The sequence below is a fragment of the Callithrix jacchus genome, chromosome 6 (genome assembly GCF_049354715.1).
Source record: "Callithrix jacchus isolate 240 chromosome 6, calJac240_pri, whole genome shotgun sequence".
NCBI classification, from domain to species: domain Eukaryota; kingdom Metazoa; phylum Chordata; class Mammalia; order Primates; family Cebidae; genus Callithrix; species Callithrix jacchus.
This window is the reverse complement of record NC_133507.1, coordinates 21,380,114-21,622,975: the sequence shown is the minus strand read 5'-3', so window position 1 is coordinate 21,622,975 and position 242,862 is coordinate 21,380,114. Positions and strand designations below refer to the sequence as shown.

General features: G+C 46.1%; 1 protein-coding gene, 2 long non-coding RNA genes and 2 other non-coding genes across 10 annotated transcripts; 2 read left to right on the top strand and 3 right to left on the bottom strand.

Moving 5' to 3' along the window:
• The first annotated feature begins 11,225 nt into the window (after positions 1-11,225).
• Positions 11,226-22,286, top strand: LOC103793626 (uncharacterized). Of its 3 annotated transcripts, none has more exons than XR_013518764.1 (5): positions 11,226-11,395; positions 17,966-19,013; positions 19,517-19,652; positions 20,233-20,303; positions 21,830-22,286. It is a non-coding gene; the product is annotated as an uncharacterized LOC103793626 (long non-coding RNA). The 3 variants fall into 3 exon arrangements; XR_004744402.3 differs by having other exon boundaries at positions 14,588-19,013; XR_004744401.3 differs by having other exon boundaries at positions 11,226-19,013.
• A 16,448-nt stretch (positions 22,287-38,734) lies between these two features.
• On the top strand, positions 38,735-212,800 carry LOC118154778 (uncharacterized). Of its 3 annotated transcripts, none has more exons than XR_013518716.1 (5): positions 38,735-41,693; positions 43,156-43,229; positions 200,238-200,340; positions 203,892-204,003; positions 211,484-212,800. It is a non-coding gene; the product is annotated as an uncharacterized LOC118154778 (long non-coding RNA). The 3 variants fall into 3 exon arrangements; XR_013518717.1 differs by lacking the exon at positions 38,735-41,693 and adding an exon at positions 41,700-43,046; XR_004745043.3 differs by lacking the exons at positions 38,735-41,693; positions 43,156-43,229 and adding exons at positions 183,589-183,810; positions 184,031-184,097.
• On the bottom strand, positions 93,164-96,049 carry C6H15orf32 (uncharacterized protein C15orf32). Its single transcript, XR_620720.3, has 3 exons — positions 95,990-96,049; positions 93,662-94,019; positions 93,164-93,259 (listed from the first exon to the last, which is right to left on the bottom strand). It is a non-coding gene; the product is annotated as an uncharacterized protein C15orf32 (transcript).
• Positions 97,382-174,343, bottom strand: ST8SIA2 (ST8 alpha-N-acetyl-neuraminide alpha-2,8-sialyltransferase 2). Of its 2 annotated transcripts, none has more exons than XM_035303884.3 (6): positions 174,055-174,343; positions 136,126-136,188; positions 131,891-132,019; positions 127,220-127,477; positions 121,048-121,341; positions 97,382-101,995 (listed from the first exon to the last, which is right to left on the bottom strand). In XM_035303884.3, the coding sequence occupies exons 1-6, from the start codon at positions 174,150-174,152 to the stop codon at positions 101,710-101,712; spliced, it is 1,128 nt and encodes a 375-aa protein (XP_035159775.1). In that variant the 5' UTR covers positions 174,153-174,343; the 3' UTR covers positions 97,382-101,709. The 2 variants fall into 2 exon arrangements, with proteins under 2 accessions (XP_035159775.1, XP_035159776.1); XM_035303885.3 differs by lacking the exon at positions 174,055-174,343 and adding an exon at positions 140,655-140,795.
• On the bottom strand, positions 149,842-149,976 carry LOC118155194 (small nucleolar RNA U109). Its single transcript, XR_004745405.3, has one exon. It is a non-coding gene; the product is annotated as a small nucleolar RNA U109 (small nucleolar RNA).
• Positions 212,801-242,862: the final 30,062 nt, after the last annotated feature.

The following is a 242,862-nucleotide window of genomic DNA, read 5'->3' as shown; positions in this document are numbered from 1 at the left end:
CAGCCTGGGTAACGAGAGCGAAACTCCATCTCAAAAAAAAAAAAAAAAAAGATTTCTCTCTGGGATAATAAACAGTAAGTCAATTGTCTCTGGACCACTTCACTTAAATCTTTGGTTCTTGTATACAACATTAGCTCAAGACAGCTATACTTGGAGGATGTAATCAAGAAAGAAATAGCATTTATTAAAACTTTAAAAAATGAGAATTAAAAAAGCATGACAATAGGTGCTTACTATAAAAATGTTAAGTATGAGAGTCTACATAGTAAAAAGTGAAAGCTGTAATTTACCTGCTCCCCATCTTTCCCTCTCCCCGGAGCAACTCTCCTCCCTGGGTCTGCAGGACAAGCTCTGGTCCTCCAGCAAGGATTTATTTGATCTGAGTTTTATTTATGGCAAGGAGATTTTTATAATGAACACTGTGATAAGACATGGTACCCTTTGACCAGGAATATTTTGCGGGGGCAGGGGTGGGGATTAGGACTCAAGTTCTTATGAAACAGTCACAAGCAGTTTAATTAGAAGGAATAACCACTTGCTTGGTAGCAAGAGAAGAAATCCTGCCCCTCAGTGTGTCCTGGAGTTTGCTGTTGAGGGTCTGTGACAAATCAACACGTGGCCACTATGGCTTGGCATATTTAACTTCCCAATCATCCTAATCAAGTATTGCAAACACTTAAAAAAGAGTGAGAAATGGAGCCAAATGTGATATAATCTATGATCTTGGCCCCAGAGTAGAAATGAGGGTTTTTTTTCTTCAAATTTATATCATGTACCACATTGAACATTATCAATACTACATATGAATACAATGGTTGAGGGCTTTTATGAATCTGTTTCTAGGAGAACAGCCCATGGGAAAGTACTGTCCTTTTCAGCTGCAAATGTGGAAGGCCCTATTGCCCATGCTATAAAAAAAAAAATCTTAGAATTTTGGCTTAGGCCATGAACTCTTTAGTGGAACATACAGAGTAAATAAAAGATTGCTAAAGGGAGACCACAGGCCCCAAGCAGACAGAACAGACCAAACATACAGAAGGAATGTAAATATAGCTGACTTATTATTTTTGTGTTAAATTGAATCTAATTTCTTCCCTTGAAAAACCCACTTGAGCATACCTCTTGGTTACGCAGAAACAGAGTAAGCACTCATTATATTTTATGGATTTGAAGTGTTCCAGAACCTTCTGGGACTTGCCCTGAATCTCCTGAATGCAGAGCTAATTATAGGAGGAGGTGGGCCTATTTACATAGGACGTAGGGTCTTCTGGGAAACACTCCAATTCCTAGGTCCTAGTGTCCAATGTTCTAATGTCTTTCGGGATACATAAGAGTGGACCAGATTAAGGCACAAAATAACACCTTGAGAAAAGACTGGTGATCCAGGCTCACTGTACAAGGAAGGGTAAGTTGGAGGAAAAGGTGGGATTCTAGTACAAAACGTGGTAGAGGTGGAGGCATCCCTCTAACCCAGCGACACAGGCATACTGGATGTGCTTTGGAAATAAGTGACTGTGTGCATGTGTGCTGGAGAGAGAGCCATGTATTGAGTTTAATGCCATGGAAGTCAAAACACCATCTTCCTTTGAAGAAGCCTGCAGCCTGCACATGGCCACTCAAGGGAATTCTCATGGCTGGATGAGCAGAAATCTAGGGGACTGTGTAGGGTGAGTGTTCAACAGTGACACCATGTGGCAGAGAGAACCACCAGCAAGAGAGAAGCTGTTGGAATGCAGGTCTCTTTCCTGTGACGTTTGAAAGCATCAGCAGTCCTTGCAGGGGAGTACAATCGGCCAGAGAAGGGCAAACCGGAGCGGGCCTTGTATCAGATTCCTAGAAGTCAAACTTCCTGGTCCAATGAGGTACTTCTCAAGGGCCCTTGCTGGAGAGAGCGTGTTCAGCAAGAACTAAGGACAGCGTCCAGGTGGATGGGCTTAGTGCATCCTGAGTGGTGAGCTGACCGGGGCACAGGTAGGCTGCACAACAGATTCCACTGAGGGAAATCGGGGCAGATGCCCACTTAGATCCACCCCAGGGAGCACTGCATTTCTGTTCCAAATTAACCTTAGATTAGGTTGGACTAGTTCTAGTTGTGCAGCCACAGGCGAGGGTGCACAAGCTGTAAACTGGATCTGAACTCTCTGGAGGGATTTCTGAGCACCCTCTCTGCTTAGAGAGGAAGGCCTGGGAAGAAGACCCAAGGCAGCTTGGTAAAGGGGGAGATAGAATGTGATTAAAGTTTTCAGAGTCAGGGTCAAAGCCAGCTAGGCCTTTTCAAAAACAAGCCACAGAAATGTAGGGTGGAGAAGGGCCAAAAAGGGGGCAAAAAATCGAGGGACCCAAACTTCCTGCATTTGCAAGGTTGTCGGGTGTTCTTGTAATGTGGTTGCTGTTTTCCATTAGACTGGAGCCCACAGGTGTGGGACCTTGAGGTGGGCTTGGGGCACAGGAGTCCCCACTTACCATCCCAACCCTAAAGGCTGCTTTTAGATGGCATAAACCTGAACGTCATCTGCAGGAGAGCCTCATTATCTCACATTTTGGAAGGCAGCTGGGAAGAAACCATCATTCACCAACTAGCACAGCTGTTGGGCAATCGCATTCAGCTGGCAAATAGAGAACTAGAATTTTCAGGAGCCTCATTGTCTGGTTTCTTCTAGAGATTTGGAATATCTCAGATCACTCTGGGCGTTTTCCTCCCGATACTTATTGTAAGTAATGCCACTTTGGGTGATTATTTGATTAATGTCTGTCTCCTCCCTCTAGACTGTTAGTTTCCTGAGGACAGGGATCCTGTCTGTTTCCTCATCACCTTATCCTCATTGATGCACAAGAGACGGAAGTGCATGTAGATGTGTGTAAGATTTCTGGGAAGGAACCACCTGTCAGCCTGTAGTTTGCAAGGTTGGAGGGATACAACATCGCAGTCTGGGACCAGGCAGGATGAGGGGCTGGATCACCTCACAGCAGAGGGACAGAGATCCTGACCACAGCGACTGGTGACATGGTGTCTGGGGGCTGTGAGAGGCCATTATATTTCAGGTCATTGGGCTGCTCAGCGTGGCATGTGCTCTAAGTTCCAAGCCAGTCTGTGTGAAGAAGTCCTACGCTTGTCCCCCAGCTGACACACATCACACTCATTTCAGACTCCAGTATTTCTCTGCCTTCTTTGTCAAGATTGACTGGGGCAGCTGGATAAAAAGGAAGAAAGGTGGGGGTCTCCCAGGCTCCAGGAAGGTCACAGGGTGAGTGGGATGAGCAGTTGCCGTGGCTTAAAAAGGTCCCCCAAACAGGTAGGTCAGTGTTCAGTTGGAAGGGAAGAGGAGGAAGACAAAAAAGGAGAAACGAACACTCTCTTAGGAGAGCCTGGAGTGCGCGCTGGCCCCAATGGGTGGACATTTCTGCCGCTTTCTCTCAGGTCTCCCCCATCCCCCTCATTCTCACGGTGCAGAGGGCCCCATCATCTCTACCCTGAGGAAAGTGCTGCTCAGACAGGGCGGCCCCTTTCATCTGGAGCTGGGATCCCACGTGCGCATTGCGAAATGGACAGGGTTGGCTAATCCCATGAACTCAGTTCCAGGAAGGAAGAAGAACTGTACATCAGCCAAATTTCTAAAAGTTTCATAAAATCGAAAGATTCCATTCACCTCCAAACCAAAAAGTAAAAAAAAAAAAAAAAAAAAAAAAAAATTTAAAAACCCTCAAACAACAGCAACAACAAAAACAGAGAGAGCTCCAAATCAAAATGTAAACGCAGACAGGGTGTAGACACTGTTGGGTTGATGGGGCAGGAACATCCTTACCTTCCTCGCCCCACGATGGATTCAAAACCCTTCATCCTGTGCTCCTGTGGAAGAGGGCAGGGGCTTGGTTCTGCTCCAGTCCTCCAGTAAGGACTACCTAATTTAGAGCCTCTTCATCCCATGGAGCCGTGAGCATCTGGGCGTGGGCATGTTCACATTGCATCCCCTGGGCTGGTACCGGGTACCCACCAGAAGAATTCAATCCAAGCTTAGGGAATGAAAAGTGCTTGCAGAGTGGGAGGGCTCCTAGTGGCACCACCTATTCTCTCTTCAGGCAAACGTGACCACAGTTACCATATAATCATCGGGACATGGAGCTGGGCTTCTTCATGTGGCCTCCTCCTGGCCTTCTCGACATTTAAAACACAGGACAAGTTAAGTTGGGGTGAAGAAGGAAATGCCGACAGGGCCCCAGAAAACACAGGATTGCTAGTGCTGGAGGGTCATGGATAGCACCCCCTGGAGTCCAAAGACCTCATTTTAGATCTGAGATCACTGTGGCCAGGGCAGGGGGTGGGTGAGGCGATGTGAGCTTTGTTAGGTTTTTTTCTAGTGCACACCCACAGCTGATGTAGGCTGCAGTGGTGATCCCCGAGACTAGTTGGGCTCGGCCCAAGGTGGCTTCCACGGCTGTGGATACTTGCTCTGCCTGCCAGCCCCTGGTGGAGCAAAGGAGGATTTTATCCGTGAAGTCCTAGGCATGAAGGACTTAAGACCCAGTGTCAGCAGAGGGCTGCTCATCTTTGGAGGGCTGAGGGCTGCCTCGAGACCAAAGTATAGCAGGAAAGACACAGAAGGACTTACTGGGGAATTCTTCATTCTTCAAGGGTGTAAGCTGGGCTGCGGAGAGAACCCCCCGCCTGAGGTTGGGCAGACTTCCACTCTCAGATCATCGCCTGGATCAGCCCCCACCTGCTCCCACCCTTGCTGACTGCCACAAAGCCTGCTCTCCCACATAGGTGGTACCGGGGTCCAGAATGCTGGGAGAGAAGCCTCAGGTGCCCATTGAAGATACTACTCCAGAGGCAGAGGCAGAGGGCTTTGAGATGTTCCATCAGCACCAAAGAGGAAAGAAAAGCAAGAACCTCCTTCTGCCGTTCAGTGTGATTAGAAAGAACACCTCAGAGGAAAACCAGAGCACCGAGACGGGCTTCTCGATCTCTAAGCAAAAGCAGACTTGGTTTTGTGTATTTTGAGAAGCAGAAGTAGACAGAGGATCAGACCATGGGGAAAGAGGACTGGCCTCGTCCCTGAGCATAACACTCTTTTTTGCAGAGGTTCCTGTTGCTCTCAGCAACCTACTGATCCAGGAGGATGGCTTGAGGCAGCGGAAGTGAAGTTTCAGGGGCATCTGCTGATGCTTAGAGAGAGAAAGAGAATTGGCCCTGCTGTTTCCCACAGACAGGTCAGCTCAGGGCCCAGCGGGCTCCAGCCAGCACCCCCGCCCTGTCCCCTGTGAGCTACCAGGCCCTGCTGCACCAGGTGTGGCCCCACCTCTGCCTGGGCCACCAGGCATGTGAGGCAGTTGCTTGTAAAGCTGCCAACTGAGAGAAATAGTAGTATTTTGCGGTGCAGAATGACACCTGAGCCGCAGAAGCAAGTTCTGTGATGCCTGAAGAGAGGAGGAAGAGTTGAGAGGAGGAGAAAACAAGTTAAGAAGCAGCTTTATCCCTTGGGTGGGATTTCTGTGCTAGTCCGTCAAGATTGAAATGTTTTCCTATAATCCCACTGCTCAGGGTTCCTGCAAAGGACCTCTTTGGACTGTGCTCTCAAATGATGTCTGAGGACCCCTCACCGTGTCATGGGGCCAGTTTTCCCAAACCAGAATCTCGGATGTCACCTTTGACCCCTGCACACTCAACACCTCCCACCGGCTCCTTCCCCAGCCCCTGCAGGGTGCCGCCCACCCACCAGTGTACTCCCACAGCCTTCAAATCAGCCAGCTGTGGGCGGCCAGGTACCGGGGCTTCTGCACAGCTTCCTGACTGGCCTCCCTGTTCCAGGCTCCAGCCTTCTTCTTTCTCTCCTCTCCCCACCGTGGAGCATCTAGGACTTCCCAGCTCACAGAACCCCCCACAGCTTCCTGCCCTAACTCTACAAGTCCACGAGTCCTAACCCTGTGACCTGAGGTGGAGGACCAGACCCCCATGGCCTCTGCTCCCTCCAGCTCTGTGCCCCTCTCTCTTCGGCAGACATCTTCCAATGCCATGTCTGAAGACTGCCTCAACTGTTTTCATTTATTTATTTATTTTTTATTGCATTTTAGGTTTTGGGGTACATGTGCAGAACATGCAAGATAGTTGCATAGGTACACACATGGCAGTGTGTTTTGCTTCCTTCCTCCCCTTCACCCACATTTGGCATTTCTCCCCAGGCTATCCCTCCCCAGCTCCGCCCCCACTGTCCCTCCCCTATTCCCCCCAATAGACCCCAGTGTGTAGTACTCCCTTTCCTGTATCCCTGTGTTCATTGTTCATCACCCGCCTATGAGTGAGAACATGCGGTATTACATTTTCTGTTCTTGTGTCAGTTTGCTGAGAATGATGTTCTCCACATTCATCCATGTCCCTGCAAAGGACACGAACTCATCATTTCTGATTGCTGCATAATATAACTGTTTCTGAGTATTTCCTGTGCATCCCCATCTCCTTTGACTTGCTACTTACGGCGCTTCCCATTGGGAATCAGGTTTCACTCAAATTCCAACTTAACTTCCCCTCCACAGTTGGGGCATTTCCCCTGCAGAGGACCTGGCTGCAGGTCAGTGGGGAAGCAGGCAAGGCTGGAAATCATATCCCTTTTCCAACACAACAAATACGGAGGCTGAAGACTCTCCTACCTACTGGCTTTCTATACAGAGCTTACAAAGGGTTAGTTTCCTCTTGCTGCTTTGCATGGGTGCCTAGATTTGTGTGTTTTTCCAAAGACATTGTAAATTCCTTGAGGGCATGGATTAAGTTTTGGAGTCCTCTGAAGCCTCAGCTTTGCACAAAAGACCTCAAGACAGTGCTTGCTGCTGGCCTGTGCATTTAAGATTGTCCTATGACCCCCTTCAATTATACCTTCAACTGGAGGGCTTTGTACTCCACAAAACATCAGGTTTGGATGGAAAGAAACCAGGGCTGAGAGGAAGCAAGTGGGGAGAAGTGGGGAGAAGACAGTTGAGAGGTGGTGCCTTGTGTTCTTGATGGAGAAGGGAAACTTTTCCTACTTATCAACAGGGAAGAGCAACCCAGCCCTGGCCCCAGAGTGGCCTGAGTGGGAATCATGATCGCTGTGCAGCGTGTTGGCGGTGCCAAGCCAGGCTTCACGGACAAGTTCAGGGGACAGAGGACCTGGCTGCAGGTCAGTGGGGAAGCAGGCAGGGCTGGAAATCATGTCCCTGTCCCAACACAACAAATACCATCTGGTCTGTTTAAGCTGAGTATGGCTGAAGCCAACACAGAGCAGCTTTCATCATCCAGAGAGGGATGGAGCAAAGACGGTGCATGCAGGTAAGTGTGAACCTGCCTTCCGGCCCCATGTTCTCTCCTATTCTGCTCACCTCGGGGGGTGGTGAGGATGTGGGGAGGGCCAGAGGACGGCAGATTTCTTTGATTGAACTGAAAGACTCTCTACTCAAGTGATTTCCAGGGTCTCACCCTCCTCAAATGCCAGCTGAGGTGTCCCCAGACCCCAGCCGTTTGGGGGTGTGGGTGACAACCCACCATCCACTTGAATCTCAGGGCCAGGGATGGTCCCTGCTATGTAAAGCTTTTCTGAGTGGAGAGAAGAAGAGGGGGATCTGAAAGATGACAGGGTCCTCTGTCGGGCAGGGGGAAGGTGGGCAAAGGCTGGTGCCTAGCTCTGTGGAGGTTGCAGTGGCTGGCTGGCACCGTCCCCAGGGGCAGTGCCGGCCCCCCAGCAGCACTTGACCCTCACTTTCTCTCTCGTGGGCCATTTCCATGCCCATTCTCTTCTCAGCTTAGCTGCCATTCACTCCTTAAGCTTGCAAACCATGAGAAGAGAGAAGAGGAGGTTGGGGAGGATTGGGAATGAGATTCCAAGAGCACAGCCATGGAGAGAGATGTGGAATCAGCCCGGTGAGTGCCCAGCCTCATCTCCCTGAGGCTTTGCTGGGAGCAAAACCTCCCTACACCGCAGCCAGCCTGCTCTGCATCTTTGTAGGGGTCACAGTAGGTGGAGATGAGCCCCTCTGATCAGTTCCAATTTGGCACTTTCCGTAGTAGCCCTTGAGAATAAAATGCTGCGGCAGGGCAGGGCTCGGTAAAACATCGCTGATTTCATACAGCAGAGCTTTCCATCCCGTGGGCCGCACGCCATGAGTGGGTTGTGAAATCAACTTAGTGGTTTACTGCCGGCGTTGTGGAACAACAGATTACAAACAAAAACCTCGGGGTGTCACTTACAAAAAGGGTGAGTGTTTTTTCCCCACTAGATATACATTTACCCAGGCCTATGCCTATACCTGTATCTAAATATCTCTGTGGGGAGGTGATGCAAAGTTTGTGAAATGTATTTCTTGCTGTGGTTTTGCAGTCAAAAAGGGCCAACTAACATTAGTCTGGACGAACTCATTGCTCTAGGCCCAGCCGGCTCTGCAGGAGCCGGAAAGACCACGCCCATGTGGGGAAAAGTCAGAACTGAGGCTCTGGCCCTGTGTTGGCCTTATGGACCTGACAGCGCTTTTTGGCCCCGCCCAGAATTAGGTGCGAACCTTGCTGGGCCCTGGGTGGGAAGGGCTGTTGTGGGAAACCTCCTTTAGAGGCCCCTAAGCGTATTCTGGTTGTCTAACTGCGTGGCTCTTCACTGCTCCGGGGCCTCACGTGAGCTTCTCAGTTGTGCAAAGCCCTGCAGAACTTGGGAGAACTGGATAGCGCTGACATTGAATGGGAAAGCAGCAATTGGTCAGCAAATGTCAGCAGCTCTCCTGGGACGTGATGCTGTTTCAGGTCTGGACTGAGCACTTGCCCTTGCTAAAGCATGAAATCCAAGTGCCTGTGGAAGACTGGGAGGGGTCAGGCTTGGGGACCTGCTTGCTGAAGGATTGTTTGGGAAAGCACAGCAGTCCGGGGAGAGGCAAGCCCGGGTAGGTGCCTCAAAGCCGTCACCTCCGATAGCACAAGCTCTTTGCTTGTTAGGGAAAGAGAGAAGAGTGCCAGGCTTTTATCATTCATCGCCAGAACGCTCCACCAATCACTGAGGATTGGACAACAGCATCCAGAATGCTGAGAGAGGAGACAGAATATGAATGTGTACACACAGGATGCTCCGGGTGCTGCTGGGTGGAGGCGGCGTTGGCCACCAGGGTGCGCTGCTGGGGCCATTCCTGAGTTGGGGTGGTAGGGGTGCTACACAGGGAGATGGCATTTATTTATTTATTGCTAAGAAGTTACAGAGTATCTAGCACACTGCCTTGACTATACTACATGCTTAAGTTAGAGGGGTGATTTTCCTGAAGAGTTCAGAATGATCTGCGCTTGTTAATCAGTGTGGAATCCAGGGACAGTGCGTTCAAAGGTCTGTTCCTGCGGTGTGGGCAGCATGCAGAAAGAACTGAAACTGGGATTTTCCTGTTAAAGGAAAGCGCCAGCTTTTAAAGCATTCATTATTCTTTGCTTCTTTCGAAATCTCTTTCACTTCCCCACTGATGGTCAGCCCTCCCCCTTCCCCTCCCCCATCCCATCCCCTCATCCTCCTCCCTCTCCCTTCCCTCCCCCATCCCCTGTCCCCTCATCCTCCTCTCTCTCCCTCCCAGAGCTACCTGCACCTCTCTGGCCTTCAATACACCACAAAGAGGGGAGGAAAATTAACTGGGCAAAGAAAAGTTATGGATTCTGACGAGGCTACTTCTCAGACCTGGGACTTCTCTGCTTTGAATTTCAGCTCACATGTTGCCATTTGGGAAGAACAAGAAATGGTCCCAATTCAGGGATTCACTCCTGAGCTCATATGCGAGAGCAAAGACCATCTGTTCCCTGTTCTTGTCATTGCCGTAATCTCTTAGCACACCCTTAGCAGCAGTGACTGCCCAGTAGCGACCATTTCCAAGCAGTTGAGGGCATGGGCTAGGAGGGTATCGCCAACGACTGTTTCTGCATGCACCTGCTGAACACTCGTTTATTGGCTGGCACTGTGCCTGGGTGACGGGCTCTAGGAAGACTTGAGACTAGAAACTTTGGCCTCTACGAGGCTCTAATCTTGTCAGGGGAAATATGGAAACAGAGACACGGAATACAGCACAGGGATGGCTAGGGTGAGATTGAGTGAAACTATCTAAATGGGTCTTCACTGCTATTCATTGCCACCAGATGGGCTGCATATTGCAGCTTCAACTTCTGTGTTAATGGGGAAGAAACAGAATCCCTTGGAAGCTCCTTTCCATCATTCAATTTTCACATGTGGACTTGAGTCACATTATTCTTCACGAACAACTTCTGAGAAGGCTGGTTAGTACATAGCTGGAGAAAAAAAACAACTCAGTTACCCATTGGTTCTTTTAAACAAATTGTACTCTATGAAAATTGGAGACAAACATGTCTGCCATCTCTCACTTCGGCGGTAGGAAGTAAGGGCTGACCTACTCAACAAGGGTTCCTAACCCACAGTTTGTGGTTCTCAGATTTGGCACTCATGTGCCCAGGACACTGCTGGGAACTCACAGGACTGCCTAAGTGTTTGAATTCCCTAAACACAGAACTAAAAGTGTTCAAAGTGGCGGCAGTGACATCTTCAGATCCCATGTGTTGAGTTGTTTGGCCCTAACTATGTATTAACAGAACTACTGGATATTTCTTTTAGCTTAGGGGCTTTTCAAAGCATCACTGAGATCCTGAATGGGGAATGTGTGGCAGGCTTTCTGGGGCCCAGTGCACCATCACCACGTCCACCACTGGATGGCCACGCGGAAGCAAACCTGGGCACAGACAGACCTCTCTTTTACACACCTACGCCTTGGTCTCGTCAGTGGTCAGCTCCTTTGAACTTGGCAGTTGCTGATTTGTTTCTTTACAGAAGGCGCAAGTTCATCATGAATTTGACCTTGATTCACAGTGCCCACCATTCAGCACCAGAGGCCACCAGAACTCCTGCCCTTGCGGTAAGAGGTGGTTAGCTCAAAGGCTGTGAGTTTTCAACACAGGGCAGGCTTCCAAACTGACACCCAGGCTGGCAGGATTGGCCTCTAGAGCCATTAGTGGGCGGCCTCGATTTCTCCTTGATGACTTGGTCCCCTTCTTCCTGGTAGGCCTCCCGCCCAGAATCTCTGCTTATCTTCCCCGCTCAGCTATCCCCCACGGGTCCTGATAGGGCCGAGGCTGCCTCTGCACCCTCCCCGGTCTGTGTGCTCTTCTGCCTGGGGCTTCACTGCTTGACCGTTGCTCTCAACTGCCATTAGAATGTTCAGTCCTAAAGATTCTCGGCAGTTGGTGCCTGGGTCCTGCAGCCAGGTAGACTAAGAGGCTGCAAGGCTGTTGGGGTTCAGGTCTTTCTGAGGGGACCCAGCAGCTGGTATATGAGAAATGCACAATGAATATGTGATGAATCAACCTTATAGCTTAACTCCCAGTGAGAGCTTCAGGGCAGCCACAGCTGTGCGTGAGAGTCCTTGGTCCCCGCCTTCTCATTTCCCGGGGCTCTCTCTGCCTTAGCTGAAAAAAAACTGATGGGAGACCCCAGGCAGGCCCAGCAGAGGGAGTCTGTGGTCAGGGGGACACCAGCCCTCCTGCCAGCCCTTTTCCCGCTGCTCTTGCTCATTCTTGGCCATGGCTCTCGTCCTTCCAGGCAGGTGGCTGAGTGCGTGCAGCCTACACAGACAGGGCAGGGCTGTGTAGGGATTTAGGTGCTGGATTTAATCAATGTTTTTACCTTTGCCTGGCAACAGGGAAAGGAGACTGATGTCTCCAAGGCTGAGGGGCACACCTCGCCCTCTCACTCTGGGGGTCTGGTCTCTGGCACCCCTGGCTCTGCCTCACAGGGGATGGTGGGGGGATGGGGAGGGGAGCTGGAGGAAAGCCTGCCCCCACCTTTGACACCCCTAGGCCCTTCAGTCTTGCTGCCTCTCCTGTATCAGCTCTTGAAGGCATTTTAGCAGTAGAAAAAAGCCCTGGTTTTTTAGCTTGCAGAAGAATACGCTGGTCAGGCAGGACCTCACTGGAGATGAGCCTATGGTCTAAGGCCTTTTTTTTTTTTTTTTCTTTTTTGAGACGGAGTTTCACTCCTGTTGCCCAGGCTGGGGTGCAATGGCGCGATCTCAGCTCACCGCAACCTCCGTCTCCTGGGTTCAGGCAATTCTCCTGCCTCAGCCTCCTGAGTAGCTGGGATTACAGGCATGCGCCACCATGCCCAGCTAATTTTTTGTACTTTTAGTAGAGACGGGGTTTCACCATGTTGACCAGGTTGGTCTCAATCTCTTGACCTCATGATCCACCTGCCTCGGCCTCCCAAAGTGCTGGGATTACAGGCGTGAGCCACCGCGCTCGTTTTCTAAGAATTTAAAAGAACATTTGTTGCTCCTCTTCTCCCTCAAAATACGGCATGTTCCTTGTAGCAAAGGTAGAAAAATACGTGTAAGAAGAAGAAAAAAAACTGCCGTAACTCCCTCCATTAGAAACATATCCTGTTGAACCTGGAATTTCCTTCCAGACTTCTGGCTTTGTGTTTTAGTAGAAATGGTCTAACTCATTACTTGCAACATATGTTTCACTTAACAGTTCATGAATATGTTTCTCTTGTGTATGCTACTCTTCTTCCAAAACAGCCTTTCAACTTTTATTGACCTATCTGGGATCTCCTGTCTGGGATGCAAATGGTTCAAAATCTGACAGGTGCAAAGGTGCATTCAGGGGAAGGTTGCCCCTTTTGTTTTCTGCCCGGGAGCCCACTCAGTTCCGCCCCCTGGAGGCAACGGATGCTCCTTCACAAGCAGCAAATTTAGTAGTTGGATCATATTCTATTGCACAAATGTCTCAATATTTATTTACTTTTTGAGACACAGTATACCTTTCCATCTTGAATATTTGGATGTTAATGTTTTATTTTGCTGTTATACATAAGGCTATGATGAATGGCCTTCTAGCCAGGTCTTTGCACACATACTTCGTTTTGTTAGAATACATTTTTAGAAGCAAAATTTCTGGGTCAGAAGGTAGGACAAATTAAAAAAAAATCCAATCTCAGGTTTTTACCTCCAAAATATCTGTATTGATTAGCATTCCCCCAGCAATGCACGAGAATGTCTGTATCCCCGCCTGTGTTATTAAAACTCACTTCCTCAAATGGTGTCAACTTAGTGGGTAGAGGTGCATGGGAGGCCCCTGACGCTCACTGTGAACTGCACTTTTAAAGGGTGCAAGTAGCACCTTGGGGAAAAATAGGAGACTAGGTGATGGCTCCAGGGACGGCAGCTCTGAGTCCCTGGGGAGGGCTGACCTGTGAGAGGAGCAGAGGAGGAGACAATCTAGTGTGGCTTGAGGTGGTGGCATCGCCAGTGGGTGCCAAGCCCAGGGACAGGATTCTTCACTTTTCAGAAACCCCCAGGTAGAAGCGGGAGGACCCCAGGCCATGAGAAGCATGAAGGCCACAAAATAATCACAGCCTGAGGTCCAGGGACAATTGGTACGCAGGCAGAATTTTTGTTTTTCCCCCGAAAGAGACTGTGGTGTTATTTTTCTGGCAACTTAATGGTGTACTAAAAGGGGTCCTTGGAATAGGGTTGGGGGTGCTGGTGGTGAACACTCTTGGGTGATGGAAATGCCTCTCTCTCTAGAGTGTGCCCCAAGAGCAGGCTTGGGGTACAGCCGGTGTCCTTGTGTCCTCTGGTGCTGGGCTCTGTCATTGCTGCTTGGGGAAGGGAGAATAAAGACTGTTTTCATGTACCCAGCTGAGAGTGGGGCAAGGGACAGCAAGGGCTCCCTTATTCATCAACCCCCAGATCTCAGAAAGTTTGCACTGAAGGGTGAACCCGGACGTTGAGAAGAGCCAGATATTCCCTCGACATTCACCTCCCCTTCAGGTTTCTCTGGACAATCCCTGCTTTGACCACGTCTGCCTCAAGGGGCAACTCCTTCACTTTGGCTTTTTCTGTACTACTGCAGACACTGGGGGAGTCTCTAGACGACTTCGTTTCTTCCTTAAAGAATGTAGGACAAAAAGGAGACATAAACGAGATAATTTGACTTCCAAGATGCAGTCACATGTCTTTGGGTGAGGGTTGACAGTCTCCCTGGATTGTTTCCAGTCTGACTCTCAAGGTCAGGAATCCAAACGTAGCCCTTACCCCTCAGGAGCACCTTCAAGGAACATGAGCTTCCTTGACCTTCACTTTAGAGAGCGGGCCCCAGAGTGAAACGGGCAGTTCCGGTCCACCCTCTGTGAATTTGGAGTCATACGTTGTTCCTACAGCTTGCTTGTCCCCCAGCTATTATTTCCTTTGATATGTGGTTTTTTCCAAGGCCTAGTTTTGGGCCTAGGTGACCTTTCCCCAGCCTGCAATCCAGCTGAAGTCTTCATTATGCTCTGCGTTGGTTCCCTAGGGCTGCTGTGAAAGATGACCGACCACAAACGTGTGGTTCAAAACAACAAAAATGGATTCTCTCATGGTTCTGGAGAGGCTGTAAGTTTGAAACCAAGGTGCCAGCAGAGTTGGTTCCTGCTGGAGCCTATGAAGGAGGTTTCCAGGGCTGCCAGCAATCCCTGCTGCTCCTTGCTTTTAGACACGCAGCTCCAATCTCCGCCTCCAGCATCACACAGCCTTCTTTTCTCGTTTGCATGTCTTCTCCTCTTAGGAAGATACCAGCCATCGGATTCAGAGCCTACCCCGATCCCGTATGACCGCGTCTTAAATGGGAGCATCAGCAAAGACTCCATTTCCAAATAAGGTTACATTCTCAGGTGCTGGCTGGACATGAACGATTTCAGGGCTACCATTTAGCCCACTGTTGCAATGCCCCTGCCTGCAGACTCCTCCATCCACCCATCCATGCCATGCACTCTACTCTGTTGGAGCCATTTTTCTTAGACCGTAGGCAGCCGTAGCGCCCCAGCCCTGCTCTCGAGCCCTTCAATGACGCCTGACGGCCAACAGAATAAAGTCTTGTGCCTTTGGTTCAACTTTCCAGACTGAACCCTCGTCCGGCTCCAGCGATCTCTTCTACATCCTGTTTCTCTGTTTCTTCTGCACCCTCCCTGCCATCCCATGGGAAAGGTCTTCTTCTACGTTAACACGCTGCGAATGCTCTTGTCTCCTGCCTCCTCTGTCTGTTTCTGAGATGCTCTTTTTCTCCAGTGCCCATGTCATATATCTTTCCTTGTTAATGAGAATGTTTGCAGCCAGACCACGTCAAAGGCCCCACCTCTCTCCGCAGACCAACCCTGGCCCACATGGTGCCCTCGTCCTCTGTCTGGAGTAATGCTGTCCTCTGCTGGTGTCATGTCCATTTTCCATTGACATGTTACCCAGGGACCAACCCGTGTGCTACACTTCTTTGGGTCCTTGGTTTTGACACGGGTGTTTGGAACATGTGGCTTCCTGGTCAATGATTTTGTATGCTGCTGCTGGTGTGAGCACGCCGAATTGCTCCATGCCTGCAGCTCCATGATGCCTAAAGCTGGTGGAGAGCCCTGTGCTGAGTTGAAATGGGAGGAAAGGAGAAAATTGTTGGTGCTTTGAGAGTCAAGGGTGGTGGTCTTTCAAAGGAAGAGGGGACTGGCAGAATCACTGCAGAAGGAAATTCTCGAGGCTGGATGCCAAGAGGTGCCGTAGAAAAGGTTGTCAAGATACATGTGGTGGGGAACCACTGCTCCCATCCTCCTTGGGAGACAATTGGTGAACGACATAGTTGGCAAAGCATAAGGACTGGGAGGGAAGCGAAAGAGGAGACAGAGTACAGTGAACACAATAGATGTCAATGGCCTCCACTATCAGGTTTAACAGATGATTTGAAACTTTAAAGTAACAAGGAAGTTTTTATTCCTGTAATTGTTAGTAGCGTCTTTTGCAGCTCCTCCTACATGGCAGTGACTGGCCATTGGCAGCTGGGTCTGCAAGCTCTCTTCTAAAATGTCGCATCTCTGTGGGGACACATGAGGAGCTTAGTTCTTCCATCTGGAAGCAGGTTTCCTCTAAACCTTACTCTGTCCTTTTGATCTATGTCTCAGCTGCATCACAATCTCGTCGATATTGCCCTTTGGGATCAAAAGGTGTCCACCAAGAAGAAAGAGCAGAGTTTTAGAGAACTGGGGTGAGAATTCTGGGCAGCTGGAAGCCACCAGGGCCTTTTTCTTTTTCTCTTTTTCTTTTCTTTCTTTCTTTCTTTCTTTTTTTTTTTGCTGGGTCTTGGCAGTACTCCTTTATATAGTAGGGTCAGAAACTCAGGCTAGAGAAAGTATCCGGAAAAGATTGTCTGCCTTTGCGACAGTTTGTGGATAACTCATAATTGTAGTTCTGATCTTGTCAATCCGTCTTACAACTCTAAATGTGTGCTCTTACCTGGCTACATAAATACCCATCTCCTTATAGAAGCAGGCAATCTTCAATACATTAAAAAATAATAGTTTTGTGGACATTCCATCTAATAGGAATGCCAGTTTACCTCCTGCTCTGTTGCCAGTCTGGCCATTTCAGCAGTCACTATTCAGCACTGGAGGAGGAATTCAGTTCGGGTTCCTTTGTCAGTAAGCCTTCCATGCACCATATTTGTTTCCAGGTCCTGATGGCAATTCTTCCTGTTCTGAAAAGAATGAACAAAAGGATCAACTCTCATTTGAGTTTGTCCCACTCATCTACGTAAAGAATATCCATGAGTTTGAAATGTCTTTGAGAATTAGGAAGGGGAGAGGAGATAGGAAGCAAAGGATGTATTCTTGAAGATCCTGCTCTTAAGCAGTAATTCTCTCTAGCACTCCTTATTACTAGAATTTTCCATCCACCTCTAACAAAAGAAAAGCACAAAGAACATTTAATACAAAGCAAAACATGAAAGGATCTTTGGATGGGTCAGTGTCATGGCTGTGACTTGGAATTTTTCACTAGATTAGAAAAAAAAGAAAAGCCACATACACCCAGGTAGTCTCGGTGTCACGTCTGACATCATTGCTCCAATATTATGAGGCTGAAGCAGTTGTGGCTGATTGATGTCACTCTTCTAGCCATTTGCTGTTTCCACAGAGAGAGGCTGGGTTAATCCAACCCCAGTCTAACTTTGGAGGCATCAAGGATTCTAGGCAGTGTCTCCCGGGTTTCTTTTTCCAAGCAAATTCCTGGACAGAACCAATGGCATTCATGTGTCTTTGCATCCGCAGAGACCAGCTCAGGAACTGGCACGTAACACGCTGACAAATTGTTTTGTTTTTGTATGAAAGCAATTTAAAAGCAGTAAGATCCTCTGTAAATACAGGCCATTACACTTGTGTTTTTCTTCTGAGCATGCAAATATTTTCAGTGAGGCTGCAGCGCAGATTCCATAGCCATGGCGGCACCTAGAGCTCTGTGATGGGAGGCAGAGGAGATGGAATGCTGGTGAGAAGAGGGAGATGTGGCGTGGATGTGAGGGATGAGGGTGAACTACTTTCCTATGGCTGCTGTTACAAATTAGCCACAGGATAAACAGGTTAAAACAGTACAGATTTATTATCTCACGTTCTGGAAGACAGAAGTTCAAACTGCATCTTACTGGGCTGAAACAAAAGTGTTGGCAAGGCTGTGCTCAGCAGGCTCTATATACAGCAGGACCATTTTCTTGCCTTTTCTCATTTCTAGAGGCCACCTGCACCCTTCAGCTCATGGCCTCTTCCTCCATCTTCAAAGCCAGCTTCTTCAAAATTGTCTCTGATCCTGCCACTACATCTCCTGCCTCCCTCTGTCACTTTTAAGGCCCCTGTGATTACAGTGAGCTCACCCTGATAATCGAGGCTAATCTCCCTGTTTTAGCGTTAGCCTATTAGCAATCTAAATTCCACCTGCTCTGTTAATTCCCCCTTTGCCAAACAACGTGACATATTCACAAGTTCTGGGTAGTAGGGGATGGGCATCTTTGCGGGGGGCATTGTTCTGTCTGTCAGAGAGAAGTGCTCAGAGATGCTGGAGTCCAGGGTCCTCATTGTACACCTGAGGAAGCATGGGCTCAGAGGATTTATGTGAATTCCAACAGTTTTCTCCATGACAGGAGGAGAATCCTTTTCTCCTTTTGATCCTGGAAGATCTGTCCAGAAGCCCTAATCAAGACTCAGCAGGAGGCTGGTGGCCTCCTTTCCCTCCCTCCAGTTCTTCCTTCTACATCATGCTTCCTGGCGTTCCCACTGACTGATTTGCTAGGGGGCCAGACTGAGGGGACAGTGACCATCGCGTCAAGTCAGAGAAGGGATTTGATGCATCTAGTAGAAGCTTATTGTTCTGGCAGAAGCACAAGCTCTTAGAGGTGCAGCTGCTGGGTGTGTCTTACTGGGGACACTGAGCTCAGTGACCGTGGGCCCTGAGAGTTTGAAATCCTGGAATTTCTCCCAAAGCAAAGTCCATGTAGGGAAGCTAAAGTGTGAGTCTTACCCAACTGGTTTGCAACAGACAGTGACATTTGCTGCCTGGGCAGCTGCCGTGGGTGCTTGGGTACCCTACTGGACAAGGACTGGCCTCAGCAAAAAACAAAGGTCTCAGCTGCCCAGTGTCCTCTGAGTGGATGCTGGTGACTCAGGTACGGAGCCCAGGTGTAAGGCAGCAGGTGGTCCAGGAGGCACCAGAAGAGGTCTCCTGTGAAGGTCAGGGCCAGAGAGGAAGGCACAGGGAACCTACCTCATGAGACTTTCACTTGCAAGGAGCAACCCATGATGAGGAGGGAGAATGGCTGGGGCGTTGCATCTCATCCATAAGGGCACCTTTCCCAAGGTACTTCATCTAGTGTGGCTGCACAGTCCGTACCCCTTCTCACTGGACAAAGAGCTGGCAGCTGCCAAGAATGCAACTTCTGACCAAAATCCCATTAGGGATCAAGGACCCAAGGACCCAAGACCTTCTTTCTTGGAAAGTGAATTCCTCAGAACTCTGAGATGATGCAGTCTCCGGAGAATTACGAGGGACCCAGGCAGATGGTTGGTGGTGGAAACATCACCTCAGTATAGTACTACAGAGTTTCCTTTCACCCCCAACAGCCGATGGATGGGAAAGGAGCCCTGGCTTCTAGGGGCGAAGAGTGAGAAGTGAAGCAGGTGTCTACCGTCCAGGTGAGAGCTATGTCCTATAGCTGAGGGCCTGGGGGCATTGGGGACCACCAGGGGTGAAGTGACTTCACTTTTCCAGTTAAGTGAAGTCTTTTGCACAATATTCCTGACCAATAGCTAATGTTCTTGGAGTGAGGCAGAGCCCCAGCCTCTGAAGTTGCGGTGGGGAGAGGGGGGAACTTGTAGGAAGATGTATGTGGGCACAAACGTGGGGAGAACACGCTGAAGTAGCCAGGGGCTCAGTGGAAGCTGAGGATGGGTGTTCTGGTGCAGTGTTGGGGGTGGGGGTGGCAGTGTGAGGAGGTGAGTGAGCAGGTTGGGTGGGAAGGAGGAAGAAATCTAGGCTATTGTGTTTCTGAAGAGATCCTGTATCAAGGAAGAATGGATGGATTTGTCAGCCTGAGGACATTTCTTTTGTGGAAATGACCCCTAAGTGGGTCATGCTGAAACCCTGCTGGCCCTGGGGAAGAAAGAAGCCTAATAATTCACTTTGTTTAAACCCATAGCTGCAGACAAGGAGGCAGGGCACCTGCCACCGCAAAGAAGAGTCAGTTTAGAAGCACAGCAGCTGCTGCTTTCAGGGGGTTTCCAGCTCATTCCTCCTGGGACCTGGCAAGAGTTGCACCATCAAGGCTGCAAGAGGTGAGCCCCCTAGGGCACAGCAGAAAGAGCATCATGAAAAAGGGGAGCCCACCAGCTGCTGAGTGGCTGGACAGGGTGTGGGTCTGCGGCCAGATGGGGCTTTAATGCCTCTTCATTCTCTGGGCAGAAGGCTGGGCAGCAGCAGCCATGCACTTTGACGGGACCTGGGCTCTCCTGCTAGGAGTTCCTGGGGGCAGGAAGGCTGTAAGCTGAGGTTTTCTTCTTCTTCTTTTTTTTTTTTTTGAGATGGAGTTTCGCTCTTGTTACCCAGGCTGGAGTGCAATGGCGCGATCTTGACTCACCGCAACTTCCGCCTCCTGGGTTGAGGCAATTCTCCTGCCTCAGCCTCCTGATTAGCTGGGATTACAGGCACGCGCCACTGTGCCCAGCTAATTTTTTGTATTTTTAGTAGAGACGGGGTTTCACCATGTTGACCAGGATGGTCTCGATCTCTTGACCTCGTGATCCACCCACCTCGGCCTCCCAAAGAGCTGGGATTACAGAGGTTTTCTTTTAGGAATTCAGTGTTTGTCTGGACAATGTAAAATGACCCGCTATAGCTCTATCTTCTTCTCTTGAGGTTCCTGACGACTTCTGATATGTACAGACGGGAATAAGAGAACCCAGCAGAAATGGAGGCAGAGGCAAAAGGTAAGCCTTTGGGCCTGAAAGAAGGCTGGGGGAGCAGCCTCTAAGACCTTCTTCCTGGTGAATGAGAAGGGAGGTCCTCTGGGGAGCCTATCCTACGAGCTCATGGTTCCTGGGGTGTCTGGGGAAGAAGCAGCCCCTGAGTGCCTGATGAGCTCATCTGTATTGGGCCAGGTTTGTGCTTCTTAGAGAGACCCTGGCAATCTCTCTGTGTCATTGTGAGAGAAGTGAAGACTAGACTGTGAACATGGAAAGCCTTGTAGGCTCTGGAGCAAGGAGAGTCCCTAGAAATACACAGTCAGTCCAGCATTGCTGGGAGCTGGACAGGCCCTGGCTGAAAAATCCCAGCAGACAGCATTGCATTATCAAGTTACTTTTCATTTTCTGGAAACCAAGAACTTATGCCTGAATTGAATCCATTTGTCTTAGTCAACTGAGGCTGCTCTAACAAACACCATAGATCAGGTAGCTTAAAATCCACAGAGGTTTCTTTCTCTCAGTTCTAGAGGCTGTGAGTCTGAGCTCAGGGTGTCAGCATGATTGGGTTCTGGTGAGGGCCCTCTTCCAGGTTTCAGACTGCCAGCTTCTTGTTTCCTCACAAGATGGGGAAAGGGTGAGGGAGCTCTCTGGGGTTCCTCATATAAGGGCACTAATCCCATTCATGAGGGCTCCACCTTCATGACCTAATCACCTCCCAAAGGCCCCATATCCTAATACCGTAACATTGGGGACCAAGTTTCAATGTACGAATTTTTAAGTGCTCCTCCCCCCTTGGGCTCCCAAAGTGCTGGACTTCAAGCATGAGCCACCCACAGTGCCTGGCCCATCATTCTTTGAAAGTTACGTAATAGACTGAGTTGACTTTTCTTTAGAAGAATTTCAATATGATTTGTTAAGGTCTTTAATGTAGCCTGTTACTACCTTAAACCTATGGATTCACTTAGGAAGTGAAGTCATCATTGTTGGACCTATTCTTTTGATTAAGGTAGGTATGTGTGAAGGGTAGGAGAGGGCAATGGTCAAGGGCATAGACCATGGAGGCCTTCCTCTGGGATGGGGTCTCTATTTTGCCTCTTAAGTGTGACCTTGGGCGAGCTCCTTAGCTCTTCTGTCCCTTAGTTCCCTCATCTGCAAAATGGGGATAGAAATACTGTCTTCCTCCTCAGGTTATTGTGAAGATCGAATGATATGTTCCATATTCTGAACAGTGCTTGGCCTCAAATAGTAGCTAATTTTGTCTCTTAGTTCAGTTCTTAAAAATGTATTTCGTTCATGTGGATTTTGCAATTATTTTTTGAAGAAAAATTTAGTGCTTTTCCTGTTCTCATAGCATGCCCAGGAAACAAGATGGTTTCTGTTTTGGGACAGATAATTCTGGAAAGATGTTAGAAATACAGTACATTGAAATCAAATCTTCCTGTATCATTAACCTACACCTCGTGTTAAGCCCTGTCTTTTGTGACATTGTGGTCTCTGTAAATGGTAAAGAACTTCAGTACATTCACCGAGTTATTTTTGGTTGTTTCTAGGTTCAGAGGAAAATGTCAATGGAAAGCAGCTAGCATGGAGACCCCACAGTGTTCTTCCCTCTAGCAGTCTGGTATTATCTGGCGCTGAGATGCTGGCTAACATGGTTGGAACATTTGTTGCCTCCAAATCTCATGTGAGAATGTGATCCCCAGTTTTGGGGATTGTGTCTACTGGGAGAACTTTGGGTCATGATGGGGGGCTTGGTGTCCTGTTCACAGGAATGAATGAGTACTCACTCTACTAGTTTGCTGAAAAGCTGGTTGTTTAAAGAGACTGGCATCTCCCCCACTTTCTCTCTTGCTCACCCTCTTACTGTGTGATATACCTGCTTCCCTTTGCTATCCATCAAGAGTAGAAGCTTCTTGAAGCCCTCACCAGAAACAGATGCCAACACTGTGCTTCCTGTACAGCCTGCCATACCATGAGCCAAAATAAACCTCTTTTCCTGATCAATTACCCAGCCTCAGGCATTCATTTATAGCAATGCAAAATGGACAAACACAGAAAATTGGTACTGAGGAATGGGGCTTTGCTATAAAGGTACCTGAAGATGTGGAGGCAGCTTTGGAAGTGAGTGAATTGATAGATATTGGAAGAATTTGGAGGGCTTAGAAGAAGACAGGAAGATGAGGGAAAATTTGGAACTGTCAGCCAAACGACGAGGTTTATACATCATCATCCTTTGATGGAAGGGAGAGCTATATTTATCATAAATAGTTTCAGCCTGCAGGGTGGCCATTCTGAATGGGTGGGAAGTATAGCCTCTGGCCAGAAGCCGGAAACAGGCACTTGGTGTGTCAGAAGAATAAAACAAGGATTTATGCTGAATGAGGTGGCCAAATATATATTCAGCAAGCTACAGGAGGAGCCACGAATAATTATGAAAGAAGAAACATGCACATGTGCAGTTGATAGGGAGCAAAGGAATGACTTAAAGTTGGGACTTATAATTCAAAGGGAAAGAGAGTGTAAAAATTTGAAAAATCTGCAGCCTTGCCCATGGTGGAGAAGGAAAGAACATTTTCAGGAGAGGAACCCAAAGGTTAAGAGTCCAAGAGGCATGAGCAGCAACCACTTGCTAGAGAGATTAGCATGACTGAAAGGGAAGCAGGTGCTAATGGCCAAGAAAATGGGAAAACAGCCTCAAAGGCCCTTCAGAAATCTTCCAGGCTGCTCCTCCCATCACAAGCCCAGAGGCCTAAGAGGACAGACTGGTTTCGGGGATGAGGCCAGGGGCACTGCTACTCAGTGCTGCCTTGGGGTGCTGCTTCCCATATCCTAGCCATCTCAAGTCCAGTCTCCACTCAAAGGGCCCTAAATAGGAGCTCACGCCACCACTTCGGAGCGTGCAAACTACTAGCCCGGACAGTTCCTACATGGCATTAAGTCCGCAGAATGCAGAATGCAAGAGTGCTGGAGGTTTGGCAGTTTCCACCTCCATTTCAGAGGGTATATCAGAAAGCCTGGGTGCCCAGGCAGAAGTCTGCTGCAGAGGCAGCGCCCCCCGCCCCATGGTGAGCCTTTTCTAGGGTAGTTCTAAGGCACTATGTGGGGTTGGAGTCCCCACACAGAGCCCCCACCTGGGCATTACCTAGTGGAGCAGTGGGAATATGGTCTCTGTCCTCCGGACTCCAGAATGGTAGACCCACTGGCAGCTTGCACCTGAGCCTGGAAAAGCCACAGTTACTCAACTCCAACCTGTGAGTGCAAGAACAGCAGCTGCACCTTGCAAAGCAGGTACAGAGGCAGGGCTGCCTAAGCCCTTGTGAGCCCAGCCCACACAACTGTGCATCCTGGATGTGGGACATGGAGTCAAGGGAGATTATATTAATGCTTTCAGATTTAATGTCTTCTCTGCCAGGTTTCAGATTTGCATAGGGCCTGTTGCTTCCAATTTCCCCCTTTTGGAATGGGACTATTCACTCAATGACTGTGTCACCATTGTATTAATATATTGGGAGTAAACAACTTGTTTTTGGTCTTAGGCTCATAGGTGGAAAGAATTTGTCTTGAGTCTCAGATGAGACTTTGGACTTTTGAGTTGATGCTGAAATGAGTTAAGACTTTTGGAGACTATCGGGGAGAGGTGACTGTATTTTCCAATGTGAGAAGGACAGGAATTTGGGGAACCAGGAATGGAAGAATATAGTTTGGATGTCTCTCCCTTCCAAATCTCATGTTGCAATGTGATCTCTCATGATGGAGGTGGGGCTGGGTGGGAGGTGTTTGGGTCCTGGGTGGTGGACCCTTCATGAATGGCTTGGTGACCTCCTCATGGTAATGAGTGAGTTTTCACTCCATTAGTTCATGTTACAGCTGGTTGTTTAAAGAGCCTGGACCTCCTCCCTTCCATCTTGCTTCCTCTTTCACCATGTGACATACCTGCTCACCCTTGGCCTTCCACAGCGAATGAAAGCTTCCTGAGGCCTCAGCAGAAGCAGATGCTGGCAGTACGCTTCTCACATGCTCTGCAGAATGGTGACCCAAATAAACTTTTCTTTATACACTGCCCAGCCCCAGGTATTCCTTTATGGCAATGCAAAATGGACTAACACACTGGTGTATTTTAAAATCAAGATTTTCAAGCTGCAATGGACTGTTTCCTGTTTCTTTCTAAATCTTGTTCACATCCTCGCTGGTGGAGGCCCTCCCACTTTCCCGTTGACTCTGGAGAGTCCCTCCCAGCCTGTGGTTTTTGCCTTCCTAGACAGCTGGGTGATTTCAGCCAAGACACTTAATATCTGTTAAAAGGTGAGTAGCAAAAAGCATCATAGCAAGCTCACTGGTTATTTCTTGCAATGAATGGGAGAGTGTATATAAACAGATTTTGGAAAGAAAGTTAGGAAACGTGGCAAATTGACCTCCATAATAAATAAAACGTGACATTATGTATTCTAAAAGTTAAGATTTCAAGGAATAAGGTAATGTCTAGTGCTTTATTCCCCAGGACAAATGCTGTGTTGCATTTACACATCTTTTTTAAAAATTTAAAAATTTTATTTTTTAAGACAGAGTTTGGCTTTTGTTACCCAGGCTGGAGTGCAATGGCGCGATCTCGGCTCATGGCAACCTCCGCCTCCTGGGTTCAGGCAATTCTCCTGCCTCAGTCTCCTGAGTAGCTGGGATTACAGGCACGTGCCACCATGCCCAGCTAATTTTCTTGTATTTGTAGTAGAGATGGGGTTTCACCATGTTGACCAGGATGGTCTTGATCTCTTGACCTCGTGATCCACCCGCCTCGGCCTCCCAAAGTGCTGGGATTACAGGCTTGAGCCGCCATGCCCGGCACATTTACACATCTTAAATGTTTTACTGTGGTCTTAGAGGGGTTGTTAAAACTAACAAGGAACCTTTCATTGATATCCAGTGTTTAATATATTTGTATCTAGGGATTCCTTGTAGCTCACCTTCTGAGGGTGGGGCACATAGTGAAGCAGGTGATCCTCAAGTTCCAACCCCTGGGTCTCAACCTATTACGACTGCCCCCTCCACCATTCCTGCTCCCCCACAACCCTGGGTTGCTAAGGTGCTCTTTGAATGGGGTGGGTGTGTGTATGTCAGGAGGTACAGCTCCTGAGCTTTTACGGTTGGAGGGTGGAATGACCTCAGTTCAAACATTCACCAAAAGCCCAGTCTGGCATAGGATCTCTTTCTCTATGGTAATGGCATGAGGGACGCCCCAGCAGTTGTTGACCCAATTAATTCACTCCACTGCAGGACATGTGGGTTGTGCTTCTCCAGTGTCCTAGAGAGAGTGTGGGCCTGCAGCTGGGAAGACACAGCAGCTGTAGCAACTCTTACCCCCAGCCCCTGGGGTTGCCTGGGACAGAAGCCAAAGGAAGGAGATGAAAATGCACAGGAGGTGTGCTTTGCACATTATTTTTCCCCTTGAGAGATGGGGAAGATTGTGAGGGAGAGCAAGAAAGTCTATGGAAATGGAAAGCCTTATTTATTTATTTTAAAGGAGACTAGAGTAGGATCAGAGAAGACAGACCCACCTAAATGATAATTATCAAAACACCGTGACCTTGGGGAGAACATTGGCTGTTGTATTTGAGTGCTCATTCACCTGACACTGGCTAGGTACTCTAATTGGGTATAGATTTCTCAACCCCAATCCCCAATGCGCTTGAAATCCTTTCTGTAACTTCATTTCTATCCAGGACTCTCATTTCATCCCACAATAGAAACTTAATTCAAGATAATTCAGCCAATCTGTTTTTTTTTTTTTTTTTTTTGCTTGGAACTTGGCACCTTTTTTTTCTTTCATACTCCATCTTTCCTTTCCCAGGATTTGCACCTGAAATCTGGGGGCCTGAACAGATCCCGTCAAGATGCTGGGGGCAGGGGCAGTGATAGGGTGAGTGGTGGCACACAGGTCCTGGATGCTGGTTCCCTTGGATGCTGGGCAGAGGCCTTCTCCCAGGCACTTCTGCCTGTGCCATCTCAGCTTCACTCTCTGGAACCTCCATGAGGCTGCAGGCCCTCTAGGCTCACTTCAGGCCCTAGAAATTTCTGCTTTTCTGTTGCCTTCCCCTGCAGGCCTATGAGCAAAAGCCCAACCCTCGCCACTTTCCTGGGCCCCTCTGAGTAGCTCCAGCCTTAGGGCTGCACTGCCAGATCTAGCCGTCTTGCTTGCTTCCCTCCCAGCTTGGGAGACTGCCCTGCCTTGCCCGTGGCCCAGCACTGGCAACATCTCCCTCTCCAGGGTGTCTGAGCAGCAGGGCAGGAGCAGGGAACTTTCAACAAATCTTCCAAACCCGTTTCTATGCCAAGCTTGGCCTTCCAATCCTCTCCAAAGACACTGCTTTCTTTCTCGGCATTTCATCTCTCACTGCTCACCCAGGGCAGCAAGCAGACACTGCCGGGCGAAGTGTACTAACAGACTCACAGATGTTACTGCGCTTGACCAGTCTTTAAAAATAAAAAAAAGACCTGCATATGTGTATTTCAAAGTCTTGTTTGTTGCTTACGCAGTCTCACTACTTAAACTGTTTTGAAATGTGTGCTAAATCCCACTCTGTGGATTTCTGAAAGATTTCTCTTTGGCAGGCCATCTCAGAAAGTGTGATATTTTATTATTTTAGCCTCAGAATTTGGCTCCTGTAATAGTAGGTCGTACTGAAAAAATATAGGCATAACATTTCTATAACAGGACTGTGAAGAAAATCAGACCATCAGGAGTGGACACTCAGCACTGGGTTTCTTTAATTTATGATATTCAAGTTTATTTTCGTTTTGTAAGGTTTATCTTCATCTGCGGTTATTTGCATATGTGTCATAAGAAAGGCCAAAAGGATTGAATGAACCCGGGCCCCTTAATGGTAGCTAAGATAGGCTTCAGCAAGTCCACAAGCCAGGCTGCAGGCTGTTGTGTCTCTGAGGCCTTGGAGGAGATTATGGCTGATGTCTGAGGGGTCTGAGATGGCAGGAAGGGCTGGAAGCAGGTTCAGTGGAGGTGACATCAACCAAAGACAGTTTGCACTTTCCCCCCAAGACTGGGGAATGAGACCAGGCTTATAGGGCAAGACCAGTGCTCTACTGGTTTGGCAGCGGTGTCTGTCTGCATGTGGAAAATCTAGGCTAGTTTGGGATTCCAGAGACTTCTCGAAAATTGCAAGGGCACGGAATAAACTTAACGAGTGTATTAGACAGAGGTTGTAGTAGACAATCTCGATGCCCTGTCCTATATGCTGGGTTATTTTGACCCTTCCTGTGCTTCTTTCACATCTGTCTTGTGAATTTGATGTGCCTGGGAGTTAGCATTCCCCTCCCAGCCTAAGGTCTGGCCTGATCTCTCACTTTTTTTTTATTTTTTTATTTTTTTAAAGCATCAACCAGGGATTTATAGAAATACAACTAGCATAAAAAAAATTCAAAACTTTACATAAACGCTAACTAGGATGCCAAGTGGTTGAGGCAAAGGGCAGAATGTTTGACTCTTCCACTTAGCCAACTGCCAGATGAAAACCGATGAAGATGATGAATCGAGATAATGAGAAACAAAGATTCATGTGAAGCTCCAGGAGGGGAGCTGAAGAAGTTATGTCTGTGTTACACTGGGAATAACCAAGGAAGACCATTAGGGCAGGTCAGACCTGGGGATGGAGGGCTTCAACCAATGGTAAGAGCCCAGCTCCTTTGCCTGCTGTTGGGACACCTCTATATGGAACTTGTACTCCACAATGGCCCTGCTGAAAGCTACCCTCTGTGAGCTTGGCTTCTTCCCAATCTTTGCTCTGCTTACTCCATTCTCTTAGGTTTTTCACTGGGAGCTTTTTTTTTTTTTTTAAATTATACTTTAAGTTCTGGGGTATATGTGCAGAATGTGCAGGCTTTTATTATTATTATTTTTGAGACAGAGTTTCACTCTTGTTACCCAGGTTAGAGTGCAATGGCGCGATCTCGCCTCACCGCAACCTCCGCCTCCTGGGTTCAGGCAATTCTCCTGCCTCAGCCTCCTGAATAGCTGGGATTACAGGCATGCGCCACTGTGCCCAGCTAATTTTTTGTACTTTTAGTAGAGACGGGGTTTCACCATGTTGACCAGGATGGTCTCGATCTCTTGACCTCGGGATCCACCCGCCTCAGCCTCCCAAAGTGGCTTGTTATTTATAAGAAAAAACCTCATCAAAAAGTGGGGGAGTTCTTTTTTTTGAGACAGAGTTTCGCTCTTGTCACCCAGGCTGGAGTGCAATGGTGCGATCTCGGCTCACCACAACCTCTGCCTCCTGGGTTCAGGCAATTCTCCTGCCTCAGCCTCCGGAGTAGCTGGGACTACAGGCACGTGCCACCATGCCCAGCTAATTTTTGTATTTTTAATAGAGACGGGGTTTCACCATGTTGACCAGGATGGTCTTAATCTCTTGACCTCGTGATCCACCTGCCTCTGCCTCCCAAAGTGCTGGGATTACAGGCGTGAGCCACCGCACCTGGTGGGAGCTCCTTTTTAATACAATGTCTTCACAGAAATTTTGTCTTAGGATGTGCTTAACTGGACCTCAATCATTGGTTGTTCTTGGATCTGAGCCACTGCGGAGGGAGAACTGGTGGTTAGATCCTGCCTGCCTCCAGGTCCACAGATACAAAGCTGGAAGATGCCCTTCCAAGATGGCTCACTCACGTGACTGTCAAGTTGGCTTGACATCTTGACTCCTCACCACATGGACCTCTTCCTAGGGCACGTTGGGCTTCCTCAAAGCATGGCATCTGGGTTCCAAAAGTGAGTATTCCAAGAGTCAGCAAGCAGAGGTTGACAGTTTTATAAGTCCTGAGCCTGGAAACTGATACATCACTTCAGTATTTCACTGCTTAAACAGTCACAGATGCTAGTGGAGAGGTCTAAGACCTCGCCTGTAAATGAGAGAGTATCAACAGATTTTGAAACCATGTTTTAAAACTCCCAGAAGCATTTTCTTTTTCTTTCTTTCTTTTTTTTTTTTTGAGACGGAGTTTCGCTCTTGTTCCCCAGGCTGGAGTGCAATGGCACGATTTCGGCTCACTGCAACCTCTGCCTCCTGGGTTCAGGCAATTCTCCTGCCTCAGCCTCCTGAGTAGCAGCTGGGATTACAGGCATGCGCCACCATGCCCAGCTAATTTTTTGTATTTTTAGTAGAGACGGGGTTTCACCTTGTTGACCAGAATGGACTCATCTGTAGAAGAGGCAGCTAGAAACCTGAGTGCAGGTTCATTCATTCCATCTTGTCTCCTCCCCCTGCTTCTTCCCCAACAGCTCCTGACAATGACAAATCTGCCGTCTGTCTCTATGGAGTTTCCTATTCTAGATATTCAAAGGAATGAAATCATACGATCTGTGACCTTTTGTGTATGCCTTCTTTCACTTTGCATAACGTACTCAAGGCTTACCCATGTCTTAATGTGTATCATTGCTTCAGTTTTTATGCTTAAATAATGGTCTATTGTGGGACATACCACATTTTGTTTCTAGGTCCAGAGGGTAGGAAAATGTCAATGGAAAGCAGTTAGCATGAGAACCGCCAGTGTTCCTCCCTCTACTAGTGTGGTATTATCTGGAGCTGATTCAATCTCCTTACTCATTATTGATCTGTTCAGATTTCCAGTTTCTTCATGAGTCAGTCTTGGTAGGTTATATTTTGCTAGGAATTTATCTATTTCTTGTACGTTTTCCAATTTGTTGGCATATAGTTGTTCAGAGCAGTTTCTTATCTGTGTATTTTTGTGGTGTCAGTTGTATTATCTTTTCCTTCGTTTCTGATTTTATTTGAATCTTCCTCTTCTTTTCTTTTTTTTTGAGACAGAGTTTTCACTCGTTACCCAGGCTGGAGTGCAATGGCGCGATCTCGGCTCACCGCAACCTCCGCCTTCTGGGTTCAGGCAATTCTCCTGCCTCAGCCTCCCGAGTAGCTGGGATTACAGGCACGCGCCACCATGCCCAGCTAATTTTTTGTATTTTTAATAGAGACGGGGTTTCACCATGTTGACCAGGATGGTCTCGATCTCTTGACCTCGTGATCCACCCGCCTCGGCCTCCCAAAGTGCTGGGATTACAGGCGCGAGACACCGCGCCCAGCCGAATCTTCCTCTTTTTTAGTTTAACTGTTTATCAATTTTGTTTCATTTCCTAAAAAAACGACTCTTATTTTCATTGATCTTTTCTATTGTTTGTCCAGTTACCGTTTCATTTTTTTCTGCTCAAATCTGTTATCTTCTTCTTTTTGCTAACTTTAGGCTTGTTTTATTCTTTTTCTAGTTCGATGAGATGTAATGCTAAATTGCTTATTTGAGATCTTTCTTCTTTTGAAATGGAGGCATTTATTGCCCTTGTAGAATTTCTTTTGCCGTGTCCAATAACTTTTGGTAGTTGGGTCTTTAAAAAAAATACATTCAGCCACTGTATTCCTTTTGATTGGAGAATTTAATCTATTACATTTGAAGTAATTGATGGGTGAAGATTTACTAGTGCCATGTTATTGTTTTCTGGTTGTTTTGTAGATCCTACGTTCTTTTCTTTCCCTGCTGCTTTCTTCTTTTGTGCTTTGGTGGCTTTCTGTAGTCAACTGTTTTGAATTTTGTCTTTTTATCTTTTGTGTATCGATTACAGGCTTTTGCTTTATGGTTATCCTGAGGGCTTGCATAAACCATCTTATACTTAGAACTAGTACCACACTGTTTTGATTAGCGTTGCACTAAGCACTGTACTAAGTTTTAAAATAGGAAAGTGTGTGTTCTCCAGTTATTTCTTTCTCAACACTGTTTTCACTATTTGGGGTCCCTTGTAATTTCATATATTTCATTTACCAGTGAAACCATTCAGTCCTGGGCTTTTATTTTTGCTGTTGTTGAGAGGTTTCTTAATACTGACTTAATTTTCTTACTTGTTATAATTCTACTCAGATTTTTCTATTTCTTCTTGAGTCAGTTTTGGTAGTTTGCATATTTCTAGGAATTTGTCCATTTAATCTAGATTATCTAATTTATTTGGCATAAACTTTTTCATAGTATTCTCATAATTTTTTCTGTTTCTGTAAAGTCAGTAGTAATGTCACCACTTTAGTTTCTGACGTTAGTAATTTGAATATTCTCTTTTTCTTTCCTGGTCACGATAGCTATAGCTTTGCCAAATTTATTGCTCTTTTAAAGAATACACTTTTGATTTTGTTAATTCTCTACTGTTTTCCTATTCTCTATTTTATTTATCTTTAGTCTAATTTTATTATTTCCTACTTCTGCTAGTTTAGGGTTTAGTTGCTCTTTTTCCCTCATTCTTGAAGATGTAAAATTAGATTATCAATTTGAGGTCTCGCTTTTTAATGTCAACTTTTAATTAGAGTTATACATTTCTCTCTCAGACTGCTTTTGGTGAATCCCATAAATGTTGGTAGCTTGTATTTTCATTTTAATTTGTCTCAATATATTGTCTAGTTTCCCTTGTGATTTCTTCATCAGCCCACTGATTGTTTTAAGAGTGTATTATTTCATTCCTTCACTTTTTTTGAATTTTCCAGCTTTTCTTTGGTTATTGATTATTAGTTCCAGTTCATTGTTGTTGGAGAAAATATTTCATGTGACTTTCATCTTTCAAAATGCATTAAGACTTATTTTGTGGCTTCACATATGGCCTATTCTTGAGACTGTTCCAGGTCACTTGAGAGAAATATGTATTATGCTGTTGTTGGTTACAGTGTTCTGTATATGCTAGTTAGGTCTAGTTGGCTTGTGGTATTTTTCAAATCCCCTATTTTCTTATTGTTCTTCTTTGTCTAGCTCCATTTATTACTGAAAGCGGGGCGACTGAAGTATCCAACTATTATTATTGTAGGACTGTACATTTCTCTCTTCAGTTCTTTTAACTTTTTCCTCATGTATGTTAGGACATTGTTGTAGATGCATATATGTTTATACTTTTTATGTCTTTCTGATGGTTTGGCCATTTTGTTATAAAATGTTCTTCCTTGTCTCTAGTAAACATTTTTGTCTTATACTAAGTTTAACATTTTGGTCTTTATTTTTTCAATTCTTTTATTTTCAATCTCTGTGTTTGGGGATTTAACAGTTTCTTTTAGAAAGCATAAAATTGGCTTATTTTAAAAAATTAATTCTGCCAATCTCCGTCTTTTAGTTTTAATGTATTAATCAGGGTTCTTCAGAAAAAAATTAATAGAATGTGTGTGTGTGTGTGTGTTTTCCTGTGTATGAGTGTGTATAAATATAATTGTCTTAAGGAATTTTCTCATGTGATTGTAGAGGCTTGGCAAGTCCAAAATTTGATGGGATTGTTACACCTGAGTGAGTTTAAACAGAAGCGCCGTGCTGAGTTTGTTGAGAGTCCATCTTTACTGGCCGGCATCCAAGAGTCAGCTGGAGCTCAAACCTCTCCACCCAGAACAAAGGGCAGCCAACATTTTTATATCAGTTTAGGGTCTGGGGTCAGATTATTACAGAAGCAGAAGGAGCAGGTTAGGGGAAATGACGGGGGTGGGGTGGGTGGGGGGCGCTGCCTAACAACAAATTCTATTTAAAGTTGTTTTTTACTCAGGATGTGGGGTAAACAGTTACACAGTTGCAAGTAAGGGCCGTACAGGGCCAGTGGGCCCTGTTTCTCAGAAAATTGGTTACGAAGATGCCAGGTGTCTCAGACCACAGGCTCTCGGAACAAAATGCCCTACATAGCTCAGGGTGGGCAAAATGGAGTTAGCAGGATTGTTTAAAATGTATTCATATTAGCCAAGCTAGGGTATTTCAGGATAAGCCAGCAGACTGGAAACTCGGGGAAGAGTTACAGCTCAAAGGAGTCCGCTGGCAGAATTCCTTCTTGCTCAGGGGAGGTCAGTCTTTGTTTTAGTAAAGACTTCAAATGATTTGGTGAGATCCACATACATTATTGAGGGCAATCTGCTTTACTAAAAGTTTAGTGATTTAAATATTAATCTTTTCTGAAAACACCACCTCAGAAACATCCAGAATAATATTAGACTATACATTTGGGCACGATGGTCTAACCAATCTTACATAAAATTAACCAGCATAAATCTACCCTTTGTCAGTCTGGCACCCATATGCATTTCCTTAGATCATACTTATCTGCAAATAAAGACAAAAGCAATGTTGTACTTCGGCCTAACGTGATACTGAGTATTCCGTTCCAACCAGAACTGCTCTAGTTCTCCAGAAAAGAATGCAAAGCCCTTTGGTGATATCTGCTTCTCTCTTTGATATGCTGTAACTCAAATGCTGTGGCGTAAAGTCGCTACTTCTTATTACATAATAAAAGAAGCGAGAGGGAAAAATCCCAAAGATTTTGCATATTATATGCACAAATGCATTGAGAATGAAAATAAAAAAGAAACACTCATGACAATTGTAATAATCCTTTTCTGGCTGGATATGGTGGCTCATGCCTGTAATCGCAGCGCTTTGGGAGGCCGAGGATCAGGAGTTCAAGACCAGCTTGGCCAAGATAGTGAAACCCTGTCTCTACTAAAAATACAAAAATTAGCTGGGCATGGTGGCAGGTGCCTGTAATCCCAGCTACTTGGGAGGCTGAGGCAGAAGAATTGCTTGAATCCAGGAGGCGGAGGTTGCAGTGAGCCGAGATCGTGCCACTATACTCTAGTCTAGGTGACAGAGCAAGACTCTGTCAAAAAAAGAAATTCCTTTTCTGTAATTTGTCACGATTTTTGCAGGTATTTATAACTACCTTCTTGCTGTACCCATTCCATACTTCCTTGCCCTCAGCAAGCACCTTTTGCTGTGGTTCTTTATCTGGTGGGTGCCAAACCTTTATTCCTGAATAATCTTAGATGGTAGTAGTCATGCCTGGGTTGGGCTGTTGTAGTTTTCCGTGGACCTTAATCACAGGGCATGGTAATACTAAGAGATACTCTAAGGGGGCTTGTGTATTATTAATATATTCTTCCTTACCTCCATTACGGAATAGCAGTCACATTTCTTAGTAGTCAGGATTAAGCCCATTTATGCCTAATATTCCTTATCGGAACGCTAAGCATGTGGGAATTATTTATTTCTTACTGCTCAAGGTCATTGCCAAGGTCTAACTTTTCACACATCGGGAATTTAAAAAATTGGAGTCTCTGGGCCGGGCGCGGTGGCTCAAGCCTGTAATCCCAGCACTTTGGGAGGCCGAGGCGAGTGGATCACGAGGTCAAGAGATCGAGACCATCCTGGTCAACACGGTGAAACCCCGTCTCTACTAAAAATACAAAAAAATTAGCTGGGCATGGTGGCGCGTGCCTGTAATCCCAGCTACTTGGAAGGCTGAGGCAGGAGAATTGCCTGAACCCAGGAGGCGGAGGTTGCAGTGAGCCGAGATTGCGCCATTGCACTCCAGCCTGGGTAACAAGAGCAAAACTCCGTCTCAAAAAAAAAGAAAAAAAAAAAAGGAGTCTCTGACTTAAATGGGTTAATAAGCCCAGCCAGAGTAGTAACTTCTTCTTTGCCTGTTGATTAAAGGCATGAAGACGATCCCAGAGTGGCTGGATAGCATTCTTAACTTCTGGTTTAATGAAATCATTGTGTGTCCTGGTAGAAGTATTCCTCCCTTTGGAACTAAGATCTTTAGGTCAGCAAAGCATAATGTCATAGGAAAAGGAAGAAAAAATTTTGCTAGTAGGTCACTCGCAATAGTGAGTGGTGCCACTTCTATTTCCAACCCTTGATTCCTGGACCTGTGAATACTGGCTATGGGAGAAACAGCAGCATATAGTAGATGTGAATTCAGAACATACACAGCCTCCTGGAGAACCTTGACTCTGCCAAGGGAATGCATTAAAATTAACTGTCCAGATAGTATAACTCATTTACATTAAAAGTAATTACTTATAAGAAATAGTTACTTTTGCCATTTTGCTATATTTTTTTCAATAGGTCTTATGTCTTTCTCTTCCTTATTTTCTCCATTACTGCCTTCTTTTGTGTTTAATTGATTTTTTTTCTAATGTCTTGTTTTGATTCCCTTCTAATTTTCTCTTTATATTTTTTAGTTACTTTCTTATTGGTTACCATGGGGATGACAATTAACATCTCACATTTATAACTCTCTAGTTGGAATTAATATCAGCTTAGCTTCTGTCGCATACAAAATGCTGCTCTGATATTGCTCCTTCCTCCTCCCGTATAGTTGTTATTATCACAAATTTCATCTTTTTACATTGTGTACCCATTAACATATCTCTGTAATTACTATTTTGAAAATGTATCTTTGAAATAGTGTTTTAAAGACAGGAGTTATAATCTCAAAATGGAATAATATTGGCTTTCATATGTGCTTGTGTCGAAATAATTACCGTTCCTGGTGTTCTTTATTCTTTGGTTTGGTTTTGAGTTTCTGTATCATTTCCTTTTATTTAGATCTGAAGAATGCCCTTTAGCGTTTTTTATAGGTCTACTAGTGATACATTTTCTCAGATTTTGTTTATCTGGGAATGACTTAATTTATCCTTAATTATCAAGGATGACTTTTCTAGACATACAGTCGAGGTTTCTCCATGTTGGTCAGGCTGACCCCGGGTCACCCGACCTCGGGTGATCTGCCCACCTCGACCTCTCAAAGTGTTGGGATTACAGGTGTGAGCCACCACTCCTGGCCTCCTTTATTTCCTTGTGCATGATTTTCATTAGCTCTTTGAGCATATTTAAGACACTTTATTTAAATTCTCTGTCTAGTAAATCTAATATTTGGCCTTCCTCAAGGATGATTTCTCTGAATTTATTTTTGTTGTGAATGAGTCCTATTTTCTTGTTACTTCGCTTTTTTTTTTTTTGGCTGAAAACTGGACATTATTAGTATTATAATGTGCTAAGTCTGGAAATAGCTTCTGCTCCATCTCCATGACTGGTTGTTGTTACTAAATGCAGCATACTTGTTTGTTTACTGACTACATTGTTTTTGTAAAACAGTATTCTTTGTTGTGTGTGATCACTTAAGTATCCGTGTGTATCTGTGTCCCATCTCCTCTTCTTATGAGAACAGCAGTCATATTGGATTAGGGCCCAACCTAATGGCCTCGTTTTACCTTAATTACCTCTTTAGAGATCCTGTTCTCAAATACAATTATGTTCTGAGATACCGGGAGTTAGGGATTCAACATAGGAATTTTTTGGGCAGGGGCTGGCACGGTTAAGGAGCAAGAAGCACCCTAGTGAGGAGGAAGAAGTCTAGAATCCTCCAGTCTAGGATCTAGAATTTTAGGTCTAGGATCTCCACTGACACTGCAGGGAAACTAGGTTTTTTGTTTTTAACTTTTCCTGGAGGGACTAAAAGTCCTAGATTCCCATTCAGTCTTCTCTGACACTACCCTGATTGAGGGGGGGTAGTGGTTGGGGACCTCATTACAGTCCTTCAAGGGTGGATATTTAGGCTTCTCATATGTCCTTTGCTGGCATGGGTTGGGTGGAACTAAGTTTTTTGTTTTACTTGGCAGGGACAGGTTCTTGTGGAGAAGTGTTTTGTCTTGCTGACCTGCCCTTTCCTGGTCTTTTGGCGAGAGAGCAGGCTTTTGTTTGGGCATTTTTTTTTTTGTCTGTGCCTGTTAGCATATATGTAACAAATACATATATATGTATTTATATATGTGTATGTATGTGCATGTACACGTCTGTATATGTATATATATGTATATATGTATATATATATATGCTAGTGGCAGGAGATCAGCTGCAAAACAGCTTTCCTCTACTAAATGCCACAGCTTAGGTGGGGTAGCCTTCTCCTTTTGCTGCACCTCTGACTCTTTCTGCGTTCTGGTAATCATCCCTATCAAGCCCCTCAAGGTCTGGAGTGGTAATGGTTCCTTACCATTGCTAGCCCTGGCATGCAGGCTGTTCCTTGTTTCTTTTCCTTAAATGTACCCGCTCCTTTGAACATGGTTTCTTTACCAGATTATCTTGTTGAAGTGCTCCATCAGTGTCTTGCTGGCAAACTGACCAATCATCATGTGACCACATTATGGCCAAAAAGCTGTTGACTAAGGGTCACTTACCATCTCCCATGATCTTTCTTTAAGTGTTAGTCTCTCATATATGTTACTTATTCCTCCCTCCTGCCTGGAACATGATGCTGTCCTCCATCTTGAATAATGAGGACAAGGGCCACCTCTTAGGATGGCAATGTCATGAGCTGGAAAAAGCCTGCATCTTGGAGGATTTTGTGGCAAAGAGGTGGCTGTATCAGTCCAGAACTGATGACAACACTTACTACCTGTGTGATATTGGGCAAATTACTTAATCTTTCTGGATTTTACCTGGGATTCGTTATCAGTTTCCTTGTCTTTGAAGCGGGTTTAATATTCATGACTGTATGAGCTTACTCTGAAGATAAAATGAGATAATTTATAAACAAGTGCTTAGCGAATGCATGTAAACAAAAGAAGCTCAGTAAATATCCATGAATTTACCTTTAATGAAAACTCCAAACCTTTATACTCCCGTGGAGAAGATGTTCGGCCTATATTTACCTTCAGCAGGGGAATCATAACACCTTAGATTTGCAGTTTGCATAGAGCTTCGATGTTCATGATCATATTTAACCACGGAACACTTCTGTAAGGAAGGTCTGCATGACCACTCTTCATTGTTGTCATTTATCTGGAGAATGAAGAGCCACAGAGAAAGAAATAACTTGCAGGGTACTTACCTAACTAGTTAACTAGTTACTAATAAGTAACACAACCAGGCTTCGAATTTTGTTGCCTCACCTCCAGAGGAGAGAGATAGAGGCAACTGCATATCCTTATTGGGAAATCTCATGTTTTCTGCTTAAATTATCAAGATATGTCCTGGGATAAAATACTCAGGCCTCGGATAGCAGATGATATGATGTAAGGGGCAGGTTTGCCGATTTTTCACCAAGGGAACTTACTGTTGCAGAATCAGTGTCAGGGCAGCTGGAGGACTTTTGGGAACGTGAAAATGAGGGGTGAAGTCCAAAAACAATTAGGAAGAAACCTTCAGAGTCTGTCAAGCTTGGTAGAAACATGTCCAGGTGGCTGTAATCAGTTTTTTCACTAGTTGGGAACTTTGGAGAACAGAAGTAGAGAAACCGGAGTTGTTGTAATTGGCAGCTAACAAGGGAAGTTCGAGTCTCTCACTTAGAGCATAAGCCAGGCAATGCCTGCTTTTCAGACCACAGAGAGAAGCTGGCCAGTGAGCTGGGCAGCCTAGGAGGTCTCCACGTGTCAGTCTGACAAGCAGACTGAAAGCCGATATTCTAGAGCTATGTACTGTTGTAGAAATGGTTACCATGGTGGCGCGTGCCTGTAATCCCAGCTACTCAGGAGGCTGAGGCAGGAGAATTGCCTGAACCCAGGAGGCGGAGGTTGCGGTGAGCCGAGATCGCGCCATTGCACTCCAGCCTGGGTAACAAGAGCGAAACTCCGTTTCAAAAAAAAAAAAAGAAAAAGAAATGGTTACCAATGAATTTTAGATGAAGTATTGTAATTAAACCATGACCAATTAGCAGTGAAGAATTAGAAGAAGGTTTTAGGTGATATCTAGGTAACTGTCCCTAAAGTAGTCTTTCCTACTAAAATACCAAAAAGCTATGGAAACAGACGAACACACATTGCAGTAGAGGAGGCTGGGATGGCAATCAGCCCAATGATTGAGTTGGGGAGAACTTGTTGCTAATAATAGGGCTGGTAGAACTGACAGGAGAACCAGTCGCTAACCTCCTGCAGCTGAGTCTCCATCACGCCACTGGGCAGATGGAGCCACTAATTGAAAATCATCCGTCTGGCCTCCCGTTATATTCCTCTGCCTCACCTCCCTCCTGCTCTATTCAGTGACTGGGGCACACCATCGCTATACCCCTCACATTTCAGGCTCAACTCCCCTTCCTCCTTACCCACAACACATTTATCCCTACTCCCACTCCAGACAAGAACTTGATTTCTGTCTCGCAGAGGAAAAATAAATCATGATTTGGTAAATCCCTCAACCTACCAACATTCTCCTAAATTGTAATAGTCCTAATATTTACTTTTTGATATTTAAATCCTTGATCCATGTTGTCAGGTAAATTCCAATTCCATATTATGCTGGAGGAAGTCCGGTTTTTTAATCTATTCTTTTTCCTGAATGGTCTCTGTCATCAATGGTCTGCTGTGCCACCTCTGTCATGGACCAAAGTTACCCATAAAAATGGCAGGACTCTGGGCTCTCTATTTATTCCGCTGGCAATTTTCTCTCTCTATGAATGAGTTCCATAAAATAGTGATTTTTCATCAGTCCTTCCTTTCTGTTTTTCTTCACAAATGCTTTGGCAATGTTTTTCTTTTTGCTCGTCAGGATTGTGATCAGTAAAAAACGTTTTCATGAGAATAAAAATCTGTTGGAATTTTGAGTGGAATTAAAATGATTAATATGGGGAGCACTGACAGCTTTATAACATCGTCTTACGATTCACGAACAGAATACATTTCTTCATTAATTCAGCTCTTTAAAAATGTTTCTTGGCTGGGCGTGGCGGTTCATGCCTGTAGTCCAAGCACTTTGGAGGCCAAGGCCAGTGGATCACCTGAGGTCGAGAGTTCAAGACCAGCCTGAGCAACATGGTGAAACCCCGTCTTAAAAAAAAAGAAAAAAAAGAAAAGAAAAGATAAAAAAATATTTCTTAATACTCTGTCCAGTTTTTCTCATGGAGGAAGCTCTCCAGGTGTTCTAAGGTGAAGGCAAATAAATATGATCAGAAATATTTAGTATCAATTGAGATACTAAAGAAAGCTTAGCATAAGTCTCTTTCAGTGAAGCATTTGGCTTCAGGTAGGCATGAGGACAGTGTGGTATTTGGGTTAGGCCCTGCTGGGAAGGAAGCCTATTTTAATTGCTTATAGATCTTAGACACATTTGTGTCCTCAATTGTTTGACTTTTTTTTTGAGACGGAGTTTCGCTCTTGTTTACCCAGGCTGGAGTGCAATGGCACGATCTTGGCTCACCGCAACCTCCGCCTCCTGGGTTCAGGCAATTCTCCTGCCTCAGCCTCCTGAGTAGCTGGGACTACAGGCACGTGCCACCATGGCCAGCTAATTTTTTGTATTTTTAGTAGAGACGGGGTTTTTCACCATGTTGACCAGGATGGTCTCGATCTCTTGACCTCGTGATCCACCCATCTCGGCCTCCCAAAGTGCTGGGATTACAGGCATGAGCCACCGCGTCCAGCCCAATTGTTTGACTTTTAAACAGGCATTTCAGGAATAGTACAAAGGAGAATTAATCCTTTTTAAATTAAGCCTATTGTAATTGTCTTAAGACCTTTCTTGGCTTCCATTTTAGTGGGAGTGTTGAGGAAGTTTAAGAAAAGGTTTAGAAGAATCCATCTGAACTCACATGGCTGTGCTCCAATTAGTTTGTTTATGTTCATAGAGTCTTTGGCCTTGAGGAATTCCGAGATCAAGGCTAATTCTTCACTTGTTTCTTGAATCATACCTAGTGTAGGTATTTTAATATGCTTACCAGCTGTAACTTCCGGGACTTCAAAAAACAATCCTGCAGTGTAGTTAGCTGAATGTTTCAAACTTGATCCTTTCCCTTTAAATGTGCAGGAGTTGTGTCACAGAGAAGAAAGGAATGTTCTTCTGCTAGGGGTCCCAAAGTAGCAATCATAGGTTGAGGCATGAGAAGGAGCTTAGGGTTGTTAGAAATTCCCACCATTTCAGTAGCTTTGGTACTTGGAAGAAATCTGATGTTCTATGGTAGTGGGATTAATTGGAGATAGAGTGACAACCATATAAGCAAGAAAACTAATTTTTTATGTACATATACACGCACATACGCACGTGGGTGTACGTATACCATTTTCCTTGGCAGTTTAGATGAAGGAGAGGGAATCATCGGGGTCCAGTATTTCTCTCAGCTTCAACATCACTGGACAGACTTTGAACAGTAGTTTTGTTTCTTAACCGATGTGAGACACTTGTTTTCCCAATAACCCTCCTGCCTACAGTATCTACAGGTGTCCTTATTTATAGGCTCTTGAGTCTCAGAGAAAAAAAAAGAAAACCTTTCTGTTTTTGTTTTTCTTCTGGGGACCAGTTTAGTTGGGATAGCCAGGAGTTGTTTCTGTTTCTGGCTTGTTTACTTTCTAGGGCTCTTTGAAAATGTTAAGCCACATGTTGGAGATCTTCTAAATTGGCAATTTCCCATTCCAGTTTATTTTTCTAAGTTTCATATTTCAGATGTAAGTCTACTTACAAAAAGAGAGGACAAGTCTCCTTTTACTTCGGCTGCTAGGCCTACCAAAAACATTATTTGAAAGTTTCCTGAAGTCTGGTTTTAAGGTCTCCCATTGAATCATCTTCGTTTTATTTGCAATTTTGAATTGCTGTCTAATCTTCTTTTGAGGGAAAGACGTCAAGGATGGGCCATAGGTAATTCATTTCTTATTTTTCTTGTCCTCTTAAGGCCAATGTCTGAAAGGCGCACAGTTTAATGATTTCAGTTCCTCCTGGTCTTTCTCATGCTGTTACTTTTAACCATTTCCCCTGTATGAGAGGATTACAATGAAGGAAACTAGTTTGTAAGGAGCTGGTAATCTAGGACAGTAAGTAGCTGATAAAAAACTTAATTCACAGAACTTTTTTGTCTGTTTTCCCAAGGGTTTGGAATTCTTAACTATAGCCTTTGGCTCAACTTAAATTTGACTTTTAGATAAGCCTCTTAGGCTAGTAATTTTGAGGTTATATTGGGAAATGTGACTTTCCTCAGAAAAATCCCATGAAAGGATAGATCATTTAGGAGGTCAGGAAAAGGAGCCAAAGGAATAGCAGATATGTAATTGGGTACCTGTGTGCAGGTAATTTGGGATAGAGAGAAAAAGAGCTGTGAGGAGAGTAGGTTTCAGAAGGTTGAAGTGAAAGCAACCTCTTTCTGTTGGCTTTGCCAGAGTCCTTTAGAAAGGTGATCTGAAAGTCAATGTTTTATTTTGAGGCTTTAGCTAACTATTGAATATCTGTCTTTTCTAGAGATCTTCTTGAATGTATTGTTATTTTAACATTTTTATAGACTTAATTTTTAAAATTTATTATTTATTTATTTTTTAAGACGGAGTTTTGCTCTTGTTACCCAGGCTGGAGTGCAATGGCACGATCTCGGCTCACCGCAACCTCCACCTCCTGGGTTCAGGCAATTCTCCTGTCTCAGCCTCCTGAGTAGCTGGGATTACAGGCACGCGCCACCATGCCCAGCTAATTGTATTTTTAGTAGAGACGGGGTTTCACCATGTTGACCAGGATGGTCTCGATCTCTTGACCTCGTGATCCGCCTGCCTCAGCCTCCCAAAGTGCTGGGATTACAGGCGTGAGCCACCGCACCCGGCCGACCTAATTTTTTTTAGAGCAGTTTTAGGCTCATGGCAAAACTCAGAGAAAGGTACAGAAATTTCCTGTATGCCTCCTTCCCTCCCTAATGAATAGGCCACTCCATTGTCAATATCCATCACCAGAGTGGTATGTTTGTTACAGCTGATGAGCATCATGGACACATCACTGTCACCCAAAGATTAGTTTAGGATTCACTCTTGAGCTTGTACATTCTATGGCTCTGTAAAATGCATCATAACGTATATGCATCATTATAGTATATACAAGTAGTTTCACTGCCTAAAAATTCTCTGTGTTCCATCTTGATGTGGTTTGGCTGTGTCTCCACCCAAATCTCACCTTGAATTGTAATAATCCCCAGGTGTGAAGGGCCGGACCAGGTGGCGATAATTGAAACATAGGGTTGGTTTCCCCCATACTATTCTTGTGATAGTGAGTGAGTTCTCGTGAGAACTGATGGTTTTATAAGAGGTTTTCCCCTTTGCTCAGCTCTCATTCTTCTCCCTGCTAGTTTGTGAAGAACGTGTTTGCTTCCCCTTCTGCCGTCGCTGTAAGTTTCCTGAGGCCTCCTGAGCCAGCTGAACTGTGAGTCAATTAAACCTCTTTCCTTTATAAATTACTCAGTTTTGGTTGTGTCCTTATAGCAGCATGAGAATGAATTAATTCACACCTATTCATCCGTCCCTCCTCCCAATCCTTGGCAAACACCGGTCTTGATAATGTATTATTTTTAACATGTCAGAAATTCCTGTAGTTGAGTTGGGTGGGGCATGTGGTTTTGACATTGCCCCTTTCAAGCTCGTTTGGATGGTGGAAAAGGGGAGTGAGCCTGAATCTCAGCTGGGCATGGGTGGGTTTAGAGGACTTGGAGGGAAATAGCAGGAAAAGAGTTCCAGCTTCTCTGAACAGTGTGTTCACCTAGATGCTGGACTAGTGGGTCGAATAGAAGAATGAATAAAACAGCTTGATGAGTCAAGCACCGAAAGGCTAAGGAAACAGTAGCGAAAGACTTACGTTTCACTGTCTTTTTAACATCTGTGGAGGTGTGTGTGTGGTCACTGCTATGATCTGATGGAACTCTATGGAAAACCACCAAATAAGAACTGTGTATTCTTGGGATTGCTTTGTGTTGAGGACAAAAGCTCAGAAAAGCACCATTGGTTCCCCTCTGCCTCAACCTGTTCTCTTCAATTAGGTTCATTTGTGACAGATGCCTCAACCGGCTCTCTTCAATTAGGTTTATCTGTGACAGATTTGCCAGAAGTTAGGAAATAAAGAAGTGAGATGGGGGTTCAAAATTTGTTAAAACAGAGATCTATTAAATGAATTAATAAATTCATATTCACTAAGATGAGGAAAGTAACAAACCTCAAGTCTGCCCAGTAACACTGGTCATGCGGTAAATGTTAACATGCAAACTCTCTTGATGCTCTAGTCCACCTTAGAAGACATTATTTGGGAGAAGAGAGTGGTGGTATTTTTTTTCTTAGTATGAAAACGCCTTTACTACTCAGAAGTAGTTTTTTTAGTATAAAAACTCCTTTACTACTCAGAAGTAGTAGTCTGTCTGGCTTCCTTCCTGATTGCCTGAATCTGCTGTGGCACAAAAAGCAGTGAGGGAAGCAGGATGGGCTCCAGGAGCACTGGATTGAAATAATGCCAGATTTGTATTTTCAAAGCAACAGTAATTGCCTCTGCATGAATCCAACCACAGAATATCCTCTACTCATGCCTCCTCAATTTAGAGATAGTCCCAGAGAAGAAATCACTGCCGACCACCACCAGCTGTTCCAGTTAGACTTGCCCACCTTGAATGATGCAAGCCATCATTTTTGTGTGGTCTTGGAGTTAGAAACACAACAATTGGGCTTAATCCCTTAGAATTTTATCAGTTTTGTAAGGAGAATTGCTGCTGTATAGGAGAGCAAAGGAGTGAGGTGCACAATATGGAAATTATGGTTCATTCATGCGACAAAACCCTTTGGAGACCTTAAAAGGATTTTTAATGACAATGCAAATACATTCATGATTATGAAGGAAAAGTCTCAAATAACATGTCTTTCAGTATCCTCAGGGAAGTGGTTCTAGGACCCCTGTAGATAACAAAATCCACAGGTGCTCAAGTCCCTGATAAAAAATGGTGTAGCATTTGCATATAATTTATGCAATCCTCCTGTATGCCTTAAATCATCTTTAGATTACTTGTAATATCTAATACAATGCAAATGTGATGGAAATAGTTTTTAAACCCTACTGTTTTAAAATTTTTGTTGTGTTATTTTTTATTGTTTGTCCCAAATATTTTCTATTTGCGGTTGGTTGAATCCATGGAAGTGGAACCAGTGGATGTGGAGGGCTGACAGTATATGCATATATGTATAGATACATGTATGGATGTGTACATATATATGTTCTTTGGATAAGTTTTAGGCAATACACACGATTTGGTCTGGCTGTGTCCCTACCAAATCTCAACTTGAATTGTATCTCCCAGATGTCCCAAGGGTTGTGGGAAGGCCCAGTGGGAGGTAATTGAATCATGGGGGCAGTTCCCGTCCCCCCCACCTCCGCGCTGCTATTCTTATTCTAATGAATAAGTCTCAAGAGATCTGATGGGTTTATCAAGCGTTTCCAATCTTGCTTCTTCCTCATTTTTCTCTTGCTGCTGTCATGTAAAATGCCTTTCGCCTCCTGCCATGATTCTGAGGTCTCCCCAGCCATGTGGAACTGTTGAAACCTTGTTTGTTCCCAGTTTCAGGTGTGTCTTTATCAGCAGCATGAAAACGAACTAATACAACACGCATATATGTAAAGATAGAAAATATGCTAAAAATAACAATGGCTATCATTGACTGGTAAGAGAGCAATTGGTTTTTATTTTCCTACTTATTGTGTTTGTATTTTATATCTTTTATAATGATCATATTATTATATTTACTATCCAAAAAAAGTAAAAAAAAAAACCACTCTATTGTAGGAGAATGACCAACAGTAGAAAGATGCGCATGTTTACTTGTTCTTAATCCTAGAAAACATCAGAGAAGCATGTGACCTGGTGCTTAGTTTTAGTGTGTGATATTATTTCCAATATCCCATTGTCACCCAAACTCTCAGAAGGCTCTCTGTTACAGACAGAAAGCCAGAGTCATGGACAGAGCCTTGAAGGTCCTTCTGACTTCTGCATGCCTCCCCTTTCCCTTGTCCTAGCCAGATCTTGATCTGCATAAGGCACACTGGGCACTAGCCTGCCTCAGGGCTTTGGCACTGGCTGTGCCCTCGGCCAGCAGCTCCACCCCAAGACGTAGGCTGGGCTGGAAACCTTCACTTCCTCAGGCCTTTCCTCTGACCAGCCTCTCAGTGTAGCCTTTTCTGGAGATGCTACTTGAAATCCCCCAACCCCTATAACTTTTTTTTTTTTTTTTTTTGATAGTCTTGCTCCATCACCCAAGCTGGAGTGCAGTGGTGCGTTCTCAGCTCACTGCCACGTCCGCCTTCTGGGTTCAAGCCATTCTCCTGCCTCAGCCTCCCAAGTAGCTGGAATTACAGGTGTGTGTCACCATGCCCAGCTTATTTTTGTATTTTTAGTAGAGATGAGGTCTCACCATGTTGGTCAGGCTAGTCTCAAACTCCTGACCTCAGGTGATCGAACTCCGCCCCTCTTGGTCTCCCAAAGTGTTGGGGTTATAGGTGTGAGCCACCGTGCCTGGCCCCCTATAGCATTTTATATTTTCCTTCTGCTTTTGTTTTTCTCCTTAGCATGTGTCACTATTTAATATTCGGTGCATTTTATTTCTCTCTTTCCTTATTGCCTCTCCTGTGCATTGTCATGTGAACCCCACCGGATCAGATTTTTTCATTTCTGCTTTCATCCCTAATGCTCCAGAACATTCTACAGCAATGCCTGCCTGGCACTGACTCTTGAAAATGAGTTGCTGAATGAATGAATGACAAAACAGAGGATGCTATTTTTGGCTTAGAACATCCTAAGGGATAATATCTCCCAACTCTACTAACAAATCAAATTGAAACCATTCACAGCCAAGGCACTTACTGCCACTTAAGGGTAGTATCCCATAGTTGCTTCTGCTATTTCAGTGGTTTATAGATTTAATTTTCAGGAAAGCTGAATATACACAGCAGTGCCAGGAATATCACATTACTTGGCGGGTGTGCACAAAATAAAAGGCAGCTTCGTTTTGGAATGACATTATGGTGTGATAGTTGGGAGTAGATAATGACTTCCTGGAAACCAGTCTAGAGAAAGCTATAAATATCAGTGAAGCATTGACTGGTTTAACACGTATTCATTGAGCATCTATTATGTGATGGAACCTGGGTACACCTGGTGATCATGACATCGCTTCTTCCCTGCTGCAGTTGTCAGTCTAGCAGGGGATCCAGGCAAGTAAACCAAAATAAGGAGAAGGGATTATGGAAGCAGAGGAGGGACAGCTACCCCACACTTGGGACAGGAGGGCCAACAGTGTTTCCTGGTGGAGGTAACATTTGAGAAGGAGGAAAATGAATATGTCGGGTTGGGTGGTGGTGTGGGTAAAGAAAGGGCTGAACAAGACTGTTCCAGGAGGGGCCTGGAGGGACCAAGGTCCTTCTGAGAAGCTGAAAAGCCAGTATTGTTTGAGTGAGAACTGTAACCATCCATGGTCCTGAATCCTCCGGTCACCCTAATGCAGGGCCATCATCATCTCTAACAAGACTACTGCAGCATCCTCCTGAAAGTGTCTAGGCTTTATCTTATTAGCACTGAGAAAGGCAAGCACAGCCCCTGACAGCTGGGAGCTGGTCTGGCGCTGCCAGCGGGCCGTGGTGTCTTTATGATATGGCCGGATGTTCACAGCTGGGCCTTTCACATTCTTTGATCCAACAGAAAATGTCATACAACTCCAACATCAAGCAAGGCCTCTCTGTGACCCTGATGGATCAAGACAAAAAAGGGCCCACTGTGTAATCATGTCTGGACAGAGACAAAACTAACCATTGTGCAAACCACGAGATGACCCAACAGCCTTCCATCCTATCATGAGTTACTGCTCGATCAATCATGGTTTTAGCCTCCCTCTCACCTTAGGATAAGATTTAGTAAGAAACGGAATCACAGAATTACCCTGTTTTCTGACAGCATCTAATCCAGAGCAAACCCCACTTCCTTGAATATTCTAAGCACAATCATTTAACATAAGCCCAACTCCTGTAATTTTGAATACCTCTTACTGGGATACCCTGCAGTTCCCCACAACTGCAGTAAATCGATAAACCCAACTCATTTAACCACAGGTGTACTCATGGTGGTCTTGGGCTGGAGGATACTGACAATGATAAACCAGGGTAAGACACTCTTCAACCCCAAACCCTTCAGTGGCTTCCCATGGCTCTCAGAGTAAAAAGCAAACTCCTTTCCAATACCTAATTCATTTGGCTCTTCCAACCTCTTGGACCTCATTCATTCCCCCCACAGAGTTTTATGAGGATCTTCCATGTGCCAGAAGTCTTTCTGGACACAGGTGCATCTCAGGCTGCTGTGTGAAGAATGGATTGGAGAAAGAAGCCAGGACAGGAGATAGAAGCACTAGGTTCGAGGCTCGTTATGTCCAGTGACGCAACTGCACTGGAATCAGGGAGGAATAAGAGTAAAAAATAATACCAGGTTTATGGTTTAAGCAACAAGGGTCAAGAAAGTGTCATTGCTGGGAGAAGAATGCAGCAGGTATGCTAAGAAAAAGTTCTAGAAAGGGCAGTACGGGCCAGGCGCGGTGGCTCACGCCTGTAGTCCCAGCACTTTGGGAGGCCGAGGCGGGTGGATCGCGAGGTCAAGAGATCGAGACCATCCTGGTCAACGTGCTGAAACCCCATCTCTACTAGGAATACAAAAATTAACTGGGCACGGTGGTGTGTGCCTGTAATCCCAGCTGCTCAGGAGGCTGAGGCAGGAGAATTGCCTGAACCCAGGAGGCGGAGGTTGCGGTGAGCCGAGATCGCGCCATTGCACTCCAGCCTGGGTAATAAGAGCGAAACTCCGTCTCAAAAAAAAAGAAAAAAAAAAAAAGAAAGGACAGTACTAGAGAGCATCTTATTTGCTAAAGAGGGCTCTTCCTCAAGTATCTTCAGCAGGTGGCCTCACCAGAGCCGGAGGGGACTACCGGATTTCTTTGCCATTCACCTGTGGGCTGGTGCCTGTTGAGGCAAGAAACTGTTTGAATAATGTACCGACTGCGGGTTCTAGTTTCTATGTGTAAGGGAGCCATATTTCAGTGGAGTCAGTAACTTATTTCTTACGGCCTTCTGGGCTTAAATCAAATGACGATTAGAGTAATTCAAGGTCCATGAAGTAGTGCAGAAACAGCTGCCATCTGCCGTCACTCTCATTGGTAACTCACTTCCTTTTTATAATGGGCTTCCACATATATATGAATTAAATTAGAATGTGCTGCTTGTGTTCAGAGGAACCCGTAAATGACTTGCTTTTGTGTTATAATTCTCAGAAGTAAATTATTCAGCATTCATTGCTTGTAGGTTTAAAGAGAAACTAAATTTATTTTGATTCCTCCATCCTTCATTTCAGGGCATGCAGTAAGGATCCCATCACAGAGACTTGTCAGAATTGACTAATGGTGTGTTTTGCATATTTATAAACACTTTGTTATTTATTAATGCCCCATTTCAGAGATAAAATGAGCGCTTTATTCACATCACCACCATTTCTCAAAGGCACTTAGACTCCTGTCTGCTGATTGAGATTGGAGTGTACGTAATGACAGCACCGGTGATTGTCTTCCCGGTGTATCTCAGCGAGGGGCCAGAGCTCCTTGGACCAAATTTATCAGACTAGTTCTCTCGAGCTGCACTGTCTAAAACGGTTTAGTAAAATTTAATGAAAAAGTCAAATGAAAAATCCGAGCTCTCAGTCATACTGGCCACATTTCGAGCACTCAGTAGCCAGATGTGGCCAGCGGCTACCATACTGGAGCGCGCAGAGCATTTCTGTCATCGCAGAAAACTCGATGGGGCAGGGCTACTCTGGACTGTGTTGATGCTGGGGTCCTTTTGTGGCTCCTTGGATTGATAGAATTGGGTCCTTATAAATGGATTGGCCAGAAAGGGTGAAAGGTAAGGTGTGTGTGGCCCTATTGCAAACCCTGAATATATGCAGGATTCAATTACCACCCAGTCTTATTACTGTTGTGAACCCCGAAAATTTCAGATGGGTCTCAGTTAATTTAGAAAGTTTATTTTGCCAAAGGTGAGGATGCACACCCATGACACAGCCTCCTGAGGTCCTGGTGACGTGTGTTCAAGATGGTCAGAGCACAGCTTGGTTTTATACATCTTAGGGAGATAAGAGACATCGGTGAACATACGCAAAATGAACTTTGGTTTGGTCCAGAAAGGTGGCACAACTCAAAGTAAAAGCAAGGCTTGGGAGGCCGAGGCGGGTGGATCACAAAGTCAAGAGATCGAGACCATCCTGGTCAACATGGTGAAACCCTGTCTCTACTAAAAATACAAAAATTAGCTGGGCATGGTGGTGTGTGCCTGTAATCCCAGCTATTCGGGAGGCTGAGGCAGGAGAATTGCCTGAACCCAGGAGGCGGAGGTTGCGGTGAGCTGAGATCGCGCCATTGCACTTTAGCCTGGGTAACAAGAGCAAAACTCCGTCTCAAAAAAAAAAAAAAAAAAAAGCAAGACATTTCGAAGTGGGGAGGGGACTTAGAGGTTACAGGTAGGTGAGAGATAATTTAGGCAAAGGAGAGTTCCTGACTCACCTTTCCGAAGGAGGCAATCAGAGACACATTTAGCTCAGTGGGCAAAGGGATGACTTTGAATAGAATGGAGGCAGGTTTGCCATAAGCAGTTCCCAGCTTGAATTTTTCCTTTAGCTTAGTGATTTTGGGGGCCCAAGATATTTTCCTTTCATACTATCACTCCCACCTGGATTTACTGCAAGGCCTTTCTCACTGGCCGTCCAGCTCCCATCCTTGGCTCTTACAATCTATTGTCCACGTAACAGCCAGAGTGATGCTGCTTAGGACTTCCAGTGGCGCTGAGTCTCACTCGGAGTGAAAGCCAGAGTCCTTACATGACCTCCAGGCCCTGTGTGTCTGACTCTCCCTTTCAGCTGACTTGTAGATATGGTTTGGCTTTGTGTCCCCACCCAAATCTCATCTAGTAACTCCCGTAATTCCCACATGTTGTGGGAGGGATCCAGTGGGATATGCTTGAATCACGGGGGCATGTCTTTCCTGTGCTGTTCTCATGATAGTGAATAAGTCTCACAAGATCTGGTGGTTTTAAAAAGTGGGAGTTTCTCTGTACAAGCTCTCTCTTTGCCTCCTGCCGTCCACGTAAGATGTGACTTGCTCCTCCTTGCCTTCTGCCATGATTGTGAAGCCTCCCCAGGCATGTGGAATTGTAAGTCCAATAAACCTCTTTCTTTTGTTAATTGCCCAGTCTTGGGTATGCCTTTATCAGCAGTGTGAGAACAGACTAATACATTTGTCTCTTGCTACACTCCCTAGTTTTCTCTGCTCCAGCCACACTGGTTTTTAGGGGTGTCCCCACTGCACTGGCTGTCTCCTTTGCCCAAAACATTCTGCTCCCAGATGTCTGTATGTCTTGTTTCTTCATTTCCTTCAGGTCTTTGCTCAAAAGCCTTCCCTAACTACCCTATCTAAAATCCCAACCCTTCCTTAACAACATCCTATCCCCTTCCCAGCTTCCCTGACACTTGACAGTACCTGTGTACCACATGTTTTACTTCTCAGTATTGTCTGTTTTCCAGTTGCTCCACTAGAAAGTCAAAATCCTGCCCAGTAGCATTTATAGTTTTGCTCACTATTATATCTAGTGCTTAGAACACTGCCTAATACATGGTGGGTGTGTTAGTCTGTTCTCACACTGCTATGAAGAAATACCTGACACTGGGTAATTTATAAAGAAAGAGATTTAATTGACTCACAGTTCTGCATGGCTGATGAAGTCTCAGGAAACGGAAATTACAATTATGGTGGAAAGGGAAGCAAACATGTCCTTCTTCACAAGGCAGCAGGAGAGAGAAGAGGGAAGCCCCTATACAACCATCAGATCTCATGAGAACTGACTTACTGTCATGAGAGCAGCATAGGGGTAACTGCCCCTACGATTCAATTATCTTCCACGGAATCCTTCCCATGACACGTGGGGATTATGGGAACTATAACTTGAGATGAGATTTGGGTGGGCCTACAGTCAAACCATATCATTGAGTGTTAATAAATATGGAATGAATGAGTGAATTTTGCAATGTAACTTCCTCCATAGGAAAGAAAAGGAAATGAGGTGAATGAAGAAATGTAGTATGGAGTTGAGAATGTGAGAGACTTTGCCTGCTGATAGACTTTAGCAAGTCACTTAACTTTGTTGAGCTTGCTTCCTCATCTGTAAAATGAAAATGAAAATACCTGCCTTGAAGGATTGTCATTAGGATTAATTAGGCTGTCCCTGGCACATAGTCTATACACAATAATGTTAATTTAGAAGGTGTGAAATTTGGCCTGGGGCTCTTCTCCATTTATGACTCTGTCTGAAAACCATGTCCATGTTTCTCTCACTGTGCATTTTTAAATGTCATGCTTTTATTTTAACAGTAAAAATATCATAGATACAAATTTTGGACTATCTGGACGATGACCTTATAACTAACTTTGGCTGTGAGTTTTCAGAGCTCATCTTTACAATGTTTTTTTGCATGCGAAAGCCAGCAATCAATGTTGATAGTCTGTGAATGCAAGTTTTACAGAGATTCCATAGAGAAAAGTAGTGGGAGAAACAACTCCTATGGTATAACATTGGTGGCATAAGCCTGCTGAGCTCAGAAAGAACCTGCGCTATGGTAGACAGACTCAGGCACACTTCAAGAGGCAATTTAATTTCAGCCAAATAATATAGTCTGTATATTATATCTATCATTGAGTTAATATTATTCTGAATTGTATTGCAATTCTGTAAGAGTCCATTGGATTCTCAAACTCTCCCTTAGTCTGTCTTTGAGCATGGAGTCTTCTCATTTTGGAGGCTTAGGAAAAAATTATTGACTATATGAAGGGCTTTTCAGAAGATCCTCATATAGCAGGGTGCTATCTCTGTGCGCTCATTTCACACAGACTGACCAAGACTCTTTACATCATTCCGAATGAGGTTTTGGACTAACCATAAGAAGCAATAACTCAGTCATGATGTTGGGATGGTCAGCACTTGATTATCAGGAGACACAGACTTTCCTTTCTGTGTTACGGTTTATTTTCCACAATGCCCTAACAGTAGTTCTCCATGAGGGCCCCACCTCTGCAGCAAACTGCCTAGACCTCCGGGCATATCCATACATCCTCTGAAATCTAGGCAGAGGTTTTTTTTTTTTTTCTTTTTTTTTCAGACGGAGTTTCGCTCTTGTTACCCAGGCTGGAGTGCAATGGCGCAATCTCAGCTCACTGCAATAGGCAGAGGTTTAAAACCTCAATTATTGACTTCCGTGCACTTCTCAACACCATGTGGACGCTGCCAAGGCTTGGGGCTTGCACCCTCTGAAGCCATGGCTTGAGCTGCACCTTGGCCTCTTTTAGTCATGGTTAGAACAACTGGGATGCGGGGCTCCAAGTCGCTAGACTGCACATAGCATGGGGACCCCTGGGCCTGGCCCACAAAACCATTTTTTCTTCCTAGACCTCTGGATCTGTGATGGGAGAGGGCTGCCCGGAAGACCTCTGACATGCCCTGGAGACATTTACCCCATTGTCTTGGGAATTAACATTTGGCTCCTCATTACTTATGAAATTTCTGTAGCTGGCTCAAATTTCGCTTCAGGAAATGGGATTTTCTTTTCTATCACATTGTCAGGCTGCACATTTTCTGAACTTTTATGCTCTGCTTCCCTTATAAAATGGAATGCCTTTAACAGAACCCAAGTCACGTCTTGAGTGCTTGGCTGCTTAGAAAAACTGCAATGTGATAATATTTATGAACTCCCAACCTTTTTTTTTTTTTTTTTTTTGAGACAGAGTTTTGCTGTTGTTACCCAGGCTGGAGTGCAATGGCGCGATCTCGGCTCACCGCAACCTCTGCCTCCCGGGTTCAGGTAATTCTCCTGCCTCAGCCTCCTGAGTAGCTGGGATTACAGGCACGTGCCACCACGCCCAGCTAATTTTTTGTATTTTTAGTAGAGATGGGGGTTTTACCATGTTGACCAGGATGGTCTTGATCTCTTGACCTCGTGATCCACCCACCTCGGCCTCCCAAAGTGTTGGGATTACAGGCATGAGCCACCGTGCCTGGCCCTGAACTCCCAACCTTTATGTTTTTTACCCTCCTTGTATCTCTTCTTAGCTCTTTCCCATGCTGAGGTGGCCAGACCTTTCTGGGTCCTTTGCCCCAGGGGCATGGACGGGGTTTAAGGCCAAAGAGAAACTCCATGGATTTTAGCCTCCCAAAGCTGAAGCCTTTAGGGAAAGCCTGCTAGTGAACAAAGTGTTTGGGAGGAACATGAGAAAGAATAAGGCTTCTCCCACTTAGTCTAGAGAATATGTGGTTGGACTTGGGAAAGAAAGGAGAGAGGAAAGGAAATCCAGATTGTTTGGGGGGTCCTGCCCCAATGGGAAGTGGGTCCTGCCCCACTGGGGAAGCAGTGTGTTTGTCTGTTCTCACATTGCTGTAAAGAAATACCTGAGACTGGGTGATGTATAAAGAAAAGAGGTTTAATTTACTCATAGTTCCACAGGCTGTACAGGAAGCATGGCAGCATCTGCTTCTGGGGAGACTTCAGGGAGCTTTTACTCATGGGGGATGGCAAAGGGGGAGCAGTTGTCTTACATGGCAGGAGCAGGACCGGGAGAGAGGGGAGAAGAACTACACACTTTCAGACAACCACATCTCATGAGCACTCACTCATTATCATGAGAGCAGCACCAAGGGGATAGTGCTAACACACTGTATTAGTCCATTTCCACACTGCTGATAAAGACAGATCCAAGACTGGGCAATTTACAAAAGAAAGAGGTTTAATGGACTTACAGTTCCATGTGGCTGGGGAGGCTTAGCAATCATGGTGGAAGGCAAGGAAGAGCAAGTCACATCTTACATGGATGGCAGTAGGAAAAGAGAGCTTGTATGGGGAAACTCCCCCAATAAAACTATCAGATCTGGTCATGAGACTTATTCACTAACACAGGAATAGCATGGGAAAGATCCACCCCCATGAATCTGTTACCTTTCACCAGGTGCCTCCCACAACACATGGGAATTGAAGATGAGATTTGGGTGGGGACACAGCCAAATCACATCACCCCTTCATAAGAAACTATCCCTATGATCTAATCACCTCCCACCAGGCTCCATCTCCAACATTGGGGATTACAATTCAACATGAGATTTGGGTGAGGATGCAGGTCCAAACTATATCAGGCAGAGAGGTTGGAGAGGGAATGGCCGTACAGAGCCTGTGAAGATACGCAGCTTTATGGAGATGTCCATGCTCCACTGGGACAGGGAGGGCCAGAGGGATCCCAGTTCTCCCAAACGTGGCATGAAAGGAGTACAGAAAGTTGCAGGGCCAGCAGCGCTAGGTACCAGCAAGAGGGTTGTATCCATGAGCACCTGACAGGACAGATGCCTGAGAGACAGATAGATGTAGCATGAATCAGGCATGTTTGGAGGAATAAATGACTTAGGATGATAGCAAGGACTTTTTTCCCTCTATTCTGCCACCCACATATTAGGTACCTTGCCCAGGAGCCCCATAGAATGTTGACTCTACACTGCCCGAAGCTAGGGGGATACCCTCAAAGGATGTTAAATCTAGGCTACCTCAGCTGCTAGCATTGTTCCATGTAGTTGTGAGAACTACATAAAAATACCTTTTCTGGGTGGTCAGATGCCAAGATGATGCATTTCCTTGGGCTGATTCAGCCTTAGGCCTAATGTGTGGCTCAGCAGGCATGGTACAGGCTGAATTTCAGCTCCCACGGAAGCTCTCAGCTGAACAGGGCTTAACCTGTGCAGCCAATGTGGAGGCCCTGTTTGAACTGAGGTTCAGGCCCTCCAGATAACTTACGATCGCCTATAGCTGTGCAGAAACAAGCACTTCTCATCCAATAAAAGAGAGATTCAGTGATGTGTCAGCAGTACCCTGGGCTAGACATCAGAAGATTCACTTCCGGAAATGCCGTTTGTTCTCTGTGTGAATCAGCATTGAAACTTGGAACCTCAGTTTCCTCATCTGTTAAATGGGGGAGACAAGCTTCTGCTTTTCCTTGCACAGCTGTGGTTTGGGTCAAATTCAGAGATATCCAGGAGCCTGTTTTGGGAGTGATGACCAGGGCTGAGCCACTAAAGTTCCCAAGAAGCCATTGAAAGAGGAAGGATTATGGTGTGAGTGTATTTTTTTTTTTTGAAGGGGTCTCGCTCTGTTGCCCAGGCTGGTGGAGTGCGCAGTGGCATGATCTCGGCTTGCTGCAATCTCTGCCTTCCAGGTTCAAATTATTCTCCTGCATTAGCTTCATTCTTTTGTATTTTTTAGTAGACGAGGTTTTGCTTTTTTGGCCGGGCTGGTCTCAAACTCCTGACCTCAAGTGGTCTGTCTGCCTTGGCCTCCTAAGTGCTGGGAATCCAGGTGTAAGCCACTGTGCCCAGCCAGCGTGAGCATTTTGAGCAAACTATAATGATCAGGGGCCAAGGAATCTGTTTTTGTGGTAGATGAGTCTGCAGTTGAGCAAGAGCAGGATGAGGCCCAGGGCTGCACAGCGACCCAGGGACTGGCCCAGCAGGAGCCTATAGGGCTTCCTTCAGAACACTGTGTGGGAGACAAGATTTTGCTGGGGCAGATGAAGTCTGGGCCCACCACCATTTGGGCATTGGTATAAATGGGCCCAATTTGGGCTGTGTGGCTTGTAACATGTGGCTTCTAACAGCATTGTTAGAGAGCTGAGTCAGAAGCCTGGCTCTGGCAGTCCAGGTCCAATCAGGAGACAGAAACTACACAGCTGGTTAAACAGAAAATCTAACGTAAAGAATGACTATGGCAGAGGAGTAACTATAGGTGTAAGCAATTTGTCTTGGCTCCTTGTGACTGAGGGTACCTGCCCGAGGAAAGAAAAATTTGGTAAGGGTTAGAACTTCAGAGGAGAAGGGGTGGGGAGCAATGGAGCTTTCTAGTTTGGTCTGCAGTTGCTGGACAAGCAAGGGGCCCCCGTCTGAAGTGCAGAGAAGGGAGCGGCAGTGGCTGGGTGCGCATGGAAACCAGGTGCTGGTGGGATGGAATTTTTGGAGCATGTGATCCACATACGGGGTTTGGTTTCCATGTTAAGGAGGCTGCAGAAAGGTGATTGTCCATCTAGCAAGGCTGCAGAGTCACAGAGGGACCTCAGGTGGGTTGAAGAGTGGGGAGAGGCAAAGACACAGGGTCATCAGATGCCCTCATACCACCTCCAACTGGCGCTGGAAACAGCGCAAGAGCCAGTTTCTCCTGCAGTGCTTCCTGCTGAGGAAGCTGACCTCATGTTTACTGTGAAAAAGACCATGTATTTGGCATTCACCCAGGCTAAGGTCCACTAGCTCCCTGCCTGGCTGTTTTATAAAACCCTAAATGAAACAATCTTTAAAAAATGATGAGCTATTTCTTTTTTTCTTTTTTTTTTTTTTTTTTTTTTTGAGATGGAGTTTCGCTCTTGTTACCCAGGCTGGAGTGCAATGGCACGATCTCGGCTCACCGCAACCTCCGCCTCCTGGGATCAGGCAATTCTCCTGCCTCAGCCTCCTGAGTAGCTGGGACTACAGGCATGCGCCACCATGCCCAGCTAATTTTTTGTATTTTTAGTAGAGACGGGGTTTCACCATGTTGACCAGGATGAGTCTGGATCTCTTGACCTCGTGAACCACCCGCCTCGGCCTCCCAAAGTGCTGGGATTACAGGCGTGAGCCACCGCGCCCGGTCAAAAATGATGAGCTATTTCTTTAATGTTAGAGTTTATTTTACACAATTTTGTTATTTTAGAAAAACATCCCAAGGTATTGTAAATTAGTTCAATTCTTGTGGAAGACAGTGTGGCAATTCCTCAAAGATCTAGAAGCAGAAGTATCATTTGACCCAGCAATCTCATTACTGGGTATATACCCAGAGGAATATAAATCATTCTATTATAAAGACACATGCACATGTATCTTTACAGTGCTATTCACAACAGCAAAGACATAGAATCAACCCAAATGCCCATCAGTGATAGACTGGATCAAGAACACGTGTTACATATATGTGATGGAATACTACGCAGTCATAAAAAGGAACAAGATCATGTCCTTTTCAGGGACAAGGATGGAGCTGGAAGCTGTTATCCTCAGCAAACTAACACAGGAACAGAAAACCAAATACTACATGTTTTCACTTCCAAGCAGAGCTGAATGATGAGAACACATGAACACATGGCAAGGGAACCACACACACTGGAGCCCGTTGGGGTTGGTGGGAGGTGGGCTTAATACCTAGATGACGGGTTGATTCGTGCAGCAAACCACCATGGCACATGTTTATCTATGTAACAAACGTGCACATCCTACACATGTACCTGGAAACTTAAAAGTTAAAGAAAATAGTAAATTACAATTCTTTAATAGAGAAAAAAATCTCAGGGTTATACATGCACACACACACACGTGTAAATTGACTAGAAAAAAGCATGACAGTATAGGGTAAGGGAGCAAAGCAGACCACAGACTGTTATGATGGAAATTTTGTTACACATAAGTCATTGTCAGTATATATGTATAGCCAATCGGTATATATGTATAGCCAAATTTCTGGAAAGATGTGTAAAGAAATGCTGGCCTGGCTTTTCTCCCGTAGTATGGATAATTTGTTTTTCTCTATCTGTGTTTTCCAGTTTTCTACAATAAACTTGGTTTATTTACTTGTGCATTAAAAACGGAAAAAGAAAGAAAAAGGAAGGAAGGAAAACTTGGTTTACTTATGCATTAAAAATAGAAAAAAGAAAGGAAGAAAGAAAAAGGAAGGAAAGAATAAAGGAAGGAAGGAAGAAAAGAAAACTTGGTTAACTTGTTCATTAAAAATAGAACAGAGCAAGAGAAAGGAAGGAAAGAAAGAAAGAATGAAGAAAGGGAGAAAGAAAGGAAAGAAGGCAAGAAAGGAAGGAAAGGAAGGAGGAAAGAAGGAAGAAAGTAAAAAAAGGAAGGAAGGGAAAAAAGGAAAAGAAGGAAGGATAGAGGGAGAAAGGAACAAAGGAAGGGCAGAAAGAAAGGGATGGAGGAAGAGAGGGAGGAAGAAAGAAAAGGAAGAGAGGAAAAAAGGAAGGAAGAGTTGAAGGAAAGGGAGGAAAGAAGCAGGGAAGGAAAGGAGGAAGGAAAAGCGGCAGGGAGGAGAATGACCTTGCGTTAACTCTGAAGAGATGACAAGTGAAGACGTACAGAAGTGCCCAGCGCGGTGAGCATCTCAGACCTTAGTTCCCCCTCCCCTGCTTTGCCGGGCGGAAGGGGTGAGAGCTGCCACTTTCTCCTTCCCAGGCTCTGTCACCTGTGATCACAGAGGCATGTTCTGGCCCTCAAGCCGCTTTTTGAGGACAGCTGTGGCCTTAGACAATCGTAAAGCTGCAAGACGGTTCAGCAGCTGGGTGGACAGGAGGTCAGAACTCAGTTTGTTTGGCCTGGCTAAGCAGGTTATACTTTTATTAGACATAAACCTAGAAGAAAAGCCTCAACCTGGGGAAAGATTTCTATTTAGAGCCAGGAAACAGAAACTAGGCCACTTCTAAGATCAGTGACCTACATTTTCTGCTATAGAAATTTAAGATGAAATAGCAGTTGTTGCCGTGCGTGTGGGCGCTGAAACCCCATCAAAGGGCGGGGAGACAAGCAGGGGAGGAAGAAAGGGAGGGAGGCAGGGAATTTTAAAGAGCCGCCGTATTTGAAATCTTTTAAAACCAAGCCAACAATGTTTAATAATGGAAGAAAAATGAGTATCCCAACTGTGTATTTGTTTTCCTGGAAGAGCAATGTTTGCTAACTGGTAGCTCCTTCAGCAGGTAAAAATCCATTTCATTCTGAGGCCTGTTAAAAAGTGACATCTCCCCCAGGTCCCAGCCAGCCGCCCACAAAGACAAATCTTGGTGTCTCACGCTGGCTGCCAGCCGTCTGCTTTTTGTTAAAGACTTCTGAGAAACTGTTTGCTTGGTCTCATTGATCTGGGCTCTTTAGACTGGACCCTGTGGAGCCTCTAAGGTTAATGGGCTCTTGGGGCCTGAATTTCCATGAATCTTTGTGGTTGGGGGGTGGTAGTCTAGAAAAAGAAAAACAAAATGACAATAATGTGCAGTGCTTGCTTATAATCCGTAGCTGCCACATTGTGGAGTTCGATGGGTCAGGGCCAACATTTAGGTTGTAATAAGCAGATAGAAAGCTCTCGGGTCTGTCGGGGTTTCATTCTTCTTCGATGCATACTGGGGTTCTCTGTGATGTTTATAATGTGAATGCAAAGAGATCACTGCATCCATATCTGTGGTAGAATTTCTAATATTCCCCAATATCTAGCTCTCCTCTAATTCTGGTTCACCGAGCATTGCAATTTCCCATGTCAGTGGTTCACGTCATTGTATGTGGCAGAAGTAATTTCATAGGCATAGCATTAAACACTGATGCTGGATCGCTTAGCTCCCGCTTTTCAGCATACCCAACAGCCTTATGGAAGAAGCCAAAATAATGGGAAGGTACAGCCCTTGTCCTGTGGGTCTCAGAGTGAGGATGACATGGAGCCAACTCTCCCCATCCCCAACCCTGCTTGGGTAGGGAGCATTAGTGAGAAACAGTCCTTTGTAGTTTTAAGTCACTGAGCTATGGAGGTGGCTTGGAAGCCTGTCCCGACTCATGCAGTAACATATTAACTCATTTTTGGAACCAGTTACTGGCTTTGCCATCAACCAAAAAACCACAACAAAAACCAAAACAAAAGAAATGAATGAATGCCTCAAGTGTACTGTGGCAGTTGCTGGAGGCATGTAGGGATATAATATTCACTGTCTCCGTGGTCATGTGGCCTCTTTTCTGTGTGTGTCTCACATCTTCTCCTTGCCTTTCTCTTAAAAGAACACTTGCCATTGAATTTAGGACCCACCAGGACAATCCGGGATGATCTTGCCTCAAGGTCCTTAGCTTAATTACATCTGCAAAGACCCTTTTCCTAAATAAGGTCATATTCACCGGTTCTCGGTGGACATATCTTCCACGGGTCACTGTTGAATCCACTGCATGAAAACTTTCCCATTGCTGGCTACTAGGCCAGGCAGTTTAACGTTTTACCTCACTTATCCCCCCCTTAAATCTCTAAAGCGGATATTACCATGCTCATTTTAAAGACCGTGAAACTGAGTGGGAGCCAGGAGTTACACCCAGGTCTTACTCCTAAACGGGGGGATTCCATATCTCAATCCATCTCTCCAAATGGATGTCATCTTCTTCAAACCCCTGTTGCTTAGAAGATTGCTGGACTGCTCTGCCTTAGAGCCTCTTCACATGCCATGCAGGAAAAGCCTACCTACTTGCATTATTACCAACACAATTTAATGTATTAGGTTTTAGGCAGCTTTCTTTTCATGTGATGTAGCTCACAGAATAAATTCTGCTTCCAGTGAATAGGCCACAGCATTTGATGGACCATAGCCTATGGCTTCCTCGGAGCACTAATTACTCAAAAGCCTTTAACCTGTTGAAACCCAGCCAAAGGCTTTGATACCCAGTGGAGAGGCCTAGGTGGAGATAAAACAATGTGAAATGCCCCAGTACAAGGTGGGTGGTCCCCTGGTGTGACCCTTCTGCTATGTTCCATGATGTCTAGAATGCATCTAGATGTGGCCTGTTGGCGAAACGTACATGAGTGGAGGCTGCGTGTGTGTGTGTGCACGCATGCACACACAGTATGTCTTTCCTTTCTCCACGAATCCAGTCTGAGTCATACACTACTGACTCCATCCCCAACAGCCACCTCCTGTCTCCTTTGCTGGAAATGCCTCCTCCTCCCCTTTCTTTGCTAGGGGCCACATGACAGCTAGAGTTGCAAAGTCAACTCTACTGGTGGGGAAACAATTGCTGACCTGGAGATTCAGAACAGAATGATGAAAAACAGCTGTGATTTAACCAGCTGTGCCTGGCACTTCCTGCCTCTAGCCTCAATACAAGATCATCAGTGCCTTTATCTGAATTTTGTGCCACCTACTCCAACAGCATCCTGTCTGATAACAGGAATTATACTAATAAAGTAACATTCATTGAGTGTGTAATATACACTAGAAACTCTTCGTAGATGATTACATGTAATTTTCACAACTGTGCTATAACACAGGTATTATTATTTCTATTTTACAGATGAGAAAACCAAGATGCAGAGAGGTTACATAATGTACCCAAGGGCACCTAGTGTAACGGAGGCAGGGTTTGAACTCAGAGCTACATGCTTAACCCTTACACTAGGCTGGCTCTCATTGAATGACCACCTTGAAGCTGTCCTCATAGAGTTAATGAGATTTCCGGATGGAAATACATTTATAATTTAGCTCCAATCAGACTGCACTTTGACCCACTTGCTTGTAGCCAGATACTGACCATTTGCTTCCCTGTTCATATGGGATCATAGATGGGATTTCTTTTTTCTTTTTTTTGAGACGGAGTTTTGCTCTCGTTACCCAGGCTGGAGGGCAATGGCGCGATCTCTGCTCACCGCAACCTCCGCCTCCTGGGTTCAGGCAATTCTCCTGCCTCAGTCTCCCGAGTAGCTGGGATTACAGGCATGCACCACCATGCCCAGCTAATTTTATGTATTTTTAATAGAGATGGAGTTTCACCATGTTGACCAGGATGGTCTGGATCTATTGACTTTGTGATCCACCCGCCTCGGCCTCCCAAAGTGCTTGGATTACAGGCTTGAGCCATCGCGCCCGGCCTTCGTAGATGGGATTTCTGAGATTAGAATCATAAGACTTTTGTTTCAGATAGATAGGATCTCTGATTTTGTATTCATAAGGTTTTTTCCTTAAGAAATGCTTAAGATTCGTTTTGAGATCCAGAATGCCAGTGAAATGACACCGACTAGTCTGAAGACCCTGCAGTGGAGTGGAATCAGCGTGAGAAGACAGCTGCTCCATCTCCCTGCCCCAGACTTCACCCTGTACTGTGCAGCCAGTCACAGTCTGTGGGCCTGTCTCCACACTTCCGCCCACTCCAAAACTTTTAAAAACCCTGGCGCCAAACTCCACAGGGAGACAGATTGGAAGGTTCCTCCCAGCTCCTCATTCGGAGGCTCTCCAGTTAAAGCTCAGCTCTGCTGCAACCTGGTGTCTGGCTATGGTATTGCCATGGTATTTGCTTACCATGCATATTGGGCGACAGACCTGTTATGGTTACAGTCTGGGAATCCTTCTGCCCGCTTCCCCTCGTCCTTTTGTGTCACTCTGCTCTCCTCTACCCCGTTTTAGATCCCTGCTTGTATTAGTCCATGTTCACACGGTTACACAGAACTATCTGAGCCTGGGTTATTTATAAAGAAAAGAGGTTTGGCCAGGCGCGGTGACTCACGCCTGTAATCCCAGCACTTTGGGAGGCCGAGGCGGGTGGTTCACGAGGTCAAGAGATCGAGACCATCCCGGTCAACATGGTGAAACCCCGTCTCTACTAAAAATACAAAAAATTAGCTGGGCATGGTGGCGCATGCCTGTAATCCCAGCTAATCAGGAGGCTGAGGCAGGAGAATTGCCTGAACCCAGGAGGCGGAGGTTGCGGTGAGCCGAGATCGCGCCATTGCACTCCAGCCAGAGTAACAAGAGCGAAACTCCTCTCCAAAAAAAAAAAAAAAAAAAAAAAAAAAAAGATTTGACTCACAGTTCTGCATGGCTGGGGACGCCCTCAGGAAACTTACAGTCATCATGGTGAAAGACAAAGGGGAAGCAAGGCAGGTCTTACATGATGCAGGAGAGAGTTTTAAACCATCAGATCTTGTGAGAACTTACTATCATGAGCACAGCATAGGAGAAACCACCCCCACGATTCAGTCACCTCCCACCAGGTCCCCCCTTGACATATGGGGATTGCAATTTGAGATGAGGTTTGGGAGGGGACACAGAGCCAGACCATATCACTGCTCTAGCCAAGGGGCATGCCAGGTGCCCAAGGAGACCTTCATTCAATGTTCAGTCTGCCAAACGATTTTTCTCCTAATATTGACCACCTTCTCTGTAAATGAGTGAGGGAACATAAAGCCTTATCCTACTACGTGTTTTGTCAGCTTTTCTTGAAATGGATAAGGTAGTCCCACTGGGAAAGTAACCTCAGTTCTTAGGCCTTGGGGCACAAAATAGATTTTTTCTCAACAGGAAGGAGGACATCCAATTTATTATTTGACAGGAAGGAGTGCTTGGAATCTCTTCCTTCTTTTGAGGCACTGGATTGAGAAGGAGCCTTGGTCTCTGGTCAGCTAGTTATGCCTGCAGAGGGCTTGGGTGAGATAAAGGGTAGGGTGTGTGCTATGTGTTTGCCCTTCTTGCCATGGCAAATAAAGAGATATTAAACTCAACAGAGATAGTGACTTTATTTCTAGACTGAGTGGCAGCGGAGGGTTCTACCTTTAAGTTAACTTTGCTTTGGGTATCACCCCATGGGTGAAAAATAAAAGGTGTGATATAAATGGCGAGGAAGAAGCACCTGTGTGAGGTGGTTTTCCAAATCTCTAGCATCCTACTTACAGGGTTAAATTGGTGGAGAAGCCCTGTTCCCATAGGTTAAGAGTAAATTTTAAATTAGTCCAAATTAAATGGCCACAGATTCACGATCAAATGGTTTTCATTTAATGAGATTTTACTATCGAGCAGCTATATCTATATTAGATTAGATTATATATTACATTTATATGTAGAACATAAATTATAATATAATATATAATACATATATATTATATATTAATTATATATTATGTTATATATTATATATTAACTATGTTATATATTTTAACTATAATATATATAATTAATATAATGATATATAATACATAAGTTGATCATAATTATATTTAATATAAAACCATATTATATAATTAGTGTTAATACTATATTATGGTATATAGTGTGTCTATTATACTATTAGTGTATTGTTAGGAATATGGCAGAATGAACGCACTCCAACTCTATGAACAACTATCCGGGAGTGTCAGTTCTTGCCGGCACTGACATCGACTGGGGACTCTTTCACTGCAACGGTGCTCTGTAAGCATTCTTGCGTTTCTTTCTTCCTGCTGTCTGATGAATTCATTAGGATAAATTACTGGAAACAAATCACAGGAACAAATGCATGCTGACTTAAAATTTGGGGAGGTACTACCTAATTTTTATTCAGGTCCTCTCTCACTAGCAGAGTGAGAGTTCTTTTCCCTTATACCCTAGCCAACACTGAATATAATAAAAAAAATCTCTTGCCTGGTCTCTGGCAATCTCGCAAGAGTTCTTAGAAGTTAGTTCTAACTCTCTTCTATAAATATCCAATCAAAATTATGTTCAAACATCTACCGGGCCAGTTTTTCTTCCCTCAAATGCCTTCTCCACTCTCTCCCATTTTGAAAGATGGTGTTTGCATATATGAAAGCGATGCGATTCCATGGCAAGGTGCCTGGTTAACAGGTGCTTTTGCCCCTGGATTCTTGCTGACTTTCCTCCAGAAGGTCTTTGTCCTGCCTGCTCACTGGTCATCCCACTTGCCTCTGCGACTTTCCTTTGCCGAAGGAAGGATTTTGTTCTTTCCTTACCAGCGTCGGCCAAGCTCCATTTAGGTTTTTGTCGCAGATCTTAGACTTGGTCAGGGTTTCCTTCTGATCAAGGTAGGAAACCTTGGCCTTCCCTGGGCTCACCTTGCCCTTTCCAAGTGTTCTCTCACTTTGGACCTGCCATCTGTCAGCATTCTACTGCATCCTGCACTCCCCAGTGGTGAGTGTGAGGCTTTCTCACTGGGGAAATATTCAAAGTGTCCTAGCCTATATGTACTCAGACTTGGTAGATAAACTGCCCAGCACAGATACCCACTGCTCTAAAATTCCTTCTGTGAATATTTATCTATGCAAGGGTTAGAGTTGGGGGAACCTTCTCTCTCCTCTCTTCATGTTTCCAAGGGGGTGGGACCTCCAATAAAGTTACCTTGGCTTTTCTCTAATGCCTCACAACCTCTGAAATAGAGGCATCTGGAGAAGAAGGTGGGCCTGTGAAGCTCTACAGCTCCTCTTCCCTCGGGTCTGCAGTCAGCCTTGGGGTTCCCAGCTTTGAGTATTACGAGAACTGTGGTGCTGTTGAGGGAGCCTGTGTGTGTTCGATGCTGCCTGTGGCTGGGTAGGCAAGGTAGTCAGTGGTGAGGTTCTGCATTGGGAAGCCCATGGTATCCTTTTCTCTCTCTTTCTCTCTCCCCCCACCTCATATATTGTTTAATTCCCTATAGGTGATCATTAAGTTGTTTTCACAGTTTACTATTAAAACACGCTGCTTTGTAAACATTCTTGTACATATTTTTTTCCTGCTTCTCCGATAAACTCATTAGGATGAATTACTAGAAGCAGATTTGCAGGGTCGAATGTAAGCTAATTTTACATTTGGAGATGTATTATCTAGTTTTTCTTCAGTTATTCTCTGATGGGTGCAGTGTGGGAGTTCCTCTTCCTCCATATCCAGCCAACAATGGTTATAATTCATGTTTTTAAAAAAAATCTTTGCTCATCTGCTAGCTGAAATATTGTTTTAATTTCCATTCGTTTTATTACTAGTGAGGTTGAGCATCTTTTAAAATTTGTTTTTCTTCTTTAATTTCCTCGTGCATGTTCTTTGCACATTTTTCCATTAGGGTTGTTTTTCTTTCTCTGTTGATTTGTATGAGCTCTTTCTACGTTGCGGACCTCAATCCTTTGTTGGTGGCAGATTAGTGCAGTGGTGGAAAGCTTGGGTTTTCCAGATGTGATTTCGAACTAAGTTACTTAAACTCCATCGTCACTTTTTCATCTCTAAGTTAATGCATATTTCATCAATATGAGATTTCACTGCTTTCCTCTCACTCCCCATCTCAACTACGCCCCTCCAGGGAGAGCTGGAAGAGGCAGTATTGGTAGCAACCTAGAGGAATGGGTGGTTATGTAACAGCAATGTAACAGAGAGAGCAGGAATCATAAGAGAAGAACCTGACCACGTTTTGGAGGACAGATGTAAAGAGAGAAGGTTGAGAGCAGCTGCTCCACTCTGTGGGATGTGGGGAAGATAGATGGGATAAACACTGTTTTTTCCCTAAGCATCTTTTTTTCTGGATACTGTAATCTTCCCTTTGCAGACTCTGACCTATCCCTTTGCTCCTTAGCCCCTTAGACTATTTATTAAAGTTATTTTCTTCTGAGGTTTGATTCAGAACTATATCTCTTTAGTATCTACTTCTGTGTGGCACCAGATTTAAAGAAGAAGCCTCACTGGACTGGGCTATTTGACTCGACACATGAGGCAGATGAGATTCATGAGGTTTATGGGGCAAATATTTTCCCCAATCTGTTATCAGTCTTGTTGCTAAGTGCATGATATTTTGCTGTTTAGGGAAAAAATGGCTTTAGCTTTAAATATTTAAAAACAATGTTTGTTATGCTCATGTCAGGATGCCGTGGTCTGTAGGTAACAGAAGGCAACGCAGATGGGTTTAACCAAGTGTGTTGTGTCATTTAAAAGGAACTCTAGCAGTCAGGGGCCTCAGACCAAGGACTCAGATCTTTCCATCTTTCTGCTTCTCTTTTGGAGTATTGGTGACATCTTGAGGCTGATTCTTCTTGTGGCTGCCTGCCGGTAACAGTCAGGGCTCCATTCCCCCTTGCTCATGTTGGGGGAAATAGGAGAAGGAGAGGAAGTCTGGCTTGTCCTGCGGCTCTCTTTTAAGAGAAGGAAGTTTCCTTCCGAACAGCTCCCATCGAGCATCTCACCATGTCTCAGATGGTGTCAGCATCTTATCTCTGAAGCTGTCATTGGCCAAAAGGAGGAGATTTCTGCCCTTGGCTGAAACCAGTGGCTCTCAAAATGCAGTCCGCAGACCAGCAGCATCAGCCCCATTTTGAAATGAATATTCTCAGGTTCCCACCCCAGACCTACTGAATCAGAAACACTGAGAATGAGAAACTTCAGGTGCTTCTGATGCCTGCTCAAGTCTGAGACTCACTGACTCGGACCCACTGCTGGAGCTGGGTGAGTTTATATTCCTTGAATCACACTGGCTGCTAAAGGGATGCCTGGTTCAAAGGGTTGTTCACCCTTCCATTGAACAATTACAGACAGCTCCAATCTCAGCTTCTGATCAAGGCTGGAGCTCCCTCTGAAGGGTGAGGTCGGGGCTCTGGTGGAAGCCCCTGCAGGATGCACCTCTCTCCCCTGATGTTGTTTGCTGCCCATTCCTGGGGCCTCGTCCATCCTCTGTAGGTAGCTTCCAAATACCAGCTCCTCTGGGTCTTGTTAAAATCTTTTATCAATGCCCATCTTTCTCAGTGGGGTGACCTTTAACTCAGCTTTGCTGTCACTACCTGACTGGGATAACCTCCAAAGCAAGGTTGCCATGGCAATCAGCATTCAGCTCAACCAAATCTGGCTTCTGTATCTTATTAAATGTTCCCTAAAAAGGAAATCACACCGAGACATGAAAGATGGGGTCATTCGCGTGGAGGCATAATGTTCTGTCACCCTCTCCCCCTCCCCAATTACCATCCTGTCCTCTGCCATGAGTTGAGTCCTTGCCCCTCTTCTCCTTTCCCTAATCTCAGTTGCCATGGTGAGTGCTTACATTTTAGGGGGTGGGAGAGGGCATGGTTGTGGCAAATGTCAATCTGCCTTTCAAAAGACATTTTTATATCTCACCTCCAACACCACCAGCAAATGTCAGAAGTGGGAGCATAATGAGGTCGTGATAGAGATGCCGATTGGATGGTGGATAAGCTTTTCTTCTTATTGTGGCGTTTTCTGCCTTTCCTGGGGACACTGTTTTCACCATGACTCTCATTAAATTGAGAGATAATCTCCTTTAAACGACAAGCTCAGTGCTCCTTGCTCTGGGAGAGCAGCTGGAATGTACAATTGCTGCTGGTGGCTTTCAGAAGGTTATTTTGTATTCACCCCATGGTTAAAAGAAAGCAGGCGCTGTGGGCACTTGCAGAGTTTGTGGAGGGTGGACCCGGCTTTCGGCCCTTTGGTGATGGTCAGCCTGGTGAAAGGGATGACTGGGTGTCAGGGAGGATAAAGCCACTCTGGGAAAGGGCAGGGGCTGCGGCCAGTTCTGGGGCACGTCAGCGGCCTTGGCCTCTAGAGGCAGAGCCCCACATCTGCTCTGGGCGGAGGGGAGGCCTGAACCTCTGGCCAGCCCACAGAGAAGTGGGGTGTGCAGGGCAGGCAGAGGAGGGGTTCTGCTGGGTGGGGGCCATACCTCCTTCTGGAAAGTGGTCCCACTGTGTTTGTCTGCTAGGGCTGCTTTCATAACGTATCGCAGTCTGAGAGCCGTAACAACGGAAATGTATTGTCACAAAATTCTGGAGGCTGCAAGTCTGGGATCAGGGTATCAGCGGGGTTGGTTCCTTCTGGGGCCCCTCTCTTTTTGGCTTGTAGGAGTCCACCTTCCTGTGTCCCATGTGGGCTTTCCCGGGCATGCCCATGTCCTAATCTTTCTTACAAGGTCACCAGTCACATTGGATACGGGGCCACTCTGATGGCTTCACTGTTACCTCAGTCATCTCTGTAAAGACTCAGTCTCCAAATACAGTTCTATTCTGATGTACCGGCTGGTAGGAGTTAGGGTTACATTAGAGTTTTGATGGGACTCAATTCTGCCTGTAATTCCTACCTACAATTCCTCCCTGCTTCTGCTCAGCCCTCTGTTCTGGGCCACTCTGGGACCCATGCCTTATTTGAGGGCAACAGCCAGAAGTCTGTTCTGCAAGCATGCCTCAGCAGTGTGCAAAACCAAACAGTGTCTGGGACTTCATGTTTCCTAGATGTCAGCTGCTGTCGTGACAGAATGCCAATAAAATTTGATGTTCAACTAATATAATAATCTGCTGTTAAAAATATAATAAAATAATAAAAGTTGCCATTTCACTCACTCGTGATGGTGTCTCCTAACCCTCTGTCCTCCTCTTCGGCTGCACTCCACAGAGCCATGATACACTGCTTGTAGAAGGATTAAGTTATTGTTCCCCATTTCCACTTGATTAGAAGCTTCATCCAGGCAAGATCCAGGCCCGTTTTCCTCACCCTGTGTTTGGAGCCCCTTGTGCAGGGCCTGGTACATGGTAGGTGCTCAAAGGGGCATGGTGGATCAATGGAGTTACATGCTTTCTTCTTTCTTCTCTATGAGGGAATGAATGACCGCTGCCTCGAACAGTTCTTTGACAAGTCAGTGTCCAGCTTCCACACGTATCTGGAAAATCTACCCACAAGCACCAAAGGGGCCTTCAGTTGAGGGGGAGTCCATCTCATTCAGCAGCCTGTCCTGACCCCAGAGATCAGCACTGGTCCTTCCCTTTTCTTTCCTTTCTTCTCTTTCCCTCCCTTCCTCCCCCTCCTTTTCTTTTCTTCTTTCTTCTCTTTCTTTTCTTCCTTTCTTTCTCTCTCTCTCTTTCTCCTTTCCTTTCCCACTCAATTTCATGTTATTTTTAATTGAAAAATAGTAACTACATAATCATAGGGTGCAGTTGTAGTACCCCATGTATTGAAATAACGATATTTCAGTACATAACATGTACAGTGATCAGATCAGTGTCATCAGCGTATCTGTCATCTCAAAAATTGACCATTTGTCTGTGTTGGAAACATTCGAGATCCTCCTAGCTATTTGAACCTACCTATCTAGTATATTACTGTTGGCTCTCATCGTCCTGCAGTGCTAGGAAGCCCTCTGACCTACTCCTCCTACCTAGCTGTAAAGTTGTATCATTCCCCCGATTTTCTCAAGGACCAACACAAACATTGATCTGTTTACAAAACATCACCAAGGTTTGAAGAAATTGCATAAAAGAAAATGAGCTGGCCCTGGGGTTTCCTCTCCATCAGAGCCCGTCTCTGTTACGTTCCACAGGGCTTGTCACCTGCTGTCATCCTCAGAGCAGTTTTTTGCCTGAGTCCAAGTTATGAGGCCTCGCCCTCCACAACTGAGTCCGTTTTGTGTTCTCATGCTCTCACCCCCACTCCCACACACCTCACTCCTATTCTAGAGCCCCCAAACCCCTGTGTCTGGGCTAGGTCGGAGCTAGCAAAAATCAGCTAGCCTCAATTATTTGTGGAGAGATGTCCCTGACCCTGTGGTCAGGGATGATTGCATTTGCCTTGATTATGCCCCGGGTCCATATCCCAACACACCATGTGCATCCAGTTGCTCATCAGGCCCAGCATGCCTGCCTCAGGACACCTGCGTTTGGTCTGTGCCTGTAAGAAAGCCACCAGAGTGGCCTCTCCCCCCACAAGGGAGGGTGCCTGTCCCGAAGGACAACCAAGCGTCTCCCCCAGAGTCTCTGGAAATCAATGCCCTGGGCTTTGGCTTCATGTATCAGAGCATCAAAAATACCAGGTCTGGTACCAGAGATGCCTGTATTGTAGCTGTCCCTAGCCATAGACTGGGACTAAGGTGACACTGAGGCATTAGTGGACAGTGATTTGGCAAAGGGCGGTAAGATTGCTCAGTGAGGAGTGGGTGGCACAGGAATGGCATCGATCTCTGATGCTTATCTGGGTGAACCCAGAACACATGCCAAGAAGCCCACTGACAGGCTAAGTGGAGTGGGGAGAAAGAGAGGGTCCCAGAGTCAGCCCCAGGTGGTCACTACACTTCCCATCCCCCTCCCTTCACTCCACAAACCTGGGATAAAATCAGCGCCGCTGGGTCAGGCCAGAATGACAGGCCTCCTTGGGGACAGGGTAGTGGAAGCCCGTGCCTCTCCCTCCCCTAGGCCTGCCTGCCTGGAAAGAGGGCTCAGGAACTGGGTTGAGGTTGAAGCTGGTCCTCGTGATGGAACAGACTGAATTCTCCATGTCACTCTCTGTCACTGTGTGCCAGGCACTGCACTAGGGATTCCACACAAATGTTTCCATCCAGATCTTATGGGCACCTGTGAGTTTGCAAATAGATCAGTGGGAGCTTCTGTGAGGCCTGGATCGCACTGTGGGGTTGAATCATGGCTGGAATTTGAACCCAGAACTCCCGAATCCAAAACTCACCTCTCGATGACTCCTACTTCTTCCCCACTCTCTCTCCTAGTGGGCAGTGTCCTGGGAAGATGGTGCTCCTGTATGGTTTTGAAAAGCTCACACTGGAGGGGTGATGACTGAAAAAATATTTTAAAAGTCTTCCTAGGATCAGTAGCTGCAAACTCAACTCTCTGAGTCTCTGGAAGGACCCCAGAATTCTTGCGACTCCCCTCCTGAGCACATGGTGAAAAGAGCTGGCAGCTGTAAGAATGGCAAGCTCCTTAGGAGCTCAGCACAGAAGTGGCTGGGAGCTCTGGGGAAGGCCAGACCTGCCTCCATGGAGAGGGTATCCTTTCCAAAAGTACCTGCTCTTCCTCCAGCTTACCTGCTGCTTTCTGAGGAAGGAGGCCGTGCAGTCCTCATCACGACTGTGAGCTACCCTGTCTCCAACCCTTGCAAGCTTGGCTCAACTTTCAAAGAGGGTGTACAACAGGCCACACCACCTTGCGCTTCTGCTGGGTGGCCACTGGGAGACTGGCGTCATGTTTTTAAAAGGCGTTAACTCTTTTTGTCTCCTGATAATTCCTGCCTTTGCCTTCCGTACACCTCCATGATGATCCTGCATCTGACAGTAGCAACGAATCACCTCCAACTAAACAAAATCAGTGAGTGCAGAAGCCCGCCTGAGCCTCTGCCCGAGGGGTCCCACTGGTGACTGCGTTTCAGGACAGGGCAAGAATCCCAGGCGAGCATCAAGAGTGGAACCTGGAAGGTGGAGGAGACAACAACCAGCCCCACCCCAAACCCCGGAATAGCAGAGTTAAGACCCTTCCATCAAGGCACAGGAGCTGGGGAGAGCAGCCTGCAGGCTGTAGAGGAAAGGAATGAAGGGGATGTTGGTAAATGTCTACATTGACAGCTGCTATCAAGGACCAGATGGCATCCCTGCACTGGCACCCCCTAAGTCTCAGGGTTTAGGTGCAGTCTCTGGGAGGTGAGGGAATCCTGCACTGACTGAGGTGGACCTTTCTCTAGCCCAGTGGAGATGGCCCCAAATAGAAAGAAACTTGAATTATGGAAAGATGAGGCAAGTCTTCTTACCCACGCACTGAATTGGGGACTATGATTCGCGTCAGCCACACATGTTGCAAGATTTAAAGGCCCTTTCTCAGGCGGGAGAATGCTAGGTTTGTTTGCATATGGATATGGGAAAGAGGGGAGTGCCAGTCCTGAATCTGGATGTTTGTATATTGCGGTGAGGGCTGGTGAATACAGGCTTGTATGGGGCAGGGTCAGAGTGGGGACAGGGAGGAATCGTGTCAGGAGGACGTTGTTTGACTTCTTGTCTCAAAGAAGGGAGTGAGGAGGCAGGGGCCAATGTCAGAGCATAGAGTAAATTTTCCAGGACATGGGTTCTGCGGCTAATGTTTTTTATAAGCAAGAGCTGACTCCCAGCCTGGGCAAGCAGGCCGCTTTCCCTGGGACCACGCTCAGCCCAGCCAGGGGATCCTTCACTTCACATAGCTCCTTATGCACCCTGGAATTTGCCCCCGTTGGCACTTGCTGGGCCAACCGCTGACAAATAGCTCCTCAGTGAAGAGCTCTGATTCGGGTGCTCTGAGATCAGGGAACCAGAAGGAAATTGTGCTAAGCCTCACACTGAGTGTCGAAATGAAGGCGGAGAAGAAACCAAAGAAAAACAAGCAAAAAGAGCCTCCAAGAGTGCCCCTGATTCACCTTTTCAGGAAGTCCACGTTATTGTTTTACTTCAAATAAATACTAGAAAACGAAATAGCATCTTCTTTTGATTTCCTGATGTGTTTTATCCCCATCTAGGAAGCAGAAAGCACAAAACAGACAAGTGTGACGGCTTCCGTGACCTCTACGAATAAAGCCATAAACAAGTCACAGTCCCTGTGCCCATCCCTTGTGGCCTGCTACGAAAGTAAGTCCACTTCTGACTCAAGGGTTCCACTCATTCCTTCTCTTGGAAATGATTCCGGCTTGGGTTGCGTTGATCTCCACCTTATGTGATTATCTGGGTTGGTATAGTTTGCTTAATGTGTGCAATTATAAAAATGGCTCTTGTTACCAATAAGCCTGGTAGCTTTCCACAGTTCTGCTTCCAAGCAAGACATACGCATCCATGACTCTGAGTCCACCAGGACATTTACAGATGGAAGATGAAAACTCTAAAACGGTGGATTTCCCACAATGATGCTGGGATCCCTTAAATTTCTTAGGCAATTCAGGGCTTGTCCTTATGGGGAGAAGAAGAGCCATGACCCTACCCCACACCCCACCTTCTCTCTTCAAATGTAGGAATTCTGTTTGCTAATTTCATTTGGGGAAAAATAAAATAGGTTGCCAAAATAGTCTTGAAAACCATGTAACTAAGACAACCAAGAATGGATGGTAAGAAGCACAAAGCCTTCACTCCATATGGGAACATGGGCACTATGAGATTTTGGATACATTTTGGCCTTAATCACTGCTGTGTTGATCTGAGTTATGTAATAAGATGTTAAGAAAACCAGCGTGAAGATCGTCATTTTAAGCTCGGTCCCATCCCAGTGGGAACGATGGCATCAAGGTCCAGGCAGGATCTTGCCATCTTCTTTGAATAAGGGTCATGCCTGGGGAGTAGCTGCTTTTCCTGGCAGCCCCAACTTGGGCTCACTAGCACTTCAAACAGCAGGCAGGGCCATCTTATCCAGAGATGCCACAGCTCAGATGGGCGTTCAGAGGGACAGCCATGCCACCTTGTCCTCTTTAATCTCCACGTGATCTGTGGGGCAGGAACACTGGCGTTTACATCCTGGGCTGCCACTTGCTGGCTCCATGACCTTGACAGCTTAATCTTTGATCTCCAGCTTCTTCTTCTTTGAAGTAGGGAGGACAGTACCAACTTCATGAAGGGACTTTAAGGATGAACTCAGACAGCTGATGCATCACGTGTAGTGTGATGCATGGCACGGAGTAGGCGCTTACCACTTTGCAACATTTCCATCAGCATCCACATCGCCAGGAGCTCGGGAGTGGGTAGGATATAGTTCAGGACTGAGCAGTCGCTGGGGCTGCATGTGCACTCTCTGTGATATTCCAGTGCAGCATGTGGCATGGAGGCATAGTGCAGTCATTCCAGGATGAACCCCACATTCTCTAGTTCTCCCTGCATTTGGAAAGGGCCAGGTCTCCTGCCTACTGAGTCTGCTGATGTCAAATGTCCCTTGGAGATTTACTGGAAGGGCATGAACTGGTCTTCCACTCACAAGGTAACTACATGAAGCAGTTTTAAAAAAAGAATCTCGATTTCTCCTTCCCATCCTAGACTTAAGGTGTCAAAGCAGGATAGGCTGTGTCTGGTGTTATGAACCCCTTGAAGTCTGGCTTGTTAAAGAAGTCGAAATGTTTAGTGGATTTCCTGGGGGGAGCGCCCCAAAATAACTTAACAGAGGGTGGCTTGAAAGAAGGAAAAAAGGCATTTTGTTCCTTCAAGGAGACTGTCAAATACTCAGTCCAAACACCCCTGTAACTAATTCATTAGTTAGCACCAAGCAGACATCTTTTAAATTAGGCAGAATACAAATGAGTCTTGTTTTGTGCCATTAATTTCAATGGTTTTACACAATATTTGAATCACTGGCTTTTCTTCTCCTTTGGAGGCAGACCAAATCAGGCTGAATCTACTTGCATTAGAAGCCATTCATGGGACCCAGCCAGACCCATCCTGCAGATGGAATGCCATATGTTTTGGCTCGCCCCCCCATATGGAATAGTAATATGCAATCCAGGAATAGAATGTGCTGTTTCTTTACATCTGCATTCCCGGTCACCTCCAACCCACAAGCACTTTCCATTTTGGACAGAGGTAGGCAAATTTGTCAGAAAAAAAAATTCAGAAAGATGCTGAGCATCTGAATGGATAGTTTTTTGGTTAACTATCTGGTTCCTTCTAGACTCAAGACCTTAAATGTAACCAGCTCCAGAAGTTTAGTGCTCTATGATATGGTATTTGTAAGTATTCCATTTTCACTTTTCCAAGAATATGTTCAGCCTTTTAACTTGGAAGCATAATATTTGACTTTTTGCTATGGTTCTGGAGGCTCTAGAAACCGAGAGTTAAGTAGTCCATGCAAAGGCATTTGAACTTGATTTGATACTTCTTGGGGAAGATCCCAGGATGGAAGAGCAGGAACACTGTGGGTCAGGAGAGACTCTGGTAAAATGGCATCTGGTCACATTTACAACTAGAACAAAGCTTCAGTTTTTGAAAAGACTTGATGGGAGGGATGGGCAAAAGGTAAGTAAGAGACTCCTTTTCCCATTAATTCAGGGTGGGGTGGTTGAAAGAGCACTTTGTTACTAACCAGCAGCATGACCTCGAGCACTCTGCTATGATATGACAGGAACAAGATATAATCATGTTCTTCACCAATCAAATAAAGGAACTAGGTAGAACTGGTGATGGCAAATAGATTTTATCCCTCATGGCATCTTGCCATGGTGGGTACTGCTGAGGCTAGGCTCAGAGGCAGGGTGGTGAGATGAATTAATGCTTGCCATGAATATGGGGTCTGAGCATGTATGTGCTCCCCACTTATCCAATTCAGACAAGAATGCGTCCAGGGTCCCTTCCAGCAACACTATTTTTCAAACTATGATTCAGTAAGTTCAGCAATTGACCTTAAGAAGCCTGGGCACTATTTAAAAACCTGTTAATGACTGAAGAAGGGCATTTCAGCTTTCACATCACTCTAACACTAGAGAGCCTCTAGTATTATATAGGAGTAAAAAAACTCCTAACTCCATCTGTCCATTGCTGTGAAGTTTTACTTCCTGGCTAGGAAAGAGTTCTAGTGACAGACCATTCAATGTCACGAAAACACAGATGCTGCTAATCTGGAATTCTGATTTTAATGTGGTTGTAAACCAGAGGGCAGTGGCAGATAATGGAATTTATCTAGTTTCAGATTGCCAAGATGTGGCCCACATTTCTTGCAGTTCTCTTAAGTTTTAATCAGCTATAATCATGGCTCTTAAGTTACCAAATATCTATTTTCTGGTACCTTAGAGATTGAGCTCTAAGAAATATGACTTCTGAGATTGTCTGACCTTTCTAAACTGTCACCGTAACAGCATTTTGAAACGAGACTCTGCTTCTCTTTAGGCAAGATGACCAAGGCCAAGATCTAAATCACTGCAGGCGTGTACCTTCACATTTCGAAGCTTGCTAAGCATCTATGCAGGACCTGCAAAGGGGATGACCTAAAACCAGTGCCCTGACCCCTTAGGCTGTCACCCATCTTGGTGTAAAACCATCGAAATTGGTGACTGGAAAGAGAGGATATTGGGGGAGAGAGTTGCTAGTATGTGATATGATCTGCTACTAAAACATAGCCCTAATCCATGCACTGCAGGGGAGGGGAAGCAAAAGAAGTGAGAGAAGCCATTGCAAGGGTGACCTGGAAAGCTGGAGAGGCATCCTTGGAATTGAGGGCACAGCAGCCTGGGATCTGACACATCTCAGATCTACAGACAGTTTTTCAGGCTGAGACACCAGGGCTGGGAGAACCAGGGCTGCTGGGAGGCAATGTTGTGAATTTCCTCTGAGTCAAATGGCTGTGAGGAGGAGACTTGGCCTGGAGGTGCCTCGAAAGGGACTTTGCCCAAGAAGTTCAAATAGAAAGATAATGAGACCCTAACAGAGAACATCTCTGAAGGGTCACTTCTGAGTTCCCAGAAGCCAGCAGCTAGAATTGTTAAGTGGCCAGTTAGAGGTGACATCTACCATGGCTAGAGGGATAAGAGGAGAAAATGGAGCTAGGAGAGAGAAAAACAGAGTCTTCCTTTCCTTTTCTACTCTCTCACACTCAGTTTTGAAGGCAGCAAAGATCTGGAGGGTGGAAGAAAATCTAAATTCATTTGCCTATGAATAGTTTGTTCCTTTTCATTGCTGAGTAATATTGTATTACTGTTTCACAATTTAATTATTCATCCTCCTGTTGATAATGATGTGGATCGTTTCCAGTTTGGGGTTATTAGGAGTAACGCTGCTATGAATGTTCATGTACAAGTTGTTGTGAGAACATATGTTTCCATTACTCTTGATTAAATACCTTGGAGGAGAACTGATGGCTGACAGAGTAACTGTTTGTTTAACATATTAGTACAAGGAACATGCTGTTTTTTTTCTGTATTGTTTCATTTCGGTGCATATGCTGACAAAGTGAGCACTGCTCGGTTATTTTTGACATTGTGCTGCTCATTTTCTGGAAAACTTATTTGTGAGAAATCTTTTATGGACTAGTATGAAAGTGTCTTCCTCTGGAGAATGCTCGCTCTGGCTTTTGTGGGGGGCCTGACCAGCCCAGGATCACTTTCAGCTACATTTATAGCTTCAAGTTTATTTTGGACCCTGTGGGTGATGCACATCTGGGTTGAAAATTTACATAAATGCCAGCTTTTGGTCATGACTGCTCCAAGAGGACTTCTAGATTTTTATCCCCTGCTTTGTTGAATGCCAGAGCACCTGTCCTTGCAGACCCTTGGGTATAAATGCAAACTTTATGGAATGGGTTTCTTTGTAGACCTCTCTATCCTGGTGACATAATGTTATCTCACAAAAGGAAAACTTAATTTCACTCAGTTTGGCAATGCCTTTGGTCAAAACTGATGTCGGTGCTCAATTCACCTCCCTAGATTTCTGCTTTCATTTACATTTTGGAAGGGACATTCATTTACACTCCCATTAGTATTTTTAAGATGTTTTAAATATTTTATCTAGCACTTTTAGTCGTCTTCAGAAAACTTCTCCTGCCATATTCCCAGATACAAGGTATATTGGTCTATTTTTATCCATTTTGCTAGACACTTGGTGAGATATTTTTTAAAAATTAAAATCTAGTTTATTTGTGTTCTGGATAATTTTTTTCAGTTATTTGATAACTATTTTTCCCCTTTAGTTTTTTCCACCTTCTTTTGAAACTACAATTATTTGGATGACAGACCTCCTATATTGTTCTTGGTCTTTTTGCCCTATTTTCTGGGAGAATCCCTCAATTTTTTCAAGTGTTTCTATGGAATTTTATTTTTTTCTATTATGTTTTTAATTCCAAGAGCTCTGTTTTGTTCTGTGAGTGCAATTTTCTTCTTTCAAGCATTTTTGGTCATGTCTCTTGAGTGAAATCCTTCTTTTACTTCACTGAGATGTTTAATCTCAATGTGTAATCTTCTCTTGATTAATCTTTGTTCTTCCAAGCTTCCATCTTTGATTTGTTCTAGCCTCTATTTTTTATATTAGAGGCTTTTTTTTTTTTAGAACTCTGGTGATCCTTGAGTACTTATTTAACACTATACACCAAAATGGTGATTAAAAATTCTGTGTGTTTGTGGTTTTGTATTAGCTAGGAGAGACTAGACTTATGTTTTGAAAAACAACAACCACAACAACCAGTTCTCAGTGGTTTAACAAAATGAAGGTTAGTTTCTCACGCAGCCTACCCTGTGATGTTTTCTGTAGAACTCTCCTTCACACTCAGGGGCCCAGGTTCATGGAGATTCTGTCAGTATGTAGCTGCTTCATCTGGACCATGCAGTCTCTTTGGGTACCTCGGCAGGGGAATGGACGGCCAGACAACTGTATGCTGGTTCGTACGTGTTTCAGTACATGCCACTTCTGCCTACTGTCAGTTGGTCATATCAAGTTACAGGTAGGCTCCACCTAACTGAAAGTGGGTTGGGAAATGGGGGATTGCAAATGGAATGCTTATTAACCACTGTTGCCTTTACCACAAGCTTTATTTTTAATTTAATTTTAATTTTTTTACTATGAGCTTCAGTAGACAGTGATCTGGCTGGCTCCTGGTGTCAGTATCTTAATGGTTTTTCCTCTGGAGCTGCTCAGAAGCCTTTTAAAAAAAGTCTCTTCTAATTCCTTACCAAGAAGAGGAGTCCTGGAAACCAATGTTCTGGAAGCTGAGATGAGGAAGAAGGATAGAGTCGGGATGGCAGTGGGGGCTCTATCAGCTGAGATGAGGAAGAAGGATAGAGTCGGGATGGCAGTGGGGGCTCTATCAGCTGAGATGAGGAAGAAGGATAGAGTCGGGATGGCAGTGGGGGCTCTATCAGCTGAGATGAGGAAGAAGGATAGAGTCGGGATGGCAGTGGGGGCTCTATCAGCTGAGATGAGGAAGAAGGATAGAGTCGGGATGGCAGTGGGGGCTCTATCAGCTGAGATGAGGAAGAAGGATAGAGTCGGGATGGCAGTGGGGGCTCTATCAGCTGAGATGAGGAAGAAGGATAGAGTCGGGATGGCAGTGGGGGCTCTATCAGCTGAGATGAGGAAGAAGGATAGAGTCGGGATGGCAGTGGGGGCTCTATCAGCTGAGATGAGGAAGAAGGATAGAGTCGGGATGGCAGTGGGGGCTCTATCAGCGTTCAGTATGCACATAGTGATTCAGCCCCTGTTTTAGTTGGTGCTCTTGTTCTGTAACTTTCCCTGGTGTCCACAGTTTTTTGGCTTTAGACTTTCCAAGGTTGGGTGTATGAGAAGCCATCTTCCAGTTGAGGGGAGAGGCAACCTGAGGATCTAATTGCTCCTTTAAAGTCTTTTAATCAGTTTTTCTGTATCCTCATCTTGATCCTCACATTCATGGACACCTGGTGCCACCTTTCCCTGAAGCCAGCTTACCAATGGAGCCAAATCAGTTCCCACTCATCCATCTGCTTTTTATCTTCCAAATGTCTCTTCTTGTTTTCTCTCCAATTCTTTATGTGCCAGTGGATTTGTATTCCTCTTCATCATTTTAATGGGGGTTCTGGAGGAAGTAGAGTAAGTGGATGCTTTCCATCCCCATCTTTATACAGTCCTGTTCTTACAATTCTTAGGAAACTTGCTTTTTTGTTGGGTGACTATGACTGGAATCCTAATATATCTTATCATTTTAAATTGTATTTACTTGAAACTTGAAACAGTTCTGTACCACTGCTATTCATGAAGGAAAAAAAACCCCATTTTTAAATTCACCCTATATTCCTCCTCATTAGTGAGGGTGATAAACATATTTCTTAGTTTTGAAGCATTTTTATAGATGACAGATCATGGTCCATTGAAGGAAGCTTCATAGAAGAGGATTATTGAAAGTAGAAAGGTCGTTTTCTTTCTTACCATCTGGAACAGAAAGTTATCCACCAAACATGCCCTCAAAACCTGAAACAGTTGTACTGTGACTCTGGTACCATAAGTCTTAGAATACGAAAGAATAGTCTACTGTGGCTTAGTCATGGACTTTTTCAACTTAGAAGAGGCATAATGTTGTTTAATGTTTAAGAGTTTCTTTCATGTTAAAATAACTTATTTTTTTAGATGTGTAATATCTGCAGAGTTACAACAATTTAGCCAATCCAAGAACAGTGGTAGAACCTGCTTTATTTCATATATATTTGTGCATATGTTTTTTTTTTGAGACGGAGTTTCACTCTTGTTACCCAGGCTGGAGTGCAATGGCACGATCTCGGCTCACCGCTACCTCTGCCTCCTGGGTTCAGGCAATTCTCCTGCCTCAGCCTCCTGAGTAGCTGGGACTACAGGCATGCGCCACTGTGCCCAGCTAATTTTTTGTATTTTTAGTAGAGATGGGGTTTCACCATGTTGACCAGGATGGTCTCGATCTCTTGACCTCGTGATCCACCTGCCTTGGCCTCCCAAAGTGCTGGGATTACAGGCGTGTGTGTGTGTTTTTTGAACTGAGACATAATTGTACCTATTTATAGGGTACATGTGATATTTGGTACATATATGTGCTGTGTAATGATAAAATCAAGTAATCAGAATATCTATCACTTCAAACACTTACCTTTTCTTTGTGTTGGGAACATTCCAAATCTTCTCTCCTAGCTATTTTGAAATATGTAATAAATTATTATTAACTACAGTAACCCTACTGTGCTATTGACACTAGAATTGGTTTCTTCTATCTAACTGCATTTTCATACCCTTTAATCAACCTCTCTTCATTCCTCCCTCGTCCCCGCCCTTCCCAGCCTCAGGTCATCATCATTTTGCTCTCTCCCTCCACTTTTTAACTTCCCACATGTAACATGTAAGAACATGTGACACTTCCCTTTCTGTGCCTGGATTATTTTAACACATAACCTTCAGTTCCATCCATGTTGCTGCAAATGACAAGATTTCATTCTTTTTTATAGCTGAGTATCATTTCGTTGTGTATACATACCACATTTTCTTTATCCGTTCATATGTCATAGACACTTAGGTTGATGCCGTATCTTAGCTATTGTGAATAGTGCTACAATAAACATGGGCATGCAGCTATCTCTTTGATATACTAACTTCCTTTCTTTTGGCTATGTCCCCAGCAGTGGGATTGCTGGATCATATGGTAGGTTTATTTTTGGTTTTTTGAGGAACCTCCATACTGTTTTCCATAATGGATGTACTGATTTACATTCCCACCAACAGTGTGCTAGCATTCCTCGTTCTCTGCATCCTTACTAGCTTTTGTTATTTTTTGTCTTTTTGATAATAGCTGTGTTAATTGGGGTGAGACAATATCTCATTATGGTTTTGATTTGCATTTCCCTTATTTAGTGATATTGAGCATTTTTTCTTTTTGAGAGAGGGTCTCACTCTGTTGCCCAGGCTGGAGTGGAGTGGCGCAGTCACAGCTCACTTGTAATCTTGAACTCCTGGGCTCAAGTGATTTTCCTTCCTCCGTCTCCTGAGTGGGTAGGACTATAGGAGTGTGTGCACCACCATTCTGGCTGAACAGTTTTTGATATGCCCGTCAGTCATTTCTGTCTTATTTTGAAAAATGTCTATTCAGCAAACATTCCATTGTGTATATATACCACATATTTTAATAGAATTATTTGTTTTTTACTATGGTGTTGTTTGCATTCCTTATATATTCTGGTGTATATAAATTTTTTATATATTCTAGGCTATCTCTTTACTCTGTTGATTGTTTCCTTTGCTGTGCAGGAGCTTTTTAAAAATTTACTTACTTTTTAATTTTATTTTTTTAGACAGGGCCTTGCTCTGTCGCCCAGGTTAGAGTGCAGTGGTATGATCATGGCTCTCTGCAGCCTCAACTTCCCCAGCTCAAGCTGTTCTCTCACCTTAGCCCCCCGAGTAACTAGGACTATAGGCACATGCCACCACGCCCAGCTAACTTTTTCTATTTTTTGTAGAGATGGGAGTTTCACTATGTTGCCTAGGCTGGTCTTGAACTCCTGGCCTCAGGTAATCCTCTTGCCTCAGCCTTCCAAAGTGCTGGAATTACAGAAGTGAGCCACTGAACCAGGCCAGAAACTTCTTAGCTTGATATAATCTCATTTGTTTATTTTTGCTTTGGTTGCCTGTGCTTTCAAGGTCTTAGACGCAAAAAAATTTTGTCCTGGCTAATGTCTTGAAGTGTTTCCCCAATGTTTTCTTCTAGTAATTTTATACTTTCAGGTCTTATATTTAAGTTTTTAATCCATTTTGATTTGATTTTTTGTATATGGTGAGAAACACGGGTCTAGTTTCATTCTTTTGCATATCGATAGCCAGTTTTCTCAGCACCATTTATTGAAGAGATTTGTCCTTTCCCTAATGCATAGTCTTGGCACCTTTGTAAAAAATGTTTTGGCTGTAAATGTGTGGGCTTATTTCTGAATTCTCTATTTTGCTCAATTCATCTATATGTTGTTTTTACGTTAGTACCATGCTGTTTTTGTTACTATAGTTTGTAGTAAATTTTAAAGTCAAGTAGTGTGATGCTTCCAGCTTTGTTCTTTTTGATTAGGATCCTTTGGCTATTCAGGTCTTTTGTGGTTCCATATGAATATTAGAATTTTTTTCTATTTCTGTGAAGAATGTCATTGGTATCTTAATGGGGATTATACTGAATCTGTAGATTGCTTTAGAAGTATGGACTTTTTAACAATATTAATTCTTGCAATCCATGAGCATGGGATATCTTTCAATTCTTGTGAGTGTCCTTTTCTACTTTTTTTTTAAATCATGTTTTATACTTTTTATTATAGAGATCTTTCACCTCTTTGGTTAAATGTATTCCTACAGATTTTATTATACTATTTTTGTAGCTATTGTAAATGGAATTGCTTTTTTGATTTATTTTTCAGATTGTTCACTGTTGGGGTATAGAAATGCTACTAATTTTTGTATGCCAATTTTGTAACTTGAAAAATCACTTTACTGAACTCGTTTATCCATTCTAACAGTTTTTTGGGGAAGTCTTCAGATTTTTCTAAATATGATGTTACGTCATCTACTAACAAGGATATTTGACTTCTTCTTTTCCAGTTTAGATGCTCTGATTTAAAGCTTGATGGAAGCCAAGTTTGTCCTCATAGTCATAAAAAACCTGATTTCCCGAAATGCATTGCAATGTAGCTAATATTTTGCCTGGAGACTATGGCAGCATAAATGGAGATGTCAGGGGTGTGTACTGGGACATGGAGAGCATTTCGAGGTTGTTGCCTGAAATAGGCTCTCACAGGCTTCACTGTGTCTCCAGTAGAAGTGTGCTATTGTTTTGCTTTCCAAACGGAGGACAAACACCATGCTTAATTCTTGGGATTAGGCTTCGGAATTCTGGTATAATGTTTACAAGATTGTCGGGACTCAGTTAACCCACAACAATGTTAAGTCTACCCTGGGTGTGTGTTAGGCATCTTGGACCTACCCCATAAATATGCATGTGTGAGAACATTTGACATTATTTAATCCTCTGGCATAAAGCCAAGGCCTTTTGAGTTAAGCCCTGGTGGCAGTGCCTAGTGTCATGCATAGGAATCAAGGGACAGAAATATATATCCAGAACAGTCCTCCTTGCTGTCTAATTCAGTTTCCTGCCTTTAGAACATCCAGAAAGAAGTTTGGTTTTTGTCTAGCCTATGATTGAGTGTTTTCCTGGGAAATCCCATAGCAGTTCCAGAATAGAAGTCACGTTGTTCTCAACATTCTCTCTCAGGATTGGTAAGGGCAGTGCCTGAGTCAAAAATAGGCAGGGCTCCTCTTTTGTGTCCCAGCTTCCAGAGGCTCACATTGTGCATGCTCTTTTAAAATAGGCTGAGTTCAAAGTTAACAACTGACACAGCCGGAAGTGTCGGTTACATTTCAGACATTTCAGACATTACATAAACCCAGAGATGAGCTCTGCTGGGATCTATGTTGTTGGGTGTGAGGTTATAAGCTCTGATAAAACACTATCACATAGTTGTGTGTCGTTAGGTCTTGATTTCACCTTGTTTTATCTTTCATGAGTCTTAATGATTGTCATGCCAACTTACTAAATAGTTTTAAAAAGTCATCACTTTGTAGAATGGCCTTCTCTGCTGTCCTCTTCCATGACCTCCAAATGGTGGTAGACCCTGGGTGGATATTCCTGTTAGTACCCCTCTGCCCCCTACAACCCCACACGTTTCTTTTTAACAGACAGAGCATATTGGGGAGCACCTCACAGTTTAGAGTGCCGCGTTCCTTCCTGTCATTCATCTCTTGCTGTAGTTGAAAGTGAGCTCTGACGTAGAGCTTACACACATCTTTAACTTTCATGGACAGGGTGAGTAAGAATTATCCCTTTGTTTGGGATGGAACACCAAGTCTCCTAGAGATTATAGGAACTTTGGTGGGATTCTGGCTGAAGACATGAGGTGCTTAGACTCTGCTCTTCATGTAAAGGAAGGTCCTTTTCTCTCCTGGCCAGAATAAAAAGAATACTGGGTCCTGTTACCTGGCTTGGTTACCCATGAAGCTGTTACTGCTTTTCTTCTCAGCCTCTCTCCTCTGTCTAGTTTGACTCCATGAGACAATGACAGAGAACTCCTCTCATCCCTGAGAAAGACAAGGAGAAAGCTGATTTGCATCTCAGTGGCCCATGCAGTTGATAATGATCCTGGGAGATTCCATAGTATTTCCTGAGAGACAGGACTGGTGACTAGCAGACCTTCAAAGGCCGTCTGCAGACTTTCTGCTTTCTGAAGAGGCACCTGGGAAGTCAGAGCAGAGGCTCACCAGGACTCCTCCTCTGTGCTCTACACTGAAGATTAACGTCAGGTTGACAGTGGGCAAAAAACGTCATGCTCACAGACAGCACCAGACAACTAGGGCTCAGTTGAAACTGGTGGGGGAGACATGCACTGCCAGCATCAGAACCATCAGGGAAAGAACATCTAGACAGCGGAGACACAGCTGCATGGAAATGCTGAGAAATAAGAACACCCAAACTGCTGCCTCTGGATTGGGAGAAACTTGTCCTTGGCAGTGCCTTTGGAGATGCACTACAGGAAGGACATGATAGGTTGTCGAAGTTTCCTAGACTATCGCCTGAAGCAGGGCAGTGGTGTGGAAAGAGCATGGGCTCAGAAATCTGACCCATGATCCCTGGTTGGTTGTGTGTCCCTGGACAAATTATCTAAGAAGGCTGAGCTCCATTGCCTCCTGTGAAAAATGCAGATAGTATATAAAGCTGCTAACATAGTGCTTAGGGAATTGTGGGTCCCTGATGTACTGGATTTAGGAAGCTAACATTCATTGCCACTCCCTTCAAAGCTCTTTGCTGTATTTGTGGGGCTCGAAATCTGAATTCTGGGAACTGCTGTATTTCCTGGCAACCCATACCAGCAAGACTCTGATTAGGACTCCACTGATGGGAGGCACCCATGCATGATTTGGAAAAGTAGGAGAACTGCCAAGGTCCTGCAGCAGGGTAGAGAATCACCCAGGCAGCAGGAAACATAGACCTGCCTGGGAATTCACCAGTGGCTTCTGGGATCTCCCGCTACAGTTTACTTTCTTTGGGGCAGTGAGAGACACCGGCTCCAGTGGCTGTTTCCTGAGGTCACTGTATGTTGTAATTTCCTGAAATTAGTAGTGGTTTTTTCTGACTTTAATTCTCTTACTTCATCCAACAGTGTGGTAAGCCTCTAATTCTCTGCATTAAATCCTTTTTTATTTGAAATAGTTGGAGGAGTATCTGTTTTCTTGACTGAATCTTACTAACATATCTGCAGAATAAAATGAAAAAAATGCAAAAAAGGTGAGAATGAGTAGTCATATATATATATATTTGGAGGCAGAGTCTTGCACTGTTGTCTGGGCTGGAGTGCTGTGGTGCAATCTTGGCTCACTGCAACCTCTGCTTACTGGGTTCAAGTGATTCTCCTGCCTCAACCTCCCAAGTAGCTGGGACTACAGGTGCCTACCAATATGCCTGGCTAATTTTTGTACTTTTAGTAGAGACAGAGTTTGACCATATTTGTCAGGCTGGTCTCCAACTCCTGACCTTGGGTGATCCACCCACCTCGGCCTCCCAAGGTGCTGGGATTACAGGCGTGAGCTACTGTGCCTGGCCCATCTTATGTTTTCTTAGTAAGAAAGAGAAACATTTGAATTGACAAAAGATAGACTCCAGAGATTTCAATTGGATCAACTGAGGTTGCTCTGAGAATTGGGAAGACTTAGCTCAGGTTTAGCCAGGAGAGCTTGAGGAAGAGAGGGTGGGAAATCATAGGCATTTGAGTAAGAAGTGAGATTTTAAAATATCTCTCTATATAATCTATATTATCTTATTTATAATCTTATAAGTAAGATAAAGAAACATTTATCTTTCCCTGCTGCTGGACAAGAGATTCTTAACAGCAGAATGATCTCAAGCAGAATAAATTGAAAACAAAGAAAAATATAACCCACATGGAAAAATGGTCTTCCCAGTACCGACGCACATGAGACTGTGGCTGGGGAAGAGATGATTGAAATCAGGGAATTTACCCCATAATAGACGTGCACCTGTGAGGAGAGGAAGAACTGATAATGAAATGATAGCTTTTTAATGTTTTGCTGGACAAATATCCTGACCCCTTTTAAATGAATGTTATCCAAATCCTATTCAGCTGGCCTTTTTGGAGTTTGCTAAATTATACAATTTGTCTTCCCTTTATCTGCATGGATGCATGAAGCCCCTCCTCCTGTGCAGACCACAAGGCACTTCTCAGACAGGGTCTTAGGTTGTACCCTGGCATAATAGAAAGCCCATAATTTAGAGGCATTCAGCGGTGTGATTGTCAATCAGCTCCTGCCTGTGTGTATTCCATTCACCTCCTCCTTCCATGCAGGCTTTAGGTAAAGGACAAAGCCTTATTTTATACTCTGAGCCTTTATCTTATTTTCTATAACAAAATCAATCAAGATAAGGGAGCACATATGAAGAGAGACTTCATCAGGTAACAGGGATGTGTCTCTTCCATTATCAGTTGATGGCTACTCAGATTGGGGTTGAAAGGAAACAATTTCAGTGTTATGTACTATCAAGATGGTTCCTTGTATCTGAGCTTTTCTTTTTTTTTGGAGGCTTGAATGCCCTTGCCTCCTGCACTAACACCAGCAGGGTGGGAATGCAGTGCCTAGGGGTCCGGGCCCAGGAGATTCCTGTCTTTACCCATCTGGCTTACCCCAGGAATGATTTCTTTGGAGGCTCCCTGAGAAGAGCCAGGGGTCAGCTATTCTGGGGTCAACTTAGTGAGTGGGGTCAGAGAGAAGAATCACAAGGAAACATGAGATAGGGGAGATCATGGCAGCATGAGCAAAGATGGGCAGGCAAATGAAGATGCTGTATCTGAAGCCTGGGCACAGTGAAGCCCATGGCTGAGGAGATGAGAGGGGGCAGACTCTGTGCCAGGAAGATGGGAGGGCCATCTTGGATGTAGTCAGAGGAGCCTGTGGTTTCTGGGTTGGGCTCTGACGTTCATGTGTCTTTTATGAGTGACCTTGGATTTCCATGCCAGGCTGCCAGGCATGACTCACAGACATCCAGCTCTCTCTAAAGTCTACTTTTTCTGTAGGCAAATTTAGTTTTATCCAAATCCACTGTTGGATAGATTTGATGAGATAAGCTATTATTTTGGAGGAAGTGTGTATATTAGGATAAGTAATGAACATGTATTTGTTTAGACATAATTTAAGCAGGTTGTAGAGGAATAATGTCACTTTTATATATGTGTGGGCACAGTTCTGTTATGTTGGTAGAATTAAAAGTGTTAAGTAAATCAAGAGAGCGGGTCTTGTTCTATAAGGACTAGGAGAAAGTGAGGCGATGAAGAGAAGGGAGACATGGAGCAAGGGCACGAGTGAGGAGACCCAAGGCCTGGGTTGATGTTGAAAGTGGAGCAGAAGGTGCTGAGAACACACCCATTTCCTCCCACCTCCTGCTGGTGGCTGTGGTTAGAGACAGTGCCTGGCCCCACTCGCCCAGCTCAGTGATGTATAGAGCAGCCACCACTTTCATCCTCAGCTCCCCATTTCTGTTCAGTTGGACTCCCACAGGAGAGTGGCTGGAAACATCCATCCTCCCCAAGAAAGACCAGAAGAAAACTGGTCTGCATCTCAATGGCCTCTGCAATTGACAGTAAGCCTAGGAAACGACAGCTTTTCCACAGTGGCTGGGCTGGTGACTGGTATTACAATGAGGAGACCCGTAAACAAACTAAGAAAACTATGATTAGGAGTGAAGCATTGGGGCCTCGTTATACCTCAGGGGAAGGTGCAGAGGAAAGAGAATGAAGGCATGAGGGGTTGGGCTTGGGTTGGAAAAAAACAAGGTGAGACTGTAGGTCTCAACACTGACTGTGTGGACACCACCTGCCTCTCCTTCCTCCTTTAGCCTGACTGAGACCATTACCCACACATCAAGGGCCTCCTGAATTGAGGTGGCCTCACCTGGGGCATCATCACGACCTGGTGAGGAGGCTGGGCAATGGTGGCAGGGCTTATTTCCCTGGTGGCTTTTGTAAATTGGCCAGGGATGGCAGTAGTTGGTAGCTAGCTGCTTGAGTGCTTCTTCTGTTCCTTGCTGCGGACGGCGGTGGTGCTTTCCCAGAAGGGTAGACCAGAGAGTCAACATCCCACTATCAACATCTCACTCATTCTTCAAGACCCAGCTCATCTATCACCTTCTCTGTGAATCCTCCGAATGCCCCCAGTTGGATTGGCATTTCCTTTGTAGTTCATTCTGCCATTGACTGTGCACAATTGTTCCCCCCTTAGACGAGCTTTCTGAGGCAGGGACTGTGTGTCCTACAGTGTCCATGGCAGGGCGTGATTCCTTGCTGGCTCTCAGTGGTGTTTGCGAAGCTGGATGAATGAATGGAGGTAGATACTCTTTGGCACACACATGGAGTCCTCTTCTTGACCTATTCTTGTTAAGATCTATTGGGTGGCTTGTTGGTGCAGGTTGTGTACTATGCATGTGTACTAAACCTCACGGCTCCAGAGCTGGAAGGGTGCCAAGCTCTGGGTGTGGGAGTACGAGGGTCAGAGTGTCCCAGCCTTCACTCTTCCCCTGCAGTCCATGCGTCTGTAGAGGAAAGGAGAGCTGCCTTCATGGGCACATGAGCTACATTCCCAAGGCTTATTTCAAAGTTTGCTTCCCTTCAGTAGTAAAGATAGTCCTAGAGAGAATGGGTAAGTTAAGGAGGAAGCCATTGACATGACTGAGTTGGAGAACCAGCAGCAAGAATTCAAAGGCTACCCTCTCCTCTGTGAAGCTTCCCCTGAAGCGTCCTCTCTGGTGTAATCTCCTGCAAAGTAGAGTTCCGGGCTCCTTTCCCTCTGAGCTCCCTCTCTCTACATAGCACCGGGCTCTTGCAGCACTCTCCCATGTGTCTGCTCCCTCTCACCGCCATCCATCACAGCACTGCGAGCCTCCACAGGAACAAACACAGGCTGTTCATATGCCAGGATATCTAGTGGATACTCCCTGAGGTTTCTTAGATGAATGGGTGAAGAGATGCCTGTACCCTTGAAATTCTTAGGTTGCAATCCTAGCTCCCCAGTGTGATAGTGTTAGGAGGTATTAGAAGGTGGGGAGATAATTATGTCATGAGGGTGGAACTTTCTTGAATGAGATCAGTGACCTTATATATAAGAAAAGACACCAGATCTTGCCTCTGTCTCTCTGCGTTGTGCCGTGGGAGGCTATGGCAAGAAGATGGCCATCTGCAAGCCAAGAAACGAGCTCTCACTAAGAACCAAACCTGCTTGTACTTCGATGTTGAACTTTCCAGCTTCCAGAACAGTGAGAAATAAATGTTTGTTGTTTAAGTCACCAAGTCGATGGTGTATTTGTTACAGCAGCCTAAACTGACTAAGATGGAGTTGAATGAATGAACATATGAGTAGGCTTCAAATGCTGTATAGATGAGGGAGGCAGAGATTCCTAGAAGGAAGCTTCAACCTGAGTTTGATCCCTGTTCTGCCACTTACTAGCCATGTGACAAACCATAGGCCTTGTCCATAAAATAGAGACAATTAATACCAGCCTCACAGTGGGTAGTGGAGGAACGAGCAGCCTAATCAAAGTGCTCAGTGCCATGGCTGGCACACAGCAGACACTCTCAACAAGTGGGAGGTGTGATGGCTGGCTACTTGACTCAGGGTGCTGTAGGAACACAAAGCCAGGCCAACAGTAAATGAGGTGCTGATACTGAATTGAGGGTGCTGTCTGTTCGATTGCTGTGCTCCTAACTGCAGCTCTCAGGCAGAGAGAGACACAGAAATGCACCTATTTTGCTGAGGCCTAGAAACTGAGGCCTGGGGAGCCCACTTGTTGAGTAGCCACGGATGAGTAATTTGAGTAAACTAGAAAGCATTCATCCCTTCATTCAAAAGGCATTCATTCATTATTGGCACCTACTGCATGCCAGGCCATGCCTGTTTGCTTCAACAGCAGAGAAGAAGGCAAGCTGAGCTAGGCAGGGACTCAGCAGAACTCACCACAACCTAGTCCTTGCCCCTTGGCCTGAGACAGCGGCCCCAGAAGAGAAGCAGTGAGTTGCCAAGCATCTAACGCTCTGAGTGGGTGAAGAACCTAAGGTCCCTTATCTGGTTTAATCACAAGAGCAACCCAGCCCGGCAAGCTTTTAATTTCCACTTTACCGATCATCGAGTGGCAGGATCCACTCTGCTCAGTCAGGAAGCTGAGGAGGCAAGGGTAGGGCCTGGGCCATCTGAGGTCCCCTATTTTCCCTGATGCTGCAAAGGAGGGCCTGAGACCCCTTCCCTGCAGGAATCCAGCCTGGTGCAAACATTTAATTTTAAGGCAGTGTCTTGGAGCAAGGGTGCTGATTAGGTCAGCTGGTAGCATCTTGTAGCGTTCAAGGACAATGCCCTGCACATTTGCGGCCCGTTTCGCACTCCTGCTCTTCATTCATTTGCTCTGTCCTCTGCTTTGTTGGTTTTGCTTCTCGCTTCCAGGCTGGTCTCTGCCAGAGAGTGATTCCACATTTTCTCAGCAGCCTGGCTGCCTCTCATCTCATCCTCAGACACGGAGCCAAGTGGCCCGGTGTGTGCAGAGAAGAATGCTCAGCTTACCTGCCAAACTCAAAAGGCAGCCGCAGCAGCCACGGGCCCAGGGCTCTGCAGCCAGAGCCTGTCGCTGGTGCTGCAGTAGGAGCAGTTCCACTGGGTGGATCCGGGTGACAGCTGGGGGTGGAGAGGTGCTCGTGGCTGAGCTGAGTATGGGGATAGCAACTGTGGAGCTGGCTGGATCACTCACCTATGAAGTCTAATGCTGTGGGTTTGAATTGATCTCAGGCCTCAGTTTCTAGGCCTGAGCAAAATAGGGACATTTCTCTGTTTCCCTTTACCTGAAAGCTGCAGTTAGGATCATCACGATAGCGCAGGCTGCACCCCTAATTTAATGTCAGCACCTCATTTAATGTCGGCCTGGCTTTGTGCTCCTGCAGCACCCTGACTCGAGCAGCTAGCTACCTTCCAGCTGGGTGTCTGCCATGTGTCAGCCATGGCACTGAGCACTTTGGCTAGACTGCTCTTTCCTCCACCACCTCCTCTGAAGCTGCTGTTATTTATCCCCATTTTATGACCTTGATTAGCTTTAGTGGCAACAGATCAAGGTCAAGCTTAGAGGCTTCCTGCACCACTCTGGAACCCAACGGCTGGAGTTTAAATCCCAGATCAACCCCTTCCTAGTTTTTTGGCCTTGGGCAAGTTTATGAGCCTCTTGCTTCACTTTCCTCCTCTATGGGGTGTGAGAATAACAGTAACATCAACCTCAAATGGGTAGCTATGACCTAGCCCATGTAAAGCTTCTAGTTAGTGCTCAATGAACATTCCCTGCTCTTCTCTGGTCCTCTGATCCTCCTGTTTTTGTCATCCTCTGGCCCTTCACTGTGTGCCTCTCAGAGGGTATTCCAGGTGATGGTTCGCTCATTCCAAGTCCTGGCAGACTCTCACAGATGCCTCTTCCTGTGCCTCTCTATGCTTCTGCAATTGAATTTGCAATCTGTACTCACACGAGCTACACTGCTTTGGGTCAAGGATGTGTCCATGGAAAACAAGAGACGCAAGCCCGTTACCCGATATAACTGCCACGGAAACACCAATGCAGTGAGGTTGTAGTGTCCTTCCCAGTGGTCCAAATGCCCCAATTGGCCACCTGGCCCCTAGATGCTTGCCTGGAGGGCCTGGGAGCAGGGGTGATATGCAAAGTATTTGCCAACACAGAGGGACCCTGACCAATCAGAGTGGACCTTGGCCACAGTGCTGGAGCACAGGGCACATGGAGGGCTCAGAGCTATGGCTCTTGACCACCTGGGAAGGAAGCACCTGAACAATTGGCATTGCTGCACAGGTGTGCTCTGGGTCTGTATCCACTCTGTCATTGGGAGGAGCCAGGGTGAAGCAGTAGCCTGTGGGGAGTCTGGGCTAGAGGAGGGTGAGTTCTGTCTTTATGACAAGATGGTTGACGGTTGGTAGAATTAAGTGGCCTTCATGGCTTTTGCGCTGAGATGGTGATAATAACATTGGCTTCAGCATCAAACTGGCCACTTGTGAGCTTTGGCATCTTAAACGTGTCTTTAACTCCTGAGAACCTTGGTTGTTTGATCTGTGAAATGGGTACAATACCCCAACCGGGGCTACTATAGAAAGCAAGTCACACAGGTCCAGACACACGGCCTCACAGAGAAAGTGGGAGCCGTTCCTTCTTCTCCTGGGGAAGCCTCGGTGCTCTTCCTACTAGGCGAGACCCCTTCCCACTCTGGGGTCAGCAGGGTGAAAGCCTTCATTTGAAACATTGACACTTGTCTTTTAATCACGCGGCAGGTGTTTACTCAGTGCCTACTCTGTGCCAGGCACAGTGCTAGTGCTCAGAGATGCTTCAAGGCCCTGTCCTCACAGCATGGAAGGGGAGGCAGAGAATATGGTTGACAGGCCTTTCCTCCCACTGCAAGCAATCCAGAGGTCTGGACGCCACTCATAAAACAGCAGTGGCAATAAAACCCATCAGACAAAATGGCCCAGCTTGGAATCAAGGAGGGAAACTCCCAGAAGCCAGAAATAAAAGAAAGACCTCAGATCAGGGGCCTGAGAGGGGCTGCCATGGAAGCGGTCACAGAAGTTCGGGAACTGGTCTGGGTCAGTGGTTCCCAGCTGGGGCTACATCTCTGCGTGACACGGGGAGCTTCAGGAGATGCCCGGACCCTACCCCAGACCAAGGAATCAGATTCCCTGAAGGCCAGGCCTAGGTTTCAGGAGGTTTAAATGCTCCTCCAGTGGTTCCAATGTGCAGCTGAACTGGTGAAGGCCTTTGCGGTGGGGCTAGAGGGTAGGATTCTAAAGCCTGCACAAGATGGGAATGAGCCTCCTGTGTAAGGCAAGGGTCGTGAAATTCTCTGAGCAGGTCAAATGGGGACTGGAAAAATTCCATCCACTAGCTCAGCTAATGAGTAAAAATGCTGGACATTTATCTGGAGCTGCAGGGGTAAAGTGTCACCATTGGGAAATTCAAAGCTGGTCTGTGCCTGATCAGAGTGCCAGGCTGATGGTCCCATAGCTAGCCTGCTGCCAGCACCTCAGGCAGAGTCATCAACAAGTACTTTGGAGGATGGCCACTTCCATCTTCCAGGGCACAGGTGACCCCTGTGGAAAACAAATCCCCCGGAAGATCCTGGAAGGGCAGGCAGACCATAAATTAGTGAGCAGACATGTCATTGTTCCTCAGTCTGACCGTGAGCCAGGAAGATGTCCATGACAGCTTCCAGAGATATTGACTAAATTTGTATGGCGTGTGGCCTGAGCACTGGGGTCTTTTAGGGGGTTGAGAACTACGAAATAAATGAGATAATTTAGCAAGTTTATGAAGACCACCTAGCAGGCTAATGTGTCATATAATAGAAAGTAATTAGCTGAGGGAGACCAGGAGCAGCCTCCCCAGGAGGTGACATTCAATTTGAAGGATGAAAGATGAGGCAGAGGCGGCAGGCAAGGAGCTGGGAAGCAGATCTCCAGGCAGAGGCAGAGCAAGTGCAAAGGGCCTGACACTGGAATAAAAAGGGGCCGGGGGAAGAGGGCTTAAGGTCTTGTAAGCCATGGTCAGATGCTTGGAATTTTCTTGCAAGGGTGAAGGAAAGCCACTGTGGGTTTAAGCAGGGCAACAATGTGATCTGATGTTGGACAAGCAGAATCCTGAAAACTCACAGCTGCTTACATTTCATTTCTTTTGTAACACTGAGCATCCCCAGTCCCCCTCCTCGATTCCTCTCTCTACCTCGTCCCGTATTTGCATTTTTGCAATAACTGCATCAAGGACGTTGGTAGGTGTCTTCTCCATCTTTACAGATGGAAAAATACCAGAGCGAAGCAGTCTCATTTGTGCCCTCTAGTTCCTGAGTGGCAGGCTCTCAGATCATCTGGCACTCCTTCCAGAGCTCCTGCCTGGATGTGGGGCACTTGTGAACACAAGAGGCAGCCAAGCAACCTGCCCCGCTCTTGTTATCACAGCGAGTTTTATTCTCGCCCACCTTGGCCCCCGGAATGAGAATGTGAACAGTTTGCCCCAGCGTGGTCTTCCCTGCAACACACAGCTTCGCTTGAGCATATGACTCTGAGGGGCCAGTCATCCCTTCGTTGCCTTTGTCCAGCATCTCCACCATTACAGCCTCATTTTAGAAAACACAGACACTTGGAGACAAATTGAAAGGGTGTTTTCCTGCAGCATCTCCACTTAGCTCACCTCATTATGCTCCACGGAGGGCTGCACCACTCCTGTGACTGACTGGACCCATCACACTACGGTCCACGTGGGTTGCATGGAAGTCCTCCCTCTTCTTGACCATTGGGTCCTCATTTTCTATGAATTCCTTAAGGAGTAGCTGCTTATAGCTGGTGCTGGGTCAGTTTTGGGGAACACTCTTAAACACTGAAAAATGTCATGGCTGGAGAGCTCGAGGTCTTTCCTGTCACAATTCTTGGAAGCCCATTTCCTATCCCCCATGTTCTAGGGGAAGGTGGCCGGGGAAGTGGTGAGGAATACTTGAGCAAGGCCACAAGGGACCTTTAGTGCTCTTTGTTGGGTGGTTCTATTCAACTTTGGCTGCAAACAACTATGATGATTCTAGAGAAACCATGATCTGGGGCTGGATGGCTCAGTGGACTGTGATGGATATTGTCCTATCACCTGGATTGCGAAGGATAGAAATTACACTAGCCCAGTCCTAAAGCCCCAAGCAACTAAGATATTGCTTTTAGATGGAACCACGGAAACATCCCATTGTTGTGGATGACCCGCCACCAGAACAAAAGCCTGTTTATTTTCTGCTTCCACAGGGGGTGGCATAGAGTGCCTCCTGCTCCCCACTCCTCTCCTCTCCTCTCCTGCTATCTCACAGGAATCCGTTCCAGGCCAGGGCTCAGGGACCCAAGAGAAGGGATGCCACTTGGCTCCCTGGGCTCACTCTGGTCCTGGTGAATGCCAAGGGAAGAGCCCTGAAGACAGGAAGCAAAGAATGGAGATAAAGATGTGAAGAGATGACATCCGTAGTGTTGGTGAGAGACAGGGGCTGGGGCAGGCTGTCAGTGTCATGGGGGAATGCCATTAGGGATGTTCGCGAGGCAGTTTGTGTGTCTGGAGTCCCATCTGACTGGCATCCGTAAACATCCCTCTTCCATTCATTCTGGAAGGGAGCCTTAATTAGGCATGAAGAGATTGATCACGCAGCAGCCTCTTGGAGTTGTTGGTCTCCGTGCCATCTGGAAGGATGGTTTCCTACCCTGCAGCAACAGCAGTGGGAATGATTATTGGGGTCCTATAGCCCAGGCCTGATAAAACCCAGATGGCTTTTGTCCTTCCCAGAAAGGAGTGAGATTTTGCTTGAGTTGATGGGCTTCCTGCTGAGGGTTGCCAGGTCTCTGTGTCTAGGCCTCTGCATAGGGCCAGTTTCAGTTTACAGTGACCCAGCCACAAAAGTGACAGAAAAAGCCCTGAACTGAGGATGAGAAGACCTGGGTGGAAACTCTACCAGGGAGCTATGAGGCTTCGTGCAGGTTTCTGGCCCCAGTTTTAGGACCTACACAATGATCCTGCTTTGGCCCAACCCACATGATTTTTTGGAGGTTCCTGTGACATAGACGCAAAATAACTTCATTATCTATCAAACCCTCCACAAGCATTAAGGATTTAATCCAACAAACATTTATTGAGGAACTGCTGTGTGCTATGCACCACGCCTAGTGCTGTGATGGATACAGGTGAACAAAACACAGTCCCTGCCCTTGGCGAGCTTACAGTCTAAGAACAGTCATAGGACAAGTGCACAAATAACTATAATACAAGGCAGAATATGGTAAGTGCCATGAGAAAGGTACAAATAAAGTGCTACGGTGGTTCAGCAGAGGGAGAGATCCCAGTGGTTGGTAGATCAGGGAGGGCTTCATGAAAGACGTGGTTTCTGCATGAGCTTTGAAGGGAAGAAAAGGGAGCATTCCAGGGGATGGGAACAGCAAGACCAAAGGCACAGAGACAGGAAAACGCAGGCACCCTTTCCAGGGAAAACAGCTCTCCTATGCTGGCCAGGGGAGGGTGGAAAGGAAGAACGGGGCCTTACCTGGTGGTCTGTAATGTCAAAACAGAGAATTGTACATTTGTTCATGGGCCGGGGAACTTTAAATGTTTGTGTGCAACGGGAGATAAAAATCACCGTGCATGTCAGGATGGACTGGACAATGTGTCAGCGTGCACAGAGGTAATCTGGGAGGTGAGACTGTTGCTGAAATAGTCAAATGACAAAGAGGTGAGGTTAGTGCTAGCGGGAAGACTAGCAAGGCAGAACGTGGGAGGAGAGTCGAAGATGACGTCAGCGTCTCAGACTGGGTGGCTGATGGGATCACGGGTCTTTCAGTAGAAAAAGGAGGGATTGTGGGAAGGGACACAGATGATCCACTTGGCTTTCTGACATGTTGAGTTGATGGTGCTGCTATGAGAGCAGATGGGGTGAGTGTTCCCCTAGCAGGTGCAATCCCAGCCTGGAGCTCAGGAGAGGGTTGGGGTGGCGGCAGCTTAGAAAGGTGCGGCCTGGTCTAAAGGCAGATGTGAGGCTGCTGATGGAGCGTGCAGGCAGATCCAGGAGAGGATGCCAGTTAAGGCATGTCCATGTGGTGGGGCAAGGAGAAGAGGGGGAATACTGGTCAGATCTACCTTGATTTCTTTGTTGATCAAAGTAGGGGTGTCAATAAATAAATCATAAATAAATAAATACATATATAAATATATACATAGCTGAGAGGGATTGGAAAAGGAGAAGAAACACAAGAACATGGCATTCTGGGTGCTGTGGGGCCAGGGGTGTCCAGGAGGAGTCGATGCCGAGCCAAGTGGCGTAGAGAGCTGGGAGGTAAGATGTGCGTCGGCGCTGGGACACTGCTGCCAGGAGCTGGGGGAAGCTGAGGGGCCTCAAGAGGGAGGGCAGTCGTGAGTGCTGGAGGCCCTTCCTGGGGCTGGTGGAGAAGGAAGTGAGGGAAAAGGCCAGCACGGTGGAGTGAGTGTGTGCTGATGGGCAGAGGCAACAGAGGTGAAGGAGAGAGAGTGAGGGCGTACAGGAAATGTAACTGGTGGGGACAACGTTTCCTCAGAAAGTGGAGGAAGAAGAGGAGATTTTAGGGGCAGATCTCATTTCAGAAGGCTCTGCCTCTTCCATGAAGTAGGAGAATGATGGGGGCATGTTGAGACTTGGGGAGAATGTAGTTGGAAGTGCTTGGGTGGGTGATGGCAGGCAGACTGGGCATCTGACAGGTGGCAGGAGGTGACAGACGGGTGCCTGTCAGCAGTGAGAGCTGGCTGAGGCTAGAGGCCCATTCTCCCAGGGTGCCTGTGACCCTGCAGTTACAGCAGCAGATCTGGGGGCCGGGTACAGGCTGTGCGACTCCCTGGGGTCACCCAAGGTCAGCTGGCCCACACCAGGAACAGCAGTGGAGGCTCAAATTGAACTCTGAATGGGCAGGAAAGGACGACTGGCCCCTGACTGTGCATGCCCAGATGGAGGAGGACAATGAGCCAGTGAACGCCAAGGCTCCTGGAGCTCCGCCATCACATGGCCAAGGCATTTTGGCACTGCAGGACTCATGCCGAGTGGGGGAACAGTGCACCTGTTGATTTTCCTGGGGTCTCCAACCTTTCTCCAGAGAGAACCCGAAGGCAGGGTGGAAGGTCTCCTTGCTCTCCAGCTCACATCAGCTTCAGTTTAAGGAGCCAGGACTGTGACAGGCGGAAAGGAAAGCATGTTCTGGACTCCCAAAGACTTCTGGCCCTTTGACTCTCCTGCCAAGGGAGGGTGCGGTGCTGGCTTGGTGGACGGAGCTCAGGGCCAACTCTGGAAACTGACACATGAGTTCCCAGCAGCGCTTGCCATGAGACATTCTGGAATCCAAGGCCTTGGTTAATCCCTCAAGCCCCTGCTAGAAATTCTACCCACTCCCCAGGTCACTTCAAGCTTTAGAAATTAAATGTCTTCTAGGGTCTTTGAGATCCTCAAGATGAAAGGCTCTGGAGACGTATAAAATATGATACAAATTGTTTCCACCGCCTGTGAAAAGTCCGAAACCACTCAGCTCCCACAGAAGCTATTAGGGCTGTTCCTTTGTAAAATATTCATTTTATAATGTAAATCCCCCATCACCGACTTCAAGCAACAACAAGGGAAAATGCAGAGATGTATCATCACCCTCACGGCTTTGGGCTGGAGCGTTCGAGTGTGGGGTTAATGGTTCTGCTGCCTCCATTCCCTCCCGGTCAACCATTAATTTAGAGTCAGGGTCCTGTTCTGCACTGGCATTGATTAATTATGTCCGGTCTCATATGCTTAGGAGCAGGACTTGATTGTTTTCTTAACTCCCTTCACCTTCAAGATAGGTTTTTACTTACCCTTCAAATATATTTTAAAACACTGTTATTTATCAGGCAAAGGAATACGTCTAATGAATCAAGCCGGCTAATGTTTCTCTATGTGTGACCTGTGATTCCAGCCCCTAAGTTGCAGGCATCCAGCCCAGATTTTTCTGGGAGGTTATGCCCACTATTTGGAGTCACATTTGGCTTTGGACATTCTTTTTTAAAATCGTACTATTAATCTCAATAGGAGGAAAAAGGGATTTTGAAAAATTCTAAAATCATTGTTTCTGGGGAGAGGGGGGTGCATGGAGGTGGGGTGGACGTTGGAACCTCTCCCTGCAGAATTGAAAACCTCAATGCTGGAGTTTGGTGTGGGCTACTGTGACCATCAGGGTAGGAAAGTGACAAGAAAGTGACATTGACACAGCAGTCTGGCTGCAGAGGTCCTGCGGAGTGCAGAATGCAGAAGGTAAATAGCGGTGGCTGCAGGGACTTGGAGCTAGATGCTTCACATTCTTTCAGGTCTCACACTCTGAGGCTCTGTGAGGCACCCCAAAAGGCAATCCTATGTATGTTAAGAAGGATGACATTTATCCTGACAGCACCCTTTCAAGCTCTCATGGTGGCTTCCCTGTTGGCAGAGGGGACAGTACCGTCCCTCATGTGACATTCTAACAGGGTGAGACGGAAACTAACTCAGAAGGTGAAATCCCAGGGTCTTTTCTTCCTTGGTGGACTCATGTTGCTTTAAAAAATACCAAACACAACTAGATTGTAGACACTCCCCTGCCTTATTCTAGGGTCGAGTGGGCCCTAGATCTTGCAGGAGGTCTAGATTTTTTTCAAAAACGTGATTCAGAACATTCCACCTCTTCAGTGTCATCTGCTTGTGTCACCCGAAGTTCTTGGTGGTTCTTGCTAAGCCAAAATATGAACTGTCCATTGTGTCTTCTCTAACCTTCTCTCATAGCCATGGAGGTCTGTCTGAGACGTTTGAGTCGATCGTGGTTTGTCCCTTGGGCAGTCAAACCCTAAGTTCGTGGAACGAGGCCCTCTGTGCCGATGGGGCCTCTGCTGCTTGGTTTCCTTGTAATCCTCTGCCCGGTCGAACTGTCCAACCTCCCTCTCCTCCGTGAACAGCACCCACTTTAGACTGGGTCAAGTGTCCCCTCTGGGCCTTGGCTCTCCCCGAATCCATGTAACCCAGAGGCTTGGGGCAGCTGACAACAGGTGGCTCTCCATTCATCCATGAGCCCAAAGATCCCTCGAAACCAGGAGGCAGTTTGTCATCCAAAGTCATGGGATTGGCTTCTTGTCATGTCAAGTCCTTCCACCCCCAAAGATGGACTGAGTCTCAACCTGGTTCAGGTGGGTTCTCCACACCTTCTTCCTGTGGCCTATCTGCCTAATGCTAGATGAACACCACACAGTTATAAATACTCAGGTCAATATATATATGCAGGTATAGATATATATATTCTGGTCACTGTTTTACACTTTAACAAAGAAAACCACTAGCCTGCTTGTTCTATTGTTTGTGCCACCCCGACTCCCATCTGCCTGTGGTGTAGCTGGCAGGAAATGTGAGCCACTGAGTCCCACAGGGCGCCCACCTTACGTGGCCCCATCGCACTGGCCGACAGTCAGTTTCAAAGCTCCCTGCTCATGTAGGCTCTTGAGGGCCTTAAACTCCAAGGGCATGGTGTGGGGGCTGGCCTGGGAGGTGTAGCCATACTTGAGGCTGTCGTAATAGTGGTACTTGACTGGGTTCTGGTTCTGATCCAGTGGAAAGGGCCAGAAGCCGTAGAGGTAGATTTGGTTGCAGAAACGTGTGGCCAGGGTGTACATCAAGAGGCCAGTGGTGGGTCTTTTGATGTGGACTTTGTTGGTCAGCCAGTACCTGGAAAAAAGAAAAAGAAAAAAAAAAAAGAAACATGGGTTTGTGAGTCCTCCTTTCCAGGAAGATGAAAATTCTATCCTCCCCAGCAGCCTGCCTTCTGCCACTCCAGGAACCACAGGCTACACATTTCTGGTTCCCTCCACAGAGGACTGACAAGCACCTTGAAGCAACTGAACTGCTCCTTAGCCTGGGTGCGGTCACAGACACGAGTTATGAAATTCTCAACACAAACCTGTGGTGGGGACAGATACAGAAATGGAGCTCTGAGATGAAAATGGTTTGCCCAAGGCTTCCTGAGTGGACAGGGGCAGCACCTTGCCTCTAACTCAGGCCCTCGGACAGCTCGAGCAGGAGTTGGCAACCTTTTTCTGTAAAGAGCTAGATGATTTTTTGCAATATTTTTGGATTTTGGGCCATAACAATCCCAATACTACTTGATCATTGTGTAGCTGTAGCATGAAAGGGCCACAGACAGCACACATGGGTGTCGCCAGGCTTGGCCCTCAAGCAGCAGTTTGCTGACTTTTGAGAAAACACTTGCCCTTGCATGGTGCCCACTGCCTTCCTGGGAGTCCCACGGGGCGTCCCCTTGTGGACCAGCATTCCTGAGTCCGTCCTCACCTCCTGAGCGTCTTGACCTTTCCTTGCTGTCCCTGCCACAGGACCCCCTCTCTGATACTCATCTTTAACCGCGAGTGACTATCCTGGGAGTACTGCATAGTGGTTTGTCGAGCAGGGCTGGGTTCTGCCCACTCTTTTTCTTCTAAAGACTCCTCACTACATCTTGGTGTACCCACCTCTGAAACAGAATCCCCGCGTCCTGCCTCAAGTCCTCTATCAAAGGGTTATGAGAGGGAACACGGAGAAGGAAGAGTGCAGGGTACAGGGTACGCCTTAGCCAAGAACGTAGTGAGGAAGAGACTACGTCCATTCCACGGACTAGGAAGCAGGCTCAGAGGCGGGGAGTAACTCAAGACCTGAGTTTTAGTGACACTTTGGTCACCAGCTATCTGTGTGTCTTTGAGCAAGTCACTTATCTCTGCTGAACCTAATGTTTAACATTTATGCAATGACGAGGCACAGTCTAGGTGTGGCCTCCAGGATATCTTCCAGGTCCCAACATTCCAAGACAATGTAGAATTTTCTCCCTAAGTGGGAAAACATCCCTTCTATTTGTTATCATCTTACTCTCCATCACAGTTACGCTCCCTCAGGGACTCAGAACACACGCTGGTGTGTAATCTAACATCTTTATTTCTAGTAAAAGTTTCCACTTACCCTAGCATGCATCCCTCGAAAAGCAATGCTTTTGCCTTGGCAGAAGGACATTATCCTTACCACCGATTTCTTACCATTGTGTCTCTAGACTGGACATAGTTCACATCTTTCTGTCCAAGCAAACTCCATGGTTTGCCCTCCCTAAGTAAAGCAAAGGCCAGCATGGTCTCTGTTGACATCTCTGCAGAGATGCACGTGACTGTATAATCAAACTCATCCATTAGATGCAGGCCAGAAGTAAAGATAGGTCAGAAAAAACACGTACGTATCACTGAAAGAGGAAACTGTCTAATATTATTCAGTGCTTTCAGCTGAAAGGTTGGGGTAGGAGGGACAGGTTTTCTGAAGCTCAAATACTTCTTTCCTTTTGCAAAATTTTCCTTTTGCAACTCAAAAAAGGAAACCTAAAAAAACGTCCTAGAGTGGGAGATGGTAGCCTGTGAATCAGACGATGTTATAGATGGCCAGTAACCTGTGTAAGTTCAGTGACTCACGTCATCGTGTAATGTTTGAGGAAATAAAATGCATTTCGAGAATCTTCATATCCACATCCCCCATCCTGACTATGGGGCTGGGTTACTTGAATCTCCCCTTCGACACAGCTGATGGAGGCCGTGGTCCTGGGTGGCCAAATAGGAGTGAACCCGATTCTCCCGGGCGTGGCAGGAGCCAACTGGGTGGCCCCGAGACAACCGTGGCCGCTTCGTGAGCCTGTCCTTCGAAGACCCCTTTCCTCGTGGTTTCTCTGATTTCATCCTGTCTAGGCCGAGAAACTTCCTGGCAGCTGAATTTTCCAAGTGGAAACCCGAGGGAGGGACAAAGGCAGACGCAGAACAGGGCAGCGTCTCTGGTAACTGCAAACACAGCACATTTGAAAAATAACAGGAGCAAGTGTTTGCAGATGCTGTGATCTTCGTCATTTCTTCCCCGCGCTACCTCTGAGAAGTCTCTGTGGTGGCAGCCCATCACAGTGATGCATCCTCCACCTAGTAGCCCCCCAGGCATTTCTTCGAAATCTCTCCCTGCTCCCCATACAACCCAAGTTCCATAGTTGAGAAGCTCTGCAAGACCTGGCCCCTGCCACCCACCAGTTTCAGCTCCCACTGACACCTGCACCCCTCCCCAGAAGGTCTGGCATGCAGCTAACACGGCACTGTGCTATTTCCTAGTGCCTCTCCTCACCAAGGCTCACATCAAGACTCTTTTGAGCTTTTGCCCATCTCTGAGCTGTGCTAAGTATGTCCCTTTGGGCACACATGGAAACCATGCGGTGGGGGCTGTGGTGTGCACACCTGCCTTACGTGCTGAGCTGTGGGGTCCTGGAGGGTTATCTGTCCTGCTGTCTCTGTGCTAAGGCTCATGATGGCTGAAGAAGTGAATGGTTATTTTGGAATGGGAAAGGATGCTTCCCAGAAAAGGTGTGTATGTTTTGGGCTTCTTCCTCTTATATTTGTGATTTCAGGGGAACATAGCCAATTTTCTATGGGGTGGGGAGAGGACTGGGATGGGGTCTTGGTACCAGTTTCCAAGAAGTTCTGGGAATGTGAGAGGCAGACTATGGGTGGCGTGTCCCACTGGCCAGGTGGAGCACTGGTGCCACTCTCGAGAACTCCTAAGATGCTAAAAGTACTGATGGTAGCTACTTGGGTGTTTTTAAGTGACCATATTGTGATCAAGGTTATCAGATAACTGGCCCATGTCTCCACTTTGCTCCGAGGTCTGGGCTAAACGTCTCATTTGAAAGGCACATTTCATGCCGCTTTCTCTTTCTCCAAACCTTCCTAACCACGCTTCACAGCTCCTCCCTTTCATCTGTATCACCCAGCTGAGATCTGACCCTCTCTCAGCATCCTACCGTCACCTAGCACTTTAGAGGGTATCAACTCATGCCCGCACCTCAGACCCAGGCTCCACTCAGGGCACGAGGACTGAGCAACATGCCCAGATGGCAAGGAGTAGAACCAGGTCCTTCCTTCAGGCCTTCTGGCCCCAAGTCCCTGCTCTTTCCCCTTTATGGTGCAGCCCCAACAGACAGGTGGGTGGCTAGGAATGTGGTTGATCTAATGTGACTGTCCTGGGACTACCCTGCATGGCCATCTGCTTAGTCATCAGCTAGTATGTAGGAGGCAGGAGGGGGCGGTGCTGGCTTGGGGACGCTTGATGCTGAGCTTAGGGTTTGTTGGATAAGGAGCCCTTGCTGAGACCACCGTAGCACCATCTATGCTCAACGGAGCTGAGCTTGGGAGGCTCTGAGGGGCAAAGGCAGGGGGACTGTAAAGAGGAGAAGCATCTCAGAAGAGCAGCAGCTGATACGGGGATCCTCCCACACATCTCTGCAAAGTGCTCATGCACCTTGGCTTAACTATGTCCCATAACAGGGAGCTCGCTCCTCCAAAACGAGTCCGTTGCATTTTCAGCTCTAATGCAGCAGTTCTCAACCTAGGCGGCACACAGGAATCACCTGGAGCTTTCAAAGCTGCCTGGATCTCACTGCCATGTGTAGCCTAGACACTGGGATTCCCATAGCCTTCCCCAGTAATTCAAATGTGCAGCTACGACTAAGAACTGTTATGACTGGTAGGTGGTTCTGCCGAAAGAACCCAAGCATGAGATATATTTAGAGAAAAGGAGGGAAAAATAGGAAGTGTTAGGAAAAGTCACAGAGTTTTAAAGGTGATCGGGGCCGGGGAGCTCATCTAGCTCGGCAGCCTTGCAGGGGATGTGACTGAGTGAGCTGTGATTGGGACACGTATAAGAAAAACCAACACCCAGCCTCAGTGTTGGGAAGGCAATAGGGAATGGTGAGGACTGGGGCATTGTGATGGGTAGCCAGTCTTACTGGTGTTCAGTATGGTGGTCCCAGATCTTCAGAGTTTTTTTTTTTTTTTTTTTTTTTGAGTATTAGAAATTGGGATTTTTATGCAAATTCTCCAAATTTTTAAATGTTGGCAACCAGTTAAAATTTCATTTTGAGAGGCTGAGGCGGGCAGATCACCTGAGGTCAGGAGTTGGCCTGGCTTACATGGTGAAGCCCTGTCTGTACTAAAAATACAAAAATTAGCTGGGCATAGTGTGCACACCTGTAATCCTAGCTACTCAGGAGGCTGAGGCAGGAGAATCGCTTGAACCCGCGAGGCGGAGGTTGCAGTGAGACGAGATTGAGCCATTGCACTCCAGCCTGGGTGACAAGAATGAGACTCTGTCTCAAAAACAAAACAAAGCAACACCATGTGAAGCCTTCTTGGGTGATTCAACAGGCCTTGTGTGTGTGGTTAATGCATGAGCCTTCTAGACTGAACTTGTCCCCTTCTGTCATTTTAGAGAGGAAAACGTGGGAGTCCAGTGTGACTTGGTTGAGAGGAGACAAACTTCTCAAGCAACTGGTTAGACAGAGTTTGGATACAATCCAGGTGTCTGAGGCTCCTGGTCCTTGGGCATTTTCACCCCATGGTGACTCCCCAGGCTGGGAGTGAGCTGGCTGCAGCTGTGGGCTGACGTTACCCAGGGATGGTCGGGCCATGACAGTGCCCCCACATGAAACACAACCCTGATATTTACTTCCTAAGTGAATTCAAGCCCTAAAATCAGTCAGATAAACAATGGCTTGTTTATTTTCTGACAGTGAGGTCTTAGTAGGGGAAAACCTTCAGAAATGAGCTGCTTGTCAGGGCCTCAGTGCTATGCCTAGAAATGGGAAGAGAGGAATCCAATCAATGATGAAACGTCCAAGTAGCCCATGGGTACTTCTGAGGTTACTCAGGCATGTGCTGGGGCTCCACGTGTGCTCGGTGCTCCCTAGGTGCCTTTTCCTACTGATCCCTGTGGTGAACACTTTCCCACCTCCAGAAACTAAGAACGTGCATCACAGCTTCCTGGAAATACTGCCTTTGTTCTATTGTCATCTCCCCAGTCAGACTGAGTTAACCTCCTCCAGCTGATTACCATCAGCTTTGTTCCTACTTCTCTCACCGTGCCTAGCAACCCAGGCTGAAGATTCATCACTGTGCTATTTCATGGCGCCTCCTCCTATCAAGCTCAGCAACCCAGGCTGAAGATTCATCACTGTGCTATTTCATGGCGCCTCCTCCTATCAAGCTCAGCAACCCAGGCTGAAGATTCATCACTGTGCTATTTCATGGCGCCTCCTCCTATCAAGCTCAGCAACCCAGGCTGAAGATTCATCACTGTGCTATTTCACGGCGCCTCCTCCTAATAAGCTCAGATCAACACTCCTTTGCACTTCTGCCCTGTCTCCAGGCAGCTGTGGTCACCTGTGCACCAGTGTCTTCCCCTGTCAGCATTCTTATGCATTGTGCACACCTGCCTTTCCTGCTGAGTTGTGGGATCTTGGGAGGGTCATTGGTCCTGCTGCCTCTGTGCTAAGGGCATCAATAATCATAACTGCAGAAGAAGCGAATGGTCATTTTAGAGCTGGAAGGGATGCTTTCCGGAAGAGGGACATGAAACTGTACTTTGTTCTACCCAAGAGCAGGGACCACACCTTAAGCTCCTTTGTAGTAGGATTCAAAGGTGTCTTGCTCAGTGCGTGCTGGGTCCGAAGCATCGTTGCAGAGACAGCAGCATTCAACAAATACTCTTCTACCTCTCCTGGTATCTCTGGTAATTGGGCTGGGGTCAAGTGACTAGATCTGGCCCCACAGGCTGCAGCAAAAAAAATATATGTCCTTTCTTGGTTGGTGTTCTTCAAGAGCAGGCTCTCTCCCAGTTTCTCTTCCCCTGCCTTGGAGAACTTCAAAGCCTCCTGGTAAGAAGAAGTCAGGCTGCAGTGGAAGAATCCTAGATCTCTGAATCACTGATTGCCAACTCACATCACAGTTTGCAAGAGTGAGAAATAAACTTCTGTTGTGCTAACGTGCTGGAGTCTCAGGATGTGTTACTGTAGCATAGCCTAGGATTGATTATCCTGATTTCTGTTGCCCTCAGCAAACATTTGACTCAAATGGAATTGAAAAATGGGAAGATACAGGTAAGAAGAAAGGAGGAAGCCAGCAGTGCGTGCAGCTTTGTAACTGTGGCCAGCTGGGACAGGAACAGAAACGCCCAACCTCTCAGATCTGGGGCCCGGCTTTTCACCCAGAATTGCTAACTGGAAAAGGTCTTAACAGTAAATGAGGCTCTGGAATGAATCCAGAGCTTAGTGGCACAGAGGGACCCACTTCCTATTCTGCCTCCACGGGTAAACAAGAACTCCTGAGTGATGTCTGATGGGGAAGCAGGATCAACACTTAACGAGCAGCTTGTAATAAAAGCTGACTGAGTTATACAGGAACAAATCACTCTCGATTTCCTTTATCTCTCCTCCGTTGCTCTGGCCAATTTAGAGACTGTGTGAGTGGCCGACTTGTAGGCTATTTCTTTCCTTAGGATAACAGCTGGGTGTTAAAACACAAACTAATTAATTTTGCCTTTCCAAATGAGGTTAGCTGGGTGCATCCGGGATGTTGTATTGACAGTGCACCTTTAATATCCCAGTCTTGAGATTTTAATTAGAAGGCAAAGTAATCTCAAAGAAGGCAGTAATTATTTTTCAAATTGGCTACCCCAATTGCCATAACAATTAAGCACCGTATTTCATGGGCACGGGCAGCAATCAATGAGGATTGCCAAAATCATCTCCAAAGCACATTTGTCTTTTTCCCTGGTTCCTGGGCTGGGTACATGGAAGGAATAGTGGCTGTCACTGTTGGAAAAGGGGACCAAGAGTGCTTTCTCCAAGAAGCTAAAAGCACCATGGGATGAAGCTGGTGACGTCCTTAAGGAGCAGGAATGCCTCATAGGTGGTTTTCAAAGGAGACTCAGTGATGCTTTGTGCAAGATCAGCAGCAAAACCTGGGACAGAACTTTTAGGGTACTGATCTCCTGTCCTCTGCTTCTGCAACCTCAGCCCTGATCCAAGGACCCATTGCTGTCTTTTCCTTGGGAACACTATTGAGGGCTCTGCTGTGCTGTAGGATATCTCAGAATGAGAATGCCATCTTTGCAGTATTGGAGAACTGAAGCTTTTGTCTCAGAATTTGGGGCTATTGAGAAAGGCCGGTCAAGCCATGGGGATGCTGAGTCTAATTCCAGATCCCCAGGCTTCTGTGCTTGCCTAAGCCAACACTCTTGCTCAGGTAAGCCAGGCTAGTCTCAGATATGGACATGCCACTGAAAATGCTCCAATGATTCCTGAAGTCCACAGGATAAACCCTGATGGCCTCCATCGGGCTTGTGAAGCCCTTGGGATCTGAGCCTGCACGCCTCTCCCAGTGTGCAGTGTGCACAGCCACATTGCCACGAGCAACATCCGGGTTTCTTCCACGACACGCCCTATGTGGTCTTGGCTAGCAGTCCCTTTTTACAGCCTCAGCTTCGAGGCCACTTCCTGTAGGAAGCCTCCTGAATCTCCCTGGATGGTTTCGTGTCCTGTATGCTGTTCTTCCCTATCATAGCACCTATCATGCTACACCATAACGACTTGTTTCCTTGTCTTTTCCTTCTCTACAATTTTAAATTCTGTAGGCAAGTGGATTGACTTCCTGCTTCTGTGTAACTCTAGATCCTAGCATGGCACATGCATAAAGTGGGCACTTTACAAATCTTTAATAAAGCAGTGAATGAAAATGAGCAAGCAGAGCCTAGAAACTCATTCTGGGGACATTATCGGGAGAGATGAATGAGCCCAGCTTCACCGCAAGCCCTGCTAGGCAGCTGCCAGGACTGGACGCGGTAAAGGCAGGCTCACACCGTCCTAGACAGCAAGTTACCAAAAGAAAGGAGAAAATTATGGTATTGGGGTTTTTTCCTGCTGCATTGTGAGCCCCGCCAGGAGGGGTGAGACTGCTGCTCATGCCCAGGTACCACCTCTGTCCCCAGTGACCCAGCAGGTGGTGTAGCAAGACCATTTCTTGGGGGCTTAAGCCTTGTGGCTGGATTCAGGAATTTTGGTTGTTGCCACTCGAAACACAATTACATTCAATCTCATTCTTAATCAAAGGGATCCAATGTCAAACAACAATCAGATTCCATTTTTCACTGGATTGGCAAAAAAAACTAATGTTGATAATGCACCCATTGGTGAGGTTAAGAGAAAGCAGATGTTTTCAATAATTGCAGGTGAGGGTGTGAATCCATATCTACCTCTAGGGAGGGTAATTGGCAGTAACTGTAAAAGTTAACAATGCAAATTGGCAAAGACTTCCAAAAAGCAAACCCATAGATGTGCATATGTTTGCAGATATCATCACAAGGTGATCAATACAGCATTGATTATACTGGCAAAAGAGCGGAAACACCCTCAGTGCCCACCAGTGGCTTCTGCTTACATAAATTATGGTCCAGACACACAGCAGACTGCCAGGCAGCTGTGAAGGAGAATGAGGTGGTGTGTGCCGATATGGAGTAATTCCCAGAATTTAACAAGGTGCAGTACTTAAAAACTTGTTCCGTATGTGTACAAAGGGGTGTTTCTGGAAGGATCCACACACAGAAAGTCAATTTAACAGGTGGCTTCTGTGGAGGAGGACCAGCGGTGTGGAGTGGAGCTTGCTTTTTACTTTAAATTCTTTAATCCAACTTGGGTTTCTTTTCACTATATGCATTGCTATTAAAAAAGAATTGGAGAGAGAGAGGGAATCCATTACACATAAATGCCAGGAGCTACCTATGGCTTCAAACCACAGGCCTCCCTCCTTTTCTCTTTCATGGAGCACACTTCCAAAAAGGTGACTGTAGTTCACCTCATTCTCTGTCAACCAGAGGAGACTGGGACCAGCACAGGGAAGGGACCGGCCTTAGGGACACACACACTGCATCACCAGGGTCCTGTCTGGGAGGAGCCACCAGCAGCCTGTGCTGGTCTCTGTCTTTTTGCACCTTGCTTACTCTTCTCTCACCTTGGACCCTTAAGTCTCTGCAGTGGGGCTTGCTTTGCTGACCTGGCCCCTCTGGCCCTGGCCAGAGGGGCAAGCTGAATCAGCGCCATCCAAAAGTCTTAATTAGGCTCCTGGTGCCATTCACCACCAGCTGCCTGAGGCCATACTCCATTGCCTTGGTGTCCTTCCACTCAGTTGCTCACTTTTCCAGCCAACAGCTAGTGAGGGCTCCATGCCACCCGCCCTGGCCAGCAGACCCAGGGACTTCTGGGCGTGCTGCTCAGGTGGAGGCTGCTGGAGCTTGCCTTCTTGGCCCCAGGGCTGGGCCCTGCCAGCTGCCAGTGAGAGCAGAAGAGCAGGCGCTCTGTTGGGTTTTGGAAGCATGCTCCCCTCTCCCTGCTCACTGCCTCAGATGGGCGGAAATTTGTTAAGTTTATTTGGGGGGCAGAGACTGAGATATGTTGAATGAGAGAATCTGAGTGGGAAGGGAGGCCATCTAACCCAGTTGTTATGGGATGAATTTCCCCTTTATCCCAAACTCACATGTTGATGTTTTAAGCCCCAGTATCTTGGAATGTGACTATATTTGGAGGGAGGGTATTCACAGAGGTAATCAGGTTAAAATTAGGTCACTAGGGTGGGGCTTCATCCAATATGGCTGATGTCCTTGCAGAGGGCAGGGATTTGGAATCAGAAGGCCTGGGAATGAGAAGATGGTCTATAAGCCAAGGTGAGAGGCCTGAAGCAGATCTGGCCTTTAGCCAGATCTTGAGTGGGACGAACCACACTGACCCCCGAGTTGTGAACTCCAGCCTCTAGAACTGCGAGATAATGCATTCTGTTGGTTTAGCCACCCAGTCTGTGAGACGTTGTTATGGCAGCCCTGATGAGTGAACTGACCTGCCAACTCTATATGATGGGGATTTCCTCTTCACCATCCCAGTAATGGGGCGTTCGCTGCTGCCTGAACATCTCGAAAGATGCTGATTTCACCACCTCCTAAGAGGCAGCCAAGCCCACTTCAGATTCTCTTATTTGCTGGAATGTTCTTCTCAGTGTCTGGAAGGGATCTGGCTTCCTTCCCCAACCCTAGTTCTATACTTGGAGCCTCCCAGACCAAATCTATGAGCCTCTGAAGGGCAGGGACCTAGTTTTACTGACTTAAAATTCCCCAGCACAGGCCTGGAGCCCGTTGGTGCCTCATGAGTATTTGCTGAGTGAAGGGAGCTCTGTTGTTCCTTGGAGCCTTCTCTCTCAAAACCTCTCAGCTTCCAAATTTCTCTGCCACTGTGGCCCCTCTCTGGCCTGGTACCTAAAGAAAAATGTGATTCTCTAGGTGGGATCTGAATAGGCAGAGAAAAGCAAAGCCATCACCTACCTCCCTGACTCTCAGAGATGCTATCCATTCATTGCTGTGACCCAAGACCACGCTATCCTTTTGAGCAACCACACACCACCAATGGTTGGTGCTGTGCATCTCTCTGTACTTGTACAAATGTTTTGAACCTAAGTACAGAAGCTTGCATGTGTTCATGTCAACTTTCTTCCTCTTTGGTTGATTTGGTTTTAATTCTGAGACCCCAAATATGGAGAATCCCCCAAAAGTCAGATCACCAGTGAATGTGCTAAGCAGAGCACTGATGCTGTCATTTAAGTTATTGGTAAAAATGGTTGCTGGTTCAGAGAGGTCTCCCTGTGGTCAACATTCATCTAATTAATTAGTATCCTTTGGGGGTCAACGGTCAGTAGATGGTGATTAAACTCTCTGTCAAGGATACAAGGAGATCACAGTGGAGAGAGTAGAGACCACTGACGCCTACACGTGTGGATTTGAATCCTAGCTTCCTTCCTCTCCTTATCTGCGTGACATTGGGCAATGTACCTTGCATTTCTGAGCCTTAGTTTCCTTATGAGTAGAAAGGAGATGAAGACAAGATCTTATCAGGTTGTTCCGAGAAGTTAAGATTTGTCCCCTTCCATTCCCTAAACTGTCCATCAGGTCCAAGTTGCCCATGAAATGCTTTGTCAAGGTAGCTGACTTATGTCCATATGTGAAATGACTATACAGACCCCGGGTCTACCTGTTTGCTGCCCGCCTCACAAAGGAACATCAGAACAGTGTATCTTCCAGTTTTATTTCTCCATCTTTAAGCATTCATAAGCCACGGGATTGATAATCTGTTTGAAAATCTGGTTTAGTGTTGACATTAAGCTCACTGGTGTCCATCATTTCCTCATATTTAGAAAACTGGGACAGAGATTGCCTGTCCCTGATTCCCTTCTGTAATTCTGCATGAATTGGAGAAGATCGTGGCCAGCTGCTCACAGGTCTGACTGCAAGTTTGCCCTTGGGAAGTTCATTGGTTTTGATTTTGTGTAGAGCAGTGGTTCTCAAACGTACGCTGTGCATCCAAATTACTTGGAGCACTGTTGAAACACAGATGTTGGTCCCCACTCCTAGACTTTCTGATTCAGCAGGTCTGGGGTGGGGCCTGAGACTTTGCATCTCTAACAAGTTCGCAGTGATCCTGATGCTGCTGGTCTGGCGATCATGAATGTTAAGAACCATTGATTTAGAGCAGTAAAGTGGGACTATCAGCAGAGAACCCAAAGTCCCCGTTCCCCTATCCAAGTAAAAGACCCATCTTCGCTGAAAAAACAGATACAGGAGTTGAGGAGTTCATTATACTCCTTTGTCGCCCCTATGCCATCTGCTCCTAACTCTTTGGTTCTTACTTGAAACATAAAAAGACTTTTCTGTTTTTCTTAATATTTTCCTAGACCCAAACCATCCTGGTTTTGGCCTTCCTGACCTGATTCTCTAGGGTGCCATCACTGTTTCCTAGTTAGGTGTAATAGAGGCAAATGGATGGTGACCAGGAGCTGGGAGGAGCCCTGGATCTGTCCCTTACCAGCTGTGGGACCTCATGCAAGTTACTTCTTGAGGCTCAGTTTTCCTATCTTTAAAATGAGGATAATGGCAGTAGTCCTATCACGACAGGAGATAATGCTTAGCATGGCATGTGGCATGTAAGCATTCACTATGGTAGTGTGTTCCCCTCAGTTGTTTTCCTGCATCGAGAGCAGCATGCAGAGGCGTGACTGCATTTCTGAGCCTTCCTGAGTTGTCACCCAAAGATGTCTACTTTTCTTCTGAAAAATGCCTTGGTCATGAAGGGTCAGTCAAACAAATTGGGGAGAGTGAAACCAAAGGCACATTCAAGGGGGGTGGCAGGGAGAGCTTCAACTGGGGTTTCAGCATGACCGCGCCATGCCCAGGTGCTGGCTGGTGTTGGATGGGATGCTGAGGAGCTCTGACCTTTCAGCTTGTCTTCCCTGATAAGGCGCTGCCCCAGGCTCTGAACAATGGCAGTGTGCACGCATAGCCTTGACGCACTGCTACCTGCTGTGGTCTTCTAATGCCCCTTCTCCAGTGTGGCAGATCCCGGCCCAGTGAGCTCATTGCTATCCCTGTCCCCAGCCCAGTATTAAATGAGTGCACATTTGTGCTGCACCTGGTGCACCACATTAGAACGAGAGGGTTCGGTTCAGTTCCTGGCTGTGCCACTTACTGCCTGGGTGGCCTTATACAAATGACCTCACTCGTCTGAGCATTAAGTTCTTCTTTTGCAAAATGAAGGTACTGGGGTGCCCTGAAAGTGATCTCATTGGAAATTCCCACCAGCAAAGCAGAAGGGCTCCTATTTCTCCACATCCTCAACAACACTTTTTATTCTCTCTCTCTCTCTATCTGTGTGTGTGTCTGTGTGTTTATTACTAGTAGTGCTTTGGATCTGTGTCCCACCAAATCTCATGCTGAATTGTGTAACCTCTAATGTTGGAGGTGGGACTTGGTGGGAGGTGAGTAGATCATCAGGGACAGTTTCTCGTGAATGGGTTAGTGCCATCCAATGGATGCTGTCCGCATAACAGTGAGTGAGTTCTCATAGATCTGGTTGTTTAAAAGTTTGCAGCACCTCCCCCGTCTCTCTTGCTTCTGCCGCTGCCATGTGAGATGCGTCACTCTCCCTTTACCTTCTGTCAGAATTGGAATCTTCCTAAGGTCTCCCCAGAAGCCGAAGCTACTATGATTCCTGGAGAGCCTGTAGAACTATGAGCCAGTTAAACCTCTTTTCTTTATAAGTTACCCAGTCTCAGGTATGTCTTCAAAGCAGTGTGAGAACAGACTAATACACTCGTGTATTCACTTTGTATGTCCCTCATGATCAGTGGAGCATCTTGTCATGTACTTATTGGCCATTTGCGTATTTTCTTTGGAGAAATGTCTATCCCAAGTCTTTTCCCAGTTTTGAATTATTTGTTTTTTTTGTTGTTGAGTTGTAGGAATTCTTCACATATCCTGGATGTTAATCCCTTATCAGGTATAGTATTTGTATCTTTTTTGTATTTATAGTATCTTTTTTTCTAATTATATGAGTCGTCTGAGTCGTCTTGATAGATTGTCCTTTGATGCACAAATGTTTCACCTTTCTATGTAGCGCAATTGATCTATTTTTTTCTTCCATTGTCTGCACTTTTCGGGTCATTCTTAAAAGACAATTGCAAAACACAAGGTGATGAAAAATTTCTCCTAAGTTTTCTTCTTAGATTGAATTTCTTCTAAGTGAAATGTACAGTTAACAATGGTTAAAATGCAGGCAACCTACAGAATGGGGAAAATATTCACAAACTGTGCTTCGGACAAAGGTCTACTATCCAGAATCCACAGGAAACTAAAACAACTCAACAAGCAAAAAACAACCCGATTAAGAAATTCTCCACAGCAGACAAATGGCCTCCAAGTGGCCAAGAAGTACATGAAAAAATGCTGATCATCATGAGTCATCAGAGAAATGCAAATCAAAACCACAGTGACGTACCGCCTTACACCAGTCAGAATGGCTATTAGTAAAAAGCCAAACAACAGAAGTTGGTGAGGTTGTGGAGAAAAGAGTATGCTTATATATTGTTGGTGAGATTGTAAATTGGTTCAGCCACTGTGAAGAGCAGTTTGGAGATTTTGTAAAGAACGTAGAACTACCATTACACCCAGCAATCCTATTTGTGGATAAGTATCCAAAGAAAACGAATCATTCTACTAAAAAGACACATATGCTGGCATGTTCATAGCAGCACTATTCACAATAGCAAAGACAGGGAATCAACCTAAGTGTCCAGCAATGGTGGGCTGGATAAAGGAAATGTGGTACATATACACCATGGAATACAGCATGGACTCAGCTAGAGGCTGCTATCCTAAGTGAATTAACACAGGAATAGAAAACCATGCCACATGTTCTCACTTATAAGTGAGAGCTAGATGTTGGGTATTCATGGACATCAAGATGGCAACAATAGATATTGGAGAAGAAGGGAATGGGGAAAGGGTTGAAAAACTGTTGGGTACTAAGCTCAGTACCTGGGAGATGGGATCATTTGTACCACAAACCTCATCATCATGCAATATACCCAGGTTACAAACTTACAGAGGCACCCCCGAATCTAAAATAAAAATTGAAAAAGAACAAAATCATTAAAATGGTAAATTTTATGTTATGTATATTTTATCACAATAAAATTTATTCCCACCTCCCACATACGCCATAAACAGGTGGTTTATTGGGCAACACATCTTAAAATAAGGAAATAAGATTATTTTGCAAACTGAAGCCCATTATTGGTACTTCAAGGTGAAGAACTCATGAGTGACTGGTTTGACGTAGTCCACTGCTCTGGCTACTACAGAGTCCTTTCTTAAATTCACCCTAATTGCATTTCCTCCTTGTGGCTCCAGCCCCTGGAACTCTTGAGTACACAGGACAAGTCTAATCCCTTTCCCAAATTGTAGCTCTCCAGGTGGCAGCTGACACAATCACAGTAGCCATGATTGATTGACTACATGTGTCCTCTGCAGGGCTCTGGGGATGGTAGGTGATACAACCAAGTCAGTCACGGAGCTGGGATCTGGACTCTTTGGAGGTGTCGCTACCGCCAAAGCCCATGTTTTTGATGCTAGGCTACAATGCCTCTTGGCCAGATTTCTCCTCAGCCTTCCTCTCTACAATCCCTCGGTCTTTTCTTGTGTGGCTTTGTACTGAATCCCTCCCCAGCGCATCCCCCCACTTGCAGTGAACACCAGATAAGATCCCACCAAGGCAGCGGCTAATGACATACGCTCCCTACCTTTTCAACGATGCTCTATTAGACCCAGCATTCTACAAGGTCCAATGGCCCGACAGAGGGACAGGATCCTCGGCAGAAATCCTTTCCAAGCCACCCTTGTCCCCTTCTTCTCCCACTGCTCACAGCAGAAGCTAACCTCACCCACCTCTCCTGCAGTATTTCCTCCCGGGAGTTCCTGCAACAGAAGATGTTGCAGTTTCAGGATGAACAGCCTGTTTGTTTAAAGGGCTTATTACTGGTGCTTAATGCTATTTTGGCAGATGAAAGTGAGTCAATTATAGCTGGAAATAGCTCTGGCTGCATCAGTTTCTTCCAGGTGGCTGCCCATTCCCCATTCAAAGGACTTTTTCTCTCCTTAACAAAGGGCAGTGTTACCCCTCTTATCTCCAGGGACTCCAGAACCAACTCAAGAGTTTCCTCCTTCTAGGAAGAAACAATATTTAATATTTAACCAGTCCATGAGATGAGGGTTGCCACTGCAGACCTACTCTGACAAGCATGAAGTGAAAAGATGGCCTTGACAGGCCAACCTCCAGGATAAAGGATGTCGTCCCATTGAGTCCCGTGTCCATATGGGTATCATTCTGGCTCCATCAGACACGCATGTGGCTGTCCCTTATGCAATATCTCTCTAGGGCTTTTTTGGGGGCAATGGGTTTTCCTTGTTGATACCTATCTTAATGAGACCAGTGTTGGTCACAGGCTTGGGTGACCGCAGTGACCTTCATGAGGACAAGAGTCCTCTGTGGGTGGCTCAGAGGGCTTCCCAGGGTCACAGCAAGTTATGCTAAGGCCCAGTGAGGAGCATCCTGATGCCCTCACTCAGTGGGGAGTCTGTACACTGGGCCCTCTCGTGTCCCTGGTGATCTGCCATGTGGTTGGATGGGCAACTGGGTGTAGGGCCTGACCCCAAGCTGGGAGGTCAGGAGTGTGGTGGGGTGTATATTTCTAACAGGCATCTCACACTTCATACGTTCAAGAAAGAACTCCCTTCCGTAGCACCCCCAAACATGCATGGCTTCTCTAAGCTCTTCTATCACAGAACATGGCACCGCCATATTGAGCTCATTTGCTTGGGCTTGTGTGCTCAAACTGTAATCCTAAGAGTCATCCTGGATTTTTCTCTTTCTCTCCCCCATTATGGTCCTTAAATAGAATCCACTAGCAAATCCTGCTGCCTTTACCTCCAAATTTTATAGCAAATCTGACCAACTCTTAGATATCCCATGCCATAATCCTAGTCTAAGCCATCCTTATTTTCTACCAGAGCGATTGCAACAGCTTCCTAACAAAGATTCCACTTTCATTCTTGCTGGAGGGATCTTTTAAAGACACAACTCAGATCTTCTCCCTCAGCTCCTTCACTGCCCCTCAAACTTAGAAGCAAATCCAAACTCCTTACCATGACCCAAAAAGATACGGCATTGTAGTCCCTGCCTCTTTCACGAGCATCATTTCCTTACCCATTTCTCCCTGCTCACTGTTTCAACCACACTTGTCTCTTGGTTGAATCGTGCACACACCCTCCCACCTCAAGGCCTTTGCACTTAAGGTTCCCTCTACCTGGAAGGTTTCTACCCCAGATCTGCACATGGGTGGTGCCTTTCTGTCCCATCTACCACATGGGTGGTGCCTTTCTGTCCCTTGACACTTAGCTCAAACCAACTTGTTTCTAGAGAAGACTTCCCAATAGCACTGTTTAAAAGTATCTTATTTATTTGTTTACCTGTAATGTATCTTTCCCTGTAATAAAACGTAATTATTAGTGAGATCTGGGACTTTATTCACTGCTGTATCTTAGTGTCTAGAGCAGAGCCTGGCACATAGGAAGCACTCAGTAAATATAAGTGGAATAAATATGTGTAGGTTTTAAAACATGTCCACAAATTGGCACTTCCCCATTGGGAGTCAGGGTCTATGTCTACTCTCCTTGATTCTAGGCCAATTTAATGACTAGATGGCAAGTAGATGATAATAGAAGTGACACTATGTGGTCTTAAAATGTGATGCAGCTTCTACCTTGGTCTCTGGGCCACTTGTGCTAGAGCCTGGGCCACCATGTACACAGTCTGACCACTCCAAGGCTACCATGCTGTGAGGAAGCCCAATCTAGCCTGTGGAGGGAGATTACTTGGAGAAACCCTAAGGTAACATAAAGAGAAAGAGACACATAGTCAACCCCAGCTGCTTCAGCCTCTGCTGTTTTACTTCCAGCCAATCTGACTGCACTGACTTAAGAGCCATCCAGGTTAGCCCTTCTCAAATTCTTAGCCAATAGAAATTGTAAAAAATAGAAAATGATTTTTTAAAGCCACTAAGTTGTTAGACGATTTGTACTGCGATAATAACTGGAAGAGAGTGAATGATTAATATTAAAGGATTTTTCTTGTGGCCGCTATGATGGACCCCAGTAAATTCCCAGCCAGTTACTGATCCAAGTGTCAGAGAGATCGATGCCAGGTCACGTAAATGGGAGGAAACAAAGAAGAGACTGGGAACGACTATATTTTTGGCTAGGGCTGTTTAAGAATGCCGTCTGGGTTGACATGGACTTCTCGATACGAATAGTTCAGACCCTCCTCAACATTTTCTGTTTGCCTTAATTCTTGGAATCTCCTTTCTGGAATTAGAGATCCAGACCTAACCAGGAGAATCCTTATCTAGTTACATCAAAACTCTTCTTAAAGCGAGTGGATTCCATTGCTTTAACTCTCCCTGTCTCTTTCACATTGCCTAGGTAAAGTTCTCCATCTTAGAGAGATGACCTCGTGGATCAAAACCTATCCTATGAGGGGCTCCTTTGAAGCTCTCAGCCCAGTTAACAAGATGTGTTCTGCAGAGTTAGAGAATATTGCACTGAGGCATAAAGACGGTGATGACTGATACAACATTAAGTGTTTCTGCCGAAATTTTACTAGGCATTTCACATGCATTTTCTTATTTAGTCTTCACATCCTCCAGTCTTACCATTCCCACCCCTATTTTACTGAAGAGGCAACTAAAGTTTAGAGAGATTAAGGTGAATTAAAGTCGAGTGCATCTGATCCTGATTTTCCTGAAAATCACCCACCTGGGATGGTATGTGACTTGCCAGCCACCATCTCTCTTCCCACGTTCATGACATCTATTCCCACTGAGCCTCGAGACAGCCCAACAGCCAGGATAATTCTCAGCTCAGCTCTCAAGACAGGCACTGCCAATTGGTCACAACTGGCATGCCAGATGAAGCCCACTTGCCAAACCCCCTCATCTCTCAAGGAATGGAGGCTTAGAAAGGCCAGGTGACTGGGTGTGGTGGCTCAAGCCTGTAATCCCAGCACTTTGGGAGGCCGAGGCGGGTGGATCATGAGGTCAAGAGATTGAGACCATCCCGGTCAACATGATGAAACCCCGTCTCTACTAAAAATACAAAAAAAGTAGCTGGGCATAGTGGCGTGTGCCTGTAATCCCAGCTACTCGGGAGGCTGAGGCAGGAGAATTGCCTGAACCCAGGAGGCAGAGGTTGCGGTGAGCGGAGATCGCGCCATTGCACTCCAGCCTGGGTAACGAGCGAAACTCCGTCTCAAAAAAAAAAAAAAAGGCCAGGTGACTTGCTGAGGCCATCCGGCAAGTGAGTGGTGGAACTGGGATGAAAATGCACCTGGGGAAGGGATACTGCCTGCCAAGCATCTCCCACACCTAGTGACGGTCCTACTGGCCTGTAGGGAGTCCGCTTACCCACGAACGGCGTGCAGCAGGCGCAGCGAGGGGTATGCAGTGCGCACGTTGACGTGGTGCTTCAGGATGAGCTCGTTGACCCACTCGACACGCTCCTTGCCGCCCCGGGCCATGAAGGCAGGGATCCACAGGATGCTGCCATTGAGGCTGTGCAGCCGCTGCAGCAGCTTCTCCCGCCATGTGGCATTGACCAAGTCCTCAAAGGCGCGCTGGATGACGGAGGGGTTCATGGTTACCAGGTCTGTCTTGAGCCCCACATCCCGGGCGTACTCCTGTACTGGGGCCAGGTTGCACCTACCGGAGAAAAAGGCAACATGATCCTTTTGGGAAAGCCGAGACCCCCCTCTTCTGTTAACTTGATCCCGTCCTTTGCCTCTCCTTGGTTCTTTCTCATCCCCAAACAAAGACCCAGGGCATGTCTCCACACTCACAGGCCCCTCCTGTCATCCCTTCTCCTCCTCTTTCCACCACAAATGTTGACTGAGTTCACACGATGTACCTAGAACTTTTTTAGATCCTGTGGATGTAAATGCCTGCCTTTTACTCTGGAGTTCAGGATCTAGGAGAGGAAGAAAGAAGCAATAAGCCAGTCCTCAGCCCGCAGGGTGATGACGCCGTTGCCGAGAGTGACCTGGCGCATGAGGTGACAGAGTGAGGGATCTGAAGGCAGACTCCCAGGCCCTAAACTCGCTTTGACACTTTCTACCTGTGTGATTCTTGAAAACTTGCTCAATTTCTCTGTGCTTCCTGAGACCTTCCATTACTTTAACTACGATAGAGATCACAAAAGAATCCCTCCCAAGGATTAAAAGAACTGCTACATGCCCCATACTTAGACCACTACCAGATATAATAAGAGCTTGGTAGATGCTAACTGCTGTCTTGTCACCAGTCTCTGGGAAGGAGGAGTGTCAGGTGGACTTCCCCGAGGTGGTGACCACTAAGCAGAAATCTATTAGTGGACAAGGTACATGAAAACAGCGCTTCTCCAGTTTGCCAAATCAGAACAATCACCCCAGGCACTTGTTAACAATACAGATTGCCCGGTTCCTCACCTGGAGATTCTGATACGGCAGGTGGGCCTAAGCATTGATACCTGTGTTTCCCAAGCTCTTCCTCTTCAGCTGGTGTTACAGCCACGCAGTTTAGGAAATACTGTGCTATAGCCCCGTAGGCACAAGAAAGCTTTCCAAGGGCAGAGAGGTGGGAGACAGCGTGGCTGTTTAGGGAAAGGCAAGTGATTTGGTCTGATTGGAGCCTATTGTGTGGAGGAGATGGGGTTGGGGAAGCAAGCAGAGCAGATTTGCCTGTCAAAGGACCTGTGGGCCAGGGACTTGGTTCTGAGGGCAATAGGGAGCCACTGAGGGTTCTGGAGCAGGATGGTGACAGGGACAGATTAGAATTTTTGGCCACAATTAGAAAGCAATGAGCTGAAGTTGCAGTATGGATGGGGGCGGGATGGAGTTGGGTGCTGGAGGGCAGACTAAGAGGCCGCTGCAAACTCAGGCTGACAAGTCAGGCTGCTGGGTAGACAGCCTCAGCTATTTAACCTGACGACTTCCTTATGGGAGACCCGGCCTGGGTGTGCACACCTGGGTTTCCTGCCTGTGTCTGGGACTGGGATGGCAGCAGGGGGCATAGCAGGGGAGGTCTGGCTGCTGTCTGGCACAGAGGATTTGTTGGTGGAAAAGCCCTTTGACCAGTGGAAATAAGTCTGAGAAATCCAGTTAAGGGTAAAAATGAGGCTGGATACCTGGACACAAGGGACCACAGGTGATCATCAAAGGTAGAAGTCCACAGGGGCAGCATTGTCCCCCTTTAAGCAAGGACTTTCCTTCTTCAACAACTGAGGAGAAAAAGCGGTTGATCAGAAAGAAAACTAATATTTTTGGAGCCCCCGGTGTGTGCCAGGCACGGGCTGGGCCTTTCACATAGATCGGCTCGTTTTATTTTGACCTGGTTTTAATCACCCTCCTGTTACAGATGAGGAGATGGAGGCCCAGTGTGTGAGAATGAACTTGCCCAAAGTCCCAGAGCTAGAAAGGGAACCGCCAGAGTGAAGCTCAGGTATATTTCACTTAAAAAGCCTGTCTGTGATTTCACACTGAACCCCCTAAAATATCCCCTCTTCTCATCCCTGCCCCTAGGCCTTGCCATCTTTGACTGTGGCTAAACGTTGCAAGGGGCTAGGATTGCCCTGAGTCAATTCCCCTTCAGGAGCCCTCGCCACGGCCTCAGAGACTGACATGTCACGGCAGCACATCAGCCAGTGTGGGGCTGCCCAGCTCTTAGTTACTCCTGTAGGCTTGAAACGTGGCTGAGCCGGGCTTCCATGGCCTTCCTGAGGGTCTGGGACCAATTCTCGGCCAAGCTCCAGGTCCTGAGAGCAGGGCCAAGTGGTCTCCATGCAGTTCAGATGGACTGGAAGCACCCATCGGGCAGGAGGGGCTGTGGCACCCGACCCTGGTGGCTTACGAGATAGCCCAGGACAGTGCAGGAGGAAACACATTCCCGACTGCAGTGTGGGCCTGGCTGGGATGCCACCTTCTGGAATATGCTGTGGCCAATGGGAAGAGGGGCTGCGTGCACCTCGCAGGCAGGCCCCAGCCCTCATTCAGTATAGGACTCGGCTCACAGCAGGGGCTCCATACCTTACAAGCAGGAGGCACAAGAGGGAGGCAGGGAGGGGATGTGAAGTCCAAGCTTTTCCAATGACTGTGCCTCAGTGAGGATGCTGGGTCGGGAAAGCGCTGCCCTAAGTGGGCTGTCTAGATGTCTTCCTTCCCCACCAGATGTGAATGGCTTCAGTGAGGTGAGGAGGAGGCATTAGGAAGGGGTTCAATCGGATCTAGGCTCTCTTTTGTCCAACGGTAGGCCAGGCCCCCCAAAGTGACTTCTGGGTGGGCTGTAGGTGGGCTGCATTGCTTGGATGGGCTTGGCTCTGGGCAGGAAAGGAGTCACTCTCTTCCAGAAACCACCACACCCACAGGTACACATTGAGTGCTCTGCAGGATGACAGGCAGCTTGGGCAGGCACTGGAGGCCAACTGCCCGGTCCACGGCCTGGCTTCAGCCCTCACTAGCTGCGTGGGGTTTGCCTTTCTGTGCCTCAATTTCCTCACTGCAAAGCCAGGATGCAAACAGAGCACTCTTTACAGAACAGTTGTGAGAATCGTTAAGCTAAACATGAAGCGCATAGAATAGCACCTGGTACATTCTAAGTGGCCAGTATGGTAAGGGAGAACAATGATGGCGATGTGATTTATCCATGGAATGGTGTTTGTTCATTAGATTCTCCCTGTGGAAGAAAGTGTGTGTGTGTGTGTGTGTATGTGTATGTATGCACAATGAAATCCTGATCCCCAAACATCTGAGAGCTTATGCGCTGCACACACGATCCCAGATAGACACAGTGTCCTCAGCCTCAGCCTGGCGTTGCAGGACCATGGGGCTCTCCTGGGACCAGCCCTCCATCCATTCCCAGCAGCACTCTGTGCAGCTGATGCCTGCTGGAGCAGTGCCCTCCCTGATCCATGCACCTGCCTTCTTGCTTCCATGTCTCTCTTCCTGCTGTGCCCTCCTCCTCACCACTTTCACTGGTCAGAGGCACTCACACTCCAATGCTGCTTCTGCTGGAGCCTGCCCTGAATGCCCTAGGAGGCACCGGATTCTGCAAGATCATTGCATTTTGCGTGCCATGTGTCCCACCGGGACTTACAAGCATGTATTCCCCACACAGAGTGTTCTGAGACAGGGTGAGGTCTTGCATGTCTCTGTGTTTCTCCCACGGAGGAGGAAGGTGAATGGATTGAAGACTTGGATTGGCAGAGACAGAAACCTCTAGCAGGAAGTTTACAGCATCTGTCATTCTAGCAGAGGCACATGGAGACCCTCCTCTGGCCCGGCACAGCCTTGGACTGGAGGCCCAGAGATGGGCACAGCCGCTCTGCTCTGGAGGAGCTCACCACCTGGGGGTGAGGTGGGTCGAGTAGAGACACAGAGTCCATGGGAATTAATGCTTAGAGCCCCTGTTGTGTGGGAGACTCCGTCCCAGGCACGTTCACGTGTGCCGTCTCATTTAATGCTTCTGCCTTCACTGTTAGTGTGGAGCTTTGACCTGCAGGATGTTTCCAAGTGCAGGGCATGGAATAAACTCCTCCATGGGAAGAACCCAGAGGAATGGTCCCAGTGGGGTGGAGAGCTAGTGCCACTTCTGGGTACTGTATCCCTGATGTAAAACGTAGGTCTGTACACAATGGGGCTGCATCATCTTGTCCTAAAACACCCCGAAGAGACACGTGGGTGTTTCAGAGCCAGGGACAAAGGCCTAAGGGACAAAGAACAGCTGCTTGCTCCTTGGCATTTTTGATCCATATTTCCCCAGTTTGTGTGGATGGGTGTGGACCTGACTCCCATGGGTGAGGCAGAGCACGCCCCGGCTTCGCCTCTCCACGTGCAGTCAACACCAGCAGTGCATCCCCTGGGGTGCTTATTAGAAATGCTGAGTGGCCGGCCCCACCCTAGACCCCAGAACTCTACATGTCGATAAGCCCAGGTGACTCCTGAGCACGGTAAAGTTTGGGAAGCACTGCGCCCAAGTACAGACTGTATTCATCATGAAAGAGCCTCAAGGCCAGCCAGTCCACCCAGCCCATTTTACAGATGATGAAACTGAGTCCCAGAAAGGCAGAATGAGACGCTCCAAGTCCTGTGGTAAATGGGTAGCAGAGCCAAGGCACAGCTTTGCAGTCCACACTGCTGACTGTGTGAAAGGGTCCCAAAAGGAAACTGTGGCCCAAATCTGCCTCTAAAAATTCCTGGGTCAGGGTCAGGACTTCATGGGGTGTGTAAAGCTCACCGTGAGAACTCATGGCTTGTCACCAAGGAAGAGGCATGGCTTACCTATGTGGCATTAGCTCAGAAGGGACCCCCTATACTGCTTGGCACCCTGAAGGGAATCTGACCCCCTGGGAGGAAGCCTTGGCCCCCACATACTCACCTTTAATGCCCACCCATCACTCCTCTGGCTTCCAATCAGAGAGACCTGCCACATTTCCTTCTTCCTTTCCCCTCCCCTGACTCTCCCTCCAACTGTCTTTAGACTGAAGGACTTTGAAAAACAGGGACTGAGTCCTTGGATGTGGCAGGCCCACCTGGGCCTGGCAGAGGATGAGAAGACTCTGGCTGGCAGACTGCGGTACCGTTTTCAATCCCAGTGGATGCCAAGAGTAAAGACATGGTTTCTTCCCATGTCCAGAGGTTCAGAGAACTCTGCGATAAGGCAGCTTCCCAAAGCCCAGAACAAGGCTGTCTTTGGTCACCACAGAAACGTGAGAACGTATGCAGTTCTGCCAGGGCCGGGGAGCCGCCTGCAGTGAAATACAATGCTCTGCATGCCCTAATTCTGACCAAGAGACAGCAAGGCCTTGTTTCCATGACTGTGGTGGGTTGGGGGTCATGTGTCGGGCCTATGGGCAACCTTATGTGCAAATGTCCCAGGCAGCTGGAAACTGAGAGCTGCTATCTTAGAGAAAATTACGGTCAGTTACAAAATCCAAGTTTCTCTGTTACTCTCGCACTTCCCAGATTTTGAAAGCAGGGTAATAGAGTCATTAGTAGAGCTTCCCCTTCCAGGACACTTAAAAGAGTTTAATTTTTTTCGGTAAAGAGCCAGATAATGACGTTTTTGGCTTTGCAGGCGATATGATCTCTCTGTTGTGACATTGCAATTCCACCCAACGACTTCACGGTGCCCAATAACTCCACTCTCCTTGTAGTGAGACAGCAGCCACGAATGATACAAAAATTAGTGGCGTGGCTGTGTTTCAACCACACTCTGTTTATAAGAGCAGGCTGTGGGCCGGCGTCTGCCCACCTCTGCTGTGGATCAGTGATTCTTAACCTTGGCTATACATCAGAATGACCTGGCCTCCCTGGGTGCCCGCACCCCTGCCTCACCTCTCTTCCCCTCCCCTCCCCTTCATTGATTTAATTGGTTGGAGATACATTCTGGACATTGGGGGCAAAGGTCCCCAAGTGATTCTGATGAGCAGCCATGGTTGAGAGTAGGGGCTAACTCTGTCTTGTTTCAATCTCTTGGGGCAGCTGGCAATGCTCCCCTGAAGCACAGCCTGCCTGCCACTCTGGCCCAGAGTGCCTGATGGGCATGTTACCTGATGACGAAGCTGTGGGCATCAATTTCCTTCCCACAGCCGCTGTTCAGCAAGACCCCCGAGTTGCCTACGATGGCACAAGTCCCAAAGTGCTTGTTCTTCAGCGGCGAAGTCCTGGGGAGGAGCTCGTAGAGGTTCTGGGACACGTTCATGGTGCTGTCTCGATCGAAGATGTAATGAATAATGTCTCCGGGCTTCAGGGTTCCCTTTAGGACCGAAATGTCCTTTTCAGCATCCAGGAACTTTAAAATCTGCTTCCTGTGGAAAGCAAACATGTGTAAGGAAAGCCTCTCTGGTGCCAGCTGCCCTTTGCCAGCCCAGCATTTCCTGTCCAGTGTCGCCCTGCAGGGTGGCTGGAGCCCAGAAAACACGGAGCATGCTGAGAGTTCAGGTGCCCTTGAGAATGGGTTCCAGGCAGGGTGGCCAGAAATGGCCCAGAGGCAACTGTGGTGGTGGCCAACATGGAGTTGCCAGGATTATGCCCTCTTCCTTTGCGAGGCGAAAATGGCATGGCAGATCACTCCATTAAAGCTGGAAGTGAGCTCCTCACAGCAGGCCCAGAAGGAGGGGCGGCCCACCATCCCAGTTTCCCCAAGACTTCCTGGCCTGGGCACTGAAAGCCCTGCATCCCTGAAAACCCCTCAATCTTGGGCACCCCCAGATATTTGGTGACCCTGCATTACACTCACTCTCTAAGGGGGATTTAAGGCCATTCTCTGGCAGGGGTGAAAATGAATGGTTAGGTCCAAATTCCAAGTTTCTCTGTTAGGCCCGCACTTCCTGGATGTTGAGAACAGGTTGACAAAGCTGTGCAGGAGTCGGAAGTCAGATACAGAAGCCTTTCACTCCTCACCAGCCCCTTTCCTTCCAGGGAGGGTTCTCTGGGCAAAGGGGCTTTCTGGAGGGATGGATACTGTGATGTGTATGAACATGTCCGCCTTTGAGACACTGAGAGGATGTCCTGCCATCCTGCAAGCTGGAGCACCTCCCCTTGCTGGCCCCGCTGGTTGCTATCTAGTGTTTATGGCAGGGAGATTGTAAATATCGACACCTCGCTGGTCCCCAGAGAAGGGCTCCTTTGTGTTGTTTCAGAGCAAAGGACAGCTCTCTAGGCTCTAGGGTAGCTTTGAGTTAGAGAAAGTTCTCGAATTGAATCATCTAGCAAAGCACAAAGAAAGGGTGGAGTGAGGTCAGGAAAGGGATGGGTGTCCTCTTGGACTTGCCAGATAAGCTTTACCTGAAACACACAGTCTTCCTCCATGGAGCCTGCGAAGCCCAGCCTGGTATTACTTAAAGAACTGTTTACATATAGCCCAAGATTTTTAGAAATGATTTGCTATTCATAAAGAGAAAGAAACTGGGGACCTAGATAAGCTGGAGTTAATTTCATATTCTGTTGCAAATTCCTATCTGGAACAGATACAAAGATGCTGTTCTTTGTTTTCAGAGTCCTGGAGGTGCAGAAGTTTCATGCACTTTGCAAATGTGAGACGCTGTAGGATGGCTGTCCCATCTCACAGACAGTAACACCAAGGCCTGAAAGCCTGCTGGCTTTGAGATGTTCACCGCCTGTGGTACATTCTAGCAGGCTGCACATTCAGTCACTTGGGGAACCTTTAAGTATTTCAAAGCTCCAGGCTGACACGTGAGAAATCTTGATTCTACAAGTGGCCTAGGTCTCAGCATTGCTCTCAAAAGCTCCCCAGGTGACTTCAGTGTGCGTCCAGGTTTAAGAGCCTTTGGTGCAGCTGGGGCGCAGCGAGAACACTTGGTGAGCTTGAGGCTTCTCATCCACTGTCTCTCCTTATTAATGACCTGGATCTCTTGCTGTCATGTTGGGGAAACCACCCTTGTAGACTAAGTCGTATCCGTTGATGGAAAACAGGCATTGCTTTTATTTACTGCGCTTTACCAAGGATTATATGACTTGACAAACTAATGTAGCTGGGAAATTGCTGAAACCCTTGCAATTACTTACTCCAAAGTATTTAAAAACAAGGAGAGCCCCTAGAAAGCCCATAAATAAACACCTCTGTGAGTGAATTAATTTCTAACTAATTATGAGAAATTATCAATTATTAAACATCATTCCAAATCACTTGCAGAATCTTTTATTATGGATAATCTTGATGATTAATTGAAGTTGGAGGAAATTCTTTTTCCCTCTGGGTGAAGGTATGTTGTTCCTGCTGAGGAGATTCTGCGTGTAGGGTTTTTATGAAGGATGCAGTCTGATCTTCATGGGGCAGGGTGGCCGGGGGCTATTTCTCTACCCAATGGATGGAGAAAGGGACATAGGGGACCATGGGTAGCTTGTACTGGCAGGAGGATTTCATTCATAGGTGGTGTAGTGGGGAGAATGGTGACCCCCCTAAAATACACGTCCACCTCCTAACCCCTGGAACCTGAGAATGTGACTGTATTTCAAAAGAGCATCTTTGCAGATGTAATTGACATAGGAATCTGGAGATGAGATCATCCTGGATTACCCGGGTGGGCCTTAAATTCAATGTCAAGTGTCCTCATAGAAGATAGAAGAGGGCCAGGCGTGGTGGCTCATGCCTGTAATCCCAGCACTTTGGGAGGCCGAGGTGGGCGGATCACAAGGTCCAGAAATCAAGACCATCCTGACCAATATGGTGAAACCCCATCTCTACTAAAAATACAAAAATTAGCTGGGTGTGGTGGCACATGCCTGTAGTCCCAGCTACTTGGGACTGAGGCAGGAGAATCGCTTGAACCCGGGAATTGGAGGTTGCAGTGAGCCAAGATCACACCACTGTACTCCAGCCTGGTGACAGAGCGAGACTGTCGCCTCAAAAAAAAAAAAAAAAAAAAAAAAAAGTAGAGGCACAGAGGAGAGGGCCACAGAAGACAGAGGCAGGGACTAGAGTTCTGCGGCCACCAGAGGCTGGAAGGGGCAAGCGGATGGGTTCTCCCTTGGAGCCTGCAAGGGGTGCTCAGAACTCTGGCATCCAGAGCTGTGCAGGATCAATTTCTGTTGTTTTAGGCCACTTAGTCGACGGTAATTTGTTACAGCAGCCCCAGGGAACTAATGCAGGTGGCATTGCCGCCTCCACGGTGCCCCGATCAACTGGGGCAGTTGTTAGGGCTTTGTGAGGGGGATGGAGGGCCACGAGGAGGCCTCTGAAGAGGCGCTGAGTAAGAAGTGAAGGGTGGCAGGGAGTTAGCTACTTTAGATGGCTTCTCAGCTGCCAGGTCTCCAGAGCACACGCTTTTCCATTTCCCAGCCCTGCTCATGTCCCAAAACTAAGCTTCAAGAACTAGGGTGCGGGGCCATTTCCATTTGGACAGTGAGCCTACTGAAGGGGGGATCCCCTATTCTGTGTGGTGACATTGCTGGTGGCTGCTCTCCTCTCTCCCTATGGCCTGGGATGGTCATCAACGCCTTCCCCATCTGTTCCTGGCTACTGTCCCAGCCTCACCCCCTCATTCCCTGCCTCCTGCTTCCTGCTCCTGCAGCACTGTGCACAGGTACCAGATCATAGACTCTGTGGATGTGGAAAGCAGCTTGGTGAACTCCTAATTATCCTTCAAAACCCACTGCTCCTGGCCAGCATCTCCTGGCCAGTCCTCTTAGTCCCCTTACAAAACGAATGGCTCTCTCCTCAGTATGCCTCTTTATTTCCGGTTGATCACTTACAGATGAAATCTGTGTCAGATGCGGCACCACCTAATGCGGATGTCAGACCATGCTGTGTTGTCTTTGCTTACAGTCTTGTCCCCACCCGGCATGTCTGATTCATGCCAGCACCCCCGGCCCCAGCACGACATCTGGAACGGAATAGTTGGATTATACTTAAAAATATTTGCTGGGTCAGTCCTGGTGACATCTGAGCTAAGCGTACAAAATGCCGAAGTTGTCAGTCCTTCCCTGTGGTTCCCCATTGCCACTACCTGATCGTGCCTGCAGTGCTCTGAAAACATCACTCTGCACACATCAGGATGAGCTGATCTCCAGCTAAATGGAAATCTGCTTTCGGGTCAGGTGTCATGTCCGTTCCTGAGTTCTCCGAATGCCACTGTGGCTCTAGTTTTTCATTTTCATGTTGTGGGAGAGGGGCAGCCTACGCAAGCTGCAAGGGCTGAGGGAGGGAGTAGCTCTCCAAGGACAAACTGGGGAACAGTCAGCCGGGTGCGGTGGCTCACGCCTGTAATTCCAGCACTTTGGGAGGCTGAGGTGGATGGATCACGAGGTCAAGAGATGGAGACCATCCTGGTGAAACCCCGTCTCTACTAAAAATACAAACTGGGGGACAGTCACTGAAAGGGGATGTGAATGCATACCAGGCAGGCGCCATCAAGTAAGGACTCTTTATGCCTCGGAAGAAACAGCCACCTGTGGCCTCCACTGCCCAGGCGCCCTTTGCTGCTGACCTGAGGCTCAAGGTTTGCTGCTTCTAAGCCCAGGACCTCAATGGGTGCTCCTGCCACCTCCTGGCCCCAGTCGCCACATACACAGGCCGGGCTGCCAGGCTTGTCTCGGGTTCTTATTTCCAGTTAATCACTTACAGATGAAACCTGCCTCAGCGGGAGGTAAACATTTTATTTCTATCCTGACTGCTTTAGATGATGAAGAGCGACAATTTGCCCGTATGTGCTGAAGAAGACCAAGTCTTCTTGACTTGTCCTGTAGGTAATTACCAGTACCTGATCCTCAGAGACAGCGTCTGGTTATGTCTCCATTTGGACGAGGCTGGCTGGATGTCGTGCTTGATGCTTTCATTGCTTCTGTCAACAACAGCTGGTGATGAGGAGCCATTTATTACAACTTCAGCTCTGGAAGGAAAAAAAAGGAAGAGGGTAGGCATGATGTGTTAGCAAGCCGATGACAAGTCTAATAGTTTTGTTTTTGCACGGGCTCAAATGTAAACTTTTCCAGAAGAGCAAAATTGCAGTTATTACCTGAGAAGAGAAGGAAGTCTATTTATCTTCCAGTAATGCACAAACTCTGTCCCTCAGGTATAACCCACATACATTCTTGGAGACAGGAAGGAGGGTGATAAACCTATTTTTCTTCCCCTGCCCCTAGTGTTTTTTCCCCCAGTAAATCCTGGCAGTCATTGTCAGAAGAGTAATCTTTCTTATTCAAGCTCTTGATAAACTCCACAAGGAGCAGGGATATGGGCAACAAGGTATCAAATGATGGGCTTACAAACCTAAAGAGAAAACAAGAACTCATACCAGGATGATGCAATTGTAGCCTGTGGCTTCACCCTCCTCCCTGGCAGCCCCATCACTCTTGTGGGTAACTCTGAGGTGCTACTTGAAACCTGGCGCTTGTCACACCATTGTCTGTGCTGTGTCCGTCCCTCATATGAGGCTGTAAGCATGGGATCGCCCACATTCATTTTATATTCCCTAATGGTCTGACATAGCAGCTGCTCCATAAATAAGTATTGTTGAATTTAGGTTGAAATCGATCCTGGGAAAGCCTTGGGTGAATGAAAGAACTGGCTGGCTTTGTACTCCCTGGGCGGATCATGATTCTGGGTAAACACCCCTTTCTAGCTGACTCAGGAACATCAGGTGTTACAAGACTGGCTTGAAATCTATGCTAGTAGGTTTCTATAAACTAGGTTACAATTCTATCTTTAAAGGCAATGTAAGAGTCAGCCGGCTTACTGCCGGATGCACACAGATGTATGTGGGTCACAGCCAAGGTTCTGTTTGTCTGGGCTGACAGCAGATTCTCCCAGTTAGAATAAGTGGATTTGTGACACCAAATTCGGAAGGTTGAAGGAGTTCAAACCAAACATCTATGTCCTCTGCATTTGTCTTGAAACAGCCAAGTTAAAAAGGATGAAATCCTGTTAGTGAGTTCTAAACCCGATGCTCTACTTGGACTTCGACTTTTTTTTTTTTTTTTTTTTTAATCTGGAGACAGAGTCTCGCTCTGTCACCCAGGCTGGAGTGCAGTGAATACAGTGGCACAATCTTGGTTCATTGCAACCTCCACCACCCAGGTTCAAGTAATTCTCCTGGCTCGGCATCCTGAGTAGCTGGGATTACAGGTGAATGCCACTACACCTGGGTAATTTTTGTATTTTAGTAGAGACTGGGTTTCGCCCTGTTGGCCAGGCTGGTCTTGAACTCCTGACCTCAGGTGATTTGCCTGCCTCGCCCTCTCAAAGTGCTGGGATTACAGGCATGCACCACTGCGCCCAGCCCTACTGTGACTTTTGCAGGTAGAGAAGGAATTCGTTTGGGGGTGCACACTGTCTCACACATTCCCTTCACCCACCCACCTCCATTCCTCAATATTTCTGACTCCTTCGGGCTGATATCACTTGTCTTGAATTCAAATATCTGTAACTTTGCAGAGGATAGAGAATGAAAGAGTTTTGAGTACAGCAGAGGAACTCTTCCTAGCATGCAGCCTTAATGGAACTTCTGAGAGGATACACAAGACCTAACCCTTTGGAATTTTTACTCTTTTCATGCAAGGAGCAGAGGGTACAGTGGAAAGATTGCATAAGCTGTGTGACTGTGGGCTGATCACTTTACCTCTCTGAGCCACAGATTGCCCATTTATAGAAACAGAGTATAGAAGAGACAGATAACCATTTCCTGAGGTTCTGGAATTCTCAAGGGAGTACCAATGTTCTCAAGGGAGCATGCCCCAGTGGCCTCCACCTCATGAGTGATACCAGCAGGAGCTGGTATCGCTGCATCCTTTTAGTATCACCAACTTCTATGGAGAGCATAAGCCGGGGCACTGACCTCAGGGACACGGAATTCAGAATTAGCAGCTTCACTGGAGCTTCACTGAAGCCTACCTCAGTAGGTACACAGAACGGAAATGCTTTAATATTGGTGATGAGGAGTTGTTACCCTAAGAGGCTAGCTGTGTGCTCAAAAGGAATCAGTGACTGTGCGCTGGCATCTCATGGCTTAAGGTGAGTTCAGTCTAGGGTGATGCTTCCCAGAGACTGGGGCACACTGGGTGGCACCAGGCTCTCAGAAAAGGATCTGTAGAGGAATTCTATCATAGATGCTTAGAGAGGGGACCTGCTTGGACACTTCCAGGAGAGGTTTGCAGACTTCTCTTGGACACAAGGTGGTAAAGGCCAGAAAGGGAGAGAGAGAAATGCTGGTGTGGATGATGATAAAATTCGGTTTTACTCTCCACTTTCTAGGGTGAATTTGGATGGCATCCTGCACAGCCCATCATGGTCTTATGGGACTTTAACTGTGGCTCGGGTGCAGTCTACCTGGGGGACTTGGGAAAGTCACTTCAGATTTCTGGACTCTGCCTTCTTAGCTGTAAAATAAAGGGGATGGACTAGATAACCCCAGGATCTGCCTGGGTTCACAGGTTTTACACACTCTGTGCTGTACAAACGTGCTGGACTGGTGAGTTGAGATGTTCCTCTTCAGTGAATGTGTTCTGTCTCCAGTCCTCCCCAATTTCCAAAATGATACTAGAGGAAGATCACTTCCTGACCCCTGAACTTCAGCCCCAGTGACCTTCTTTTGATGCCACAGATATATCCACAGGGGTATTAACAAGCATCGATGAAGTACCTTTAACATATCAGGTGCTGGGCTAGATAGAGCCTTACATTTGGTGGTTCTAATCCTTAAACACTCCTCAAAGAAGACACTGCAGTTATTATTGTAATTAAATGTGAAAGCCAGTGCTCGGAAGGGTAAAATCACTTGCCCAAGTGCTGGCTGACAAACACCGGGGCTGAAGCCAGGGCTGCCTGCCCCCAGTACTGTTTTTTCCACTTCTCATACTTGATTCCTATGGACTGTACCCCCTCAATTACCGGGGACTTGGGCTTTAGGGGCAGGATCTTCTTTCTCTGAAAGGGGGAATCGTTTCATAATCGAACAGAGAGGGGCTTAGGCGCACATGGCCTTCTTCCTTTCCGCTATGTTCACTTTTGACCAGGCATAACAGGCTTCATTCAAAGCTCCAAGGTGACTAAGAGGTTGTTAGAGGGCTAGAAGCAATGATGTCAGGGACAGAACAGTTTCTCAAGTGAGTCATACAGGGTCAGGAACAGAGGTCCCTGACAGGTCTCATATGGAAGAGAGATCTAAAAAAGGATGGAAGGGCAAACAATAGATGATCCTCTGCGTCATATGGACCTCTTATTCCCACACTAACAGGGAATAGGATATTTAGACAGCAAAACACGGCCTTGATTTTGAGGAGCAGCTTTTGTTTACATCAAATAACCTGGTACTTCCTTCCACTGCTCCTTAAGTTCAGGCTTATAAGACTACAGGCCATAGCTATGGAGCACTTATCATTGACAGAGAATGGGGACTCAGAAGCGCGGTGCAGCCACAGCCAGGAGCAAGCCTGGGTTTGCATGCTCTCCTGCTTCCAGCTGTCCCCTGGCCAATGACTGTTCTGTATCATTACATGAAGTAGAAACATTCTGAGAATTTGGAGTGTCCATTCAATAATCAGGGTTAACATTACTGGGTTGACTCCCTAAATGTTTTAAGAGGTGTCAGCAAAGTTCCTGAATGCTTTATTTTCCATCTTAACCTCCTGGACAAGCCGTCTACTGCAGTGAAATTGAGCGGAAATCCTCGTTCCCTTCAGGGTCTCCATTGCTCAGCAAACATGGAAGTTTGAGTAAGCTCGTTGGTGTCCCAGGCATTACAAAGCGGGTGGGCTCTTTTCCAGAAAGTGGCTCTTACCCATCTTCGTTTTCCATCTCTGCAGCCTCTAGACCTTGGGCCATTTCATGTGATCTTCCATTGACAGCTCCCCCCAAAAGTGATTAGGGAAATGCAAAGCCAAAGTGAAACAGAACAGATCTATTTGCTGAGTAAGAAGGGCACCATCCAGCAAAGAGGAGAAGCAGATTAATAGCTGCCTTACAGCAAAAACAAATGAACACAAAATCTAATTTACAAACCTATTAGATTTGCTATGTAAGCTGTTCACAGCTGATCTGATTGTACCTCTGCCTCCCGAATTCCTGCAAGACAAAGGAAATGCATTATTTATAAACCCAGCTCATCTTTGCAAAGCCCTCTTCAATTGCCAGGAGATCCCAGAGCCCACCTGGAAAACTACAGAGGGAGGAAGAGACCTCATTCTGGACTTTCCAGAATGGGCAAAGTCCTGGCACCAGACACAGCCCAAACATTTTATAGGGTGTGGACTTCCTGGATCCTCTCCTGATCTCTTTCCCACTTGAATATTCATCCAATTCATACCCAGGTTCTCACTTGAGACCCTCATTTAAGACACAAAATAAATTCCCTTGGGATTAGTCTCCCTTGGTGAATCCCAAAGGACAGCGTGATTCAACATGACTCAGCATCTGCTCTAGCATGACTCAGCACCTGCTGGCTGTCTTCTCTTACTTTCACTCACATGTGAGCTGCTGTCCACTGCATTCTCTCCAACCTTGAGACACCAGAAATTCAACAGAGGCAGCAAGGTTAACTCAACAGTGCCTCCATCCAAATGTGATCGCAGTTTGCTCTTTGGTGGCAAAAGAAATAGTATTACATGGTGTCACTCTGCTGGGAAGTGGGGAGGGTGTATGTGGGTCATGAGATTCCTTGTTCCTTCCTCTGTAGGAAAGTCTTTTGAAGTAAAAGCACTCTAAGGCCCTTTCCACTCCTACTGTCTATTCAGTTTTGCCAAACCCCATTCTGTTTGTCCACATGGATTCATCCTGCTTCACTGACATATTAGGCTGGGGGATGGATAAATCCATGTGTTTCTAGTACCCCCCACTTTTTGCCCTGCATGTTTTAGAAAAGTTGTATGTGAGATTCATTATTTTTATTAACAAAAAAAATTGGGCCAGGCACGGTGGCTCACACCTGTAATCCCACCACTTTGGCAGATCACGAGGTTAGGAGATTGAGACCATCCTGGCTAACACTGTGAAACACTGTCTCTACTAAAAATATAAAAATTAGCCTAGCATGATGGCACACGCCTGTAGTTCCAGCTACTTGGGAGGCTGAGGCAGGAGAATCACTTGAACCTGGGGGGCAGAGGTTGCATTGAGCCAGGATTGTGCCACTTCACTCCGGCCTGGCAACAGAGGAAGACTCTGTCTCAAAATAAATAAATAAAAATTAAAAAAAAATTATAGGGTGTGTTGGCGGACTCCAAATAAATAATTGAAATCACTGGGGAAGCTGTGCATTGAAAGGAACCTTGTCATTCAATGAGAACACTGTGGGTGGGGGCGGAGTCAGTGCCTATCCACACGCTGGTTTTAAGTCTGGATTTTTGTGTCTGATTGTGCATCACATTGTGCACATGCGTGTGTGTGCCTGTCTATATATACACGTCTTTTCCAGATAAATTGTCTTTTCAACATTACTGAGCAACAGGTTATATCTACCCATTTCACAGGCAGATAACAAGACAACAGAAAGGGTATCATGACCCACCCAGAGTCTCATTTTAGTTCTCCCTTATGGTTCCAAATTCATCACTACAGGTCTAGTTCCCAATGACCAAGAGTATCCTTGGTTCTTCTCATTTGAATGTGATACCTAATATTTATTTTTGTTCCTCTCCATTTCCCCTTGGGATAACAGAGTTCTTGCACTACCATGTTGGGGTCTGGGAATGTTGGGTCAGCTCCGCTGCTGTAACCCACATTCACCTGGGTCGGGTCCCAGCGGCCTTGCTGGATGTGCTATGGCTCATGGGTTACTGTCTGTTCACATGCCCCCACTCTGGACCCTAGCCCTCAAAATCGGCCTCTCCTTTGGGGGAGGGGAGACCTGCTAGGCCAGACATTAAGTCAAGCACAGTAATTAAAAGTACAATAACAGTTCAAGACCAATGATCGTTTCATAGAACAAAACAGATTATCCAGGAATGTTCCATATAAGAACTGATAGATGATTTTAAAAAATCACTATCAAACAGAAATTCAATAAATGCTTTGGAATAGTTTGTTAATGATCTGGTGGTGAGTTGTGAGAAAAGCAGTTGAGTGTTACCTTACTCTAAACAAAAAAAAAAATCACGGATTTAACAAATGTTTCCCACACTTTAATAGTTTTCAGATCCCTATTACCAGTTTTTTATATTTATCAACTCTACACACTCTTATCCATTTAACTTTTAAAACAGACCCATCTTTAAAAACTTACCCTTACCCTAAGCAGTATCCACTGTGAAATACAGATTTGACGTCCTGATTACAAAGTAATTAAAAAAAAAAACCTACGCAACTATTAACACAAGATTAATTACCAACAGAATTCCTAAAATCAGCTTACATTATCACCAGGAGTACAAGGAGTACCTGTACCACCCTCTAGGAATGACAGAATGAAACAGTTAAATTGTTTTTGAGATTGAGTCTCGCTCCATTGCCCAGGCTGGAGTGCAGTGGTGCAGCGATCTTGGCTCACTGCTTCACCTCCTGGGTTCAAGCAATTCTTATGTCTCTCAGCCTCCTGAATAGCTGGGATTACAGGCACCTGCCATCATGCCCAGTTAATTTTTGTATTTTTAGTAGAGACAGGGTTTTGCCATGTTGGCCAGGCTGGTCTCAAACTCACGACTTCAGGTGATCCACCCACCTTAGCCTCCCAAAGTGCTGTGATTACAGGTGTGAGCTACTGCACCTTGCCATCCTGGCCAAAACAGTTGAGAATGAAAAAAAAAAAAAAAATATATATATATATATATATGGCACTCTAGGTTCTGGGGTACATGTGTAGAACATGTAGGACTGTTGCATAGGTACATACATGGCAATGTGGCTTGCTGCCTCCGTCACCCTGTCACCTATATCTGGCATTTCTCTCCATGTTATCCCTCCTCAACCTCCCTACCCCTCGCTGTCCCTCCCCCATTCCCCCCCAACAGACCCCAGTGTGTGATGCTCCCCTCCCTGTGTCCATGTGTTCTCATTGTTCAATACCTACCTATGAGTGAGAGCATGCGGTGTTTGATTTTCTAAAACAGTTGAATATTTAAAGAAGGAAACCTGTGAGAAACTGGCAAGAACAAGGAAGAGCATATTCATCAAATTTTTGATGAGGGCTAAGGAGTATATGGGAGGATTTTTAAATTTAGAAGAATAAGAAGAAATTACCAAAAAAAAAAAAAAAAGCCAACAGATTTAACTTTATAAAAATCCAAATCTGGCTTGTACTAAAAGCAAACCTCAACAAACCTAAATCCAGTTTCTTTAATGAAACCTAAGGGGGCTCAGGATGAGGACAGCAATACATCTAACTTATTGTTTTTCTTATTCATTCAACAGAACTATTTTGAGTAATACTATATTTCAGGCTTTGGCCAAGCTAGACGTATATAGTCCCCATGCTCATGGAGTAAAGTTTAACAGACAGTAGAGATGCATTAATTTTTTTTCCAAGTGCCCAACCTCCCATCAGCTTTATTAAGGATAATAGACAAATTAGACAAATAAATCGTGTATATATACTATAATATGATGGTTTGATATCTGTATACATTGTGAAATAATTCAGTGAAGCTAACTCACATATCCATCACCTCGCACACTTTTTGTTTTTTTTTTGGTGAGATGGAGTGTCGCTTTGTCACCCAGGCTGGAGTGCAGTGGCCTGATCTTGGCTCACTGCAACTTCTGCCTCCTGGGTTCAAGCTATTCTCTTGCCTCAGCCTCTTGTGTAGCTGGGATTACAGGAACCTGCCATCACGGCTGGCTAATTTTTCTATTTTTAGTAGAGACGAGGTTTCACCACGTTGGCCAACGTGGTCTTGAACTCCTGATCTCAGATGATCCACCTGCCTCAGCTTCCCAAAGTGCTGGGATTACAGGTATGAGCCACCTCATCCCACCCATACTTATAGTTTTTTTGTGAAGAGCATGTAAGATCTAATTTCTTAGCAATTTCAAGTGTACAATACAGTATTATTAACTAGTTACTATGCAGTACAGACCTCCAGAATTTATTCTTCCTGTCTGAAACTTTATACCCTTTGTCCAATACCTCTCGTCCCCACCACCCCCACCTCCAGTCCCTGAGAGCCAGGCTTAGAGGAGATCAAATGCCTTGTGATAGCTGGCTCCAGCCTTCCTCTTTTCCTACTTCAGGCCAGGTCCTGGAGAACACTGAGTCCTGCTAACTTGGGACACTAAAAATCCACACACCTTTCCATACCAGTTCTTACTCAAATTCAGGGGTTCTCAACCTCAGCACTCGGAATTTTGGTGGAGATATTTCATTGCTGGTGAACTCTTGTGTTCTGCCCCGTGCCTCTGAGAAGAGGAATCCCCCATGCCTCACCCCCAGCCCCACCAGCCTGCCCATCCACATCACCTTCCATGCGAATCCCCTCACCCGGCGCCGGTTCCTTCCTTCCGAACCATCCCAATTTTCAATTCTCAGCCACCTTTTCCTTTTTCCCCAGAGCACTGAATTCTATTACAGCATTTGTCACCTTCTTCTCATATTTAATTACCTCGTGGAATCGCAGATGGAAGGCTTTGCAGAAGTCTTGTCATTCGCACAATCTGAACTCCTCCTCATACAGTCAGAGAGACCAAGGCCTGGGGGTTTGTGTGCCAGGTTTAGCTTCCTCCTGCGGCCGTGCTAAAGTGTCAGCCCTCGAGGGGGCGTGTTAAACATGTCTTCCCCCGCCCCCATTCCAATGCATTGACATCTGGGGCTCTTCTGACCCTGGAGAAATGGCCCCTCCCAGGGTTAGCCAATTTCTAGAGACAGCAAACAACTCTCCTGGGAGTGCTCCTGACAAATGACAAAATTGAAGACACACCCGAACTGTCTCATTTATTGGGGGCCAAAATTCCCCTTCCCTGATGTAGGGCCAGGTATTCCCCTACCCTGATTGCCCCGGGCTAGGTACCATGCAAGTAGCCACAGCCCCTACACTGCAGAGCCTGCTGAAATTACGCAAACTAGCCAATCCTAAAACTGCTGGCCCTGCCTTGCCCGTTCCTTTCTGGGCAAACCACAACAAAGGCTCTTGCCAGTTTCCCCCTCCCTCTGCCTCCAGACCAACCGCAGTGTCTCCTTGCCTAGAGCCCCGTGACGTGAGTATAACAAGCATCTTTTTCATAGCAGTCATTGCCGCATCTGTTGGCCTTGACGTATGTAAATAAAGCAGAACTTAGAGTAAAACAGGGTAGAAGCTTGTCTTGTTCACTTTCTTAGCCTTGCACAGAGCTTTGCCCACTGGGACTCAGTGAAGCAAACCAGGCTTCAAGAGTTAAGTGCGGGCTTTTCTTCTAAAGCCGTCCCTGCAGCTCATGTGCCGTGTTCCCGCGTGTTATTTACACCTGTCCAAGACACCGCCTCACCTCTCAGCTGTTCATAGGACAGGGGAGATCATCTTTCAAAGAAATTGAGCTGCAGATGTTGGGCTCCAGAATAAATCACAGGAACTGACGAGGGATTTGTTTTTTCTAATGAGGTCTTGCCTCAAATGTTATTAAAATAAACTTACATTCCTTGTGATGGGAACTGCCGATACCTGCTTGGTTGATTGATAGAAGATGATCGGGTAAGAAACATTTGCTAAAGATAATTCACAAAGTGCTGAAATTGTAGAAACAGAGATGCTTGGATCATGCAAGTGAGAAAATCCATGGGATACACTCTGCACACTGTAAAGAACTCTGTAAAACAAGGCACAGTACTGCTCAAAACAACCGTCCATTCAATCTCGGTACAATGTTCTCAACCATTGTTAGGGGAGAGGTTGATGACTTTAAAGGTTGACATTTTACAATGTCAACTTTTTTTCGCACTGTGGACGTCATATTCTCTCAGTAGAATGTACACAGTAAACTACCATAGTAAATGAAAATGGTATGTTAAAGAAAAATAAAACAAAATCACACCACACACAGCTGGATTTATTCTAGTGAAAAGCAAGTAGCAAAACATGAAAACTGAATTTTGCTTAGTCTCTTCAAGCCCAAGTGTTTTATTTGAATAATTTAGTAATCAAAAATGCATAACTGTTTATATTTATGGGGTATGTCATGATGTTTTGATATATATATATATTGATATTGATATATATGATATAGATATATTGATATTGATATATATGATATGTATTGATATTGATATATATGGTATATATATTGATATTGATATATATGATATATATTGATATATATATGATATATATATATTGGTATATATGATTGATATATATATATAGATATTGAGATATATGATATATATATATATATATATATATATATATAAAAACATCATGACGTACCCCATAAATATAAATATACACAGGTCTGTATTTAAATATATACCAGGCCCAGTTGTTTACAGGTAAGGTAAGGTCCAGTGTGCCGGCATCTCCTACGTGTGTCAGAATTTCCCACGTTTACAGTTCCTCATGGGAGAGTCAGCCTCAGAATGAACTTTCAGGAGCTGACAATTTTAATTAAGAGTCTAGAACAAATTTAAACAGGTGATTCGTCTTAAGAATAGAAGATGAAACTAAAGCGCAATTTATTCATTTGCAGATGGTTCTTTTTCACATTTTCAGGAGGAGACTGAATGCTATTTTTTCATTTTGCACATTAAAACCACTGGGATTTATGCTCATTGACAGCCCACAGACAAGCTCCAAGGACCCATGGTCAGGAGAAAAGTGAGGAGCAGGATGACTTGGGGTCAGTCACATGACTAGAGCAAGGGCTTCTAACAGTGATCGAAGGCTTGTTTAAGAATTCTTCCCCCAATCCCAATTTTTTGAATTTTGGTAAAGTACATATAACATGAAATTTCCCACCTGCTGTTTTTGAACGTTTTGTTCCCTTCAAAATTCACAGTTGAGGCCGGGCATGGTGGCTCACACCTGGAATCCTAGCACTTTGGGAGGCTGAGGCAGGTGGATTACCTGAGCTCAGGAGTTCGAGACTAGCCTGGGCAACACAGTGAAACCCCATCTCTACTAAAATACAAAAAATTAGCCAAGCATGATGGTGTGTATCTGTAATCCCAGCTACTTGAGAGGTTGAGGCAGGAGAATTGCTAGAACTCGGGAGGCAGAGATTACAGTGAGCTGAGATCGTGCTACTGCACTCCAGCTTGGGCAACAGAGTGAGACTCTGTTTTAAAAAAAGAAATCGGCCAGGCATGGTGGCTCATGCCTGTAATCCCAGCACTTTGGGAGGCTGAGGCAGGCAGATCACCAGGTCAAGAGATCGAGACCATCCTGGCCAACATAGTGAAACCACGTCTCTACTAGAATACAAAAGTTAGCTGGGTGTGGTGGTGCGCACCTGTTGTCCCAGCTACTCAGGAGGCTAAGGCAGGAGAATGGCTTGAACCCGGGGGGTGGAAGTTGCAGTGAGCCAAGATTGTGCCACTGCACTCCCAGCCTGGTGCCTAGTGACAGTGAGACTCTGTCTCAAAAAAAAAAAAAAAAAAAAAAATCATGGTCAAATAGGAAACTTAACCTCCAAAGCAACAGTGTTAGGGGTCCTGACAAAGGGCTTTTACACTGTTGGTGGGAGTGTAAAGTAGTTCAACCATTGTGGAAGACAGTGTGGTGCTGCCTCAAGGACCTAGAAATAGAAATTCCATTTGACCCAGCAATCCCATTACTGGGTATATACCCAAAGGATTATAAATCATTCTATTATAAAAGACACATGCAAACGTATGTTCATAGTGGCACTGTTTACAATAGCAAAGACCTGGAACCAACCAAATGCCCATCAATGATAGACTGGACAAGGAAAATGTGGCACATATACACCATGGAATACTATGCAGCCATAAAAAATGATTTTTTGAACTAGTTTACACTCCCACCAACAGTGTAAAAGTGTTCCTATTTCTCCACATACTCTCCAGCATCTGTTGTCTCCAGATTTTTTAATGATCACCATTCTAACTGGCGTGAGGTGGCATCTCAATGTGGTTTTGATTTGCATTTCTCTAATAATCAGTGATGATGAACATTTTTTCATGTTTGTTGGCCTCATATTTGTCTTCTTTTGAAAAGTGTATGTTCATATCCTTCACCCACTTTTGGATGGGTTTATTTTTTTCTTGTAAATCTGTTTTATTTCTTTGTAGATTCTGGATATCAGCCCTTTGTCAGATGGGTAGATTGCAAAAATTTTTTCCCATTTTATTGGTTGCCAGTTTACTCTAATGAGTGTTTCTTTTGCTGCACAGAAGCTCTGGAGTTTAATTAGGTCTGATTTGTCTATTCTGGCTTTTGTTGCCAATGCTTTTGGTGTTTTAGTCATGAAGTCCTTGCCTATGCCTATGTCCTAAATGGTTTTGCCTAGGTTTTCTTCTAGGGTTTTGTTGGTGTTAGGTGTTATGTTTAAGTCTTTAATCCATCTGGAGTTAATTTTAGTGTAAGGTGTCAGGGAGGGGTCCAGTTTCTGCTTTCAGCACACTGCTAGCCAGTTTTCCCAACACCATTTATTAAACAGGGAATCTTTTCCCCATTGCTTGTTTTTGCTAGGTTTGTCAAAGATCAGATGGTTGTAGATGTGTGGCGTTGCCTCCAGGGCCTCTATTCTGTTCCATTGGTCTACATCTGTTTTGGTACCAGTACCATGCTGTTTTGATTACTGTAGCCTTGTAGTATAGTTTGAAATCAGGTAGTGTAATGCCTCTGGCTTTGTTCTTTTTGCTTAGGATTGTCTTGGCTATTACAGGCTTTCTTTTGGTTCCATATGAAGTTTAAGGTGGTTTTTCCCAGTTCTGTGAATAAGGTCATTGGTAGCTTGATGGGGATAGCATTGAATCTATTAATTACTTTGGGCAGTATGGCCATTTTCACAACATTGATTCTTCCTAACCATGAGCATGGAATGTTTTTCCATCTGTTTGTGTCCTTATTTCCTTGAGCAGTGGTTTGTAGTTCTCCTTGAAGAGGTCCTTTACATCCTTTGTTAGTTGTATTCCTAGGTATTTTATTCTCTTTGTAGCAATTGTGAATGGCAGTTTGCTCTTGATTTGGCTCTCTTTTAGTCTCTTATTGGTGTATAGGAATGCTTGTGATTTTTGCACATCGATTATGTATCCTGCAACTTTGCTGAGTTTGCTTATCAGTTTAAGGAGATTTTGGGCTGAGGCGATGGGGTCTTCTAAATATACGATCATGTTGTCTGCAAATAGAGGCAATTTGACTTCCTCCTTTCCTAATTGAATGCCCTTTATTTCTTTTTCTTGCCTAATTGCTCTGTCTAGAACTTCCAATACTATATTGAATAGGAGTGGTGAGAGAGGGCATCCTTGTCTAGTGCCAGATTTCAAAGGGAATGTTTCCAGTTTTTGCCCATTCAGTGTGATATTGGCTGTGGGTTTGTCATAAATAGCTTTTATTTTTTTTGAGATATGTTCCATCCATACCTAGTTTATTGAGAGTTTGTAGCATAAGGGCTGTTGAATTTTGTCAAAGGCCCCTGCATCTATTGAGATAATGTGGTTTTTGTCTTTGGTTCTGTTTATGTGTTGGATTACGACTATAGACTTGGGTATGTTGAACCAGCCTTGCATCCCTGGAATGAAGCCTACTTGATCGTAATGGATAAGCTTTTTGATGTGCTGTTGCAATCAGCTTGCCAATATTTTATTGAAGATTTTTGCATCTATGTTCATCATGGATATTGGCCTGAAGTTTTCTTTTTTTTGTTGAGTCTCTGCTGGGTTTTGGTATCAGGATGATGTTGGTCTCATAAAATGATTTGGGAAGGATTCCCTCTTTTTGTATTGTTTGGAATAGTTTCTGAAGGAATGATACCAGCTCCTCTTTGTACATCTGGTAGAATTCAGCTGTGAACCCGCCTGGACCTGACCTGGACTTTTTTTGGTTCGTAGGCCATTAATTGCTGCCTCAACTTCAGCCCTTGTTATTGGTCTATTCAAGGTTTCAACTTCTTCCTGGTTTAGGCTTGTGAGGGTGCAGATGTCCAGGAATTTATCCATTTTTTCCAGGTTTACTGGTTTATGTGCATAGAGTTGTTTGTAGTAGTCTCTGATTGTAGTTTGTGTTTCTGTGGAATCAGTGGTGATATCCCCCTATCTTTTTTTTTTTTTTTTTTGCACCTATTTGATTCTTCTCTCTTTTCTTGTTTATTAATCTGGCTAGCAGTTTGTCTATTTTGTTGATCTTTTCAAAAAACTAACAGCCTTTGAGATACTTTTCCTATACAGAAAAGTCTTAGCCTGTACCGGAGCTCCTGAATCTCATAGACACTGAGACACCGCTGAGCACGGCAGCTCTGGAGACCTCTGTAAGTTTCAACCTTGATAGTGTTGTTTCCATGACTATTGCCATCTCTGGTATTGGGCTTCTGAGGGTGCTGCAAGGGCAAATGGGGAGAATTTTGGGTGTCTCTCTTTTTTATGATGACCTCTGAACTTGCCTTATTGACTGCTCTGTTCTTTTCCTGCCATCCCTTCTGCCTTCAATTTAAATATTAGCTTGATTGGACTTATTCGTTTGATTCCAGCAAACTTTTGCTTGTTAATCAGCTTTTATCGGTGTACAGAAAGGTACTAGCTCACTCCTGACTCTCTCCTTTGCTCAACTTCAGAAAACGTCTCTGAGAACTTTGGGCTTTGATTACGTTCCAGCCAATTTCCATAGTCTTTACATGAAAGTACTTAGAGGCATCTGCACATCAAAATGCAAGTAAACAAGTCACTCGGATGCCAAGCATTTCTTGCTGCAGTTGTTCTGATCCTTCCTCTTTCTCATCATGAAACTGTGGGTCACCTATAAAGTGGGGGAGGGTTCGGGGTACAATATAACTTATCATCCAAACCAGAACACTTTCGGAGTGAACAGAGGCACCAACCAGAGAGGATTCATCAACAGGGACGACCAACTGAAGCAGGGCTTGTCCTCTGATCTACACCCTCTTATAAAGGAGACAGACTTTAAAATACAGATGTCTAAGATAATGCTGTCTTCTAAAATCCTTACGACTCAAAACCCTGGAAACCAAAGCAATGAAAACCCAGGGGCAATACATATGTATGCTATTGGTTGAGCTGGACCTAGCGAAAAGCTGTGGGCAGAGAGGTCTACTTCTGTATGGTGTTCATGGCTACAGAGCCTCTGCTGAGTTCCCCATCCCAATTTTGGAGCTTCCTGCTATGCAATGAGCCTGGGCTTCTTACCACCCCTCGGCGTCCTGGGCGTGCCTGCAGAAGGGTGCCCCCTATGTTCAGCCATTGTTATCTCTAAGCATTCGGCTTCAGCACCCACTCCCCAGACCATGGCCAGGCACAGGCCCCGGGTCCTGCTCATCTCTGCATTGCTGTGGGAGGGCGTATTTCCTGCACATCCAGTGTGTTCTAGAGAGGATCACTCAGTGAAGAGATGAGCCCAGATCACTGAAGATGACCCTCTTCTGTAGAAAAGAGGATTCAGAGACGTCCCTATTCCCCTCAGCGATTTCTCTGTCACCAGCTCTTGGCAGACTTCCTCGAGTTTGTCTGCACTAGCCGTCTGTTTCCTCACTACACACCCCGCTTCTTCTGCGCCTGGTTTGTGTTCCCATCACTGCAAGAAAGCTCTGATATGGCCACCTTGCAATGGCATTCCTCAGTCCCCAGATGATTCGAACTGCATCGGTGTTGGAGGCTGTCTACCCGCTCCTTCCTGGAGAGGTGAACTGGGGCTTTCAGAGTCTGGTTCCCAGCTTCTGCCTGGCTCACAGGTGGCCCTGGACAGACCATCTCCTGGGGAGTGGGGAGGCAAATGTCCCTTTGAGCGCCCCCTGGAGGAAACATGCTGTGGATAAGAGATATGACAAAGGATCCCAAGTGAAGGGATGGGTTAGAGTCCTCAGGGCATCTTTAAGAACTTTCTGGTCCAAAAAATCCATTATTTACCTCATCCCCTCTGAACACTTAAAGGCTTCATTTAAAACAGCATAAAATTCCTCCTTGATCCTACTGTTCCCCTGACAGAGGTGCCACAATTAAAAATTGTGATTTTGGGGAGGCTGAGGTGGGTGGATCACTTGAGATCAGGAGTTCAAGACCAGCCTGGCCAACATGATGAAACCCTGTGTCTATTAACAATACAAAAATTAGCCAGGCATGATGGCAGTTGCCTGTAGTCCCAGCTACTCGGAAGGCTGAGACAGGAGAAATGCTTGAAACTGGGAGGTGGAGGTTGCAGTGAGCCAAGATCATGCCAGTGCACTCCAGCCTCGGTGACAGAGTGAGACTCCAACTCAGAAAAAATAATTTGTGAGTTTTTTCCTATATTTATACCCAATAAGATTTTGTTCAGGACTACTTTCCACAGTTTTTCTTATTAAATGAAAGTTTTGTAAAATTTCCAAATACAAAACATCGTTTGAATATATACATATATATTTTCAAACTAAACAGCTTCTCTCTCCCCATCAACCAAAGGTCACTCAGTGAAAATGATGCCTCTACCATCCCAAATGACAATTCTTGGACCAGACAGGACAAAAATTCTCTTGCCTGTCTCTTTCTTAGACTAAAACAACAATTCAAAATATTAAGAACGTCATTCCTTGAGGCCCTCCATATGCCAGGCATGCTACCAAAGGCATGTCTTTCTGTTTTTTTCTTTTTTTGAGGCAGGGTCTCACTGCTGGTGTCCAGGCTGGAGTGCAGTGGTGTCATCATGTCTCACTGCAGCTTTGACTTTCTGGTTCAGCTGATTCTTCCACCTCAGCCTCCCAAGTAGTTGAGACTACAAGGCATATGCCGCCACACCCCACAATGTTTTTGTTATTTCTAGTAAGGATTGGGTTTTGCCATGTTGCCCAGGTTGGTGTTGAATCTCCTGGGCTCAAGCGATCTGCCGGGCTCAGCCTCTCAAAGTGCTGGGACTATAGGTGTGAACCACCACACCTGACCCATAGTAACTTTCTTTTTTCTGACTTGGTTTTAGAAATAGGACACCCAGGCCCAAAAGGTTAAATGATTTGCCCAGGGTCACCCAGTGAGTAAAGCAGCAGAGCACGGATTTGATTGTGGTCTGCATGAAGCCAAACCTCCTATTTCTGCAGAACGTGGCCCCCTGCAAACTGCCCTTCACCTCCTGCCCAGGAGGATTTAATATACAGTTGAGGATGAAGCAAGGGTTGCTCAGCAAACAGTTGTGAGACAGCAAGTTAGCTAAGTGGCAAAATATTCAAGCTAGACTCTCCAATCACACTACACCGTAAGGATAAGATGTGACCCAGTCCAGTGGCTCACGCCTGTAATCCCAGCACTTTGGGAGGCCAAGGCAGGTGGATCACGAGGTCAACAGATCGAGACCATCCTGGTCAACATGGTGAAACCCCGTCTCTACTAAAAATACAAAAAATTATCTGGGCATGGTGGCGCACACCTGTAATCCCAGCTACTCAGGAGGCTGAGGCAGGAGAATTGCCTGAACCCAGGAGGCGGAGGTTGCTGTTAGCCGAGATCTCGCCATTGCACTCCAGCCTGGGTAACAAGAGCGAAACTCCGTCTCAAAAAAAAAAAAAAAAGATGTGACCCAGTCATTCAAAGCGATGCATAGGAGAGATTTTATTTGAAAATTCATGCAGTCCTCCATTGCTTAGTTATTTAGCATCCATTATTGACAGCCGCTGGGTCTCGCACTGCAGATACATTGTTAACCTCAGATGTCACTTTTCCTGTTTTATTGTAGGAGAAATACACTGTGCAGAACCTTAACCAAGAGGTTGGCAGCCCTGAAAACTCATTTCATTAATGTGGCATGTTACAGATAAATCCATGCTCTTTAAAGAGAAGCAGGATGCCCGGCCAGCGTGCCATGCTTTGCTCGTGAGCCTGCCTTGAGGGGACGTGAAAGTCCTCTGCCTTCAACCTGGCTTTCTTCCCTCTCTCTTTCGTTCCCTTCCTGATGTACGTGCATTCAGATGTGGCATCCCTGTGAATATCAGCTGCAGCCTCTTCATGAGAGAATTCCTGGAGGCCACTCAGGTTGGGGAGGACTTTGAAGTCTCTTTTCTTCTGGGTGTCTGATGTGTCCCCTTCCCTACGTGCCCAGTTCTAAGGAAATGGCCACTCCCTCTGCTCCACCTGCCATGGTGGTTACCATTTAGGAAGACTTGGTGTCAGATGGATGGAAAGAGGATGGCTAGGACCCCCGGGAGGGACTGGAGTTCTGCCTCCTGCTGGGTTCTGGTTTTGCAGCTCCAGACCTCTGTTAGTCTTGATGTCCTCCTCTGTGAATTGGGCTCCTGCTGCAGGATGGATATAAGCAGCACTGGATATGTGGACGTTAGCTGCAGTGTTGTTGAAGGTGATGGCTACTGCCCTTTGGAACGGAACAAACCAGTTGCTGCCTGTGGAGTCTGACAAGTCCCCTTGGAACAGCTGTCCTCGGGGAAGTTGCTTTCGAACTGTGCAGTCCATTAGGGAGAGATAAGCTGGGGAGGAAAGTGGATTGTGCTGGCGTGGTAGAACGGTGCTGGGGAGGAAAGTGGATTGTGCTGGCGTGGTAGAACGGTGCTGGGGAGGAAAGTGGATTGTGCTGGCGTGGTAGAACGGTGCTGGGGAGGAAAGTGGATTGTGCTGGCGTGGTAGAACGGTGCTGGGGAGGAAAGTGGATTGTGCTGGCGTGGTAGAACGGTGCTGGGGAGGAAAGTGGATTGTGCTGGCGTGGTAGAACGGTGCTGGGGAGGAAAGTGGATTGTGCTGGCGTGGTAGAACGGTGCTGCCTGCTTTCACGGTGGACGCTGGAGGCCTGTTCAGAGGGGGGCTGCTGGGGAGTGGACATGGGAGTGGACATGTGCCTTTTTCTCAAGAGGCACATCTGAAGGTCACGTGGCTAGGACGTGGGCAAGGCCTGCCCACAATCCACTGGGCTGTGCAGAACTGAACCCAGACGGGACCCTGGCATGCACACCCTGGCCACATGTTCCGATTTCTCCTGGAGTGGGTCGGACAGCACGTTCCCTCTCTCTGCTAGTGAATCGAGCGTGGCTCCGAAGTACCCCTTAGGCCATAGACTCCCGCCTCCTTCATCCTCCAGCAACACTTTCTCCGGGTTTTCTTTGACCTTCTCTTTCCCAACCTCTCAGGATGCTGGGGTTGGTGAGAGTGTGTCCTTTGCACGCGCTGCTTTTCCAAACCCTGCTTTTGTTGTCCCTCTGTGTCTGATCTGCCTCTGGACACCTCGCTTCCAGCTCCAGTCACAGCACATCCTGGTGGGCTCCACACACTGCCCACCTCAACACCTCTTCCACCCACCTCCTCTCCTTCTACCTGGTGGTCTCTCGGAATGGCAGCCACCCCTAGTTCATTCAAAATCAGGGTGATGTCCACACTGCACACTCTCCCTTACTACACTCCCCCTTCAAGAGTCCCCCAGCCTCCGGATCTGAGGAGGGTGGGGCCAGTGCCCTCATCCCTCTGCCCCGATTTCTCCTGTCTTACCTCCCCATGTGCAGAGATTGCCTATCTGCCAGCCCCTCGCCTCTTTCACACAGACACAGCTTTCTGAATGGAGAGTGCACGTGCCTCTGTCTCCTTTAAACTCTTCAGGGTCTCTCATGACCCCTGCAGCTTTCAGAATCATATTCAGATTCCTTAGCATGGCGCAGAGACCCTTCCTGAACTGCCCCTATAGCCTCATCTTCTTTTCCACACATCTACGTCCTACCCCCATGAGGCAAGGGGCAGTTTCTAGAACGCATGACTCAGTTCACAAGGCTGTGTCTTTAAATATCATGCCCTCTATCTGGAATCCCTTGTTCTATTTTTCATTCGCTGAACTCAGGGTTTATGAACTGCCAGCCCTGGGTCATAGCTGGTCTAAACGTGTCTTCAGGGACTTGCATGTTCAACCTTTTGAAAATCAGAGGCTACTGTTTGAAACTCAAGAGACTAGTCATTATAAAACATCCTCATCTCGGGCTTGTTTTAAATAGTCAGGAGAGCTGGTAACACTGAACCATAGTCATTGCTGGGGTTGGGAAGTGTTTGTGTCCTCTTGTTGTGGGGGTGGGGGATGCATAAGCTACATTTTTCTGCAGTCCACACTACTCCCTGTTGTCTTACACTGAGTATCATCGCTTATGTCTGTGACTTGCCTGGACCGTAAAGGTATTTGAGCTTGAGATCCCTGGACTCACCCTCTTATCGGTTAGCGAAATTCAGCGCATGTCAGTTTTTCCAAACTTCGCTGACTCAGAAGCCCCTCCTGTGCCAGGTGCATGAGGACTATAGGCCCTAAGGAAGTGGCAGCAGTGTGAGTTTCTTGCCCTTCTCAGTCTCAGCTGACTAAATGCTTATTGATAAAATCAAGCAAAGGCAGGAGGAACACCCAAGGGCATGGTCCCTTTTCCCCTGTAATGTTCAGAAACAAAAGCTTAGGAGAAGGAAATTCTGGAGCTTCATGCTTTCTAAGCTACTTGATGAGGCTGCTTCCTGGGCTTGCTGATGACCAACAGATAGAATAGGAAGAGGAAGCCCTGGCCTCTGAAGGGCAACAGCTCCAGGTGTCTTCAGGCATCAGCCGTGATCTCTGCCCCACCTTTCCCAGCCCATGCTGTTTTAGGGGCCCAAGGCTCTGGGGAGGAAAGGGAGCAGAGGAGAGGTTCTGCCTCTTGGGTCCTCCCTGTGAGCCACTTCCTGATTGGTTTGGGGAATGCCCGAAGATGTGCTCAGGGTAGAAGAAATGAACTCCAGCCGTGTTGATTTAGGGCACAGAAAATGGCTGCATCCAACTAATGCCAAGACAGCTTGTGGTGGGTGTCGGTGGGATGGTGACGAGCATAGAGAGGATGGTGGCCCCCAGGACTGTGGCTAGAATCAGGTGTCTGGATGCAAGCAGGAGAAGAACCTTGCTCGGATGGATGGATGTTGAGAAGAGGAATCATCACCAGAGTTAACACCTGGCCATGGGGCCGCCCCTGCTGTGGATGTACGCCCTTCATCCCCATCCCAGCCCTATGAGTTGGACATTTTTATTCCTCCAGTTTACTTAGAGATGTTAAGCGTCATATGCCAAGATTGACAGTGAGGAGGGAGCTCTAGGCAGAATTTGAATACAGCTCTGTCTAAGCGATTGTCCCAAACTAGGAAGTAGGCGCAAAGGTAAGGTTGGGGTCGGGGCTTGTCAGAACCTGAGCTGAGTCAAAACTGTGACGGACTTAGTATCACAGGAACACACTGGCAAGGGAAGCCAGAGGACAGGGCCAGGCAGCCAATGTACCTGGGTCACTATGCCTGACTCAGACAGACACCAGAGATTCACCCAGCCAGAGCCAAGACACATAGGTATGAAGCCGGGTCAGGGTAAAGGGAGCATGTGCAGGGACCGGGGGCTGACCCCTGTGACTTTATTCTCATGCCTTCCTTCTTGGCAGTCCTGGACCTGTGCTTTGAAGATTTCCAGCAGATTTTGTCAGGAAGTTCAGGCTATGCAGAAGGTGGGGAGGCTGGCTTCTATTCTGAACACCCGCAGAAGAGAGGTGTGAAGAATCAGTGGGTCCTTCCCTCCTTCGATTTTCCCTTTACCCCGAATATCAGCACAGACTCCCACTTCGGGCTGGGCCTAGAGGGGCATGAAAGCCACAGCCTATTAGCTCCCAGGGCCTGGGCTGGTGGCTGTAGACAGTGCCCTAGGGCCAATGGCTGCAGGTATCATTAAGGGCTTCACATCAGGGCTGCTCCAGAGCCTCACCCTCTCCCCACATCTCCTACTATCAATTTATTACCTAAAACTTCAGGAAAGAAGGCAGGAGTGCAAGGGGATTGTCTGCTGCTTGCTAGGGATTAGAAGAATCCAAAGGCAGAGAGAATTCTTTCCCATATGACTTCTTCACATGACTGCAGGGGCCTGACAAGTGGACAGGGGAGTTAACCCTTTTGTCCTGGGCAGATCACATTCGCTTGTCAAGCACCCTGGCACACAAAGGCTTCTCAGGGCCGCATCTGGAACAGTTAAGTGTGTGGTGAGGATGCACAGAAACTACCCACCCCCTGGCCAGAAGGAGGAGGGAAATGGGATCTGGCCTCCCTGCTGTCTTGACAAACATGCCTCTTTGATACAATACTATAAAAATAAAGTGAGGTGCCAAACGAGGACACAGGCTTTGCTGTGGTCCCTAGCTCTACCTCAGCTGGCAGCATATTCAAGACTGAGTTTCCTCACTCCTTCAAAAGGGTGAACTGTGAAGACTAAAAGAGATAATGAATACGTATCAACAGCTGGCAGATGCTGTTTTCATTTTAATGTAATTATTGTTCTGATTAAAAGTTTTTTTGAGAAGAGAATAGGTTATGGCTGAGTTCCGCCTTCCCTTCTTTTTGTTTCAATTAATAGGCGTTTCTTTATCCAGCATTATGGAGCACATACCCTGTGACAGGCACTGAGCAGGGCCCTGGGGTCGCAGGGGAAATGGAGACAGGTTGTCTCCAGTTTGAAGATGCTTAAAATAGACATTTGGGAACATGAAACACCTGCTCCACACACACACACACACACCCCCTACACCAGCCAGCAAAGGAACAGAGCTATTAACACCTACCCATTACTGGGCAATGTTGGGAAGAAAACAGAGGCAAGGTGGCTCACACCTGTAATCCCAGCACTCTGGGAGGCCCAGGCAGGAAAATCACTTGAGGCCGAGAGTTCGAGACCAACCTAGCTAACATGGTGAAATCCTGTCCCTACTAAAAATACAAGAAATTATCTGGTTGTGGTGGCATGTGTCTGTAATCCCAGCTGCTTGGGAGGCTGAGGCAGGAGACTTGCTTGAACCTGGGAGGCAGTGATCGCAGTGAGCCGAGATCGTGCCACTGCACTCCAGCCCGGGTGACAGAGCAAGACCCTGTCTCAAAAAACAAACAACAACAAAACAGAATAAATAGAGGCAAGTGGTGGCGGATACCAGACCGCACGGATACTCAGGAGCAGACAGGAAGGGCGGTTTCAGGAGAAGGATTTGTCAGAACTCTGAAGTAAGAGGGGCACCCAGCCTCGCAAAGGGCTGTGGGAAGAGTGTCAGGCAGAGGTCTGCATGGGCCACACCTTGAAAGGGTAGAAGAGCCTAATGGGCTAGAGGATCCCAATCTTCCCTCCTTTAAAATTCACCTTGTTTCCAGGCCCTGCTCACCCGGGCAGATGGTCTCTGAACCTTCATCCTCCTCTTCCCCTCCCCACCTCTGCCATCTGGTCCCATTTTCACCTGACCGTGACCGTATCATTGAACCTCTTCCCCTCATTTCTTTAGTTATTTTTACAGATGCACTCTTCTATTTGTAAAATACTCTTCTCCTGCCTGTCTCCAGCCCTCGCCTGCTTCTCCTTCCTTTTCACACCTCTGGCAAGGACAGTCTGTCCTCACTGCCCCTTTATCAGGGACCTCTCTTTGGAATCTTGCTTCATCCCACAATTCCAAGGAAGGAGGTCTCTCAGATGCCACTGGGGATCTGCAGCTACCACTGCCTCCTGGGTTCAAGCAAGTTTCATGCCTCCGCCTCCCAAGCAGCTGGGATTACAGGCGCATGCCACCACACCCCGCCAATTTTTTTTTATTTTTAGTAGGAACGGGGTTTTACCATGTTAGCCAGGGCGGTCTCGAACTCTTGAGGCCCTCATCTACAAGGACCCTCCCACTGGGACCGCCCTCCTGTCTCGCCTTGCTTTGCCTTTTGGGTGTCTCTTACTTTGCTCACTTTCCTTCTGCATGGCCTTTGCCCCCTTGGTTTCTGTTTCAATTCTCTGTTCAAATCAGAACAAAGACCCAAGCTTAATCCCAGGGTCTTTTCTACTTCGGGGATTTCATCTACACTAAGGATTTCAACTGCAGTCTCCCCCAGACGGCTTTGAAATCTCCACCTCCAGCCTAACTTCTCTCCTGTTATTCCCTTATGAATTGGTCCCCAGATGCCCACCATGGACGTGACTGTGGACAAGTCACTTCCTATCTCAGGGCTTCAGTGGCTGTACCTATAAAATGAAAGAAGTGTGGTTCTGCTGCCCTCTTATCCCCTAGTTGCTCCAGTAAGTGGTGGCTGAATAATTGTCGGATGTCTTCATTTCCACATAGATAAACCCAGCCTCTTAAAATCATCATGTTTAAAACCAGGCTCACTATAGGACCGTAACACACAGCTTCGCCTCTGATGTCCTACACCCACAGAGGGCTCAGTCATTCACACAGGCATTACTGACTGTCCCGAGAGTATTGGAGAGCTGTCATTTCTCCTCCAGAACCACGGCTTCCTAACTCCCTTTTCCTTTCCTTTTCAACACCCCAGCCCAGCCCAGCCCTCAATGCCTCTCCCATGAGTGGTCTTCCCAGCACCTGCCCACTCCAAGCAACTGACAGGTCGTCTGCACATACCTTGGTCAAAGCAAGCACCTCAAGGGTCCTAACTGTCCACAGCGGCTCCTCTGAAGCTTTTGTGGGTCCCTTTGGGAATCCTTTGAAATGTTTGAACCCTCTGCTCAGAAAAATGCCTACATTTCAAGGGCTTCATGGATCTCCTGGACCCCATCACAGATTCTTTAGAGGTCTCTGGACCTCATGTTAAACCAATGAAATCCCCAAAGAATCAAGTCTGAGTTCTTCGACCCTGACAGCCTGGTTCCTCTCCCACTTTCCTCTACCTCTAAGCTCTGCCAGAGTCTGCGGCAGCCGCTTCACAAATGTGAGAACAGCTCCTCCTTGTACATGGGAAACTTCCTTGGTTCTGGCCATTCTCCCATCTAGGTCACCAACGTCATTCTTTTTCCAGCTCAAGTCCTTGGGCCCTTCCTTCAAGCCCCCAAATCTGGCCTTCTCCAGTCCCCAGTCCTTGGTGGGGAACTCCCTCTGTGGAGCACCTATGGTCTAAATCATCAGTACTATGGGCATGCTATTGTTATTTATGTTTTTATTACCTGCCGGTGCTCACCATGGAGACGAGGGATGGCAAACTAGGCTGATATACTATACTCATAAGGTGTTTGTTGGTGAAATGAATTTTCCTGATAGCTAAGTGAAGAAGGCTTCCAAAATCACCAAATCTATGCCTGAAAGTAGCTTTTCCACATCCCGTTACATGCATTCATGTGCTTTTCTAGAACTTGGCATACAGGCCGTCATTTGATGGGAGAGCAATCCCGCTATCATGCAATGGTTCTCCATTTGGGACTGAGGGGTGCAGCAATGACAATGTCCTTGCTCCCCAACCTGCCAGTTTATCAAGATGTTCCAATGAGATGTGAAAATGTCAAATGCAGTGCCTGGCACAGAGCAGATACCCAGTATATTCGCTTATCGTCCTCTTGCCCTGCAGCAGCTTCCTTTTCCTTTTCATGTAGAGCAGGTGGTAGGTGAAAATAGACCAACACCTATTTATTGCCCTGCTCTAAAATTCCAGGGCAAGGAATTCAGAGGCATAGCAGCAAAAGGATTTGCTATTTCTAGTGAGGCTGAACTCTACCCCACAGGAAAACCCCTTGAGACAGCTGTCTGGTTCTGTTGCTCTAGAGCAAGTGAAGACCTGTGGGTTTGTTGAAGCCACTTTTTACAAATGGGGAAACTGAGTCCCAAAGAGGTTAGGGCCTGCCCCTAGGGCAATGGCCTGGTGGTGGCAAATCCACGACAAGCCCAGACCCCCAGAATCTCACCTACAGACACGTTCCTCATCATCCCACAACTCTCTCCCCACCAGATCACAAACTCCATGAGCATCCTCCCATACAAGCACAGGGCTCGTGGGCACCTGTAAAATGGATGGGATGCATTTTACTCACACACAGCTTTGCAGTGACTGCACAGAGCCCATGGCAACTGTCACAGAATTCAGGTACAAGGAAACTGTCCTGATGCCTTTCTCCGGGGCACTGTGAGTGCCTTATAAGGCTGCCGTTTTTGCACCTAATCTGGAGCAGACTGGCTTTTCCAGCAGGCTGGCTCATGGCATGAGGTCCGTGCTGGTGAAGCTACAAGGCTGCATCTGAGAAATAGTTACTGAACATTTGCCAGGTGTCATGCACTGGCTATACAGAGATGGACAGGAAATAAATGGGCCCTTCCCTATGAAGAATCATCTAGTGGAAAATGAAAAAAAGCAGAACAAAAGCAAATAGACCACCTGGTCCAGACAGAATAACCCTCTCCAGCGGCTAATCTCTGCCTATTTCCAAGACAGAAAATAAAAACAACACTATACAATGGGACTCTGATGAAGACTAAAAATCCCAAGTCAACACGTTTTGCTTTATTTTATCTCAATTGATCTCAACTCCCAAATGCGTGAGCTTCAAAAGGTAAGATTAGGTACCATTCAGTCAGTGAGACCAACATTGATTTGAAAACCCTCCTCCCTAATACAAGACTGAGGAGGTTGCAGGCCCTTATTAATCTCCTTGTTATCAGCTTGATCTCAGCCTGCCTGGAGCCAGCTCGCCTGATTCCCAATTCTGGATATATCCCTCCAGCCCTCTGGCTTCTCTGCACGAGGCCTCAGAGCCCATACAGCACTGTGGATTAGCCTGTTAGGAATACTTACTTAAACTGTGGGCTGGTCTTTCTTCATGGAATGGGGCCAAAAATGAAAGTGGTTGTCATCCATAAATAAGACGGAACTCAGTCAGGCACGGTGGCTCATGCCTGTAATCCCAGCACTTTGGGAGGCCAAGGCAGGCGGATCACAAGGTCAAGAGTTCGCGACCCAGCCTGACCAACATGGTGAAATTCTGTGTCTACTAAATATATAACAATTAGCTGGGTGTGATGGTCTATGCCTGTAATCCCAGCTATTCAGGAGGCTGAGGCAGGAGAATCGCTTGAACCCAGGAGGTGAAGGTTACAGTGAGCTGAGATTGTCGCATTGCACTCCAGCCTGGGCAACAGAACGAGACTCTGTCTCAATAAAGATAAAAATAAAAATTAGACAGCACTCAATGGATTTCAGATCAGACAGTTGTGCAGGGAGCTAAGACAGCCCCTACCACATTTTTTCTCCTTTGGCCATAGAGAGAAATATGTAAGTGACCCCAGAATATCAGTGACTGGGGCCTATCTCAGCCTCCCTCAAGGAACTTACTCCCTTCCTTTCCTTCTTTCTCCAAAAGAGCTCCTACTGTGTACCAGGCACTGTAGCAGGAACTGGAAGTACAATGATACAAGGACGCACACATCTGAAATGGTCCTAGCCTTCAAAGAGCTACAGCCTAACAAGCAGGAAAGAAACCCTGCCACAAACACGGGGTGGAGGGATGGGCCAGAGAGAGGCAGGGAGCTTCAGAGGACGGCGAGATGAGGGTCCAATCTAGCGCTGTTGCAGGGGCGAAAGGTCTTCTCTGGCCTGAGGTGTCTTCTCCTCTTGGTGGGACCACCCTCTGTTGGAGGAGGGTTAGCGGATACTTCCAATCATTCACAAGGTGGTTTTATTCAAGGATGGTTCTTTTGTTGTATCCTGGGCCGTTTCCAGACACAGTGATAAACGGTTTCTGTAAGTAGGTACTTTCTGAAGGATGAACTCACTCACTCTGAAGTAGTGCGAGGAGTTGTCATGAGTGTGCTGCCATCCAGGGCAGATCATGGCTATGGGGAAGAAGAAAGGCTGGCACGTCATCGCATAAACTTCGAACGTTTTCTAGGTCTGCCTTCATTTTGCTAAGCAGACTTTATTGACTTAATACTTTCCTTTAAATTGACTCCCTTAAAAACTTCAATGAATTTATCACAAAAGGAATCTTTATACCACTACCATAAATAGAACACCAATATCCCTTGCCCTAAATGGAGGGGAATGGCAAAAATAAATACAATTAAATTCTTGGCTTCCAGCCCGCTTGGAGGCTTTCTTTATCTGGATGAGCAGATTGGTTTTAAAAGGCTCCCTTAGACTTGCCTTCCATCACCCGGAGAGGCCTCCCCTCTCCATTTCTTTGCTTTTTATAACTGAGAGTGGAGTTTGGAACTGCCCTGCAGGCTGGGCAGGCCACCAGATCCACTCAGGAACCCCCAGAACTCTAGGGAACTTTGACTGTGTGCGCCAACTGTGAAGTGGGGCCCTTTGCTGTGTGAATGATCCCATCCTAGCCAAGCTCATTAGAGGGCTTAATGACACAGCTGATGAACACTTTGCTGTCCAGCTTCTCCAGAAATTTCCTTCAAGTGCTCCAGCGCTGGGTCAAGCCTGTTTCTGGACACACTGTATCCTTCTTGGACTTATGTAAGAAATCACTTCAGGCCGGGAGTGGTGGCTCATGCCTGTAATCCCAGCACTTTGGGAGGCCGAGGCGGGTGGATCACAAGGTCAAGAGATTGAGACCATCCTGGTCAACAAGGTGAAACCCTGTCTCTACTAAAAAAATACAAAAAATTAGCCGGGCATGGTGGCGCATGCCTGTAATCCCTGCTACTCAGGAGGCTGAGGCAGGAGAATTGCCTGAACCCAGGAGGCGGAGGTTGCGGTGAGCCGAGATTGCGCCATTGCACTCCAGCCTGGGTAACAAGAGCGAAACTCTGTCTCAAAAAAAAAAAGGAAAAAAAAGAAATCACTTCAACCCTGTGCTGAGATTTCTCCTCTCTTCTTCCACCTTGGGCCTCACTGGGGAGGACAAAGGAAGAGAAGTAGGCTAATAGCTAAAGCCCTGGCACCTAGGAATACAGCCAGCTAGATGACCATACAGCTTAAGTTCTTTTTCTATGTCCTAAGCAGTCACTCTGCCTGAGTCTCAGTTTACCTGTCCATAAAATGGGTTTTGCAGGGGTTTTATAATAAATGTGTGAAACAATGTATAAAAAGGTCCTGGCATACACTCAGGAATCCAATGAGTGGCTGTAATAAGAATCATTATTCATTTTTCTTTCTTTCTTTTTTTGAGATCGGTTTCCCAGGCTAGAGTGCAGTGGCGCGATCTCAGCTCACTGCAACTTCCGCTTCCTGGGTTCAAGCAATTATCCTGTCTCAGTCTCCTGAATAGCTGGGACTACAGTGCCTGCCACCATGCCTGGCTAATTTTTGTATTTTTAGTAGAGATGGGGTTTCACCTTGTTGGTCAGACTGGTCTCAAACTCATGACCTCAGGTGATTGACCCACCTTGGCCTCCCAAAGTGCTAGAATTATAGGCATGAGCCACCACTCCTGGCCTTTTTTTTTTTTTTTTTGAGACAGGGTTTCATTCTTGATGCCCAGGCTTGAGTGCAATGGTGACATCTAGACTCACTGTAACCTCCACCTACCATGTTCAAGTGATTCTCCTGTTTCAGCCGCCTGAGTAGCTGGGATTACAGGCACAAACCACCATACCTACCTGATTTTTGTATTTCTGTAGAGATGGGGTTTTGCCATGTTGCCCAGACTAGTCTCAAACTCCTGGGCTCAAGTGATCCGCCCACTTCTGCCTCCCAAAGTGCTGGGATTACAGGCATCAGCCACTGTGCCTGGCCAAGAGTCATTATTCATTTTTCTGACATCCATTTAGTGATCACTCTAGGCTGACTCTGATGGGCAGGGGAGCTACACGGACAGGCTTTCCTTGGTGTGATGGGCCAAGGTCATTGCTTAGGGCTGGGGCTCTGCAGAAGTCAGGGAAACCAGTGACTCCCCCAGCAGAGTGTGCATACGATTCACCTGGGGCTTGTTACTGAGCAGATTCTGACTGGGCAGGTCTAGGGCTGGTGTAGGGCCTGAGCCGCTACATTTGTCCCACATACCCGCGTGATGTTGCTGGTCTGAGGACCACACTGAGTGACAAGGCTGTGGTTCTCAAAGTGTGGTCCTGAGATGGGCCAGCAGTGTCAGCTTCACCTGGAACTTGTTAGAGATGCAAATTCTCAGGCCCCACCCCAGGCCTGCGGAAACAGAAACTCTGGGCCATGTCCCGTGATCTGTTTTTAACAAGCCCTTGAGGTGATCGTGGTCCTCTCTCACGTCGGAGAATTGGCTTTTGCATCTCTAGCTTCCTGGAATCTGCCTTACTTGCTCATTCCTGTGGTATTATAGGAACTGTGAGGCTTGAGACTAAAAAGGAAGAGCCAGCTGTGATCCGCCTCATCCCAGCTCAGCAGGAGCCAAGCCTCGGATCAGTATCTTGGACTCTTCTTTTCAGGTTCACCCTTGAGCCAAAAACACCGTTTAGAGGCCACCCCTAGGCAGATGGTAAAGAAAGGGACTTCTGGAAGGTGTGTCTGGGAGGGAGGGGGCTCTGGGCTGTCTTGGCCTCCCTCCCCTGTCACTCTGGGCCCTCCTTGCATCTTAGCCTTTGGTGAAACGTATGGACCCATCACTGGATTTAGATGGAGAGCCGGCCCACAAGAATTGAGTGGCCACACAAAAGTATGCTTGTACTTTGTACAATCCTAAATCCCAGATGCTGGGTATTTGGGTTGCTTCCAGCTTCGGCATCCAAACATACAACCAAGTGATGGTTTGTATTTTTCTAATTCTGTGTCTACAGCCACACCTCTCCCCTTTTCTCCCTCCATTTCCTCTATATCTGCTTTTTGATCCTGTATTATTTTTAAAATTAAATAATACTCACACTGATACTGCTTTGTTTAAGTGCTCTTAAAATAAGTCCGTGTGTCTCGAGCACCTGCTAGGAACTCTTCTGGCTGCTTATGCGTGTGTGTGTTTCAATTGTGGTAAAATACACGCAACATACAATTGAGCATCTTAACTATTTTTAAGTGTATGGTTCGGTGGCATTAAGACATTCATATTATTCTGCAGCCATCATCACCATCTGTCTGCTGAGCTCTTTTCATCTTGCAGAACTGAAACTTTATACCCACTGAACACACGCCCCTTCCCCGTCCCCAGTCCCCAGTCCCTGGCAACCACCATCCGGTTTTCCGTTTCTATCAATTTAACCATTCTAGATGCCTCCTATAAGTGGAACCATACAGTATTTGTCCTTTTGCCACTGGCTTATTTCACTTAGCACAATGTTCTGAAGGTTTGTCCATGTTATAGCTTGTGTCATAATTTCCTCCCTTTTTAAGGCTGAATAATATTCCACTGTATGTATATACCTGTTTGGTTTTTTAAGAAACAGGGTCTCACTATATTGCCCAGGCAGGTCCAAACTCCTGGGCTCAAGCAATCCTCCAGCCTCTGCTTCCCTGAGGGCTGGGACTACAGGTGGGAGTCACCCTTCCAAATTTTGTTTATTCATTTACCTATTGATGAACACCCGAGTTTCTTCTTTTTTTTTTAGCTACTGTGAATAAGGCTACTATGAACACGGGTGTACACATATCTGTTTGAATCCCCGCTTTTAATTCTTTTTTTTTTTTTGAGTCAGAGTCTTACTCTGTTACACAGGGTATAGTGCAGTGGGGCGATCTCTGCTCACTGCAACCTCTACCTCCCGGGTTCATCCGATTTTCCTGCCTCTGTCTCCCAAGTAGCTGAGAGACTACAGGTGTGCACCACAATGCCTGGCTAATTTTTTTTTTTTTTGTATTTTTAGTAGAGACAGAGTTTCACCACATTGGCCAGGCTGGTTTCAAACTCCTGACCTCAGGTGATCCGCCCACTTCGGCCTCCCAAAGTACAGGCATGAGCCACCACACCCGGCCCCTGCTTTCAGTTCTTTTCAATACATACCCAGAAGTGGAATTGCCGCATCATATTGGTAATTCTAAGTCAAAATTTTTTAGGAACCATCATACTGTTTTCCATGTACATTTTCCTTCCCACCATTTGTGTGTTATTTAATCCAGAACACTGTGAGTTGGTATTATTAACCCCATTATACAGATTCGGAAACTGAGACTTGGAAAGGTGAGGTCAGTTGCCTGAGGTCACACAGGTAGTAAGTGTTCCACTGGAGACTAGTGCCTTAATCTTCCAATAGTAGCTCCCAGGTGTTCCAAAGGTACGGCCCAATGTCCTGAATCATATGCCATGAGTCCAGCTCTGGCAAGAACGTGTCAGTCCTTTTAGATAAAAGTAGGGCCCCAAGTTGTCAGCAGGGAGAGCCGTGTGATGTATACCTAAGTGGGTCATTCTGTCGCTCTGCTGGAGGTTAGAGCTATGGTGGGCAGTTCTGGCAGGTTGGGGAAGGGCCTGTGGAGACTTGACTGGCTTTACCACTGAGGCTGGGCCATCATGGCTCGCTCTTCAGGATGCCATCTGTCAGCACGTTGCTGCCCTTGTGTCTAGCTGGCCTAAGAGGCTCCCTTCCCAGGCCAGGACGGAATGCCACTGGGAGTTTCTCTCCCGCCCTTCTCTTTTCTTCTCCTGGGAACTAAATGGTTTGATCAGGGTACAATCTGGGCATCATCCAGAGTCCACCTAAAGTCAAATCCAAAGTGTCGGGAACCTCGAGAGATGGAGTAGGAGGGAAAATAGCTGTTTACAGGAAAATAGCAAACTGAAGTCACCTGCCCTATCAATTTACTAACTCACTTTCCCAGACACTGTATGCCTCCTGCTTTCATTATTTAAGCTACTTTGGCATTTACCAAGAAGGTGTGAATTAACCCTGGGTATCACTCCTCCGTGTGCAGCCGATATTCCTGCTTTCAAAATTAGAGCTGGGGAAGCCCAGTGACAAGCACGCATACCTCCCTGGGTAGAGCCCAGGTATGTCTGTCTCTCCCGCAGCCTCCGCTGAAGTGTTGTGCCCAATGTACCTCCCTGCGTAGAGCCCAGGTATGTCTGTCTCTCCCGCAGCCTCCGCTGAAGTGTTGTGCCCAGTGTACCTCCTTGGGTAGAGCCCAGGTATGTCTGTCTCTCCCGCAGCCTCCGCTGAAGTGTTGTGCCCAGTGGTGACAGATGCCATTGTATTCGTGAAGCTGTCTGACATTGATGAGTCTTTTCTATAGTCTCAAAAGTTTCCAGCATCTCTGTGCAAACTCTCTGCATGGTACAGAAAATGGGACAGAGTATAAGAGGCCTGGGGCAGGAGGGAGGAGGGGTGGAGGTGAGCAGCCATGTAACCTCAGTATAAAAAGTGGCTAAGATCAGACAGACCATGGAGTCGGGCAAACCTGCGTGGACTCCCAGCTCTGTGTTTCCTAGCTGTGTGACCTCAGCAAGTCCCAGGACCTCTCGGAGTCTCCATTTCCTCATCTGCAAATGGGCTAACAGGGTGCTAGGGAAGGCTGAGTGAGGTGACGCATGTGAGCTCTCAGCGGAATGCGGTTACTGTAGGAAAGGGAGCTTTCTGGGATGTGCTAGCTCCTTGCATGAAGCCCGACCCCTCCCTCCCTTGTCAGGCTCTCTTGACCTGGGGAAGTTGACAGCATCAACCCTTCTGTCTTCCCCTAGAAGAAAATTCCTCCCGGCCTTAATCATTTCTGTTGTTTTTCTCTTCTCTCTCAGTGCATCTATCTCTGTCTGGTAATGAGATGGTCACACAAATGCTGCACTCTGGAGCCATTTAGATGAGACTCTGTGGGGGGACACTGCTGTGAGAGGAGAGGAAAAGGGGAGGTGGAGGCAAAGCCGTGTGCCCCGGCCCTCATTCCGCATTAAGGTGTTCTGGAGCTGGCGACGCTAAATTGTATTGATCTTTTTGGCCGCCATGTCCCATTATGGCCTGGGATCCAACATGCTGTTCCTCAAGTTTCCTTCAGCATCACCACGTCCCAGGGTTCTCTCTCCCACAGACCTTTGCATTTCCAAGGCTTATTCCTTGAAAATATGAGCATGTATCTCTTCCCCACTGGATGTTATTTAGGACATCATTTTTGGAGAATTCTCCTTGTTCCCTGGAGCCTGGGTTCAAATCCTAGTTCTGCACCTTACTAGCTGTGTTATTTAACTGCTCTGTACCTCAGTTTCCTAATCTGTAAAAGGGAGATGATAATAACACACACCTCCTTCTGTTGTGAGGATTCCAGGTGCGGATATAGATAAGGGTTTAGAAAACCATTTTGACCCCAGCAGATACAGACAAAACATGACTTTACTGTTATTCCCTGCTGGCATTCGTCTCCATGGGGAAGAAAATATGTGAGGAGTGAGGCTATTCTCCGAAGCAGGCTTCTCAGAGTACCTTGTGGATCCTGGACTATCAGATTTCAAGGACCCATAGTATTTCCAAAACATTGGGGTTGGGGACTCATGAGGTTACCAACCTCTTCAGCCAAGGGAGAATAACTACCATCACCCTCTTTCACAAAAGAAAGGACATTTTAATATCCCAAAGGAAAAGCAAACATTATCTCAGAATATAGAAGAGTTCTTTCAGGCAATGACAGCTGGCAACTTGAGACTATTAATAATCGTGGCTAGACTGTGCTTTTTTTTTAAAAAAAAAATTTCTGTCTCCTTTCTGTCCCCTTTCTGTCTCCTTTCTGTCCCCTTTCTGTCTCAGATCACCACCCATTTGTGGATCACCGTTCAGGAACCACTGACCTAGGGGTCCTTTCATCCTTCCCCATCAACTAAGAAGCTGGAGGAGGAATTGTTGCCTGGAACCTTAACAAGGTCCAGGAAACAGAGCTGAGTCCCTCTGCCTTCCTCCAGTAATAACAAAAAGGCACTGGGAAACCCTTTGACAGAGCTGAGAGCTTCATGCTTGCGGAGCAGTTTGGGAAGTCAGCGCACACCCACACAGCAACGTGGGATGCCGGATTTCCCAGGGGAGTGAGTCAGGATCCCCAGTGCTCAAAACTGTCCAGAGGAACCTCAGCTGCCCACGTGTAATACAGACTCATGTCGTGTGGGGGCCACTGCTCTCCCCACTTGAAGCCGGTCCCTCCTTGCATTCGTTTTTTCAGCCCAAGCTGAGAAAACACCGGGACAGAAAGGTCCCGTCAGGACATGGGGCAGCTTCCTAGCCAGATGATGAATTGCAGGAGCCTAGGGAGAATTTAAAACCAGCCCAGATGCCACCCAGGAGAGTGACTAATCTCAATGTTTAAGGACCAGCATCAGCTCTGGAGAGCTGGTCAGCAAGCCCAGGGGCAGCTGGCCAGCCAGCCACAGGGGACAGTGCCTCACCCTAGGGTGCCTCCCTGGAAGATGAGCCTGTCCCCATGCCCTGTCAGGAGACAGCCACCTGACTCACCCAGCTGGTAGCCTTCCTGTTCCTGTCCCTCCCCTAGCCATTTTCACTATGTCCTCCCATCTGTCTCTAACTCATTTCTGCTTGAGACAGCTGAGGGAGAGATGAGGCTTCTGACCTTATCTAGGATCCACACAGCTGCCCCAAGTCCTGACCGGTCCTTCATAAGGAGAATCTTTGAGATGACACCTCCCGACCTGACCTCACGTTTTTTACTTTGTCAACGTCTCTTAGGCTAAGCTGCCAGCATCCTACCTGGGGACCAGCTTTTGCAAAGAAACAGCTGGCCCTGCATTCCTGGTCTGCGCTCAGTGCCACAGACAGGGCTGGCTGTCCTTCCAGGTGGGGTGGGTGGGGGGCAGCCTCAGCAACACTGAGGGCAGTGGAGGGCTGGAAAGGGCTCTCTGGTGAACCAACAGCTGGCAGAGGCTTAGCATCTGGGCTCTGGCTCTTTTCTTTTTGTCTAAACTGGCAGAGGACAAACACCACTGGATCCCCTGCTTTTACAAATTAGAAAGGGGCTTTTATTTCCATTGGCCCCAAACACACTGCGGCGGTGAATAACGTCACAGCCAGACTGTGCTCTTCCCCAGGCTGTGCCTTCCATGCTGGATACATAGGAAAAGCTGGGGCTTCCAGATCAAGTGGAGGGTTTTTATTTGTTGTTAGAATAGTATGTACTTTTGGGAGCCGAGAGGCTGAATGCTTATTTTTGCCATATCCTCGGTCAGAGTTTGTTCATTCAGAAAATATGTTATAGGCTTCATTTACTAAACCATATACTTATCACCAGGGTGAGGATAAAGGATAAAATAAACATAACTGTGAAATGTATCTCCATGAGGTGCTGCATGATGGGGTGCCAAGGGTGTGCACAGGAGGGGCAACCAACCAGATGTCCCAGGAGGGGACGGCGTCCAGGAGATGCCAGACCAGCAGTGAGAGAAAGGAAAGGCCTGGGAGGGGCAAAGCAACAGCAGGAAGGACAGTGTGCGTGCAAGGAGGGCATTCCACAGAGCAGGAGCAGCGTGTGCAAAGGCACAGAGGTTTGAAATCCTAGGCCATTTTGGGAACCTGTAAGTAATACAAATGACTGTAGCCCAGCCCAGTTATAGACAGAGGCAAAGGCCAGATGACGCACTGCTTTGTATGCCCTGCAAACAGCAATGGGAACCTTTCTAGCATCCCCTCTCTCTCCAAGTATTTATAATTTGCAATCTACAACATTTCCAATTTGTAAAACCGAAAACATGTTTAAAACCTAGCAACTCTGCCTTCCAGGGGGAAGAGGCCCTGAGTGGTGAATTGGTTTCTAAGATGGATATCTATTTACAATTTAAATTTGATGCTTGGAATGGTTGGCAACAAGGACTTGGAGCAAGTGAGTTAAAACCAGACCTTCTTTCTCTCCTGTTTTAACTCCCAATCGTGCTTGTACTTCAGGGAAGTATATATCAGGACTATGAAGAAGAATGGGCTTAAAAAAATGGCATCATCGTCTTGAGCAAATGTGTGTGTTTCTTATAGAGTGCCTGGACTGCAACTGCTCAAGGTCACTTTCTTTCCCATCCTCGTGCACTCATCCACTAAACGATGTACCTCACCTCGCCTCGCTCTGCCGTTGGCAGGAGTTGCTGCCTGCTCACAGATCTCCTCGTGGCTGATGATCAGAGCTAGGCTCTCCTTGTCTAGTGTTTTCCCAGACACAGCCTGGTGTTTGGCTGGAGTGCACTAGGACCCCTGGCCATGGTGTGCTGGACGGCATCAGTTCTGATGGGTCAGATGTCCATTCTAACAGGTGGGTGCCTGAGAGGGACCAGCTGTTAAATATCTTTACTATCTCCCCTGCTCCAGACACCTAAATGTCCAAACATACAGCTTGTAGTATCAAGGCAGGCTCCTTCCATTGACATTAGAATCAGGTTTGCGATGGGATAGGAGCTTTCCCTCCTCCTGTCACTTTAGCCCCAGGCTCCACCTGAGAGTCTGGAGTACCCATACCCATGCAGGTGACCTTGTGTGACAGGCTGTTAGCAGAGCTGAGTCCCTCCACATTCCTCCGGTAGTAACCAGAAGCTGCTGGGAAAGCCTTTGACACAGCTGAGAGCTTCATGCTTAAAGAACAGTTTGGGAAGTCTGTCATTTAATGCCATTCTGTCCTCCAGCAAGGCACTGAACCTATCTGGACGAGGGGGACATTCTAGGGAGATGTGCCCAGACTCCTCCTCTGGTCCTCCTCATTCATCTTCTCTCTTTGTAAGTGACTGATAGAGAAACTACTAAGGCCAGACCAGGCTCTGAGGAAAACTCTGGGCCTTTAGAAGAACCACAGGGGGTGAGTTAGTTTTCAGATGTATTCCCTAATATTAGCTCAGGGTAAAAAATACCTTGGAGGACAAGGCAGTCTAGCATGATGGTGGAGAGCATGCATGGGCTTCAGCCTTCCAAAGAGCTGCTTTATGACATGTTTATCAGTAGGGTATACTTCTTCATCAAGAAACCGGGGGTAGCAATGGTACCTACTTTAGAGGGTTCTGGTGAGGATCCAGCAAACGTGCTTCAAAGCAGTTAGCATGGCACCTGGCACACAGAGCTCTATGAACAGTGCCATTGGTAGGTGACCACTGGATTGCCACTAGGCTGGAATGTGTTAATGCCTAGAAAGCACTTGGAATAGCTCTTGGCCCTTAGCGAGCACTCAGCAAATGCTAACCACCATCATCACCTTCACCGTCGTCATAATTGCTATTGTTATCGTTACTGGTTATTCGCCTTCTCTTTAACAAGATTTCTGTAATTCCTTTATGGTTAGAGGAGCTAATATGAGGATTAGGGCATTGGGTGACAAAAGAGGGACTTGTGTAAGCCTGCCCTGCCCTTAACCAGCCAGGCTGTGATCTCAGATTAGTGATGTTACTTCTCAGCATCAAATTTACCCTGATTGATAAAAAGGAAAGGTTTCTATAGGGGAAGCCTTATGCTGTCTTCCTGTCCCAAGGTTCTGTGACTTTCTTTTTTCCTTTTTTTTTTTTTGAGATGGAGTCTCGCTCTATGGCCTAGGCTGGAGTGCAGTGGTGCAATCTCGGCTTACTGCAACCTCTTCCTCCCAGGGTTCAAGCGGTTCTCCTGCCTCAGCCTCCAGAGTAGCTGGGATTACAGGCACCAGCCACCATGCCTGGCTTATTTTTGTATTTTTAGTAGAGATGTGGTTTCACCATGTTGGCCAGTCTGGTCTCGAATTCCTGACTGATTACAGGAATGAGCCGTTGTTCCCAGCCAGTTTGGTGAGTTTCAACCTTGCCCAAGGATGCTGTGTGTGTGCCCATCACTGTGCCAGACACAGGAAAGATATTCATCCAATATTCATTCATTGGATACCTTCTCTGTGCCAAGTTCCGTGGACTCCATGGTGGGCAAGACAGCTGTGCCTCACGATCCCCTAGTGGAAATTGCACTCAGATTAAAGCCCAAGGAACAATCAATTAGAAGATTTTAGGTTGCACCTTGGTCGAATTGGACCTAAAACTTGGGATGGTGCATGAGTTGATAAGGAGCTGTTTTACCAAAGCTCCGCCCAAATTCTGACTTGGAATTTGAATTCAAGTAGGCAGGATTCTCTAGCTGCTTCACAGAGAACTTATCTTTCTATAGTTTGTTTTCTTATTCAGCTCCAGCTGAATGAGAGCGAGTCAGAAATGAAACTTTTGAAAATAATCACTAAGGAAAAGAGATGCGTGTCTCTGAAAACTCTCCTCAAAGAAACCCCTGCCCATCATTCTGTGGTGTATAATTTTTCAGGCAGGACAGGACCTCTGAGACCACCACATTAAAAGCCTCATTTTATAAGAAACAGAATCAAGAGCTTCAGAAAGCCAAATCTCAGTTTTATTCCGCCAGATAATGCCCATGTAATTCACTTTCTTCTTTCACTTTTTTTCATTCCTTAATCTTAAAAAAGTTACCCCCTAAAGAGGTTCCTTTCATCTTTCCTTCCTTCCTAACAGATCACAAGGTCCCACTGTTCATTACTTCCCAGAAACAGCCATCCTTTTATAGAGCCACCGCTTTCTCCCAGGGGCCGACACTGGGAGATCATCTGTAATCCTCCCTGGTACAGGTCCAGAGCAAGTTGGGGATGGAGGGGCAGGGCTGGTGCAGCAGCCTCGTGTGCTTGAGTATGACTCCAGGTCTCCAGGAAGGCATATGGTGAGGAAGGCAGAGCCCTCTTGATGCCCCTCACCGGGCATCTTATCAGGCACTGAGCCAGGGCTCGTATTGGGCGCTGAGCCCAGCTGCTCAAAGTTGGGGTAATTCCAACAATGAATTTAGTGGCTGTGTGTTAAAAATCTCACTTGTGCCAGTCATGGTGGCTCACGCCTGTAATCCCAACACTTTGGGAGACCAAGGAGGGCAGATCACCTGAGGTCAGGAGTTCCAGACCAGCCTGGCCAACATGGTGAAACTCCATCTCTATAAAAATACAAAAATTAACCTGGTGCTGTGGCATGTGCTTATAATCCCAGCTTCTCAGGGGGCAGAGATAGAAGAATTGCTTGAACCCACAAGGTGGAGGTTGCAGTGAGCTGAGAATATGCCACTGCACTCCAGCATGGGCAACAGAGTGAGATTCCGTCTCAAAAAAAGAAAAGAAAAGAGAAAAGCCTTCACTTGTAAGCAGACAGAAGGTGCTGCTGGGATTCCCATGCTCTGCCCCGTGTCTTTCCTCCTCTAGCCATGTGAAGTGCAAAATATGTATCATTCCTCAGGATTAAACGTGTGGGGCTGACTGTGGGTGGGTCTGGAGTATCCGTCCCAGCAATGGCACATGCAGTGTTGGTCTAAGGCAGCTGCATCAGCCAGGGAGAGGGGGTGTCTCAGGCCTGGGTCAGGACTGGTCAAGCCAGTGGTCAGCCTGTGGCAAGAGGCAAGAGAGGGAAGGAAGATGGCACAAGAGGTGACATATTGGACTTGTTTGACTCCCCCCTCCCCAGAATCAACCCAGCAGAGACAGGATAAAAAGAAGTAGGGAGCCCCCAAGTGAAACAAACATGTCCCAGGGGCGTGTACATATATGGGAACAGCCTGATAGCAGGGAGCACAGGCTTCAGTGCATTTGGCAAGAAAGTGCAATATTATGTGCAAAATGATCTCCGGATTGCATTTTAAAAATTAAAAGTCCCCAGCATGTGGAAGGTATTTGGTAAGAATTCAGTAAATGGATGACCTAGGGTGCCTGGATGAGCACAGCACTTATGTTTTTACAGCAGAACAATGGGCAGCGCCGGTCTTCCCTCTCACAGCAGCAAAGGTCAGCAAGTGATCCCGGCCAGGCAGAGCCCACATCCGGAAGAAGCCGAAGCGCCCAGAGGAAGGCCCTTCTCACGGCATCTTCCATCGCCCTAAGACGTGCCTTGCCCGATTTCCTTTCCAATCCACGTTTCTGAGGCGGACACTATAAAAAGTGGCATGTTTCTCTCTTCGTGGGAGATGGCGGCACATTGTGTATTAACTGCACAGCATTTGTGAAAGTTTTCAGAGCTCTTGGCGAAACTGAGAATGAGAGGAGGCGGGGAGAGGGGTTCCGGAAGCCCAGTGGAGTTCACAGAAGAAATTAGGGGAGATGGGCAGAGGCGGGGAGAAAGAGCAGAAAGCGGCACTTGTCCCAAGTTTTGGTCCTTGGGGACCTCGGCATCCTGGGTCCTGGACTGGCATCTACCATTTGAGGGACTGACAGCGTGGCGGACCCTCAGCAAGCACAGAACACAAATGAAATCACACATGGGACAAAGGCGGGGCGCACGCGGTGCGGGACTGGAGAAGAGTGCCAGGCCGGGCACAAATCCCACTGAGGAAGAGACCTTCTGCCCTCTCCGAGACCTCACCTTCCCCACTGCCCACGGCCAGGAAGCTCTCCTCGGGCCTCAGACCCCCGGCTTCCTCCCTACCTGCAGTCCACCACCCTTTGGAGGTTCCAGAGAGGGGCCGGGCCCGGCGAGCCGAAGACTGCGGGGTGGGGCGCAGCCTCCCGGACCCACCGCGGGTGCGTCACGCGCCTCAAACGCGAGCTCCGGGAGGTCTGTAGCTGGGACGGTCAGGGCTGGGGTCCCGCCCCACCTCTGGCGAGGTAGGGAGGGAAAAGGGCCAGATCACCCGCCTGAGGGCCCAGAAGCCCACAGGGCGGCGGTACGGACTTTTCCGAAATGTCTGTGTCTCCGTGCGGCGAGCGCACGGGAACCTAGGGTCTCTGAGGTTACTGTGGCTCCGTTGGACTCCCAAAGCCAGGCGAGCGCGAGGGTCTCAGCCCGGCGATACGAGCCCTTCTCTAGCGATGCCAGCCCCTGCGCCGGGCTCACGCGTGCCTGCCTGTCTGTGCAGGGGACATTCCGCTTCCCCGGTGCCCGGGCAGAGCCCGAGTCCTCCACCCCGGCCCGGGGAACCCCTCCCCCAGCTCAGATATGCCCGCGCGCCCCCTGCCCACTTTGCCAAGGCGAGAAAGCGGCAGTGCCGGAGACAAAGAAACTCCTGCCTCCCTCCACTCTCGGCCCCTCCGCCCGCCCGAGACACTCCCCGGCGCCCTCCCTCGACCCCGGCGACACTGCGCTCGGACGTGCCAGGCGGGGGCGGGGGGGGGGGCGGGTAGGGTGGGCGAGTCCGCTTCCAACGCAGGCCAGCTGGGGGCTTCCGGCGAACCCCGCCCGGGGACACCCCGCGGCAGCCGCGCCCCCAAGCTCTGAGCCCCAAACCGTCCCGGGCCCCTGTCCCCGCCACCTTCTGGTAGACAGTCCCCGCCTCTCCAGCGGCGCTACAGGGGGGCGCGGCGCACACAAAGGGGTCCCGGCGGTGGAGAGTGAGGAAGGAGGGCGAGATCCCGCCGGGGCTCCGGGCAGCGGCCCGGGCGCAGCTATTTACCCGATTTCTTCTTCGATCTCCGAGATGTCTGAGAAGATGAGGAAGACCACGAGCAGCGTGAGCACGGCCAGCATCCAGCTCCGGAACTGCAGCTGCATGGTGGGTTCGCGCCCGCCGGGACACACGCGGGCCGGCGCGAGCAGCAGGGGCTGGAGGGCGCAGCGGTGGACACTGGAGCCTCGGCGCACCGCACGCAGCTGGGCAGACAGACACCCTGCGCTCCGGGCGAGTCCGGGCCGGCGGCGGCGGCAGCGGCAGCGGCAGCGGCAGCGACAGGCGGGGGTTGCTCAGGCGCGGCGAGCCCGCTTGCTCCCTCCCGGCTCCCGCCCGCCCCTCCCTCCCGTCCCCTCCCCTCCCCCGCCCCGCGCCCGGCTCCGCGCGCAGTTTGACAGCTTTGCTCGCCTCCTCCCACCAACTCTAACGTCCAGGCCCTGGCCTGGGCTTCTCCCGCCTGGCTTTACTGAGCTCCCTGGAGCTGCCACTCCTGGCCTAGAGGGGCCGGGCTGCCGCCACTGCGTGCCACCAGGTCTGGAGCTGAGCCCCGGGAAGTGCGCGCACCGCCCACGCACCCCATCCGCTGGCAAACGCCCTCCCTCGCCAGCTCTTTGTCCAGCGCCCCGTCCTCCTCGCAAAGTTTTCTTGACACAAAGACCAACACCTGGGGACAACCCCCAGCGCGCTGCGAGAAGATAGCTTCAGCCAGGCAGCTGTTTCAGCAGTTGATGAATTAGGCGGGGAGGTGTGGGAAGGGGAGGAGAGAAGGAATATCGAGACAGGCCACTTCGGTGCAGATGCCGACTACAGTTTGTGGGCGAGGCTCTCAGACTTCGAGAAAGCGCTCCCCCCAGGTGCTCCTCTGGGTCTCCACTTACAGACACTGGGTCCAGAGTCCTCCAGGCTGCCCCAGGTCCTGGCGTCCTGGGTAGAATCCCGGACTAGAACCCCATTGGGAGACTCAGCGCCCCGCCTTGCCTCCGCCCTCGCGGAACTGGGGCCACGTGGCCTTCATCTCCCCAGTTCTTGCACTCTCAATAACCCCCAAAGTCCTATCTTGATCAAAATGCCTCCTAGAACAATATGGCTCCCACAAGGGGTAATGCCTCCCCCACTTCCTGAACATTTTACACTTCCACAGCCTTAGACAAATTGAGTCAAATTTGAGTCAACATTTCGCACCAACCATTAGCCATGGGTGGGAAGGGCCCATTAAGTTTTACTGGAATTGCCTTTGTTGTTGTTGTTGTTGCACTAATTGGAACAATTCCTGAAATTAAGAAATGTCACTTTCCAGAAATTATCATCTGCTTTATGAAAGGGTCCTTAGGGTTTGAGTGTGGGGAGGGGTCCTGTTGGAAAAGCTGTATAGAATGTCCTAAGTGCTGGAAACCACGCCCCAATGAATGGGAGGGGTGGGTTGGCTGTGTCTCCTGGACCAGAGGAGTTTGTCGAGGGGCTGGCAGCAGCCAGGTCCCTTTTGGCGCCCCCGGGGATGTAATCGGGCCTTCGAATTTCCACCAAAGCACCGCTTGGCCAGGCGTGGTAGCTCACGCATGTAATCCCAGCAGTTTGGGAGGCCGAGGCGGGTGGATCACAAGGTCAGGAGTTTGAGACCAGCCTGTCCAACATGGTGAAACCCCGTCTCTACTAAAAATACAAAAATTAGCCGGGCGTGGTAGTGCAAGCCAGTAGTCCCAAACTCAGGAGGCTGAGATAGGAGGATCGCTTGAATCCGGGAGGCAGAGGTTGCAGTGAGCCAAGATCGTGCCACTTCGCTGTAGCCTGGGCGACAGAGAGACAGAGCGAGCACTGCTTGTGCCCAGAGCCCTTCTGCCTCTGTGTGTGTCAGGAGAGGCAGGAGGGAGGGTTCCAAGCGGAGGGCTGCTGCACTTGTTGACTCTGGGAACCAGGACAGGCTCTCCATGCAGGAGGAGCTCCCATCACCCTGCCTGGAGAGATTAGGGAAGCAGCACAGGGGCAGGGAGAGCTCCGCATGACCTCCTTTGAGGAGGGCCAGGAGCAGGCGTCTTTTCCCCTGAAGGAGGATGTAGTAATTCTCACCTCAGCGCTTCACGTCTTCCCCTTTCCTTGGCAAAGTCAGTGCACCTCTGCCTCTTTTAGAGTAAGCACTCGGAAATACCACATATTTTTCTTGGGGTGAGACTTTCTGTTGTCGAGATCCCTGTTGGACGTCACTCTCCCTGTCAGAGGCAGAGACAAGACGTCGAAAGAGGGGTTTCCCATCAGCGTGGCTGGCACGTGCTCTAACCATCCTGACTTCAGGTTTTCAAAATGCCAGGTCTTGCTTGAAGGGTGGTGATTCCGCCTCATTTTGCCTTGTTTTTCTGAAAGGAATGGTTGAGATATCCGAATAGGGAGGGGAAAGAACAGGGTGTGCCCGGTATGCTGCTCAATATTTGAATTGCTCCTCCATTCACCCCAACGTGCAGGAATATTTAACCTAGCTTGTACCGCTCTGTGCTAGGGGCTGGAAACACCAGGTGGAGAGACATCACGGGTTTCCTGCCCTCTAGTGGCTGACGGTTCAAAAAACCCAGACATTCAAGTGTCTAATTACCATAGGGGATTTGAGCTACAGCAGAGCTAAGGTCTCCTGGCGCACTTATAATTGATTAATAAGATCATGCAGAAGTCCAAGAAGAAGCTGGCTGGCCTCTCTCTCCTCTGTTCTCGGCTCCTCTCCTTTTCTACCTGCTGCACTCTTACCATGCAGAACATCATGGCTGTGTTGCCGTGTTCCTAAATTCACCACGTCAGGTAAACATCTTTGCTGCAAGCACGATGACAGCAGAGTCTATTTCCATTTTCTGTTCGGTGACCCAGGATTACAGCAGAATCTATTTCCATTTCCTGTTAGATGACCCATGTTCTCATCCCAGGCTCAGTCTTCGCCCTTTGCACACACCAGAGAAGAGTCATATGAGTGAAGAGGAAAACGTGGAAACTTTTGTAGAATGGTTCCGTTCCATTTAGAGGAATCCCTGGAATCAGCCCCACAAAGCAATGTCTCTCAAGTGTATCTGTGGGGAAGCAGAGCTGGCTTCATCACATAGATGCTGTCCTTGCAATGAGAGTCACTGGAGTGGGATTTTTCGTGGAGGGTGATGGGGGACCCTTGTGATCATTGATCGTAGCATACTTGCTGTCTATGATCACTCAGGCTTGGGTCTACTCGGGCCAGCTACTTTAACAAGTGATCTGTGTACCTCCACCACCCGTTGCTGCCTCTGAAAAGTGAGTTTGTTTCTGGAATCTGGAAGAAGGAAGAATGATGAGATTGGTGGCGAATGTCAGTCTGCTGTTGTGAACTGCCACCCTGACCCCTCCCCTCCTGCTTGCCTTTCTGTTTAAGCAAGTATCTTATTCTGCCTTGGATTTTCCAAGAAGCCAGAGGGTCCCACGGTCATCACTTCTGTAGACTAAGTCATTGAATGTTTGGGTTAAAATGCAGGAGCGCTCACAAATTAAAAGCCATTATCATCCATTAACATTTTAACTCAAATTAATCGAGTATTTGAGCTATTCAGGCAGCTGGTAAGGCCCTGGGCAGTTTATAGTAATGAGAGATGAGGGCTAAGAGGCTTTTTTGGGCTAATCTCAAAGGAGCCCAACAGGGTCACACACAGACATCCCTTCTTTGTGTCTGACACTGGCTGAGGGCATGTTTGTCCTTCTAGCTGCAACCTCAAGAAAGAGGAACCACCCAAAGCCTGAATTCGTGGAAACTCTAAAACTTTACCATTTAGACATAGGGCACAACTCCCTCCTTCACCCCAGCGATGCAGAGTTTTCACCTGAGCGACTTCTTGAGAATAGTAAGGTCTGTATTGATAATAATTTGTCCAAGTGGCTGGCTGGAAATGGGGGCAAGTCAGACAGGCGAGAGAGCAAGGGGGAATGCAGCTGACATTTGTGAGCTCACAGATGCAAGGCATGGACCCGGACTAGTTCTCTTGTTTAATCCTGGCAACCCTTTCACATAGATAACATTATCTCCCTTTCACATTTGAGGAAACTGAGTCTCAAAGAAGCCGAATTCCCACCCTGGCCCCAGTAACACGTGGGCCTCTTCTTCACTTGGGGCAATTCTAAATAGATTTCTAAACAGATATCTTTGTAAATTCTGTGAGCCCTTAGTTCTGGCATGTCAGGATTCTGGGAACAAATCTATCTTCACTCACTGCGCCTTCATCATTTGTGAGACCGTAAATCTCTGTTTTCATCTTTTCACATGGAAAAAACTAGTTCTTTCAATCAATTCAGACTTTTTTTTTTAAAAAAATTAAGAATAAATAACAATCTCATCCAAAATTCTGAACGGACACCTTTGAGCTTGCTCCAGGAGCGATTAAGAATGAGAAACAGCCACAAAGTGGTAACGATTTGCTTATTCATCATCTCTGAAGGAGGAACTGTGTGCATGTGTTGGGGATGGCTAGGATGGGAGGGTGATGTTAACAGGTAGAATATCATGGTCGGGATAGATTCATTGGCTATTGTGTTTCTGCACTGCTAATAGATGAGAGAACTTGGTTTGTCTTGAGAAATTTACACTAAGTTGAGTACTCTCACAAAAGCAATGTTTTCCCCTTCAAAATCAGACTCAGAGTAGTAAGAATATGAAAAAGTCAAGGACACATTTGCATTCCATTTGTAACTTTTTTTAAATAACAAAATTATGGTTTAGCCAAGGAGAGAAAAGAAATGTACTGAGGCATTGCTGTACATATTTGCGAGATTATCAGTAAGAGATCTTAGGAGGGGTGTGAGAATGGGCTCCACAGTGAGCTGGAAGTGGCAGCAGGTGGGGGGATGGTTCAATGCTTTTTTTCTTTTTTTTGGCTAGGATTTTTAGCCAACTCTTCAGTTGAGACTCAAGGCAGTATTGAACCAAAGTATGAAGTCGAGTGCCAGACAGCAGAGAAGAACAATAGGAATGGCCACTCATGAGTCTCACCAGGGCTTCAAGGAATGATCAGTTTGATCTCTGAGTCAGAATTCCTGGCTTGCCCACCTTTTCCCAGAGTTCAGCATGGCACCTTCCTTGTAGGTATCTGAGGAAGCTAGATCGTGTTAACCATCCCTGGCTCTCAGTCTCGTGCTGCTTCTCTGAACCTTAGTTTGAATCATGGACCTTGTCATTCTCAGAGCTGGGAGGGTTGGCAGACATGGTGCTTTCCCACTCGTTCATTCACTTGACAAGCATTGCTTCATTGCCTCTTACATGTCTGGAATTATGCTGGAGGGCTTGAATGTGGCGGCAAATGAGGTAAGCGCAGCTCCTCCCCTGGTGGAGCTTGGAGTCCAGTGGGATTTTCCAGATGAAAAACCCTGTGACTGAGGGACCAAGAGACTTGCCAACTGTCCCACCGCTTGTTTCAGAGCTGAGAACAGATTGTAGCTCTCCTGAATCCTAGCTGAGCTCAATGCCAGTTCTCTTTGATATTTACTATTTTATTTCATGTTTGTGATACTTTAATGGGATTGGAAACTCCAAAGGGGCAGGGACTTTTATTCCTCTCTGGCCCCACATTATCTAGGAGGAAAGAACCCCAGTCCATACCTGTTTCCATCATGGTCAATTTCAAACCATCATCATTACATCGCTGAAGGCAGATTTAGGAAAAGGTGTGAACTGCCTACCATGACACAGTATTCCCACCATATTCATATAAAAAACAAGATAACTTCAAGACCATCATAGTAAAGGGTGGAAAATAAAATTAGGGAGTGATGAGTTCTGAGTATTTATTGTCTTTTTTTGATATAATTTATTGAACTTCAAGTTGACATATTTCAATTTTTAATAATGACTGTATTGAACAGCCAGCGTGAGCCACCTCCAGCACAAAACCAGGGACCAGTGGCAACAAAAGGTCACCAGTTACAATACCTTTGTGAGCATGCCATGTGAAATATTGTCTCTAAAGTACACTCCAAATGGGATAGTCCCCAAACTCATGGCAGCATTCACCAGGATGTTGAGCTGCTGGGATGTTGGCACCAAGCACTGGACAGAGAAAGGAGCCTCTTGGTACCAAGTCAGTTTCTTGTAAAATATCCGGTTTGGAATCCTCTTCCATTGCCCCCTGCCTCAAATGCAGTCTGTGTGGTTGTACATCCTCTCTTCCCAGTTCTCAGATCAGATTTGGCAGAGCAGACTGGGAAAAACTGGAAAGGGGTGGTGATCAAGAGACCAGTTTGGCCTCATGGGTATATTAGTTTGGATTGGATTTGGCTACAAGGGACAATAAACCCCAAATACCAGTGACTTATTTGAAAGAGAAGTTTATTTCTTCTTCATGTGCCAATCATCCAGCAGTCAGCCAGCACGGTTTATGCTGTGGTTATTCTGTGATGTCGCCAGGGATTCTGACTCTTCGAGCTTCCTTTCCACCATTTCCATGGTGAGACTCATTCCTCTTGGTCCATCAAATCCATGTTCCAAGCAATAGAATGGAAGCAGAGATAATAAGGAAGAAAGAGGAAAGTTCCTGGCACCTCCAGGAGATGCTCCCATACATCCCTCTGTCTGGACCCTCTTCTGTGCCCCCACCTAGCTGCAGGGGATGCAAGGAACAAATCCTTATTCTGGGCTTCTGTGTGCTCAGCTGAGACTCTGACTTGGAAGAAGGGAGGGAAAAATGTGGGGTGGGAGATGGGGACAGTAGCGTCTGCCACAGTAAGAATGGAAAAGGCCGTCATAGGATTTTCGTCTTCCATCTCCAGCTCTGTAGGCAAGTCCTCACCAGCCTTGTCTTATGCTTGGATGGAGCAAGGACTTGACGAAAGTCACTCACCATTAACGACCGAGTCTGTGGGCAACAAAGCTGTTTCTGAAGCTGAGTGTCACCACGCTGCATCTTCCTATTTCTTAGCATCTCACTCGGCTACACTGATTTGTTTTTGCTCTGGGGAGGCAATATATGCTTTAGAGCAATGCTTTGGAAACTATTTGTGGCAAAGGACCAAAATTGTTTCCCCTGAAATCTCCAGTTGGTTTCAGAGCGAGTGTCCTACTGCCTGACTGGTTTTCAGTTAACACTAGGTGCCCCTCGTTAGGCAAGTTGTGCACCCCAGACCCTTCATCAGTAGGAGTCAGGGATTATGTGAGTCACAACGTGAAGCTGCCACAAAAGCATCTAAATGCTTGTTCTCAATTCCTATACTTATCTCAGCATTGATCAGTAATATCACAGATCAGCACGGGTCCCTGGACCACACTTGGGTGGTTCTGGTTTAGAGTTGATTTTGAGATCACACCTATCAGGGCTCAGAACTTATCTTTATATTTTGCTATTTGTGTGAGCTTGGTGTGTTTTAGTTCCTTGATGTTAAATGGAAGCAATAATAATACTTAATTCACAGGTTTTAGTAAGAATAAACTAAGATGTGTCTAAAGCACTTAGTAAAATGTCAGCATAAAGTGCTCATGTCATACAGACCTTTACTATTTACGATAATGCAAAAATAGAAAGGATAAAAATGTAATATATTTATTTATAAAACATTTATTTATTATATATATATTTTTTGTCAAACAGCAGTTGTCTAGGTAGTAAAATTTGCGTTGATCTTGATTTTTCTTCATACTCTTCTCTGCTTTATAAATTTTCTACAGTGATCATAAATTACTCTGTAATCAGGAAAATGTTATTAATATTTGTTATGCCTATTTTCTCTTTACCACGTTTTTTTTTTTTTTGCCATAGCTTAATATTCTTTCTCAATAAACCAATACAAACACACATATTTAGTAAAATTGGTTTTGCAGACAGTTTTCAACCTTTCTTTGATGTTTTGTAAGCGTCTACCTAATACTCATTTTGCAATTGTCAGTGGAGGAAAACAGCCTGCCAAGCGTTCCCCTGCTGGTGCCAAAAGCCTCGGAGAGGCTTCAGGGTCCCTTTCTTACATCCTCTTCGCCTGGTGGTGGACTCATCACCACCTAACCTGGGCGTCTCTGTTCATGACTCTGAATCGCAGCCAAGCCCCAGCGTTTGGAGGGAGCGAGCAATTCAAAGAAAAGACAAGGTGGCTTCACATCCACAGGGTGCTCTGGTCTCACCAGCAAACACAGGCAGAGGGGGGCCGTGTCCTCGGCTACCTCCCCATGGCTCAGACACCACTGCTGGTGACTTCATGCAGACAGCAACACAGAGGATACATTAACATGGGGGGAGGGGTAGACAAGTGTGAGGACCATAATAAAGACACCTTTCCTTTCCAACTCTGCACAAATAAAGTCCTTGGTGAGGTCTTCCAGTCACCCCGCCCTGCGCTGCTCTCTCTAAGAAGAACGACTCTCACCTTGAATGCGGCAGCCTGCAGGCTGTTACATATTTTGGAATAACTTTTTTTTCTTTGCTAGGAGAGAATTTATTGAGACAAAAAAGATGACAGTAGTTTACGTTTTCTTAGTGATTTGTAAAATCCAAAAGGTCTCAAACTCTTCCAAACTCGAAGAGGGCATTATAACTACTTAACATTTATTAGTGTGAACATTTGTTTGGAAAGACTATCTTTATGACCTAGTAGTGTTGCACGCTTTTGTGTTACAAATATTCTTTAGGGTACATTGATATCCCAGATATAACTGAGGGTTAGAGTAAATGTTTACCAAGAGGGAGATAATTTTGGCTATTCTGTATAGGAATCCGTAGCCGTGTATCTGCCTCTATGTCAACACGTTATAATATGGTGGTAGCTATGATTTATTCACTTCCAAATCCTTGGGCAGTAACAGAATCCTCTGTTAGAGCCTTGATTCGATGGAGAAAATACAGTCCATTTTGGAGGTTTCTGGAAATTCATCGAGATAACAAGAGGGCACTGCATTGACATTTCGGTCTGAAAGCAGCTCAGAAAATTTCCCTAAGTGACCCTGTGAAAAGCCATGGCCTGACACTGTCCGACATCACAGGGAGGTAGATGGCTCATCACAGCAACCCCTGTGAGCATCTAAGTTACTCACACACTGAGTCAGAGAAATGCATGTGACTTTCCCAATATAGCAGAGCATGGGCCGGAGAGAAGGCCAGCTCGAGCTTCTAGTTTTCTTCCCAAGGGGAAGCACTGGGGGTCTTAAAGGGGGAAAGGCTCTAGAGGTGGTTATTATGCCCCTCTAAGTCCCCATAATATCTTCAGCCAAACTCTCTGTTTTACCAGAGGGACCCACAGGCTCAAGTCCACGGATTCAGCTCTTGGCTGTGTGGGGAGACCACAGGAATACAGAATCGGTGACGGGCAGACGCCCTGGAGGACTTTCTTAACGGATGTCTTTCCCTTTCCGTTTTCTTTTTGTCTGTGTGAGTCATCCCCATTTGGGCCAGCGAGGATCCGTTTGAGAATACTGCACTTATATTGCAGTTTTTAAGGTACAAGGGCCTCACCTGAGATGAGGACCTCCATGTTTTCTAACGCTGTCATTCTACTTTTCCACCTGGATGGCTAACTTCCTGGCTTTCCTGTATTTTGTAAAGTTCTTATTTTCTGTAGTGCAGCTCATTTCAAAAGATAATACTCTCACTTGTGGCTCAAGGCCTAGCAAAGGAAACTCATCCTGTCCTCCCCTCCTTTCCCTCCGGTTTCCAGCCTCTGGGAAGAACAGACTCCTCCCTGCGGGACGAGTACCCGCAGCTCCGACCACAGCTGGCCTCTGGCAGAGGTGTGCCAACAAAGAAAGAAAACAAGAGCCAAGCTGCATTCATTTCAAGCTCCATTAGGGGCAAGCACTGGGTGAGGAAATCAATGGGGACGATGAAGCTAGCAGGAAAAGAACTCCTTTTTCTCAGTCCCTACAATGGATTTGACTACAGATAATGGTAGGGCAGAAATCACTAAGCAACACCCATTTAAAAACAGAAAAATTTAAAAATCCCGTCCAATAAACATTTTTTGGGGTCATTTCCAAAAAAAGATAATTGCCACTTTGTTCTTTTTTTCTTTACATGGCAAGATACCAGCCAGGACCCAGGATGGCGGTACCCAGCTAGGCTTTGCGAATGTCAGATGCTTTGTATGAGGTAGGAATTGTTGTTCTGAGGTTTGCTGTGGCTGTTTGAAAGGCTAAACTCTTAAGTGTCAATAATATTGATGATTCATCATAATTTGCTAGAGAATAGAGAAAGGTTTTATAGTTTTGCTTTCATAAGCCAGCAAAGAAAGAGCTTCTTTAGGGAGTGGTTAGCCACTCAAAAGTCCTCCCCCTCCCCTGACGGAAACAAAAGGTATTTTGAGATAAGATGTGAGTAGAATAGTTTTGATGTTTGTAAATAGTCTCCACAGAATCAATTCTTACTGTTTTCATGCAACTTTGGAATCTGTGGGAAGTTCCACAGAAGGAAGATTTTTTTTTCTTTCTCTTTCTCTGTTTCTCTATATCGGTTTTTTGCTTTCTTATGTTTGGTTGTCTTGGCTGTCTCCCTTTTCACAGATTGGGTACTCGTTTCCCTGCTATTGTCCTGCTGTAATAGCAGAGGGGGACCACCAGGTGGCACTGCGCTAGACAAGGGGCCCTGGAAAGACAGCAGACTTGGTCTGAGTCAGTGCCAGGAAAATCGTCGGGTGGGGAAGGGCCAAAGGAGAAAGTGAGAGAATGAGAATAGGATTGGGAGACGTTACAACCGACTGGAGGGGAGGAATCTTGCCTTTTGCTTATCGACTAACCTGAACTCCTGGAAGCCAGTTTCAATCACCATAGAGTTGGAACTGAGATGAAAAGTGGACATCTGTCTGTGGAAATCAGTATTCAAGGCAAACAAATCAAGGAGAGATAGATACACCCGGATCATCAAATTGGTTAGAAGATCCAGGTAATCTTTGCAGATGGTCCTTTCATTAATACTCCTAGCCCTGATGAAGAAATTAAATTTGAGCAGTTCTTCCAATAATCAGCAATGAAAATCAGTAACAGACTGACACCTGCATGACTGATGAAAGTTAATAATAGATTGGCACTTTGCACTATCCCCGATTTGGGCACAACCACAGTAGGTGTGCATTTCTAGCCATTTACATTTAAAAGCTAAAAAGCATAAAATGTCGGCCGGGCGCGGTGGCTCACGCCTGTAATCCCAGCACTTTGGGAGGCCGAGGTGGGTGGATCATGAGGTCAAGAGATCGAGACCATCCTGGTCAACATGATGAAACCCCGTCTCTACGAAAAATACAAAAAATTAGCTGGGCACGGTGGCGCGTGCCTGTAATCCCAGCTACTCAGGAGGCTGAGGCAGGAGAATTGCCTGAACCCAGGAGGCGGAGGTTGCGGTGAGCCGAGATCGCGCCATTGCACTCCAGCCTGGGTAACAAACGAAACTCCGTCTCAAAAAAAAAAAAAAAAAAAAAAGCATTAAATGTCTCCACTTTGCCCAGTTATCCTTATATAGCATAAAATCAGACCAAGAGTCTTTATCTTAACCGTTCTACTCTCCAAAGGAACGTATATAAAACAGAAAATCTTTCCTGGGGGAAGAGAAGGAGGGTTACATTAATACAGCATTTGTATGAATGACGTCATGCACCAAACATGAGGTAGTTATTAAGTGTCTTCTCCTTATGTGCCCAGCACTCTGGTAGTTAAGAAATAGAAGCCATAACTTTCCCTCATAGTTTTTGCAAAAGATCCCTGATTCAATTATGGGGTGACGGTTGTCACATGTTGCACAGATACAGCTGCACCCAACCTCTCATTAACTTAATGGATTCCTATAGTCAGCCCTCCAGGGATGTGGAGTTGAAGCTGCTGCGATTCACGGGAAGTGTGGGTGTGTTTATAAATGCATCTCCCATTACTCCCAGGTTCTCAAAAGGAGAGAGCTCTGCTCCCACAGCAGGGAAGGAGAAAGTGAACACTGCAGCAAGAAGTGGCATCATTTGTTCATTCAGTTGTAGTTTTAATGACACCTAGTTTTGCATCCCAAGAAGAGAAAGTCTGGTCATTTTTGTGTTCTTTGTCCATCTTGGAGTTCCTGATGGACAGGACATTTTGTATGATTTTTTTTTTTTTTTTTTTTGAGACGGAGTTTCGCTCTTGTTACCCAGGCTGGAGTGCAATGGCATGATCTCGGCTTACCGCAACCTCCGCCTCCTGGGTTCAGGCAATTCTCCTGCCTCAGCCTCCTGAGTAGCTGGGATTACAGGTGCACACCACCATGCCCAGCTGATTTTTTGTATTTTTAGTAGAGACGGGGTTTCACCATGTTGACCAGGATGGTCTCGATCTCTTCACCTCGTGATCCACCCACCTCAGCCTCCCAAACTTTGTCTGATGTTTTATGTAGCAAGGACTGACTGCTTTACTACACGAGGTCACTTGTATGAAGCAATTGGCTTTGCTTAGGAAATGCTTTAGTTTCATGATCAGAGGCATCAACTCTACTTTTAAAAAATTATCAATTGTTTCTCAAGAATAAGTAATGGATTATAAATTCATAGCCCACATATAATCTGAGCCACAAAAATATTTTATTGGGCCAGCAATGTGTTTAAAAACGTTCATATGAAACAATGTGTTTAAAAACGTTCATATGAATATGAAGGCCTTTAGTGGATCATAGACATTCCAGTTCTCAACTGGTCCCCACTCTTCTGTGACTTATATCTAGTCTGACTCACATGTAGAGTTTATCAGAATGTTAATGAAAAGTGCATATTATGAAAAAAATGCATGGATTTTGAAAATTTATTGCACAAAAATAAACTCATGCTAACTTGTCTGAACAGGATCTAGATTGAGGCACTAAGACAGATAAGACCTCAGTTTGAGCCCCTCTCAGAGCAACATGAATTTTGCTAAAATTGAAGTAAAAGCAAATGTCAAATTTATAGTGAAGCTTGGATGGAAGAATGGTAAAATAACTGATGCTTTACAAAGATTTTATGAAGACCATGTCCCCAAAGAAATCAGCAGTTTACAAATGAATAACATGTTTTAAGAAGGGATGAGACAATGTTGCAGATGAAGCCTGCAGCAATAGATCATCCACATCAATTTTTAAGGAAAAAAAGTAATCTCGTTTGTGTTTTAATTGAAATGGAACAATGATTAACAGCCAACACCAAAGACATCTCAACTGGCTCAGCTTATACCATTCTGACTGAAAAATTAAAGTTGGGCTAACTTTCTACTCAATAGGTGCCAAAAGCATTGCACCCAGATAAGCTGCAGACCAGAGCGCAGCTTTCAGTGGAAATTTTAATCAAGATCCTGAAGCCTTTGTTTGAAGAATTATAGCAGTAGATGGAACATGGCTTTACCAGTATGATCCTGAAGAGAAAGCACAACCAAAGCAATGGCTACCAAGAGAAGGAAGTAATCCGGTCAAAGCAAACATCCATCAGCCAAATGCAAAGGTCATGGCAATAGGTTTTTTGGATGCTCAAGGCATTTTGCTTGTTGTCTTTTTGGAGAGCTAAAGAATGATAACATCTGCTTATAGGAGAGTGTTTTGAGAAAGTTAGCCACAGCTTTAGCCCAAAAACTGCTGGAAAATTTTCACCAGCGGGTCCTTCTTCACCATGACAATGCCGTTACTCATTCCTCCTCAAACAAGGGCAATTTTATCATAATTTAAATGGGAAGTCATTAGGAATTCACTTTATAGTCCTGATTTAGCGACTTCTGCCTTCTTTTTGTTTCCTAATCTTAAAAAAATCTGTAAAGGGAGCCCATTTCTCTTTAGTGAATAATATAGAAAATACTGCATTAACAGGTAAATTCTGAGGACACTACATTTTTTTTTTTTTTTGTAACAGAGTTTTGCTCTTGTTATCCAGGCTGGAGTGCAATGGCACAATCTCAGCTCACCGCAACCTCTGCCTCCTGGGTTCAGGAAATTTTCCTGCCTCAGCCTCCTGAGTAGCTGGGATTACAGGCATGTGCCACCATGCCCAGCTAATTTTTTGTATTTTTAGTAGAGATGGGGTTTCACCATGTTGACCAGGATGGTCTCGATCTCTTGACCTCGTGATCCACCCGCCTCGGCCTCCTGAAGTGCTGGGATTACAGGCTTGAGCCACTGTGCCCGGCCAATTGTTTAGGGATGGACTAAATGGCTAGTATCATCACCTACAAAATTGTCCTGACCTTCATGAAGATTATGTTGAGAAATAAAGTTTACCTTTTTTATTCTTTTTTTTTTTTAGAGACAGGGTCTTGCTATGTTGCCCAGGCTGGTTTCAAACTCCTGAGCTCAAGCAATCTTCCTGCCTCAACCTCCTGAGTAGCTGCACTACAGATGCATGCCACTATGCCTGGATTCTATTTTTATCTTTCAATTCCATTTTTTCCATGAATGTTTTGAAGTCCCCTCACACTTGTGATCTCTGCCTGGCTCCAGAGGCATCTGGGAAATGGATCAGCATAAAACCCACATATGAAACTTCATTAAGGATGGACCAGCACCTTCTCATATAATGGATCTAAAATAAATGGGGATAAATCCCATACACTGTTCACAGGATGGTAAATTGGAACAACTTCTATTGAGGGCAATTTGGTGATATAATAGAGGCCTGTTATATGGGTACCCATTATGTAGGGTGAATTGATAGTAAGAATGGAATATATAGACCCCAGAAGGAGGCCTGCTTCTGCTGCACATCTGGCATGCCCTGGAAAGAGAAGTACGCCTTACCACTGAGAGGAATGGAGGGCTCTTGTCAATCTAACAAGTCCTTTATTTGGAGATCAATTAAAAACATTTCAGAAAGTAACTAGTCTTTAAAAAGAGCATTGTCTTCAACTCAGGAATTCCAGTCATCTCTAGGAATTCTTTCCCAAGAAAATATATAAATGAGGGTGGAAATATTTAGATACAAGGGTGTATATAACAGCATCATTTGTAGAAATAAAAATTGGAAAAAAAATCTCATGTTCAGTAATAGGGCTTGGTGAATAAATCGTGAGAGCCATTCGATGGAATACTATGTAGTCATTAACAATGATATACAGATGACTTTTATGGACATAGAAAGTCATTTGCATTTTAGAAATTTGAAGATTATAAAACGGCACAATCCCACCTTTGCAAACATAAATATGGACATATTTAGTGTGATGGGCAGCCTCTAAGATGGTGCCCAGTGACATCTGCCTCCTGGTATTCACAGCTTTATGTAATCTTCTCCCCTTGAATCATTTGTTTCTAGCCAATGGAATTTTGCAACCTTGAGGAAATGTCAACTCCATGATGCGGTTATGGATTTGCTGACTTCTGTCTTGCTCTCAGACTCCCTCTATTGTCTTCTTGGCTTGCTCGTTTTGATGAAGCTGCTTCCACGTTGAAAAGGCCTTCATGGCAAGGAGTGGAGGGTGGCTTGCGCCAACAGTCATTGGAAAAATGGGGCTCCAGGTTAACAACTCACAGAGGGGAACTGAATCCTGCTCACAATCATGGAGTGAGCTTGGAGAGGGATTCTTCCCTAGCTGAGGATTCAGATGAGACCCCAGCCCAGGACAACACTTTGATTGCAGCCTTAGAAGAGGCTCTAAAGAGAGTAACTCCATTTATTCATGCCCAGATTCCTCACCCACTATGAGATAATGTGTGTGTTGTCTAAAGCTGCTAAGTTGGTGGTAATACGCTTCATGGTAAGAGAGAACCGACACCCAGGTCAAGAGGTCAGGCTACCATAGAATATTAGATGTCACATTATGTTTGGATGGCATAAATGTAGCATTCTTAAAATGTTTGGGGCTACAGATCACTTGCATATGGTACTGGCAGGCTTTTATATTTTATTCTGATGAAAAAATTGGGATTTTGACATCGTCATTGAATAAACAGAAGGGTGACTTAACAGTTTACAATTTATTTGGCTGATTTCGTATACTTGTGACAGAGCTATCATGTCTTCAAGACACACTATCTTTATGGTGGTAGTGGGGGATTGTTGTGATTTGAGGTGATTTTAATTCACATTCTTTTTTTTTGGCACAGGTTGGGTTTTCTAGAGGTAGATACTGAGACAAAGGAAGCATGGGTTACAAGACATTTATTAGGTATCAACCCCTGTGGAAAGGAGGAAGCAGAAACAGCATTGATTGGAAGCAGATGCTGGACTCCAGGGCAGGCCCAATTAAGCCTCATCCAATCCAGTGTTTTAAATGGGGCTGAGCAGCCCTGTGTCCCTCAGGCTGTCTCCGGGGAAGGGAGAGACCTCTGGCGTGGTGGTTCACTGCAGACAGACCTGGAAGGAGCTGACAGCTAGAGGTCATCTGCCAACTGCACCCTGCACTGGCCAGCGTGTGCTTCCTCAAGTGAGGTTGTTGGCAGCTCATTTCCATATCAACTACCGTGGAAAGGTGGGACAGAAAGCAGGGCTGAGCTGGGGAGGAGCTGAGTTGCTATGCGGACCTTACAAAAGCTTGGCCAACCACTCAGGACACTATTGAGCAGATATGGCCCATCAGAGTGTTCCCCCATTGGGTGGAAAAGACCAGATTTGTATGCCTCCTGTGATGGGTCACTGGATGTGGATTGCCTCAGGAGGGGCAAGCTCTTGGGTGAGGTCACACTGCAGCTGACAGCTGGAAGGTGTCTGCTGAGTGTTCTCTCCACAGCTGCAGCAGCAAGTCCTTCCTCCGTGGGGAGCTGAATGGACGTCTCGGGATCGTGGTTCATGTTTTGCATCACGCAGATCCGGTTCTTTTTTTTTTTTTTGAGACGGAGTTTCGCTCTTGTTACCCAGGTTGGAGTGCAATGGCGCGATCTTGGCTCACCGCAACCTCCGCCTCCTGGGTTCAGGTGGCTCTCCTGCCTCAGCCTCCTGAGTAGCTGGGATTACAGGCACGTGCCACCATGCCCAGCTAATTTTTGTATTTTTAGTAGAGATGGGGTTTCACCATGTTGACCAGGATGGTCCCGGTTCTTTATATACGTTGTGGGAGCAGCTTCTCCAGGATTCTAGTGAGCCCCCTGCCTTCTCATAGGAAACTTGGAAGAGGAAGTTTAGTAAGAGGAACTAAAGCCCGTGCTCTATTAACTGTCTCCATAACTCTGCATTTCTGTGATGCAGAGAGCTTTGGAGACAGTTAATAGAACTGTCCATAATCAACCCAAATTTAATCAACTTGGGTTGATGAAATCAAGTACTTCCCCGGATGCCATTCCTTCCCGGGTGCTCTGATCACTGTGCACACCTGGCTTGTAGTGGTTAATTGCCGGTAGCTGGCATTTGCTGTTGGTTCCAGGTCCTGTCATCCCCTTTGCCCTCAGTGGACCTAGTTCTGAAAAACCCCTTCCTGCCATCAGCCCTGTCTTCCAGGGAGAGCCACCTCTGAACTCCTTAGCGATGATGATGCCCCTAACTCCTGGCCTTAGGAAACGGTATCTCCTTTGAGTCTTTCTTAGCACGTCTGTTGAGTGCTGGGACATCTGTTGTATCTTCTGGCTGTATGATGTATTTACTCCAGCAGGCCTACTTCGCAGAGCCTTTTTTTTTTTTTGAGACGGAGTTTCGCTCTTGTTACCCAGGCTGGAGTGCAATGGCACGATCTCGGCTCACCGCAACCTCTGCCTCCTGGGTTCAGGCAATTCTCCTGCCTCAGCCTCCCGAGTAGCTGAGATTACAGGCGTGCGCCACCATGCCCAGCTAATTTTTTGTATTTTTAGTAGAGACGGGGTTTCACCATGTTGACCAGGATGGTCTCGATCTCTTGACCTCGTGATCCACCCACCTCGGCCTCCCAAAGTGCTGGGATTACAGGCTTGAGCCACCATGCCCGGCCTCGCAGAGGCTTTTAATCCCCTCCTGCAGCATCTGTCGTGGCAGTTCTGGCATCTCAGTGTCACTTCCCGTGACCTATCGCTTGCTCCGTGTTTCTAGGTTCCATCGTAGTACCAATTTTGCATAATGTCCCAGACTTCTTGAGGTGTATCTTGGGGGAGAGCTCCCAAATCAATATAGTCCCCATGAGCCGTGTTCTCACCCCATTGATCAAACACCCATGGTCACTGACTAAGCACCCAGGCTCCTGCTAGCACATGCTGGTGAGAGCTTATAGCCTCTTTGGGGTACAGCTCCTTTCTTCCTGTATCAGGCTCACAGACTGGTTGTGTTGTGACTTAGCCCTACCTACAGGCCAAATGGCCAGGAGAGGAGGCAGGGACAGATCCTGAAAGGGGCATGTGTTGTCTAATGGGGAAGCAGCTTCTGTACTGAAGCTTAGACCTTTATACTTTATAGGAAAGGTTAGAATTTTTTTTTCCCAGGCATGGAGAGTTCAGAGGATTCCGGGAATTGAAACTTCCAGAGGCATCTGCCTAGGTATTCTCATTCCAAAAGCGTGGGCCTCATTTTTCCCCTTCCAGGACCCTGACTTTGACATAATGGAGCTGTCTTGGTGAGGATTGAACTTCTCTGGAATTTGTCTGCTCTTACTATGAAGTCCTGAGCCTGGACCTCAGCTTTCTCTGTTTCCCACTGCAGGAGATGAAAGCTTCTTTGTGAGATACCAGGAAGGTCCTCTGGCTTTCATACTTGCCTTTCAGTTGTAGCTTTTTGGGATGTTTTCTAGAATATCAGCAGTATTTAACAATAGCCTTTCAGGCCATTATCCTTATAGTTACAGCCCCGCCCCAGTACATACCTGTGGTCAGTTGCTCCAGCGAAGGTATTGTCTTCCACTGGCATGCCATCCCACCTTATCAAGGCTGAGAGTTTTAACAACTGGACTGCTACCTCATGCCAGAGGCTGCCCACGCTCCACCCACCATCAGTGATGAGTCCTCATTGCCAGCTCGCAGACAGTGCTCCTCCTCCAAAACTGCAGCCTGCTTTCTTGAACCACCCCGAGTACCATTTATCCCAGGTGGCGTTCTCTGAAAGCAGAAACCGAGATGGGATTTTTTTTTTTTGAGCCGGAGTTTCACTCTTGTTACCCAGGCTGGAGTGCAATGGCGCAATCTCGGCTCACCACAACCTCTGCCTCCTGGGTTCAGGCAATTCTCCTGCCTCAGCCTCCTGAGTAGCTGGGATTACAGGCACGCGCCACTGTGCCCAGCTAATTTTTGGTATTTTTTTTTTAGTAGAGACGGGGTTTCACCATGTTGACCAGGATGGTCTCGATCTCTTGACCTCGTAATCCACCCGTCTCTGCCTCCCAAAGTGCTGGGATTACAGGCTTGAGCCACTGCGCCCGGCCGGGATTTTTATGAGTACCAACACCCATGAAAGGAAGGGAGAGGCAGCAGGTTTGGGGAAAAGAAGGAGTAAAGTTCAAGTGCAGGCTTAATAAAGCCATTGCCCAGCCCCAGGGAGCTCTGCAGTGTGCATGGCCGAAAGAAGTTTTCCCCAGTTGGGCAGAAATAGCCAGGCATCTGTGATGAGTCACGGGATGTCGGCTTCCCTGGGAAGGGCAAGCTCATGACTAAGCAGCTCTCAGGAGCTGAAAGATGTGACCGCTGGAGCTATCAGCGCATGGCACCCCAGCAGCTGGGGCAACCAGGCTTTTCTTGAATGGGAATCTGGGTGGGGTGTTGTCATGTCCACCACACTGCTGAAATGTAATTCCTCATTTTGCCCTACCATGTCCATGTGTTACTTTTTCAACTAAATTAATAAAGACAATAAGACAAAATTTATTTTTTTATTTCAAGATGGAATTCAAATCAGATCGCCCCCTGCCTCTACTTCTTCTTTTTTTTTTTTTGAGACATAGTCTTGCTCTATCTCCCAGGCTGGTGTGTAGTGGTGCAATCTTGGCTCACTGCAGCCTCGACCTCCTGGGCTCAGGCAACCCTCCCACCTCAGCCTCCCGAGTAGCTGGGACTACAGGTGTGCCCTAGGCTTGACTAATTTTTGTATTATTATTATTATTTTTTGTAGAGGCAAGTTTTCGCCATGTTTCCAAGGTTGGTCTCAAACTTTTGAGCTCAAGAGATCTGCCCACCTTGGCCTCCTTTCAAAGGGCTGGGATTATAGGCGTGAGCCACTGCACCTGGCCCAGATCACCCTTTCTTAGTTTAATTATTCGCTTTGTGAGAATACTGATTTGGTGGTAATTTCTAGCATGTAAGGAAGCATGTGTGACTAAGATTCCAAGCATCAGGTTACAAAAGGTAAATTCAGTCAAGCTGATGAGTAGATCCTTCTGTCACCTCTGCAGAAACCACTGCTGTCTTTCAGCCTCTCTTGGGCTGATTAAATCAAGTACATCTCATGTCACATAGGAAGGATTCAGGTCTAATGGCCAATCTATGGTCTGGGCCCTGGTAGGTAGTGACATCTTATGTCCTTAGGGAGGATAGTGAGTGACAGGCAGCTCTGGACCTGTTCCCCTGTGGTGCTTGCTTGCCCCTGTTGTGATTATTTTTGGAGTCATCTTTTTTGGCTGGCTTAGATTCACTTAGCCATTGGAGGCAATGCCTTTATACAAACACTGGTTTATTAACCTGGGACTATGAAAGGGAAGGGGTGTCAATCTTCCTTCCCCCTGTTATCACTTTGAAACTTCTTTTTCTGTGAAAGTTCTGACGGAAAGAAATCAGCAGAAGGCGTTTGCTTTTGAAGATACAAAGACCAGCCTGGGGCCTCTGCCTGATGACATCTCTTTTCCAATAAGAAAAAAGTCATCTCCTGAAAAGAGGCTTTTAGGAGTATCTAGGGAATTTAATTTTTTTTCTAATGAGTATCAGAAAACAAATCCAGAGAAAAGAGCAACTTGAACAATGGTGGAATGTCTGTCTTGGGGAGGACACAGAGCACAGGACTTGGTGACAGTCAGCCTCAGGGTACATGGGTTTAAATGCCACCTACTAGCCTGAGACCCTGGTCAAGTCATAGAAACTCTCTGAGATTGAGTTCCTTCCTCAAAACAGCCAAGACCCTGGCAGCGGCACAGCCCTCTGTCCCCTTTCATAGTGAATGTCCTTTTAGGGGATGCCACTTCCCCGTCTCCACTTCCTCATCCTTTATGTTATGTCCCTCAGTCGCTTCCAGACAGTTTTGTCCCCACCATGCTTCTGAAAGTGGCTTCTTTTGTTTCACCACTAGCCTTCATCTTTCCAGCCAGAGAATCCATCGTCTATCTCCATTAAACCAGCCTTCCTGCAGTCTCTGACTGCATCAGCTCCTCCTTCTCTTCAGACACTACCACCCTGAGGCTTTCAGACAGCACACTTTCTTGGGTGTCCCCTTTTTCTCTGGGTCCTTGACTATTTGTTCTTTCTCTGGCCAAAAAGGGCTCCGTTCTGAGTCTCCTGATACCTTCTCTGGCTACATACTCTCTCTGACGATGCTGTCTTGGTAATTGCAGGCTTTTTAATACCATCTGTGTGGTAAAGACTTTCACGCGGAGATCTTCCTCCCCAACCTCACCCCTGAGTCTCGGACTCAGGTGTCCAACTGCCTGCCTCACACTTGAACAAAAACGTGTCATCTACACCTCAAACATAACCCTCATTTTTTTTTTCCTGTCTATGCAACTCAACACCATTCTTCCCTTTGTGCTCCACCCCGATCACAGGGGCTGGGCATCTGTCAATTACATTTCCCAGAACTCCTGCCTATGGGTTTTCAGTTTCGATCCCACCAGTAAGAAGCATCTGTGTGAGATCTGGAGGGAGGAAAATAAACAGAAGCCAAATAATTGTTTCTCCTGGACCTCAGCCAATGAGGGGGTGGCCTCCAGGCCTTTTCTATAAATCATCTACCTCTGAAGCTGAAATGATTGCAAGAAGTTTTCTGAATTTCCTGCAACTTCCTACCTTTCTGAAAGCTGGAGGTGAACCCAGCCAGCAGAGACACCCTCCCATGACCTGTGTTTCCCTCTACCACTCCTTTTAAGGGTTTTAAAGCACTTATTACCTTAAATGCCTTCCTGCCTAAAATACCTAAAATTGCTTCACTTCTGATATATCCTCTAAATCACTGCTTTTCAACTATTACCATGCATCAGAAATGGAAGAAACGGGAGGCATGCTAAAGCAGGTCGCTGGGTCCACTCGAGTTTCTGACTTAGTCGTTCTGGGGCAGGGCTGGGTACTTCTCATGCTGCTGGCCTGGGAGCCACACTTGGGGAACCACTAATCTAAACCATTGCCATCTCAGTTAATGGTGCCACCATTTATGCAGTTTCTTAGGTCAAAACACCTAAGAGTCATCCTAGATTCTTCTCTTCATGTTCCTGACCAGGATCTTGTATATCTAAATGAAGAAATGGGATTTTAGAGAGTTTCTGTGACTTGCACAAGGTCTCATACTTGTAGGTGGCATTTAAACCCATTTAGCCCTGAGGCTGTCATAAAATCCCATCCTCTCTTTCCTCCGCGATAGGTTCTTTACCATTTTTCAATTGGGAAAATGAGTTGTGTCTTCATGCCTTCCTCAAGGATGCCTGAAGAGGAGTCTCCAGTTGACAGAAGTGAAGAGTTTAGGAAATTAAGTTTAAGGGGCGGATATGACCAGGTCATCCAGGAGAGAGAAGGGCATTTCACTTGAGAAGAGCGATGCAATTGCTGAGCAGGGTGGGGAGCCTGTGTGAGATGTGAGGTTACCATGTCAAGTGATTCTAGCCTGCACAGGTGTGGGATTTTTCTTCAGCAACACTGACGTGGGCTACCGTAGCTCTGGAATAAAGTCCTGGGAGTAGAATTGCTAAATCAGGGATCATGTTCATTTTGTGTTTTGGCAGTTGCCAAAGAGCTATGCCGGTATACTCTTCTGTCAAAATGCTTGTCCACACTTGCTAATATAGTGTAGTATCAAACTTGTGGATCTGCCATCTGCTAGGTAGAAATTATTTCTTTATGCATGAGAGTGAACATCGTTTCCTAAGCTGCTTCTGTGAACTGCCTGTTCATGATGGGGACTACTTAGGAATCTCAGAATCGTCAGATTAAAGGGAAATGCATTTTGTCCAAACCACTGAGCAAAAATATAGATAGTAAGAAGGAGGTCATAATACCCTGGGGCTAGAACTCAATCACTGGAATCAGGTGTAACTTTTTAGAAAGTGAGGCTTCCTCTGTCCTCGCTAGAAACATTTTGACTGAGGCCATCACTGTCCTTAGAAACACGCCTTTTCCACTCAGGTGGCAGGTGCCATCCACCTGGAGACCTATTCCCAGATTTTCAGTTCCCACCACTGTAATCCCATAGCTAATTGTGGGGAATTTTGCCTATGGCATAGTCCTAGGGAAACACTGAAAGAGAAGGAAAAGCAATGAATAAAAATGAAACGATGAAATAAATCCTTTTGCTTATAGGTTTAGTGGGAACTGTGCATCAGAATTGGCAGGATAGAAATGAAACGAATGAATGTAAAAACTATAAATCATGTGCTTTTTAACCTACCGTATAACTCCTCAAGAGAAAATAAGACTCCTAAGTCTAGTAAATTTGTCTAAGCTGAGATCCATGTGCATGAAGGTACACATGCATGTGCGTGTGCACACACAGCGCATACCCCCACAACACACATGCTGCATTCTTTCAAATTTTTTAAAAAAAAATCATCCAGCCCAGTGTCACAAAATTTTAACCTCAAGTGTGAAAAAAATCTTTTGGATTTTTTAAGGGTGGAGTTATATATAGGTTCTGTTGAAGGGGGACTTGGGAATCACTCTAAGCTCATACTTGGAGAGGTGAACATGGTTATCGATGTTGAAGAGAGGACATAGGGCATTGGGATAAGTTGCCAGTTTAGGTGCAAAGGGAATTGTTCTGAGGGTGTGGATGTGCCCAGAGGAGCCCAGGCCTACCTGAGATGTGGCAGTGTCTTCACACGTGACTGGATGTATGTTTTATGTTGAGGACTCCTGGGAGAGAGAATGAGCGCACCACCCAGCAGGTGTAGTGGAGTGGCAGCAGGTGGGTGGTTTTTAAACGGTGTTCTCTAAAGTCCTGGCTCCTGGTAAGCATGATCCAAATGGAAAGGCTGCCTTTGCAGAGCAGTTCAGCTCTTACTTCTTGTTTAGATTGTGCTTCTGTCTAGGAAGAAAAGTGTTCTGCTGCCAAAAGCATATTTGGGACCGTTCTAAAGCACCTCCCATGTGTACTACTGTATTAGTCTATTCTTACACTGGTATAAAGAACTGCCTGAGACTGGGAAATTTATAGAGAAAAGAGGTTTAATTGACTCACAGTTCTGCATGGCTGGGGGGAGGCCTCAGGAAACTTACAATTGTGGGAGAAGGGGAAATAGGCACGTCTTACTTGGCAGGGGGTGAGAGAGAGCGTGTGAAGGAGGAACTGTCAAACACTTACATAACCATCAGATCACATGAAAACTCATCCATGATCATGGGAACAGCATGGGGGAAACCGCCTTCATGATTCAATCACTTCCCACTGGGTCCCTCCCTTGACACGTGGAATTATGGGGATTACAATTTGAGATGAGATTTGGGTGAGGACACAGAGCCAAACCATATCAGCTATGTTATGGTTTTCATGTACTTTCACTCATTTAACTTTGACAGCTACCTAATAAGTCTCCCAGTTTTAGACACAATGGAGACTCGGAAAGCTTATGTGGCCTCCACAAAGCCCCAGATAATGAGTGGCAAGGCTGGATGTTGCGGACTGGATGTTTGTGTCCCTTGCATATTCCTGTGTTGAAGCCCCAACCCTCAATGTGACTATACTAGCAGGTGGGCCTTTTTTTTTTTTTTTTTTTTTTTTTTTTTTTTTTTTTTTTTAAGGAAAGAGAAAAAAAGGAGTGAAGGAGAGGAAGAAAAAGGAAAAGAGGGAGAGAGAACGGGAATGTTGCTTTATTCTAAAAATGGGTATAAATAATGGCTGATCAATATTTTGTGCGTTTAAAGTGGAGAATGTATATTTTGTGTATTTAAAATGGAGAGCTCTATAAATATTTATTAAGTTTACTTGTTCCAGATCTGAGTTCAAGTCCTGGTTGTCCTCATCGATTTTCTGTCTCGTTGAGTCTAAATCTCTTTATGGGTCTTACATATCTGGGTGTTAGGATCGTTAGCTCTTATTGTTGCATTGATCCTTTTACCACTATATCTTTGTTGCTTTGAAATCTATTTTATCAGATGCAAGAATTGCAACTCCTGCTTCTTATTTATTTACTTATTTTTGCTCTCCATTTGGTTAGGAGGTGGGCCTTTGGGAGGTGATCGGGTTTAGCTGAGGTCAGTGAAGTGGAGCCCTCATGCCTTTATAAGAAGAGACACCCCAGAGCGTGCTTCTTTTCTTTCTTTCCACCTTGAAGAAGGTGGCAACCTGCAAACCAGAAAGAGAGCCCTCACTAGGACCTGGATGTACTGGCGCCCCGATCAAAATCGCTAACTTCCGGTCCTTAGACCTGTGCAAAATAGATACCTGTTATTGAAGCCACCTGGTCTGTGAATACCATACAGCACTGTATGGCAGCCTGAGCTGATGAAGGCACAGGGTTTCAACCCATGTCAATCTGAAATCAGCACCCGTGTTCATTCCAGGGTACCGTGACACCTCTCCAAAATGGCTTATGATTCCATTATGTGGTTCTGTTAAAATATCACACAACAATGGTAAAGCAACTTACACTGAAGCACATGAGAATTTCCCTGCAAAATGTGCAGCACCTTGCGGGATTATTTTGGGTGTTTAAACTTATCATAGGTTGCTGCTCAGCCTTTGAATTAACACAGGACAGAGCTCCTCCTCAGTAAATCCATCACCCCTAGAAGTCCACTATCATACCATGATCCTGGGTTCCATACAACTCTGTTTCAAAGAAGTGATTTAAAAGTCCCAAACGGTAGGAATTGCCTCTTACAGAGAAGTTGTTCTTTCACTATTCACCAATTTTTTGCCTTTGAAAAATAGACTCTGTTAAAAGTGCACACAACGCTTGTTCTGGGTTGATCATACCCTTGTCAAAACATCTAAAGGCTAAGCCATATTAAGAGCTTCTCAGGGAACACACTAGATCCAAAACAGCTGTAAAAAAGGAAAAGCACTTCTTACTATTTCCCTTGTAAGTGAAAGGGGACTGAGCACGGAGTTCAATCCCCAGCTTCCTCCAAGACTAATCTTGGTTTGCGGTTCTTGCCTGCAGGTGGCCTGTCCTTGGTCACTTACTCAGCCTAGTCCAACCACAGGGGTCTTTGGCCCTGACAGTGACTGCCTCCTCATCCTAGTTTCAGTGCTGGCCAACACACTATCCAACCCCAACCCCATCAACCTTTCTCTGCTCTCTTTTTGTTTCAAAGACCAGTTGCATTCTCTGAACCAACTCCTGCCACTGAAGAATCCAGAGATGTAAAGATCCAGAATCTTGGAAGCTCTCCACCTGCCTCATCACAGGCAAACCAGGTATTGCTAACTTGCCTTTGAACAAACATAGTAAATTTTCTTGGAGTCTAGGAGTACCAGACATTTGAAAATTATTTTTTAAGTTACTTAAAAATTGATCATTTAATGCAACCAGATGCCATTTTGCTTTAAAATAATGTTTTTTATTTTTTTCTTTTATTCTTTTTTTTTTTTGTTAATCAATGAGAGCTTGTTATGTTGCTCAGGTTGGCCTTGAACTCATGGCCTCGCCTCCTCAAGCACCAGGAAAATTGGCCGGAGCCACCGCGGCCCCCAAAATAATGTTTTTTCTTATGTAAAATTTAAAAATGTAAATATTAGTGAAGTATACACACAAGTTTGTATCCTAATTTTTTATGAAATATGACAACACGTTGTTTTCCAAGTTACTATGGAAATGCCATACTATATTTTAAAATGACCGCACAGCTAGTGAAATGAGGATGCAATTTTGTATTGAGGGAAGACTAAAGGCTTCAGAGTCAGACTTATTTTCAAATAGCTACAGTCACTTAGCAGTGGATGTGATTTACCTGCCCTCTCTGTGGCCCAGATTCTAAACTGAAGTAGTATCATCTAAGTTTTATTCATGTGAGAATTAAATGAGAAATTAACTTGGTGCTTCATAGTTGCTGTTTCGTGATTTAAAAGCCGATGTATGATACTGAGCTCCTCTCCAGTTCCTGGGCATACTGTACCTCTTCTCTTTACGTTTCTGTTTAGAGGGTCTCATTTCTCCATGAAAGTTTGCTGCAGGTTTAGAGAACGAATGTGGCCAGGCACGATGGCTCATGCCTCTAATCCCAGCACTTTGAAGGCCAAGGCAGGTGGATCACAAAGTCAGGAGATCGAGACCATCTCAGCGAACACGGTGAAACCCTGTCTCTACTAAAAGTACAAAAATTAGGCGGGTGTGGTGGCAGGTGCCTATAATCCCAGCCACTCGGGAGGCTGAGGCAGGAGAATTGCTTGAACCCAGGAGGTGGAGGTTGCAGTGAGCTGAGGTCAAGCCACTACACTTCAGCCTGGGTGACAGAGCGAGACTCCATCTTAAAATAAATAAATAATAAATAAATAATTAAATAAAAATAAAGAGTGAATACACTTCTGTTTGAGGCCTTGGCCACTGCATCTTTAGGTAGCTTATGCTATTGTAAACCGGTAATTATGAGGGCAAACGTCCAAGCTTTTGAAACCTGAGGACCAGTTGGCCTCCTAAACTGTTTCAGGAGAACATGATGTTGCATCCAATGCCTCTGGACTCCAATCTGTGGCAAGAGAGCAAAAGACACCAGTTAGGTTTGCCGAAACCTGGTTTAAAGAACCAGATTTTGACCTGGCCTTCTATGGGCCAGACTTTGCTCTAAATAGGGAAAAAGATGAGGTCCCTGATCTCGATAGAGAGAGAGTAGAAAGACAATAAATACAATGCATGCAAGCTCAGCATTCTGTAACTGATGAAAGTGGAAAAGAATGGGGGTGGGTGTTTTATTTTATTTTCTGAGTGCAGCAGTGCGGAACACAGAGTCTTGATCTGTTGCCCAGGCTAGAGTGCAATGGCATGATCTCGGCTCACTGCAACCTCCACCTCCTGGATTCAAGCGATTCTCCTGCCTCAGCCTCCTGAGTAGCTGGGATTACAGGTGCCTGCCACCATGGCTGGCTAATTTTTGTATTTTTTAGTAAAGACTGGATTTCACCATGTTGGCCAGGCTAGCCTTAAACTCTTGACCTCATGTGATCTGCCTACCTTGTCCTCCTAAACTGCTGGGATTACAGGCATGAGCCACCATGCCCGGCCCTGGGGTGGGTATTTTATAAAGGTGATCAGGGTATCCTCTTTCAGGAAATACCATAGATCAGAGCCTGAGGGAAATGACAGCCATCCATGTGAACATTTAACACTGAAGAGTGATCAATCTTCCTGTTTGCCTAGACTGAGTGATTTCCTAGAAAGCAGGGCTTTCAGTGCTAAAATCAAGATAGTTACAGGCAAACTGGAATGCTAGGTCACCCCAGTAGGAGTGTTCCAGGTCGAGGTAACAGCAAACCTGAAGGCCAGTAAGAAGGAAAGAATGTGGTATGTTTTGGAGGTGTCCGGGAAGCCCATGTGGTGGGTAAAGCAGGAGAGAGAGGAGAGATGAGTACAGAACGGGGGGCCAAGCCGAGTCATGCAGGGCTGCTGGTCAGGGTAAGGGCAGATGGATGAATGATCCCCATGAACCACTACCAAGCATTCAGGCACAGGGAGATGATGAAGGCAGGGAGCCATGGGAGGCTGCTGGAAAAGTGGGGCTCTCCACCACAGAGAGTGAGGCTCATGAGTTCTCCTGATGTGGTGGCAGATGGGAAACTGCATCCTAGACCGTCCCACAGGGCTGGCAGTATTAACGCTCTTCCTTATCCACTGCCATTGTTGGGAGAATGCAGTTAGTGGATTTTTCTAGTAGGAGCAACAAAACAGTTTTTCTCAAGCTGCATAGGCCTGAGCATTTAATGCGAGTGCTGCTGGCAAACACCCCTGGGTACGTGTCTAGGTTCCCCTTGGGTCCCTGACTGTAACAGTGTTTCTCTGAGGGCCTCTCACGCCTTCATAGCCCCATGCTTACCAGCGACAGAGCTGAAAGGATGTGGCCGGCTGCTGCCTTTTTTCTTCCAGATGAAGACATTGGGACAAAAGGAGGAGGAAGTGATTTTGTCCAGGGATACTGTGGGAGTCCGAGGCAGATCTGGGAAGGGAACAGGCTGAGAGATTCATCTTGACAAGGAGCCAGCGTGGCTGCACCTGAGCTGGATGGGCCAATGGGCAGGTGCTGCCCCCTCCCAGTGGTTTCTCTTGGGCGGTGTGAAGAGGAACTTAGTCTTGAGGACATAGGGAAAGCCTGTCTGATTTTGTTTCTCTTAAGACCACAGCATGAACACAGCAGGAATGTGCTGGAGGGACCCACTGTTGAAGGGGTGCACAACAAAATATATAGAATGCATTTGGAGAAGAGTCAGACCAGAGGGTGAGGAAAATTGAAAGCATTCTGCCTGGACTATGACTGGAGGAACCAAGAGTTAAAAGTTCAGAAGAGGAGCTGGGGTCAGCAGTGCAGAACGTGAGGGCCGAGTCCAAATATTTGAAGGGCTGACAAGCACAAACAATGTACTTTGCTTGATTTTTATTTTCTCTGCCATTTATTTGATCATACTTTTGCCACAGTCCTACTTCTCATGTTTTATTCCAACTATATAGCACTGTAACTTCCTCGGATAGGATTAGGTGCTCACTTACGGGCCTGGGGCCTGAACCACCCTTTAGATGAACGAGGTTCTATCCTAGGTGTACATTTTAGGGGGCTTTGTCATTGCTCACACCCTATCCCAGGAATTTTGATTTAATTGGTTTTGGGTGGAGCCTGTGATAGTTTAGACCATTGAGCAGAATGGTTTTTTTCCATCCTTTTGATTTTGGGCTTGGCCACATAAACATGCTTTAGCCAATAGGATATTACTAAGCATGACGTGAGCAGAAGCCTAAAATGTGCTGTTTGTCTTGTCTCTTGCAGTCCAGCAATCCACCACGAGAAGATTGTATTCTTATTGGCCCCTGGTCCAAAAAAGAGTGAAATATATGTGAAGTCGACTTGAATCCATCCTACATCTGGAGCAGTCACCCAGGTGAGTCAGGCGAGAACAGTTGAGCTATTCTCATAGTCATCCACAGACCTATGAGTGAGAAATAGACGTTTGTTGTTTTGAGCCACTGAGTTTTGAGATATTTGTTACGCAGCATTGTTATAGCAATGTCTAACTGATACAAGACCTCAGCCCTAAGAGATTCTAATTCAGCTGGTTTGGGTTAAGGTTCAGTGTTATGGCCTGGTTGTTTGTGTCTCCCCAAAATTCATATGTTGAAAGCTAATTACTAATGTGATGGTGTCAGGAGGTGGGACAATTGGGAATTGATTAGGTCATGAGGGTGGAACCCTCATGAATGGGGTTAATGTCCTTTTAAAAGATGCCTCAGAGAGCCACCTTCTACCAAGTGAAGAGACAGTGAGAAGGTGGCATCAATGAACCAGGAAGGGGGCCCTCAGCAGACACTGAGTCAGCTGGTGCCTTGATCTTGGACTTCCCAGCCTCCAGAACTGTGAGAATTAAATCTCTTTTGTTTGTAAGCTCCCCAGCCATTGGCAATTGTTTATAGCCGTGCAAATGGACTAAGACACCCATGCATCAGTGTTTCTTAAAAATGCTCTCCAAATGATTCTAATGTGCAGCCAGAGTTGATAACTGCCAATTTGAAAATTGCTTTTCCATCCAGGACTCAAGCCAGGCTTACAAATGATGAGATCACCAAGAACCAGTATTTCTAAAAATTTGGCTTTGGAGCCACCCGTATAAGAATGCCTGGGCTTGTAGGGCATCCTGCTTGTTAAAAATACAGATCCCTGGGCTCCTCCCAAGACCTACCGAATCAGATTCTGTGGAGTGGGCCAAGCAACATGCATGCTAACACACTCCTTCTTGGGCCCTTTCCAGGCTTACTACAGTTTGAGAAAGGCTGATGTAGAGATTATGCCACATTTCCTGCCACCCTGCAATGAGAGAGTTGATGATAATTGAAACATTCCTATTAAAATTTTAAGCCATTTCTGCTTACCTCTATGAACTTCTGACTTGAATCTTTTGATCTTTATAGTGAAGAACTGGGGGAGGAGAAACAGATCCTGATCTGATTTTGAGGTAATGAAGGAGGTTGGACTAAATGATCTCTTTCAACCCTAACGCTGTGGTTTCAGATCATTGTATTCCTTGCGATAATCATTGTATTCCCAGCGCTGGTATGGTGTGATTCAACTCTTAGCTCCTGATGGAAGAAGGGTATAAAATAGCCTCGAGCGGGAAGTAACAGACCCTTGTGGTCCCTGCCTCAGGCACTATGCCACGCTGCCCCGATCCCTCTGGTCTTGAGGCTAAGCGGTGGGCCCATCAGGGCATGGGCCTCGCAGCAGACACTCTGGACTTTGCATCTCTTGCCTGATTTGCTTTTCTTTTACCCTTTGCCCCATTTTTGCCCCACTCTGGACTCTTGGCTCTGAGTTTTGACTTTAATCCCATTGCTGATCCTTCGACCTGGAGCTTGACACTTGCTCTCCCCTTAATGTGAATCTCAGTTTTTCTTATGGACTCTGATTCGATGTCATGCTTCTAGCCCAGTAGTTTCAGTGTCCCCTGGGGAACTGGAAACAAGTCTGATTCCACCTGCCTCCCAGACAATTCAGAATCAGACTCTCAGAGATTCTGATGAATTGTCTGGGAGGCAGCTGGGAATCTCTGGGGGTGGGACGGAGGTGTCTGAATTTGTAAATGCTCCCCAAGGGATTCCAAAGGGCAGCCAGGGTTGAGAACCATTCCCTGGAAGAAACCAGACCTCCCTGCAGCCCTCATCATCCTCATCCCCAAAGCCTGGGTTAGACCTCTATCTCCAGGGTGCTGTTTCTCTCAAAAGGATTTCGACATAGTTACTACATTTTCATGCAATAGAGGAGCTTTTTTCACATCAATCCCAAACTGGTACTTACTTCCCCACCCCCAAGGGTTTGAAATATGTCACCGATCATCAAGATGCAGGCTGAGAATGGAGGCAGCTGGCCAAAGGAAACAGAGCGCTCACATGAGAGAGACACAGACAGAAAGCTGCGAGGCCATGCAAAGCAGGGAAGAGAAGCCATTCCCCGTAATGAGTCACCGGCGGCGGGCACTTTGCAGAGCAATACAGTTGATAAATACTCTGTACTTAAAGTGAACTTTGAACAAATGCATAAGCAGAGATTGAGAGTTTTCTGCAAAGAGAAGTGAGTGAGCAAGGGCTTGGTACAAAGAGGCTGTATCCCAGCACAGACTGAAGTGTAACAGGAGGGCAGCTGGAGACAATGGAAGTAAGCTAGCAGAAGCTAGGCAGGAAAATACATTTCCAAATCCAGATGCGTCAGATGGCAGGCAAGCTTCCAGGGATAGTAACTAAGGCGGGGTCACACTCGTTCTGTAATGATAAGAAATTGGAAATTCATATCAGAATCTCTCTGTGCATTATTTATAGTTTGCTGAATGCACCACAGCCTAAACTGACTGTATAATAAGTAGTTTATCATTTTTATTCCAGAGGGTGAACTTATCATTTCCCATTAATTATTTTGCTGTCTCTCTGAAGGCCAGAGCTAAGGAATCTCATCAGTTTCTTTAACAGAAACATATCTGCACTGAGAGGTTGGGTGTTCAGTTTGGGGCAGAGCAGGTAAGTATCTCCCTTTAGGGAATGGATTCATCATTCTAGTATCTCTCCAGAACTGCAACAATGTTAGCACCGTCAGCCCCTAAAGTAGATGAACATTGGCTGTGAGCAAGGAAGGAAGAATAGTGAAACCCCGGGAACAATGTGGCTGGGACACTCTTCAACCAGACGGGAAGCCAGAAAGATCTGAAAAGAGCAACAGCCATCAAACTGGAAGGTTGAGGGAGTCAAGCAGAACATTTTTGAGCAGCCATGCCTGCTTGTCAAAAAGATGACGAACCAGATACACCCTTTCCTCCTGCAGCACCAACTGACCCTAACAAGGCAGCCCAACCCCACTGGCCTGTCAGTTCCAAGGACCACGTTTGGGTGAGAACGGGATCCGACTCTCTTCACCTCCCAAGACCAGATACTGATTTAGGTTTCTGACAGGAATAAATGGAATTTTCTTTTTTTGATGATTTAAACAGACATTCTTTTAAAAAATTTTCTTTTAATTAATTATTATTATTATACTTTAAGTTCTGGGATGCGTGTACAGAACGTGCAGGTTGGTTACACAGGTATACACATGCCATGGTGGTTTGCTGCATCCATCACCTCGTCATCTACATTAGGTATTTCTCCTAATACTATCCCTTCCCTATTCCCCCAACCCCTGCTATTCCTCCCCTAGCTCCCTACCCCTTGACAGGCCCCTATCCAGAATCTACAAAGAACTTAAATTTACAAGAAAAAAACAACCCCATCAGTGGGTGAAGGATATGAATAGACACTTTTCAAAAGAAGACATTTATGCAGCCAACAAACAGGAAAAAAAGCTCATTATCACTGGTCATTAGAGAAATACAAATCAAAACCACATCAAGATACTATCTCACGCCGGTTAGAATGGCGACCATTAAGAAGTCAGGAGACAACAGACATTCTTTAGAAGGAAACCTCAGGGCTGAAAGTGCAGTCCTCTGAATGGACTTACTCTTTCAGCCTTCATTTCTTTCCTGGCTGGCTAGGGAAGCCCTTTTCAGCTCCTCCACCTTCGGGAATTCCCTTTGAAAGACATTGTGGAAACTCAGCAAAGGAGGGGGTTAACTCACATTGCCACTGAAAACAGCGGAAAAGTGAATGATTACTTGGGAGCTGAGCTGAAACCGAGCCCTGCCCTGGCGATACACTCCTGATGACAATGTGTAGTCATGTGAAAGGCCTTCTTGGATTTCCACAGAAAAGGGCAGATTAAAGGCAAACAAAGGGATAAAAAGCACAAACTTTAAACAGCTGGAGAGAAGCCGGGTAGCAGGAACAGCCCTTGCCAGGTTATGTCTCTTGGGGCCTCTGGGCCAAATCCTGTTTCACACTGGATTTAATGGAGAATTCTTCTGCAAGTCAAAATCTGTCCTCTGCCTTTGAACATCTTCCTTTAAAATGATGTTAATCAGCTTGACTTCCTCTTCAGGATCACCAGCCCTGCCAATGCCCCTGTAAAGCTGGTGTCCATCCGGGGCCTGCTTCCTGAATTCTCATATATGGAGATCCAGTTTCATCACTGATTTTTTTATTCCTTAGAAGAAAGAAATATTTAGACATTTAACTGGCAAATAATGAGATAACTCTAACAAGTTAATTAGTTCTCAATTAAGTTGCATTTCCCATACTTCCGGAATGTGTCTTCAGCAATTAGGGGCATCTAATGAACTTGCAGTAGCTGTTTGGCTTTCTACGGTAAGCGGGAAGGTGAGACCATCTCTCCTTGAGTCCGAGGCCGCATGGCATTGTTCTCCTGAAAGCCAGCATCGGGGTATACATCCAGCCTGTCTTAGAAGCAGTTTAGTGTAACCGCTGGTCAATCCAGTGAACCAATAAGCTGAATGAGGTCTGGGACACAGGAACAAAGTCATGGGATTAGTGTAATTGAAAGAGCACTGACTTTGGAATCCACTGGATGTGGGTTCAAGCTCTGACTACTGCTTTCTCTTTTTTTTTTTTTAACTACTTTAAGTTCCAGAGTACATGTGTAGAACACACAGGCTTGTTACATAGGTATACCTGTGCTACGGTGGTTTGCTGCATCCATCACCCCATCATTTACATTAGGTTTTTCTCTTAATGCTGTCCCTCCCCTGTACCCCCACCCCTGCGATCCCTCCCCTAGCTCCCCATCCCCTGATAGGCCCCAGTGTGTGATATTCTCCTCCCTCTGTCCATGTGTTCTCATTGTTCAACACCCACTTACGAGTGAGAACATGTGGTGTTTGGACTACTGCTTTCTAGTTAAGTGACTGTCTCAGTCCATTTGTGTTGCTATAAAGGAAAACCTGAGGTTGGGTAATTGATAATACAAAGGGGTTTATTTGGCTTATGGTTCTGCAGGGCTGGTGAAGAAGCCAGGCATTGGCATCTACAACTGGTGAGGCCTCAGGAAGCGTCCGCTCATGGTGGCAGGTGAAGAGGAGCTAGAGTATGAGTAGTAATCACATGGTGAGAGAGGAAGCAAGAGACAAGGGAGGGAGGTGTCATGCTCTTTTTAACAACCAGCTCTCTTGGGAACTAATGGAGTGAGAACTCACTCTCTACTCCCAAAAAGAGCTTTATCTTATTCATGGGGAATTTATCTCGGTGACCCAAATACCTCCCACTAGGCCCCACCTTCAATATTGGGAATCAAATTTCAGCATGAGATTTGGAGGGAGTCAAACTAACTAAACTATGGTGGTAACTTTGGGTGAGGGTCTCAGAATCCCCAAACCTCAGTTTCCCCATTTCTGTGCTAGGCATTACCAGTACAGACCTCACTATAAAGTTGCTTTGTAGATCAATGAGAGAATGGAGGGTAAATTCCTACAGTTTCCATGCATAGCAAACAATTTTTTTTTTTTTGAGCCTGAGTCTTGCTCTGTTGCCCAGGCTGGAGTGCAGTGATGCAATCTCCACTCACTATAGTCTCTCCCCCGACCCCAGGTTCAAGCAATTCTCCCGTCTCAGCCTTCCGAGTAGCTGGATTACAGGCACGCGCCACTATGCTCAGCTAATTTTTTGTATTTTTAATAGAGATGGGGTTTCACCATGTTGGCCAGGCTGGTCTCGAACTCCTGACCTCAAATAATCTGCCCACCTTGGCCTCCCAAAGTGCTAGGATTACAGGGATGAGCCCCCGTATGCTGCCAACATTGTTATTAGTCTATGGATGTTTCTCTTTGGCCTCTGTCATTTTGAAAAATTTGGCCAAGAGATTACCTGGCTAAACCCTTGGGGTGTTAACTGTCATTTTTAGTCATTGCAGGAGCCACTAGTCAAATTTCACTGCCCTGTTACTGGAGAAATCATCATGAAAGCATTATCAGAGTATTACAGAATGGCTAGGGAATGTACGTAGAGAAGGTTAATTATTCATTTATCCTGCTGTTTCCCTTAAGATCGCATTGTTCAGTGAGATTGAGATCAGAAAAGATGATTGCATTTATCAGTCAAGCACCTAGAAAGAATGAGACTGACACTATCCTCTCTGGGGAGGAAATGGAGTTATGAAGGGGAAGGGAAGGGGTTAAGGTTTTCGGAGAAGCATGTGCCCCAAAGCACCGGAGTTTGGAGTTCCGGCTCTCCCTCTGTGTTCCTTCCTATCCACAGGTTTTCACCTCTCCTTCAGCGCCAGCTATGATTAAAAAGCCATGTTGAGGAATCATCAGAAGGAGGGAAAAAAATTTACAAACTAATTTGCATTTTAATGAATTTTTAATTGAACCAAAATCTGTTGTTTCTGTTTAAAGATGCAGTGCTGACTTTGTGGTCTCTGCTGCTGAGGGCCAAGTGGGAACTTAATGTGATAAAAACAATGATAATGCTAAGCTTAATTAGGTTTGAAAACTTGTCTGAAAAGGCTGCAAGGAGCTTGGGAATGGTGAGCATTTGCTAGCAGTGGGCTAAGAAGCTGGATTGGATTGGCAGAGGCTTTCTGCCTCGCACCAAAACCACAGCCGGGGACCCACGAATGGTCAGGTGATTGGTGTCGTGGCCATAGTGCTTTTGAGTTTCTAAGTACAGGTGTCAGGCAAGTCCAGCTGGTGGTTGGTGGACAAAGCATTTCTACACTGGCTTTTTTCTTTTTCAAAATCACCAATAGCTCTTCCTTTTCTATATGTCACTTAGCAGAGTCTTTGTTGAGGTCATTGATGGATATAAGACACACATACGGTGCTTAAGGTGATTGATGCGCTCTTTTGGTGAAGGTATTGGGAGACCGCTGTTGAAAACAACTGTCGGTGGTCTGAGATTTTACCCTTCTGTCCTATTCGGGACAGGGACAATGAACTTTATTGCTCACAGGGAAATCTGTAGCCAGTTTCCTGTTCATGCCAGTTCTCCATGACCTGAAGTCCCATGAGGATCGGGGGAAGTGATATGGGTGTGCCTTGATGGGTACCCACACAGGTAGTGGGCTGGATGACAGCATGGGCACTGAGCTTGGAGGACATATCATTTTTATAGGGAGGGAAAGAAAGCCTGCTTTTTGTCTGAGCAGAGAGATGTCTCTGAGAAATATCCCAAGTAAAGAACAGTCAGGGCTGTGCATCTTGGCCCAGCCAGCAAGAATGTGCAGGGATGCTCGGGGGCCATGGCTGGTCCCTCTGCTAACAACGGTGGCCACACACAATTTTCAAAGTCAGGGACAATGTCTCAGCTGATTTGAATGCAGTGTGTGCAGCAGGAATGTTGGGAAGAGGTTTCTTTCTTTACTGGAAAGGAGTAAGCTATTTGTTGAAATTACTGCTCGATTAGTCCTCTATTTAGGAATATTTGTGTGTTGGTGGGGGGAGATGTCAGGAAAGTTAACTCATGCGTACCTCCTTCTCCCATTTGTTCCTCCAGGCCTGTCTGCCTCCCAGTGTCCTCCTCCCAGTCTTCAGCCCTCTGCCCAGTAGCCCGAGATGAGCCCACAGTCAAGGTGATGAGTGTGGTGGGGCCAGAGGGAAAAAATATGTTGCATGCTTCATTTTAAAGATTAGAAAGCCACTACCCTGGAGTGTGGCTGAAACATTTTGGAAGATTGTTTGCCAAGCAGATATTTTTCTTCTGTAAACACACACTAGACAGAAATCCCATGGGCTGATGCCAGGAGCGAATAGTCAGAGAGGAAGTAAGAAGTTTAGGCCCTTGTGAACTGTCTCTTCAGGCTGAGTTGGGGGGTGCCTGCTTGATGGAACCCTTAGATAAATTTGGGGATAAATCAGACTAGGAGAAAAATCATAGCCCAAAATGTGATAGAAAAAACCCTGAGAAACCTGTAAATTCTCTTACGCTGTGCAAGAACAGTTGAATTCTCCTCATGGCCCAAGGCCAGCTGCTGCAGGACCTCAGGGCTGACAGAGGTTTCAGCCCATTCTGTGGGTCCCAGCTTGTCCTTGCTCTCCCTCTATTACATTCATCTTCTCTTCCTGAAATACTGCCCTGAAGATTTCAAATCAGACTCAGACACAAAGACTCAAACATCAGACTCAGACTCGAAGACAATAGTGTTATAGGTGCTGCATACAGCTGGGGAAGATCAAATCCCTGTAACAATCTGTCCATCTCTCTGCCAGCCTATGTATGTATGTATGTATGTATGTATGTATGTATGTATGTATGTATGTATGTATGTATCTATCTATCTATCTATCTATCCATCCATCCATCCATCAATCCACCTACCCACTCACTCATCCATCTTATCAGTTTAGCTTCTCTGTGGCTTAGAAAGGTCACTCTGGTTACATGGAGAAGGAAACATTTAGACACTGGTGGGCCTGTGAACACAGAAAGGAGAGAAAATATTTGAGAGAAATTTCTTCCCTGTGCTCTCTTCAGTCACTGACCTCTTTCCTCCCACAAATCCTTTGGACTCCTAACTAAGCCCTCTCAGCCCATAGACGCTCTAAGAAAGAAGCCAGAAACCAGGCCATTTTCAAGGTTATCCAAACCATGGGGTGGGGCCCTGTCAGGGGGCTTGTCTTAGGTGCAGGAGGTGGAGCAGCCCTTGTGAACTGACAACTTTTCAAATGCCTCTCTTATGATCATTAATCTAGTCAAAGAGCATGACTCATGAACAAACTTATTTTTAGCATCTCTTTTTAGAAGGTAAAATAACAAATTTTGTAATGGCCCTTTCCAGTGATTTACTGGGAATTTTCAAAGATAGGTATAGAAAAACACTATCCATTTTATTTTGTTTTACTTTAAAATTAAGATTCAATCTAGGGAAGACAAAATCTAAAGATGTGTTAGAGATGATTTAAATACTTGATTAAGATAGGTGTCTGAAAATAATAGTTTCTCCAAGTGACTATAAAAGATTTAAAAATAACAGACTTGAAAGGAAATTTAGCTTTTACAAGGGATGAACCTTTGTTCTTTTTTGTTTTTTGAATAATAGGAGTACAATAAAATTGACAAAAGACACAGAGAATTGTTAATTATTGATAATTGATAATTACTGATAGTTACTTCTAATCAGAAAATTATTCTGAATATTTTCTGTCTAGGATGATTACACAGAAAGTAAAGAATATTCTTTCATATTGTAGGTAAAGAAATTGGTCAGTAAACAAGGAACCTCGCCCTTCAAAATGGAGTAAACTCTGCCAAAATGTTAACATGTTTTATGTTCTCTTTTTAGATTCAGGCATTATAAACTAAGGAAAATAAAATTCACTTCTCATGTTTTGTCTTTCATTTACCTTCATATTCTGGAACAGGTTTGCTTGAAGAAAAAAAGGCACATAGGCCCTTGTATTTCTTTGGGCTCCTAGTAAAGGGTTATGATTTGGCTGTGACCCTACCCAAATCTCACCTTGAATTGTATGCTCATAATTCCCACGTGTTGTGGGAGGGACGTGGTCAAAGATAATCGAATCATGATGGTGGTTTCTCCCATATTGTTCTCGTGATCTGGAAGTCTCACGAGATCTGATGGTTTCATAAGGGAAACCTGTTTCGCTTGATTCTCAGTCCCTCTCTTGCAGCCACCATGTAAGAAGTGCCTTTTTTTTGCCTTCCACCATGATTGTGAGGACTCCCCAGCCACGTGGAACTATAAGTCCATCAAGCCTCTTTCTTTTGTAAATTGCCCAGTCTTGGGTATGTCTTTATCAGCAATGTAAAAATTGGCTAATACGTATAGTCTTAATCATTCATATTATGACTTTTAACTGAAGTAACTTCTATTTCACAGAGAAAATTTTGGGGTAGATAATTGAAAACTGTCTGTCATATACAAGCATTTTAGCAGACTAACAAAGCTTGTGATACACATAACACAATTTTCTTCATCTAGACATTTACATTTCAAAATGAACGTGTTTGTTAATATGCTCCAAAGATATAGCTGTCTAGCATGTAAAGATAAGAGACAGAAGTTCATAAACTTTATGCCTAGTAATCAATGTTGTCTTATTCTATCTTATTTAACAGAAGATATCTGGGTATCTAAAACCCATTAATTCACTCACTCTAATATTTGCCTAGGTTTTAATTTAACTAAAGATGTTGGAAATTATGTTTAAACTGGTTCACTTTTAAGAGTAATTGCTGTTGATATGAATTGTTTGTCAGAATGATTCAATTTAGTTGAACACAAATTTATAATTTTCATAATCTTAAATATAATGAAGGAGTTTGTTTAGTAAATTAGTAGTTGTTAGCTTATTTGATTAGTAAAGCTGTACCTGTTTAGAAGATTTAAAAAATTATTTTGTTCTTGAGAAAACAAACTCAAGTAAAATAATACATACTGTTGTATTATACTTAACACTCACGAATCAGAGAAAAGGCATAGTTTTTCTCAACCTAGTATGATTTGCCAAAATTTACCTTAATTATGTGAACTTGGTTTCTTAAAATGTTTGAGTGAACAATTTGTGAAAGAAGGTTTTATATTTGGTTTCATATCTTTTAAAAAATTATTTTTGCTTTATTTAAATATGTACAAATATAGAACAAAATATGTTTTTATGCTTATAGCTCTTACAGAATTATAAAATCATAATAAATTATGATAATAAGAAAAGTGCAAAACCAATAGAAGTTACACCTTACTAGGAAGTTCTGCCTAGAAAGAAGGATTTTTTAAAAGTCTAGTCTGAAATATTGAAGTATCATAAATTCAATGTTTTATTTTCTAAAACCTTTAGAAATATTCTCTTTATGTAAGTATTTATCTTTATAAACTAACCAGAACAGACCCTCCTGAAATTTTAGAAACATTATAATCTAATTTATTAATGCCATTTCATAGTATGGAAACATTTCATATACCTACAAGGAGAAGTCAAGGCCTTTATCGTTATAGACAAATGGTCACATAGAGTTAGTAGCTTCAGCGCTACAACTTTAGCCAGAAGTCAAAAGTAACTACAGAAACACAAAAATCTGCTTGTCCAGATTTTGAAGAGTTAGTCTTCTCTCTCTTTTTTTTTTTTTTTTTTTTTTTTTTTGAGATGGAATCTCGCTCTGTAGCCCAGGCTGGAGTACAGTGGTGCTATCTCGGCTCACTGCAACCTCCACCTCCTGGGTCCCGGTTCAAGCAATTCTCCTACCTCAGCCTCCCAAGTAGCTGGGATTACGGGCACAAGCCACCATATCCAGGTAATTTTTGTATTTTTTTTAGTAGAGACGGGGTTTTGCCATGTTGGCCAGTCTGGTCTTGAACTCCTGACCTTGTGATCCACCCGCCTTAGCCTCCCAAAGTGCTAGGATTACAGGTGTGAGCCACCGTGCCCAGCCAGAGTTAGTTTTCTTTCTGGCGAGTATGAGATTCTTAATTGATTTCAGCTCAAAATAGACAAATTTGTTAGGAAAGACTAGCAAATCAGGTATTGGTCATCTCTCATTCAGTAGAGACTAGGTCTCTATCATTTCTCTACAGAGACTACCAAAGAATTAGACCATAAAACCAAATTCATCATCATTACTGCCATCTTGGGGAATTAATTTAGTGGCTCTGTGTGAACCACAGACAAAACAAAGGCACCAAATTAGTCGAGAGGAAACAACCTCCCATTTTGCCTTTCCTCTTCACTGACGCTCTTGTTCAGAGAAAGCTCCCTGCTGCTGTGGCCTGAGTCCCACAAGCAGCTCTGGGCTGAGCAGATGGTTCCAGCGTGGCCTCTGCTGATGGAAGGCAACACCACTGGTCTGATGCTCTTCGTGGGTTGCTCTTAGCATGACAGCAAACACCACACTGGGAGCTAATTAACACATGCCTAAGACTTAAGGCAATGGAGAGAAAGCACTGTGGTTTCCCACAGATTTCAAGTTGTAAGGCAAGCTGAGATATCTTCCTATCCAACATCCTCACTTGCTGAAGGAGAAACTGAGTCCCTGCGAGCCTAGGCTCCCTCATTGTTATACATGGAGCTGAGACCCAAAAATGCAGGCCTTCTGTATTCCAGTGGTCACAACCAGAGGAGTTTAAGTTACATCTTGTAGCTGAGTTGATTTTTGGGGGGAACGGAGTGGTACTAAACCCCCTAAAAGATTCGTGTGTAGGTAGCTTCCTGGTTGGGCATCTCACTGCTTTCATTGTGATCAGGGGACTGATCTTCTCACTGTAGAAGTTTTTTTTTTTTAATATATATATTATTGCTTTTTAGGTTTTGGGGTATATATGCAGTTTTAAAGGAAAACTGGATACTGTCGACTCAGAAATTGCCTCTTTTTTGGATCAAGGCAAGGTAAGTTAGAGACTTAGTAAACAGGTTTATAAACGTTGATTTAAAAGATACCTATTTATCAAGCCCACTTGGCCAGTCAGCTGGCCCTTGATATTCTTTGACCCTCCAATATTGTGTGATTGGAGTAAGAAGAGATGTTGAGGAAGGGAAACAAAAGCCAACTAATGCTGGACACTTCCCAGGTGAGCTCCTTAAATCTTCAGAGCAGTTCTATAATATCAGATTCCTCATTCAGAGCTGGATATGAGGAAATAGATGCTTATCCAATGTCACAGAGCCAGTCTTTTGGGGAGCGCTAAAACTTGAGCCCATCACATTGCACCAGGAAGCTTATCAGGCCCATCCAGCTGGTGGCAAGAGCCACACTGGTAGGAGGATTAATGCCCCTGGAGACACAGAAACTAGGTGTGAAAAGGGCAGATACTGATTCCCACAGCAGCAGGAAAGGAAGAGGTGTTGGGAGAACTGACCATTTGCCATTTGCCTGTACATCAAATAGTAGAATGGGGTTTGGAGGCATGGAGGTGAGGAAGAAATGGCATTCCACGTAGAAAGTACTTCGAATTTGGACTCATGGGAGTAATTTTGGGAAAAGGCAAGCAGATTGGTTGGAGTGTGTCATAGCAGTTTGCAAAGGAACTTTAAAAAGATCGTCATCATTACAGAAATTCCATTCCTTGAGTCTTTTTCTGTAGGGTAGTGTGTGAGTCCATTGTCACACTACCTGAGACTGGGTAATTTATAAGCAAAGGAGATTTAATTGACTCACAGTTCTGTGTGGCTGGGAGGCCTCAGGAAACTTACAATCATGGCAGAAGGGAAAGCAGGCACATCTTACAAGGTGGCAGGTGAGTGAGAGTGCATGGAGGAGGAATAGCTGAACACTTAAAAAGCCATCAGATCTCATGAGAACTCACTGTCACAAGAACAGCATGAGGGAAACTGCCCTTATCATCCAGTCACCTTCTACCAGGTTCCTCCCTGGACAAGTGGGGATTATGGAAGTCACAATCAGAGATGAGATTTGGATAGAGATGCAGAGCCAAACCATATAATTCTACCTCTGGCCCCTCCCCAATCTCATGTCCTTTTTACATTTCAAAACCAATGATGCCTTCCCAAGAGTACCCTAAAGTTTTAAGTCATTCCAGTAAGAAATGTCTCCCAGAAGTCCAAGTCCAAAGTCTCATCTGAGACAAGGCAAGTCTCTTCCACCTATGAGCTGATAAAATAAAAAACAAGTTATTTCCTTTTAAGGGGTACAGGCACTAGGTAAATACACTCATTCCAGATGGGAGAAATTGGCCAAAACAAAGGGGCTATAGGCCCCATGCAAGTCTGAAATCCAGTGGTACAGTCATTAAATCTTAAGGCTCCAAAATGATCTCCTTTGACTCCATGTCTCACACCCAGGGCACACCATTGCATGGATGGACTCCCATGGCCTTGGGCAGCTCTATCACTGGCTGGCATTGAGTGTCTGTGGCTTTTCTAGGTGCACAGTGCAAGCCTTTCATGGATCTACCTTTCTGGGGTCTGGAGGAGGGTGATCCTCATCTCACAACTCCACTAGGCAGTGCCCTAGTAGGGACTGTGTGTGTGGGCTCTGACTCCACATTTCCCTCTGTACTACCCTGGCAGAGGTTCTCCATGAGGGTTCCACCCAAACTTCTGCCTGATCATCAAGACATATCCATACATTCTCTGAAATTTAGGCAGAGATTCCCAAACCTCAATTCTTGACTTCTCTGCACCTGCAGGTCCAATACCATGTGGAAGCCTCCAAGGCTTAGGGCTTACACCTCCTGAGGCAATGGACTGAGCTTTATCTTGGCCCTTTAGCCACACTGGAACTGAAGCAGCTGAGACACAGGGCACCAAGTCCCAAGGCTGTACAGAGCAGTGGGGCCCTGGGCCTAGCCCATGAAACTATTTTTTCCTCCTAAGCTTCCAGGCCTGTTATGGGAGGGGCTGCTGCCAAGATTTCTGACATTCCCTGGAGACATGTCAATTTCCTTACTGTCTTAGAAATTAACATTTGTCTCCTAGTTACTAAGGCAAACTTCTGCAGCCAGCTTGAATTTCTCCCCCGAAAATAGGTGATTTGTTTGTGAATTTATCACATCAGGCTACAAATCTTCCAAATGTTTATGCTCTGCTTCCCTTTTAAACATAAGTTTCAATTTCAGATAATCTCTCTCGAGTTCAAAGTTCCACAGATCTCCAGAGCAGGGGCAAAATGCTGCCAGTCTCTTTGCTAAAACGTAGCAAGAGTCACCTTTGTTCCAGTTCCCAAGAAGTTCCTCATCTCCATCTGAGACCATCTCAGTCTGGACTTCATTGTTCATATCACTATCAGCATTTTGGTCAAAACCATTCAACAAGTCTCTAGGAAGTTCCAAACTTCCCTACATCTTCCTGTCTTCTGACGAGCCCTCCAGACTGTTCCAACCTCTGCCCATCACACAGTACCAGAGTCACTTCCACATTTTCAAGTATCTTTACAGCAGTATCCCACTAACTTAGTACCAATTTACCATATTAGCCCATTTTCATACTGCTGTAAAAAACTTTCCTGAGATTGGATAATTATTTATTTATTTATTTTGAGACAGAGTTTCACTCTTGTTACCCAGGCTGGAGTGCAATGGTGCAATCTTGGCTCACCACAACCTCTGCCTCCTGGGTTCAGGCAATTCTCCTGCCTCAGCCTCCTGAGTAGCTGGGATTACAGGCAAGCACCACCATGCCCAGCTAATTTTTTTGTATTTTTAGTAGAGACGGGGTTTCACCATGTTGACCAGGATGGTCTCGATCTCTTGACCTCGTGATCTACCTGCCTCGGCCTCCCAAAGTGCTGGGATTACAGGCGTGAGCCACCACGCCCAGCCGAGACTGGATAATTTATAAAGGAAAGAGGTTTAATTGACTCACAGTTCTTCATGGCTGGGAAGGCCTCAGGAAACTTACAATTATGGCAGAAGGCAAAGGGGAAAGTAAGTACCTTCTTTACAAGGCAGCAGGAGAGAAAGAGAACAAAGGGGGAAGATACAGATTGAAACCATATCAGATAGAGGTTTTACTGTGAGCTTTACATTCATTCTCTCATGCAATCTTTTAATAATAACCATTGAAGGTAGGTACAGTTATTGTCACTTATAGATAAGGAAACTGTGGTACAGAATGGGGGAGTACATAGGCTAAGGTGGCATGCTATTAAATGCCAATGCTGGGGTTTAAACCTGGATCTGTTTCATTTTTAGGCCTGAACTCCCATGTTGGAGAGGAATATTGGGTCAGGATTTGGAAGCTTTTGAAGGTGACGTTAAAGAGTTTGGGCACATTTTAGGCAGCCCTTTTCCAAAGTTTGTTTTACAAACTCTAGTCTTTATATTGCATCAGATGTTTCAGAGGGCCAAGGGTATGCATTTCTGTAATTCAGTTCAATGAGAAGACCCAAGGAACGCAGGAAAACAAGTCTATATACCCTCTCTTATAGGCTAATGTGCACTGTGAACTGCAAAGCAGGGATGTGGTTTGAAGCATTTCCCAAACTCATTTGTTCACATTTTTATGCTCAGAAAATCATAAATGGACTAAGTGCGGTAGGCAGTAGAGGCCCTCAAACAGTTTCTGAGCAGTGAGCTGCAAACACGATCAGGTTTGTATTGATGAAGTCGTCTCAGGCCGTGCATTTGAGGATGGACACTGTGGTGCCAAACCTCAAGACAGGAAGACCAGTTAGAGAGCAGCTGAATTCTATTAAGGAGAGAGGGAGAAACAGAAGTAATCTCACTCATCCATCTGCTAATGAAAATTCTGGGCTCCAGTGACCCAGATTACCAGAGTATCTTCAAAATCCTCATCCAATTAAAAATATGTTGAGCCATCTCTTAGTACAAAGCACAGTGCTTGGGGTTGGTCTTATAATAGGAATGGGGAAGCTAGAACCCCACAAGGGTTCATGGTAACGAAGATTCATTGACACTAGCAAACTGAAAACATGCACATAAAACTCTGAGATGGTATAAAGACCGATTGAGGTTTGGTTGTCTGGCTTGGGAGCAGGGGGTCATGGAGAGAGAAAAAAGAGTGGGAAGACAGCAGACAAATGTAAATAATGTATTAGATTCTTTCTGGCTTGATGTGGAGGGCAGGGTGTGCAGTGGGAAACCAGAGAGTGTAAACAAGGAGACTGGATGTGGCGTAGTGTTTGACAGGGATGTCACTGGGGTCAAACAGACCTGGCTTCAAATCCCAGCTCTATTTAAGAGTTCTGTAACTTACCAGGTTACTTTCTTTCTCTGTGCCTCAGTTTCTTTTCTGTAAAATGAAAACAATAGTGTCTAACTCCTAGGATGTTTGGTATGATTACAGGAGATAATATAAGTAAATTTGGCAGAATATAGGCAGGTCTTTCCAGCCCATAAGAACTGGGTACCTATTTCCTAAGTCCATGTTCAGTTGCCTCATGACAGTAGCTTGAAATCAGCCATGATGAGAGTGTTTACATCATGAAACTGGCAACTACAAATCAGATTTCTTTTCTAGGGAGCCCATAGTTAAACGTTTACCAGCACATTGCTGCATAGAAACCTCAATTATGGAGAGAGACTTTATGTGAGTTTGAGAACAAGCTGGGCAGCGTCTCTCTGAGATGAGGCAAGATTTCCCATATGAGAAATGGGAGCTTGCAAAGGTCAAGTAACTTGCCGAAGATGCCCTAGCTCATGAGAGGCCAGGCTTGAATCTAGATGACCCAGACCCCAAAACTCTCTGCCTCTTACTCCATGTGGTTCCCCAGGTCAGAAGAGACAGGTACCCTCCCAGGCCTGTCACTTTCTCTTCTCTCTGAGGCAGTTTCTTCATTGATTAAAAAAGTAGAAAGAAAAAAAGATGCGGGTTGAGAATGGGGATGTGGATACAAATCTTTTTTTTTTTTTTTTTTTATCAGAGATTGGTTTGAGGCTAAGATAAGGCCACTGGGCCTACAAAAGAGCACTTTGAAATTCATGAAGAGCTATCCGTTTGCTTAGAGACATGATGTGAGGATACAGACATACTCAGGCTGCAGTTCCTCCTGGGTCTGTAGACCCGGCCCACTGACTCTGCACTGATGTCAGCTATAAGCATGCACAGTCCAGCCGTTGGCTCCCATTCCATGGATTCAGCCTCCAGGCACAGTGCCAACATTCATCTGCCTCATGGCTCATAGTTCCTGTCCACACCAAGGCCAAGCCAGCTCATCCAGGGAGGCCACAGATGGGCAAAGCGTGTATCCTTTGCACCCCCCAATGCTCCACCGCAATGGAAGCACTTGAGACTGGGTGTGCCTTTGTTTGCCACTCATCAACTAACACCTTCATTTCTTATTTCCCTTGCCAGGTGCAGCGGTGTGTGTGTGTTTTTTTCTGTTCTTTGAATCTCATTACTCTTTCTTTCCATCATCACAGGCTTCTCTGGATTGTGAGTGGGTTCTGTTAAAAACATATCTACTTTGGAACACATGAGCATTTTGACTATGCCTTTTGTGATTTACTTGTAAAGGATCTGTTAAACCAAAGCAGTGCAAAAGGCACATCTGGGTTAACGGTCCCCTACTCCTACCCAGGTGCAGAAGCACATGGTGGCAGAGAAGGCAGCCTAACTGCCTTAGAACCAGAGAGGAGATGGGATTCCCAACACCATGTGTTGCTGCCTGTGTGGCCTTGGACAAATTCCTAACCTTCCTTAAACTCCAGTTTTCAAAAGTAAAAAATGGGAATGCTGGCACTATTTTTATGTTGGATGAGAAGTCAAAGAGGCTAAACTGCTTGGTAAATGTTAGTGCCCCACATCTGCCCACAGGGAGGACTTGGTGGTGAGCACAATTGGCTTCTGCCATCAGTCCAAATCTCTTTCTCATTTCACTTAGTTAGTGCCAATTTGGGTCCAGCATTCTGACGGCCAGGCAGTTGCCTCTGCTAACTTATCCAGATGCTCTGATTCCAGCCATATCTGATTCATATCTTCACTTTAGGGATTTAAATGAAAATTGCTCCACTGTTGCCTTCTAAAAGAATGTCTGTCAGTTCTAACAATTCTGGGAATTGCTGGGCTCCAAATTTCCCCTCAAGGAAGACTTTTAGCAACATGGCTTAGATGATAGTACAGCTAATGTCTAGTGAACACCTGCTATGTGCTGGACATTATGCTCTGTTGTCACTAATGCTAGAAAAAATGGCTATTATTTTATGGTACTGTTGATATCTCAGTGGAGTGCTTCCATGTGTATGTCCAATTCAGTAGGGTGAAACTCCTCTTTCTCTCTTATAGGGTGATGTTCAAAATATTTTCCAGTGAGAAGGGCTTGGATACCATCCAATCAGGTTGAGGCATTGAGGGATGACACTTGGGAGTTTTGGGGACAGCAGCTATTTAACCACCAGAATGGAAATATTTTAACAGTTCAATGTTCTAACAACTGATATGGCCGAGCTGGGTGACCTGTTAATATCAACCCTCTTCCTCAGTGGTTCAGACACTGGGATGATGATGAGATATTTCTTTATTTATGTTAGTTGCTGTTAGGGAAAATGTTGCCCTTGGGCTGCCAGAGGTAGAGAATGAAAAGTCAGATCCATGGCCTCTGGGTTTTCAGACAGGCAGAAGCAGGTGGGCTAGTTGAGGGCATGTAGCCTAGGGGTGAAGAGCTCAGATGTTGGATCAGATGGTCTCTCTCCATCTCTTACTGCCTTTGTTATCAGGCTTGTTGAATCTCCAAGTGTTTCAACTTCTAAAATGGTGACAACAGTGCTACCTCACAGGCTTTGAATGCAATTTTATGAAACAGTATGTAAGTCACTTAACACTGCTACTGGTTGTTCATACAGTTGGAATTGTATTTAAAAAACACCTTTCCTAGTTCCTTTCTTTTCGGGAATCTTGTTCTTTTTCTCCTTTGATTTTTCTGTCTTCACTGGCTGAAGGACAGAAAGGACACATGTATCAAGAAAGGAAGAGGATATGTAAGAGGCACAGCTCCTATCAGATGGTAGGAGGGAGTAGAAAATCCTTCAGTGTTTGGAAAAGATGAGGAAGAGCAAGAGGGAGAAGGGCAGACAGTCAGACACAGTGTTCTTGCTTTATTCCTGCTCCAATTCTTCTGGGAAGATGAGGAGGATTTTTTTTTATAAATATTTAAGGAATTTAGGTGCATTCTGGGATAAGACAGCTTGCTCCTTGTTTCTCAAAGTACAACCCAGCAAAACTCAGCTTGGCACCAGGACAGAAGGGTGCAGCCAACAGGCAGAGGACAGGGGCTGAAGATATCTCATCTTGAGATAGTGCCCAGTTTCCCTATACACACCCCCTGGCATCTGGGACCCCAGAAGTTCCCACATGTCCCAATTGGGGGGGGGGACACAATGTACTGGGAGATTCTGGTGTCCAGAATGCTGTTGGTAAATAGCTCCAGCAAGCGAGGACCTCCTAAGTGGAGGCTCATGGCAGGAACTCCAGACTTCCCCTTGGACCTCAGCAAGATACCCAGGAAACAGGTAGTAACAGTTACTCCCAGAGAGTACCAGCCCAGGAAAGCCAGCAATGAGGTGAGAAGAGGGCCCACATAGCAGCAGGGCCTGAGGACCCAGGAGTATAGTAGAGTAGACCAGCGGTTCTGTTCCCTTCTGTCCTTGAGTACCAGCTTGGGAAGAAGAAAGGAGGGAGGAGACCTCTTAAAGGGAGAAGAAAGAGCCAGATCGTGTGGAATTTGAATTGAGAAAGAACTGAGAAAGTGCTGCCTTCAGTAGATAGTGATATGTTTTTCTCCTTCTCTGCACTATTCTACTGCCATCCAGGATGGGGCCCAGATGAAGCCAGTTTCAGGCATTGACTTTATCGTAATCGTGTTTGGATCAGACACATCAGCTATTATTAGTAGCAATGAGATGAAGCAAATGACTTCATTGGCCCTAATGCCATGCCTGGCAATGGTCACATGTGAGGAGAGAATACCATAGCATTGGGGCAGCACCAGGGAGCTCTTGACACTTCTCACCCAAGAGCAGCCCATCATACCCCTCCAAGGAGAGCCCAGGAGGCCAGGGAGCTGCTCCCACACAAAAGCTTGAGGCCACAGACCCAGCTCCTTTTGTCTTTCAGCTTCTTCTCTTCTCTTCATCCCTTCACTGGACCTGTTTGTATTCATGGCCTGAATTCACATTCTTGTTCCTGGACCTGACCACATACTTCTCTAGTTGGCGTGTATTAGAACTCACCTATGAAATCATCTCATTCTCTGATCACAGCCCCATCTCCTTGCATACGGTCCCTAGTTACATTCTTCCTTGCTCCGACAGCTGCCACAGCTTGAAGTCCAGGACCTACCTGTAGTTTCAGCTCCTCTCTTGCCAGCATTTTTACCTCCAAGCCCTTCATCTCACCCTTCTACCAAAGCTCCAACTCTGTACCATTCAACTTCCATCCCTCCCAGGTAGGTGGTACAGGAAGAAGCAAGCATGCACCCACACACGTTGGGATGAGTGCACACTCCCAATATTCCACCCTAAATGAAGCTGGGGCACTTCCCAGGAGCACTTCTGTTTTCGCCAGCCAGCTCTTGGTCCCATTCCTCATGATGGCTTTAATCGGCTCACTCCTGCACCCATTCAGTCTCAGCAGGTGATAGGACTGTCTACCACCAGAGCAAATGTCCTCAAGACTGCCTCCAGCTGCCTCAGACCTACAGATGCACTTGCACCTGAGCTTAGCTGTTTCTCTTTTCCCTCTGTACCACAGACCAGGCCACCTCCAGTGCCCTGGACTCAACTCCCCTCTGTTCCATTTGGACTGCAAGCTGGTCACTAAGAACCATAGTGTTTTCAGATCTCATCTGGTTTGACATTTGGGGAGCCCTTGATACTCCATGTACATTGCTGGCTACTTCTCCATCCCTTTTTCAGGGGACAGCTTCTTTGTCCCTGAAACTCATCATTTAACCCCCTGGCCATCAAATGCATCCACATCACCTGGAGGGCTTGTTAACCAGAGACTCATGGGCCCAGATTCCCAGAGTTTCTGACGCTGTAGGTCTGAAATGAGATCTCCATCTCCATCCAGTTTACAGCTCCATCTACTTCCCGGGTGGTGCTGATGTGTTGGTTCAGGGACCACACTTTGAAAACCATGGCTGTAGCTGCTGGTGGCCTGAAGTGTTTATGTTAGGCTCCCTCCTCTTCTCTACACCAGGGCTTTGTGACCTTGGTTGCACGTTAATATTACCTGGCAAGCTTTTAGAAGGACATGAAGGTCTAGGTGCCACAAAGACCAAGTTAATTAAACTCTGTGGGGATGGGGCTCAGGCACTGGCATTTGTAAAAGCTGCCCCAGGGATTCTCAGATGCTGGTCAGGCTGAGAACCACTGCTCTACACTTTTTTTTCCCCAGTGTGCTAATATGGCTTCAGTTACTCTTTAAATGCTGATGACTTAAAAACTTCAGACATTACCCTGGACGCCGGTCCTGAGCTCCAAGCCTGCACATTCAGCTGCCTGCTGGAATCGACCCTCCGGAGGCCTCACTTTCATCATGGCCATGCTGGAGCCCATTGTCTTACCTGATCCTCCAGGGTCTCCATAAAGGGCACCATCTTCCACCTAGTTGCCTAGACTAGAAAATTAGCAGTTAGATTTTACTCTTCGGCTTTGTATTAGTTCCCCGTGGATGCTGTAACAAATATCAGACCTTGGCAATGACCTTGAGCAGTAGGATATGCGTAACTCTCACAGGCTTAGTGTTGCAGCAGTGGAACACTAGGCATAAATGGGGTTAAGAGCAGATAACCTTGAGGACATTATTAAGAAGTCCTCCACAAAATCCCTCATCCTCATTTCTCCATCTTCAACTAATATCTGAATCTTGCCTGTTCTGCTTCCCAAGTGTCTCTTGAGTCTGTGCCCTTCCCTCCATCTCCATTGCTACATTCAAATCCATGTTTCATGATCTCACCTGAAGCACCCAGTCATTCTTTAACTGATGTCTTATCTCCTCCCTTGCTACCCTCCACCTCTTTCCATAGGCAGAGTTATTTACCCCAAACAGTGATGCCGTTCTCCTGCTTTACCTGCTGTGGGGCTGCTCATCGAGATGTCATTAATCATGCTTATGTAATGAAACCTCCATAAAAACCCAGAAGGACTGGGTTCAGTGAGCTCCTGGGTTGCTGACCACGTGGGAGGGGAGTGTGCCTGGAGAGGGCATGGAAGCTCTGTGCCCCTTCCCACATGTCTTGCCTTCCCTCCACAGAAAGCCCACCCTCCTGCTCCTGGCTCTGGGGCCCTGTGCCCCTCCCTTCCTGCCATAGCATGTCTCTTACTGCTCAGGTGTGCCAGTCTCTGTGACCTCACTGCCCTGGCACACATAATCCTTTCTGCCTGGAGCAGCCTTCAAACCCTCACAGCCCTCACCAGGTCACTGGCATAGGTTTCCATGGCTACCTCTGCCTCCTCAATCTCAGACCTGGGCATAGGTCAATTGTAACTGAGGTTTAATTTTCTGTTTCCCAACTAGACTGTAAGCTTAGAAGGTGGGGGGAAGGTCTGTGTTGGTATCTGAAGGAAAAAAACCCAAATTATGTTTTTCTTTTTTCTCTCTATTCTCTCTCTCTCTTTTTAAATGGTGGTTATCTGTTTTTTTCTTTTATTATAAAATTTATATATATATATATTTTATTGCACTTTAGGTTCTGGTGTATATGTGCAGATCATACAGGATTGTTGCATAGGTACATACATGGCAATGTGGTTTGCTGCCTTCATCCCCCTGTCACCTATATCTGGCATTTTTCCCTATGTTATCCCTTCCCAACCTCCCTGCCCCTTGCTGTCCCTCCCCTATTTCCCCCAAAAGACCCCAGTGTGTGATGCTCCCTTCCCTGTGTCCATGTGTTCTCATTGTTCAACACCCACCTGTGAGTGAGAACATGCAGTGTTTTTCTGTTCTTGTGTCTGTTTGCTGAGAATTGATGGTTTCCAGATTCATCTATGTCCCTAAAAAGGACATGAACTCATCGTTTTTTATGGCTGCATAGTATTCCATGGTGTATATGTGCCATATTTTCCTTGTCCGGTCTGTCACCAATGGGCATTTGGGCTGGTTCCAGGTCATTGCTATTATAAACAGTGCTGCAATGAATATACATGTGCATGTGTCTTTATAATAGAATGATTTATAATCCTTTGGGTATATACCCAGTAATGGGATTGCTGAGTCAAATGGAATTTCTATTTCTAGGTCCTTGAGGGATCGTCACACTATCTTCCACAATGGTTGAACTAATTTACACTCCCACCAACAGTGTAAAAGTGTTCCTGTTTTTCCACATCCTCTCCAGCATCTGTTGTCTCCAGATTTTTTGATGATCATCATTCTAACTGGTGTGAGATGGTATCTTAATGTGGTTTTGATTTACATTTCTCTAATGACCAGTGATGATGAACATTTTTTCATATGTTTTTTGGCCTCATAAATGTCTTCTTTTGAAAAGTATCTGTTCATATTCTTTGCCCACTTTTCAGTGGGTTTGTTTTTTTTCTTGTAAATCTGTTTTAGTTCTATGCAGATTCTGGATATTAGCCCTTTGTCAGATGGGTGGATTGCAAAATTTTTTTCCCATTCTGTTGGTTGCTGGTTCACTCTAATGATTGTTTCTTTTGCTGTACAGAAGCTCTGGAGTTTAATTAGATCCCATTTGTCTATTTTGGCTTTTGTTGCCAGTGCTTTTGGTATTTTAGTCATGAAAATTTTGCCTATGCCTATGTCCTGAATGGTTCTGCCTAGGTTTTTTTCTAGGGGTTTTTATGGTGTTAGGTGTTATGTTTAAGTCTTTAATCCATCTGGAGTTAATTTTGATATAAAGTATCAGAAGGGGTCCAGTTTCTGTTTTCTGCACATGGCTAGCCAGTTATCCCAAAACCATTTATTAAGCAGAGAATCCTTTCCCCATGGCTTGTTTTTGTCAGGTTTGTCAAAGATCAGATGAGTGTAGATGTGTGGTGTTGCCTCCAGGGCCTCTGTTCTGTTCCATTGGTCTTTATCTCTGTTGTGGTACAAGTACCATGCTGTTTTGATTACTGTAGCTTTGTAGTATAGTTTGAAATCAGGTAGTGTGATGCCTCCAGCTTTGTTCTTTTTGCTTAGGACTTTCTTAGCTATGCAGGCTGTCTCTTGGTTCTATATGAAGTTTAAGGTGATTTTTTCCAGTTCTGTGAAGAAGGTCATTGGTAGCTTAATGGGGATAGCATTAAATCTATAAATTACTTTGGGCAGTATGGCCATTTTCACAACATTGATTCTTCCTAACCATGAGCATGGAATGTTTTTCCATCTGTTTGTGTCCTCTCTTATTTCCTTGAGCAGTGGTTTGTAGTTCTCCTTGAAAAGGTCCTTTACATCCTTTGTTAGTTGTATTCCTGGGTATTTTATTCTCTTTGCAGCAATTGTGAAGGGCAGTTCACTCTTGATTTGGCTCTCTTTTAGTCTGTTATTGATGTACAGGAATGCTTGTGATTTTTGCACATTGATTTTTTTATCCTATGACTTTGCTGAATTTGCTTATCAGTTTAAGGACGTTTTGGATGAGATGATGGGGTCTTCTAAATATACAATCATGTCGTCTGCAAATAGAGACAGTTTGACTTCCTCTTTTCCTAATAGAATAACCTTTATATCTTTTTCTTGCCTAATTGCTCTGGCTAGAACTTGCAATACTGTTTTGAATAGGAGTGGTGAGAGAGGGCATTCTTGTCTAGTGCCAGATTTCAAAGGGAATGTTTCCAGTTTTTGCCCATTCAGTATGATATTGGTTGTGGGTTTGTCATAGCTTTTATTATTTTGAGATATGTTCGTTTGATACCTCATTTATTGAGAGTTTTTAGCATAAAGGGCTGTTAACGTTTGTCTAAGGCCTTCTCTGCATCTATTGAGATAATCATGTGGTCTTGTTTTTTATTCTGTTTATGTGGTGGATTATGTTTATGGACTTGCATATGTTAAACCAGACTTGCATCCCCAGGATGAAGCCTACTTGATCGTGATGGATAAGCTTTTTGATATGCCGTTGCAATCGGTTTGCCAGCATTTTATTGAAGATTTTTGTGTTGATCATCATGGATATTGGCCTGAAGTTTTCTTTTCTTGTTGAGTCTCTGCTGGGTTTTGGTATCAGGATGATGTTGGTCTCATAAAATGATTTGGGAAGGATTCCCTCTTTTTGGATTGTTTGGAATAGTTTCAGAAAGAGTGGTACCAGCTCCTCTTTGTATGTCTGGTAGAATATGGCTGTGAACCCATCTGGACCTGGGGTTTTTTTGGTTGATAGGCTATTAATTGCTGCCTCAACCTCAGCCCTTGTTATTGGTCTGTTCAAGGTTTCAACTTCTTCCTGGTTTAGGCTTGTGAGGGTGTAAGTGTCCAGGAATTTATCAATTTCTTCCAGGTTTGCTGGTTTACGTACATAGAGTTGTTTGTAGTAACCTCTGATGGTAGTTTGTATTTCTGTGGAATCAGTGCTGGTATCCCCTTTATCATTTTTTATTGCATCTATTTGATTCTCCTCTGTTTTTTTTTTTTTTTTTTTTTTCATTTAATCTGGCTAGCAGTCTGTCTATTTTTTCAATAAACCAGCTCCTGGATTTATTGATGTTTTAAAGGATTTTTTGTGTTTCTAGCTCCTTCAGTTCTGCTCTGATCTTAGTTATTTCTTGTCTTCTGCTAGGTTTTGAGTTTTTTTTTTGATCTTGCTCCTTTAGCTCTTTCAATTTTGATGATAGGATGTTAATTTTAGATCTTTCCTTGCTTCTCATGTGGGCATTTATTGCTACAACTTTCCCTCTAGACACTGCTTTAAATGTGTCCCAGAGATTCTGGTACATTGTGTCTTCATTCTCATTGGTTTTGAAAAACATCTTTATTTCTGCCTTCACTTCATTGTTTATCCAGTCAACATTCAAGAGCCAGTTGTTCAGTTTCCATGAAGTTGTATGGTTCTGAGTTAGTTTCCGAATGCTGAGTTCTAATTTGATTGCACTGTGATCTAAGAGACTGTTAGGATTTCCATTCTTTTGCATTTGATGAGGAGTGATTTACTTCCAATTATGTGGTCAATTTTAGAGGAGGGGCAATGTGGTGCTCAGAAGAATGTAGATTTTGTAGATTTGGGGTGGAGAGTTCTGTAGATGTCTATTAGGTTTGCTTGCTCCAGATCTGAGTTCAAGTCCTGGATATCCTTGTTAATTTTCTGTCTTGTTGATCTGTCTAATAGTGACAGTGGAGTGTTAAAGTCTCCCATTATTATTGTGTGGTTGTCTGTGTCTCTTTGCAGGTTGCTAAGAACTTGCTTTATGTATCTGGGTACTCCTGTATTGGGTGCATATATATTTAGGATCATTAGCTCTTCTTGTTGCATTGATCCCTTTACCATTATGTAATGCCCTTCTTTGTCTCTTTTGATTTTTGTTGGTTTAAAGTCTATTTTATCAGAGACTAGGATTGCAACCCCTGATTTTTTTTTTGGCTCTCTATTTGCTTGATAAATCTTCCTCTATCCCTTTATTTTGAGCCTATATGTATCCTTGCATGTGAGATGGTTTTCCTGAATACAGCACACTGATGTGTTTTAACTGTTTATCCAATTTGCCACTCTGTGTCTTTTGATTGGGGCCTTTAGCCCATTTACTTTAAGGTTAATATTGTTTTGTGTTAATTCGATCCTGCCATTTTGATGCTAGCTGGTTGTTTTGTCCATTAGTTGCTGCAGTTTCTTCATTGTGTCGATGCTCTTTGCCATTTGGTAGGTGTTTGGAGTGGCTGGTACTGGTTGTTCCTTTCTATGTTTAGTGCTTCTTTCAGGAGCTCTTGTAAGCAGGCCTGCTAGTGATAAAATCTCTCAGCAGTTGCTTGTTCATAAAGGATTTGATTTCTCCTTTGCTTAAGAAGTTTAGTTTGGCTGGATATGAAATTCTAGGTTGAAAGTTCTTTTCTTTAAGGATGTCGAATATTGGCACTCTCTTCTGGCTTGTAGGATTTCTGCTGAGAGATCCACTGTGAGTCTGAAGGGCTTCCCTTTCTGGGTAACCCAACGTTTCTCTCTGGGTGCCCTTAGCATTTTTTCCTTCATTTCAACCCTGGTGAATCTGAAGATTATGTACCTTGGGGTTGCCCTTCTTGAGGAATATCTTTGTGGTGTTCTCTGTATTTCCTGGACTTGAACGTTGGCCTGCCTTGCTAGATTGGGGAAGTACTCCTGGATAATATCCTGAAGAGTGTTTTCCAGCTTGGATTCATTCTCTCTGTATCATTCAGGTACACCAATCAAACATAGATTAGGTCTTTTCACATAATCCTATATTTCTTAAAGGCTTTGTTCATTTCTTTTCACTCTTTTTTCTCTGATCTAGATTTCTCATTTTATTTCATTGTGTATACTTTGTGAAGTTCTTGTGTTGTGTTTTTCAGTTCCATCAAGTCATTTATATTCTTCTCTAAGCTGTTTGTTCTTGTTAGCATTTCGTCAAACCTTTTCTCAGTGTTCTCAGTTTCTTTGTATTGGGTTAGAACGTGTTCTTTTAGCTCAGAGAAGTTTGTTATTACCCACTTTCTGAAGCCTGTTTCTGTCAGTTCATCAGACTCATTCTCCATCCAGCTTTGTTCCCTTGCTGATGAGGAGTTGTGATCCCTTGGAGGAGGAGAGGTGTTATGGTTTTGGATGTTTTCATCCCTTTTGCACTGATTTCTTCCCATCTGTGTGGATTTATCTACCTGTGGTCTTTGTAGTTGGTGACTTTCGTATGGGGTCTCTGAGTGGATGTCCTTTTTTTTTTTTTTGATAAAGTTATTTCTTTCTGTTTTTCAGTTTTCCTTGTAATAGGCCCCTCTGCTGTAGGACTGCTGGAGGTCCACTACAGACCCTGCTTTCCTGGGGATCAGCTGCAGTGGCTGCAGAACAGCAAGGGTTTCTGCCAATTTCATCTTCTGTTATCTTCATCCCAGAAGGATACCCACCATATGTCAGCCTGAGCTCTTGGGGAGCTGCACGAGGAGATAGTCTGTCCTTTATAGGAGCTCAAGCACTGAGCTGGGAGCTCCATTGTTCTATTCATAGCTGCTGGGCAGGTCTGTTTAAGCTGGCTTCAGCAGAACTCATTTGCCTTTTCTTCCCAGGTGCTCTGTCCTGGGAAGGTGGGGCTTTATTTATAAATTCCTGATGTGCTGCTGCCTTTTTTCAGAGATGCCCTGCCCAGCAAGGAGGTAGCCTAGTCACAGTCTGCCAGCAGAGGCATTGTTGAGCTGCCATGGGCTCTGCCCAGCTGCTGTGTGATCTTCCTTGTGGTTTTGTTTACAGAGATATAGTTAGAACTGCCTTGGTAATGGCGGTCCATCTCAGTAATGGCAGACTGCCTCAGTAGTGGTGAACTGCCTCAGTAATGGCGGACTGCCTTGGTAATGGCAGACTGCCTCAGCAATGGCAGACTGCCTCTGTAATGGCAGACTGCCTCTGTAGTGGTGGACTGCCTCAGTAATGGCAGATGCCCTTCCCCCCACAGAGCTGGACAGTCCCAGGTCTAGCTGCGCTTGCTGTGAAACTCTCGATCCAGAGTGCTTCAGATTGCTGATCTTTGTTGGGGATGGTAACTGCAGAGCCAGATCACCTGGCTCCCTGTTTCATCCCCCCTTTTTTCAGTTGAATGGGTGGCTCTGTCTCCCAGGCATTCCAGACACCAGTTGAAATGGCCACCCAGATTTGGGTGAGTTTTTTTGCAGAGACCTGCTGTGCTAGCTGAAACAGCTGTGCTGGAAACTTGTGGTGCTTTTCAGCCCTGGAATCTCCTGGTCTGTGGGCAGTAGAAACTCATTTGGAAGTGCATTGATCACTCACCCTCTGCCTTGTTCTCACTGGGAATTGTACTCCAGAGCTGTTCCTATTCAGCCATCTTGGCAAGCTGTCAAATGTGGTTGTTCTCTCTATTCTCACACTCACAACACAGAATGCTTCACCTCTCATCACCAAAATGTATGTGCGAATATCTTCCCATGACCAACCAATTGGTTTTCCAGTGAACTAGGTATCCTAGAATTTAACTCAATTCTGACGCCATCTACCTGGTGGTAGTGTCAAATCCACCAGCTTAAGGGTGCAGTCCCAGAGGATTGCCTGACTTTAGACACACCAGTTACAAGTAGTAGGTTGTTACCTATGCTTCTCACTGACTGGCTATAAAATAGGGTTCCCATTATCTCAGGTTTGATTAATCTACTAGCACAACTGCCTTTGCAAAATGGTAACTGCAGAAATGATGACAGTGAAAGGAATCAGACCTAACCAACTCCATCTTGCTTCTAACCTTTCTTTAACCTATCCTCGTTCATTCCTGGGAGTAGGCTGAACTAATTTTGGGAAGGAACTCAGTTTGTGGTTTGACTCTGAAACAAAATTGACAATAACCCTTACCCAAAAAGACTCCCTTCTTGCCTGGGGACCAGTCTGCCTTTGTAGGACCAACAAATTAGCTACAAGATTAGGAAATTACAGTTTAGGGGTCATGTGGCCTCTTGCTCCAAGAGTCTGAACCTCCCCAAATTGCTCCTAGGGATAACATCACTATTGTAAAACCTAAGATCAGTGCTTGAGGTATTTTGCAGACCCTGCATTTGATGGATTAGCTGACGCCACCCAGACCAGTAATGTGGCTCAGCCATTTCTGCCGTCCCATTCAGGAACAGAAGACAGCAAGAAAACCTCACTATGATGCCCTATGATTCCATCTCCAGCCTGACCAATCAGCACTCCCCACTTCCCAATCCCCTACCTGCCAAATTATATTTAAAAACTCTGATCCCCAAATTCTTGGGGAGACTGATTTGAGTAATAATAAAACTCCAGTCTCCCACATAGCTGGCTCTGCGTGAATCACTCTTTCTCCACCGTAATTCCCCTGTCTTGATGAATCAGCTCTGTGTAGGCAGTGGGCAAGGTGAACCCATTGGGCAGTTGCACTAAAATGGGTCACAGGACTTAGGGACATACTTATGTTTACCCATTTATTATAAAGGATGTTACAAAGGGCATAGATGGACAGCCAGATGAGGAGACACAAAGGCTAGACGTGTGGGAAGGGGCACAGAGCTTCCATACCCTCTGCAGGAATGCTCCCCTCACACATTTTTGGCAACCCAGGAGCTCTCTGAACCCAGTCCTTTTGGATTTTTATGGAGGCTTCATTATAAAGGCATGACCAAGGACATTATTGGCCATTGGTGATCAATTCAACCTTCTGCCCCTCTTCCCTCCTTGGAGGTTGGGGGTTGGGCTCAGAGTTCCAACCCTCTGGTTACATGGTTGGTTTCCCTGACAACCAGCCCCCATCCTGATTCTATCCTGAGATCTAGCAGGAGTCACCTCATTAAAACCAAAGATGCTCCTGCCACTCTGGAAATTCCAAGGGATTTAAGGGCTCTGTGTCAGATGCTTCTATCACTTGGGCAATCACAAAGGTCTTAGGAGCTCTGTGTCAGGAACTGGGGTCAAAGATAAAATATTAGAACAAAAGATTCTCCTGGTGCCTTTGTCTACTAGGGTTTTAGGAGTTCTGTGTCAGGAACTAGACACAGAGACCAATATATGCATTCCATGTTATATCACAATTTCACAGTACTGCTTGCCTCAGAGGAGACATGAAGCAATGCTTATTGGGTTGATTGCCATCATTCTTTCCTTAGCCCATTGCCCTGCAGGGTCCAGGACACCATTTGGACTATTTAGATATCACTAGTACACAATGACAACTCAGTTCCTAGCTGCAGGGGCCCCAGGTGCATGTTTCTTCACATCACTGGGGCACATCTGTGTACTCTCTCCCTCCATCAATGGCTTTGCAAGAAGCCCAATCAGCATGGTGGTGGTTTTTTTTTTTCTGCTTGGCTGGAGACTGATTCTGCATTGATTCTAAGCCCTGGTCCTAATTCCCATGCTCACCATTCCACGTCCTTGAGCAAGGCCAGACACTATAGAACCTGTAACCATAAACTCAGACATTACACCTACAAAATTCAGTCCTATGCCTCTGGGCCTCCCTGCCTGCTCCCTTCCCCAAAGCTAAGCTCTGCATAAAGGCAGGGATGGGGCACAGGTCAGATGGCGTTTGATAACATATGGATCCCAGTTTGTGTAAGCAGAAGGAGATCAGGCTGTCTCATGGACACAGCACAAAACATGAGTGCAGATAAAGAGCCCCAGGCATGGTGGGAGTCCCAGACCCTCTCTCACCCCTAGTCCAACTGATTGGCATTCCTTCCTCTCCACCTTCTGTGTCCAGATGTTCTGACTTCATCTCCCGATCCCAGCCCCTTGCTTTCAGCACTGATTTCAGAGTGTGGTACTTATTCTCTGCCTCTTGCTAGCTGGATGTTGTGTCAAGCACCCAACTCCTAGAAACTTATCATGTAGCCAGCCTGCCCATTCCTAGTCCCACAAAGTAGACATGGGCAAAGCTTGTGCTTGGGTGGGGATGCACCTGTGTGTATGTCAGGTCAGTTTCATGATTTTTTCTTGTTTATTGGTCTACTGGCCTTCTCCTTCATCTGCTCCCAAACCGAGACCGCCAGCTTGTAAGACCCTCCTCAGCCTCATTCCCTCACTGTGCTGGCTTCATTTCCTTACGTGTCCCTCCACCTACACCACGTTTCAGAACTGCGTGCTTGCCATGTGCTGTTCCTCTCCTTGAAGTGCCGTTCCTCATCTCTGCCTTGTGACCTATTACCCATTCGTCCAGGAAATGCCCCTTGTTTTCTGAAGCTTCCCCGTTGCCACAGCAGATTCAGGCATCCCTCCTCCGTGCACTCATGACACTCCCTACTCATCTTCATTAGGGCATTTGCCAGACTGCATGGCCACCGTCTGCTTGCAGGTCTGTCTCCCTGATTAAAGCGTGAACTCGCTCGGGAGGTCTCCTTCATCTCTGGTTGCCTATGGCCAGCCCAAAGCCCTGCAGATAATTGGTGCTCAGGATATCTTTTGTTACAATAAAGCGCAGGCCCCAAAGAGAAAAGATCCCATTTAGCAAGCCTGGAACAACCTCAGGTAAGAGGAGTCAGTGGCCCTCGGAGAATCGGAGAATCAGCTGGAGAGGCTTCTCTCCCGCCCCACTTGTCCTTCAGCTGCTCCCACTTCTTTTGTGATTTAATTGGGATTTGGCACTTCAGCCTCTTGGCTGGCCCCTTTAGGAGGAGAGTCATCAGCAAGGAAAGCTCTCCACTTCCGCCTCACACCTGCAGGGCCTGCTGAAATGATGCCTTTTCCCCTCCCCACCCCTCTAGCACCTGAGCAGGCTGGCCAGGGACTCTGCACTGGGTTGGATTGGTGAGCAAAGTGGGTTAGAGGAGTCCCTGCTCCTGGCAGCACACTCTCTCAGCAGCACTGGAGCTTAGGAAATTAATGAAAAGGGAGGAAAGTCGCTGGGACTTTAGATTCGCAATCAGGGGCTCTGCGACCCCCGAAGCTGGCAGTATTAAGGGAGTTAATCTGCTGACCGCAGGAGCTCAGCTGGTCTCCGTTTGCTGCGCTCTGCTTCACACCAGGAACCGGGCACTTTTTTCTCATGCCAGACAATGAGATGCTGGTGGAGAGGCAGCAGGCACGCCGCTGCAAATGCCAGGCAGGGGCAGCCATGCCAAGATTTGGAGGAGCAGATGATTCCCTGGCAGCCCACAAGGCTTAACCCATCCAGCTACCCTCACTGATTCAAAAGGAAATCTGGAAGGAAACTGGTGTTCCTTGAGCACCCACTACGTGCCAGGCACTTTATGTGGTTACCTCACTGAGTCTGCCCGATGACTCTGGGGTCTCTGCCTGTCAGCGCATGTGACAGAGGAAAATCCCTGGGCTTCTGAGGTTAAGTTCCTGCCTACAGCAGGGCCACCTCTTACTGTCCTGCAGGCTGTGCCCCACAATAGGGCCCTTGGCCAAGATGGCAGATGGGGTTTGAAACGCAGCCACATTCTTGAGTTGCCAAGCTGCACCCGGAGGGGACACATTTTATAATTTGCCAAGTTCTCCAGAGACCGGCCACCACCCTGCTTCACAGCTGGAACCAGGATTCAAATCAGGTTGGTCCACATCCCCAGTCCTGCTTCCCTGTGTATTTCAGCCTTAATTGCAAACCCAAAGGAGGTCTAAACTCAGGTCACAGTAAATCAAATAGAAAGTGGGAGGGACTCTGGTGGAAAGAACAGGATCCATGGACCTGGTTTTCCCCGGGCATTTTATTTCTGCTAATCATGGCTTGATTCTTTGCTTGTGAGTCCTCTGGCTGCTTCTCATTTTTCAATAAAAACTTCGGGCTACAATTAGATAGGGTAGGAAGACGGAGACATCCTTTGGCCTTTTTTTAAAAATTGGTCATCAACTGACATTTTTTTCAAAACTTGAGTTTTTCTGGGCATAAGATGGATAGCTTGTTTGGTTTGCTTACCTCTGATAAAGTTGGGTCTTGGAGGTCAGAACCTTCATGAAATTGCTATAAATAATACAGTTAAGCCCAGCCAAACACATCCCAAATGATGGCTTTACTGCTTAGTGCCTTGCCTTTGCCTCCATCTTCACCCTCCCCAGGCCATCTGACAGACCTCTGGCAGATGAGCCTTCATGAATCAGCTCATCATTTTTTCTTCACAGCTCAGAAGACTTCAGGGGGTTTATAAGGGAGTCAAGTTCTCACTTTATCCAAAGTGATTCTCAAAGTGTGTTCCCAGGTAGGCCAGCAGCATCAGCATCAGCATCACCTGGGAACTTGTTAGAAATGCAAAAGTTTAAGGCTCTTCTGTCATCCAGAGCTGCTGCATCAGAAACCCTGGGGTGAGGTCCAGCAATCTGCCTAGTACAAGCCGAATACTTCCCAATTCTTGCTGAAGTTTGGTCTGTCCTAAGTTCTGGTCTGTTCTCAATTTGGACTTGCCATCTCTTTGTTACTTCGTACTCCAACCTCTCCTGGCTCTCCTGGTCTTGAGCTATTTATTTGTCCTCTGCTTCTGTGATGTCCCCCACATGACAGAAACAGCTAGATACCTCCATCACCTCCACCTTCTGCTTCTTTCTAACATATCTGTATCATGAAGACACCATTGTACTTAGTTGACCCCTACATTTCCTTTGCAGCTAGGTATGGTCACAGGATTAAATTCTAGCTAATGATGGTGATGATTATTATTTTTGAGTCTTGCTCTGTCGTCCAGGCTATAGTGCAATGTTGTGATCTCCACTCACTGCAACGTCCATCTCCCAAGTTCAAGTGACTCTCCTGCCTCAGCTACCCGAGTAGCTGGGATTACAGGCATGCATTACCATGCCCAGCTAATTTTCATGTTTTTAATAGAGACAGAGTTTCCCCATGTTGCCCAGGCTGTCTCAAACTCCCAACCTCAGTTGATCCACCCCTCTTGGCTTTCCAAAGTGCTGGGATCACAGGTGTGACCCACCACGCCTGGCCTCCCTAATGATTTTAAATGGAAGTTATTGGGAGGAACCTCTGAGAAGGAAGGACTGACGGCTGGGATGAGCCCCTTTTTGTCTTTGAACTTGTCATTCTTCCTCATGACTGCTGCTTGCAGTATGGATATAACGGCTGGAGCCCTAAGAACATTCTAGAACTTTGGGGTAGTCTCAACAGGGAAACTACACAGAGGCAGGCAGAAAGAAGGGAATCATGTCCCTGATGGTCATGATGGCACCATAGCAGCTGTGGACATCTGACCTCTTGGCTTTACAGGAAAGAGAGAAGTCCTCCTATGTACAAGCCACAGAAATCTGTTAATAGCACCTAAAGCAATTTAACTTCAGATACCCCCCAACAAATGAAGACATTTGTACATATTCAACCTCGCTCAAGGCCTGGCTTGTTTCATGTCTTATGTGCTTCACAGACCCTTGAACATGGCATCCTCACAGGCTGGCATGGTGTAGACTTTCTCCCCTGCCAATCGGCAGGGCTGTGCCTGCTCTTCTAGGGCAGGGGCTTAGACTCCTTCATCTTTGTATCTTCCGATCCTAAGCAGGAACCTGAGGGAGATGAAGCCTGGAGGTTTCCCTGGTAGCTATGCCTCAGTTCTTAGGTCCACATTGCTGTATCAAACCCTGTTAACCTCAGCGGGGGAAGCAGCAGGTTCATGAGGCTGAAGAAGAGACCCAGAGCTAGCAAATGAGACATAGGGTTTTATTAGGGGCTTATACACAGGAGAGAGAGTCCAGTGGTGGCAGGCTGGACAAAGTACCTGCCTTACGTACAGTCCAGTGGTGTGGGCTGGACAGATACCGCATGGCCCAGTGGTGGTGGCAAGGGTATGAAAACCACAACTGCTTGCAAACGGCATACAGCCTACAAAGCTTTCTCACAGCATGCTCCTCTTAACAATCTCCACCAGGCAGACTTCATTTAACCCACAACTCAGGGTCTCAATGCCCTGTCTAGCCCACGTTCCACAGGATGGGCCGGGGGCTCAGGTGCTTCTTATAGACAAGGAATGCATCCCTGGATTAGCCACTCCTGGTCTCCCTAGCTCAGAACCCACACTCAGCTGTATCTGCCATACAGGTCATTCTTAGGGGCTGCTTAAGTGCTGCTTATTGCTGTCAGGTGCATTCACCCTAGAACTGTTCAAAAGAAAGGTGGCTTTGCTGAGCAACTACTGTATGTCAGGTGCTATGGTAGGTGTTTTTCCCCACTCATGATTTCATTCCTTTCTCTCAGGCACCCAGAAATATTTGGGTTATCTTCATGGTACATCTGAGGACACTGAGCTTGAGTGAGAGAAAAATGACCTGCTGGCTTATCACAGCACAGCTGGTAGCTGATGGAAGCGGGGTTTGGAATGTTTCTGGTTGTAAGAAACAAAATCCAATTCAAACTGTCTTAAATGACAAAGGGAAATGATTGGCTTATCACAAACCCCCAAACCTCTGGAGGTAGGCTGGATTTAGGCAAGTGTAGTCCTGTAAGGTTCCTTCTTCCACAGTCAGTCAAATCACTGGATTTCACTCTCATTGAACCAACTTGGCTACCTTGCCCACTCCTGAATCATTTGCAGGGTTGATGATAATGGGATATACATTTACAGCTTCTGGGCAAGTGTACCCATAGAGATTTCCAGGCAATAGCCTGTCCCTTTTCTCATCCAACCCCTGACTCCATTCCACGTGTGGGGACACCCGTACCCAAAGTGCAAACTCCACATCTGGCACAGGATGTCCCACAGGCAGCACGATATGCCTTTGGAAGGACAGAACTAGCGAAGAAGCCAGTGGGTGCCCTAAAAATACAGCCCGGACTCCCTGGCCATGTCTGCAAAAGGAGGTACAGGTTTCTGGTGGGCCTGTCCCCTTAGCCCCTCAGACTCTTGCCTTGTAGGGAAATAATGGATGAAGAAGGGTCAAAGCCTTGTCTCCTAAATCGGGGCCCAGCAAAGGGGCACTGTTGCCTAGTTGTGGTTCTGGGCAGAGTGAGCCTCAGCAGATGGTTTTTTCCTGAAAGTATCATCACACACACTCAAACCCCAAACCTGGATAAAGTGGAGGATGGTTAGGAAGGGATGACCCCGACTTTTTCTACAGTGGCCCAGAAGAGCTTACAGGCAGGGGCTGTGTTTTGTTCACCACTGATTTCCTATAATCATCATAGAGCTGGGCCTAAAGTGAGTGCTCAGTATGTATTTATGAAATGCTGAATGAATGAATCAAAAAGTCTTCCCATCATCTCTGTCACTTACAGTTTTTATTACATGTGTCTAAGTCTTGTTGCTTTTCTCCATTTCATGCAACCTTTTGAGTTGCTCCACGTGGAGCTGCTGAGACTCCACCCCTAGGTCAGGGCTGTATATTGGCCCGGCTCAGTTTCCTCTCTTGGCTGAAGTGACATCGATCAAGGCTGGACACACAATTCCAGATGAGAACCTTGGTGGCTGTAACTACAGGACACCACATCTCCTGTACACTCCATGTCCTCAAACGTTGAGTTTCCAAGTGTGTGACATGCATTGCAGTCAGTCTTGTAGATTTTTAGATCTCGACATTAGAATTTTTTTCACATGAGAGGTATGATCCTGCCAGGCATCACAAAGCATTTTGCTTGTCCAAGTTAGTGCTATCAATGGCTATCTGTGGAAATAACTATACTTACTGCTTGGAATAGCCAGGCCTGTCTTCACTCCTTTCTTCACAATCAGCAAGGGCCAGCCCCGTACTCCTTGTGTGCCGGCTTCTGGCAGTGCCTTTTCTGAAAGGGAATTTTCCTGTCCCTGTGATGAGAATAAAATGTATGTCACCTCCTGCCCCTGAGAGATAGCACTGCGTTTTCTGAAACATGAATTTTGACCTGGGATAATGGCCAACCTCAGATGATGGCCTTCCCTAAACAGCTGGGCCTGGGGGTCTGTTAAAACAGCTGCACAAAACACACTGAAAATGAGACCACTCCGGTTCAGTATTTTAATCCTTTCAGGGATCTGAATCAGCATGTACTAGCCCGGTGGGGTATGATGTAATCTACATATTCCGAAGTCTCCAAACAGGTTCCAGGGGTTGGCAGAACCTGCAGTGCCGGGACCCGTGTTTCACTTAACTCGTTCTTAACTCAAATCCTCTTCCTACTCACTGTACCCATCAGTTCCTCCTGAATCAGCAGATTTTTATAAGTTCTCTGGGATATTGGTTACAGGACTATCAGTCCAAGAGCTGCATTTCAGATACTTTTTTTCTGTTAACTGGCCTACGGCAAGTTCTAAATAAAGGGTAGTAAGTCTCATAAGGACATAAAGCCAGGTCTACTTTGCTGTCTCTTATATCTCGAGCACCAGCACAGTGATAGGTGCTATGAGACTTGTAATTAATAATGAATGAATGAATGGATGAATGAATGAATGAATGAATGATCTTCCCCTGGATCCAGTAGGTGGTAACCTAACTAACTCTGGCTTAGGGTTCATTTCTTCTCTGTTCATACCCTACCCGGAAGATAACGGAAGAGCTACCCGAATGGCTTGAGAGTGTCGGCCTTAGAGAATTGCCAGCCTGACATGTTCAGTGTTGTTGGTTTCAGGGGATTTCTCTGTTGTGGGCCCTGGTGCAGAAGTAGGCACTGTGAACCGAGCTGGTGAGCCTGAATGTGCAGGTGTGTGCAGTGCTGGTCTTCACTCTCATTCCCATCATTGCCGGGCTGGCCAGGGCTGATCAGGAAAAGAGGTGATAAAAATGTATGTGTCCAGGAAGTTAAGGCCTAATTTCAGCTTTGTGCTTAGAACAAATGTTCTCTAATTTAGAGTGAGACACTGTTAACAGAATGACATTCATGGTTTTCAGTTTCAGAGATGCAGGGGAAAAAAAATCAAATCCCGAATGCAGTGTCTCACCAGTGAAAGATGAAACCCACACAAGTTACAAATGGCCATGTCATGGATTTCTGACGGATGACTGTGATATGGTTACTTGGTGTCTTGAATGTGACAGGATCTGAGGAAGGA

Excerpts from the sequence above, each read along its gene's own strand:
- ST8SIA2 (XM_035303884.3), bottom strand. The coding sequence starts at position 174,152 with ATGCAGCTGCAGTTCCGGAGCTGGATGCTGGCCGTGCTCACGCTGCTC. Across the intron at positions 136,189-174,054 it reads GAGATCGAAGAAGAAATCGG|GAATTCGGGAGGCAGAGGTA; the intron begins GTAAATAGCTGC and ends TTTGTCTTGCAG. Across the intron at positions 101,996-121,047 it reads CTGCTGCACGCCGTTCGTGG|GTACTGGCTGACCAACAAAG; the intron begins GTAAGCGGACTC and ends TCTTTTTTCCAG.